This window comes from Acinonyx jubatus, chromosome B4 (assembly GCF_027475565.1).
Source record: "Acinonyx jubatus isolate Ajub_Pintada_27869175 chromosome B4, VMU_Ajub_asm_v1.0, whole genome shotgun sequence".
In the NCBI taxonomy this organism is placed as follows: Eukaryota; Metazoa; Chordata; class Mammalia; order Carnivora; family Felidae; genus Acinonyx; species Acinonyx jubatus.
This window is the reverse complement of record NC_069387.1, coordinates 128,949,987-129,166,834: the sequence shown is the minus strand read 5'-3', so window position 1 is coordinate 129,166,834 and position 216,848 is coordinate 128,949,987. Positions and strand designations below refer to the sequence as shown.

The 216,848-nt window shown below is 57.5% G+C and overlaps 12 protein-coding genes, 1 long non-coding RNA gene, 1 other non-coding gene and 1 pseudogene across 26 annotated transcripts; 3 read left to right on the top strand and 12 right to left on the bottom strand.

Moving 5' to 3' along the window:
- Positions 1 to 5,777: 5,777 nt before the first annotated feature.
- On the bottom strand, positions 5,778 to 10,197 carry GALR3 (galanin receptor 3). The gene is made up of 2 exons (XM_027071564.2): positions 9,017 to 10,197; positions 5,778 to 8,601 (listed from the first exon to the last, which is right to left on the bottom strand). The coding sequence occupies exons 1-2, from the start codon at positions 9,373 to 9,375 to the stop codon at positions 7,812 to 7,814; spliced, it is 1,149 nt and encodes a 382-aa protein (XP_026927365.2). The 5' UTR covers positions 9,376 to 10,197; the 3' UTR covers positions 5,778 to 7,811.
- Positions 10,198 to 14,874: 4,677 nt separating this feature from the next.
- Positions 14,875 to 20,964, bottom strand: GCAT (glycine C-acetyltransferase). Of its 2 annotated transcripts, XM_027070783.2 has the most exons (9): positions 20,711 to 20,964; positions 18,906 to 19,036; positions 17,868 to 17,969; positions 17,253 to 17,399; positions 16,608 to 16,762; positions 16,393 to 16,475; positions 16,043 to 16,214; positions 15,479 to 15,600; positions 14,875 to 15,195 (listed from the first exon to the last, which is right to left on the bottom strand). In XM_027070783.2, exons 1-9 carry the CDS (start codon positions 20,904 to 20,906, stop codon positions 15,044 to 15,046), a joined length of 1,260 nt encoding a protein of 419 aa, XP_026926584.1. In that variant the 5' UTR covers positions 20,907 to 20,964; the 3' UTR covers positions 14,875 to 15,043. The 2 variants fall into 2 exon arrangements, with proteins under 2 accessions (XP_026926584.1, XP_026926585.1); XM_027070784.2 differs by lacking the exon at positions 14,875 to 15,195 and having other exon boundaries at positions 15,570 to 15,696.
- A 494-nt stretch (positions 20,965 to 21,458) lies between these two features.
- On the bottom strand, positions 21,459 to 23,692 carry LOC106981054 (histone H1.0). The gene has a single exon (XM_015079165.3). The coding sequence runs from the start codon at positions 23,377 to 23,379 to the stop codon at positions 22,795 to 22,797; it is 585 nt and encodes a 194-aa protein (XP_014934651.1). The 5' UTR covers positions 23,380 to 23,692; the 3' UTR covers positions 21,459 to 22,794.
- An 11,419-nt stretch (positions 23,693 to 35,111) lies between these two features.
- LOC128316497 (uncharacterized) lies at positions 35,112 to 45,073 on the top strand. Of its 2 annotated transcripts, XM_053226773.1 has the most exons (3): positions 35,112 to 35,632; positions 40,976 to 43,298; positions 43,401 to 45,073. In XM_053226773.1, exons 2-3 carry the CDS (start codon positions 42,556 to 42,558, stop codon positions 43,582 to 43,584), a joined length of 927 nt encoding a protein of 308 aa, XP_053082748.1. In that variant the 5' UTR covers positions 35,112 to 35,632; positions 40,976 to 42,555; the 3' UTR covers positions 43,585 to 45,073. The 2 variants fall into 2 exon arrangements, with proteins under 2 accessions (XP_053082748.1, XP_053082747.1); XM_053226772.1 differs by having other exon boundaries at positions 40,976 to 45,073.
- Positions 45,074 to 50,212: 5,139 nt separating this feature from the next.
- TRIOBP (TRIO and F-actin binding protein) lies at positions 50,213 to 100,850 on the bottom strand. Of its 2 annotated transcripts, XM_027070787.2 has the most exons (23): positions 100,616 to 100,850; positions 96,419 to 96,558; positions 95,024 to 95,213; positions 93,834 to 94,002; positions 87,272 to 89,819; positions 82,223 to 82,337; positions 80,657 to 81,541; positions 78,587 to 78,664; positions 77,942 to 78,019; positions 75,613 to 75,750; positions 66,782 to 66,838; positions 64,295 to 64,363; positions 64,078 to 64,167; positions 63,661 to 63,770; positions 61,683 to 62,202; positions 60,914 to 61,024; positions 55,983 to 56,130; positions 54,171 to 54,273; positions 53,469 to 53,628; positions 53,280 to 53,393; positions 52,663 to 52,749; positions 51,758 to 51,924; positions 50,213 to 50,942 (listed from the first exon to the last, which is right to left on the bottom strand). In XM_027070787.2, exons 1-22 carry the CDS (start codon positions 100,727 to 100,729, stop codon positions 51,760 to 51,762), a joined length of 6,189 nt encoding a protein of 2,062 aa, XP_026926588.2. In that variant the 5' UTR covers positions 100,730 to 100,850; the 3' UTR covers positions 50,213 to 50,942; positions 51,758 to 51,759. The 2 variants fall into 2 exon arrangements, with proteins under 2 accessions (XP_026926588.2, XP_026926597.1); XM_027070796.2 differs by lacking the exons at positions 75,613 to 75,750; positions 77,942 to 78,019; positions 78,587 to 78,664; ... (5 more) ...; positions 96,419 to 96,558; positions 100,616 to 100,850 and adding an exon at positions 71,617 to 71,808.
- A 4,518-nt stretch (positions 100,851 to 105,368) lies between these two features.
- On the bottom strand, positions 105,369 to 105,474 carry LOC113602946 (uncharacterized; annotated as a pseudogene).
- Positions 105,475 to 108,826: 3,352 nt separating this feature from the next.
- Positions 108,827 to 115,033, bottom strand: NOL12 (nucleolar protein 12). Of its 2 annotated transcripts, none has more exons than XM_015079154.3 (6): positions 114,875 to 115,033; positions 113,414 to 113,519; positions 112,964 to 113,012; positions 112,279 to 112,421; positions 110,944 to 111,041; positions 108,827 to 110,522 (listed from the first exon to the last, which is right to left on the bottom strand). In XM_015079154.3, the coding sequence occupies exons 1-6, from the start codon at positions 114,955 to 114,957 to the stop codon at positions 110,357 to 110,359; spliced, it is 645 nt and encodes a 214-aa protein (XP_014934640.1). In that variant the 5' UTR covers positions 114,958 to 115,033; the 3' UTR covers positions 108,827 to 110,356. The 2 variants fall into 2 exon arrangements, with proteins under 2 accessions (XP_014934640.1, XP_053082745.1); XM_053226770.1 differs by lacking the exon at positions 114,875 to 115,033 and adding an exon at positions 114,337 to 114,697.
- LOC113602914 (small nucleolar RNA SNORA21) lies at positions 111,711 to 111,840 on the bottom strand. Its single transcript, XR_003424442.2, has one exon. It is a non-coding gene; the product is annotated as a small nucleolar RNA SNORA21 (small nucleolar RNA).
- On the top strand, positions 114,232 to 126,634 carry LOC113602728 (uncharacterized). Of its 4 annotated transcripts, XR_003424214.2 has the most exons (3): positions 121,126 to 121,975; positions 122,756 to 124,115; positions 124,756 to 126,634. It is a non-coding gene; the product is annotated as an uncharacterized LOC113602728 (long non-coding RNA). The 4 variants fall into 4 exon arrangements; XR_008300513.1 differs by lacking the exon at positions 121,126 to 121,975 and adding an exon at positions 114,232 to 114,639 and having other exon boundaries at positions 122,756 to 126,634; XR_008300512.1 differs by lacking the exon at positions 121,126 to 121,975 and adding an exon at positions 114,695 to 114,961 and having other exon boundaries at positions 122,756 to 126,634.
- LGALS1 (galectin 1) lies at positions 119,607 to 123,045 on the bottom strand. Its single transcript, XM_027070798.2, has 4 exons — positions 122,894 to 123,045; positions 121,577 to 121,656; positions 120,099 to 120,270; positions 119,607 to 119,804 (listed from the first exon to the last, which is right to left on the bottom strand). The coding sequence occupies exons 1-4, from the start codon at positions 122,900 to 122,902 to the stop codon at positions 119,658 to 119,660; spliced, it is 408 nt and encodes a 135-aa protein (XP_026926599.2). The 5' UTR covers positions 122,903 to 123,045; the 3' UTR covers positions 119,607 to 119,657.
- A 5,092-nt stretch (positions 126,635 to 131,726) lies between the features above and the next one.
- On the bottom strand, positions 131,727 to 137,856 carry PDXP (pyridoxal phosphatase). Its single transcript, XM_027070797.2, has 2 exons — positions 137,218 to 137,856; positions 131,727 to 133,411 (listed from the first exon to the last, which is right to left on the bottom strand). The coding sequence occupies exons 1-2, from the start codon at positions 137,789 to 137,791 to the stop codon at positions 133,095 to 133,097; spliced, it is 891 nt and encodes a 296-aa protein (XP_026926598.2). The 5' UTR covers positions 137,792 to 137,856; the 3' UTR covers positions 131,727 to 133,094.
- Positions 137,857 to 139,742: 1,886 nt separating this feature from the next.
- On the bottom strand, positions 139,743 to 152,784 carry SH3BP1 (SH3 domain binding protein 1). 2 transcript variants are annotated; one of them, XM_027070800.2, is made up of 18 exons: positions 152,401 to 152,784; positions 151,131 to 151,173; positions 150,785 to 150,889; positions 149,615 to 149,691; positions 149,242 to 149,353; positions 149,062 to 149,138; positions 148,411 to 148,555; positions 147,628 to 147,696; positions 147,373 to 147,463; positions 146,836 to 146,981; positions 146,021 to 146,132; positions 145,567 to 145,648; positions 145,400 to 145,480; positions 144,334 to 144,450; positions 143,541 to 143,638; positions 143,063 to 143,216; positions 141,942 to 142,036; positions 139,743 to 139,937 (listed from the first exon to the last, which is right to left on the bottom strand). In XM_027070800.2, exons 1-18 carry the CDS (start codon positions 152,457 to 152,459, stop codon positions 139,789 to 139,791), a joined length of 1,812 nt encoding a protein of 603 aa, XP_026926601.1. In that variant the 5' UTR covers positions 152,460 to 152,784; the 3' UTR covers positions 139,743 to 139,788. The 2 variants fall into 2 exon arrangements, with proteins under 2 accessions (XP_026926601.1, XP_026926600.1); XM_027070799.2 differs by having other exon boundaries at positions 139,805 to 140,578; positions 152,401 to 152,783.
- Positions 152,785 to 158,810: 6,026 nt separating this feature from the next.
- On the bottom strand, positions 158,811 to 178,388 carry GGA1 (golgi associated, gamma adaptin ear containing, ARF binding protein 1). 3 transcript variants are annotated; one of them, XM_027070803.2, is made up of 17 exons: positions 178,243 to 178,388; positions 174,192 to 174,276; positions 172,910 to 172,985; positions 171,148 to 171,246; positions 169,963 to 170,086; positions 169,426 to 169,526; positions 168,679 to 168,759; positions 167,668 to 167,808; positions 167,504 to 167,585; positions 166,158 to 166,265; positions 165,266 to 165,418; positions 162,405 to 162,469; positions 161,789 to 161,955; positions 161,269 to 161,462; positions 160,233 to 160,402; positions 159,906 to 160,016; positions 158,811 to 159,812 (listed from the first exon to the last, which is right to left on the bottom strand). In XM_027070803.2, exons 4-17 carry the CDS (start codon positions 171,229 to 171,231, stop codon positions 159,702 to 159,704), a joined length of 1,692 nt encoding a protein of 563 aa, XP_026926604.1. In that variant the 5' UTR covers positions 171,232 to 171,246; positions 172,910 to 172,985; positions 174,192 to 174,276; positions 178,243 to 178,388; the 3' UTR covers positions 158,811 to 159,701. The 3 variants fall into 3 exon arrangements, with proteins under 3 accessions (XP_026926604.1, XP_026926602.1, XP_053082744.1); XM_027070801.2 differs by lacking the exon at positions 178,243 to 178,388 and adding an exon at positions 177,964 to 178,193; XM_053226769.1 differs by lacking the exon at positions 178,243 to 178,388 and adding an exon at positions 175,421 to 175,459.
- A 19,767-nt stretch (positions 178,389 to 198,155) lies between these two features.
- LGALS2 (galectin 2) lies at positions 198,156 to 203,988 on the top strand. 2 transcript variants are annotated; one of them, XM_015079156.3, is made up of 4 exons: positions 198,156 to 198,228; positions 202,227 to 202,309; positions 203,471 to 203,627; positions 203,801 to 203,988. In XM_015079156.3, exons 1-4 carry the CDS (start codon positions 198,223 to 198,225, stop codon positions 203,945 to 203,947), a joined length of 393 nt encoding a protein of 130 aa, XP_014934642.1. In that variant the 5' UTR covers positions 198,156 to 198,222; the 3' UTR covers positions 203,948 to 203,988. The 2 variants fall into 2 exon arrangements, with proteins under 2 accessions (XP_014934642.1, XP_053082743.1); XM_053226768.1 differs by lacking the exon at positions 198,156 to 198,228 and adding an exon at positions 201,051 to 201,086.
- Positions 203,989 to 204,620: 632 nt separating this feature from the next.
- CDC42EP1 (CDC42 effector protein 1) lies at positions 204,621 to 212,590 on the bottom strand. Of its 2 annotated transcripts, none has more exons than XM_027070805.2 (3): positions 212,439 to 212,590; positions 207,187 to 207,915; positions 204,621 to 205,877 (listed from the first exon to the last, which is right to left on the bottom strand). In XM_027070805.2, the coding sequence occupies exons 2-3, from the start codon at positions 207,647 to 207,649 to the stop codon at positions 205,237 to 205,239; spliced, it is 1,104 nt and encodes a 367-aa protein (XP_026926606.1). In that variant the 5' UTR covers positions 207,650 to 207,915; positions 212,439 to 212,590; the 3' UTR covers positions 204,621 to 205,236. The 2 variants fall into 2 exon arrangements, with proteins under 2 accessions (XP_026926606.1, XP_026926607.1); XM_027070806.2 differs by lacking the exon at positions 212,439 to 212,590 and adding an exon at positions 207,982 to 208,398.
- Between the last annotated feature and the right edge of the window lie 4,258 nt (positions 212,591 to 216,848).

The following is a 216,848-nucleotide window of genomic DNA, read 5'->3' as shown; positions in this document are numbered from 1 at the left end:
TCTCGCAGTCTGTGAGTTCGAGCCCCGCGTGGGGCTCTGTCCTGAGCGCTCAGAGCCTGGAGCCTGCTTCCGATTCTGTGTCTCCCTCTCTCTCTCTGCCCCTTCCCTGCTTGCTCTCAGTCTCTCTCTCTCTCTCTCTCTCTCTCAAAAATAATAAACAATAAAAAAATTATAAAAATAAATACATACAATAAACACTTACAAATTAAAAAAGAATAAAAAAAAAAAGAACTTAGGGAGCAAAGGGGTAGGAGACATGCCAAGGGCATCCTAGGCACTCGGGTACCTAGGTACTTCTGAGACCAGCCATCTCCCAGGGCAGCCTGCTTTGCACTGGCAGAGCTGAGAGGGTGGAGGGTTCTGGGACTTTATGAAATTGCCCTGAGATGACTTCAGGTGTTTCTAGAACAGCCTGACAGAGACTCACTGGCTGACTCCTAGACAGTCCTTGGCCTGGACCAAGCCATCCCCACCTGGAGAGCAGGATGCATCCCTCCAGCCTCCTCCTGGCCTCACCCACCCACTCCTGGCCCTGTAGCCACAAAACCAGGAGAATGGGTCACTGGGACGAGTGAAGGGGCTATGGTCCACTCCCTCCCCAGCCCGATAGGCCAGTCATCAAACCCTTGCCAGACCGCTAGGCAGTCAGCCAATCTGCCTTACCCCATTTCCAGCCAGGAAATGTCTGCAACCCCAAGTCTGTCTGAAGAGCCAGCCAGTCAAAGTCAGCGCCAGACATTGGCGTGAGTCAGAAAGCACACAAGTGGGCCCTAAGCTGGCTGAGCTGGGCAGGGGGGGTAGGATGGGGAACTCTGCAGAGGTTACGGGCACAGGCGTTAATTCTATTACCGGCTGCTCTGGGAGTTACTGAGTTGCAGGCAGGGGCGGGGTGGGGGGTTGTGGAGCAGGAAGAGGGGAGGACGTGGGGGCAGGCAGAAAGAAGAAATCCACGTCCTTTGATGTCACCTTCGGGGTCGGGTCCTTTGCTTTATACCTCACGTTTCATTCACATTAGAAATACTTATTGTCGGGCGCCTGGGTGGCTCAGTCAGTTGTGTGTCCGACTTCGGCTCAGGTCATGATCTCACAGTTTGTGGGTTCGAGCCCCGCATCAGGCTCTGTGCTGACCGCTTGTTCAGAGCCTGGAGCCTGCTTCGGATTCTATGTCTCTTTGGCTCTCTGCCCCTCCCCCGCTCACGCTTTGTCTCACTCTGTTTCTCAAAAATAAATACATGTAAAAAATAAAATAAAATAAATACTTATTGAACACTGGCTATGGTCTAGGCAATGTTCTAGGTGGGAATACAGCAGTGAACAAAATGACAAAAACCCCGGCAAACAGAGGTTAAGTGCTTGGAGGAGAATATTCACACGTTCTCACAACCATCCGTCGAGATAACTAGCCTTGCTGCTGCTTTTGATTTTTGAAAAAATACGGCTTTGCCAGAGGGCAGCTGGGCTCGAACCTGGGCCCACCCCCAACGCTCGCGCTGTTTCCACCATGCCTGAAATTAGAGCCTTCTCAGAAGCAGAGTTTCCTAAAACTAAGGGCGAGGACATTGGCTGAGCTCCTACTACGTGCCAGCAGGCCCTTAATACAAGTCCTTTGATTTAGTGTTTGCTAGAAAATGTAAGATAGCCAACATATTGCTGCCACCATTTTCTAGATGCACAAAATTGAGGCTCAGAGAGAGAAAGTAGCTTGCCGGGGCCCAGCCCAGGTCTAACATAATCTCTGCCAAGATTTCCAAAGTGCCAATGTCCACCCGTGTCCCCCGGGACTCAGTCGGGATGAACGGACGATGGTCCCTACTAGGGGACGTCTCAGTCTCCATGACCAGTCTCGGGTGTAGGGAGGGTCTGGCCCTTTTCCTACCAGTCTGCTTCCCAGACTGCTTCAGCTATGGAGCCCAAGGCAAGGTTAGGAGGTCAGGAAGCTGGACTGATGCCCGGGCAATCCCAACAAAGTCCCTGGCTCCCCACCCCCGCCCCAGCTCTGCCTCCCGAAGGGAATCACACACAGCCCCAACCCCCCCCCCCCCCCGGACACTGGCTCGCTCTCAAGTGAACACTGAGGCCTCAGCGTTTCAGGGAGGTATGATCAACTCGTTTTATACATAAAGAAACAGGCTCAGGGAAGCAAAGGCATCTTTCCCGAAGCCCCAGCCCAGGCACCAGGGTGTCCTCTTGTCCCTGTGATTGGTCCATGCCAGCCTGGTGACTCTCTCCCACTCTGAAAGCCTGGGAGGATAGCACTTGGTGGTCAGCGCGCCCAGAGGGGCACAGGTGGGTAAGTCGTGCCTCCTCAGCTCGATTGTGAGGGGTGTGCTGGAGACGGGGACCTGCCTGGGAAGCCCTGACAACGTCGCATACAGTTGGTAGCAGCCAGTGAGCACCCCAGGGTGGTCTGCCTCGATTGGGACCTGGCTCAGACAGAGCTCAGTTCTGCGGGTCACCGAGGCATAGAGAGGTCAGAGACGTGAAGTGCAGGAGGCAGGATTCAAACCTGACAGTGTGGCTCAAAGTCCGGGCCTTATTTTTTTTTTCTCACGTTTATTTATTTTTGAGACAGAGAGAGATAGAGCATGAACGGGGGAGGGTCAGAGAGAGAGAGAGAGGGAGACACAGAATCCGAAACAGGCTGCAGGTTCTGAGCTGTCAGCACAGAGCCCGACGCGGGGCTCGAACTCACGAACCGCGAGATCATGACCTGAGCCGAAGTCGGACACTTAACCGACTGAGCCACCCAGGCGCCCCTCAAAGTCCGGGCCTTGACCCTTGCGCTGTGCCGCCTCTCTGATTGGACCTGGCAGGTCCATGAGATGCTCGGGCCGGCACCCTCCCCGGCATCCCCTACCATACCCCCCAATGGCCCCTAAGTCTCAGGTACTCCAAGCTGGTACCCTTGTCCCCCCCATCCCTCCACGCCACCCCCCCTCCTGCCTCGGTATCACCCCTACACAGAGCCTGAGCCCCTAAAACAACCTGGCGGTAAGCAGATGCCTCCATAAATCAGAGTCTTGTCCTCTCACCCCGGACACAATCCCACCCCTGCACCGCCCGTTTCTCCGGCCTCGTGCCTCCTTGGATCCAGCCAGCGGCTCACAAATGAGCCCTGCATCAGGGCTGAGGAACTGATGTTCATTAACAGGAAGTCTCGGGGCGGTTAATTGGCATTTATGTCCCCAGGCACACACCTCGAAGTTGATAGATGATGCTGTTCCTGCCAACCTGAAGCCGGTGAGGGGTTCAGTAGCTGTGCCAGGGCCCTCACCTCGCCCACCCTCCCCAGGACCGAGTTTTAGCCCTGGCTACAGTTGTTACACAGGGCGGGGTGAGGCTGGGGGTCACCTTTGCACATTCAAGTTCCTCCCTCTGCTTCAGCCAACCCCTTCCTGCCTCTTCTCTCTAAAGACCGTGGAACCGAAATCAGGCCCAAGGTAGACCCAGCTCTGTTTGGGGCTAGCTCTGTGATCTTGGGCAAGTTACTTAATCTCTCTGAGCCTCAGTTTCTCCATCTCCAAATTCTAAAGCAGATGAGACACAATCCAGGGCCAAGTACAAGGCCTGAGCGTAGCAGGTGCCCTGTGGACACCCCCTACCATACCCCCCCCATGGCCCTGAAGTCTCAGCACGTTTCCCCCTCAAGCCTGTGCCCCTGTTATCCCCACTGCCACCCCCAGTAGCCCAAGCCAGAAGTCCGGGATGTCATCTGAGACACCCCCCAACATTTAGTCACCAAGTCCCAATGACTGTACCTTCTAAGTGGTTGTCCTGTCTGTCCATACCTCCTTACCCACTGTCAACATCTTGGATGCTTTCATCTATGCAGATTCTCACGCCAGTCTCCTCACTGGTCTCCCTGCCCCACCCCCCCTTCTGCCCCCACCCCCCTGAAAGCCTGCCTTGCAGCCAGAAAGTTCCCTAAAGGGTAAATCTGGTAAATTTACCCTTTTGTTTACAACCTTTCGGTGGCTCCCTGTTGCCCTCAGGACAAAGGGCAGCCTCAGTTTCAGACAACATTTACAGAATCCTTTGCAACTGTCCCCACCTCTCCCACCTCCCTTCCTGCTGAGGCTCCCCCATACCCTGTCCCAGGCCCCTGGCCCCTCACGCTGTGCCTGACTCCGGGTGGCCCGTGCACATGGGTGTTCTTCCGTCTTTCCCTTTGCCATCTGCCCTAATTAACTCCCACTTCAGGACTTGGCCTGGGCACCAGCTCCCCTGGGAAGTCTTCTCTGCTTGCCCAAGCCGGGTTACGGTCTTCCGGGCTCCCCCCTACCCCCATGCTTCTGCCTTTTTTTTTCTGGCAGAAGAGTCTGTGCCTAGCAGGTGCTAAGGCGTGAGCGCTGCGGGCCCATCCCTAAGAGGTTTGCACAAATAGGAAGGGAAGGAGACTGCAGAGTTCAAACCTCCCTCCCACTAAGCTCCTGCCAGGACCCCCAGGCTGCCTCAGGCTCAGCCTGAGATCCTGCAGGGGGCTCGGGTTGGTGGATTCTTCTGGGCCTCGGAGGATGGCCAGGGCTCATTCAGCCTGTCCTCTAGCCCCCGGCGCCTGCCTGTGGCCCTACAGGACTCACAGCTCTCTCCTAACCGAAATCCTACGACTATCTTCCAAGCATTTCATCAGCCCCCTGAAGCAGACCCAGGAGCCTCCGAGGCCAGGCCCGAGCCCAGCAGCAGGCCACCAATCTTCCTGCCAAATCCAGGGCAAAACAATTTCCCAGCCGTAGGCCAGGCCCTTGACGGCAACCTCCCCGGCCAGGGGCTCTTGGAGCACCCCCTGGATTGTGCTCTTTGCTGCCTGCCTGGCATCTCTAGCCCAGCCTCTGCACAGAAATGCTGGGGGCTATTTGACCACATGCTTGACGGGGCCCGTCCTGAAACCCTTCAATGGCATCACCACCTGCCTGAAGGATGAAGTTCTTGCTCCCCAGCTGGCCCAGGAGGCTGCGGGATCTCACTGCACCCAGCTTCCTGGCCTCCCAGGCCTCAGCCTGCCCTGCTTCGGCTGCGCAAGCCCGCGACCGCTCCCAGCTGCACCAGCCTTGGCATGGGCTGTTGCTCCACCTGGCAGGCCCTTTTCACCTTTCTTTTAGGAAGATGCATATTACATGGGATAATAAAATGCGTATTAACTCCTGTGGGTCTCCTACTTGGCTTGCTCAGGAAGGCAGGAGTTTCCTCCTCTGCGCCCGTTCAGAACTGTGGGTGTTCTCCTGTTCTGGCCCCATCACGTGGTGCTCTCGTTTCTTCTTTTGATATGCGTCTCTCCAGCTAGACTGAGAACTCCTGGAAGGCAGGGACCGGGTCAAACTCCTGCCCTCTCTGTCTCCCCCTCGTGGCATAGCTTTAGGCAAAGCACTTAAATGTTTGGGGGGTAAAGGAAAGAAGGAAAGAAAGGGTCATCTCCTTCTTCAAGTATCCAAATACCTGTTCTGTGCCTACTCTGGTCTGGGCTATACTGTCCTCCATTAGTTGGGGCTTCTGGGCTTCCTCTTCTATTGATTGATAGCGAGAGAGAGAGAGAGAGAGCAAGCGAACCGGGTAAGGGTCAGAGAGAGAAGGGGAGAGATAATCCCAAGCGCTGAGTCCAACGTGGGACTCCAACTCACGAACAGTGAGATCATGACCCGAGTGGAAGTCAGACACTTTTTTTTTTTTAATTTCTTTTTAGTCTTTGTTTATTTTTGAGAGAGAGAGAGACAGAGCGTGAGCAGGGGAGGAACAGAGAGAGAAGGAGACACAGAATCTGAAGCAGGCTCCAGGCTCTGTGCTGAGAGCCCGAGGCGGGCCCACGAACTGCGAGATCATGACCTGAGCCGAAGTCGGACGCTTAACCGACTGAGCCACCCAGGCGCCCCTCTCCCCATTCTCCTCCGTAGGCACTCACCAGTGTCACGCGGTGAACTTCAGATAGTCTTAGATGTTCTCCCAGTGCCTGGCCTGCCATGAGAGCCTTCTGTCCGGCCCAGTTAGGATCCCAGCTCTGCCGCGAATTTGCCATTTGACTTTGACCAAGCTACCTCGTCTCCTGGAGTCTCAGTTTTCCCTTCTGAAGAGGGAGGTGTTATCTCTTGTCTGCGAGGCACAGGCGAGCCAGCGGAGCTGTGAGTGAGGGCCTCAGGGAGGTAGAGGCCGTGCTGGGTGCTGCAGAAGCGGGCAGCATCGCGCCCCTGCCGTCCCGGAAACACTCCCACTGCTGTGGCCTGAGTCAGCCGTGGGAACCCTAGCAGACATGTGCGAGAAGGGATGCTGGCCCAGGTGTCAGGCCCCTGCGATTGGGCCCTTGAAGCAGCCACTTCCCCCAGCTGGTCTCAGCCTCCCCGTGTGAAGGGTGACCGACACTGACCCCTGGGTCTGCGGCAGGTGGCAGGCAGCGAGGAGGACTCAGCAGCCGCCTACTGTCAGCGAGGGACCTTCCCAGGGTGCCCGGCAGCCGGAAGGCGTGCCAGGGGGACGAGGAGGCCGTTAAGATCTTAGGCCTCAGCCTGAAGCTAATATATATTATTGGCATGTGGTGAGGCGGCGGGGGAGGGAGGGAACTGGGTAGTTCTGCAACCGTCAGGACTGATTTATTGGTTAATTAGGAGGTTTCCACAGTCACCGACTACCCTGCTGTGTGCATGGACGGGAGGGAGGGGGCCACAGGGCAGCCGGGACTGCTGGGAGGCCAGCTGGGACCCGAGTGGGGCTCCGTTTCTCACCTGATCTGGGAGCACCAAATGGCTGAAAAAAATAATGCAAGGGGCTTGGGTCAGGCCGTGGACCTGGGACTCGGTAGCTGGGACAAGCCCATCAGGACTTGCCGGCCCAAGTACTGAACAGAACTGTCCCAAAGAAGAGGACTGGGAACTCTCTGAGATTTCCAGACATCGAGTCAAACGTGGGAGCTGCTGGTTTAGGGAAGAGGGCCGGTGCAGGATCAGGAGTCAGGAAGAACCAAGGAAAACCTTGGAAACCTTGGAAACTGAGAGCCGAGGCCCCCAAGTGGAGAAGGCCGTTCCACTGAGCAGAACAAGTTAAATAGCGGTGGGTTTGAATCCAACTTCTGCCAAACACTAGCTATGTGAGCTTGGACAAATCACTAAACCTTTTTCTTTCTTTCTTTCTTTCTTTCTTTCTTTCTTTCTTTCTTTCTTTCTTTCTTTCTTTCTTTCTCCTTCTTCTTCTTCTTTTTTTTTTTTTGAAGATTTTATTTTTAAGTAATATCTACACCCAGCATGGGGCTCCACCCCACAATCCCGAGATCAAGAGTCACACACTCCACCGACTCAGACAGACCCCCCCAAATTCCTAAACCTCTCTGATTCTTGGTTTCTACATCTGCAGAAAGGGAGCTAATTACGTATCTACCTTGCAAAGCTGCTTCGATAATGAGATTGAAGAACGTAGCACCGCGTAAGATGCACAGAAAATGCTTCACGACTCTTTGCTAAATCAGCTGCTAGGGATACATGACCCAGGCCACACAGCCTGGAAGGGAGAAGCGGCTTCGCAAAGGGTGGTTGAGGAAGCAGGGCCTAGAAGGTGCTGACCGGGTTGGAAGGGCGGGCAGAGGAACGGCCCTCCCGCCAGACCGGCTGTGGACAGAGTCTGGGGGCTGCCTGGCCAGGGGGCTGCGCTTCGCGGGGGTGACCCAATTTCACCGCCCAGGGGCATCCACGGGGGCTGGGGCCCCAGCTCGGCCAGTGCGTCTCAGAGGACCCCTGGCGTTGGCGCGTCCCCTCGTCGCCGTCGTGCCCTGGGGGGGGGGGGGGAAGCGGAATGACGGAAAGACGGTCATCCGGCAGAGTGGAGGCGGACCGGGTTTATTCCGGTCCCGGGGCCGACGAGGCTCGCCCGGCCTCTCCGACGCGGGCGGGCTCCTCCCCGGGCCCCCCGCCCCGGCCGCCGGCCGCCGGCAGCCTCCCGCGAGGCCGGGCGTCCCCGGGGCAACCGGCAGGGCCCGCGGTGGCGGGGCGGACGCGGCGGTGGGTGCGGCGGGCGCCGGGAGGGCAGCGGGCGTGGCGGCAGCGGCGGCGGCGGCGGCGGCCGCAGGGCCACAGGCGGCGGAAGCGCGCGCGGAAGTGGCGCGAGGCGAGCGCGTAGACGAGCGGGTTGAGGCAGGAGTTGGCGTAGGCGAGGCAGTGCGAGGCCAGGCGGCAGGCGTAGGTGGCCGGGCTGAAGGCGAAGCGGCCGAACCAGAAGCAGAGGATGAGCGCGTGGTGCGGGCCCCAGCAGAGGGCGTAGAGCGCGGCCACCGCCAGCATGGTCCGCCCCGCGCGGCCCGTGGCTCTGCGCCGGGCCTCCGCCGCCGCCGCGCCCGCGGGGCCCACGGCCGCCCACAGGAAGCGCAGCGTGCGCGCGTAGGCCAGGCTCACCACGGCCACGGGCAGCAGGTAGCCGGCGGCGAAGGTGGCCACGTCGAGGGCGCGCCGGCGCGCGTCCTCCCAGGCGGGCACGCAGAGCTCCAGCGCGCCGTAGCGCACGGTGCCGTAGTAGCTGAGGTAGGGCGCCGAGAAGAGGGCCGCCAGCAGCCAGACGAGCCCCACGGCGGCGCGGGCGTTGCGCGGCGTGCGCAGGGCCCGCGAGCGCAGCGGATGCCGCACGGCCAGGTACCTGCGGGCGGGCGCCGGGTCAGCACGGCAGGCGGGAGGGCAGGCGGCCCACACCCGCGCCCTGGCCCCCGCGTGGACGCTGCGGCCGCACCTCTGGGCCGGCGGCCTGGCCTTCCGCGTCCGGACAGCCGGAGCGACGGCGCGACCAGCCTAGCAGGGTGAACTGCGGGGGTGAAGGGAACCCACACGCCCGGCGCTTAGAGCGGTGCCTGGCCCCTAGCCGGGTTGGCTTAGAGGCTCGGAGGGAAGGGGCTTGCCCCGGGGGGTGGGGGGGGGGGTCGTCAGCTCGAGAGTGAGCCTGGGTTGCACCCCAAGTGTCGAACCGCGAAAGCAGGTGTGACCGCACCCTGGCGGGGTGTGCTCCTTCCTAAGAGATTTGTTCAGCCCACCCGAGCCGGGCCCCAGATGCAGCGCACCTGTCCACCGAGACCGCGGCCAGCGTGAAGCTGCTGGCGTACATGGTGAGGTAGATGAGCAGGTGCACCGTCTTACAAACGAGGGCCCCAAAGAGCCAGGCGTCCAGTGTGTAGATGGCGGCCTGGAAAGGCACGCAGCACAGGATGAAGCAGAGGTCGGCCACCGCTAGGTTGAGGATGAACAGGTCCGTAGTGCTGCCGGGCTCCTGCCAGGCACTGGGGCTGGGCTGCAACAGCACGGCCAGCACTAGCCCGTTGCCCACTGTGCCCAGCAGGAAGATGATGGCAAAGACCACAGGCACGGCCACGGCCCCCACACTCCCCGGGCCGTCCAGCGAGACGTTCTGCGCATCAGCCATCTTTCCCTCCGATGGGCACCTGGGGAGAAGAAGCTGGAGTGCTCAGACAGGAGCCCCCAGCTCTGGTCACGTGACCCCGGGGGCTCGATCGATCCCGGCCCCTAGCTTGGGCCTGGCCAGGTCTGGGGGGGGGGGGGGGCGGGAAGCTCATGGGGGATGGCGATGGGAGTGGGGAGACAGAGCCAAGAGTGACCACTGAGACCCACGGGGCAAGCCTGGCAGTCACGTAGGTGTCTGAGGTGGGTTTCTCCGTTTGCTCGGGAACACCCCCAGGGCTCAGGGCACAAAGGTGATTACTAGGTGGGCGCCTCCAGGCAGAATGCGGTGAGGACATGGCGGACGGGGGAGGGGCCGCTCCAACCCAAGGTGCTGGTATATCTAACTACCTTATTTCCCCGTGGGGATTTGAAGCGCAGGGGGGACTCTTGGACGTGGGTCAAAGGCAGCAAAGCATGGGTGGTATCCCTGAGTCATTGCAAAGTCCGGTTTGGTGAGAACCCCACAGTGGCACAGCTGGGAAAACCGTATAGGTCACTGCCCCCTCTTTGCACAAGAGGAAATTGAGGCTCACTCGGAGAGGGGACACGGGAGGCTGAATAGCACCCTTGGCATGGCAGATCGGGGCTGCTGCCACCGTGGTGCCCTGACTCCCAGGCTGGAGTGCTCCACCCACAGCCTGTAACAGGTGGTGCCTCTGACCGCGTGCAAGTACTCGCGTGTGCATTTATGCGAGCTGCGCCCGCTCTCACCCTTGCCCCACCCCGCGGCCCACATCGGCTACTACCTGTGGATCCCCCTGCATGCCTGGGGCTTCCGGGATGGTGGGACAAATTAAGGGCGTGGGGCGGCGGTGGTGGGGGGGAGCGGCAGGGAGGAGGGAAGAAAGGGAATACCTGCGCCCCCAGTCCCCAGCATGCAGCAAGCCCCCTGAAGGTCAGAATAGGCAACACCCACCTCAGTTTGGGGCACTGGGCCCTGCTTGATCCTGGGTGAACGGGTCAGGCTGAGGCTGCCTCTTGGCTCAGTGGCTGCCCCTTGGCGCCTCCCTGCAGGTGCAGGTCTGCCTCCCACTTCTCTTCTCCTTTAAGGCACCTCCTCTGCTGAGCCAGACTTGAGCACTCCCTCCGGAGTAGCCACTAGCCGCTGCCTGCCGCTGCCTCCTCCCTCTCCTCCTCCCGCTCCTCCTCCTCTGTCCCTGATTTCCCCCAGGTGGCATGCTCTTCTGCCCGGTTCTTTTCTGCCTCCCTGCGCTGCTTCTGCCTCTTTCTGCAGTGAGTAACCCATTGATTCTCTGAGAGTCGCTTTGGAGTTAACCCCTCCGTGTCCAGGGCCCAGCCCATTCATTGCTGGTACTCTCACCTCCTGCCTAAAGGACTCCATCTTCCCTCCCTGCTCCAAGTAGAGCTCTAACCCAAGCTCAGAAAGGATTCCTCATCTTGAATGGAGTGTCCTAGGCTAGGAAACCGGAATAGGAGTCTCTCTTCTGGAGACCAGATGGGACTCCTCTCCCAGGCCCTTGGAATCCCGGGGCCCATCAGCATTCCTAAGCTCGTTCCAGAGATTCAGTCCGGCTGAAGACGAAGGGGTTTTGTGCCCATGCGGAGTTTGGCTTTAGCCTGAGGGCAGTGAGGACCTAGTGAAAATTTTAGAGTGGGGACAGGATCTGCGCGTTTTCGTTTATAATTAGTTTATTATGGCCTGGGGTGAAAAGGATGGGCGGAAGGGGAATGATTTAAGGCCTGACCCGTTAGGAGCCTCTTGTCGGGGCAAAAGGCAGAGAGGTTAATTGGTCTTGGTAAATGGCTGGGTAATTCAGTCAGTCACGCGTGGGCTTCTGCTTGGAACTCTTGGAGGAGTAGGCCACATGGCCAAATGCTTCCGGAAGGTTAGAGAGACGAGCCCCTTGGAGGGACGAGGCACACTGGATTTCACAACAATGAGGTGGTGGGTAAACTGGACACGTGTAGTGGGGGCAGAAGACAATTTGCAGTAAGTGAAGGGAGAGAAGAGGCGGCAGGGACTGAATGTCTTTCTGGAAGCTGGGAGGTTGGGGGGAGGGGACGTCAATAGGAAGTCTGCGGAAGCGGACAGAAAACAGAGGGGACCCTGATGGAGTCAGGACTTGCATTCAAGGCCCAAGGAGCTGGGGAAGAGACTCTTCAGGCTAGCTCCTCCCACACCCCTGGGATTTTCACCAGCGCTCAGAGGTTGTTTCTTGAAAGCCTGATGTCACTTACCCCAGAAGCAGAGCATCCCCGAATCTTTGGAAGCAGACATTCACTAACCAGAAGATATTAGGGATCATACCTAGACTGTCCGGAATTCAGAGCTATCAGAATTGAATGAAGGAATTAGAACTGTAGAATGTGGGGCGCCTGGGTGGCTCAGTTGGTTAAGCATCTGACTGATGATTGCCGCTCAGGTCATGATCTCACAGTTCGTGGGTTCAAGCCAGGGCTCTGCACTGACATTCTGCCTGTCTCTCTCTCTGCCCCTCCTCTGCTTGTGCGTGTGCTCTCTCTCAATAAATAAATAAACTTTAAAACTTAAAAAAAAAAGGAGGGGGGGGCGCCTGGGTGGCTCAGTCGGTTTAGCTTCCTACTTTGGCTCCAGTCATGATTTCACAGTTTCTTGGAGCCCCACGTCGGGCTCTGCGCTGACAGTTCCAAGCCTGGAGCCTGCTTTGGATACCTTGTCTCCTTCTCTCTGCCCTTCCTCTGCTCACACTCTGCTCTCTCTCTCAAAAATAAAAACATTAGGGGCACCTGGGTGGCTCAGTCGTTAAGCGTCCATCTTCGGCTCAGGTCATGATCTCGCAGTCCGTGAGTTCCAGCCCCGCGTCGGGCTCTGTGCTGACAGCTCAGAGCCTGGAGCCTGCTTCAGATTCTGTGTCTCCCTCTCTCTCTGACCCTCCCCCGTTCATGCTCTGTCTCTCTCTGTCTCAAAAATAAACATTAAAAATAAATAAATAATAAAAATATTTTTATAAAAATATTTTAAAAATGTTTATAAAAAAATAAAATAAATAAAAATAAAAACATTAAATGAAAAAAATTCTTACTGTTTATTTTTGAGAGAGAGACAGAGACAGAGTGTGAACAGGAGAGGGGCAGAGAGGGAGGGAGAGAAGCAGGCTCTAAGCTGTCAGCACAGAGCCCAACATGGGGCTCGAACTCACGAACCGCGACATCGTGACCTGAGCCGAAGTCGGACGCTTCACCGAATGAGCCACCCAGGCGCGCCCCCTAAATTTTTTTAATTAAAAAAAAAAAAGTGTAGAATATGATCACTGAAAGGCAGCATTGTAGGATCCTAGCCTCAGTGTGCTGAAGTTTTAGAATCCTTGACTGTCAGAGGGCTACAACCACCCTGAACCCGGAAAGCCCTCAAGAGCCCTGACACACTACCCCCCCGCCCCCACCCCCGCCATCCCCTCAGGAGCCTCCAGCCTGGAAGGCTCCCCTCCCCCCCCCCCCCCCCCCCCCGGGCCAGGGCAGGGCTCTGGACGGGCTGCTGCAGAACTAGGGCAAGAGCTCCCAGCAGGGCAAGGCCGAGCCGCTGATAGAGCCAGAGCGAAGGAAGGAAAGCGGGAGGACCGAGGGAACCACAGAGGGCCGGCCACGAGGCAGGCCGGAAGTACGCGAGGTCATGGCCGAGCCCCGCGCACCCCTGGCGCCACCTCTAACCTTGCTCCAGGCGGCCGGAGCCTTGAACCTGGAGCCCAACGCGGAGGACGTGTACAGCGCGCGGTGAGAGTGGTCTCTCAAGCTCCCCGCCCGCAGGAGGCAGAAGTGCGGCTGATCCTTGGCCGGCCTTCCGGCCCTGCGCCGCCTGTCGCTGGCATCGGGCCGCCACCAGTGGGCCTTAACACGTGAGCCCAGAGCTGCTGCTGCTGCTTCCTACCAGCCCTTCTGGACGGCGGCGGACGGGAGCCGGCGCAGCCCCGCGAGCTGACGCCAGGGCGCGTTACTTCGGCAAAACGGCTTAGGGTGTTGCGGCCGTGCCGCTGCCTCCGCCGGCCGCCGGGGGGCGCAATGGCAGCGGGGGCGCCCAGGAGCCCCTGGAAGAGGCGGCGCGTGCTCTGCGCCACTGGCGCGTGGGCCCGGGCCCAGCGTTCTGGCCTCGCTGGATACGCCACACCTGCTGCCGGGACGCGTAGCCCCGCGGCCAGCTGTGGCCACCCGGTCTCATCCGCCGGCCTATGCAGATCGCGCACATCAAGCTGCTGGCTTGGCCCGGGGCTGGCGCCAGGGCTCCGCTGTATGCGCCCGCGCCAGGTCCACTACCCTGTGGCAGCGGCTTGCAAATATCCCAGCTGCTGATGTGGCCACAGCAGTCCTCTTCTCTGCACTGCCGTCTCCCAGCCCCTGGAGCTCCTGATTCCCAGCCTCAAGCTCCTCGAGACCACAAGCTAGGAGTCCCAGAATCCCAGTGAATTGGCCGCAGCTCCCCCAGATCGTTCGTTCTGACATCCAGGCTGAGGGCTGGGAAGGAGGTGTGAGGGGACAGAGAGGACAGACAACTTCCCTGTTGTTAATGAAGGTCCTTTTTCACCCTCCCTGCCCTACCCCCAGCGAGGTGCGTGCTTCCCGAGGCCACACCACGCCGAGGCTGGCGCTGCCGTGAATCAGCCCCCATCCTCCCCGGCGCCCATAAAGCTGAGTGGGGAGGCCAATGGAGAGGCAAGGACCAGGGACAGCGACTGCGGGAAGGGGGTTGTCATCACGTCCACTAGGGGAGCAGCGAGCCTTTGTTGGGGACAAGGGTGGACGGGGCCTTGGCAGCAGCAAATCGGCTCTCCCGGGCTGCCCAAACAGTTGGGAGGCCAAGCCCTGGATGGTGGAGGGGGCGGGGCGATAGCAGCCGGAGCCTGAGTTCGCTGCGCCCCCTGCTGGCCGATCAGCAGGCCAGTAGTCCTCGGAAGGAGCGCTATGGAAGGACCCATCCTTCCATAGTCATCCATTAACATCCGCTCCGTACACTGGGACTGAGGCATACCCAGGTGAAAGGCTGCCCGAAGGCCACAGAGTCAAAGTGGGCTAGAACACATGGTTCCAGACTATCAGGGGCCTTTCCTATAGTGACCCGCATTCTCTCCTTTGGGGCTAAATCCTCTGCCCCTCCTTCCACACATGGGGTGGGGTGCCCAGCCCCTCCTGATCTGGGCAGCTGGCAGCCATCCTTTGGATAGGGAGCAGAAAACGAAGTGTCCACCAGGGCTAAACTCTGGAGGCTTCGGAGTAAGTAGGGTGGGTGGGGCGGGAAAGGGCCGGCAGGGCTGGGGCTCAGCCAGCCTTTAGAGCAGCACAGAATCCAATTGTGTCACATGGTGGCCCTTGCCTGCATTATCCCAGCTGCCTGGGTCTCATCTTAACTTGGGGCAGGTGGTCAGCTCTGAGATCTACCCAGGAGCCTGCCCTCAGAAGCCCAGCTCCTGCCCGATTCTTCAGCTGGTCACAGGCCTGGGCCTGCTCAGAGAGAATAAAGCACACCAACATGTCAGCCCAGTTTCACACTGTTGTTTGACACAAGATCACAAGCACCGGCCATGCCCCAGCCCAGTCCTAGGACTCTGACAGGGTTCAGAGCGTCTGGCCTGGGCTGACCAAAGGCCCCTTTCGTTAATGCAGAGGGAGGGGGCCCTTGGCTGTGCCTGTCACCACCCAGGTCAGGGTAGTGCCCCATGCAGCCTCCCCACCTCCACGAAGGCCTCCACACAGCGGTCGATGTCCTCCTCGCTGTGCACTGCTGAGATCTGCACCCGGATCCGGGCCTTGTTCTTGGGGACCACCGGATAGCTGAACCCGATGACAAAGATGCCTGGTAAGGCAGAAAGGGTCAGCCTGGGGCTCAGCGGAGCCAGGCAGGCTTTGAGGGACATGACACACGGGTCCTACTTGCTTGACGGTCACAGAGGGCAAGGGAGGTGCTCGAGGTCTCGCAGACATGCGACCGCGTCACGGCCTGGGATTTTCAGCTTGGACAGACAGCAGGTTTAAAACGGGCGGTAGGGTGAAGGTATGGGGGAGCGTTCACAGTTTAGGGGTTCCCTTCTCTTTTCTCTTAAGACCCCTGGCTGGTCCTCTTGTCCCAGTTTCCTTACCTCTCTTTAGCATGTCATCTGCCATGCAAGAAGCCAGCCGGGCATCACCCAGCATCACAGGGCAGATGGGGTGATTGGCTCCCAAGATGGTGAAGCCAGCAGCCTTCATCTTTCTGCGGAAGCTGTGGGGCACAGCTGGGTGTCACAGGTAGCCAGGGGGCTGTGGGGCGTTCACACCCACTCCTGCTGGGCATGTGATCCAAGATCTGTGCCCAAGTCTGCAGGATGGACCAAGAGAGACAGATGCAGACCCAGAGAGGCAGATGGAGAGACGGGCAGAGAGGCAGACCAAAACGGCGGGCAAAAAGACAGGACTGACAGGGCGGGGAGACACAGCATGGCTCTCAGAGAAATGCACCAGGAAATGGAGGGAAAAGGCAGAGGCAGAAGAGGGAGGGGGGCGGGCGGGCAGCTTTTGGCTAAAAGGGCTGAATCCCGGTGCAGTCTGCTGGGGACATGCTAGGGGCAGAGGCAGAACCCGTAGGCATGGAGCTATGGGCCTGGGCGGGCACACAGGGGCAGCTCCCCGACCCCAACCTGCCCCACCCCTGCCAGGGACCGCACCGCTGGGTCTTGGCCGCGATAGACTGGACGATGGCATTGCTCTCCATGAGCAGGTCCAGGGCCTTGGAGGCACAGCCGGCGACAGCAGGGGGCAGGCTGTTGGAGAAGAGGTAGGGCCGAGCGCGCTGCCGGAGCAGGGACACCAGGGGTTCAGGCCCTGTTGTGTAGCCCCCTGAGGACAAGGGCAGGGACGGAGGTGGGAGTCAGAGGCCAGGTGCCAGAGCCTACCCTCCTGAGAGGGTGGTCCATGCTGCTCTCTTCCCCAAGTCTCTCCTCACCACCTTCCCGGAGACCCCTCCAGGGCTCTGCATGTGGATAAGGGGACCTCAGAGGCACAACCCGACAGGTACCTGAGGCTCCACCCAGTGCCTTCCCCAGCGTGGAGTTGATGATGGTGACCTGGTCCGTCACACCCAGCAGCTCATCCGTGCCCCTGCAAGGGAAGCTACCACTGTCACCACTGGCTGCCTGAGTGCCCGGGGATCACGCGTTAGGGGCTGGCTTCCTGGTTTCCCACCCGCCCTTAGAAGCCTGACCCAAGGCCCCAGGTGATGCATGCTCCCACCGTCCTGTGGCCCCCAGGAAGCCAGTAGCATGGCATTCATCCACAAAGACCAGGGCACCATATCGAGAGGCAAGGTGGCAGATCTCCTGCAGGGGTGCGATGTCACCATCCATGGAGAAGGCCCCATCCGTGGCCACCAGGCGCAGTCGATGCTTCTGCAGGGAAGAAGACGTGGACAGGTGATGGCTAGTGTCTCACGTTGTGCTAGTCTACCCATTCTCTGTGCCGCTTCAGGCTCTAAGAGCTCACCTTGCCCGGTGTCTGGGACAGAGGTAGGCACATAAGCATACTGCGCTGGGGCTGGAGCCTCCCGTCCCTCCCCTGTGCCTCTCTGAGCCTTGCCCACCTCTTCAGGGGCAGTCCTGGTCAGTGAAAACAGCTCAGTCTCCTCTCCGGCTCTCCGAGAGGGAGGGTGGGGCAGGGCAATTTCTATCCCTGAGCTCATCTCACCTATATGCCTAGCAGGCCCTGCCACACATAAGGTGCCAAAAGTCAAGGCAGCATGGTACAATGGAATAAAGCCTCGGGGCCAAGGGATTTGGGTTCGGATCTTAATTCACCGGTGGGGAGGCTGAAGAGCTGGGCAAGAGCCCAGTTCTTGCCTCTGTTAGCCCTGGGCCTTGCCCCACCTGGGCCTCATCCCACCTGGGCCTCCTGCAGCTTGGCCTCCAAATCAGCCATGTCCAGGTGGCGGTAGCGGTACTTATGGGCCTTGCAGAGACGGATGCCATCAATAATGGAGGCATGGTTCAGCTCGTCCGACAGGACTGCATCCTGGGGGGTCAGCAGGGCCTGGAAGAAGGCAGTTGGAGGAGAGCTATCACCCAGCCACCTAGGGGCTCTCCCTCCCCATGTCTACCTGAGTCAAAATTTCATTGCCATCCAGGGCACTCCTCTGGACAGGGAGGCAAGGAGCCCCCATCTGCCTCTATCTGGGTCCCCGGGGCCCCACGACTGGGCCAGACCAGGGCCCTGCTCCAGTGAGAGCAGGGGAGAACATGTTCGGTGGGTTCCTGGCCCCTGCTGCCCCCAGCCTTCCTGCTGATGTAGGTTATCCCCCCAGTGCCCTGCAAGCTGGCCCCACGAAGGCCCCAGGATTCCTCCTAGAGCACCTACCTGGCCCAACCTTAACCTCCGTAAGAAATGGGCACTGGAGCGGCTAGGCATGGCGCTGGCATCCTGCCAGGTTCTGCCTGTCCGCTCCCAAGCCTTCCACGGCCTAGCAGTCCTCACCAACTCCCACCTGTGGCCCCCTCACACCTCAAAGAGGCCAGCGTTGGCATCAAAACAGCTAGGGTACAGGATGGCATCCTCCCGCTGGTGGAAGCGGGCTATCTTTGCTTCTAGATCCTTGTGGATGCTCTAAAGACACAGAGCGAAACAAGTGTTAATGCCCGCGGGGTCGCACGAAACAAGTTCTGGGCTCCCTTCACTGCGAGGGTTCCCCCAGAGCCGACCGGACCCGGGCGGATGGTTCTCACTGAGGAACTCCCTCGCTGTCCCTTCCTGGTTGGATCGTTGTAACCGGGGTCTCATGTGGAATTATGGGTGATATTGGCAAGGGAAAAGGTCTTCCCGACCTCAAACTAAGTGCCTTTTTTGGTTGCTTAATGGCAAAGAAAAGGATTACATAGGTTCATGTGGGCCTCGGCTTTTTATATTTGAAAGCTGTCCAGTCTGGGTGAGGGTTTTGTTGGAAAGTGCCCTGGCTGGGAGTTAGGAGTTCTGCCTCTGATATTGATTTCACTTCACCCCCCCCCTTGCTCAGGAGATGGGTAATAATAATCAATAATCTTGAGCCCAGCCACGTGGGTTAAAATCCCATTTTAACAGGTGTGTGCCCTTGGGGTAAGTCATTTAACTTCTCTGGGCCTTAGCGTCCTCATCTCTGTAAAAGAGACAAGAATATCACCCGTCACTTAACGACTGTCAGGAGTATTGATAACGAGTGAACACCTAAGCGCTGTTTCGCATTTACATATGTTTATTTTGTAACATTCACAAAATAAAATAGTCCACATTTAGGGAGCATTGGTATGTGCCGGGCACTGTTGCAGGCATTTTTACACGCAGGTGGGAAAAGGGATGTTCAGAGAGGTCAAGTTGCTTTTGCAACAGAACAGAAGCCCGAGCCCGGCCTCTCTGGTGTAGGGCACCAGGCTACGAGAGGGCCCGGGGCCCTGGGATGAGCTGAGCTGGCTAAACGGGCCCTGCTGACTGTGGGAAGCAGACAGTCGGGGTCAGTGCCCAGCGCTGGGGACAAGGTAACCTCCAACCCCCGCAACAGCCACTGGGTACCTGGGTCCCGCAGATGAAGCGAGTGGAGCTAAGGCCGGCTCCGAACTCCTCCAGGGCCTGCAGACCTGCCTGGATCACTTCGGGGTGGCTGCTCAGGCCCAGATAGTTGTTAGCACAGAAGTTAAGGATTCCTGAGGTGGAAGAAGGTATGGACACAGCAGCTCAGGGCAAGAAAGGGCTTAGAAAAGTGTCAGTGCCAGGCCCTGGGGACTCAGGAAACGAACATGGATTCACCCTTGAGGAGGCAACAACCACACAGTACGATCCATTCTGGGGCAGGACGGGAACTAGGGGCCCCTAGGAAGTACCAATAGCCACAGCACAGGGAGGGTCAGGAAAGGACTCTCAGAGTGGTGCCTTGAAGGGTAAGAAGTTGAAACTCTGGTTCTGAATCACATTCCACCCAAGGAGGAATGTAGCCCTACCTCACTGGCTTCTCCTGTCCCTGAAAACTACCAGCAACCCCCTTGTCTGGGCCTTGGTTCCCTCGTGGGTAAAAAAGGGCTGGGTCAGGTGCCCTCTGTGGACCTCAGACTCTACACAGTTGACTTTGCTGCCTGGTAAGAATCACATGCCTAAAGTGTGTGTGTGGGTGGGGGGGGGGGCGACAGGGGGTGTTTCTGAGACATCAACTCCTGAATTATAAACACGCAAGTGAACACAGCTGGCATGAGGGGGACACTGAGGTCCATAGGGGGTGAGGTTCATTCAGCTTAGGAGATGAGAACCTGTGCCTCCTAACTTTCCCATGTTTGGACCTGCCCCAAGCTTCCCTTGAGGAGAAGGCAGAGATCTGGGGGGACCTCAGTCTACAAATGAGTACAACAGCACCAAGGATCCAGGCCGATTTCCTGAGCAGAAGGCAGGCTTGGGAAATTATTTGTAACCAGCACCCACCCGGGTCCTGGCACAGACAAGATAGATAGCGACTACCGGTTAGACAGAAATGAGGGAGGTGCCTGGGTGGCTCAGTTGGGTGAGCGTCCAAGGCTCTTGATTTCGGCTCAGGTCATGATCTCACAGTTCATGGGATTGAGCCCCGCACTGGCTGGGATTCTCTCTCTCCCTCTCTCTGCCCCTCCCCGACTCGAGCACACTCTCTCAAAATAAAGAAATTAAAAAAAAAAAAAAAAAAGGAAATGAGGAAGTCCCAGTGGACGAATTCATGGTGTGGCTTCTGCAGCAGCCCTCAGGCCCCTTGCTCGCTGTGACTCTGGCCAGGCATTTGGCTTCTCTGACCCATTAGGTGACCTTCCAGCTCCAATGTACCAGAGGACCTGGACCAAAGCCCAGCTCTGCCTGCAGCTAGCAAGGGCTTTTCATATCTCTGAGCTTCAGCTTCTTTGTCTGTAAAATGGGATTCGTTATCCCCTGTATCGGGGTTTGCAGGAGCCCACGTGCTGAGCAGTTGGTAGAGGCCAGCACAGGACAGCAGCCCCAGAAACGCAAGGCTTCTGGCCCCACCTTCCCTCCACCCTTCCTTGAAGCAGGCAGGTGGGAACCAGCTAAGTGTCTCTCTTTTTTTTCTCACGTTCTCACAGGACTGGGCCTCACTCCCGTCCCACCGTCTGAGTCAAAAAGGTGCTCAAGGGCAAACCACCCTCCTCCGCGTAAACAGGCTTAACTAGGTTAACACCTACCACTGGGAAGCCGTAAAGTCAGCCTGATAGGAAAGGCGCCAGTGGCTACGTGTGCAAATACTCCCACCCGCCCACTGCCTTCAGGCCCTCCATTCCAGCGCTGGCCTCGCAAGGGCCTTCGAACACCCAGCCGGGTCCGAAGACTCGCAGGCGGGGGGGGGTTACCTCCGGAGACACCTTCCACGTGGATGCGCGGCCCCTGACGGGACGTAATGACCCGCTCGCTCTTCCAGGTGCCAGCTCCGCGGATCGCTTCCAGCTCCTCCTCCAGGACGCCGCGCAGCTGGGTCAGCGCCGACTGCGCGCGGCGGCCGCGGGGGGCTGCGGAGAGACCAGCGTGGAGGAGGCGACAGGCCCACATCGCGCCTACTTCACCCCAGCACGCCAGCCCGTCCAAGAGCGACGCGCAGCGCTGGCGCCGCCTGGTCACGTGCCCGGGGGCTGGGCCACACCAACCAATCGGAGCAAGAAGGCTGTTAAAGGGGCGGGGAGACGGGCCCAGGGATGGGTGGGGGCGGGGCCTGGCGGGATCCGCAGAGGATGAAAGTGGATTGATGTGTAAGTTGAGACTGGAGCGCTCCTTGTGGGGGAAGGGGAGGCGCCTCCGCGGAGGGTGGCGCGTCAGGGCCCAGCCCACCAGACCCCCCCCCCCAATCCCAAGTCCCATTCCCTGCCTACACACCCACCGCTTGGAAGGAAAGGGGGGTGCACTCTGGACCCCAAAGGCAAGAGCCTAGAAGCAGGCTGAGGCACGCTTTGTACTCTGCAGCCCAGTCCCCCGGTCCCTGTCGACCTCTTGGAACCCTCTCCCATTCTCAGGTGCAAACGTCCCCGGATTTCACCCCTGCTCGCCCACCCCATTGCTCCTCATTCGCCTCCAGCCTTAAAAAGGAGGAAAAACGCACCAACGAGGTGTTTTCATTTTTCGATTTTATTTTAAAGTTTTAAAATTACAAAGACAGCAAATTCTTCCCGGCACAAATAACACTTGTTTAAAAAAGGGGGGGGGGGGGAGGACGTTTGACCACGCGCAAGGACGCGTTTTCCTATTTTATTAAAAATAAAAGAAGACTGTACAGGATTTTTTCTCCCAGCTCCCGGGTGTGAAACGTTAAGTACTAGCCCTAGATATGTATATATACATATACACACATACACACAGACCTAGCTCTGTGAAGCTACTTAGCAATTCAAAATTGACTGCAGTATGTCTTACTGTCCACTCCCCGCCCACTCCCCCCCTCCCCCATCTACAACTACTTATAAAAGACTCCAAAGTAAAGAGGTCGGGAGGTTTTTAAGTGGCGGGTGGCAGGGTTGGAGCCCCACCAGGCCACCAAGCAAAACCACCTCTTGTACAGGAGGAACCAAAAACCAGGGGGAAAGAAAAAAAAAAAAAGTCCTATGATACAATCCAATTGTGTGGAAAAACCCAAGTTTGAACAGGGCACACTGAGGCACTTGGCTGACTGAGTCCCCACCCTTCCCCTAAAGTTTCCACTCCATTTTAACAGGAGACTTTCTGAAGCCACAAAGACCCCCCCAATGACTAGTTTCCAGCTGACTGAGAGAAGCCACAGCTTCTCAGACCAGCTGTCACATGGACCCCCCCCCCCCTTCCCTAGGACAATAGGAAGGCCACAGGGGCAGACCAACAGTGAGAAGGAAACTGGATTTGGACCCCCCACTGCTCACTATTGGAAGATGGAAGTCAGCCCAGAGAGGGTTCCCCACCCCCTCCCTCCTTTGCCATCCAGCTGCTGCCACCCCTCCCTTCTCCCCGCCGGGATTCAGAAACTCTTCACAGGGGTGAGCAACCTAGAGAAAGCTAGCTCACCTCAAAGATACTCCTACAAACCTTACAATTTCTGGGCTCCCCCTCATCTAGTCAGAACAAGCTGCCTTGCCCATTCTCTCCCGCCCCTCTACCTTCATAGTGAACAAACCATCCAAACAAAACACACAGACCCATCCAAATCCCCAAACCCATTAAGTAGATTAATAACAAGTCAACAGAACAAAAGTACATTCTCATCATTACAGAGAGATTTGTTGTTGCTGTCTTTGCACGATTGGTTAAGGAAAAATGAATTATTCCCTAATGTCTGAGGAATCCAAATTCTGTCTCTTATACAGTCAGGATAGAAAGGGGCAAAGGATTGCAGGTGAAGATCAAGAGAAAAGAAAGGAGAAAAGTATTTACAGAAAACAGGAGACAGGCAGGAGTGTCCACAAGAAAAGCCTCATTGTCACTTCTTCTTGCCGGCCCTCTTGGCACTGGACTTGGCTTTGGGCTTCACTGGTTTGGCCTTCTTAGGCTTTGATGCTTTGACTGGCTTGGCTTTGACAGTCTTGGGTTTTTTGGCTTTCTTGGGCGTGGCAGCCGGCTTCTTCTTGGCCTTCTTGACTGGGGTGGCTTTGGGCTTCTTGCTGGGAGCTTTGGAGGCAGCCTTCTTGGGCTTGGCTGCCTTCTTTGGGGTGGCCACCTTCTTGACTTCCTTCTTCGTCTTCTTGAAGGCCACCGACCTCTTGGGCTCATCGCTTTTGGCCAGCCGGAAAGACCCCGAGGCACCCACCCCTTTGGTCTGCTTGAGGACCCCAGTGGTGACCAGGCGCTTGATGGACAACTTGATCTGCGAGTCGGCATTCTCACCCACCTTGTAGTGGCTCTTGATGTACTTCTGGATGGACTGGCGCGAGGAGCCAGCGCGGTTCTTCTCCGCCTGGATGGCAGCCACGATCATATCTGAATACTTGGGGTGGTCTGTGGACTTCTTGGAGGCCTTGGCCCGTTTGGGCTTGGCCGCAGGGGCGGACGTGGAGTTCTCGGTCATGGTGGCCTGTCTGGTCCTGCGGTTGAAGGAGGCGCCTTCAAAAGGGCCAGCCCTCGTCGGAGGCCGAAGAAAGCCTTACTCGGGAATCTGCTCTGGCGCTCCCGAGTCCCCGGCCAGTCCGGGCCCCGGCTCTCAGGGACCTGGCTCGGGTCGCGGGAGGACTCGCCGGGCCGGGTCTGCGTGGCCCAGCCCCGCCGGTCTGTCGGTCGGTCGGTCGGTCTCGGCGCCGGGCTCTGGCTCGGGCTCGGTCTCTGGCTCGCGCTCTGCCTCCGCCTCCGCCTCCTCTGCCTCCCCTTTCCCAGCTCCGCGTCTGGCGCTCGGGCGGCGCATCCGGGTATTTAGCGGCGGCGGGCGGACCGCGGTGAGGACAGGGCTGCTGGCTGCCTGCTCCCGGCCCGGAATGGCGCCGCGCCGCCGCCATCTGTGTTTCTTCCGCCGAGCAAATCCGACCTTTCCCCCCGGCCCGGGCCTCCCCGCTCCCCGCCGCCGCCCGGGACCGCTGCCTGGCTCCCTGGGCTCCCCCGCCGGGCATCCCGCCGGCCCGGCCGCCGCCCCCCTCGCCCGCCACGCGCCCCAAACGGCGCCGAGGACGGCTGGTGCGCCTGCACATTTCCCCTTTGCGGGGGGCTGGCCCTGCGGGGCCTTGGAGCCCAGGTGCGGGAAACCCCCCGTAGCAAAGCTCCCCCCTGGGGCTACCAGGGATCCCGCTCCCGGGCCGCGGCGGTGCCCCCCGGCCCGGCGGAGCGGCTGGAAAGCGGCCCCAACTAACACACGCTGCCCCGAGCTGGGCGACTCCCAGCCGGGCCGAGCCGGGACAGGGGGGAGGGGTCGCTCCCCCAGGGTCCGGTCACCTCTCGGGGGTCATCCCACCATCGGGCCCCCCGCACCTCTACCGCTTCTCAGTCCTTGGGGCCCCCCGAGCAAACTTTCCCTGGAAGAGTTGGAAGGGCACTTTCAAACTTTGTCCCTTCCCCCTCCTCTGCCTGCTCTCCCCCAGCGCGACCCCTGACCTCTGCGTGGAGGTTCCCTCCTGAGGCCGAACCCCCGGTGCTGCCCGGGACCCCTGAGGGAATGAGGAGAGGTCTCCCGAGTCTTCTGCTCTCCTCAAAGACCCCCACATCGCCCGTATATCCCAATCGGGGATTCATGTATATGCCTCTCTCAGCCTGGGAGTTTCGGGGTCTCAGAGGCAGAACCTTGCGGTCCCTACCCCTGAGGCACATCCGGGGGTCCAGTCCCCCTCCCAGGGCCCCTTGAAGGCAGTAGGGGGTGGGGGGTGGGGAGGGGGTCTGCAATGGAGGAGCTGTCCCAAAGACTCCAGCAAGAGACTGTCCCCGGGGCCCCTGGGGTGAAGAGAGGCACTGAGTGCTTTGGGAACTTGCGAGAATGGGGACTCTGGGGGAGAGGGGGAGGAAGGGGTCATGTTCCTGGGGTCCCGAAGAATCCTCAGAAAGTGTGCAGTTGTTCGGGGAGCGGTGGCCGGGGCCACCGCCATTTTGCCGGGAGGATGCGAGGTCTTTGTTAAAATGTATACATCTTTTCAGTGCTGCTTGGCAGGTATAGATGAAGCGAACGGGGGCGTCACCGTCTGAAGGGAGTCTTGAGGGGCCCTGAGGGGCTTTAGGGGCCCAGAGGCCAGCAGAAGGGACGCCAGAGTTCCTGGGACCCCTTGTCTATGACACACATCCTAATCACGTGCAGGGCCCGCTTGGCAGGGGCCCTGGGTTGAGATTCTGGGATGCTCTCTCCCTGAGCCCCCACCCACAACAAACCCGCTTTTATTCCCTAAGCAAAGAGGCCCGGCACTCTTCACGTAAACAATGCCCTGGGAGTGGGGGGTTTATAGCTGGTCAAAATGATGAACGTGCCTCTGGTATGGTCGGGAGCTGTTTGCAGGCACTGGCTGTTGGGGAGGGGAGAGGGGGATGAGTGGAGTATTTAGATGGGGGATGGGGGGGGGGCTCGTAGCTGCTCTTGGGGGGAAGGGCTCTTACTGGACCTGGGGAGTCTCTGAGGCCAGGGAAATTAATAGGTTTCCCCCACATACACCAAGGGATGGATTAATCCAAATGATTGGGAGGCAGGAGAGGGAGGCTTGAGACTCGGTATCAGATGCCTTCTCCCGGGCTTATCTTGGTGGCACAGGCAGGGGAAGGAAGCCACCAAGGGCCAGGTTAGTTCAAAAGGTCAAGGTTCTTATTTGGATGATGTCAATTATCGCCGAAGTTTCCTGATTTGAAAACACAACATTCTGGTGGGTTCGTTTTGGTTATTTACAAAGACAATTCTCCTGGTTCCCACTATGATCTGGACGGGGAAATAGGCAAATCAAATAGCCAAGCCCGGGTACGAGATGTTGCACGCCACCCCCCCCCCCCCCCCGCCCGCCACGTCCCTCGGCGTCTTAGAATAAGGACTAGCTGAATCCTTTGGCACGATGATGAAATAATTTTATTTACACAGCGCCTTACAGTTTGCAAAGTGCTTGCTCTCGTTTCTTGATCCTTTGAGCCTCCAGCCTGGGGAGGCGGCCAACATGATCACTCCCCCCCCCCCCCCCCCCCCCCCCCCCCCCCGGCTACTCCCATTTTACCGTGGAGACCGCCGGATTTGGAAGGGTGGATATGGGGGTGCACTGTGAGGCTCAGCTCCCGGGGCCCCCAGGCCTTCCCTTCATTTTGTGGCTCTCACATCCCACATCCCCTGCCCATCCCAGAGACCTGTAAATTCTCTCCCGGAACCGAAGCCACAAATGGAGAGAAGGGTCACCTCGGAGTCGCCCGGGCTTCCCGCCGCCGGCGGATAGCCCACGTTCCCGCCCCGGGGCTGCTGCGAGGTTCACCGCCCCCCTCCTCCTCCTCACCCCCGCCCCCCCCCCCCCCCCCCGCCCCAGTTAGAACTGGAGGGGAAGCGAGGGAGCCGGGAGTTGGGCGCAGAGTCCGAGGCAGAGGGGGACAAGATGAGGAAACGCCGCCTCCAGATTGGCTTGGCCTCACCTCGCCCGGCTGGTACTGCAGGGTCTGGGGGCTTCTTGACTCCGGCGGGGCACCCCCCCCCCCCCCCCCCCGCAGGCCGCTCTCGGGTCCCTACCAAGCGCAGAACAGAGCGGTTTTCTGGCCGGCGGAACTCCCCCCCGCCCCCTTTAACGCGAGCCCTTTAAAAAACCGGGAGCCACAGAGCTGCGGGCAACTCCTCCTGGGAAATGTAGTCCCCCGGCGCCCGCCGGTCAGCCACGGCGTGGGGAGGGGTCAGACATCACCTGCCCAGACCTCCTCGCTGTTTTTCCACCTGCCATTGTTTCCACCTGTAAAAAGGTGAAAGGCCGCCGATGATCTGTCCTACCTACCTCTGGGGCCAGGGGTCAAGTTTTCCTAGTGTTCATGTGTTTGCACGTGCCAGCCTTTATTAAGCCCTAGGTACAGCTATAACGTCTCCGTTTTCCAGAGAGGTGGTCTAGAATGGCTGAATGGCTTGTCCAAGGTGGGTCAGCCTGAAGGAGGGTGGCAGGGTGACATTCCCAAGCCAGTGACTCCCACTGCGCCACCTGCGATCTCATTCTGGGCTTTGAAGCCCAGATAAGTGCCAGGCACTGGGGTAGGCGGTGGGATACAGCTGTGAACGAGAGATAAGAGATTCCTGCCCTTGTGGAGCTGACATTCTAGTTGAAAAGATAGATAAGCAACAGACCAAATAAAGAAGTCAATTATACAGTGTGTTGGAAGGCCATAATTGCAAAGACAAAACTGGAGAAGGGTAAGGGGGAGGTGATGGGCAGTGCTGAGAGGCGGTGGATTACAGTTTTCAACAGGGTGGTCAGAGGAGGCCTCATTAAGAAGCCGATGTGTGGGGCGCCTGGGTGGCTCGGTCAGTTAAGCGTCCGACTCCGGCTCAGGTCATGATCTCACGGTCCGTGAGTTCGAGCCCCGCGTGGGGCTCTGCGCTGACAGCCCGGAGCCTGCTTCGGATTCTGTCTCTCTCTCTCTCTCTCTCTCTGCCCCTTCCCCACTCATGCTGTCTCTCTCAAAAATAACCAAACATTTAAAAAAATTTAAAAAAAGAAAAAGAAGCCGCCACGTGAGCAAAGATTCAAAGGAGGTGACGGAAGGAGCCGTTCTTTTTCTTGGAGGCAGAATCTTCTAAGCAAAGGAGACAGCCAGTGCAAGGGCCCTGGGGTAGGAGTGTACGGGGTGGCTGAATTGAGGAGGACAACAGGAGGAGATGAATTTTAAAAAGCTAAGAGCTGCCGAAGTGAAGGAGGCACAGGCCAGATGGGGTTTTACGGAACTTTGGCTCTTCCTTGAATGAGATGGGAGCCATTGGAGAGTTTTGAGCAGAGGAGGGACATTCTGGGATCCACAGTCAAAAATCAACCCCGGTTAACTCTGGTCGCTGTGCGGGGAAGAGGCTGCGGAGGGCAAAGACAGAAACGGGGCTAGGGGGTTGTTGAGATAGCCCAGGTGAGAGAGAATGGCACTCTGGCCCAGGTAGCAGCAGTGGAGGGGATAGGAAGGGATCAGGTCGCAGGGGCACCCCAAGGACGTTGGCTGGAACACTGGGAGACGGAGTTGTGGTGAACTGAGGCAGGGAAGACTGAAGGCGGAGCGGGTCTGAGGGGTCTGGCTGTGGGTTGGGTTTGAGATGTCTCCCAGGTCTGTGCGTGGAGATGCCGAGAAGGCAGGTGAGCGGGAGAATCCTGAGTCTGTGGTTCAGGGAGAGAGTCTGAGGTATATCAGATGCCCATTTGGGGGCAGGCAGCTGGCGTTTCAAGCCGTGGGCTGATCAGAGGGAGAGCACATCAGAAGAGGACAAAGGTCTGGCCCTGGGGACACTGACCTGGGGAGGTGGGAGTGAGGAGGAGACACCAGCAGCGGGGACCAAGAAGGAGCAGCCAGGGAGGTAAGAGGCAGATCTGGGGAGGAGGGGTGTCCTGGAGGCCAGTGAGGAAGGAGAGCGTGTCAAGGTGGGGCGGGGGAGAGGCCAACCTCTCAGGTGCCACCAGCCAGGGCAGCAAAAGCCGTCATCTGCCCTCATGGAACCGGAGACCCTTGTGGAACCCTCGTCTGGAGAATGAAGACGTTTGAGCGGAGAGTCTCGAAGAGCCTTTCCAGCTCTCTGGGACTCAGGCAGGGCTTGGTGGGGGGGTTGGGGGTGGGGGGGGTCGTGGGGGGTGTGGCCCTGCGGTCAGATGGAAGAGCAGGAGTGAAGGCTGGCCATGGGCATGTAGGTGACTTTACAGGCGGAAGGGAGTTGACTGAGTGACTCAGGCAGCGACTGGAAAGGAGTGGGACCCAGGCCTCGCAGCTGGGCAGAAGGGGCATGGGATGTTTTTGTGCAAGGGGAGTGTGTGTGACGTGATCAGGTTGGCATTTATTTTTTTAAGTGAGCTCTAGACCCCACGTGGGGCTTGAACCCGTAACCCCAAGATCAAGAGTCGCATGCTCTGCCGGCTGAGCCAGCCAGGCGCCCCCAGGGTTGGCGTTTTAGAAGGAGCTCCGGCTGCAGTGTGACCAGTGTGACGGTGGCCTGGAGGGCAAGTCTCCTATCAGACTAGCGTGAGGGCAGTGACACCAGTTTGTGGGGGTGGAGGGGAGGGGCTGGATTTCAGTGACATTTAAGAGATCACACCAACAAGTCTCAGAGGGGGACAAGGGGGAGAAAGCTGAGGGTGTCCACACGGAGGCCAAGATATGGGCTGTGCTGGGGAGGGGAGAGGACTACTCTGGCCACATGGGGCCTGCAGAGCCTGGAGGGCTCCGGGTGGAGGTGTCTAGAGACACCTGGACAGAGTCAGGGGCTCTGGAGAGAGACGGGGGCTGGAGACGGGGAATTGGAAGGGTTTGCAGCAAAGTGCCGCCCTTCTCAAGGGAGAGGTGGCGAGAGAAGGGGAAGGGGCCACGGAGGTGAGATCCCAGCATGTCAGGATCCGGTGGAGGAAGACGAGCCAGCCAAAAATGTTGGGGGTGGGGGTGGGGGCGAGCGCCAGGGCTGAACGATGACCCCACTCCTCTGGGATCTCAGCCAGAGTCAAGGCTCAGCCCCTGGAGCGCCTCCTCCAGGAGGCTCGCCTGACTTCCCAGTCTCCAGAGCTGCATGTCTCAGCTCAGTGATTCTCAAGTGGAGGCAATTTTGCGTTCCCCAAGGACATTTGGCAATGCTGGGACACATTAAAAAAATATTTTTTTAAAGTTTATTTATTTGGAGAGAGAGAGAGAGAGAGAGAGAGAGAGAGAGAAGCAGTGGGGGGGGGGCAGAGAGAGAGGGGGGACAGAAGATCCAAAGCAGGATCTGCGCTGCCAGCAGAGAGCCCGATGCGGGGCGCGAACTCATGAACTAGGAGATCACGACCTGAGCCGAGGTCAGAGCTTAACTGACGGAGTCACCCAGGTGCCCGGGGCCGGGACACATTTGTGATTGCCACAGGTGTGGGGATGCCACTGGCATCTCGTGGCTAGAAGCCAGGGATGCGGCTGGAATGCCCGGCCACCCCCACCCCCACCCCCAGCACAGCCACCCCCACCCCCAGCAAAGAATGATCTGGCCCCACGTGTCCATCGTGCCAAGGTGGAGACACCGATGCAGTCAGAGAAAATCAGCGAGGTCAGGAGTTCCCTGAGGGCGGGGGATCGTGCCTCACTTGTTCTGACGGTCCCCATGCTGAATATAGGAGTTTTCTTACCAGAGATGCTCAGAGGTTGTCAACGGACGCAGGGTGAGCTGAGACGAGCCTTGCTGCTGGGAAGGACACGTGGGTTCGTGTGTCCAAGCACTGGCCTAACTGAAAATTCATTAAGTCTTTTTTTTTTTTTTAATGTGTATTTACTTTTGAGAGAGAGACAGAGCGTGAGCAGGGGAGGGGCAGAGAGAGAGGGAGACACAGAATCCGAAACAGGCTCCAGGCTCGGAGCGGTCAGCCCAGAGCCCGACGCGGGGCTCGAACTCACGGACCGTGAGATCATGACCTGAGCCGAAGTCGGACGCTTAACCAACCGAGCCACCCAGGCGCCCTATCCGCTGCTTTTTAAAGAGCAAACGCAGTGGATGAGGTCCTCGGGCCAGGCTGATGGCTCAGAGGACGGGGTCCCTTTAACATCACAGGTGGCCATCCTTCCATCTCTTAGAAACTCACCAAGGTCATAGATTCTCAGCATTGTCCTTAAGTAAGCGACCCCTCACTTCATTTCATCGAATGAGCGAATGAATGCGTGTGTCCCTTCCTTTTAAACCGATTATACCTACGATGAGGGGAGAGAAAGGCCTGCAGATTTTTCTTCCCGGTGAGAAATCCTTCCTTTAAGGTGATGCTCACTTCTTTCCATGTTTGTTTTGCTTTTATTATTTTTGTTTTGTTTTTGTTTTTGTTTCGAGAGAGAGAGAGAGAGAGAGAGAGAGAGAGAGTGAGGGTGAGGCAGGGAGAAACGCAGAGGGAGAGAGAGAATCCCAAGTAGGATCTCGGGGTTGATCCCGCAACCCTGAGATCATGACCTGAGCTGAAATCATGGGTCGGACGCTTCACCGACTGAGCCACCCAGGCACCCTTCCATCTTAATAATTTCTAAGGGTTCCAGTTCAGTAGTGTTAAGTATATTCACGCTCTTGTGCAGCCCATCGCCAGAACCCTGCGTCTTGCAAAATCGAAGCCCTGGCCCCGTGAGACAACTCCCTGCAGCAAAGTACCCCAAACACGGAGGTTTAAAACAACACGAAGGAGTGATGCCGTCTCTCTGGGTCAGACTCCTCCCCCTCCCTCTTCCCCCATTTAAGAACCCCTGTGATGACATTGGACCCCCTGGATAATCCGGGCTCATATCCATCTCAAGATCAGTTGAATCCCCCATTGGCGCGCAGCATAGACATATTCACGGTTGGTGGGGATCAGGCCTTGGACATCTTTGGGAAGCCATTGGTCTCCCCGCCCTGCCCCCACAGTTACCCACGCGCCTATGGGGTACAGAGGATGGGGGGATGGGAGCAACATCCCTCCACATCTACGTGGCACCAAGTGCGTCCCAGCTCCCTTCCAGGGCTATTCCGTGTGCTAGAGGCAGGGCGGGCGCCGTCCGGTCATCTCAACAGCGGTGTGGCTGGTAGGGAAGGAGGGGACATTTGTTGTTTTTCTTTTTCTAAATTTTTAAATGTTTATTTATTTTTGAAGGAGAGAGAGACAGAGCATGAGTGGGGGAGGGGCAGAGAGAGAGGGAGGCACAGAATCTGAAACAGGCTCCAGGCTCGGAGCTGTTTGCACGGAGCCCGACGCGGGGCTCGAACTCACAAACCACGAGATCATGACCTGAGCCGAAGTCGGACGCTTAACCGACTGAGCCACCCAGGCGCCCCAGGAAGGAGGGGGGCGTTTGTAAAGTCCCTGTTAGATTTCCGGTGCCCCCCAAAGTCAGTGTACGCAGAACAGGTGCCCGGGAGGACTGTGCGACTGGATAGAGACGGTGCCCGCGTGGGGGGATGTGAGATGCCATCAGAGGTGAGCAGGCCGGAACACGTGGCGTTTTGGGTCACAGCAAGGGGCGTGGATTTGGTTCCAAGCGAGAAGCCACGGCAGAGTTTTCCAGCTTAAAATTTTAAGTTGTTTTAAAAAGTTAATCCAGTCGTTTTATTTTATTTCTTTTTTTTTTACTCTGTTTTTTTCTTGAAGTTTATTTATCTATTTTGAGAGACAGGGAGAGTGAGTAGGGGAGGGGCAGAGAGACGGGGAGGGAGGATCCCAAGCAGGCTTCTCGCGGTCAGCACAGAGCCCGACTCGGGGCTCGAACCCACAAACCGTGAGATCACAAGCGGAGCTGAAACCAAGGGTCGGGCGCTCAGGTGGCCGAGCCACCCGGGCGCCCCGTTCCAGCTATTTTATTTATTTATTTATTTAAAAAAAAATTTTTTTCCAACGTTTATTTATTTTTGGGACAGAGAGAGACAGAGCATGAACGGGGGAGGGGCAGAGAGAGAGGGAGACACAGAATCAGAAATCATTCCAGCTATTTTAAAACAAAAATTTGAATTCTAACGACCATCGCTCATGCAAGAGAGTATGCGACATATATGCAATTCTAGAGGTAATACGCGAACAAAAATCTGTGTTTCACCACTCAGGTTCACACGCCACGCGTCTCCTGTCCCTCAGGAGCCCCCTCTGTACTCCTCCTTGATCACATCTCTGTGGCCTCTATCCTGAATTATGTAAAGAATTCTCTCGTTTTCTCTTTAGAGTTTTCCCATATATGTGTGCATCCACGTACACGATATAGCTTACTTTTTTTTTTTTTTTTTTACTTTTTTACTTTTACTTTTTGCCTGGGTTGGGGCCACAGACAAATGTCTTCTGTGACTTGCTTCTGTGACACACAAGTATTGTCTTCTGTGACTTGCTTCTTTTCACTCGGTGTATGTTGGAAGGTCATCCACGTTGGTGCAAATAGTTTTCGCTGCTGTGGTTGGAGCACATTCTGGGTTTGTAGGGCTTGGGGTTTATACAATCTGGGAGGTTCTTTTAGAAGTGTATAAAGTGGGGGGGGGGCGCCTGGGTGGCTCAGTCCGTTAGGCATCACCTTCAGCTCAGGTCACGATCTCGCGGCTCTTGAGTTCGAGCCCCACCTCGGGCTCTCTGCTGTTGGCACAGGGCCTGCTTCAGATCCTCTGTCCCCCTCTCTCCATGCCCTTTCCTGGCTCACACTCTCTCTCTCAAAAATAAATGAACATTAAAAAGAAAAAAAGCATACAAAGTTAGAGGGGCCCCTGGGTGGCTCAGCTGGTTGAGCTTTGACTCTTGGTTTTCCTCTCAGGTCACGATCTCGCGGTCAGGAGATCAAGCCCCGCCTCGGGTTCTGTGCTGTCAGCAGGGAGCCTGCTTGGGATTCTCTCCCTCTCTCTCTCTGTCCCTCGCCAGCTCATGCTCACTCTCTCTCTCTCTCAAAATAAGTAAATACACTTTTTAAAAGGCATATAAAATTATACTACAAGAGGTAAAATTAGGTAAAAACTTTATTTAGAATGAGAAGAGAGTTCACAACAGATTACAGATTTTTGTTTTTAAAGCTGGTAAATCGCACAAGCATCACAAAATCCACAAATGTATTCTTACTAATGAACCATCTGACCCACATTGCTGGTATCCCTCTCAGGCCTTGCAAGGGACCTGGAGACACCTCACGGGACCACGTCGGGGGGTTTTGGCAAGGAAGTCTTCAGTGAGGTCCGCTGCCCGGGGCAACTGTCCCAGGGCGACTGTTTCCTCTCTTCTACTAGAGGAAAAGGCCACAGTTTGTCTCCGTTCTCCTTGTGATAGAACGACTCCTGAAGACATCCATATCCTGTCCCTGGAACCTGTGTACGTGTTCTGTTACGTAGCAAGGAGGAATTAAGGTTGCTGATCTTGACATGGGAATTAGCCTGGATTATCCAGGGGGTCCAGGGTCATCACAGGGGCTCTTAAATGGGGGGAGTGGAAGGGGGGAGAGCCTGAACCAGAGTGATGGCATGACGAAAGAGGCTTGACCCATCATTGCTGGCTTTTAAGATGGAAAGAGCCCACAAGCCTCCCTCCCTTTCTTCCTTCCTTCCTCCTTCCCTCCTTCCCTCCTTCCCTCCTTCCCTCCTTTCCTTCCTTCCTTCCTTCCTCCCTCCCTCCCTCCTTTCCTTCCTTCCTTCCTTCCTTCCCTTCCCTTTCCTTCCTTCCTTCCTTCCTTCCTCCCTTCCTCCCTCCCTTCCTCCCTCCCTTCCTCCCTCCTTTCCTTCCTTCTTCCTTCTGTCTTCCTTCCTTCCTTCCCCTTTCTTTCTTTTCCAGAGATGAACATCTATTAGATGCTGGGTGTATACATCAGCTCCCATATTGAACTCTTAAGCAAAAATCTATATAATGGGTATTATTAGTGATTTGCAAAGGGAGAGGTTCAGTAGGAACCCTGGTCTGTCAGCCTCCCACACCTGTCCCATCTTCAAAATGTCCGATCCTGACAGAACACAGGGTTTCTGCGAGCCAGGGGTCCCCCGAGCTGCCCCTGTTGGAGTGTTTGGTTCTGGGAAGTCTCTGGAAGCTGGAAAAGGCAAAAACCAGATCCTCCCCTTAGGGCCTCCAGAAGGAACACACACCCGCTGACACCTTGACTTTAAGCCCAGTGAGACCCATTCTGGACTTATTAAACATTAAACATTTTTTTTCAAAGTTTATTTATTTTTGAGAGACCGAGAGAGACAAAGCATGAGCTGGGGAGGGGCAGAAAGAGAGAGAAGAAGACACAGAATCTGAGGGAGGCTCCAGGCTCCACGCTGTCAGCACAGAGCCCCACTCGGTGCTCGATCTCACGAACCGTGAGATCGTGACCTGAGTCGAAATCAGGACTCGGATGCTTAACCGACTGAGCCACCCAGGCGCCCCTGGACTTCCGACCTCCAGAACTGTGGGGCAATGAGTTGTGTTGTTTTAAGCCACCAAGCTGGGGACACTTGTTACGGCAGCCCCAGGAGACTAATACACCACCGTATTGGTTGGCTATTTGGGTTGTTTCCAGTTGCTGGTTTCTTGCTTTCCAGACCGGGTTGTTGTGACTCTTCTCCAGCAGGTGTCCTGGTGCAAACAGGAAGGAGTTGGCAAAAAGCGTAGCTGCAGCTTTGCCAGGTGGTTCCAACTGCTTCTCACAGGCTGCAGTATGGGTGACGGGTGAGGCAAGGGCAGAACGGATGGGGGGTGGGCCATCTCAGCTGTGCGGGTACTGAACTAAAGAGGCGGCCCTGGAAGTGGAAAGAAGGAGCAGACCTGAGAAATAGTTAAGAGAACAAGTCCACAGGGCTTGCTAAAGGGTTTGTTGTTGGGGGTGAGGGAGGAACCAGAAAGACTCCCAGGTTCCTGGAGCGGAAGCGAGGATGGGGTGGGTCCCAAGACGGTCGTGGCCGGGGATTCTGACACCAGGATCCTTGCTTGGCCGGCCTTCCCCTTTCCTGCCCCAACAGACAGCTCTCCCGGCCCCTCCTCATGCGATGGAAGCTGACCTCTCGCCCACTGCTCCCGTGGTGGGGAGACATTTGCAATCCCGTGTGGACTGAGATCAAATGATGGAGAGAAAGACAAACACTCCTGAGACGCAGGAATAAAAATGCAGGGGACAGCTTCACAGTCAAACTCGAACGAACTTCCTAAGATTTAATACAACGGGAGGCATCACCAAGGAAAAGACTAAGGCTTTTGACTTTACGGAGATGGCTTAATCTACTTCATGGACGCTATCCTTTGGAGGGCTCTGCGTCTCTTACACAGGTGAGGAGGCTGCATGAGGAGATGTGGGAAATGTCTCTGGAAGGCTGCTTGAGAAAAACAAGCTAAGAAAAATGTGTGTGGGCGATCTCATTTTTACAAAATAGGGAAATTAGAGAGATCCTATATATGTTGGGTATAAAATAATAGTTCACACTTATTGAGCAGTTACTATGTGCCGGGGGCTGTGCTAAGTGCTCTGTCCATAGTGCTGATGTATTACCTCTTCTATTATTGTCCTTTAACGGATGGGGAAGGAACTTGCCTAAAGGGGTCTGGCCCCATGCTCTTAACTAACCGTCAAAGCTGACCCTCCTTTAATCTGGGAATGAAGCGGGCACACTTGTAGCTGGCCTGGGAGCCCCGGGAGGAGCGAGCTCGGGTGCCCAGGTTCTCCCTTGTGCCGGTCAGTGGGTCAGATTAGCTGCCGTCTGAATTGGGAGAGTCCTGACTGAGGTCAGCCGGCAAAGAGGACACCTATGCCCCCAGAGAGGGAATTCACTCTGTGGGAAAAGGGGTGTGGCCAGGTGACCCAAGCCCAAGGCATTTCACAATGCCTCACGGTGGGTGGGGGTGGGGGGCAGACTCCATGTGCCTCTGGGGCTGGAAGCCATGCTGGACCCACCCAATGCTGGAGTCATTCCCACTTCAGGGAGCGAGGACTAAGCTCCTGGTATAAACGAGAGGGCTGTAACCTCGGGGCTCAGGGGCAGGCAGGACGGGGCATTGTGGAAGTGAGACCGGCCTCCTCTGGACTGCGTGATCCCCTGGGATTATCAGACTGTTCTGGAAGAAACCTCAAGAGGGAGACACTGGGCTTCTTACCAGTAAATGCACGCCGGTGCCCAAGAGAGATCGGCTAAAGAGACAACTGCACAGCACTGTGGCCAGGGTCCGAGCTGGGCGGGGGGGCCATGGATGTGTGCGCGCTTACCCCCCACGGTAGCCCTGCCCGTTTTCTCTGACAAGCCGACCTGCGTCATGATGGGCTCTGAGTTTTTACTTTGTACAGCTCTCTTCTTTTAAGTTTTTATTTAAAATTGTTCTATGTTGTTTTCAATTTGGTGAACGACATGCATGCATTTTGCAATGACAACAGAGCCTTCAGGGATGGGCTAAATGGGCAAGGGGCATTACGGAAGACGCTTGTTGGGGTGAGCACTGGGTGCCATACGTAGGGGATGAATCACTGGAATCTGCTCCTGAAATCATTGTTGCACAATATGCCAACTAACTTGGATGCCAATTAAAAAATAAATAAAGTGAGGGGCGCCTGGGTGGCTCAGTGGGTTCAGCGTCCGACTTCGGCTCAGGGCACGATCTCGCGGTCTGTGAGTTCGAGCCCCGCGTCGGGCTCCGTGCTGACAGCTCGGAACCTGGAGCCCGCTTTGGATTCTGTGTCTCCCTCTCTCTCTGCCCCTCCCCTGCTCACGCTCAGTCTCTCAAGGATAAAGATTACATAAATAAATAAATAAATAAAAATGTTAAAAAAAGGCATAACCGGGGTTAATAGCGGCCTGTGACGACAGCACAAATTTACAAACCGCCCCAAATATTTTTGGTGTCCTATGATTATTTTCTAAAAGAAATATTACTACTTTTTGTTTATTTTATTTTATTTTTTTAAACACGTATTTGTTTGCGAAAGACCGAGAGAGACAGAGCACGGGCAGGGGAGGGGCAGAGAGAGAGGGAGACACGGAATCCGAAGCAGGCTCCCTCCAGGTTCCGAGCCATCAGCACAGAGCCCGATGCGGGGCCTGAACTCACGAGCTGTGAGATTAGGACCTGAGCCCAGGTCGGACGCTTAACCGGCTGAGCCCCCTGGGCGCCCCAATAATACTATTTTTTAAATGTGAGACTTGGACAAAAACAAAAACAAAAAACAAAAAAAAGAGAGAGACTTCATAATGTCCAAAAACACACACATGATGAAAAGGCAAAACATAATACGGAAAAGAAACCCTCCAGAGTAAATATGATGAACGGTAAATATCTGTAGCGTAGGGAATAGTGGTTACAAATCCTTAAGAGAAAAATGGTACCCGCCCCCCACCCCCCACCCCGGCAGCGGGAGAAAAGACACGAACAAATCATTGATAGACAAGTCAATATCAGCAGCTCTTTGATCCCGGGAGCAAGCAGAGGTGTGCACTTGTACCCCACAGAAATATCACCTTTGTCACCTTTGGGGTTACCCGAGACTTTTAGAAATGACGACAGTCCCGGAGCCGGGCGGGCACCCTTCCGCCAGGTCACAGGCACCCGACGTTAAGTCCACACGCCCGGAGAACAGCTTCCCCCCAGGAGCCAGGAGCCTTAGACCGTTCAAACTCAGCCTGGATCCAATCATGAGAAAAGAACTGGACAGACCCAAACCGCGGGACGTTTTCCAAGACGACAGGCCTCGTTAAGTCATGAGAGACGGCCAAAGGCAGGAGGCGTGTTCCAGGTGAAAGGAGACAAAAGAAACTCCCCAACTAAACGCAACGCGCGATCCTTGATTGGAGCTCGGATTCTATTTTTATTTTTTTATACTATTTTATTTCTTATTTGATGTTTATTTATTTGGGGGAGACAGAGCGGAGGGAGGGGCAGAGAGCGAGAGGGAGGCACAGAATCCGAAGCAGGTTCCCGGCGCTGAGCACGTCAGCACGGAGCCCGACGCGGGGCTCGAACTCACAGACCGCGAGATGGTGCCCTGAGCCGAAGTCGGACGCTTCACCGACTGAGCCCCCCAGGCGCCCCTGTTGTACGATTCTTGCAGCTCATCTATAGGTTTGAAAATGTACAGAGTAAGTTGGAGGGCAAGTTTTCAAGGCTGAACGCGGCACCAAAGCCTGTTTTCGGCTCCAACCCGAGGGAGAGAGGCAGGGTACCAGCCGAACGCCATCCCCACCTGCCCTTGCTCTTCCCAATCCTGAGAGCCCCACCCCTTGGCACCTCCAGGCCGGAGACCCCTTGCAGACTCATGCCATGGGCTGTCCCCCCCCACTCCAGAACCCCTGAGCCAGCCCTCGTCCCACATCCATCTCAGGATGAGGCCAAACCCCAACCCTGTCCCGAGCTGGCGGTCGCGCCTGGCTTCTATTAAGGACAGTGAGTCTCAGCTCTGCCTGTGGGCTTTGCCTGCGTCTCCCGCTTAGCCCTGCTCTGGGACCTCTTCCTTGCTGGGCTCACCCACCCATCTTCCCTCGTGTCCAGCCATGGGCAAGCACTGGCCGGACAGGACAGTCACAGCCAGGACGTTCACGGGAGGCCCTGGGGGTGGGGGTCTCCCAGAAGAGGCCCCGGAGCGCGCTGTCCTAAGCCTGGGGCCCCGCTTCTGTCACCCGGCGTACGGGTCCTGCCGTTGAAGCCCAGGGCACATGGATGGACCGTTCGCGTTTCTTTTCTTTTTGTTTTTTTTTCAAAAACACCCAATGTCAGCACCAGCTTCCGAACCTCAGGACGTGCTCTGTCTCTCACAGCAGGCAGCTGGGCTTGACCTTGGGGCCCCTCACGCGAGCAAGAGCCCATCTGGAGGAGGAGATAAGGAGGGGTCCCTGGGTGGGGGGACTAGGGCATTTGAAAGTAACACACAAAACAAGCCCGGAGATTCCAGGACAAGATGGCAAAAGGGTCACCGTCCCTCTCCCCTGAGAGGCCTAAACCAGCTGCCTCCCAACGCTCCAGTGTCCTCCAGGCAGCCCGCTTCCTGGCTGCCCAGAGGAAGGAACCGTGACCTCCCTTAGCCCCAGCTTTTGGCAACGAAAGGCAAAGACTCCTCGAATCCAAGATTTCCAAATAATCGAATTAGGGAAGCCGAGAATTCTGTACTCACTGTATGAGAGTTCTAAAATGTAAAATATTGGAGTCGCGATCTCTCACGGCGTAGAAAGTAGACGCACCTGGGTGGCTCAGTCGCTTAAGCGTCCGACTTCGGCTCAGGTCGCGATCTCGCGGTCCGTGGGTTCGAGCTCCGCGTCGGGCTCTGTGCCGACCGCTCAGGGCCCCGGGCCTGCTTCGGATTCTGTGTCTCCCCGTCTCTCTGCCCCTCCCCGGCTCGTGCTCTGTCTCTCCAAAATAAACACTGAAAAGATAAATCAATACAATGAACACCGTAGAAGGCACTTCGGGGGGATGAAGCACCCAAATCTGCTGTGTGACCCAAAGTCGTTTTCTAACCCTCTCTGGGCCCTGTGGGTTCTCTCCTTGAAACTCAGGGGACCTCATCCACCCACAAGAAATCCACAAAGTCTCGCATAGTGATGAGTCCCAAGCACCACAGATTCATGCTGTCTGGGTTTAAATCCCCGCCTCACCACTTACAGGTATGAGGCTCTTGGCAAACTGACCCTTCCGTGCCTCAGTTTCTCTTCTTGTAAACTGGGGGGAATCATGGCGCCTGCCTGGTAGAGTTTCCATGAAGACTAAATGTATACGTACGTGTATACAGATATGTGTATGTAATAGGTATATAATGAACGATATATATCATGTGATACATCAAATGATGTATATCATGTATATATCACTTAGAAGAGTGCCTGACACGTGATCAGTGCGGTTTAAATGTCACCACTTGTCCTCATTGTTGGTATTTCAGACACCTGGACAGAAATGATGTGTTTACCCACAAGAAGGCTGTAGAGACTCATAAGCGTGCTGAGTGTCTTCCCTTTTGGCTAAGATGTACGCCAATTCAGTGTGGGAGCTGTGGATTTTCTCCCGCTCCTCCAAAGCTTTGACTGGCAGTTCCGTATGGCTTTGCTTAATTTTTTTTTAAAGTAGGAATTTCTTATTTCTGAATGTAGTTTGAGAGATCACAACTTTTTAAAAAAAAATTTTAATGTTCATTATTTTTTTTATTAAATTTTTTTTTAACATTTATTTATTTTTGAGACAGAGAGAGACAGAGCATGAACGGGGGAGGGGCAGAGAGAGAGGGAGACACAGAACTGGAAGCAGGCTCCAGGCTCTGAGCCATCAGCCCAGAGCCCGACGCGGGGCTCGAACTCACGCACCGTGAGATCACGACCTGAGCCGAAGTCGGACGTTTAACCGACTGACCCAGGAGCTCCTAGAATTCGGGGTTTTTTAAATAGCCTATGTGTAGTGCGAGCCTATGAAGAGTATGTACATTTTCCATGAAAAGAACCGTATAAGAATGGGCAGCTATGTGTGTCCATAGGATCATAGAACAAACTGACAAGATAGTCGACACAGGAATGAAGTTGAGCTCTAGGTGGTGGATTTATGATGATCCTTTCTTCTCTTTAGCTCATTTGCTCATTCTCGCTTTCAAAAATTCACGTAACTCACTTGTATGGTAAATAACGGTCTTTTTTTTTTTTTTTTTTTCAGTAGGCTCCATGCCCGGCATGGAGACCAAAGTGGGCTTTGAACTCATGACCCTGAGATCGAGACCTGAGCTGAGATCGAGAATCGGATGCTCAACCGACTGAGCCACCCAGGCGCCCCCAAACAGGTTGGATTTTAAAGAGCATGCCTTTCACCATCACCTGGTCCTTCTCACTCTTCCGCTGAGCTCTGGGCAGCGGGAGTTACTGCCGGCCCCTCTCTGCACAGGTGGTACGGGCCGGGGTGCCACCAGAGTCCCTCCTTCTTTGGGTACAGGTGATGTGTCCCCAGCCCGACAAAGGCTTCCCAAAATGCTCTCTGCCTCTTAGACGGCTGAGTGAGCAAATACTGATAATGTGGAGCCCACACCCTGGGCCCCCTCAGAGCACAGTGACACAGCCTCTCGGCCCAGGCCCACCTGAAGTGGAGACTGCCTCTCCCAGCTTCTTTCCGGCTGGAGTGACCCCGTGACCAAGTTCTGGCCAAAGGAATATAAGTGGAAGTTTTGTGCTAGAACTTCCCCGAGAGAAAGCTGGCTTAGGCCCTTCGTCCCTTCTTCGCTTCACTTCTCCTACCTGCTGGCTGGGGTGCAGATGTGTTGGCTGGCACTAGGGCAGCCATTTTGGGCCATGAGGTGCATTTGTGAATGGAGGCTGTGCATGATGGAGCCTGGGTCCTAGATCTAACTATGTAAACAGTGGATCCCAGACGCTGTGGCTCAGCCTGGGATCCCTCCCTTCAAACTTAAAAAAGAAGATGCTTATGTATTAGTTTTGAGAGAGAGAGAGATGGTATGTGAGCAGGGGAGAGGGGCAGAGAGAGAGAGAGAGAGAAAGAAGAGGGGTGTGGAATCTTAAGCAGGCTCCATGCTCAGCGTGGAGCCAGACGTGGGGCTCAATCCCACAACCCTGGGATCATGACCTGAGCCAAATTCAAGAGTCAGCCATTTGACCGACTGAGCCACCCAGGCACCCTTCCTTTCAGACTTTTCTGCATAAAATAAATAAATATCTTTCTCTTTTATTGTCATTGCCACTCACAATCAAATACATCCTCACTAATCCACTCCCTGACGACCGCTCTGCCAAAAGCTGGTTCTGGGGACAAAGGCAAGTCACGCGTGAGCCCCGTCTTCACGAAACGCACAGCTCAGAGGGGAGGGGAGGACGAACTGGCCAGCCCCCAAGGCAACTCTTCGGAATTCCACACGACTTTTGTCTACAGGAAGTCAACTCTTGCCACGAGCTGGGCCCCCTGCTCGGCACCAGGCTCCCTGCCGGGCGCAGGGACACCTGTGCCGGCCCTCGACGGGCTCCCAGGCCAAGAACACGCTCCGTGAGCCTGGAGGCTTCGCGCCCTCCAGAGCAGCAGCCTCTGACTCAGTGGCTCTAGAGTGTGGCTCCTGGTCCCCCATCAGCCTGGGTCTATCCTTCTCGGCAGGTCTGCGAAGGCAGCTGAGAGAGAGAGAGAACGTGGGCCGGGGAGGGGCAGAGAGAGAGGGAGACACAGAACCCGAAGCCAGCTCCAGGCTCCGAGCTGTCAGCCCCGAGCCCGACGCGGGGCTCGAACCCACGAACCTCAAGATGGTGACCCGATCCGACGCTAGAAATCGTACGGGTGAACAGCCCTTGGACGGTACAGGAACTGCCTCATCGAATCCTCAGGTCGCCCCTATGAGGTCGGTGCTGTTATTGTCCCCCGGTGAGAGGGGAGGGAACGGAGGCACAGAGAGGTCCAGGGACCTGCCTGGGGTCACACAGGCAGTCCACCGTCCGTCCCCAGCCCACACCCTGACCCCCACGCCTTCCTGCTTGGCGAGCACCTGCCTCCCGTCCAGGCCCGTGCGGGGCTGTGCACGGGGCCAGGGGAGCGTGGGCGAGCGCGTGTGTCGGACGGGCCGGGGGTGCGCACAGGCGCTAGTGACCGCGCATCTGTTGCCGCTCGTGCGGTGTGGCTACAGGTGTGTCCAGCCTGGTCCCCCAGCCTGGACCCCCCTTCCCCCGCTCTGTCCCCTGCCGGGGCCTCCTTATCTTGGGAGACCCCGGGGGCCGGCGTCCCTTCTGCCTGCCGCCCGCCCGGGATCCCCTAGCCCGGACGGTTGTGCCATCAGCCCGCGCGGGCGTTGTTGTCCCCAAGCGGGGCGAGGGTGTGTCCCTTCACTTCTGCGTCACCCGGGCGCCCGGAACAGGCCCGACCAGGACATTAACAGGGATGCCACGGGCTGCCGCTCAGCGGGCAGGCGTGTGCAGGCCCAGCGCCCTCGTGACCCCGCCCGATTCCATTTGTTAATCTCCTCTCAGGAGAGACGCAAACGAGTCAACAGAAGGTCCGTGGCTGAACCAGGCTCCGGCTGTGGCTTCCCCCTCCCGGGCTCCCTTGGGGGCTATTTCATTTTTTTTTTTTTTAACTGTCACTTATTTTTTTTAAGGTTCTCGATTGGCTTGGAGAAAGAAAGAGCGAGCGAGCGAGCAGGGGAGAGGCAGAGAGAGAGGGAGAGAGAATCCCAAGCAGCCTCTGTACCATCAGCGCGGAGCCCGACCCGGGGCTCGAACCCCCAGACCGTGAGATCACGACCGGAGCCGAAATCAAGAGTTGGATGCCGAACCGACTGAGCCACTCGGGCGCCCGGCTTGTATTTATTTTGGGACACGTGTCGCGTGCACCTGAAAAACAGTTCAGGCCAAATGAAGGCGTATGATCTCGGAATGAGTGTCCTTCCACCTCTGTCCCCCCTCCCCGGCCTTCCCGCCCCCTCCCGGAGGCAAACACTTTCCCAGGTTCTTGTGCGTCAGGGGCCCCTTCGTGCTGGGTTTTCTCACTGTGGGTGGGGGGAGGGGGAGGGGGGGGCGTGTGGGCGTGAAACTCCCCGGAGAGATTTTAAACATCATGGCACGCGTGGGGGTGACTTTCCTATTTCCGGTGCTGCAGTGCATGGTCCTGTGTAGACGCCGACAGCCACGGAAGGGAGGAAAAGAGGCAAGAGGCGATAGACACCACGCGGTCGGCCCGAGTTCTGGGGGGGTCCCTGGGCGTGGGGCTGGTGACACCGGCCACCTGTCTCCCCCTAAGGAATCGGGAGCACGTGAGAACCGGCTGGAGGCCGGGAGGTCACAGCTAGCTTCCCCCCTCTGCAGGCTGGGGCCTCGCTCTGGAGACGCCTCGACCGAGGGCACAGGGCCAGCGGGTGGCCAAGCCAGGACTCATGCTGGCCTTGGGGAGCCACAGGGGAGCTTGGAGGAGGCAGCCGACTGCCTGCGTCTAGGGTGGCCAGAGCCGGGAGTGGAGGGAGCGGGGCCGGAGGTCTAGGCAGGGAACAACACGGAAAGGGCTTTGGCACCTCCCATGACACGTGGGGTGAGTCTGGAGCTGCGGGATGGTGAGGGGACAAGGGCCGGCCAGGGACGCAGGCACCTCTGGAACCCCCTCTTGTCCTTTCTGGGGACCCCCAGCCTTCCTGGTCCCCAGGGGGAGGAAGCTCTTGCTCTGTTTACTAGGGAAACTGAGGCAGGAGCGTGGAGCCCGTTCCAGTCATCCCAGCAGAGGTGCGCCCGGACCTCGCCTCACACCTACGCCCCCAGCTGGGGGACCCGGAGCACCTGTTCTCTGGGCAGCGTCCAATGGGACGCCCTCGGTCAGCTCAGGAAGCCCCCCCCCGGGCGGGGAGGCCTCGGGGACGCAACCAGCTCTGTGACCGGGTGACTCGTTTTGCTGCCCTGAGTCTCGGGCCCCTCAACTCGAAAGTGGGGATAGTTGTGCCCCTGCCTCACCGGGCCGACCAAAGGCAGACGCTGTGACAGGTAGAGGGGAGGCGGCGCTGGAGACAGATGGGCCGAGATGTGAGCCTCTGAATTATTGACCCGGGTGAGTCACGTCCCCCTTTTGAACCTCAGTTTCCTCTGGAAAATGGGGACAGCAGCGGGTGCTTACTTCAAAGGGTTGTTGTGAGCCTTAACAGGGATGCTTTCCAGAATGTTTGCTCGCGGCGAGAGCTCGGTCAAAGCCGGCCGCCCCTCCCCGCCTTGGCCTCCGAGCCTGCAGGGCCCTCATAAAGTCCAGATGGGACGCCGGGGTGACAAGCGTGACTCAGAGCTCCACCCCGGGCCCTGCCGTCCGCTCCCAGCCCCTCGGGCCGGCTGCCAGGCGCCCCGGTCGGTTTGCGAGGAGACCCGGCCCGTTGCCATCCGGTGTGCCGGCGAGGCCGAGGCCGTGGCTGTGCCCTGCCTAGAGGGTGCCTGGCTGCGTAGTCGCCCGCTTCTGGTCTGCCGCTCAGTCAGTCAGTCAACACACGCGCCTCCGGCGGAGGCTCCGTGTGCTCTGTGCTGGGCCCTGGGGAAGCAGAAGAGGACCAGAGCTGGTCTCACAGTCTGGGAGAGCCATGTGGAAAGAACACGTCCAGTGGAGGAGCTGTGGAAGCCAGAGCCGTCAGTCAGCCCCAACTGGGGTATCTGGGAGGGCTTCCCGGAGGTGGCAGATGATGACTGCTCCAAGTCCCGGCTCTACCAGGGGAGAGGCAGGGAGTGGGCAGGTAGGTGTGGAAGAGAGCAGGGAAGGCACTCAAGGACATGGCTGGTCCCCCTCGGGGGCGGCAGGGGGCTTCCTGGGGAAGCCTGGGGCCCAGGGAGTCCAAAGGGGCAGGCTGAGGGGCTCGTGTGCCAAGACTTGAGGGGACTGGGCAGGGCTTCGTGAGGGGAAACGGCCGCCAGCTCTGTTTCAGAAAGCCCACGCTGGTGGGGCGCCTGGGTGGCTCCTCTGGTTAAGCCTCTGACTTTGGTCCAGGTCATGATCTCACACTCCGTGGGTTCGAGCCCCGCCTCGAACTCCGCGCTAACAGCGTGGAGCTCTGCCTCGGATCCTTTGCCTCCCTCTCTCTCTGCCCCTCCCCAGCTCTCTCGCTCGCAAATAAATAAACATTAAAGAGAAAAACAAAAAAAAAGAGGGGCGCCTGGGTGACTTCGGTTCGGGTCGTGATCTCATGGTCCGTGGGTTCGAGCCCCGCGTCGGGCTCTGGGCTGACAGCTCGGAGCCTGGAGCCCGCTTCGGATTCTGGGTCTCCCCTGTCTCTCTGCCCCTCCCCCGCTCATGCTCTGTCTTGCTCTCCCTAAAATAAACGGATCTTAGGAAAAAAAAGAAAAAGTCCAGGCCGATGGGGCGCAGATCGGACGGGAGGGGAAGAGCAAAGCGTCTGGGGACGGGAGGAGGGGAGAATGAACAAGGATAAACCGCCGCATCCAAGGGCGGGACGCAGTGGGGAGGAAGGGTCGCTACCCGCTGGCCAGGCCGGACTCCCCCCAGGCTGCCGGGTGTCCCCCCACCTGCCAGCGGTGGTGATGGCGCGAGAGGCGAGACGTGGTGAGCTCCTCGACGGGACACTCTCCGAGACTATTTTTTGCACTGAAGGGTCTGGCCTCGGACCTGGCAACACGTCCTGCCCTGAGAGAGAGGGAAGTGACAGGTGGGAACCGGGCAAAATGGAAGGAAGAGGTCTGGATGCTCGCGGGCCTTGGAATTGGGGTTTGGACCAAGTTTAAGCAGACCTCCTGGGGCGGGCGGGGGGCGGGGGCGTCCAGCTGACTTCCGACTGCAGACCACACAACAACGGCTGCGGTTTTCGAAACGCGCCCTGTATTCCGGGCCCCGGGTTGTACGTCTCACTCCTGTTGTCTCAGGGAGTCCCCGTGACCCCCAGGAACGGTGGCAACCGTCACAGGGACAGCACCAGCCGATGCTTGCATGACGCCGCTAGGCCCTGCCACTCTTCTCAGCCTTTTACGTGGATTGGCTCATTTTGGTGCTTCACGATACTTCCGTGAGGCACGCTCGGCTATCCGCAACTTGGAGGCGGGGAAACCGAGGCACGGAAAAGTTCTGTAACTGAGAACTCGCGCATGGCAGAGCTAGGAGCGAGGAGGTGATGGAGGCTGGTGGCCCGTGGACGGGGACGGGGACGTGGGCCTGAGATCTCACCCCCGCCTCCCCCCGGGGGGGGGGGTGCCTTCCGCAGGTGTGTGCAGGCTGAGGGAGGGGCATCCGGGCTCAGAGCAGGGGAGAAGGGAGAAAAGGGAGGATGGGGGAGGGGGAGGGTCTGCAGGGGTAGCGCTTCCTGAGGGGGGGCACTGTGGGGTGACATTGCCCCACCAGAGCGGCTGCAGGGCCCTGGAGCTGAATGGGCTTTTACGTTCCTACGTGCCTTTGAACACGATGTTCACCCGACCTGGAATATGCTCTCCACCCTCCTAGCCTAGCTAGTTCCCGCTCAGCACCAGCACGGCCTCCTCCAAGAAGCCTCCCCTGACCTCTCAGCCTGGGTTTGCTGCATCCTCTGTGCTGATTGTGGCTCCCTGTAACTAACTGAAGAGCCACAGATTGGAGGCAAGACAGGGCCTTGGCAGTGGCCTCGAGACTGAGGCTGCTCAGGTCTGGCGTTCCTGAGAAAGGTCTGGGCTGGGACGGCCAAGAGCCAACGATGAGCATTCGAGGAGAAGAGGTGGAAGGTGGCAGGAGAGCTGGGGACAGACTCCGGGGAACTCCGGCATCAGAGGGCTGGGCGGAGGGACACAACTCCACAGAGTTCTCGGCAGGAGTGGGGAAGAAAGATGGCGCCCAGCATTCATGCCCTGGTGTGGTCCCCTCCTCTTGAATCTGGGCTGGCCCCGTGACCTGTTTTTGACCGATGTGATGGAAGCGACACCACAGCACTTTCGAGCCTCAGTCGTAAGAAGTTTGTAGATGGTACCTGGGTCTCCTGAAACTCTCTCTCGGGGAAGTCAACCACCGTGAAAGAAGTCACATTGCAGACTTCCCTGAGACTGCCATCCCGTGAGCAAGCCCTAGCTGGCCACGGGAAGTGGCCACGTGGAGAAGAGGAGACAGCTGCCCAGGGGCTCCCTAGCTGTCACAGCCATCCCAGTTGAGGCAGCAGACAAATGAGTGAAGACGCCATCTTGGATGTCCAACCCAACTTAGCCTTCAGGGGACTCCCGCCCAGGGAGGGATGTGACTCAGGGAGGTTTACGTAGCCAGCTGGAGGCAGCAGGTGGGGTTTGAACCCAGGCAGGCATGATACCTCAGCCTGTGCTCTTTTCCATAGCACATCCCTGGCTGCCTGAGGCCGGACCTCGCAGCCACATCGCGTGGTTTTGGCCAAATTCCCCCGTGTGACAGGTTACTGGGTTTTCCCCAGGGCAGCTCACCCGGGCACCTGCTGGAACCCTAGGTTTTTTGTCTTTGGGGGGGTTTTTTTGGGACACGATTCACACAAATGCACAAATCACCAAGTGCACGGCGTGGTACATTTTTACATGTGTATACACCCACGTGGCCCCTACCCAGGTCAAGATCTCCAACATTGCCAGCACCCCAGAAAGTTCCCTCGTGATCACTGCTAGCCCATGTCCGTCCCCAGCCCAGAGGCACCCGCTGTGCTGATGACCGTCACCATAGTGACAGTTCTGCCTTGAACTTCACATAAACGGAATCGTACCGCAGGTGTTCTTTTGTGTCTGGCTGCCTCACTCAACCTTGTCTGGAAGATTCACCCAAGTTTTCGCGTGTAGCATTCATTCTTTTCTTACCGCCGTGTAGTATTCTAACGTACGAACGGACCACAATCTACTCGTTCATTCAGAGGTGGAGCATTTTTACCACGTTGGCCCGATTGTCCAGCTTGTCCTGGAGGCCGAGGAGGGGGTGGGTGGGAGGCAGGCACCGAGAAGGATGTTGCCACGGCCCACGTGCTAGATGGGGGGGGCCCCGGGTTGGGCTAAGGCGGTCCTGGAGGCAGAGGACGGAGTGGAGAGATGTCAGGGGGCTGGCGGGAGGCAACAGAGTATGGTGAGGACGGGCAGTGGGGGCTCATCTGGTGTCAACCATCTGGACCTTGGGGCAGCCAGGTGCAGACACCCCTTCTCTGAGTGGCTCAGGGATGCTCCGTATCTTGAGAGACAAGAAGTCCCAAACCAGGGCCGTGCCGAGGCTGGACGATTTGATGGCTCGGGGGTCCCGGTTCTTCCTTCTTTCTACTTGGCCGTTTTTAGCGTATCGATGAGGCAAAGTGGTGGCGACATGGGGACTTCACCCAACACGGTCTGAAGGCGGGGAGAGAGAGGCCCTCCCTTTCTTGTACCCTTTTCTTAAGAGCAACGAACACCTCCCAGATGACCCCCTCCAACCCTCCACCCCCACTCAAGTCTTCCTCCCCCTCAACTCACTGGCTGGAATTGCCTCCCGGGCCCGTTCCTAAACCCATCACTGGCCAGGGAATGGGACATCTTCCCCACAACCCACATGGTTGCTCCCCTGTGGGTCTTGCCCTGGACACACCAGGGATGTTCACAGGGCGTTTGCTCATGCCGTTCCCTCACTTGGAATGCCCTTCCTGCTTTTTCCATCCAGAATAGACATAGTTCAAAGCCACCTTCAAAAGCCCTCTCCGATCCGCAGGCTGGGTCGGGGTCCCGTCTGGGTGCCCACGACCTCCGGGACCCAACCTGTTTTTGTGCCCTCGGTGGGGGCAGGGTCAGTCCTTGTTCACCTCCCCCGGTGCCCGGCCCGGATTGATGGGGAAGGCCGTGGGGGGTGAGGCCAGCTCACCTGCCCTCCCCCCTTCGCTACAGCCCTGCAGATCGGACAGCCGGGCTGGGCTTGAAGTGGCTGGCAAAACCGGGACCAGGGTTCGGGAGCCGCACAGCTGGCCAGCTGGGACGAGGCCTCCAGCCTGGTGGGCCTGGGGTGGCCGCGTCCACCACCCGCCCCCACCGTGCCCAGGGCTGGACGTGACCTCTGGGCACAGCCTCAATAGAGGACGGAGGCTGAAAGGCAACCATTTGACAGGAAAGCAAACTAAGGCTTAGAGAGGGGATGCGGCTGGCCCCAGGTCAGAGACAGAGCCTCAGCTCCCCTCCTCTTTCCAAGGCCTAGGCTTTGAGGGCGTCCCAGGCTTTGAGGTGCACATGAATCGCCGGGGGTCCGTGTCACAGTGTGGATTCTGACTCAGTAGGCAGGGGCGGGGCCCGGACTCGGGAGTTTCTAACCGGCTCCCTGGTGACGCGCCTGCGGCGGCTGGTCTGCAAACCCCACGTGGTGCTGCAAAGCTGTGGCCCTGACGGAGGAACTAGATTCTCAACTCCGCCCTCAGAGCTCCCAGGCGACCCTTCAGGAAGGAGTGCCGGTGGGGGGGGTGGGGAGGGTGGTGAAGCCCCAACCTCCATAACCCGCCCTGCCCCAGCCATCCTAGACGCCAGAGCCGCGGGAATATTTTATTAAGTTAAGAAGGCTCATGGAGCAGAAGAGAAACGCCTTCATGGGGCGGCTCCAGTGGTTCCGTGCCCAGCACCCCCTCAGAGGAGGAGGTGAAGCCTTAGGGAGCTGCCGGCTCCCTCTGCCCATCTGTCCCTCTGTCCAGAGTCCCAAGGTGTGGGTCCCCTCGGGGCAGGAAGTAGTTAGTGGGAGGTAGGGTAGGAAGAGGGTGGCTGGCTGGCTCCCTGCCTCTCCCACCAGAGTCAACGGTGCCGTGGCCGCTGCTGCGCCCCTGCTGGACCCCCCCCACCCCCTGGGGCAGGGCCACAGGCCCAGAAGCCTGAGCCCCCCGTGGCTGGAGACAGAGGGGGAGCCAACGTCCAGGAATTGGTTTTTTCAAAGTATAAAGTGTGGGGGGGGGAAGGAAAAAAAACTATATAAAAATCTCTTCACATATAAAATCCTGAAGAAGGTGCAAAAGGTAAGACCCAGTGCGAGGGGCGCGCTCAGATACGCAGAGTGTGTGTGTGTGTGTGTGTGTGTGTGTGTGTGTGTGTGTGCGCGCGCGCGCGCGTGTGTGCACCTATGTGCGTGTGTGTGGTGGGGATGAGTGCACGTGCGGCCCACAGCGGGTGGGGAGAAAGCTTGGCTTCTGACTTCCATCCAGCAGGAAGGAGGGCGACTGACTGGTCCCCTCAGTCTGGGGGCGTCTGCTGCGGGGCTGGGCCACCAGGACCTGGAAGACAAGAGTCGGGGAGCAGCAGGCTTAGGCCAGGCAAGGGCGGCGCTGGGCCTGGCCCACAGGGTGGCCTTTCCTGCGCGTCTCAGGAAGTCCACAAGGACTGGTCAGAAAGAAGCAGCTCTAAGGGTGCCTGGGTGGCTCAGTCGGTTGACTGTCCGACTTCGGCTCAGGTCACGATCTCGCGGTTCGCGGGTTCGAGCCCCGCGTCAGGCTCCGTGCTGACGGCTCGGAGCCTGGAGCCCGCTTCGGATTCTGTGTCTCCCTCTGTCTGCCCTTCTGCTGCCTGCACTCTGTCTCTCTCTCAAAAATAAATACACACTAAAAAAAACCTTTTTTAATTAAAAAAAAAAAAAAGAAAGAAAGAAAGCAGAAGCTCCAGGTAGACCCGGCATTAGGAAAGCCACCATAAAAATGCTCCGAAGCCTGGTAAATCAGAGATGGCCGTAAGACCAAGTCGGGGGCCAGGCTCCATCCGTGATGTCGGAGCTGTGGAGCTCGGTGGAAGGAGCGCTGTGGCCGGTGAGGGATGCGCGCCACGCTGCCCGGCCTGAAGGTGGGGCCAGCGCACGGCACCTGCCACCGCGGCCGACGCAGCTGAGCCAGCAGCGGGGAGGAGGGCCACGGGCTGATGAGGCTGCGGGTGTGGCTGTCCCCATTCTAGAAAGGGAAACGGAGGCCACGAGAAGGAAGCGCCCTGGGCCCGCTGGCACGGCGAGTCGGGTGTGGATGAGCCTTGGGCTCGCACCTCCAGGCCCAGTGCCCGACTTGGCCTCGCCCCCGCTCGGCCGTGCCCACCACTCGGCACCTACCTTTACTCGGCCAGGCTGTTGCGCATCGACTCCTGCTCCCGCAGCGCAGCCATGGCAAGGCGCAGGTGCTCCTTCAGCTGCTCGATCTCCCGCTCTGACCGTGTCTTGATGTGGTTCAGCTCTACGTACACATCCTGGTACTTTCCCGAAGTGAAGCGCTCCTTGTCCTGGGAGGGCGTGGAGGGGCCGTGAGGCCACGAGGCCTCCCCGACCTGGCCCCGCCTACCTGGCCCAGGCCCACGGCGCTCTCTGCCGGCACAGAGCAGCCAGGCCCCTGCACGGCCCTACGGCCCTGTCCCTTGGGGTGCCCCCTCGGTAACCCCTAGCCCTGAGTACACCCTCCCAGCACGGCCCAGTGAGCCTCCAGGATCATTTTCACCTCTCGAGACGGGAGCTGAGGTTCAGGGAGGCAAAGGCCACTCGGCAGTGAGCAGCCAGGATGTGAACCGGGTCGGCCTGGCCCAAGCCTTGGGCCCTTTCCCTGAGTCTGACTCACACATGCTCACAGAGGATGTCAAAGACTTAGGCACCAGGCAGGCCAGGCTCACAACCCTGGACCCAAATCCGGGCCCTTCCCCACTGCCAGCCACGCAGCTTCCTCACTGGGACGCATGCTCCACCCCGCAGGGACTTGGGTCTTTTCTGTTCACAGCTGTCTCCCCAGCGCCTAGCACGGTGCCCGGCACACAGTAGATGCTCAATAAAAATTTGCCGAATAAATAAAAGCAAGTGTGGCCGTGGGCAAGTCACTTATCCTCTCTTAGCCTATTTCTTTGTCTCCAAATAGGGACAAGGACACCTTGTCCTCGGGAGAGGCCCGAGGAGAGCCATGACATGAGGAGGCAAGGAGTGCTCACAGGTGGGTCCAGAGGCTCCCTCCCCAGTGGCCCCCAGTCAGGCCCTACCTTCTGCAGCATCTGTAGCTCATCCCGGAGGCACTGCACCTCCTTCTTCAGGTACTGGAGCTCGTTCTCCTTCACCCGCAGCAGCACCTGGGGTCATGGGCGCCAGGCTGACCCAGGGCCAAAGGCCAGGGCTACCCCGGCCCACGGCACCCTGCAGCCTGGCTCTCTCTGCCTCAGGCCCCTAAGATGCAACCCCCAACCTGCACCAAGACCCACCGCACCCCATGGGCAGGCTCCTCTAGGAAGCCCTCTCTGATTTCTCCTTGCTGGTTCGAAGATTCAAGAAGTTAACAGATATGAAGGACTTACAGAAGTTCCAGACAGAGTAGAGCCATATATAAATTTTCGTACAATAAAATAAAACACGAGGGTGATCCTAGGATCACACACGTTTTCTCACTCCAGCCTCTCCCAGTAAGGGGGGGTGCCAGCCTCATTCTACAGAGGAGATACTGGAGGGGGCAGGACCCGAAGGGGAGGGCTGGACTCTGGCTGTAGGGCTCTCCTCCCTGGGGCCCAGCCCCGCGTAACGATGCCACTCCCTGCCGCAGGGCACAGCCGGCCTGTCGGGGCCCCGAGAACCAGCCAGGCTGCCCCGCACAGGGGTGGGCGCTCACCTCCAGCTCACAGGAGCTCCGCTCGCTGCTGCGTCCACAGCCGTCGCTGGTGCCCTGCGAGGCAATGAAGCCGCGCAGCCGGTCGATCTCCTCTGACAGGCGGGCGTGCAGCTCCTGGGGGGCAGGGACGGTCAGCGCAGGGACGATGGACCGCCGTCCCCGGAGCCCCCCACCCCAGGCCAGGCTCACCTGGTTGTGGCGCAGCAGCTCCTGGCCCTCTTGCTGGCAGCGCCGTAGCGTGTGCTCACGCTCCTCGGCCTGCCGTGTCAGGGCCCCGATCTCCAGGCACTTCTGTGAGTACTGCTCCGACAGCACCTGCAGCTCCCGCTTCAGCGCCGCCATGTCCGACCTGTGCGGGGCGGAGGACGGCAAGGACGGCATGGGACTCGGGGCAAGATAGACTCAAAGCAGCTCCAGACTCCGGGTTCCCGCCCTAGTTTTGCCTTCAGCCCACTGTGGGGCTGTGACCTGGTGACAGCCTCTCTGGGCCGCAGGTGCCTCCCGTATGAGGGGCTGAGTTAAGCCTCAAAGGCCTCCCAGGTCCTAACATCCCAGAACTGTGCTGCGTGGCCAGAAGGGACACCTACTGGCCGAGGGTGGTACTGCAGCCCAGCTCTAGGGGACACTAACTGGAAGAGGAGGTGGAGGCTGAAGAAGGGGTCTGAAGAGCTATCTCTGTGGACTGGCACGGGGGTCTGGCTGAGGCCCCACTGCTTCTGTTCCCTGTGCCAGGTGGCTGATCGGGAGTCTCAGCTGGGGGCAAAATGATGTGTCCTCTGCCGAGGGGCCTCGGCATAGGTTCCTGCCTCATAAACACCAAGGAGGGCAGCTGGGCCCTTAGCTCAGAACGAGGCCCAGCCCACAGACCCCAGGGTCCGGATGCCAGCTTACTGGTGCTGCTTGCGAAGGCCATCTGGACCCTGTTGGAGACTCCGTGTCTTGCTCAGTTCCCGGCTCAGCTCCTCCTGGTAGGCCTTCTTCATGGCTTCGATGGCTAGAGGCAGGGCAGAGGCATGGGGGGATCTTGGGGAGGGGTCAGCAACAGTAAGCTCCACCTCCTCCAAGGCCCCATAGATACCATGCAGGCAGGAGCAAAGAACACTGGACCAGGCTGTATCAGGAGCTGAGGGGCTTTGGGTAAGTTGCTAGACCTCTCTGAGCCCATCTATCAAGGGAGGGTGACAATCCCTGTCTGACGGGACAGTGCTGGGGAGACGCCTCAGCGTCTGACCACTGGTACGTCTTGTTGGTCACATCCGTGTAAGGCCCCACACAGCCCGCCATCCCTGCAGAGCCTGGAGGGTTCTTTAACAAGGCCCAGCTCCCTTGCCCAGCCTGGCGGTCAGGAGTGCAGGGGCCGCAGCTGGTACAAATCTATGCAACTTTACGCAGGGCACCTAACCACTCTTTGCCTCCAGTCCCTTGTTGGAAAACGGGGTTACCAATAGCACCTTCTCTCGTGGGTTATTGGAAGATGCAGATAGAACATTTAGAGCAATGCTTGGTCCAAAGTAAATGCCCAGTAAATGCTCCCATTGGCTTATTTTTCGGGCTGTGAGCAACCAAGGACCAAGTGTTTCCACACTCACGCAGGGTTATTGGGAGGATTAAATGAGCCCTCACCCATAATCTTATCCCTAATTCTAAAATCCGAAGGCTCTGAACACTGAGAGCTTTTCATAACTCTTTTGGTGGCAATCCCTGACCCGAACAGACGCAGGGGCCACTTGCGGTCATTCTCAGCCCACGTTCAGCATGACTCTGAGAAATTTCACTGTAAAAACCTTGGTGCTAGATTCCAGGGGAGAGTCCAGACTCTGCTGGGAAGGATATCTAACTGATGTACTAAGTTATCTTCCTAAAATGCAAAACACACTGGCCCCAGGCTGTTTGCGATGAGGGGCCAACGGGCCGGGGGTGTGAAGCACGTGGCATAGCGCTGGCAGGTGGGAAAGTTCTGGATCACGTGACTTCTCTCGTCCTTTCCTATCACTCTGCAAACCGCTCCGAAGTGCTTAGGATGTACCAGACCTACACAGCAGGTGCGCAGTGAACACAGGGAGGGAGGGAGCTGTCCAACGTCTCGGGCATTCCTGTTTCCGGCTTGGGAGGGCAGGGGGTGGGGTTCAGGGCACGGCTTTGCAATCAGGGTGCTCTGAGCTCCATCCCCGGCTCTGCCATCTGGACAAGTCACCAACCTCTCTGCGCCCGTTTATTCATCTGTTAAATGGGGGCCCTCGATCAGGCACTGCATGGGCCAAGGGTGCTCGCGTTCCCCAGAACGGGGCTTGGCAAAGGCTCACGCCTTTCCTCCCGCTCTGCCCAGGGCCCGGCCCTCTCACCCGGGGAGATGGCACTTCTGTGGCTGAGCAGGCTCCACCCCAGCACAGAGCACGCACCTGGGCAGGGAGTTGGGGCTCCGTGCGTGTGTACGGCTTGGGGGCGAAACCCCCAGTGGCCGCAGGCCCCTGAGGGAGAGGAGTCACAACCCAGGGAGACAGTAGGGGCGGGGGGGGGGGGGATCCTTTTATTGCCTTGGTTTCCCTTGCTCAAGTAGGAGCAGAGGCCAGTTCTAGGGGCTCCAACCCCCCGTGGTGCGTTTTCCCAAGTCTGGCACTGAGACCCCCCCCTCTCCTATCGAAAGCCTTCCCCGATTCAGCCAGGGGCCGCAGCTGGGAGGCTCGTGGGGCGCAGGGTTCTCACCCGAGGCCGTGGCCGCCGTCTCCTCGGCCAGGAGCCACTCCTTCTCCTGCTGCAGCCGCTGCAGCTCCCGCTCGTGGTGCTGCTGCAGCTCCTCCATCACCTGCTGGTGCGAGGACTCCATCTCGGCCAGGCTGCGCTCGCACGCCTCCTGCGGGCGGGAGGCCAGCACGTCCCGGGGCTGCCCCCACTGCCCAGGACACGGGCCCCCTCCCCAGCCCGAGGCGGGGAGCCTCAGGGGCAGGCTTCTCCACCTCTCCTCCCTGGAGCCGGGAGCCACCGGCCGCACCTGCGCCTGCTCCCCCGGTCCACAAACCTCACCCTGTCACTCTCCTGCTTCAAACCCTTCCGAGGCTCCTATCCTGTGGGGCCAAGTCCCTGCTCCCCTGTCCGACCCTCGTGGCCTCAGCCTGGGCCTTTCCCCACCAAGGAAGGCCAGTCACGGCATGTTCACATCTCTGAGCTTTAGCTAAGGCTAAGCCCTCTGCCTGGAACGTTCTTCTGCTACTTTCTCTTCCGGGATAACTGACTTTGGCCTGCAGCCCAGCTCAGTGTCCTCCCTGCTCTGCCTCTGGACGGCCTCTCCCCTGCCTCCGAAGGCTCTGCTTCTGCTGGACTAGAAGTTCTCCCAAGACAGGGAAGACCTGACCCAGCTCGGAGTCCCCGGCGTCTGGACCAGGGCCTGACATGGGGCAGGTGCTGAGTAAGTGAACGGAAATTGACGACATCACAACACAGGGCCTGCAGAGAAGACTGGCAAGTATTTAGAAGACTGCTAATGCCCACCGCTTGGGAGAGTCAGCTGTGACGGGTGTGCCAAGGGCAGTTGATGGCGTCACCACACTTTCAGTAACCCCATCCCTCGACCTAGCAGAAAGTCACATGTATAAAGACTTGCGGACGAGGGTGAAACAGATGAAAACGGGACACGGTCCGAATCCCTAATGGGGGAGCCCTTAAATAAATGATGGGATCGAGCCTTGCAAAAGAGGAGGCGGGAGGGCAAAAGAGGAGGCAAAAGAGGGCGGGAGAAGTGACCACGGAAAGTCAATGACGGGAAGCGAGGGGGACCAGACTCTCTGTTGCAGGCTTTGAAGATGGAGGAAGGAGCCAGGAGCCAAGGAGCGCAGGTGGCCACAAGCCGCCGGGAAAGGTGAGGAAATGGGTCCCACCTGGAGCCCGGCGAGATCCGAGTTAGACTACCATCCTTCAAAACCCTGAGAGGATAACTTTGGGTTATTTAAGGTGGTGGTAAATTTCTTTCGAGAGCAACAGGAAACTATACGGATGTGCTCAAAGGTAACCAAGGTGACCCCTGGGGTGGGAGCAGGCAGGGGAAGGAGAGCTCGGGTGTTTATTTCTAACCTTTTGATTGGTTTGAATTATTTTCAAAAATGTAAACATATTTCTTATGTATTTAAATTTAAGATCATTAAAAAGGGAAGGGCAAGAGCCCCAAGAAGAAATCGAAGCAGAGGGCCAGATAAGACAGTATACTCCACCCCCCCCCACCTGATACCATAGGGCACGGTGGGTGAGGACCACCCTCCACCTGTCCAGCAGCCACACCAGAGGGCTATAATAGCCAGGCCTCCTGGGTCCAGGTGTTCTGAGTGGGGGGCAGGGAACATCTGTCCCTCTGCATGTGTCCTCCATGTCCCTCCAGTGACAACAACAGAACATAGCTTTGGAGTTCCACACACTGGGTCCAGAGGCTCGCTGTACCGGAGTGAACTTGAACGGGCCCCTTCCCCACGCTGAGCCTCAGTGTCCTCATCTATAAAACAGGCCCATAAGGCCAACTCATGAGGGTCCCTAAGATAAACCCACCTACAGAGATGGGAGCAGCACAGGGGGTGGGGAACCGATGTTCTTAAAGGGCCAGATCAGGCAGGCGGACCCGGCAGTTAATAGGGGGTCAGAGGCACGACCGAGACCAGGAGGAGGGGCTCCTAGAAGGCCAAGTGCTATTCTCTCTGACATATCTTCCCGAAGGCCCAAGGTGTCCAGCAGCCACCTCTGACAGGGATCAAAGTAGATGAAGAAATGCCTGTAAACCCCCCCCCCCCCACATTAGGCTGGAGGGAGGCAAAGGAGTCACTAAAGCCCCAGTGGGTGAAGCCCCAGAACCACCCCCACCCCCCCAGCTGCTGTCCATGGAAGCCCCACAAGCTAAAAGAAGATTCCAGGACGAAGATACCAGGCTGGGGAATCTCTCCCCAGCCGTCCGCTCTCCAGGGTCTGCTGAATCCCCAGCCACCTCCTCCTGGGCTGGCGAGGGGACACAGATAGCTCAGCTTCTCTTGTCTGGCACCCTCCCCATCTGGGGCCCCTCCTCCACTCCCGTCTTTGGCTTGTTTCCTCATCATTCCCTTCTCACCTCCCCCAATTCCATCTGCACCATTCCCATCCCAACCTAACAGGATGAAACACCGACAGCCTTTGTGGTGTCCAATGGCCCCACGGGGACCAGGCAGCCTGGGATGCAGACACAGGTCTGCCTCCCGCTTGAAGGTCTCACCGCCTCTCTGGGCCTCGGTTTCCCCATCGAGAAGCTGAGAAGTCAGAGCAGTGCTTTTCGAACTTCATTTGAGGGACAGAAATCTTTTCCCAAAGGAAATCTAATGCAGGTTCTAAGAGTAAAATCCAAGAGGCTGCTCGGATACCCCTGGCTATGAATGGACCCACCCAGAAAGATAGCCCCTGGGGCGTCGAAGGGCTCCAAGTACAGTCTGAGGCCCTCTGGGTGGGGGTCTCTGAGGGTGTCCCAGCTGCCTCAGGCTGTGGTGTTAAGCCACACCCAGCCTGAAGATGCCCCACCCACTCTGTCCTCTGACCTCTAGAGACCCTTTAACAACACTGGTCCCTCCCCCATCACACCCCTCCCTATGTCAGGTGACCCCAAAGTCACGCCCCCTCCCCTACTCAGGTCCTAACTCCCCTTGGCCCGGGTCTCCCTTCAGTTGAATGCTTCACCCACCACTCAGCTCCAGACGGCTCCCTGGCCTTGCACAGCCGCCCAGCCTCAGGGCCCCTAGGGGCTCTCCTCTATCTGCTTTGGGCCCAGTCACCCAGTCCTAACCTCTCCTCTCCGCACACCCTCCTACAGCCCTCTCTCCTTCGGTCACCGTCCTAGCTCCTGACGCTGGCCCTGTGCCCTCCCAAGCCCCCCCCCCCCCCAACACCACTTTCCCCATGTCATTGTCAGACCCCAAACCTCCTCAGGTCTGCGGAATGAGATCCCAACTCCTTGGCTTGCTGGAGGTCTCCACTGTAGACACCCACCGGCCCTCCACCTCTGGCCCCAGCCCGTGCCCCCACCCCAAACCAGTGCTCTGCTCAATGCCCGCCCCCCGGAAGCCTGCCTGAGAGCCCCGCACAGCGACCTCCAACCCTGGAGCTTCTAGAAGGCCCCGCCCACACAGAGCCTAGGATCCCAGCACTCTTTTCTACTTTAGACACCGGCGGGCTGACTGCCGACAGCTGATGGTCATATATTTTGCAATTCTGTGACACGATTAAGCGCAGCCATTTTAAAAGTTAAAGTATATACGTTTACAATTAACTACATTAAAAACAAAGGTGATACTCATTCATCACTTCCTAATTATTTCACTGCATTTTATTATTGTTTATGCTCTTGAGGTTTTTTTTTTTTGTTTTGTTTTTAAAGATTTTATTTTTAAGTAATCTCTACACCCAACGTGGGGCTCGAACCCAAGACCCCGAGGTCAAGAGTCCCGCGCTCCACCGACTGAGCCAGCCAGGTGTTCCTGTGCTCTTGAGTTTATTTACATCTTCTGTATCTTGTATGGTGGAAACGCTCTATAATTCTGTGCACGTGTATCTTCCCGATTCGGTGTTCAGGGACATCGGCCACAGTGGGAGTATTTACACCACGGAAATTGGTGAACATTGCACGTCAGGGCTTGATTTATTGTTTTGCTGACTTAAGCGAGGGATGAGAAAACGCTAATAATGCAGATTCAACTTCCCAGCGTGCCACATCTACGACCATCACATTGTCACTAGAACACGGACCTGAGAAAATAACTCCAAATGGGATATTCTCAAAAGAAAAAACTATTCTCCAATTCGGCCAAGAAGCTGCAAGTGACATTGACCAACTAGAGTTTTGACAGATGTCTTTTTGTTTTACTCGTGAACATAAACCAAACTGTCAACCAACATGCACGGCAGAACGACACTCGCTTGTCAGTTAGCTGTGCATACAAGCGTTCGGAAAAACCAATGAAAGTCACAGTCAATTCCGAGAAAAGGCAATGTGCTATATATGTGGAATTCGCAATAAAAGTTACATATTTTGTACTTGTACACTGTGTCCTACACATCCTTTCGATCAGTAAAATTTACGGTAAACGTACGTTAGTGTGTATGTGTTTACGTACACATGGATTTTTCTGTCAAACGGTTACCAGACCACTGTCCCAGGCAGACGGAGTGTCCCCTGGGGGCCACTGGAGGGTCCCACATCCCGCGGGCCTTGGCCTGGTAAACACGGGCAGGATTTCTCTGTGCTTAGGGAGTGACCCTGGGGGCCTGCCCGTTGGGGATCCCATTCCCCACTGGCCCTCCTTCCCCAGGGTGGTGTGGGAGAAGGGGTCCACGTGCAGAACGTCCCATGGGGGCTCACACACAGGCTCTGCAGTCAGCCGGAACCGAACTCAAATCCCACCTCTGACATCTGCAGCTCAGTTGACCTCGGGCAAGTCCCATAACCTCTCATAGCTCAGTGGCCTGTCTGTAAAATGGGCACAGTGATCACGTCTACCCGCTGGGTACATTAAATACGAGGACGCATACGAAATGCCTCACACGGGTTCCGCTACGCTCCCAGAACGTTAGCTGTTCTCTGAAGCCACGGCAACCAGAAACCTGCCCCGAGCCCCCACAAAACAGCCCCCCGGCCTCACCTGCGAGATGTAGCCCGGGGGGATATGGCTGTCCTCCTGGGGCCTGGGTGCACTCTGAGGGGCCTCTCCTTGAAGGCGCCATGCCTCCAGCTGGGCGCGGAGAGACTGGACCTACGGGGGGAGGAGGCGAGGTCAGCGGGAGCCTGGAAGCCGGCAAGGGTCTGGTGGCAGGCAGTGAGGAGCTTTGGGTCTGAGAAAGGGAGGTGGCCCGCGGCCGAGATGCAGGCCAAGGGGACATTCCAGCACTTTCCTGGATGGCCAGGTCAGTGACCCAGGAGAACTTTGTCCCAGAGAAGACTAAACGGGGTTGGGAGCAGGACACTGTGATCACAGATATTTATCCCCGCAGGCGGCAGGGAAACGTCTGAGCCTCCGTTTCCCGCCAGGACAATCAGGACAAGGTCTACCCTCTGGGGCCACGCGACCGCTGTGAGGGTTACATGAGCCAAGGTAGGTAAAGGAGGCCTAGGACGAGGTATTCAGAAGATGCCTAATAAGTGCTCTCTCCCTCCTCTCCCCTTCTCTTTGGTTGCGGAGGACAAGACTAAGGAGGGAAAAAAAAAAAAAAAAAAAAAAACCCAAAACAAGAAAACACCGAGGTCCAGGAAGCAAGATTCCGGTTCACGGGAGCCTGGGGCACCACACGGTGAATCAGGGGTGAGCTTCCCGTCACTTTAGGAATGCAAGATAAACGCCACAGCGCGACGGCAGGGACAGGCGGGGCGCTGGTGGGGCGAGGGGGCTCCCCGAGGCCGGCCGGGATGCCTACCTCCTTCTCCAGCGCCTCGTGGCTGTCACGCGGGGGCCCGCGGCGCTCCCCGCGGCTTTGGTTGAGCAGGGCGGTGAGAGGCACCCGCTTGTTCTCCCGCAGGGGCAGCTTCTCCAGCTCTTGCCACTTCTTCTCAATCTCCTCACTGAGGCGGCTCTGCTGGTCCTCGGTCAGGGGGGCCCCCAGGCCCCGGCGCGGCGCCTCGCCGGTCGGCGTCTCCACGGGCCTGCCGTCCGTGGCCTCAAACCACTTGCGACGCTCCTCGGAGCGCTGCGCCAGGTCCCGCTCCAGCTCCTCCTGCTTGGCCGGGCGGTCGAGAGCGCGGGCCGGGGTGCGGGCCCGCTGCGGGGAGCCCTGAGTCAGCGGGGCGAGCTCCACGTAGTCCAGGGACTGCCGCTGCCCGTCCGCCTTCCGCGGGCCGCCCCGACCGATGACCTCGGAGCCCACCCGCTGCTCCCCCGCCTTCAGGGAGCCCTTCTGGGTGCTGTGCGGCGTGTTCTCCTTATTGCAGTCCGAGAGCCTAGGGTGCCAGCAGAGCCCCGTCAGGAGGGACGTGTGACGCTCAGCCCCCAAGCCTGCGCTTCTGGAGCACCACCCGTGTGCCGGGGCCCGGGGACAGACCCCGGTGGGGGAAGCAACCCAACCTAGAGGTTACAACTAGAGATTCATCATTAAAGGACCCTGGGAACCATCCCAGCTCCAACGCTTAGCAGCAGAGGGACCAGGAGAGCTGGCTTCCCTCCTTGACCCTCAGTGACCGCATCTGTAACATGGGACAGCGGTGCCTCTCACAGGATGGACGTGAGCACTAGGCGAGTGAATGTGCCTAAAGCAACCGCGAGCCCTTCGCCAAGGCTGATCAAAGTGTTATTACAAAGGTGCGGTTTGAGGCAGGGTCCTGGGTTCAAGAGGCTCACAGTGGAAAGGGGAAGATGCCCACGGTCACGGTTGAGGGGGTGAACAGTGACCTCTGGGTGCACAGAGCACGAACAGTGGCAGTCGGCCCCTTCTTCCGTTACTTGCCCAGGCAAAAACTACGCCTCCCGGCGTCCCGTGCAGCTGTGGGGCCACGTGACTACATTCTGCCCAGTGGTGTGAGAGGCGGTACCCTTTCCAGGACCAAACGTGCCCTGGCCTGGCCCCTGGCTGGGACTCCGTGAGGACAGAGCCAAAGGTGGGAGTCGTGGGCCACGGAGCTGCCCCACCAGGCCTGGAGGGCACACCTCTGGATTGTTCTGGAGAGACAAAGAAATCTCTCCCTTATTTATGCCACTGTGTTTGGGGCTTCTTTGTTACAGCAGCTGAGACTACAGACTAAGTAACGGTCAGGCTGCATAGACCTGCAGAGTCTGCAGAGGGCTCCTGGGCACATCCCTCACGTGAAGGAGGGGCCACACTCAGCGTGACAGATACGGAATGTGAAACTCAGACAAGTAAGTCACTGGCCGGACGCCGGATAGCCAAGGTATGGCCAGGTTGGGGGGCTCGTGCCGGGGGCCTCCCGATACCATACCCTGTTCCTGCTGTCCCACAGCTGCAATTCCCCGCCCCCCGCACAGGCGGCTAGGGTTCACACTGTATGCGGGTTCTGCCACCAGCTTACTCAGCCCTCCTACCCTCTAGTCACCTCCAGAGGGTGAGCTCCCCATCCAGACACCCTCTGCCTAACAGGCTTAGATGTAGCGGAGGGGGGTGGGGGGGGTGTCTTTGACTCACTGGCATCTTCTCCAAAGAGTCAAAGCCCCTTCCCACCTTTCGGGATGTCACAGAATACAAAGGCATGGCAGTCAAACCTCAAATCCTCAAAGTATCTTCAGGGGGTTGCCAAGAACGCTCACTGCCCTCTCTCCATTGTGTTGATGGAGAAACTGAGGCCCGGGAGGCACAGCCGCGGGGCCCTCTGGCGTGTGCCAGAACCCCACTCAGGGATGCAGGAGGAAGCGCCTCCCTCAAGGTCCCGCTCCAGCTCGGCACATACTTGGTGACATCCGGGGCAGAGGTTGGCCGCACGGTCTTCCTCAGAGCCTCGATCCAGTTTCGCCGGATACCCGAGGTCATGGCCGACAAGGTGTAGACAGCATCCTTGGTCTGCAAGTCCACCCCACGGGCAGGTTGCCACACGGTCAGCCCCACCGCTCCCTCGCCACCGTGCACCCCCAGGGAGGGTGGCCCGTCCCCCCCAGGAGGGCATCTGAGGTCCTGCGCCTGGGGATGAGCTCCCCTCCGCCAGCTGGCTCCAACGTTCAGCCCCAGTGATAGCCGGGGTCTCCCCAGACACGGAAAGTGCCGGCGGCAGAGCTTCTGACTGGCTCTGAGGACAGGGGCTCTAGGTGAACGAGGGAAGCCCATCACCCCCGATCAGGCCCCCCCCGACCCCCCCCGCACAGAGTCTCACGTGGATCTGGAAGCCATAGTTGCGCTGCACCGCGTACTCGGTGACATCCGTGCAGGAGCGCAGGTCGATCTCGCCATCCAGCTCGTCTGCCTGCCGCGGGAAGGCCACGACGGTCCACGATTTCCACTTTCCCCACCTAGGCCCCCCAAGCCCCTCCCAGGGACACCCCCCCCCCCAGCACCTGATGGTGGCAGGGAGCCTCCCCACTTTGTCTCACCTCCTCTGCGGTGGAGTCCCTGTAGTACTTAAGGCTTGAATCTGTCAGCACAAACCAATGCTTCTTCCACTGTGAAGGAGACGTGGCGGTGAACGAGGGGACGGGGCGGCAGGGAGGGTGGAACGAAAGGGTGTGTGCGTGCACCACTCTACAGCTGTCCTGGGTCTGGCCAGGTCAACCGTGGGGGCCCCGGCCCCCTCAGCCGCCCTGTTGGGGGGCCAGGGGGGGAGGGGGACAGAGAAGAGTCAGAAAATCCAGATTTTGCAGCCTGGCCCTTCCAGGGGCAGCGTCTGTGAAAGGGGATGGCTTTTTCTCAGTGACCACACCTTGCCGGTCCTCCTGGGAGCCCTTCTCTGACTTGCTGACAGCAACATAGCCCTCCGGACCCTCTCCATCAAGATCACCAAGGCTCCTACAAGTGCACGCCCGCCCCAGGGCAGACCAGGAAGGGGCCGTGACCTGTGTAAGGCCATTCACCTAGCAAGTCAGGGAGCAGAGCTTTGCGAGTCGTTTTCCCCATGGCCCTCTGGACCCCCTCAGTAACCAAGGACGAGTCTCCCAGAGTAAGACTGGAAGGTGGCCTCGGGTGGGGGGGGGGAGGTAGGTGTCTGAGCACCGGTCCTGTTCTGTTTCTTGATCGGGTTCCTGGTTACACGCCTGTTCGGCTTGTGAGTGCGTTATCTGCACATTTATGATTTGGGCCCCTTTCTGCAGTGCTGCTCTCTGCTCCGGCGGGCGCTGGGCTGGCAGGACGCACAGCAAAGGGTAGGGGCACCACAACAGCCTGATGTTAAATGTGCCAAGCTCAGCCCGCCTCTGGGCTTCTGGCCATTCACTGGAATGCCAGTCAAGGTCCGCCCACCACCAGGGTCAGCACATATCACCCAGTCCTCAGCCCTCCGGGGGCTCCCCCACATCACCAAACTCCATCCACGTTGTTATTTCAAATATTTAGGCTTCTTTCCTCAAGAAATGGCAAGTTTTCAGGGGTGTGCTGGGATGACACTTTCAACTTCTTTCTACATGGCCTCCCCGAAGAAATAGGGGTTGAGCCTCCAAGAGACCTAGATTACAATGATTTTATCCCTAGCTGTGTGTCTTTGGTCAAGTATCTCGGCCTCTCTGAGCTCCATTCTGGGCACTTGTAAAGGAGGGCTGATAAGAAGGTCGGAAGTGTCTATCCCTCCCTAGTCTATGACAGTTGAGGAGCTAGATGGAGTTCTATGGCCTTAGGCAGCCCAAGTTCTAGGCCTGGATCTACCGAAGCGGTGGCTAGGCCCAGAGGAGAAGTAAGCTTTGTGGGCCTGTCCCCTGTCCGTGCACCAAGGGGCTGGGCTGGCTGAACTCCCAGGGCCCTTCCAGCTCGGACATTCCAAAACCCTGTGAAAGAAGATGAGTAGTGGCCAGCTCTGGGTGGGGCCTGTAATCTCTGCCCTCCAGAGACCCTGGGTGGGGAGGCTGGGAAGGGTCACTGGCAGGGTGCCAGACCTTGTGTGAGCCTGGAGCGTAGCCACCAGAGGACTGGCGAGCAGGCAGCAGGGACGGAAGGCTGTGGGCTGGAGGGAATAAAACATGTGGGGAGGAAACACAATGAGATTCCCTTTGGCTCCGGGCCCTCCCCGGCATGCGGGCTGCGTGCCGACCCGAGCCACGGGCGCATGCAGGACAGGGGTGGGGAGACGTCCCCTCCCAGGCTGAGCGGGCAGGAAGCCAGCTCCAGCTCCCAGACTCCATCAGCCTGGCAGATGAAAGGGCAGAGCCAGCGACAGGCCGCTGTCCCTCCTGGTGATGGACACGTTAGAGACAGGGAAGGGTCGTTAGCTGAGCTATAGCAGAGACCCTACACGGCCCGACCTCTCTGACCCTGCTGTCTACCCTGGAAAGAATCCTCATTATCCATATGCCCATTTCACAGATGTGGACTTAACATCTTCACAGACTCCGCTCAAGTCCTTCGCAGAGGACGTAACCAGGGGAGCCCCAGGTGGGTGAGACTTCCGAGCCTGTGCTCTGAGACCCGCTTCTAATGGGGAGGGAGAGGCTCCCGCATGGCTGAGTCTTTGGGAATCTGTAATGTCTCAGGCCAGATGATCTCTGTGAACCCCTCAGACCCGGTCAGGGTCATCAGGAGGGGAGAGGGCCCAGGGGCTCTCGGTGAGAGGAGGGGATGGGGCGTAGGGCGTGAGGGGCTAGGAGGCCTCTACCCCTGCCACCCTGTATGCCTGCAGACTGTCCCAGGGGGCCAGGATGACAGCGGCCTCTGCTTCCCACCCCCTCAGCCCAAGGCCCGCCCTGACTGCACGAGAAATGCCCGCCCGCAGGGTGCCCACTCTGAGCCCACCTGCACCCCTCCGCTCAGAGGCCAGGCTCTCTAGAGGCCTAGACAAGCTGCGGAAGCAGCTCAGACTCCTGGGCTGCCCCCAGAAACCCCCTGGGGCACTGAAGCTGCACAGGCCAAGCCCTCCCCTCTGACTGCAGTCCTCCTACCTCCCCGGGCTCGTCCAAGATCGACATCCATCCCTTCTTGAAGTTGAGCAGATCGGGCTATGGAGAGATAAGGAGGCACATAAGTTAGGCCTAGTGGAGAACCAACTAGGGCTGGGGAAGGAGTGTGGTACCCATCCTGCCCCCTGAGTCCTGTGAGACTGGGGTCCTGGAAAGCCAGGAGAGGGGGCTGAGGGCCCAGGTAACCCCCAAATCCGGGCAGGCTCCCCGACCCCTGAGATAGCCTTGGCCCCTGTCCCCCACAACCCCTGAGAGCCAAGACGGCAGGCAGGGTGACTGGCACATCTACCACAGGTGGCCAGGCTCCCCTCCTGCCAGCCTACTTCCTCACCAAAGAGTGGGAGAGAGACCCCGGAGGGCTCTGAGAACAGCCTGAACCAGCATGTTCCAGAGGCCTGTGAGCTAGGTAGCCCTCCCACCCCCACCTAGATGAAACAGATGCTCATCCGGGTGGTTTCTCTGGCCACGCCCATCTGGTGGGCGCCAGCCACCTGACCCTCCCTGCCCACCGGCAGACTTCTCTCTCGTGTCTAAGGCCTGGTCCCTCAGCAGAGTGTCAGCTTCTGCCCGCTGGCAGGGGGGAGAGCAGGGCGGGCCAAGCTGCGGGCAGGGAGGAGGTAGCCACCTGTCGCTATGGCCCTGAGCCCACCTATCAGTACCGTCATCACAGCCTCACCAGGCCAAGGTGTCTGGTTGCCTGGGAAGGAGCTTGCGGCTCGGCTCCGTGGGGTGGGCAGCAGAGACAGCAGCTGGAAACCGGAGCCACCTGACCTGGCCACCTCCCCTGACCCGCCTTCCTCCCCATTCTCCTCTTCCTCGGGTGGAGGAAGTGGCCTAACAGGGGCTTGGGCCAGGGGCCTGGACATCCACAGCCAGCCACAGCCCAGGCTGTGCAGCCAGGGCCCCTGGATCAGCAGGCCAGCAGCCCCACCCCCGCAGGGCAGCCCCTCCCTGCATACCTGTCTGAGGGAGGGGACCCAGGCTCGGCTCAGAGCTGGGAAACCCTGGGGCTGTGTTTGCCCTGTCTCTCTCGATTCTTCCTCACCCTGTTCCCCACGAGTGCCAGAGGCTGCCCGGGGTGGTCCCAAGCGAAGACCGAAGATTGGCAGCTACACTCGGGGCCACCGAGTCCCCTGGGTAACCTCCCTTCAGACCGGGACCTCCAGTGACCCCCAAGTTCTGGCCCACGGTGACTAGGCCTCAGCAAAAACCTGCTGAATAAATATCACTCCCCCACCCCCCCCCCCTTTACCTTCCTGATCGAAATTCCTGTGCTTTGGGGGCAGTCTCCACCCTCACCCCCTGCCTCTGAGAAGTCAGGCTATCTGGGATGGCCCACAGAGCTGGCCTTGCTGTCCAGGGGAAAGCCCCTGGGAAGGACGAGCAGACCACCGGGCCATTCAGACTGGGCCAGGGCTGAGGGATCAGCCATAGGCTTCCAGAGCTGAGCAAGGGCTCCCCAGCTAGAATGACAGGCTGGGACCCCAAGGGGTGCCTGGGAAGCAGGGGGGGGGGGGGAAGGAGGGGTCCCTGTGACCTTCCCCTCCCTGAGCCCTGGCTGCCTAATGTAGCAAATGATGCTGGGGGTAGGGGTGCGGGGGGTGGGGGTCCTGCCGTCCCCAAAGCTTTGTGAGAGGGCTGAATGAGCTACGTGTGGAGGAGCTCGGTGACCCTCTGGAAGCTGGTACAAACACACTACGAGCGTGTCAGGTACGAGATGGGCACAGTGACCTTGGAGGGAGGAGGATGCCAATGTGAGATTTTAAACCTGCTGGCGGGAGCGGGGCGGGGGGGGGGGGGGGACAGGTCCTGCAGTCACCTGGGAACCTCTGTCCAGGGTCAAGAGGTCTGCTAGTGTAAATCTCTCATGCCACACCTCCACTCAGGCCCAGCCACCCTCCCTCCACCCAAGGCAGCTCACTTTCCCTTTGTCCCTTCAGGAGTACCGGCCAGCTCTCACGGCCTGCCCTCTCCTTCCTTTGGCCATGGCCACAGCCGCGGCCACAGCTCAGCATTGCCTCCCACCCGCCTGGACCACTGACGCGGCCTCCTCTAAGCACAGAGCCTCTCAAAAAGGCCTAGGGTCCCGAGTCGGCTCCGAACCTCCAGGGATGGCTCCAGGTGGTTTCAAACCAAGGTCCAGCTGCCTGATGGCACAGAGGCCGCAGCTCACCCTCCCAGCCCGGCCTCCCCTTCGTGTAGGGAACCCTGTTTTTATATCACCACGTATGCTCTCCGATCCCCGGCACAGCAGGACTCCAGGCCCCTCCGCACCAGCCCGAGTCCTCCGCTTACGTACCAGGCTTCCTCCTCCTCCGTTGACCAGGCAAACCCCTACCCGCGCCTTAAGACCCAACTTAATTGCCACCTCTGAGGCCCCTTTCCCTGCATACAACACACACCAATGGCAGCTGCCCTCCCACAGCCTCTGTTGCATTTGTGATTATCGTGAAGCCAGTTACTTATCCCTCACAGGCTACAGTAGAAGCAACTCCATTAGGGACATGCACTGTTCACCCTCCAGGACCAAGGGGCTAAGGGAATGTTTGTTAAAAAAAAAAAAAATTTAAAAAAAAAAAAACACATCAGGCACTGTTTTAGGCCAGGAAATCAGCTGCGATTGGGAGATGTGGCCCCTGCCCTGGTGGAACTCAGGAGACAGACAATAAACAAGGGACGGGTATATAATCTGATGCCAGGCGGTGGCTTAGGGAATGAGGCTCCAAGGGCAGGGCTACACAGGGCTAAGGCAAAAAGAGAGGGAAGAGATCTTGACTCCAGGCCTTTAGGCATTTACCCATTCGCAGCCACTTTACCATTTGCTTCCTGCAGCTCTCTGAGCTCAGGGCTAGAGGTCAGGAGAGAGGGAAAGGGTGTGAAGAGGCCCAGGAGGGACACCAGGCTGGGGCAGGCTCAGGCATGAAGGCAGCCATGATGAACCCAGAAAGCACCGTCAGTGGTGATCATGAGCCGCCTCTCTGCTCCAAAACCTTTCTTGGCTCCCCAGTGTCCCTGACCAAAGCCTAAACCGCTTCTCCTGGCCTTGGAGGCTTTCCTTCCCAGGTCCCCTTTCTATGTTGTCACCACTCCCCAAACGCGACCACCAGCCTTTGTCTACGCTGTTCCCTCCCTCCGTCCATTTCCACCTGATAAAGCCCTACAATCGCAGCTGGGCATCTTCCTTTGGAAAGCCCCTTCGCACCACAGGGATATGCTGTCCCTCCTTCAAGTGCCCCCACACGTTCAACATGGGCTTTCTCAAGAGAGGCAGCTGTGTACATTTCTTATCTAGCCCCAGCGAGAAAACTGGGGCAGACCTAGATACAAATGCTGGCTCAGCCCAGGCCGAGCTATGTCACTTGGGGCATGTCACTTCCCCTGTCTATACCTCAGTGCTCTCATCTGTTAGATGGGGAGTTACAATCATCCTTAGAGGATCAACTCTGGTAGCATTAAAGCACCCAATTCAGGATCTGGCAGGCACCCAGTAGGCAATGCAACCACCCTCCCCGGGCCAAGGGCTTGGGGCCTGGGGGTGGGCGGCCAGGACACTGACTCAGCTCCTCCCCCCACATCCCTCTGGCTCTCTGACCAAAGGGAGGCTGCTGACGACAGGAAGAGCCAGCAGGGAGGTGGCAGGATGTGCGGAGGCCGAGGAAGTCCAAGCAGCGGCCAGGTCATCACACTCTTAGGGGCAGGGGCCCTGAGGGCCCACCCCCAGCAGCCCAGCCCACTTCTTAGGGTCTCCACTAGCTTGAGGAAAGGGGATGTGCGCATGCGCAAACGCACCGTGCTCCACTCCATCACCCCACCCTCCAAGGCTGTCAGAGCCTCCCTAAGGCTCTAGCCAGAAACCAAAAGCAGCCCCGCCCCTCCTCTTCCAGAACATCACGGTCAAGGGGCCAGACTGACCTGAAAAGAGGCTCCTCGTTCCTTTACGTTCAGGGTAAACTCGGGCAACTCACCACCGCCCCCCCCCCCAACAAGCCTCGGTTTATCTAACTGTAAAATGGGAATAAAGGCCCACTCAGTTGCGAGGCTCAGTATGATCATTAAGGCATAGGTATTGATGTAACCGGAGTAGTGCCTATCCCCAAGAGAAAGACAAATCTCTGCCATCGTGTCCCCCACCCCACTCGTGGGCTTGCTCCGAGCCAAGGCCCCAGTGCTGCTGCGAAGTAGCAAGCCGAGGAGAACACGGCGTCGTGCCACTTCGGAAATCCCAGGACGGGCTCCCGGACGGGGTGGGACGGGGCGGCCCCTTCTCACCCACTCAACCTCGGGCGCCCATGCGGGCAGGCAGTCCTCCCAGGCCTGGATCAGCGCGACCCATTCGAGCCGGGGAGCGCCCCTCTCCAGCCCTGGGCGAGACCCCAGACCCAGGCCAGGCCCTTCTCCGCTCCTCCCACTGCCCGGAGCCCTGGGAGTCCCTACGGGCCTGGCAGCTTGGGAGAATCAGGTCAGGTCTTCACCGAGGGGGCTGGAGGGGAGGTGGAAAAGAGCCATCAGAAATTGTCCGTGACTGGTCCCACAAAAGTAGGCGGAGAGGGGACTGCCCAGGATAGGGAGTTCCCGTTTCCTCGGGGTCGCCGGGGCTCCTAGTCCGGAAAGGTAAGGAGGAGGCTGGGGGAAGTCGAGGCAGAACAGCCAGCTGGGGCCGCTGGGGTCGCCCTGTCTTCCGGCCGAGACCTCCTCTCGCCTTCGGGAAGTGAAGGGGGTGCCCAGGAGGGGAGCGGCTCGGCTGGGGCTCGGGCCGTCACTCTCCTCCCGGCCCGGGGCGCAGAAGGGCTGGCTCGGGGGTAGGGGGGGGCACTCACCGTCATGGCGGCGCCCCGGGGCGGCGGGAGCAGGAGGCAGGGAAGTGGAGAGGGCTCTCGGGCCGGGCCCAGCGGCGCGGGAATCCCGCCGCCGCCGCCGCCCCTCTCGGCTGCCCGCCGCCGCTCCTCCGGCCCTTCCCTTCCCCGGCGCTGCCCCGGCCCCTTCCATCCGCCCATAAAACTTTTTTTTTTTTTTTTTCAAACTTCCTGGGAGGACCCGGGAGGGCCAATGGGCGGCGAGGCAGCCGGGACAAACAGCCGCGGGGGCCGCGGGCGGACCAATGGGAGCGCGGGACGGGACGGGGGCGGGGCCTGCCGCGACGGGACGGGCGCGCGAGGGCGGTCGCGGCCGGCGGATGGGGGCGGAGGGAGTCGAGGGCCGGGCTCCCGCCCCGGGCGCGCTGGGAGGAAGGAAGGACCCTGCGTGCAGGTGACTCGGTCGGGCCCCGGCGCGGGAGTGCTGGGCGGGGACAGCCGGGTGTGGCACCCAGTCGCCCAGCGGTGGCTCCCGCGAGCCGCCGGACCGAGCGATGGGTCCACTCACTAAGGGCTCGGCGCCTCGGTTTGACGGAGACGTGGGCAATGCAGCCAGTACTAAAACTCAGCAGGTCCCACTCGCCGAGCCCCGCTCATGACCTGTGTAATCTAATTTCGTCCTCACCACAGACCTGACAGGGAGGTGTCCTTGTCCCCCTTTTACTAATGAGAAAACAGAGGCTCAGAGAGGTGAGCCGACTTGGCCAAGGTCACACAGTAAGAAGAGACGGGATTCCTAGCGCGTAATCTAAGCACAAAGCGAGTTCTGGAATGGTAGGGCCTTCTCCAAATGGCCCCTCCTTACAAGCGGGTCTTTCTCGGCTTGAGAACCCCATTTTGGGTTCTTGGATGTGGGCGTCCACACTTTTCTCACATTCCCAGCACTTGGCAGCTTGTAAGAGGCCTTTTCGCCCGCAGGAGCTCATCTGAGCTTCGTAGCAGAGGAGGGATCTTTGTGGAATTTGTTGAAAATGCAGTGGTTGCTTGTGTGGCATGGTGATTCAAACCCTGCAGTTACCTGAAGCAAAGTATTACTTACCCTCTCTGGGCCTCAACTTCACCCTCTGTAAAAGGGGAGAATGCTACTATCGCCTGATGTTCCTGTAAGGAGTGTTACTTTAAGTCACCCCCCTAGAACGTCCCCTTTATCCTTAGTCAGCTATTTTTAGGTGGGGAGGCAGGGGAGCTTGGAGTAACTGCCATTCCAATTTTCTGCCGTCTCAATTTGGGGTTCCGACATTATTGCTTTCATAACTATAATTGCTCTCCCCATTTCCCAGATAAAGAAATGGAGGGCCAGGGGCTGAAGTTCTGTCCTGGCATTTCCCCCCGGGTGTCTCTCCTCCACCCTGAGACATGAGGCCAAGGACAAGCCTGTCTTCCTCTAGACACCGGCCTTCCTGTCTCCACGCGCTGAGTTTTCCCGCTCTCCCCTCTACCTCACTTAGGCATTTGGTCCTTGGGAGAGTGAGTGAATAAACAGAAGACCTCCCCTACCACCACCCGTGCCCTGGTCCAGTGGCTCCCGACCAGCCTCCTTGCTGGTTTCCTGGCCTCTGGGACTCCTCTTTCAGTGCCCTCAACCCAGCGATCAGTTCACTCCCCTGCTCAAAGTTCAACAGTGCTAATAGATCAGCTCTGCATTCTTGTTGCAGGCGGTCAGCGGCCATCAGAATCTGACCCCTGCCTGCTGTCCTCCATCATTGCCCACACACGTTTTACATGCTAGGGATACGTAACACTGGACTGCTGGGAATTCCCAGAATAAACCAGGTCCTTTGTACCTCAGATGGGACGGCACATGTTGTTCTCTGCAGGGTCTGGAACACCTTCTCTTCCTGTCCTCTGTGCCCCGACACACACATACACTCCGCCCCCCCCCCCCCCCGCCCCTCCTTCCCCTCTCTCCAAATGTTCGTTTGTCTGGAAAATTCCTTCTCACCCTCCAGGTCTCAATCGAAAGGAAGCCAGGGTGCCCCCAGCCCAGAGGTAGAAACTCCTTGTCCGCTGCTCCCTGCATCTGGACATTCCGCCACTAAAATGATGACCACACTGTGTTCTAACCAGTTACGTGTCAGTGTCCTCACCAAACTGAGCTTCTTGTGGGCACAGAGTGTTTTTGCCTAGATCTCGGAGTCCACAGTAGGTCCTCAGTAAACAGAGGTCAAATGAGCGAATGCACAAATGGAGAAATGACTCCCTTGCCACATCTTGTCCTAGTGGGACAGAGATGGGACTGACTCAGGGACCCAGGAGTGAGTTATTGAACAGAGCCACCAAACTTGGGGGTTATCCATCCATCCAACCGTTGTTAAACTTGACTCTACTGAGGATAGCAGCATGAGGCTCAGAGAGGGCCACAACGTCCCAAAGCCGTACAACTTAGAGACAGAACTCAAGCCCAGGTTTCCTGGCTTTTGACCTTGGAGAGCGATGTCACCCTCCGACCCAAGGGATGTTCGAAGCTGCTCTAAGTAACCGTCTGGGAGACTCCGCTGGCAGTTCCGTCCCATAGCTCTTGATTTGCCTCATTCCCAGATGAGAAAACGCTGCACACCCACTCAGCCTCAGTTACCGCATCTGTCTAACGGGCAAAAATATCTGTGGGGATTCTCGGGGCTGCAAGGAGGGCTTGGAGATCAGGATGCCCAGAGATGGGAGGGTTCACATCTCAGCTCTGCCCCTTGTGTGACCTAGAACAAGTCGTGTTTTTCCTCAGCGCCCTTCATTTCCTTCTGTAAGACGGACAACACGGACCATACTTCGTATGCCCGGGGGTGAGGATTAAACGCGATCAGGCAGGCCATGCACCGAACACCGAGCTGAGCACAAACTAGGTGCCAAATACATGCTGGTTATCATCACCAGCACCATTGTCCCAGGTGCCTTTCCCCGTTTCTCTCCCCTTCTCTCCACCAGGGACTTACCTGCTCCCTCCTGCCAGACCGGCTGCATGTTGGTGACCTTTAGTTAGTGTGACAAGGTAATTCCCGCCCGTGGCTCGAAGGTACCACTCTGCTCAGATAACCGTGTTTGTCCCATCACCCGGGTGCCCTAACCCCCAAAGAGCAGCAGAGCGGAAGTTAGGAAGCGGGTGGGAAAAGTTAGTGTGTGGACGCCCCCAACCGTCACACCTCTGTGCCTCCTGATCTCCCTGAGCCCTCTCTGCAGCCCTGAGCATCGCTATAGATTCTGCCCCATTAAACAGATGTGGCAACTGAGGCGTGGGGTGGGTTAGCTGCAGCCAGTCTCTCGTCTAAGAATGAGGAAAATCAGCAGGAGGCCGACTCCCCTCAACCCGAGCCGTGCAACTCCAGCTCACCTCCCTGAGCCTCGGTCCCTTCATCTGCAAACTGGGTATACTGTCTCTAACGTGCCCAGCCTCGTGCTGGACCCAGAGCCAACGAGAGGGTACAGGAGTCATCCTGTCGACAAGAGAAGAGACCCCACGCGCCTGCCAGTGGCCCCTGGAGAGACCAGGCCCCTTCTCTCTGCTGCAAAGGGGGCAGGAGGAAGCGAGTCACAGCTGCCTGCCCTCCCTGCCCCTGAGGAAACCCTGAACCAGAGGCCTGAGTGTTTACAGCCCTCTCTGGGCAGGGGGTAGGTTACGTAATGCCAGATGTTTGTGAAACTGGCTGAGACCCAGGCCTGAGACACACTTTGCAATCCCAGAGCCCCCCCTCAGGCCATCCCTCCCTCCCTCCCCCCAACCTGACTCCCCTTGGCTCAGTTGCTGCTTGGCCGCTTTCAGCTGTATAGATTATTCAAACCCCCCCCCACCCTGAAAACAGAAAACAGCCCCCAGCCCCATCCTGGAGGTGGGATTCTCCTTTCTCGTGTGGGAGCCCCAATTCCCTCCTCTCAGCCCCCACTTTCCCTCCTTTGACTAACACCAACCTCCTTCCTCCCGTCCCCCTCTCTCCCACCCTCATCTCTCCCACCCTGCTGGAGCCAGCCTACCCTTTGCCACCTGAGGACCCCCAGAGACAGCAGGAACGGATTGAACAGCGTGGGAACGTCCCCGGGCATCCGCCATGAGGTCACCAGTCGGCCCTTGAGTGGGCTCCCAGCCTTGCCCTCCGCTGGCCTCTTGTCTGCCTGTCAAACAGGGTCCAGTGTTGGCCCCCAGGTCCCTTTGGTGGGATGGGGGGGGGGTCTCTGACTACAGTCTCCCCTGCCTATTCTGCCATGCCTACCTGGAAGGCCCAGGGCTCTCATCTTTCTTATCTCACAGAGTTGCCAAGAAAGGAACTTGCTAACTCATTCACACCATGGGGTGTTTGGCTGATAGGGCTCTTGGGGCTCAGCACCTTTGGGGGCGTGCACTTCACCCCCTAAAGCCAAACCACAGGTGGCCAGTAGGAAGGCGGGGAGGACGCGCCCCAGATGTGCGTTCAGCCTGCGTAGGGTTTTCAGATCGTTTTGCATTAGGTTACAATGTTAAATCATCGAGAGACTGACGTATAACTACATATTTCCAGTTTCTCAAGGTAGAAGACCTCTGGGCCCATCTTCCCCACGGCGTCAACCCGTGTGGCACCAAGAGGTCACACAAGTGCCCCTGATCTCTATCCCGCGTCCGCCTACTCTCCCCATTTTATGAAAGGAAGGAATGACAGACTTCTGCAGCCACTCCCGGCAAGGTCCCCAAATGCACCCCCTTTGCAGTCATCCTTGTTGGGGAAACAGGCCCCAAGAAAGCAGCAGCATTTACCCAAAGTCCCATAGCAGCTTACTGGCAGAGAGGTAGGCCAGAGCCCAGGGGTCCCCACTCTTCGGGGTCCAGAGCTTATCTGTCGGTGGGGTGTAAGGGCTTGGGGGGAAGGAGTCCACTCCCCACCTTGCCACCACATTCCCCCAGCAGGGCCCCGGCCACTAGACCAGGAGCTCCACGCGCTCCAATTTACTCCTGGCCCACACCCAGGCAAGCAGAAAGCGCTCACTAAGTGTACGTGAATAAATGAATGAATGAATCGATGAACGAACGAGCGAGCAAACGAACAAGGCAGTTACCAGCTCTGACCAATCCAGGCCGCCTGGGGATGGACTGAGAGGTTTCCACGTTGGTGGGATGGGCCCGTTTCGTGGAGATTAGAGGGGGACCCCTACATTGCTATTTCCGGTTCGTTCACGAAGCTCTGGCCCCAGGAAGTATGAAGAAATGACCCAGAAAGAGGAAGAAGCAAAGTTGCCAGAGCCCCTGTGAGAGCTGGAAGCGCCCTTAGTGACCAGTCCTCTGTCTCCTCCCCTTTCACCGACGGGGAGACTGGCCACCAAGCAATTAGAGTCCTGCCGCTGCCTCAGGAGGCCACGCGGCGGGTCAGGACAGAGCCAGGAAGCAACATCCAGGCAGCACCGGGACTGCGGGATGGGGGTCCTGAGCCCCAGGTTCTAATTTGAGGTCAGCCGCTGCCTGGCTGGTGTGACCTGGGATGACGCTCCTGCCCCTCGTTTCCTCCTCTGCAATGAGGGCCTGGGCAGAATCGCCCCAGCTCTGATTAGTGGCAGGGCCAGAATGGGGGTTCCAGGCTGCCAGGCAGATGCCCCCCTCTCACTCTCTTTTCTGGAGGCAGCACCCGGAAACAGCGGAAGCAGAGCAGGATGAGGAAAGCATAGCCCCAAGCGGCCCGTCTCCTCCCTGCCTCCTGCCCCAGGCTGTCAGCTCTGACCTCACCTCTCTGGAGGCTGAGGGTGATGAGAACAGTCTGTTTGGCAGGTTGTGGGGAGGGGAGGGGGGGGGGCACAGCGCTGTGCTCCAGCTGCTGCCTGGCCTTCCAGCAGCCTCGCTGGGTCCCACCCCCTGCACACATCCCTCCCGCCCCGGGGATCCTGGAGACCGTCCAGGCTCAGCTGACTGCCGCACCTCCTCGGCCCTCTTCAGCGGTTCTCTGGCTCCAGCTCCTGGAATCCCTACGCTTTCTCCCGGCCTGCCCAGCCCTCCAGAACCAGAAGGACCTTACCTTCAGAGACCGTCAGGCTCAAACTGCCATTTACCCAGAAAAACGGGAGCGACTTTTCAGGGCGTCCTAGCAAGTCAAAAGCAGAGCCCCAGGCGTCTGACCCCCGGATCATTTACCTGCCCCGGTCCCCAAGCCAAAAGGTGGCTCTGCGGCCCAGCCCCCCCGGGGCCCCTCTCTCAAGGCCCTACCATGCACACAGATGACCCCCATGGCAGAGCCAACCCCGGTCTGGACGACCCTTAGAGCGTATCAGAGGACCTCAGCCCGCCTCCAACCTGATTTCCCTTCCCCTTCACCTCCCTGTGCGCCCACACCCATGACCCAACTACCGAATCTGCCTGCTTCTGGTCGGTCAGTGAGTCTCGGCCTTTGCTTGGTTCTGATTCCTCAGGCTCCTCTGATTGGAACTGGAGGTAAGAAGGAACAAAGCTTAGCCCAGGTTATTTGCCAGGTTCCGTTCACATATCCACCTTCTTACCCATCCATCCAACATCTACCTAGCATCCAACATCAATAGACCCATGTATTGTCCATCCAACGGTCCAATGTCTGCCTTACGTTCTCCACTCACTAACCCACCCAGCATCCATTATCCCACTCATACATCCAGCCTCTATGTATCCATGGTCTACCCATCCATCCTGCAGCCAAGTATCCTTTCTCAACCCACACAACATCCATTCGCCACCCATTATCCGTATTCCACGTTTACCTCTCCACACACCACCCAACCATCCGTTCATGTTCTGCTCATGTTCATCCATCAACCCATCCGTCGCCCCATCTATCAGCCAAGCAAACATTATCTATCCGACACCTGTTATCCGCTCCACCCTCACCCATCTAACTTTCCATCCAGCATCTTTTTACCATTTATCATATCTGTGTATCTGTCCATCACCCATTTACACATCCGCCGTCCATCATTCATCCATCATCCCCCCCCCCCCCCCCCCGCCGCCCCGCTAACCCACCCATCCTCCATTTGCGTCTTGCAGGCACCAATCACTCATCCATTGGGGCTGAGCTCCTCCCGTGTGTCTGGCCAGGGGCTAGAAGTGCAGAGATAAAGTAGGCACAGCCCCTGCCCTCACGCAGCTCATCTTTCTTAAGGAGGAATGACAGCTGAGTGTGACCAGATGGAGGGCAGCAGGACCACCAAGCCCAGAAGAGAAACATTACCAACCCTGAGGTGGGGTGGCTGTTCGGGGAGGGGACCTCAGAACAGGGCACCTGATCTAAGACCTGAATGACGAACAAGTGTCTGGTGAGTGAAGAGAGGGAAGGGAAGAGCATCGTAGGCAATGGGAACAGCATGTGCAAAGGCGGGGAGATGCCCCTGGAGAGCTCCGCAGCCGGCTCAGTAGAGAGCAAATCTGGGCCAGAAGGAAGGCCAGGAGGAAGCCATGCCAAGGATTTTCATAGAGGGTGGCCAACTGGAGCCCCAGTGACAGCAGCTTCTTGGGAGGGGGCTCCAAGCCCCCCAGCCCCCCTTTGACCAGGAGGGTAGGACCAAGCTGGTTCATCTCTGCAAATCTCGGGTCTGTGCATTGAGTTGACTAGAGAATAGATTGATAAAAGCCTCAGGGAAATACAGGGAAGGGGACTCCCCAGTATGGCCATGGGCTCAGAGGCTTCACCAACATGGCCGTTAAAAGCACGGGCTCTGGAGTTAAAGGTTTGATCTGATTTCTCACAACGTATACATGTGTGACTTCCGGCAAATGGCGGACTAAGGCTGAGCCTCGGATCAGGCTGAGGCATATAGATGGCAAAGCACGTAAAACACCAAGCCCAGGGCCCGGCACACTGGAAACCCTCCCCTGCCATCCAGGAGGGAGGCAGCATCGGGCTGCACATCAAGGAAGTGAGGGGGCTTGGATGAACGAGCAGGAGCCTCCATATCACGCCAGTGGGTACCTATGAGGGAAGAAGTTGGTCCCATTTTACAGGGTAAGACCAGGGCAAGAGAGGCCGGGTGCCCAAACCACACGCTGCATTCCCAGTGAGCTGAGGCCAGGTTGCCCGGCCTCGGCCTCCAGGACCCTCTCCCCACCCACCATCTTCAGGTAGACGCTCCGGGCAGCACCAGAGTACCACCGACCCTGTGACCCTGCCCCTGAGCCAAGGAGGCAGGCAAGGGACTTGGTGAGCCCCTACTATGTGCCAGGCCCCCAGACCTGCACATAGTAGGCCCTCGTTTAAGTAGCCTGTCTTAGCACTCAACTCAACCCAATGAGCATTTGTACAACCTCTTCTCTGTGCCCGAGAGGAGCTGTAGGGGCCAGAAAGGGGTAAGTGAAACTGTCCTACATTTGAGGAACTTAGAATACAGAAGGGAGGGACGCCTGGGTGGCTCAGTCAGTTGAGTGTCCGACTTCAGCTCAGGTCATGATCTCACCACTCATGAGTTCGAGCTCCACATCGGGCTGCATGCTGACAGCTCAGAGCCTGGAGCCAGCTTTGGATTCTGTGTCTCCCTCTCTCTCTCTGCCTCTCCCCCACTCGTGCTTTGTGTCTGTCTGTCTCTCTCTCTCTCTCTCTCTCTCTCTCTCTCTCAAAAATAAATAAAGATTAAAAAAAAAAAAAGAATACAGCAGGGAAGTCAGGGGGACTTGACCACACTGGTTGCCGTCCCAGCCAGGGTCAGGTAAGAGCCATCAGAGGCAACACAAGCCAAGGACTGTGCAGCCAGGAAGGGAGAATGCCTGGTCAGAGCACCTTGCTTGAAGCGGTCCACCCCTGCCCCAGCCCTTACTAGCTGTGTGATCTTAAGTGGCTTAACCTCTCTGAGTATCAGTTTCCTTATCTGTAAATAAACAGTGCCTCTCGGCATCAGGTTGCTATGGAAATTGAATGAGGAAAACACCCACAAAACATTCAGACCGGGGCTTAGCATCTAGTAAATGTTGGTCAGTATCACTGCGGGGGCGGTCGGAAAAGTTTTGGTCGGGAGGAGGGATTAGGGCTGAGCCTCGGAAGGTGTGCACTTGTCCGGGTGAGGCTGACTTTCAGGCTGCCCCTTGGACGCGACACTGACTTACCTCCCACTCTGGCAAGCTGGGACCCTCTGCAGGGCTCCTGCTCCCCGGCTGGCCCATCTCCTCCAGACTAGCCATAGTCGAGGTCTCCGGTCCACGTGTCACTTTGGTCTTTGGCCACTGGGTGGAGACGTAGTCAGGGCTGGGTGGCTGGGCAGAGCTCTGGGGCCACGGCCCAGCTTTCTGTCCGTTGACTAGGGTGGCCTCCACCCAGCCGTCAGGCTGGCCCTGTCGCTGTCGCTCCAGGGTACCGTTCGTGGCTGGGGAACCCACCTCTGGCCCCGAAGCAGTGGCCAGGGTACCCCCGTGTCCAGCTGGGTCCTGGCGGGGCAGCCGGGCCTGCAGGAGCTCCAGGAGGCCTTCCCAGTCTAGCCTGGGAAGACGGGAGGCGAGCGTCGACGCCTCCATGCAGGCCCAGGCCCCCTCTCGGAGTGCCCCGAGGAGGCCCACGAGGTCCCTCCAGTCAAGCTCGGGTCGCCTCTCAGGGCTATGCCGGTGTGGGCATGTTCCCTCAGCACCCCGGCCCGTGGTGGTGGGGGTCTCGGGGCCTACCCTGGAGCTCTCCGGGGCGCTCGTAGGCTGGTGAGGACACAGCTCTGGCAGGCTGCCCCAGCCTCTCTCCAGGTATCTGTGAGGGCCCTGGGCACCTGGAGACTCCTCCTGACTCTGCCGGCCCCCCGGAGGCTGTCTTGGGCCTGCCCGGCCACTTTCCAGAGATCTTTCTGGCCGCCGCTCCCTCTCAGGGGTCCGGGCTGATGTCCTCGGGGGCAGCGAGGACCCCTGGAGCCTCCGGTCCCCTTCAGGCCGCCTCTCGGGGCTCCTGGGATGAGGGGGCTCCGCTTGGCTCCGCCGGGCCGGTTCTGCCTGCTTCGCAAGGGGCTTGGTTACCTGAGGATAAGTGAGGGGGTGCGTGGCGCTCCAGAACCCTGACGGGGTGGTCTCTCTCCAGTACAGGAAACTGGGGAGAGGCAGGCTGTGTCCTCACAGCAGGCTGGACGGAAGCGGGCCGCAAAGCACCTAGGGTCTTTCCCCCCTGGGGGTGTGAGCTCTTCCCTTCCACCCAGTCTCCTCACTTTCAGAAAGAGACCTTCAAAATGCTGCTTACTTTCCGGGCTCCCCCGTGCCCCCCTCCCCGAGATATTGATTCCACCCTGGGCTAGCAGGTGCAGGAACTCCCACCACCCACACCCCACGCCACTGGGTCAGGCCCTGCTCTCTAAGAGTTTCTTTAAAAATCCAAATCCCCAGCAAGGAAGAGATAGCCCTTAGAGCTGGACTGATGCGTCTGCGGCTTTCCCTGAAAACTTTTCGAGATAGCAGGTGTCTAATGAAGGAAGGGGCCAGCACGGAAGGGCCCTCTTTAAGACAGTAATTTGCGGTCCTTCTCAATTTTGCTAAGAGCTGCTGGCTCTTTGGTCGGGGGAAGCTGGACACCCGCGATTGGGACTCTGATCGTTTCACAAAGGACCTCCTTCTCGAACCGCCTGCCTGCCACCTGGGGGAGGGAAGAAGTGGTGGCCCACCTCTTGGGGGGGGTGCAGGGGCCCGGGGCAGACTGGCAGTGCTCACCTCCCTGCTGAGGGCAGGGCTGGACTGTCTTCGGAGAAGCTGGCTCTGACCTTGGCTGGGCCGCTGCGACCGCCCCTCGTCCCGGGCCTGGAAGGCCCCCGGCGCCTCGGACTTCCTATGAGCAAATGCAGCCGCCCCTCTGAGGGCCCTTGGGACTGTCCCAGCATCCCGGCTCCTCTACTCCCGCCCCCAACGGCGGCAGGAGATGTGGGAGATCCAGGGACCCTCCACGAGCTGGTTGAAGGGCCTTAAGTAAGGGATGATCCTCTCAGGTTCTCAGTTTCCCCTTCTGAAAAATGAGGAGGGTCGACATCGCTCTAATCTACCCACCTCATGGGGTGAAGTGAGAAAAAGGGGTAAACACAGGTAGGGGGCTTCGCCTTGGTCTTGACTGCCTCCCGCCTCACTCAGGACCTCCTGTTTATGACTCCCACCCCACCAGCAGTCCACCACTCACCCCTAGATAAAGGTGACGGGCCTTTGTGGGAATTAAGGTTTATTGAGCACCTACTGTGTACCAGGCACTGTGCGCACATGATCGGGACAGCAAACATTTACTGAGCACTTTCTATGTTCCAGGTGCAAAGCACTTGACCACCCCACTTTGTCTCACACAACCGGTGAGGTGGGGGCGGGAGATACAGGGTGTAATGTGCCCCCACTTCCCATCCTTTCTGCCCTTTTCCTGTCTACATGGTGGGTTTTGGATTTCCCAGACCCGTCTTTTCTTCCCCCCTCCATAACCAAGAGGGTTCCGGCACCTAGCCTTGACCACTCCAGGCCATCTGAGCGGTCAGTAAAGGAGCTCTTAGCAAGGTCGGAAGGAAGAAACATCCTCTACAATTCCAGAGAAGACCAACACAAACTGTCCACGCAAGTGGCACTTCTAAGGCACCTGGACTTCAGGCACGGTTGCCCAGTCCAATGAAGATAACCTCTAAGCTGTAAAAAGTCCCTGGTTTCAGTCCACCGTCTTGCTTAATAATTGGTAGCCATGGCTGTTAATATTTAACGTGACCTGAGAGGTAGGAACCAAACAGAATCCGGGCACACCTCTCCCCTCCCGTAGGTAAGGTCATCAAAACCAAAGACCCAACTACTCCGGTGGAACTTTATTTCAACAGGTCTGACTTCATCTAAATTGACCAAGGGAGCTGGGTCTCTAACGGCTGACGTGAGGGAAGCCTGAAAGAGACCACTCGGTGCGAGGCCTCCCCCCGAGCCAGCCAAAAGGGAAGGAGTGGGGACCTCTGCACAGCCAGGCCTGCCTTCGGCCTGCCTCTGGCTTGGGAACTGCGCGGAAACTCCACGGACACTTTGGAGAGTAGAAAAAAATACATATATATGAATTTGGCATTTTTGGGGTGGTCTTACAGCTTTTCCAATGTCATTAGAACCAGACCCATAAAGTCCGTTGAGATTTTAGCAGCTCTTAGGAGACTGACTCAGGGCGCCTGGGTGGCTCAGTCGGTTAAGCGGCCGACTTCGGCTTGGGTCATGATCTCGTGGTCCGTGAGTTCAAGCCCTGCGTCGGGCTCTGTGCTGACCGCTCAGAGCCTGGAGCCTGTTTCAGATTCTGTGTCTCCCTCTCTCTGACCCTCCCCTGTTCATGCCGTGTCTCTCCCTGTCTCAAAAATAAATAAAATGTTAAAAAAAAATTAAAAAAAAAAAAAAAAAAGGAGACTGACTCACAGAAAACCAAAGTTCTCTTCCCTGGTGTAAGTGTTTCAGAGTTTGAGGGTTGCCTGGTCAGCTTCCATTTTTAATCTATTCGAGGCGACGGGAGTCCCTTCCTCTGTGAGATCTGAGGTCACAGAGTGGTGAGTGTTCCACAGAACCAGGCGCCGGAGACTCCGTGAAGCGAAAGCCCCAAACGTGACTGGGTTGGGGGGCATAACGGCGAAAAAAAAACTCAGGGCAGGGTGGACAGGTGGACCGGCCAATGTGCGCTTTCTCAAGTGGATGCGCTGAATAAACTCCAGCGTGCTCAACAATGAGCCCTTCTGAGAAGTTTCCCCCCATGTGGATTTGAGACATGGGAGGAAAGGACTCCAGAAGATTCCGAGAAGCCAACAGAGAGACCCAGCCTTTGCGATGCTGAAGCAACAGTGTCCCCTTGGGCCATCAGTGTTGATGTGGCTACCCCAAGGGAGAGGCAAAGGAAACACGTTTCCCTTGGAAGCTCGGATGGGCTCCATTCTATTTCCAGAGAGTAGTAAAGGACAAGAGCCATCAAGTCTAGCAAATTCCATGAAGACTCTTTTGAATTCAAGGGATTACAAAATGCTTACATGATGCTAAGATAAGGGATTCCAAAGGCATCTGAGGAGGGGGGGGTGTGTGTTTAGATATCAAGATATCAAGCCCAAACTCCTCATGTTTTAATGTGATAGCTTTTTTTTTTTTTTTTAACCAGTGCCAGACGATGTGGAAGATGTATAATAAGCAGAATGTGATAGCCCTTTAAGAGAAATCGTCCGGGCTCAGGTAGACAATGCTTGGACAGAATAGATGCTCAATAAATACATGTCGAACATAGGGGAGAAAATAAAAGTATGGCTCTATAGCTAGCCACTCATAAATTTTGGTCTGTCCCTTACAGATACTGAAATAGGTTTTAAAGGCTCGTCTTCAGGGGACAAATGTTTTCCTATTTGGAAAAAGCGCCATACGAGAGGAAAAAATTAATTACGCAGTAGAGTTTTAAAACGTTGATTAAAAAGCAAACAGTCTGCTTCCCCAAAAGGTATACAATAAACATATGCAATTTTTTATATACCAATGATACTGCAATAAAGCCTTAAAAAGGTAAACAACTTCAAAGAGAGCAGAATAAAATGAATAGAAGTATCTGTGTAAAAATAATTGAATGTCAACAAAAGTACAAACACCTTCCAGACTTCTATTCTAAACACTTGGTCTGTCTCAAAGTTATCCCTGGAAGAAGAAGGAGGAGGAGGAGGAGGAGGAGGAGGAGGAGGAGAAAGGAGAAGAAGAAGAAAATTTAACTTTGGTTTAAAGACTTTAGTGTCCCTGCTGAGTTATCAGATAAAATCAAAGGTATGCAAAATGATATTGGACCAAAAACAGTCATCATAAGAAGATCAAAGACAAAGGGGGTTTTTAGGGCAGTTAAACTACTCTGTATATCACAATGGCGGATACACGCCGTTATACATTTGTCCAAATCCATAGAATATACACCATCGAAAGTGAGCCCTAATGTAAACTCTGGACTTTGGGTGATAATGATGTATCAATGTAGCTTCATGGTTTCTAACAAATATTTCATGCTGGTGGGGGATGTGGATAGTCCGGGAGGCTGTGTATGGGGGGGGCGGGGAGGGACAGGGGCTGAATGGGAGACCTCCGTACTTTCCACTCAATACCGTGAACTTAAAACCGCTCTAGGGGCGCCTGGGTGGCTCAGTCGGTGAAGTGTCCGACTCTTGGTTTCAGCTCAGGTCAGGATCTCAGGGTTTATGAGATCGAGCCCCACATCGGGCTCCATGCTGACAGTGCAGAGCCTGCTTGGGATTCTTTCTCTCTCCCTCAAAAATAAATAAACTTAAAAAAAAATTTTTTTTTAAACTGCTCTAAAAAATTTCTTAATGTGTTTTTCAAAAAGGCCAAAGAAAGAATGACGCTAATGCCGGGGACCACAAAGGTGGTCACCTGGGTACTAAACGGATAAAACTTACTGGAAAAGGAAATTTGAAGAGTAAGAGATAAGGTTGCTCAAGTAGAGTCCAACCTAAGAGACAATATTGCCTAAAGGAAAACAAAGAGGAATTCTGGAATGCAAAATATTACCCGCTCCTAGGGTGATGGAAAGGTTCTAAAATTAGGTTGTGCGTGGCTGTGCAACTCAGGCTTAGTAAATACGCTGTAATTCATTGAATTATATGCTGTAAGTTTTGAGCCTTCCAGACCAACTTTTTGTTCTCTTGACCTTAACTAATGGCATTCCAGCCCCGATCCTTGAAAACTCGGAGGCTGGGACTGCTGGAGAAAGAAATCTCAGCCAGATCGGGAGGAAATGTTTCCTTTCCCCGCAGCTGTGGCAAAGCAGACGGTGTGGGGCCATAAACGGCCCGCGCAGCACTCGGGAGGAGGAGGCTCATAAAATACCCGGACTTCAGGCATTGTCGCCACGTCCCAGGAAAGCGACCTTTAACTTCTAAAAAATGTGTAATGCTGTGCGTTCTCTTATTTAAAATAGGTGGCTTTGGCCATTCATTTTAAATTGACATCTCTCTGTTTTCTGAAACGCATGGGGACCCATGAGTTTCCTTTGTGAAAGCAGAAAAGAAGCATGGGTAGTTTTTTCTCCCTCATGTAAGAAGGAAAAAATAAAATAAACCTATGATTCTGGATCAAGCAAAGGGTTTGAGAGTTAAACCTTATTTAAATTAAGGGTGCCCGGGTGGCTCAGTCAGGTAAGTGTCCAACTTTGGCAGGTCACGGGTTCGAGCCCCTCGTCAGGCTCTGTGCTGACAGCTCAGAGCCTGGAGCCTGCTTCTGATCCTGTGTCTCCCTCTCTCTCGGCCCCTCCCCCGCTCACGCTCTGTCTCTGTCTCTGTCTCTCTCTCAACAATAAAGAGAAACACACAAAAAAACAAAAACCTTATTTAAATTAACATACTAACGTTCTCCCCATTTTACAGATGAGGAAACTGAGGCTCAGGTAGGTTAAATCACTTTACCAGATCCCCTAGGTTGGGGAGTTAGACTTGACCCAGGATTTGACCCCCAGCCCGCCTGACCCTGGTCTATTGCTCTTAACCACTAGGCTACACATAGCATCATTTGGTTGTCAAAACAAAAACAAACACACACACACACACACACACACACACACACACACACACACCTCTGAAAATGTGGAAACAGAGATGAAGTGATTTGCCCAAGGTCACACAGCCAGTAAGTGGCAGGGTGGGGCGTCTGAACCCTTTCCACCTGCCAACCTAAGCCTGTGAACCTTCCACCTGTCCTGCTGCCGAGCCTCCTCCCCACCCCGCCTGGCTGACCCCGCCCTGAGCTCACCTGCGCTCTTGCCCGAAGAGGCGCTCCACCTCTGCACGGCCAGGGCTGCGGGTACGGCCCCCGTTGCCGCACTGGGGGCCTGGCTCCCTCTGCGCCAGCCTCCTGGGCGGGGGCAGGTCGGCCAGCATGCTGTACTCCTCCCTCTCCAAGTTGTGCCTGGTCTCCCCAGGGGGCGCCGAGCCCCGGGAGCCCCCCGAGCTGCCCGGCGGAGGTGAGGATGCCAGGAGCACTACGTCACTGGGGGGGTGGCGGGGCGGGGAGGAGGCTCGAGGTGCATCCCGGTGTCCGATGCACACTTGGGGGGGCAGCACTGGGGAGCCATGCAGAGAGTCGGTGGAGGCGGCCAGGCTCTCCATACTAGTCCCTGGGGGATCCTGGAAGAAAAGGGAGGGCTCAGGGGCCTGGCGTGGTGGGGATGAGAAGGAGGGGGCATCCCGGTGCCCAATGCACACAGGGGTGGGGATGTGGGGGGGCTCGTGCAGAGAGTCTGTGGAGGGGACAAGGCTCTCGGTGCTGGCCCTGGGGAGATCCTGGAACAGGAGGGAGGGCTCTGGGGCCTGGCGCGGCGGGGAGGAGGCCCGGGGTGCGTCACGGTACCCGATACATACAGGTGGGGGGAACTGAGGAGGATCGTGCTGGGGGGACTGAGTCTCAGCATCTGATGTGTCTGGGAGGAAGGGAAAGGGATCAAACTGGGCGTGGCGGGGGGGTGAGGAGGCCCGGGGGGCATCCCGGTGTCCAATGCACACAGCTGGAGGTATATAGGGGGGGTTGTGGTGGGGTGATTCACTCTCAGATGCATGGGGGTCTGGGAAGAAAGGGAAGGGGTCATGTTGCAAATAGCGAGGAGGGGAAGAAGCTCGAGGAGCATCCCGATGCCCAATACACACAGAACATGGAGGCTGGGAGGGCTCAGAAGAGGTCTGGGGTGCCCCGCGGGTAGCAGGGTACAGAGGTGAAGTCCGGGAGGCACTGTGGTGGCCCAGGTTATGGGAAGAGGAAGTGGCCCGGGGTGGTGGGCTATACTGAGTAGATCCAGAGGAGGACAAGGGGGGGTCACGCTGAGCTGGCCTACTGGGAGATGAGGTCTGAGGCCTGTCACCTTGGGTTGGCCGAAGGGCAATGGATGCCCAGGGGACCTCACTTTGCTTGGAGCGAGATGGGGAGGAGGTTCGGGGGCCTTCACTCTGGGTTGGGCGAAGGGGAAAGGAGGCCCAGGGGATATCTTTGTTAGTACGATGGGGAGAAGCATTCCGGGGATTGTTCCGTTGAGTGGAGCATCGAGGGGAGGAAGTTCCAGGGTTGTCCCGCCGAGAGGAAGATTGCGGGTAGTCTCGTTGAGTAGAAGAGGTTCTGAGGTTGTTCCATTGGGTACAAGAGGTTTTAAGGTTGTCCTTTTGGGTAGAAGAGGTCCTGGGATTGTCCCGTTGGGCACAGGATGCCCTGGGGTTGTCCCGTGGAGTGGTTCTGTTGGGAGAGGAGGCTCTGGGGTTGTCCCGTTGGGTGGTTCTGTCGGGAGAGGAGGCTCTGGCGTTGTCCCGTTGGGCACAGGATGTTCTGGGGTTGTCCCGTGGAGTGGTTCTGTTGAGAGAAGAGGCTCTGGGATTGTCCCGTTGGGCACAGGATGTCCTGGGGTTGTCCCATTGGGTGGCTCTGTTGGGAGAAGAGGCTCTGGGATTGTCCCTTTGGGCACATGATGTTCTGGGGTTGTCCCGTTGAGTGGTTCCGTTGGGAGAGGAGGCTCTGGGATTGTCCCGTTGGGCACAGGATGTCCTGGGGTTGTCCCGTGGAGTGGTTCTGTTGGGAGAGGAGGCTCTGGGGTTGTCCCGTTGGGTGGTTCTGTTGGGAGAGGAGGCTCTGGGATTGTCCCGTTGGGCACAGGATGTCCTGGGGTTGTCCCGTGGAGTGGTTCTGTTGGGAGAGGAGGCTCTGGGATTGTCCCTTTGGGCACATGATGTCCTGGGGTTGTCCCGTTGAGTGGTTCCGTTGGGAGAGGAGGCTCTGGGATTGTCCCGTTGGGCACAGGATGTCCTGGGGTTGTCCCGTGGAGTGGTTCTGTTGGGAGAGGAGGCTCTGGGATTGTCCCATTGGGCACAGGATGTCTTGGGGTTGTCCCTTGGAGTGGTTCTGTTGGGAGAGGACGCTCTGGCGTTGTCCCATTGGGCACAGGATGTCCTGGGGTTGTCCCGTTGAGTGGTTCTGTTGGGAGAGGAGGCTCTGGGGTTATCCCGTTGGGCAAGTCTTGAAGGAGAGGATGCGCTGGGGGTGTTTTGCTGTGTGAAAGAGGTCCTGGGGTTGTCCCGTTGGGTGATTTGTGGGGGAGAGGAGGCTCGGGGGTTAGCGAGCTGCGTGGAAGCAGTCTGGATAACGTCCCTTTGGGTAGAACGATGGAGAGAGGAAGTCTGGGGGGTGGCACTTCGAGGTCCGCTCTGTGGCGTTGCACAGGAAGCCTGGGTCAGCGCTGAGCGGTGCTGCTCCAAGAAGTATCCACTTTCTCCCCGGAGCTTGGCCCAGTGCTGACCAGCACTTCGGCTCCCGCTGCAGGTGTCTGGAGAGAGGAGATGATTTTTTTGTTTTTAACATTGACTTATTTTTGAGAGAGAGAGACAGAGCGTGAGCAGGGGAGGAGCAGGGAGAGAGGGAGACCCAGAATCAGAAGCGGGCTCCAGGCTCCAAGCAGTCCGCGCAGAGCCCGACGTGGGGCTGGAACTCACGAACCGCGAGATCATGACCCAAGCGGAAGTCGGATGCTTAACAGACTGAGCCACCCAGGCGCCCCGAGAGGAGATGATGAAGGCAGAGCCCACAGCCCCTTCTTAGAGGCTCCACTGTCCGTACGAGGTGACTGCACCCCTGTAAATAAGGCAGATTGGAGGGGGCTTAGTGGCCTCTCTCAAGCTGAGGCTGGGATTTGAAATTGAAAGCCCAGCCTGACTCAGTCCATGGGAGGTAGGCTCCAGGGCTGGAAAGGCACATGGCCTGCGGGTCCCGGAACAAATTCATAGAGAACAGTTCTGGCAACAGCCCATGTAACCCCCGAGGGGGGGGGGGGTCCAGCAGCAGCCACCTAGCAACTTCCCTTTCCCTGTTCTACTCCTGTGGTTGGGTTCTGAGAAATTCCCCCATCTCTTCTAATGAGCCTCTTTCACTGTGATAGTTCTAGAAAGCTCCCATTCCTCACACCCAGAGAGGCCCTTGCCCTAGAAGCTCCTGTCAGAGCTGCCATGAGGATGGGCTGGCCTTTTGTGAACCTGCAGCATTAGCCTCACCAGGGAGTTTGCTAGAAACGCAGAATCTCAGCCCCCTCACCCCCCCGCCCCGCCCCGCCCCGCCCTGGGCACCCTGCCCCGAATCTACGTTTAATAAGATTCCCAGGTGATTTGCATGCACATTACTGCATAAGCAGCCCTGGTCTAAGAGATTATTGTAACTGCCCTAAGCAGGCACCTCTTCACAACTCCCGTCCTCATGAAGGGGCCGCCATGACCTCGGTGTCACCCACCAGCCCCCTTATCCTTTGGTCATCCGGCATGGGGTGGCCGCCAACTCTGTGCGTGTCCCCGGGCCGCTGCTTCATCAGGAGAGAAGTAAAGGGTACTGTGGCCTCATCTCGAAGGAACCACAACGGCTCTCGTTAAAGGCCGTGCTTAAGATTCCCTCTCCTCCTGCTTGGGAAAGCTCTGTCTCTTTCCACACTTTCTGAGCTGCTGTCACCGAAGTCTGAATTTCCGGCGCCTAGCCAGGAGCCAGAACCACACACAGAGCAGCGCTTAAATTTTTCGTTGTTGCCTGATGAACTGATGCCCCAACGTGTGTGCTGTGGGCTCCCAGGTTCGCCGTCCCATTCAGGGAGATCCTTTCCAAAAGGAAACCTGGCTAGATCACTCACCCCTGCGTCCAAGGAGGGACCGAAAAGCCATCAGACTGGAGGAGACTGGGGAGACATGGAGACTAAATGCAATGTGGGTCCTGGATGGGACGGTAGGACCTCAGAGGGACAGGAGTCGAGAAACAGGTGAATACAAATAAAGTCTATAGTTTTGACACTAGTAGCGTCCCGATGTTGATTTCTTAATTTTGGTAACTATACTATGGCTCTGGAAGAATGTCCACAGCAGGGGAACCAGGCAAGGGGTAGAACAGAAACTCTCTGTACGCTTTGCGACTCTTCTATAAATTTAAAATGATCTCAGGGGCGCCTGGGTGGCTCAGTCGGTTGAGCGTCCGACTTCGGCTCAGGTCATGATCTCACGGTCCGTGGGTTCGAGCCCCGCGTCGGGCTCTGGGCTGACGGCTCAGAGCCTGGAGCCTGCTTCCGATTCTGTGTCTCCCTCTCTCTCTGTCCCTCCCCTGCTTGTGCGAACTTTCTCTCAAAAATAAATAAATAAACATTAACAAAAGAAATTATCTGAGAATAAAAGACTGGAAAAACATCAGGGGCTCCCAACTGCATTTGAATTAAATTCCAGAGACTTCCCCTGGCTGGGCAAAGGCTCTGGCCGCCCCCACTGGCCTCCCAGTTCCATCTGGGGAGGGGCCTCGCCTTCTAGTTTTCCATTGTGTCTCCCGGGCTTCGCAAAAGTGCTAAGCACAGCAGAGGAGCTCAATGATACTGCGCTGCCACCCTCCAGCTCTGAGCGCCGCCTCCCACGCCGTGCCTGGGTACTGGCTGAGGTGGCGATTGTCACTCCTCTCAGTGCCTCCCAGCTGGGTCATCGCCCCCAACCTTGGCTTCTTCCCCTGCCCGCCCATCTCAAGAATCCCTTTCAGCCTGGCCCACCCAGGATCTGACTTCACTCCTGCAGCCCCACTCGTGCACAGACAAGCCAAGCTCTACAGATGTCCTAGGGCACAGTGTCCTGTCTCTCAGCCAGCTGGGCGTTGGCTAATTCCTCCTGGGCCTCGTGGGGTGGGGGGGGGGGGGGCCTGCCTGCAGTTTGGGAGCCTGCCACGGGGAGGACAGTGGTGACTGACTTCGACCGAGCAGGTCACACAGTGAGTTGCGCCCACGCCACTGCCTCCGTGTTAGAAGCAAGAGAGCAGGTATTTCGTACAAAATCCCACTTGCCTATCAGGCCACTCACATTCCAGGGAGGCAGTTGGCTCCCTGTGTTCCCTGTGAGATTACTTCTTCCCATGCACCCTCTCCCCAGTGCTGATAGGGCCAGGCAGTGGGGGTGGGGTGATGACAAGACCTGATTCATGTTTTTAAAAGATGGCTCCAGCTGCTGTGGGGAATGGGCGGAAGAGCGCTGGGCAGCAAAGCGGGGACTCTGAGGGGGCTCTGGCCACAATCCCAGCGAGGGGCAGCGGTGGCTGGGCCAGTGAGTATTGCGCAGAGGACAAGAAGGGGACAGATTTGAGAGGTGTGTTTCCCAGGTGGCGCTAACCAGAGCTGCTGAGGATTGAATATAAAGGGTAAAGAAAAGAGCGAAATCGGGAAAACACACAATTTGGGGCCTGAGCTTCCAGCATGCCGGGGACATGGAACAGACTGCAGGAAAACCAGGTTTGGAGGGAGGTGCAAGTTGTGGGTGGCCCCCCGCCCCCACGGGCTTCCTCTCCCCCCATCTCCCATGCTCCACACGCTCCCATCACCCACACTGGGTTCACAAGTCAGCGAGATGCTAACCAGTGCCATGGGCATCTGGGGGCTTGGCCTGCCTGGTAGCCTTTTCCCTTTCTCTGCGCACAACGTCGCCCTGATTTCCTTTGGGCAATCTCTTCCCCCGCTCTGAGGCCATGAGGTGTGCACAGGGGTCTGACCCCATCCCTGATCACCAGGGCACGGGCACATGACCCATGCTGGGTCCCAGGGAGAACCCTTCCTGGGACTTGAGCAACATCTATGGGAAGACTGCACCCTCTGTCTTGGGAGCTGAAATGCAGATAGGATACAGCCTGGTACTGATATTGCTCATTGTGCCCTGACTGGGGGAAGGTCTGGGGGAGAATGAAGGCAGCGCGGAAGGAAACATAGCAGAGACCAGATTTCTAATGGTATTTGAACATCTGGATGCAGCCATGCCTGAAGTCACAAACCCCTAAACTTTTTACTTATGTGAGTCATTCTGTTTATGTGCAGCCAGTTTCTGTCAATTGCAACCTGATCCTAACCAACGAGTCGTGAGATGATGTATTTAAAGCAGGTAGCATGGGGGCGCTTGGGTGGCTCAGTCGCTTAAGCGTCCCGACTTCGGCTCAGGTCTGATCTCGCGGTCCGTGAGTTCGAGCCCCGCGTCGGGCTCTGTGCTGACAGCTGGGAGCCTGGAGCCTGCTTCGGATTCTGTGTCGCCCTCTCTCTCTGCCCCTCCCCTGCTCGCACTCTGTCTCTGTCTCTCTCTCAAAAATAAATAAACGTTTAAAAATAATAGTAAAAATAAACACAGCTGATGTATGGCACACCATGGCCGCTCCTCAATTATATGGGAACTGTTACGATTACTCGGGTCACCAAAGTAAGCTGTGCCAGGGGACCCAGATGGCCAGGGAGATCTGGCCAGGCCTCAGGCCATCACCACACCTGTGGTCACGGGGACCAACCTGGCCTGGAAGGACTCACCTTCCTTTCTCTGGCCTGCGGTATCTCCTCCCGCAGGCGCCCGGGTGACGGGACATGGAACCCTTCGGGCACTGTCAGCTCTGGGCCCCTCCTGGGGCTTCCTTGGGATCATCACTGTGAGCTCGTCCCAGCTGGGAGCCTCTTCCTGCCTTTCAACAGTGTCCCAGTCCTGCCAGGGAAGGGAGGAAATGCATATTTGGAGCCTTTGGGCCTGTGCCCCCAGCACGAGACGGGTAGAAGGAAGGGAAAGGCACCAACATTGAAAGAGCACCTGCTGAATGCCCTGCACTGTGCTGGGCTCCTTAAGGCACAAACTTAGCTAATCTTCAATCAACCCACGAGGTAGGCATGCACGTATGTTGGTGCTTAAAACTCCGCCCAAAGTCACACAGCTGGGAAACAGTTGAGGTGGGAGGAGGACTTGAACCCAGGGCAGTTGGACTCCCTGCAGTGGCACAGCAGCCCCGAGTCCTCAGAGGCACTCCCAGGGTCCAGAGAGAAGTGAGGTCAAAGCCTCGCCCCTCCACTTCCCAGATAGGTAGCCTTAGGTAAGTTGCTTCCCTTCTCCAAGCCTGTTTTCTTGCCCCAAAATGGGGCCATAAAAGTCTCTACCTCTGAGCGGGTGGTGAGTCTTCTTGAACCCACACCTGCCATCCCATCACTTCCCCTTGGGGGTCTCACAGATAGCCTGCCTTTTCTGCCCTGTGACAGCCCTTTGAGGGGTGAGTACCCCCGGAAGCTCCCAGGCAGATGGCCCCCAGCCCTTCCCTGGGCCCCCCAGCCTGCTCCCTCTCCTCTGTCCCTCGGAGATCTATCCCAGGGCTGGTCATGGAGTTCAGCGGTGTGTGACCAGGACAGGGCTCAGGACCAGTTCTGTCCGAGGTCTAGGCAGCACGCCCGACATCCCGGCCCTCTGTGACCTTGAGAGTTTTTGGAAGGCTGACCCGGTTGGTGATTCACCTGAAACTCCTTCCGTCTTGTCTTTTCGCAGCCAAGCCCCAGCCCCCTGGGCCCGCCCTGCAGAGACCCCGCACCCCTCCCAGGTGGTTGGTCCAGCTGGCTAAATCTCCAGAGGACCTTGGCCCGGCTCCCTGGTGTGAGAGGCTCAGCCCTTGTCTGGAGTTGTGGGCGGGACCCCAGGGCTGGCACAGAGGGGCGATCGTGTCCCCAGCTTTTCATCCCCAGCTCACCACGGAGGACGAGTCGCTGGGATCATCAGGGGTGTTGCACTCAGGGCTGGAGCTGGTGCCGGAGTCGGGGCCTTCGTCGAAGCTGCCGCTCAGGGAGGAGGCCAGACCCTCCAGGTAGGGCACTGCCTCTTGGCCCTGGCTCCTGGGGGCGGCTGTGGGGCTCTCTGCAGAGGACCCTGCTGACGGGCCCCTGGGAGAAGACACAGACCTATGACTTCTTCCCCCAAAAGTCATGGGAATTAGGGAGTGATACCCCCACCCAGGGACACACACACCTCGCATTAGAGCAAAGGAGGGAGCTAACACCAAGGGCTCTCTGTGCTGGGCTCTTCACATGGACCGCCTCTTTCAGCTACAACAGTCTCCCTTTGAAACGTGTGTAATGATGCCCATTTTACAGATGAAGACCCTGAGGCTCAGAGAGGTCAAGGGACTGGCCAAGGTCACAGAGCTAGGAAGGGCTACGGCTGCATTGTGAAGTAAAGCCCTGGTTTAGGAAGCCAGTCAGGACAGCCACAGGCCCGGGAAGGCTTACAGATGGCAGTCTCCCCAAAGAGTGACCCACAGACTGACCTAGAAGATGGAAAGGGATAATGGCCGTGAAAAAGAGGTCTGTGGTCAAACGAGTCTCGGACATACCACACACATCTCCTACCTCCCCTACCCCAAAGCCCAAGGCCCGCTAGCAAACTAAAGGTGCTGACAAGTCTTGCAAGAGAGATATTCAAATCTGTTTATCCCAGCCTTTCTGAAATATATTTGATGGCAGAGCTGGTGTTTGTTTTGTTTTTAAAATAATACCTCCCTGTGAGGAATGCATGTTCCCCAAGCAAAGCCAATCTGATTCAATTCCTCTTATTTCCCAAACAGGGAAACTGAGGCATGGAGGAGGGGAAACATTTGCCCATGCTCCCTTTGCCCCTCAGGGATGGAACTGACGCTGGAACCCAGGTTTCTGGACCCTCAACCACGACCTCCCAAGGCACCTTGGCCTAAAGAGGGACTTCAGCTCAGGCCTGGGCGTGGAGGGAATCCCAGAGCCTGGAGCAGGCAGGTGGGTGGTAACAGGTGCCGCGCCCCGCCCCCGCCCCCCTCCAGTGCTGACACTGTTTAATCTTTTAAAGCTGTGCAAAGGGAACCAGGAAATGTGAGCGGTGGGGGGCCATGCCCCCTGCGGGGTGGGTGCCTGGCAGTGCCATTCCCCAGAGCAAACTGAGCTAGGGCCCCAGGAACATGCCCACTGCCTGCCTATGCCCAGGCCGTGTGACCTGACCATATGACCCACACCGGCAGCCAGCACAGACAGATCCTGCCATCCTGAAGGGGTGCAGGGTGGGGGCGGGTGAGGGCATCCTCCCCTCGGGAACCCCTCCCCAAGCCTGGGGCTCTACCCACCTCTCTGGCCCTGGCCCAAGGCCCAGGCCCACCACGGACTGGCAGCCGGAGGTCGAGGAACCGAGAGGACCCTCAGAGACAGGCAGGCGGCGAGGCAGGTCGCAGTAAGGCACCTCAGCACCTGGAGGGCTCCCCGGCTCCTGGGGCAGAGTTGGAGAGAGGAGGCAGCTCCTGGCCCACGTGGGGGTTCCCCTCCCCCCCACGCAGCCCCTCCCCCCACCAGGCCGGATGGAAGTGTCCAGGCATCTCCTCCTGGGATCTCAGGCTTCTCAAGGAGAGCTGTCCGTCAGGCTGGAAGCCCCTCTTGGGACCCAAGCGGGGGGGCTGGCGGAGATAGAGGGTGTGTGCACGCACATGTGTGTGGACAGGTATGTTTGCACAAAAGCCCGTGCGGGTGCGAGCGGGCCCACGTGCGTGCGTATGCAAGTCCGGGGAGTGGGTACGCTGACACACGCGTTTGCGTTAAGTTCATTACTACATGCGTGTTGCTGCACGCGGACGTGTGTGTGCCGGAGGGTGGGAGGTAAACAAAAGCAGGGTGGGGTCTTCCGTAGCTGGAAAACAAGGGTGAGGAGGGGAGGGTGAGGACAAGGACCAGCCCGGCCTGGAGACTGAAGGCAATGGGTGAAAAAGGAAGTCTGAGGTCTGAGGAAGACCTTGGAGGAAGGAGAGACTTTCGGGGCTAAAGGAGGGGCAGGGGGCTCCGGGGGTGGGGCGGGCGGGAGGGTCCAGGCCCCAGGGGGGCGGGTGGGGCCCTGAGCCCAAGGCCCTTCTGTCCCTCCCTCGCCCTCAGCAGGGCCACACCTGCGAAGGCTGGTGCCGGGCTCACCCGGGGGGGAACGGCCGCTCACCTCCGGGAAGCCCCCCCCCATTCCTCCCCACCTCCCCGGGGTGGCGGGCCCTCCCTGGAGGTGGGAGACAGCGGCCACAGCACCCTGCACCCCGCCTCCTCTCAGGTTACCTGGGCGGCGGGCTCCGCGGTGGCGGCTGGCGGCTGTCAGCACCCTCGTCCCCGGGGGGCTCCGGCTCAGGCCCCCACGCTGCCGCCCTCCCAGGCCTTGACTCTGGGCCGTGGTGGTGGCGGCGGCCGAGGCAGCGAAACCTTAGAGGGGCCGGCTGCGAGCAGGGGCCCCTCATTACTCTTTCATAAGCCGGGGCCCAGCCAAGAACAATGCGGGACATGAAACCGCAGGAACCTGATCCCCGCCCGCTCACCTGAGAGCCGGGCGGGGCGGGGGCCCGGGCACGGGCTCCCCGGGGACCCCGGAGCTCAGCGCCCGGGGCCGAGGCCACAGCCTGGCCACGGTTCAGGGTGGGCAGAGACTGCCCCGGATTGCAAGAAAGCCACCCGCGGGCCCTGGGCAGCGCCCGGGAGTGGGGCCAGCGTATCTGTCGTGCCGTCCAAGCCAGAGGAGGCCCGTCTGGGTTCAGTTTCGCCCCCTGCCCCGGAGCCAGATTCTGATCAGAACTCAACAGCGGGAGGTGTCAGATCCACAGCCCAGGCTGGCGCCTTGGCCGCCCTGGGGACCTTGCCACATGAATGAGGAGGGAGCAGAAGCGTGGGGTACCAAAAAGGGGTCCAGCCCAGCTGGGCCCAAGCAGGACCCCCCCCCACCTGTCATGGCACCTCCTCCCTGCTTTCACCCCCAGCCCCCGACACTACCCACTGTCCCCGTGAGCAGTCCCAGTAGCCAGTCCCTGGCTCTGATTTCCTGTCTGGCGGGTCAGCACGGGCTCTGGCCTCAGACAGACATCAGGCCCAATCCTGGCACCTCCATTTCCCAGCTGGGTGACCTCAGCTTGGTGGCTTCCCTCTCTGAGCCTGGGTTTCTCATCTCCAAAACCGGGGTGATAAAAGCACCCACCTCCTAGGGGTGTCACGAGAATTAAACGGGTTAATACTTGTAAAGGGCTTAGAACAGGACCCGGTCTGTACATCTTATGTATAATAAAAAATGTAAAACCATTAAAGAGAATTTCATTAGTGTTAAATCAATAGGATGTTAAACACATTTAAGAATAAATATGCTGAGGGGGCGCCTGGGTGGCTCAGTCGGTTGAGCATCCGACTTCGCTCAGGTCACGATCTCACGGTCCGTGAGTTCGAGCCCTGCATCAGGCTCTGTGCTGACAGCTCAGAGCCTGGAGCCTGCTTCAGATTCTGTGTCTCCCTCTCTCTCTGGCCCTCCCCCCGTTCATGCTCTCTCTCTGTCTCAAAAATAAATAAATGTTAAAAAAATAAAAAAATAAAAAAAAAAGAATAAATATGCTGAGAAGCACCTGGCTGGCTCAGTCAGAGAAGCATGTGACTCTTGTTCTCGGGGTTGTGAGTTCGAGCCCCACATGGGGTGTAGAGGTTATTTAAATAAGTAAAACTTAAAAAAAAAAAAAAGAATAGGGGCGCCTGGGTGGCTCAACCGGTTAAGCGTCCGACTTCAGCTCAGGTCATATCTTGCGTTCATGAGTTTGAGCCCCGCATCAGGGTCTCTGCTGACAGCTCAAGAGCCTGGAGTCTGCTCTGGATTCTGTGTCTCCCTCTCTCTCTGCCCCTCCCTTGCTCACACTCTGTCTCTCGCGCGCTCTCAAAAATAAACATAAAAAAAAAAAAAGAATAAATACATTGAAAGAGATGTGTGTGCCTGGCAGACAGCAGGACCCTCCCACCTCCCTCCGTGCAGACCCTGGCCTTGACCTGGTGGCCCATGTGATTTCCAGGGATAATCCCTCCCCCATCTCTCAGCCTATAGAAAGCTCAGCTGAGAGCAGAGCACAGAGGCATCCAGGACCCATGCTCCTAGGGGAGCTACAGTACGCTTCAGGGAGAGGGTTGCCCTGGGACCTGGGGCCACTTCTGCATACTCTCGGGTAGCATAACGCCTGGCACCTTTTAAGCACCCGTTCAGTATGAACAGTGTGAACACGTGAGCTAGCCCCAGGTCTCAGCCCAGAAGTGGCTGGGTTGACTCTAGAATGCGGACCTGTCTGTATCCAAGCTCCTCCTCCTGTTCCCACACGTGCCATCTCCCCAGCCGCTGGGGAAGGGCATGTGCCTCAGAGACAGACCCACGGGGCTTTCAGGCATGTTCCCTGAACTTGGGGCTGAGGGTAGAGAGCTGTTATTGGTGGTGTCAAGACAGGTAGAAAAGAATCCTCCAGACTGACTTCTCGGGTCGGGAAGGCGGGAGAGAGGAAACTTGATGTGTATTGAATTAACCACATGTGACTTGGGCTACACGGTGCCAGATGCCCTGAGTGAGAACGCCCTGTTGCCCCACTTTACCCATTAGGAGAGTGGAGCCAGAGAGGGTAAGTGGCCCCAGGCCACACAGCAGGTAAAGGGCAAACCCAGGTTTGGAACTCTGGCTTGCCTGCTTTCAAAGCTGAACGGCAACTCCCTTATAATGGCCACCTCGTGGAGCCTGACGCCCTGCATAAACCGGCTGCCAGCCTTAAGAGGAGCCTCGGGATCCTCTGGGAATGATGGAGCCATGGGGGCGGGGGGAGGGGGGCGGAGGCAGGCGGGGTCAAGGCTGGAGGGGGTCCGTGGAGATTCACAGGTCCCCTGCTTCTCCTAGGGCTCTGGGTTTACGTGTAGCGGGGCTTGGCCTAAGACCACATGGATTGCCAAGTGAGAAAACACAGTCCCTTTCGCTCCTTCAATACCTTCAAGGAGAAAGTCTCCTGTGGGTGTTGGGGTGTCTTTAATGTCTCCCTAACACCCGCCAATCTCCCTTTGTAACAGAGAGACAGCAAGCTTCAGGCTCAGAACCGGCCTTCAGCCGACAAGACTCTCTAGTTAGAATTTAAAGACGTTTCAGATTTTTTTTTCGTTCTTCCTTTTTAACCTTCTATATAAAGGATATGATCCTGGTTTTCTATTTATAGGGATGATATAAAGTTGTGTTTCAATATAAAGTTTAAAAGGGTGTTTATTTAAAGAACAATAAAGTAAGTACTAGATTGCATGAGGCTATGGCAAAAAAAAAAAAAAATCATAAAAGCAGGAGGAGAGTGACTCACATTTGGGAAACGTACTGTGGTCCCAGCACCTCGTGGAACAGACGGCAGAACCGGGGTTCTGCCCAGGAGGAAGGCCAGTGTCTGGGTTCGGCCGCAAGTGAGTGGCCCAGCCAGGGGCAATCCGTCATGAACATCCCCATCCCAGAACACCACACCCGCTCAGGAAAGCTGGCCTACCTGGATCCTCGCTCTGTGGGCCTCCTCGGGGTGAAAGCAGTTTTGACAGCAACCCTGGGCAAGCACGTTGGCCTCAAAGTGTTCACAGGGGACAGTCCCAGCACCCCCCTCCATATTGGCTGAGTCAGGCCACGGCAGTTCCTGCGATCCGATGGTGGCCACCGGGAAGAAAGGGGGGCAGGCAAGGGCCAGGTAATTGGCTGGTGGACCACCCGGAACCCGGCCTCAGCTGCCCCTAGACAGACAAGGACCGAGGAAATAAGGTCATCCATCCATTCATTTATTCACTCAATAAACACTCCCGGGGCGCCTACGTGGCTCAGTCGGTTAAGCGTCAGACTTCAGCTCAGGTCATGATCTCACGGTTCGTGGGTTGGAGCCCCGCGTTGGGCTCTGTGCTGACAGCTCAGAGCCTGAAGCCTGCTTCGGATTCTGTGTCTCCCTCTCTCTGCTCCTCCCCCACCCACGCTCTGTCTCCCCCTCTCAAAAATAAATAAACATTAAACAAAAAAAATTTTTAAACACTCCTGAAGCACCCACTAAGCACCAGGCACTCTGCCAAGCATTTAGACATGTGATTTCTAGTCATTACCGCACTGTTGCTCAAAGTCTGTTCTAAGGACCCTGCATTAGACTCAGCCGAGCTGCTCATAAAATGCATATTCCCGGGGCACCTGGCTGGCTCAATCAGTGGAGCATGTGACTCCTGATCTCCAGGTTGTGAGTTGAAGCCCCATGTTGGGCACAGAGCTTACTTTAAAAAAATATATATATATATATATAAATTCTCAGTCCCTCCCCAGATCCACCCAGTCAGAATCTCTTGGAGGTGTGAGGCCTGGGGTTGTGCATTGTTAAAAAGTCTCTTAGGTGATTCAGTGCACCCTAAAGTTCGAGTGCCTTTTCTCACGGTTATCTTACATTGTAGATAAAGCCAATGCCAATTTAAGATGAGGCATCGAAGACTCACCAAGGGTCCATACCTTGTTCTAGGTCCCAGGAGCTGAACTGGTGCTCTGACTTGAGCACAGAGCTCTCCCATCTGGGGGAGGCCACTGAGAGCTCCAATGCCACGCCCTGGGAGGGGGGAAGGGGGGATGCCCCGACGAGAGTGACTTGAAGATCCCTTCCTCACGTACACAGAGCCCCAGGAGGAGGGTGGGACAGAAGAGAAACCCATCTCCCCAAATCCCATGCACCTTGCGGTGCCCCCAGGTCACCAGCCCACACACCTGTCCTCACCTGGCAAGTTTCCTGCAAAGCCTACCAGGAGATAAAGCCTTGGTTGCCAATCTCAGCTGAGGGCTGCGGAATTTCTCATCCTCCCCTGGGGCAGCCAGGGCAAAGGTTCCTGGCTTCTCCACCATCAGACCTGGGGAGGTGGCAGGGCCCGTTGTGTATGTGTGTTTTGGAGGGGGGTACCCACTTGCCCCTCGATCCTTCTTGGGCCATCATCTCCCGGAGACGTCCCTTGCCCCAGTGGTGGAGGGGGCGCGAACCGGTTCCGCCCAGCTTGGGCGGTTCTTTCCTGGTCTGGCCATATAAAGGAGCATCGCCTGAGAAGGAATACGCCGCTCATCTTCCTGGGGGCGGATGGGGGCTCTGTTCATGTGCCCCTCACTGCTCCCGCTTCCTCCTCCTCCTTATTCCCAACCAACTGGCAGAATGCTCAAAAATGCACATTAGGTGTGGCTGTAACAATGGGAAACCTTCAGCGGACACTCATGCCCCACCCGGAGAATGGACTCCTGGACCTCTCCAGCGGGTCAGCCAGTCCCTCTCCGTATGCCTCGCCCCTCTCCCTTACCCCACCGGCCTCCTCTCCCCGCTCCCCTCCCCGCCTTCCGCAGCGCAGTACTACTGACCTCGGCTCGGGTTTCCACGCACAGGAGGTGCCCGGGTGGGATGCCGGGGTCACAGCTCCTATTTTAACAATGAATCAGAACGTTGCCCGGGAGGTGGACGAAGACCACTCCCCTGCCGCTCGCGCATAGGCTCTCTCTTGGCGCCTCATTTACATAAGGGCTGTGAGATTGGACCACCCGAGGGCAAGGGGCGGGGCGGAGGCGGGCGGCGCCCAGAAGCCTCCGAGCGCGGGACCGGCCGCACGTTTAGCCTGAGCTGCTGGGTCTGGGTTCCCAGGGGGCCCATCAGAGGGCTGGCACTTGGCGGGGCTGTCTCCCTCTGACCTCCTTCCCGTCGATGCATCCCCTCTACAGTTCCCTAGGCTGGTCTTGACCCAGATGTCGGGCTAGAAGACTTAAATTCTCTGTGCCTCACTTTTCTTATCTGTAAAATGGGAAGGGTAGTAGTACCTGTGCGGATGAAATGAAATGTCCGGGCGTTTTCAGCCTCCATCTGCTCGCTTCCACTGACGTAGAACTCACTCACAAAATGCACAACTCTCTCTTTTTTTTAGTCTTCCCCCCCTTTTAAGCTAATATTTATTTTGCACTATGTGCCAGCTCCTGTTCCAGAATCTTTACATTCATCAGGACACAGTAACCCAAAGGGCTAAGTACCAAGATCCTCATTTCACAGCAACTAAGGACAATTAACTTACCAGTGTCACACGGCTAGTCAGAGGCAGAGCCAAGACTAAAACCCTGGTGTGCCTGACGTCCTCTGACACCACAGAACATCTTCATTCACTAATTCACTCGGACATTCACATGTACCTGTGCTGGGCTCTGGGGAGAGGGTAACATGAATAAAACGTGCTTCCTTCTGAGATGAGAAGCCCATTGACCCGTGGAAGAGATAGCCCCTGAACTAGGGCATCCTGACCCAGGATGGAATGGGTGAAAACATAGTTTAGTAACAAGGATCACGAGTTTTCAGCTTGATCCCCATTACTACCAGCAACACAGAGAGCAGGGAGACCGATGGTCAATATCCGACTCCAGCGACTCTTGGCTGTGTGCTCTTGAGAAAGTTACTTGACCACTCTGAGCCTGGGGTGGGTTAGACATCTGGTGTGAGTTTGAAGCTCAGGACAGGGCCCCGGGGTCTTTAGCCCCCCTCCGCCACCAAACAATAAAACCTGGAGCTAACTCACGGTTGCACTCCTGACAATTCAATTCATGAAATACTCAACGGAGCCCCTACCTTCTGGGTAGGCGGTGCTGAGGATACTTAGCAAAGAAAAGATTGAATCTTCTGCTTTCTTGGTGCTTTACACTGCAGTGGAGAGCAACAGACCCCAAACAAGATAAATAAACAATATATGGAGTATGTGGGCTGGTGAGAGGTGCTAAGGAGAAAAATGAAGCCGGGAAGGGGCTGGTGTGGGAGGGCATTACATTTGAAATAAGGTGGTCAGGAAAGCCTCGCTGACCTGTGACATCTGAGCAAAGGCCTGGAAAAGAGAGAGTGAGCCTGCAGGCCCTGGGGAAGAACAGACTGGCTGAGGGGACAGAGTGTGGAGGCTGGAGTAGAGAGTAGGGCGAGGGAGGGAGGAGGGGAAAAGTCCTGGGGCAGGACGGGTTTGTCCTGAGCGCCCTCCCTAGCTCTGGAGCTGCCTGGCTGGGGCCCTGGAGGGCAGGAGAAGATGGTAGGAGGGTGGGCAGAAGCCAGGGTCCTGAAGGAGAGATAATTGGACAGGAGGCAGGAGGAGGAGGCCAGGGAACCCCGGGGACTCTTGAAAGAAGCCCCACTCTTGGAGGGGACCGTGGCTCTAAGAGTGATTGAGGCCCAAAGCGGGGCTTTTAATCATCTAAGTAGTAACAGCCCCTCCTTTTCCCAAGGGGGCAAAGCTGACCTCTCTGCATACATGATGGGGTTTCTCCCAGCACCTCCCTGTGATGAGAAGGGCAGCTGTCACCATCCCCATTTCATAGGAGTGAAACTCAAGGCTGAAGCGGCTTAGGCAAGTTGCCCAAAGCCACTCAGTTACTTGATGACAGAGCCCGGTCTAAAAAACACAGTCCCAGAGTCCTGTGGGATGGCTCAGATGGCTCAGGGTTAAGGGCGCAATGGCAGCCAGGGCAGCGCTCGTCCCCACTGTCACCATTATATCTCAGCCTCACATCCCCCTTTCTGTTCCCTGAAGAGTCTGTGCCTGCTCGTCTCTGTCTTTGCTCATGCTGTTCCCTGTGGCTGGGATCCGCTCTCCCAGGGGTCTGGGGTAGCTGAACCACCACTGACATTACTAGACCCACACCGCCCCTCTGACCTTGACCTTGGCTTCCTCACACTCCTGTGGGAATGGTCATCCCAACCTCGGAGGATCATGTGCTCCGGGCAGGCGCGGTAGTGATGCAGGGGGCGTGGCCCGGTAGAGCAGAAGCAGGAAGGCTGCAGTCTCTAATGGGGTCATCAGGGCTGGCTCCAGCCCATGGCCACCTGGGAAGTGGTGATCAGGGCGGCCGGGCTCACTTTTCTCTTTTCTTTTTTTTAATTAAAATTTTTAAACTTTTTTTTAATGTTTATTTTTGAGAGAGAGAGAGAGAGCGAGAAAGTGAGTAGGGGAAGGGGCAGAGAGAGAGGGAGACACAGAATCCGAGCAGGCTCCGAGCTGTCAGCCCAGAGACTGATGTGGGGTTTGAACTCATGGACCGCGAGATCATGACCTGAGCCAAAATCAGACGCTTAACCGACTGAGCCACCCAGGATCCTGCCCACCACCACCCCCCCTTTTTTTTTTTAAATTGCAGCCAGGCTTACTTTTACTGAAGAAGCCAGAAACCTGAACTTCTGCATGAAATCTCAACATCTTAAAATATGGCTAAGTCAAATTGTTTTGTTTTGGTTTGGTTTTTGCCTCAAAAAATTGGGTAAACACTCAGACTTGTTCCTCTTCACAGAGATCTTTAGTCAAGGGCAAAAGACTTCTAGGATCTGAAGAAAAACCAGAGTATAAGTCAAATTGTTTGTTTCTTTAAGTCAAATTGTTTTTAAATACTCTGTGAGTCAGACCAAGCTAATATGCAGTGTTCCTGAACTGGTAAATCACAGATAGATTTTCCTTTAAGTGTATTTATTTTGAGAAAGAGAGGGCGGGGGGTGGGGGTAGGGGGGAACAAGTGGGGGAGGGGCACAGAGAGAGGGGAACAGAGAATCCAAAGGGGTTCTATGCTGACCGCACAGACCCTGATGTGGGGCTCAAACTGAGGAACCACGAGACCATGACCTGAAGTCAGACGTTTAACCAACTGAGCCTCCCGGGCACCCCTCACAGATAGGTTTTTTATTCCCTTAGTGATAGTTGAAATAGCACCCCCTCCAGGAAGCCCTCCCTGCTTCCCCGGCCTTAAGAAAAGGGCTCACTGTGCTGAGCTGAGATCTCATACAAGACTCACATGGCTCCTAGGGTGTCTTTCGTGTTGTGGACCATGTGAGTGCGCCCCTGGAAGGGAAGACTCGGCTTGTTCAGCCAATGGGTCAGTATTCGTGTCTGTATCGAGAGTATGGCTTGCTTCATGAGGGGGCCACCTCAGTGTGCCTCAACTGCAAAATGGGCTTAATGGCATTGCCTAGACCGTGGGGTTACTGTGAGAGCTCAGTGAGTGAAACCAGGTAGAGTGGCTGGTATACAGTGAGTGTTCAATAAATGCTACTAATATCTCTCCTCCAGTCTTCTCCATTCGGTCCCCACAGCTATAGCTTGTGAGCCACGAGTCGACCGTGGGCAGGGACTGCCCTCTCCTGCTCACCAGTGGATCCCCAGTGGCTGGGACTTCTTAGCGCTCAGTAAATGCTTGGGGAAGGAGTGAATGGACACCTGCCTGAGAGGAGGGCCTCCCTGCCTCTCACGGAATGACAACAGGGTCCTGGAGCCCCCAGTACTCCCAGTGCACCATCCACGCTGCCACTGGGCGGAGGGGGGATGTCTCTAAAACAGTCACTGACCCCGACTTTCCCCTGCCAACCCCCCAACCCCACCTCAGGGTGTCCCAGTGTCCACAAGCTAAGGGTCCAGATCCTTAGCTCAGTATTTGAGGCCCTTCAGGGGCTCCCTGGGTGCCCCCCACCTGCCAGCTCATCCCCTCCCGCAGCCGCCTGGCCAATCCAAATCGTCCCTCAAGATTCAGGTCAAGGGTCACCTGTCTCTGCTCTGTGCCCCTCTGGGCCCTCTAATACTTTGCTGAACCTCTGGCCTCCAGAGGGACTCCCATGTGTCTGCCCCCTCCCTGGGATGCAGGGACTATGTCTTCTTAGCCATGACGTGTAACCTCTGACGTTATGCACCTGGAGACTCATTTTCTCACCTGTCAAATGGAGCTAATATCCGCTCACAGTGCTGTTCTGAGTTAATAATGTAACCGTCTGACACAAGAGAAGGGCTTGATAAATTGCTTTCCCAGCCTCTTTGTTTTTTGGTTGTTGTTTGGCAATCCTGCTGACTAGGGTGCAAGGGAGAGGGCAAAGTTCATTGGACGGGGAAGGTTTGTTTCACCCGGGCCCCAGGAGAGATGGATGTGGTGATGGGAAGGAGGAAAACAGATTCAGAAACTTGCAGACAGGCAAACAGAAACTTGCAAACTGGGGCCAGAAAATTCTAGAACAGACTGTTTCGAGAGTTACTGGGAGCACCTGTGGGGAGGGGGAATTGGGTCCCATGTGATGCAGCCAGGATTGGTTGAGGACCCACAGTGAGCGGGGCCCTGGGCCAGAAGGAGAAACATAGCAATTACAGACACAACTTCTCACTAGGGGGCTCATGGTCAGCCTGTGGGGGGGTTGGGAGACAGACATAACCAGGTTACAATATGTTCAGTGTTTGAAAGGAGGCAACACCAAGTGTCAGCGCAGCCCACGTGGGAAAAGGATTAATTCCCGGGTCTGGAGGAGGGGTCAGGGAAGGCTTCCCCGAGGAGGTGGCTCAGAACAGAGCAAGAGAGGCTGTGAGCAGTCCGTGAACTTCTAAAGGGCGCCTACCACATCTGGAAGAGGCAGATGTCGGCTCAAAACCCGGAGGACGTTTGTCACGCGGGACCTGCTCACAACTGAACAAGGCAGTGAGGTCTTCAGCTCAGAAGCTGGGAAGCCCCTGCCGGAGCCATTGACGGTCCAACCGGGGGCTTCGAGCCGCTGAGGCTCCGGGGGGGCTCTGGAGAGGATGAGAGCAGAGGTCTCCGCCGCCCCGGAACCGTCTCCTCCGTGGTTGCCCCCCAGGCAGGTAGCTCCGCCAGGCCTGCCCACGCGTCCCCCTGGGGAGGGCTCAACCACCCCAAAGCACAACCTACCGGGAGAGCCTGTCCTCTGCTGAGCGGATGGCCTTGCTCCTCCTAGCACTGGCCTGACACGTCGGGGAAGCTCAGTGCAGTCGCCCAGGAACAGAAAAGCGTCTGCTGTGGCTCTAGTTCCATACGGTTGGATCCCCTCCCAACAGCCCTTTCCTCGTATGTTGAGCTCCCGGGGGAGACCCCACTGCTTGTACCCCAATACCGACTCTCCCCGTAGTAGCACAAGCCTCAATTCTTATTTGGCAACATGGTTCTCCAGAACGGACCACAGTCCGCTCTCTTCCTCCTGCCCCATCTTTGACTTCTGCTGGACTAATGGCACTTGACAGGGGTCAAAGGTTCTTACAAGGAGGAGGGGCATGCTCCTCAATCCGTCCTCCCACCTGCTGGCTGAAAGGCAGGTGTGATGGCTGAGGCTCAAGCAGCCATCTTGGACCACGAGGTGGAAGGCAGGGGTTAAAAACTGCACAAAACAGGGGCACCTGGGGGGCTCAGTCGGTTGAGCGTCCGACTTTGGCTCAGGGCATGATCTCGCGGTTCATGAGTTCGAGCCCCGCGTCGGGCTCTGTGCTGGCAGGTTGGAGCCTGGAGCCTGCTTCGGATTCTGTGTCTCCCTCTCTCTCTGCTCCTCCCCCACTTGTGCTCTCTCAAAAATAAACAAACATTAAAAAAAAAAATAGCACAAAAGGCTAAAAAGTCTGCCATCCCAGCCCCCCGGCTCCAGGCTAGTTACTTCCCTGGTAAGCTCCTCTCAAGTAAGCCAGTTATTTTTAAATTTTGTTTCATATTATATGCAGCTAAACCCAATCCTTCTTTATAAAGCTCCCGGAAGCCCCAAGCCCAGGAGGCCTACACAATGGGACGGCGGCAAGAGGAAAGAATCCAGGTGGAGGCTTGAGGGGCTCCGGGGAGAAAAGACAAGTTCTCCAGAGGGTTCTGATTCCACCACTTCTGGTCCCAAGACTGGCAAAATCGCTGACTCCGTTTCCTCGGTCTGCTGGAGGAACTGATGTCACACACAGGAGAGAGTGGCTGAGAATTTAATACTTGTAAATGGCACAAACTGTAGATGTGGGTGGTGAGCGACCCCGTGTCTCTGGGGATGGGAGACGAGACGTGGGTCAGATGTCTCAGCGGCAGCCATAGGCACGCTGCAGGTGCGCCTGGGAAGTGGCTCCTTTCAGCCCCAGGGCAGCCCTAAGAGGTAGGTGTCTTGCCATCTTATGCACGGCGCCAGACCCAGAGAGGTCAGCACGGCGAGGCTCACACGGAGGCTAAGGGGCCGAGCCAGGATCTGAACCCGAGCCCTGCTGTGTGCACGAATCCCTCGGACCCGGGGTGTTGTTCTGCTCCCGGAGGCCTGTGAGGGCCAGGCTCACGCTCGCTGCCCTGGGTTGAGCGCTGGAACCACCTGGAGAGCTTGCCGGCGGGCCCCACCCTCTGCCCAGGGTGGAGTCGGCTGGGTGGAGGGAGTCACCCCACCCCCGAGAACTGGGAGGCAGCAGAGAGAGCAGGTGGAAGGGGCTGAAGAGCCAGGTCACAGGTCCTGCGCTCCGGGCCAGAATCCCAGGAGCCAGCAAGGGGCAGAGGTTGGTGGCGGCTCGGGGTTCCTCGACAGGTGCTCCAGCGGTCCTCACCGTACATCTATCTACCTGCTGCAGGCAGGATTCCACCCTGCTCGGTCAGGGGACGGGGGGGGGGGGGTCAGGCGGCTCACTCACAAGTGGGGACAAGAAAGGGACGAGGGAGCGTGAAAACCCGGCAGCCTTGCAGAACACCCGCTGGCCTCCTGAGGGGTCTGCCTGGGAACCACCACGCTTTCGAGTGAGTCGAGACACATTCTCTTTAAAAGGGGTTAATCACGCCTTGGTCGGTGTCTCTCCGCGAGCTGCTGGAAGCCTGGGGAGGATGCCCAAGTTTGGGGGTGGGGAATGCTCTGGAACTCATCTGCTTCCAGCACTTCGATTTCAGCTGAGGGGACCAAGGAGGCCTCGGAGAAGGGCCGGACCCACAGCCTCAGCTGGTAACGGGCAGAGGCTGGCAACGCTCAACCACCTGCCTCGGCGGCCCGCTTCACAGAGCAGCAGGACGACTCCGGACCCTAGCAGTGGTTATGCTGGCCTGGAGCCCGGGTGAGGGGGCCCAGACCCAACACGACCTTTTGACCCCCACAGGGAAGACTGCTGGACGGTGAGGACGGACCCACTTCCCCGACAGGTTCCACCCCCTCAGAAGCCTGCCCTGGGCACGTGGCACCAGGGTCAGAGACAAACAGACCACAGGGGCACTTAGCTTCACAAATCCGAGGATGGCTCAGTGGGAAGCCTTCCCACTAAGGCAGATGCCCCCGACTTGGCTCTGAAGTCTCCTCCTGAGGGAAGCCAGCTCTCAGCTGCCTGCCCCCTTCCAGCATCCAAGCTCTGGGCCACAGAGGAACTGCCTCCCAAGCCGGGGCCGCAGAGTCACCCCCGCAGTGCTGGGTTCCTGGGACCGCCAAGCGGAGACAGGACAGCCCCTGACAGCTCAGGCTGGGGCGTGGCCTGGTTCTCGGGGCTCACTCTCCGCTGTGCCGGGCTTTGCCCGTCAGCCGGCGGCGCTGGGTCTTGCTCGTACGGGTGGCACTCGGGGGCTTCTTGGTGGAGTCTTGGGCCCGTCGGGGATGTTTCCTCTTGCCCTTTTTGCGACTGTGTGCATGCAGCGAAGCCGTGAGAGCGGAGATCCTGTAGGAGGGTGCAAGGCTGGTGAGGCTGGGAACAAGGCATGGGTGGGAGGCTGGGTGGCAGGGTGACTGATTGCCTGGCTCACGGAGGACGTCGGAACAGGCCTTGAGTGCCGGGAGAACCACACGCATGCCAAAGGCAGCCGGCTCTGACCCCAGAGGCCCTGCCAGCTCCTCAGCTCATGAAAAGGCCTTTACCCCAGGCACCGAAGGCACCCAGGGCTGGCCATTCTCAAGGAGTGGAGGTGGGGGACAGTAAGGAGGGAGGGACTCCTCAACAGGCAAAGCAGAGCGGCTGCTCCAGGCTCCACACCTGCCCCGTGCCCCCCGCCACAGGCCAGCAAGAGGTGACTCCACAGGCCCGGCCACCACTGTCAGCCATGAGGGAGCAGTGTCATAGGGGAGGACAGGCCAGGGCTCACCGCTGGGACAGGAGGGGATCTCTGGACTTCCGGGGTAAGGCTCTGGTCAGCTTCTCCGTGGATGACGCCTCTTCCTCGGACCCGTGCCCGGCCGCTTGCTAAAGAAGCACAGGACAAGGACTGTCACACAGAGTGGCAGGTCGGGAAGCCTGACCCCAAGCAGTCACGGCTATGTCACGTGAGGGCATGGCCTGCCGCTTCGAGGCCTGGCTCGGGGGCTCGGAGAAGGCTGCGGGTGGAAAAGCCACGTGTGCCCCCAAAGCGGGGATCACACGGGGAAGAGCTGTGTCTCAGAGCCTCACCCCCAGTTTTCGAGTTCTTCCACCTGTGAACGTCTGACCGTCCACCGTAAGCGGAGGCCGGGAGGACTGTGCGGAAGAATGAGCACAAAAACAGAAGGTGAGGGCGAGACCACTAAGGGCGTGACAAGGCAGCAGCTCAGGACTTAAGGACACGTGAACCCGTGACAGGAAGTGTGGTTTGCCTCGTAACCATGTACGTACAGGTATTTCCGTGAAAGGCCCACACAGCCAGGCAGACACAACTTCAGCCGGAAACAAACATTTCAGATGACACTTAACTGGGAGGCTTTTTGATGTTTTCAATGACGTTCTGTTCTCTTTCCTTTTCTTTACTTGTTCACTTGTATTTATTTGTCGAGAGCTGAGGCCGGTCCGTCCGCGTAGCATTTCCTTCCTTGTCACTTCCCAAGCCTCTCCCTTCGCTCACACCCCCAGCAGTCGGTGCCCCCGCCCCCGAGGCGAACAGCTTGTGACACCACCAACGGAAGCGGAACACGACACGCTGCCGCTTCACCCAAAAGCAGCGTTTTCAGTCCGCCCTTTAGTGACGGCGGTGCGTCATTAGTCAAGGCGCGCTGAGTGCTTTTAAAAGGGGGGGGAATCCTTTTTTAATGTTGGTTGCAACCTGCTAACACCTCCCAGCTCAAAGCCTGACAACTTCCGTGTGACTGCTACCGTGCAGCGGAGTGACCACAATAAACGGCGATCTTAGGTGCTTCTCTCGGATTAACCGCTTTTACACTCACGGCAACCGCCACGAGACAGGCGCTATCACCAGTGACCCCCCTCCCCCCACTTACTGGGGCAGAAAGGAAAGCTGGCAAGGCAGACACCTGCCCACGCTCCCACAGCCGCTCAGGCATGGAACTGGCTTCTGGAAGCCCCAGGGATGTGGTCCGGGCTCTAACGATCGCCCAGCAGGGAGAGAGCCCCCGGCATTGCAATCCCCAGGACATGGGCCAGCACTTAGCAACCCCGACAAGCCAGTCTGCACCTGGGCCCCTTCCCTCCTGGGGCCGGAAGTTACACCCACCTCGGGTGGGGGCAGTCCAAGCAGGCGGGCCCCCGAGAGGTCCAGGTCGCTGATGGTGGTCACGGTGACCGTGTGGTTGGGATGGTCATACTGCACCGACTCTGTCTTTGCTGTCACCAACCTGTCCAGTTCGTCTGCCTCCTCTGCGCAAGGTGGGCAAAGAAGCGGGTCGCAGCCTCATAGCACAAGTGACCAGATTCTAACCCCCCTCCCAGCCCTGGAGCGCAGCGGCCCCCGCTACTCTATGGGAGAGTGTCCAGGGAAGTCACCGGCTCCAGAGCCTGGCCTGTGGACAAATGTAAGTGATTCAACTCCTCCCTTGATGCTCCAGGGGGACCTCAGACCATCTGGTTCTCATCTAGGACAAACCCGATGTGACCCCAGCAGCTGCTGCTGCCCATTCCCTCTACCCCTAGTCCCTCCAGGCCTCAGAAACTGGGCTTTCTGCTAAGGAATCGCTTTCCCAAGACGTCTGTCCTCCTCGTCTCTGATCCACTCATGTTTAGACGTCCCTGAACACCACCCGTGACCCCCAGGTCACCACCAAGACGCCTAGAGCTAGGGCAGTTGGCTTCTGTGCAGCCCCCACACCTCTCCCCTTTCACCCACCAAGGGATTAAAAAAAAAAAAAAAAAGCCTAGGCCTGTTAGCTGTTCTCCAGGTCAGGGCAAAAGCTGGGACTTACCCAGAGCCTCCTCTCTCTCTGCCAGCAGCTTCAAGTACTCCTGATGGCGCTAAAGCCAAAAGGGAAGGGAACACAGTGAGTATGGCCTCTCCGGTCAACCCCAGGCAAGAGCACTGCTCACCTCCAGAGTGAGTGAGACCATGTGTGGCTCGGGATGAAACAGTAGGAGATTCCATCCTAAACCTTCCCCAGACCTGGGCCCACCGTGTACAAACTGCTCCCCAGGTCTGCCCACACCTCCCCTCATTCCTGAAGATACCCGTTAAGGCTAACCAAGGCTGTAAATCCCTTGGGAGTCACATATAGATATATATATATATATTCAGATACATATATATTCAAATATATATACATTCAGATACATACATATATTCAGATATATATATATACACATACATACACACACACACTCTCTCTCTGTCTCCCTAGTCCCCTTCCTCCCCCCTGTACCTCCTCCCGGAGTTTCTTCTGCTCCTCCTTGAGCCGATGCTTGATCTCCTCAATGGCTGCCTTCTTCCGCTCTACCTTCCGCTTATGGAAGCCGGTCAGGTACTCCCTACAGGAAAGAGGCAAGGGAGAGTCAGGAGGGGACACAAGGAAAGGAAGGCTCACTCCAGGGAGAGAAAAACCACTACCTCTGTACTGCTCCGAAAATTAACACAGGTTTAACTCACGTATTCCTCACAACTTGTAAGCAGGTACCAATTCCCAGTTTACAGATGGGGACACTGAGGCACACAGAGGCTAGGTCACTTGCGAAAGGTCATAGAGAGTGTAAGTTTAGGAAGAAGAGGGAGATGCTGCCTGTTTCCACCCACCACCCGCCAAGGCTCTCGACTTCAAGCAACAGGGCCAGTGGGGGCCCTTCTACATTGCCAAATTCCACTACCCAGGGGATTAAGCCATTTCTAGCAAGGCCACTTTTAATTTTTTTTTTTTTTAACGTTTATTCATTTTTGAGAGAGACAGACAGAGTGTGAATGGGGGAAGGGCAAGAAAGAGGGAGACACAGAATCCGAAGCAGGCTCCAGGCTCGAGCTGTCGGCCCAGAACCTGACATGGGGCTCAAACTCACGAACCGTGAGCTGAAGTCGGACACTTAACCGACTGAGCCACTCAGGCGCCCCCTTAGCAAGGCCACTTTTAAGGCCACCCTCATCCAGACATCTGCAAACTTTCCACCGGACTGGCACATTTGCCCAGGACACCTGCCCCCTGGACCCAACTGTAGGGCCTGTTGACGCCACCCTGTGTATCCTGACGATGCTCCAGCATTCCCCTCTCCTATCTGATCTTGGCTCCTTCTCATCTCTCTAGTGCTGGCTGCACCATCCCCAAACGTTCCGGGGCCCAACACTAGGTTTTTCGCTGACCCGCTACCATATGCAAAAGTGGCACTCTGAATGGATAGCATCTGACGGACTGGACGCTGAGGCTCAGGGGTCCAACTCAGGGGTCCTACGATCAGGCTGGCACACACACCGAAGGAGCTCAGCACACGTCTTGACGAGTGAATACGTGAACTTGAGCCACTCTCATCTCATTCACTCATCACTCATCACCAACAGCTGAGTCTACCGCGTGTGGGGCGGCTGGGCTGGGCTAGGGAGATCGAAGCCACCGCTACGAGCCGCCAGCTCCCAGCCGAAGCGCACACAGCAGGAGCAAGGTGCAAAGTGAGCAACGAAAGGGCGGGGCGGGCGGTTCCATTCCCCACGCTGGGGGCCGGCAGCGGCCGCTTCCATTCCGCAGTGGGGGTTGGTGTCGAAAGGGGGGGGGGGGGGGGGGGGCAACGGGCCACGCCAAGAGGGAGGGGCCGGAAGGGACCTCTGCGTGAGTGGAAGCCGCCCGGGCCAGGCCGTGGCCTTGGCCGGCAGCCCGAAGGAGATACGCTCCAGGCTTGGCACTCACCGCCGCTTTTCTTCGTCGAAGCTGAGAACGAGCCTCGGCCTCCGGTCGTCGCCATCTCGCTTCTTCTTCTTCTTGCGGCCCATAGCGGTGAGGCCTCCGGCAGCGCGCCGCCCGCACGCCTAAGACACTTCCGGGTGTACCGTTTTTACTCTCTCGGGCGCGCCGCGCACTGAGGCTCCGTCGTTCCGTTCCTCAGGCTCCGCCTTTTAAAGGGGCCGCGGGGCCGGCCTCCCCAGCCCTGCGTTTTGGGTGTTCCCCCTCCGTGATTCCTAACCCCAATCCGTCTCGTAGACTAGCAACAGCGAAAGCGAGGTTCCAGAGCCTAGCACGGTGGCCGGCGTGCAGTAGGTGCTCAGTACGGAGATATTAGTAAACCGGCCAAATATTTCTGATCCTACTTTTGATTCTCATGGCAACTCGTTGGTGGTCTCCCAAGAGCACACTTCTGGGGCCAAACTATCTGGATTAGAACCCTGGTAGTCCACGTACAGCTGTGGTTCTGGACCAACTGCCTTTGCTTTGCCCCGGTTGGCCTATTTGTAAAATGGGGATAATTATAGTGACTTTGTAGGGTTATTGCAAGGCAGTGGTTTTCCAACTTTGGCTTGCGTCAGAATCCCCCAGAGGACTTACTGAAACACAAATGGCTTTGCACCCGCTTTGAGTTCCTGATTCAGCCGGTCTAGAATGAGCCCCATAATCTGCATCGCTAACATGTTCTCAGGGGTTGCTGGTCCACGGACCACACTTTGAGAACCACGATTCTGAGGAAAGGTGAGTTATGTCACAGTGTGTGTAAGTAAGACATGCCTCGCACGTGTTTGCGACACAAGCAGTCTCCCCTGTCTGTGTGTCAGTTTCCCGGAGCGTGCCATGGGGGTGTAACAGCACATCCTCTACTGAAAATGAGGGCACGCATGTGAAGGCATTCAGTAGAACACCACCTGCAGGGGCATTTTAGTAACTAGGATTGTATGCCTGAATCCCCTATCTCAGTTCATCTGTGCTGGGTGCCGCAGACAAGCTGCTACCCTTGCTTTTAAAGACTGGCCAGTCTGGCAGGGTCACAGTGCTGGGTCACAGTGCAGGGAGAAGCACAAGAGGCTGCAGGAGGTCAGTGTTGGCTCCTCCAGTGCAGAGGGCTTCTCAGAGGAGGTGACCCCAGAACTAGCTGAGAGTAGGGACAGCGGAGGAATAAAAGGCCCTTAAGACTCCGCCCCCTTCTCCTTTGACAAGTAACGGGAGCCCAGAGAGCAAGTAAACACACGTGCATTGAGTGCCTACTGTGTGCCAGGCACACGGAGAAGAGACGTGTTCTTTCAGCAGACGCAACGTGTCCAAGGTGACAGGGCTACTCTGTGTCCAAGCTGGGACTTGAACCTGAGTCTGTGGCCTCGTGGTCTAGCTCCCTGGGCCACTGGCCTGAGGGATCCCTCCCCCAGGAGCTCGCGTGCCCGCTCTGGAGGGCAAGATGCGGACCCTGACCGTGGGTTTTGGAAGGGGCCAGGCACACAGTGGGTACATCTCTCTGTGAATGTCGAACCCATTTCACAAGGGGGCTCTGCCTGAAGGGTTCCATGCTGGGTGCTGAGAGGAAGTTATCCTCGAACCCTGGGCACAGCAGGGGACTGCCCCAATGCTGGGGCTTCAGGGTGATGAACACTTGCCCTTCTGACTTTTTGCCCCTCAGTGGCCACACCCTAAAACACCCCTGGTACCCTCCCTCTGGGTAGAAGCATTGCCCTGGCTCCGGTGATGCCCCCAGCGATGCTGGGCTTCCTCCTGGATCCCCGGTCTCAGGGCTGCTGCCTGCTGTTTACCAGGTTCCGTTGCCCCAAGCAGACTGGCTATAGATGAAAAGTGCCGCAGGACTTGATAAATCATAAACTTCCCTGGGCTCCTTCCCTCTCCACGGTCCACCCGTTCAGTCTTCCTCTGTGCTGAGGAATGTTCTCGGGGCCTCCCGTGGATTATCTCAGTTGACCTTCCCAACCTCCCTGCGACTTGTGTATAAGCAATACATGCCTCGCACGCTGCTCTCGCCCCTCTTATACAGGTGAGGAAACGGAAGCTCAGGCAGGGGAAGTGCCTTGACCGAAGTGGCTCAAGTAGTAAGTGGGGTGCAGAGCCATTCCCTGACTTCTGTCCTCTCCGAACTTCCAGCCTGGCACAGAGACGGGGACCGAGGAAGGGGACAGCTGCTTCTGCAGGACCTTGTGTGGGGAGCTCTGGGTGGTTGGCTCTCCAGCCCTTGCTGCCTGCCTGCCCCTGCAGAGCTCTGGGAGACCTCGGGTCCAGAAGCTTCCAGTGCAGAGCGAAGCCTGCCACCTCAGGCAGGCACCGTTACTCCACACTTCCCAGGGCATTTCAGGTCCCCTTGCCCCAGGAGAGGAGACAAGGGCCTAGTACCCCACCCAGACTCCAAAACTTGAGAGCCCTTTATGGCAGCTCATGGTCTAAAACACCTACCCCTCTTTGGATGGGTTTCTCCTTTGAAATCATTTTTATGGTTACTGAGCACCTACTGGGTGCCGGGCACCATGCATTTCTCTACATTATTTCAGCTAATCTTTGCAACAATCCCACAGGGTGGATACGAGTATTTTTGCAATTCGGTGATGAGGCAACTGAGTTCAGAGAGGTCTAGCAACCGGTCCTAGGACACACAGTGATGGAACTGGGGTTTGAACACAGGTGTGTTTGACTCTGAACCCAGTTTCCTTCCTCCAAACCCAGTGGTTTCATTCCCTATCTGCCCCAGGGCTTTCCTCTGCCCCGTTGTAGTGCCTCCCAGACCTGGTGTATTGTGGGTGTTCAGCCCGCCTAAGGGAGCATCAGTGGGGCTGAACCCCCAGGCCCCGGAAAAGACAGTCCAAGAGACACTTTCTCCGTTGCCCAGCAGAGGGCGCGCCACCACAGCCAGACTTCCAAAGCTGTTTCCCTTCAGGCGGCCACTCGGGTGCCCCAGGAGAGCCTGGAGATGGGGTGTGGCTCATGGCAGACCCCAGCGTGTGCACTCCATCCTCCTGGGGCCGTCTTATAGGGATGTTCTCCCTAGGGGACCCACTGAGATGGGAATCAGCCACCCAAAAGGGCTCAGGTGCAAATACTGACTCCCATTTTACAGATAGGGAAACTAAGTCTCGGGGTGGAAAAGTGCCACAGTGAGTCCCACACCCAGCGCTGCCCGGAGAATGAAATTTGCCAGCCTTTCCCCCCACCCCCCACCCCCCCACCGCCCCGCATACACACACAGCTCAGGAGATAGTGCCCTAGGGTTTGGGGGGAGCCCACACCGAGGTTCTGAGCCTGAGTCATCCAAAACATTGGCTCGGTTCTGGGGGCTGTTTCTCAGGGAGGTAGGGGCCTGCAGCAGGGAGCAGGAAGGAAGAGGTGCTGGGAAATGGGTCTGCAGGTCTGCAGGGTGGCCCGGCCACCAGCTCAGATACCATCACTTGTGACAAGTAAGTGTGATGGGCTGGGTTAAACACCGCCCTCTGGGGTGACAGAGCCTGGAGGGTCTTGAAGACTGTCCTCTTTGGAAGCCAAGAGGAGAGACACATGAACACCTCATCTCAGGCCGAGTGAGTTCCCCGAATTCCTCTGCCCTGCAGGAGGCCTCTGGGGGCCTAGAGGCTAAGCTGCAAGTCTGCTCGGTTCTCCGCAGGGGCGGGGGTGCTGGCATGGTCCCCTCACACCCCAGTTCCTCCTCTACAGAAACAGGCCAGCAGGGGCTGCCTGGCTGGCTCAGTCTGAAGAGCATGTGACTCTTGATCTCAGGGTCATGAGTTTAAGTCTCACATTGGGGGTAGCGATTACTAAAAATAAATAAACTTAGGAAAAAGAGAAGAAAAGAAAAAAAAAAAAAAAAAGGCCAAGGCCCGTTGCCCAAGCCCATCTTTCCCAGAGTCGGGATGAGGGTCCTGCCCCGGGGCCACGGAACCAGAAGTTTCCAGACTAGCACCCTGGCTGCCCTTACACTCCAGCATTGGGGTATGTGGCCTGGACCCCAGAAAACTGGGATGCCTGGGGAACCCCACAGGGCTCAGCTGGGCCCGGTGCAGGCCAAGGGGTCCTGTCGTCATGCAGAAGCACTTTCCTCCCCTTCAAATTCAGGTAAGAATGTCTCGCGAGGTAGTGCAGCAGGGATGGGAAACTGCTCCCCACCTTGTGCCAGGCATTAAACTTGTCCTGCTTCACACATCATTTCATCTTCAGGACAGCCCTCCGATAGGCTCAGAGAAGTCAGTTAACATGCACGAGGCCACGCAGCTCGTAGCCCCCACACTCTGAACCAGATCTCTTTCTGGCCCATGAAAGCCAATGAGGGGAGCCTCAGGGATTGTTCCCTCCCCCTCCCCCTGTGCCATCAGATAACCATGGCACGGATCGGTCTGTCCAAGCCTCTTTTCCCCTGGTTTCATTTATTCGGCATCTTTTGAGGACCTACTGTGTGCTGGGGCTCACTGGGTTGGGAGCTGTTTGAGGACTGTGACTGGGTTTCACTTAGCAGACACCAGTCCCCTCTGATGCACTGAGTTCCCTGTTTGGCCCTGGGGACCCAGGGGAAGATGTCCCTGGCACTTAAGAGTGTGCACCGAGGAGGTGAATGGAATCGAAGAAAGGAGCGGAGCCTGGGGGAATTGGTGGCAACCCTCTTTCCTGCACCCTTCCCCCTCCACACACACACACACACACACACACACACACACACGAGGACACGAGGCTGGGCTAGGGAGAGGACAGGCAGCTGCCTTTATTAGAGGCCATGAGCCGGCTGGCTTCAGTCAAAGGCCATGCACTTGATCTTGAAGTCGCCATCGGCTGCCAGGTAGTTGATGGCCTCCAGGTTGAGGCGGTTGGGGAACTTGAATGTGTGTCCATCTGGCAGCTTGACGGTCAGGTCGGCCTGGTCGAAGGAGATGCACACCTGGCCGGGCAGAGAAGGGCAGTGAGTGGGGTGGAGCCCGTGCTCGGCAGTCATAGCCGGCAGGTCCTGGGCCCTCCGAGAGCTCCTTCCTCAAGGAGCCCTAACAGCAGCCCCACTTCCTGGGCGGGGCTGCTGAGGCTGGGAGAGGGGCTGGCGCTCAGCTCATTGGCCGTCAGGCAGCAAGTGAGGGGAGGGAGGGGGCTGGGGCAGAGGAGGGAGGGGAGGGTGGGACCTAGGTGTTTAGTCAGCATACCCAGCTCCGCCCCAGCCCACTGCCCCCAGACCCCAGCCCACCTCTGCGACCGTCCCAGGCTGGAAGGGGAAGGCGGACTCGCGCTGCTCCGCGCCCCAGGCCCCGGCGTCCTTGCTATTGCACACGATGGTGTTGACGTCTCCGTGCGCTTCAAAGCGAGGGTTGAAGTGCAGGCACAGGTTGTCCTTGTCTTTGCCCAGGTTCAGCACGAAGCTGGGGGGGGGAGCAGGGGGGCATTGAGGCCTTCTCGGCCAGCAGCAGCCCCCGCAGACTGACCAGTCGGTGCCACTCAGTGCACCATCACTGAGCGGGGAGGCAAGACACCTGGACTCTAGTTCTGGCCCTGACGTCCTTACCGTGTGACCTTGAGCAAGTCCCTGGCCTTCTGTGGATTTCAGTCTCCTCATCTGCACAATGGGGGGCAGTACAGGAAGGATCGCTAAGGGTCTTGCTGTACTGACGGTCAAGGCTCTCACTCACCGACGTTAGTGTCCCTTTGGTCAAGGATGGGGACTCCTTCCAGAAGGTGACCTCTGGGAGGGCAAGTGTCCTGTCTGGTGTATCTCTGCACTCCCGGTGCCCAGCATGACGACACACAGAAGGTGCTCAATAATGATGGCGCAAATAAACACATAATAACAATAACCGGGTTCATGGGTTCCAGCCCCGCATCAGGTTCCGTGCTGACAGTGCAGAGCCTGCTTGGGATTCTCTCTCTCCCTCTCTCCCTCTCCCTCTCTCTCCTCCTCCCCACCCACCCCACCCCCCACTTGCATATACTGTTTCTCTCTGTCAAAATAAATAAACTTAAAAAAAATAATAATAGCAATAATACATTTGCTGAGTGGAGACAATAGCAACACCACCAGGGGTGGGGGTAAGAATGAAATGGACAATGCACGTGAAATGTACGGCTCTTTCTAACGTCCGCTGGTCATCACCAGCATCCCCGAGAGAGAGAGATCCAGCATCTCACCTCCTCCACACCACCACCTGCCCCCTCCGTGATAGGGTAAGACTGAAGCTCAGGCGGTTGGAGGACTGGTCCAAGGTCACATGGCTGCTGAGAAACTAGGCAGCTGGCCTCGTGAATGAACGAAGGAAGGAAGGACCGAAGGGACGAAAGGTTGAGTGAGTGAAGAGCGCGGGAAAGAAGGACCTCCGAGGGCCAAGGGCGGGGCGACACCCCCTCGTTCCCTCTCCCGGCCCCCCCCCCCCCCCCCCCGCCACGGCCTTGGCTGGCTCGCGCGCACAGTGGGGGCAGGGCCAGCCAAGGTAGATGACGAGGCCGCAGCTGGTTTAGTTTAAGAGGCTCCGGCAGGGAGGGAAGGGGGCGAGTATACAGGGGGCGTCCAGACCCCGCGGAGGAAGTGACTCACTCAGAAAACGCCACCGCCGACAACCCCCCTCGCAGCCGGAGGGAGGGGCGGGGCCTGGCCGGCCACGCCCCTGCCAGGCGCGGGGCCGGACCCTCGGGCTCCAAGCCGCCTGCCCCCGCCCCCCATCCGCACCCCCTCACCTCTTGGCTTCGGGGGCCACCTCGCCCCGCACTCTGAGGCACTCGCCAGGTTTGAGATTCAGGTTGCTGGCGACCAGACCCTGCAAAGACGAGACCACAACCAGCCGGGTTAGAGGACGCAGTGCCCGGGGGTGGGGCGGCGGGGTGGGGTCGTCCCCGCCCGGGATCCTCTGACCCGGCCTGCGGAAAGCCTGGGGAATCGGTAGCAAGTTCTAGACTCTTTCTCTGTGTGGTCCTGGGCAAGTGCCTGCTCCCAACCGGGTCCTTTTCCTATCTGTAACACGACTGAGGTCGTAGAAGCCAAGATCTGAAGTTTTTGCGGTTCGGCTTGAGGATTTTGGATTCAGAGTGGCTATGCTCCATCCCTTGGTTTAATAGATGGAGAGAATCTGACTCGGAGTGAGTGACACTGCGATTTGGTGGCAAAGGAAGGGGGATGGAGAGGTCCGCCCTTCGGTTGGAAAGGAAACAGCCCGGGGCTGGGCGATCCCCCACCATCCCCTTCGAGCCCCTCGGTGCAGAGAGGGGCAGGGGCTGGAGAAGAGACCCCTAAGGGGCGCAGCCAGGCCCCTCTGCAGAAGGGAGAGTGGCGCACCGGCCGGAGTCAGCAGCCTGGCTGGTTCAGCACAGCAAGATTGAGCGCACAACTTGACCCGCATGAGTGGTTCCTTCTGCCAGAACCGTGAACCCTTTCCCTCGGGGCCTGTGGAAGAGGCTTGCCTCCTTCTCTCTCCCTTAGCACCCATCTCCCAGCATGGGGAGTGGCGGGGAGGGTTACCCAGCCCCCACCCGACTAGCCTGGACAGAACCACCCTCCACCCACTAACCCAGGCAGGCGCCCTCCCGGGCAGCCTGTCTCAGATCCTGGCGACTTTGCAGAGCTCTCTGGAGCAGAGGATGACTCTGCCCTGGCCCAGCGACTGGGGACAGCTGCAGGAGGGGGAGGGGACAGGAGGCTCTTTGGGGTGGAGGAGGGGGAAAGGGACAGCGGCTCGGCGTCCTTAAAGTGCCTCCCTACCTCACCAGTTGGCCACACCCTTCTCACTCCCACTTATCAGGGAGCTGCAAAATGTCAAACCTTGGCAGAAATAACTGTGCTGTCAGATCCTGGAGGAATTCAGAAAAGTCTGAAGCCAGAGAAGGCCTTTGGGGACCATGGCGCCCACCCCCATTTTACAGACGGGGCCACTGAGGCCCAGAAGAAAGAAGGCCCTTGTTCAAAGCCACACCCTGGGGACTAGAACCCAGATCATCTGCGCCTAATCTCCTCTGCCCCCACGCCATCCCTGGGCCTTGGAGCGGGGTCCCCGCACTCACGCAAGCCATGACTGAGGACAGGAGGATGTTCCTGCGGACTGCGGCACCAGCGGTCTCAAGACTCTAGGAGAGAGATGGGCCCCCGGGGCCGCTCCCACCCTTTTAACTGGACCAGACTCCGGTGAGTCCCGCCCCCCTGGGCGCCCAACCAATTGTAAGTCAGGACAGAGAAGGGGGCCCCACTGGAGGCGGAGTCAATGGAATTTTGAAGCCCTTCGGGAGCAGAGGTGACCAATTGGAGCGGTAAACCCCCTTCTTCTTTAACCACTCCCCCCGGGGTCCAGGCTCCACCTCCCATTCTCCTTCATCCCTCCCCACCCCCCACCCAAAAAATTGTGCTGTGGCAGGGATTGGGGGAAGCCAATGGAAAATAGTTTGAGGATGAGTTAGGCACGAGAGTTGGCGGGAAGGGGGCCTAGGGCCAGCAGGCCGAGCTCCGGGGGTAGCCAGAGAAGATGGCTGAGGGGATACAGGGTCCTTCAGGGAATTAGAATTGGGGTTCTTGAGGCTGCCCTGGCAGGGACCAGGGCGTGGCCGCGCTGCAAGGCCTCTGCAGAGAGCCCAGGACCATTAACCACAAGGCCCTGGCCCCACCCGGGCCTCCCCCGGAAGCAGGGATTGTGGCTGGTGTTCAGGCTTCTCGCTAGCGCTAAAGAAAGGCTGGGCAGGGTGCCAGGCCTGACGCTGCCTCCGGGGCTCAGGCCTCAGGCCTCAGGCCTCAGTCCTCCTGAGGGGCCTGCTGGGGATCTTCCAAAAGCCCCTGCCTGACAGCCTCCTGCCTGAGAGTCAGGCCTGCGAGGCGGCCCGGGATGGGCCGAGCGGTGAAGGGTTGGGGTCCCCCCTCTGAACATCCCCCCCTTCTGCTCTCTTCCCATCTGTCTCTCCAAGGCTAGGCACTGCCTTTTCTTTCTCTAGTCATTTAGCACATATTTTACTGAGCATCTACTATGCGCTGGCCTGTGAGGAGTCAAAGGTGAACTCCATCCAGCCCCTGCTTTCAGGTAGCACACTGCTGGGGCCGGACCTGGCCATGAACCTGAGTAAGTAGCATGTTGCTGGCTCTAAGGGGAGTCATGAACAAGCACCGTGGTGCCAAGGAGACTGTCCGGAGTGTGAAGAAGGTGGGTTTTGAAGGACGGATGAAGAAGGAGGGCCTGGCTTTCCAGCGTGAGCAAGGGCGCAGACCGGAACAGTGAACATCTGGGCACGGCTGGAGTTTGGGGTATGTTGGGGAAAGATGGGGCATGGGGCCAGGAGACCAACAGTACGTGGATCATGAAGGGCCTCTTTAAGGGGCTTGGGCATTGTTTTAACTGAGGGTGCTGGGGAGCCATAGAAGGTTATAGGGAAGGTGAGTATTGAGGACAGACACAAGTTACAGGGAAGATCGCTGCAGCAAGAGTTGAGGGTGGATTGGAGGGGTGCTCACCTCATACCCAGGAGCCAGGAGGAGAGAGGGGGATGGGGAGCACTAGGCAAGGTGGGGCACTTACTCGGAGAGTTGTCATTGGGACCTCCTTCTCCGCATTGCCATCTCCCTTCTGAAATTGCCAGCACCGAAGATGTGGACCAGGAGAGACTCACATCTGGAGGCCAGGCCCTCCGCTGCCCCCCCCTCCACCCCACCTTCCTCCGGATGACTGAAGCCCACCCCTGGCACAGGAGGAGTGGGAAGAGGGGGGGCTCATTGGGCCTCGACGCAGGCCACCCCCTGTCTGAGCCCATCACCCCTCGGAGACCAAGCCTCCGAAACCAACCACAGCTGTTTCAGTTTTTCCTCCAGGGCCTCTCCTAAACCTCAACGCAGGGAGGGGGTGGGCGGAGCCAGTTCCGAGGCCTTTCCTGTGTGCTTCCCCTCCAAGGGCCACGGACACCCTCCGCCTGATCAAGCAATAGGGGCATTTGAGGAGTCCTGGACCGAGGAGCAGAGGTGGTTCCGGCACAGTCCTTTCCTGGCTGCGTCGCGTGGGTCTGGCTGGCTGTCCCAGCCCAGCAGGTGGGCTCCCAGGGCATCAAGAGCTGCTTCCCCCCTGCTTCCCCCAACTTGGAAGACAGGCCCAGCACCACGAAGCGTTTGCTGTTGGACGAGGGGCTGCTTTATTCTGCAGGGTCTGGCCAGCTGAGGGCTGGTAGAGAATCAGCATGGCGTGGGGAACAGGCCTCCAGAAAGGCCCCTCTGGGAGTCTGGGGAGTTGGAATCCGGTCCCAGCCCTGCCACGCCGCCCCCCAGGGCATCCTGGCAAATCAGTCTGCCCATCTGTAAACTGGGGAGGTGAAACCCTGCTCTCCTACACAAGGTTGCTACGGGGTGGAATTCATGTCTGTTGCACTAAATAGGTGATTCCCCACCCCGACCCCTCCCCCCGCAATCTCAGAAGGTTTTAGCTTCCCTCTTGTCTCTTTCTAGGCTGAGCTTACCTTTCTGGGGTCAACACCTCTGGGAAGTCTCCCTCTTACCCCCACCTGACCCCCAACAGTCCCTGCCTGCCTATGCTGGAGCAGGGAGTCTCTCCAGATTCCAGTGTCCCCTGTAACAGGGGTCATGGTTTTCCCGGGTGGGGGCAGGGACCAGGTGCACTGTGTGTGCCGAGCTCCCGCCCAGTCCTCGGGGCCTCCTAGCGATGGCACCCACTTATCTGCCCGGCCCTGTGCCCGGCGCCTTGCTTTCATACATTATCTCATTTCATCTACACCTCCCCTCTGCCTGATGCTTGCCAGCTGGGATGTACCGCACAGGGAAGCCGCTCCGGGCCCTGAAATGAATGAAGCTGGTGTCAGAATCGGGAGAAGGGAGGCGAGTCCTAATTTGGGGGCTGCCTGGCTGTGACTGCGGCCAAGGACCTTACCCTCGCTGAACCTGTTTCCAGGCCTGGAAAGTGGGAACGTTAGCATTCACTGACTGGCTGCAGGATTACAGAGGTGATGTGTGGGGGGCTCCACATTAGTTCTCTCTTCTGCACCCTCAAGGCCAAGGCTCCCCACCAGGGGGGCTCTCTTTCTCCCTCACTGCTCTGCAGCAGAGGCAGTGAACTCTCTGGAATATTCCCCCTTTCTAACAGGCAGCTCTACAGGCTGGACCTTGGCCGCTGCTGTTAGAAATGAGCTCAGCACCTCTGGACAGGGGACCCAGGCCAGCGCGGCCCTTCCCAGACTGCCGACTCCTGCCCTGTCCTGCCCGCTCCTGCCCTGCCCATGTGAAGGCAGTCCCTCCTCCAGCCGGCAGTGGCAGGGAGGGCTGCCAGACGCATTGAAACACCATCCACACCCCTCAGCCAACCTGACTGGCCCAGCCAGGGATGGTGGAGGTGACCAGAGCAGGCTCCTAAGTCCTAGAAGTCAGAGCAGGAAACGACCCCAGAGATTCTGCACCTGATCTGCTCCCTCATTTAAGGATGGAGCAGAAGCCACCCAAAGAGACCGGCTACTTGGCCAAGGTCACACAGGGAGCTAGGGCTGAAGTGACTTCCGTCTATGGAGCCAAAGAAAGAACGTGATCCAGGGATACCTGGACCTCAAAAACTGATCTTTTCCGGGGCGCCTGGGTGGCTCAGTCGGTTAAGCGGCCGACTTCGGCTCAGGTCATGATCTTGCGGGTTTGTGGGTTCGAGCCCCGCGTCGGGCTCTGTGCTGACGGCTCAGAGCCCGGAGCCTGCTTCGGGTTCGGTGTCTCCTTCGCTCTCAGCCCCTCCCCCACTTGTGCTCGGACTCTCTCTCTCAAAACTACATAAATGTAAAAAACAAGTGATCGTTTCCTCCTGCTCCATGAAGGGTAGAAGGGACTGTGGCAGGGTGGGGGGATGCCCTCTAAGCTCAGGCACTCTCCCAGCCTCCACTTACCTTGCCCATCCGTCTTACCTCCCTGCCTTCGTCTGCTGCCCAGACAGCCACCTCCCCACACACAGTGGGCTTCTGTCACTTTTGCCTTCCCACCTGGTGTCTGTCCCCCTTCTGATTACAGGCCCTCACTCATCTTTGGGGAACTACCTCTCCTCTCCCAGGAGGTCTGGGTGGGGTTGAGGCCCTGCCATTCATTAGCCCTCTAGGGCTCAGGCATGAGTCTTTATTTTTGTAACGTTTTCTTTTGCCATAATTATAGACTCGCAGGAAGCGGAGAGCTCTTTAAGAGCTTAGAAAATATTTGAGACCTGAAGAGAAAAAATGTATTGGCTCTGGAATGGTAAAACTGGAAAGCTGAAACGAATCAACCTTTACTCAGGCTTAAAACCTGGTGGTGGTAAAAACGGAAACATTTGGAAACAATTTTCTTGGGTTGAATTTTCTTATTTCAAAAGTGTGTCCAAGTCTTCCTAGAGGTTGGTCACTCTTACCTTAGATCCCCATTGGCCAAATAATGTCTCAAGCAAACGTATAAAAATACTTTGGAAATGCATAGCAACCTCCCCGCCCCGCCTATATTTAATGTGGGACTTACGGGGAAGGGGGAGCATTTTAATGTTTTCTAGAATATGCCTGGGGCCTGCGTATCAGGAGAGTTTTTGGGTGGCAAGTAACAGAAAACTCGACAGAAATCATTCTAAAAACTATTTAAAAAATGTTTATTAGAGAGAGAGAGAGAGAGAGAGAGAGAGAGCGCGAGCACAAGTGGGGGAGGGGCAGAGAGAGAGGGAGACACCGAATCCGAAGCGGGCTCACTGCTCTGAGCTGTCCGCACAGAGTCCGACGCGGGGCTCGAACTCACAAACCGTGAGATCATGACCCGAGCTGAAGTCAGACGCTTAACTGACTGAGACACCCAGGTGCCCCATCAACAGAAATCATCTTAAAATTAAGGGAAACTTTCACATCACAAAAATCTGGACCGAGGAGGTTTCCGTGGCAGCTGATTCAGTGGCTCGATGAAATCATCCAGGATCTAGGTTCTTGTATGATTGTGGAGCATGGCTGCGGAGACAGTCCTAGCTTTTCTATGTGGCCATAATCCAGGACTAGTCCTTGCCCCTAGGAGAGGCCAGCTAAAGGATTTGGGGTGAACAGTGTTAACATCTGCTAAGTATTCTCAAGTGAATCAGTGCAAGATATATACAAAGGGTGACTGAGCAAATTGGTCAAATATCGACAACTGGGGATCCAGGTTCATTATCCCACTGCTGCACCTTTTCTGCTGTTTTGAAACTTCTCTAAACTAAAACTTGGGGAGTTGGGGGCACCTGGGTGGCCCAGCACGGAGCCTGCTGGGGATTCGAATCTGTCTCCCTCTCTCTCTCTGCCCCTCTCCTGCTCATGCCCTCTCTCTCTCAAAATAAACATTAAAAAAACCCACAAACATTTTTTTCTGAATTAAAAGTTGGGGAAGGGGCACCTGCTTGGCTCCAGTAAGCATCTGACTTCAGCTGAGGTCATGATCTCCTGGTTTGTGAGTTCGAGTCCCGCATCAGGCTCTCTGCTGTCAGCACAGAGCCTGCTTGGGATCCTCTGTTCCGCCCTCTCTCTCTCTCTGGCCCTCCCCAGCTTGTACTTCCTCTTTCTCAAAAATAACATTAAAAAAAACAGTAAAAATAAAACTTGGGGGGTATGAGATAATAAGAAATGTATATTTGGTCTCTGACCCCAGTTCCTACCAGTGTTCCTAAGACCCTTGGGATTTCCTAAGTGACAAAAAGAGCTGGGAACGTCTTTTGTTTTAATGTTTGGTCTTTGACTCAGGTGCCTGACACAGAGCTCCTAAATCCCTTGGAAGTTCCTGGCAAGCATACATCACCCTAACTCCATGGGGAGAGAAGTTCCTGCACTTGGGACCCTTCTGGACCTTGCCCTGTGCATCTCTCCATCCAGCCGTTCATCTGTATCTTTACATATCATTTATTATATAATAAACCAGTAAACATAAGTGTTTCCCTGAGTTTTGTGAGCTGTTACAGCATATGATTGAATCTGAGAAGGGGGCTTTGGGAACTTCCAATTTATAGCCAGTTGGTCAGAAGCTCAGGTGACACCCGGGACTTTCGAGTGGCATCTGATGGGGGGAGGAGGAAGGCGGAGGTGGGGGGAAAGGGAGTCTCATGGGACTGGACCCTTAACCTGTGGACCTGTGGAGTCTTCACTAACTCTGGGTGGTGCCAGGATCGAATTCTAGGACACCCAGTTGTCCACAGAAGGCTACAGACTTCCTCGGTGCAGGAAAACCCATACATCTGGTGTCAGAAGTGTTCTGCGGGTAGAGGAAACAGCTTTCCCTTTTAGGTGGTGTCGGAGAAGTGGGATTTGCTAGAACCGCCCAGGCTCATGGAAACATGTGGTTTGGGAAGAGAAAGGAAGGGCAGGGATGAGGAACCTTCGGTTCCCAAGTAGCCGAGGCGCCACGTGGCAGCTGTGTGGTGCTGAGTTACTCATGGTAAAAGTTACCCATGGAATTTAGAGACGACTCCAATTCGCGGGGACTTGGTCTACTGGACATATAAGGAAATGAGGGAAAAGCCACACACAGGGACCATCCCTTGGTTGTGGTTCCTCTGAATGGCGAAAATGAAATCACCAGAGTGCTAGGCGGGAAGGTGATGCTAGGCCGAGCTCAGGTTTCAGTGAATCTGAGCTCCTGTCACTGGCCTCACAGCCACCTCCAAAGGGAAACATCATGCAGTCACCAGAAAGCCCCCCTAAGGCTTCTGGTCACCAAGAAGGTAGTGGATGGGGGTGGGGGTGGGGGTGGAGAAGGGAGACAAAACCGGGAAACTATGGACACCAGAGAGTGTAGTGGGAAGGAGTTGTTTCATTTCGTGGATTGGGGTCATCAGCTTCCTGAGATATTAACTGGGAATCCAGGTGAAGGGCATATGGATGTTTATGGTACTTTCCTTGCACTTTTTCTGTTGGTTTAAAACTTTTCTGGGGGTGCCTGGGTGGCTCAGTGGGTTAAGTGTCCGACTCTTGGTTTTGGCTCAGGTCATGATCTCCCTGCTCATGACATCAAACCCCGTGTGGGGCTCTGCGTGGACAGCATGGAGCCTGCTTGGGATTCTCTCCCTCCCTCTTGCTCTGCCCCTCTTCTGCTTGTTCTCTCTCTCTCAATAAAGAAACATTAAACAACAAACTTTTTTTCTGAATTAAAAGTTGGGGAAGGGGCACCTGGCTGGCTCAGTTGGCAGAGCATGGGACTTTTGATCTCAGAGTTGTGAGTTTGAACCCCATGTTGGGTGTAGATTTCTTAAAAATAACATCTTTAGAATAAAATTAAAATTGGGACGCCTGGGTGGCTCAGTCAGTTGTGTCCAACTCTTGATTTCAGCTCAGGTCATGATCTCGGGGCTGGTGAGCTCGAGCCCCACATCAGGATCTGTGCTGACAGTGTGGAGCCTGCTTGGGATTCTCTCTCTCTCTCTCCCCCTCTCGCTGTCTCCCTCTTTCTCTCTCTCTCTGTCTCAAAAATAAATAAAATAAACTTAAAAAATTAAAATTAAAAAGTTGGGGGAAACAGCCAGCCCCAAGTTCTTCCCATCTTTCTGCTCTGCCACCTGAAGTGAAGTCTGTTGGGTGGGTCTCATGATCACAGAATGGCTGCCAACAACTTCCGCACCCAAAGCCCAGAAGAGTGTTTCCCTCCTCCGCCACGTTCTTCGTTTCAAAATATTTATTTTTGAGAGGGAGAGAGAGCATGAGCGGGGGAGGTGCAGAGAGAGAGGGAGACAGAGGATCTGAAGCAGGTTCTGAGCAGACAGCAGAGAGGTGGGCGTGGGGCTCGAGGACCCGGAGATCATGACCTGGGCCAAAGTCGGAAGCTTAACCGACTGCAGGCACCCCCAACCATGTCCTTCTTTGAAAGTGGGGCAAACATTCCCAGGATCTCCCAACAGCCCTCCCCTCAGGCCTTCCCGGTCAGAAGTGCACCGCAAGTCCATGGCTAAACCAATCACTGGATAGCCGGGGAATCAAATAACCATGATTGGCTCAGACTCAAGCTTTAAACCAATCAAGAGTCACTTCCTGGGACTGGGCTGCCTCCCCCTTCTGATTCACAGGCCACCGTGTGCTCTGCTCAAGGAAGGCAGGTTTCTGTCCACAGGGACGGTGGGGAGGGGCCGCTAGGTCCAGAGTGGAGCCGGGAGGTGGGCACTCCTTGGGGGCGTGGGGGGTGGGGTGGCGGGAACTTGCCCCAGGCTAGCCAAGAACTCTGCTCTATCCCCTCCGGCGCAGGTTCTGAGATGGGCATGTGGCCTCAGCCCTTGGATGTCGGTCGGGTGAGCACAGCTAAAGGCGGGTGCACCTGGAGGGCTGGAGCACCTCGCAGGGGCCGACAGTGAACTCCTCATGCCTTAGCCAGGCCGAGCTGAGTTCCTGTCACAGCCAGAAGTCCCCGCGAGGGAAAATGGGCTCTGACTTCGTGATGCAGCCGGGCTCAGTCAGCACTTTCTCTTCCCCAGAAGAACCACCCTGGAGAACATCGCCCAGACCTCGCACCCCTTGCTTTACACAGGAGGGAACAGGCTGAGCGGGAAGGCCTTGTGCAAGCTCGCGACAAGCCAATCAGTGACAGTCAGGCCTGGAGCAATCGTGACACCTCCCCGCCCGCAGCCCCTCAGCCAGCTCACTTTGGGGGGGGGGGGTGGGGGGAAGTCACAGGAGCATCCCAGGCGGGAGGGGAGCCCGAAGGTGGGTGGGATGGGGGTGTAGGATCTCACCTGAGCTCCCGGAGAGCCAGGACCTCCTTCCTCTCGGGTCTCTGCAGAGAGGGCGCTGTAGCCCCCTGGAATCCGCTAACGGGAGTTCAAACCCTGTCTCAGGAGATCACGCTTTCTAGACGTGTGCTGCTGTATAAGTTAACACCGCCATTTCTGATCCTCATTCCCCAAGAGGCAAAAGGGGCCGAGCGATACATCAGGACGTAAAGACCCAGCGGGGCATCAAGCGCTACTCGGCTGAGGTAGGACAGGGCACAGGAAAACACTCCGCAGGGGCACCTGGCTGGCTAAGTGGGTTAAGACGCTCACTCCTGGTTTCACCGTGGCTCAGGTCATGATCTCACAGCTCGTGAGTTCCGGTCCCACGTCAGGCTCTGTGCCGACAGCCCAAAGCCTGCTTGGGATTCTCCCGCTTTCTCAGAACAAATCAATACATCTAGAAAAAGAAGAAAACGCTCTGGGACCGGGGTGGGTCATTTCCTGCGGAGGAAGGTTGCCAAGCCGGCCAGTGCTGTGGAGACCCGGCTCAGGCAGGGGTGGGGGGTCCTCCTCCCGCCCCGTGGCCCACACACACTCGAGGCCACACAGGCTCTCCCGCTCGCACTTTATTAAGTACGGGACGGCTGGTTACGACAGAGGCGGAAGTGGCGGGAAGGCCCAGCCCCCGCCCCCACCATCACTGACCCACGAAAATAAATAAATAAATAATAAATAAATAAATAGCCGAGGGCGGGCACGGGGCAGAAGTGGCACAGCAAACACTGACAACACGGGGACACAAAAGCCCCCCCCAGCTGTGGCCACCATCAACGCTGGACTGATACCAGTACCATGATCGGGGAACCGTGGGGCTCTCGGCCACAGAAGCCCCCAGAGCCGTTGGGTGGGCCCTCCCCGGATCACGTTTGTGGAGGGGTGGGAGTCTTCAGCACTTGACACGTATGGACAGAAATCTGGACCCCTAGCTAGTCCAGTCAGATCCAGATTGTCAAGAGGCCACGCTCTCTCAGACTTCTGGGTTGTTCTCTTTAGGATCGAAGAGACCAGTGAGTCATTATTACCCGGTGTTCTGATCGGTCTACCCAGGAGTGAGGACCTGAAAGGGTCATTGTCACTTTGCCTTCTGATTGGTCCACTCAGGGATCAGGACGATAATGGCCGGTGGTTCCCTAGACCTCTGATTGGTCAGCAGGAACCCAAGGCCAGGACTGGAGGGAGGAAGGGCTCTAGAGGCCCCAGGGAAGGAGTTGGGGATTAAGTGGTCAGGGTTAGGGGAAATCTTCAGTGGGCACAAGGCCCAGATTTCAAAGAGGGCAGTTCACGAGGCAGGAAATAAGGCCACCTGGCTGGGTCAGGCCAGGGCGAACTGGCAGGGGGAGGGGGACAGCCTCCGGGACGGCAAAGAGTGCCCAGCCACCACTGGGAGGGGACGCGAGGGCCCTAACACCTTCCCTGGGTCCCAACCCCACCAGGCTACAGAAAACGGGGCCCAGGGGCCGGCAGCTCTTGGCCCGTCGCCTCCATCTACGGGATCGGGGTGGAGGGTTGCGGCTGCTGGTCAGGTGGGCTCAGTCCTCCAACCCCTCCATCAAGTCCGCGATGCTCTCCACATAGTAATGGGGCACGAGGTCGTGCTGGCCAGACGCCAGGTAGGCCCGGGCCTCCTCCAGGCGGGAGACGCCTGTGAGCGTGAGCACGGTGGTCATGCCACAGCGGTGGCCGAAGAGGATGTCGGTCTCCAGGCGGTCACCCACCATGAGCGTGCGGGTGGGGTCCACGCTGAAGTGCTCCGTGATACACTCGAACATGTAAGGGCTGGGCTTGCCCACCACCAGGGCCTGGCGACCCGAGGCTGTCTCCACTGCAGCAGCCAGGCTCCCAGTGCCTGCAGGGAGATGGAGACGTGGTCAGTGCGGAGCGGTCGCAGGGGAGGCATGCAGGCTTGGAGACAGAATTCCAGGGAGGCGGCGTGGCACGGGGGTTAAATGAGGCACTACAGTGGGTCAAAATCTTCCCAGTCTTCGTGGTCAAGAGTACAGACTGCGACCAGATGCCTGGAGTCAGGCTCCATCAGCTCCGCCCTCCTCGGGAAGGCCACCTAACCTCGCCGTGCCTCCGTTTTCCCATCGCTAACATGGCCCGGTAGGGGCTGAATGAGCCACTGCGTGTAACCGGGCCTGGCTCAGCCAGTCCCGTCTGGGGTTCACTGTTGGACCCTGGCAGCTGTGTGCCTTTGGGCAAGCCACGTGACCCTCTCTGAGTTTCCTTGGACTCACCGGAAAAGGAGGATCCAAGTGACAACTGCCCACCTTCAAGAGGTGCTGTGGGCTTCGCAGGGGCAAGCGGTTTGGAAAGCGAAAGTACTTAACGGACAGCAGTGTGGTTACCGCCACAGGAATGTGGGCTCCTGGCATCAGAACTGGCACAGCCCTTTTGGAACGCAGCAGGGCACAGAAACGTTCGCACCTCTGCCCCAGTCGGCCTCGGCCGGGAAGGCGATCACAGGCAGAGAAATTCAAACTGGAGACAAAAAGCTACATGCCTGAAGATGTCCGCGGCCCCAGTAACTATAATAAGCAAACCTGTGGACATGCCCAAGAATTTAACAATAGGAGGACTGTTTAGAAAAGGGCAGTCCTGACTCCCAGCCCCGTACCCTCCTGCCCCACACAATGAGTCCACTGTGCCCGTCCCACAGGCACATCTTTGTGCCAGACGGTTCTGCCTTCGCACGAATGTCCCTGAACCAACGATGATGATAATCACTATTTACTGAGCACATTCTAAAGTGGGCTGTGCTGGGCGCTCACGGAAGCCCATTTCACGGATGAGAAAGCTGACGCTCTGTGACCCTGAGTAACTTATCCGGGGCCGCACAGCTTCGCGAGCAGCAGACAAAGGATATGTGTTCGGGTGGGTCTGACCCAGTCATGCGCTGGGCCGGCTTGTCCCGGCTTGGGAGTGCTGAACGCTTCACTTTCAGGAATTTGGTGCACTGCTTGTGAAAGCCACGATGAAAAGTCAATTTACCGTCTAAACGTACAATCAAATTAACTGTTGAAAGCAAAGGCACTAAGTTCTCAAAACTCATTTCTTCCTAATTATCTTAGCATCATCTATGCTCTCGAGATTGCTTACATCTGTAATGATGAAAATACTGTATAATGGTGTGTGCACAAACCTTCCCAACTCCACAGTTCAGTGACTTTATGCTGGTAGCTTGAAATTGGCCATGGTGGGAGTACTTGTCCCACAGAAATTGGGAAATGGTATCAGTTAAGCCCCCCCCCCCCCGACCCCAGTTATGAAACAATTGTCAGTACACCACTGGGTTGACCCCAAATGCTCTGGGCCTCTCTCCTTTCACAAAGGGTGACGTTCTGAGCAGTCAAGCCAAAGTTACAGAATGATAAAGCAGGCTCGAAAGCAAGAAATCCTCAGGGCGCCTGGGTGGCTCCGTCGGTTAAGCGTCCGACTTCAGCTCGGGTCATGATCTCATGGTCCCTGAGTTCGAGCTCCGCGTTGGGCTCTGTGCTGACAGCTCAGAGCCTGGAGCCTGCTTCCCATTCTGTCTCCCTCTCTCTCTCTCTCTCTGCCCCACCCCTCCCCACCCCTGTTCATGATCTGTCTCTGTCTGTCTCTCTCAAAAATAAAAAAAAGACAAGAAATCCTCAGCCCAGCAAATCCCCAGAGGAGGAGGGGGAGGAGGAGGAACTTCCCCAGTGTCACAGGACCAGGGCGGAGCTGACCCGGAGCAACACTCCTGGGAGGCTCTCCTTGACATCCGACCTAGAATTTGCTTGCTTTCTTGATAACTGGGTAGGGAAGAAAAGCCATTTGCCTCCTTGGTTAGAAATTCCTCCAGGATGGGAAGGGCTCAACTGAGTCACCCCCAAAGTGTTTTGCTCGGCTCAAGATTGGTCTCGGCCGGGTCGGCGATCTCCTTTCCCACCAGGACAGAACTGACCACCCTTAGCACCCCCCAGCCCACTTTATCCCCTCAGCCAATATTTACCAGGCTCTATGCTAGGCACTGGGCACAGAGCAGTGAATGCAACAGGGATCCCTACCGTAGGGGAGCGGGCATCCTGGCAGGGGCAACTGTGAAGAGAGCTCTGTCCTCAGACTACCATCATCCTACTTCATTTAACATCCTGTCATCCAAGGCTGTCACGTGTCTTAGTGGTGACATAGTCCTCAGACAGCAGGCTTTTCTATTTGCCGGTTCAAGTGACCGCCATGTGGGCAAGAAGGCAAACACACATTTAGGAGACCCACCAGGGAAGGGGAAAGGAGGGGGAAACGGGGGTGAGAGACCCCCGCTGCGTTAGTTCAGAATTTACGCACGATGGGGCCTTTATTAGTATATTTCTATACCACCGTTTCAAAGCCGCCTTTCAGTTGTGCACAAACACGGCTGAGCCTCTGCTTCCCCCTCTAGGTTGTGGGAACAATCGACAGGGCCAGTGACCCAATCAGGTGGGGCCAGAGATGAAAGGGGCAGGCAGGCGTAGGCAGCGCCTGGCCCCTCTCTCGGGCTCGTCCACACCACCCTTCCTGAGTCCTAGAGGGCCCCTTAACCCAGTCTTAACCTGAACCGTGAGCCTCCAGGGAGAAACTCACTTTTCATAGCATGGCCCAGGTGACCAGCGAGGAGGGAATGATGGAGATCTGTCCCTACCTTCAGCCTCCTGACTTGGGTAGTGACTTGTCCACACACACTCACCACTGTCAGCTTCCGCCACCGTCTGCCCTTGACTGATTCAAACCCTCCAAGATGTAGGAGCCTCCACCTGCTCCCACCTCCTCTACAGGCCTGAACATCCAGATGACAGCAGCAAACAGAGCCTTGGATGGGGCTGGGGTGGGGGCTGGGGTGGCCACAAGAGCCAAGTTCAGGTCTTCCTGTTCTTGGGCAGCTCACTTCCCCTCTCTTAGCCTCAGTTTCTTTATCTGAGAAACGGGACAGTAACTCCCAGCTCCAGAGTAATTTAGAAACTAAGAACAAACAGCAAGGTACTTCATGAAGCTCTGTACTAACAGGAGAGGGCTCTGGATACAACCCACACCATCTGAGCACTACTATGTGCCAGGCACTCACCCTGATCACTCTCCCTCTGAGGAAACTGGCATGGTTAGCATTCCCATTCTACACCCAGGACAGAGATGCTCCGACGTTATGTAATTTAAGATCACAGGGCCCTGGGTCAAACTCCATCCACCTCGAAGGCTCCCCGCACACCCACCTACAATCTGCTGCGGCCAATGGTGTTCCAACCGCTCAACGGGGGGACAATCCTTCCAGGCTTTGTTCCCAACTCTCCGACCTCACCCCGATGGCGGGTAGGCCAAAATGACAGGAATCCCTGAGGCTGGTTCGGTAAGGCCAGGGCTGGGGGGTCGAGGACCTGGATTCCGCCTGCAACCCCCCTGAACCGCAACGGGCCTCAGTCTCCTCATCTGTTAAACGGAGACCCTACTATACTGACCCTCGAGTGGTGGCAGTTTCAAGAATTACCAGACGTGGCCATGAAAACGCTCCCCTGGGCTCCTGCAGGGTGGGAACCGCCCTCGCATCTCTCCGGTTCCCCACCTGTCACCTGGAGACACCCCTTCCTCGCCCCTCTCCCCTCTGCGGAGGTGAAGCGCAGGTTGCCACCCCACCTGCTTCCCCGCCAGCCCCGCGCTCACCGGGGGTCCGGCTGCCATCGCTGAGCGGGTGCCACGGGTCGCGGTCGGTGGCCACGAGCAGGCAGTCGGGGTCGCGCAGGTGCGCGCACGCCTCGCTCAGCTTGGCGAAGGAGAAGTGCTCGTCGTAGCCCACGAGCACGGCGCGCACGCGCGGGGCCGCGCCCGAGTCCTCGCCGGGGTCCCCCGCCAGGCGCAGCCCCGCCGCGCGCAGCTCGGCGCGCAGCCCCTCGCCGCCCAGCACGAACACGGCGCCCGGCACTTCCGGCGGCCCGAGCAGGCGCTGGCGCAGCAAACGCGCGGCGCACAGCGCGGAGCTGAAGAGCTGCTCGGCGCGCAGGCCCCCGAAGCCGAGGCGCGCGAAGCGGAGAGCCAGCTCGGGCCGCGCGCGCCGGCTGTTGTTGCTCACGAACAGCGCCGCCTTGCCCGCCCGCGCGAGCCGCTCCAGCAGCTCCGGGGCGCCCGGCACGGCGCGCTCGCCGTTCCACAGCACCCCGTCGCAGTCGAACAGGACCCCCTGCGTCCGGCCCAGCACGTCGCGCAGGGCCGCGCCGCGCAGCAGCTCGCAGCGCGCCATGCAGCCGGCCGGCCGCTCGCACGCCCGCACGCCGCGCGGCTCTCCCTCTGCGCGCACGGCGCGCTCGCCCACAGCCCGCCCCGTTCCCCGCAGCTGCCAATCGACGCGCGGGAAGGGCCAGGGGGCGGAGTCACGGCCTGGGCCGCGGGCCAATGGGGGCAAGAACCTCGGAGAGGACCGAGGCCCCGAGCTAACAGAGCCTGGAGAGCACGGTGAATCGCGGCCGCGGCCGAGGGGCGGGAGCCAATAAAGACCGAGCCTAGCCCTTCGCCCCTCCCCCTAGCTCTGCTAGGCCAGTTGCCGCCGAGTTTCAACCCCGACTAGCCTTTTAAAGGATAAACTGACGTTCTTCTTGGCCAGTAAAGAGTTACGAATAGAAAATCTGGAGCGGAGAGCCGCGCTTACGTTCCCCAGCCAATCAGAAGCTTAGTTGCTAGGAGAAAACAGATGCCAAGGGAGATGTTGCCGTTGGGTCAGAACCCCTTGCCCTCTGAACCTTGGGCGCTCCGGTTCTGAGCCAAGTCCTGAGAAGCGTGTGGGTATGATTAGGAGAGAGGCGCATAGTGTCTTCTTGAGCGCTGGGGCCCTTGGCCTAGACCAGTCGTTCTCGATGCTGGCTGGTAGAGTCCCCCGGGGAACATGTATTTTGAGGTTTAATTTGCATACAAGTAAGATGTGCAGATCTTACATGTACAGTTCGGTGACTTTGACAAATGCTGTTTAAAAATACCAAAGCGACGCAGCACCCCAGAGATCCTGACTTAATTGGGTGGGGCCTGGGACTTTATTTATTGATTTGCTGTTTTTTAATGACATAGGGGTTGTACTGCGAGGCCAGGGTGGAGAGGCACTGGGTCACCAGGCTGGGAGAGGCAGCCTGTCACTAAGCACCCTGGGGAGGGAAGGAGCCAGAGCAACAGTAGTCAGTGGCTCAGGCAGCAGCGATAGCGTGACTTAGCTGCCTAAGTCCTTACTCGGGGAAGCATGTGTCAAAATTCCAAGTTGTCTGACCTCTGAGAAGGCTCTGAAGACCTGACCTCCAGGAGCAACCTGGGAAAAGCCACACCCTATCAACCCTCTCTGAGGCTCAGATAATTTCCGGTCCCCAATGCCCGCTGGCCTTTTGCTCCTGTAGTAGGTGGTCTCCTTAGCCTGGAATGTTCTTCCTTCTTCCCTGACTTTTTCACCTGGTCAACTCCTAAAAGACTCCTCTTTGAATCACCTCTCCCACGAAGCCTACCTGTGCCCTCCACACACAAAGACAGGAGTCTGGGTTCGATGGTCAGCCCCTAACTGGTTTCACATGGGCTCCCGGTGCCATCATACTTGATTCTGATTGTCAGCTCTCCTGCGTGTCTGTTCCCAGGAGCTCCCTGGGTGTTGGGCTGAGGCCGGGGTCTGGCTCAGGGTGCAGCACCCAGCAGCCTCAGCGGTTTGCAGACAGATCCATCCCTGCTCTTCGAGGGAGCCTTTCCTGCCTACTCGGAGAACACCAGGGGTTGGGGGGATTGGCATTCACGGGAGCCAGTGCTTATGGGGCGCTTCTGTGTGCAAGGGTGATGCTTTGGTCTTTATAGGAATGTCCCGTTTCATTCTCGGAACGACAGTCCTGGGGTGGAAACTGCTGTACTGTTTCCTGGATGAGGAAAGTGGAACACTAGGCAGTTAATTGCTCCGGATGTGAGGGACGGGCCCAGGCTCTGGAATCAGACCCGCGTCCTCCTTCCACGTCCATGCCTCACTTGCTGTGTGTCTGGTAGGTCGCTTTCTGAGCCCCAGTCTCCTCAACCTGTAGGAAGGTGACGGGATCCACTTCCCAGGGAGAGGAGTCCATGGAAACCACGCATGGAAAAGCACAATGTATAGCACAGAGTAAGAGCTAAAAATGCTGGCTCTTATCATTCCAGACAGCAAGAAAGAAAGGAGGCAAAGAACAGGAAAGATCTTCCCCTTTATGAAAGTGGCTTCTTTATTTGGAGGGCAGAAAAAACCAACCATCATTTGGGCAGCTGCTCCGGATTTGTCCAAAATAATTTATTTACCAGCCTTACAAAAAAATACGTTGGCAAGAGACAATTAAGAGTCCTGTACGGGCAGGCAGGCCCCTCCTTCCTTCCGGCGGCTCCCCTGGGACCCTGCCAGAGAGCTGGGAGTCGGGTGAGGGGCCCCCAAGCCCAGTGTGGGTTCAGGAGGAAAAGGTCTGGAAGTGGAGGACTAGCCTGAGTCCTCCTTGCCAGGGGGGCCGACCCAGCGGGCACCGAGGCACTTGTAGGCAGAGGCTGGAGGCCCCCAGCCCTGGGAAGGGCGAGGGCTGTGTCCTGGGTAGACCGATGGGAGGGAGGAGATGCTGACTGTTGCAGGGGAAACCACCAGCTCAGTCGGTCTCTGAGGCGAGGCTTCTGGGCCGGGGTTGAGGGGGGATGGCCGGGGGAGTGGAGGCCCTGCCTACAACCTCAGGGGCCCGTCCCTCCTCTGTGGCCACCCCTAGGTCCACCTGCACAGGCATGCTCAGAGACACTGCGCTAGGGGAGGCCGGCCCCGGGGAGGCCGGGCTGGGGGAGGCTGGCGAACGCCGGCTCTGGCGTCGGGCGGGCTGCGGGGGGTTGGGGGGTAAGGGGGGTGGCACTGTGGGGGCCCGGAGGCTGCTGCCGACCAGACGACGGGGCAGGGCCTGGGGGGTCACGGGGCTGCCAGAGCCAGGGGGCGGGGGTGGGGCTGGAGGGGAGGAGCGCGGGCTGGAGACCTGGGGGGGCGGCATGGTGGGCCGGGCTGGCGCTGGGCGCTTAGCTGTGGAGGAAGGACAGGGGCAGTTAGGCATTCACATTGCCTGTGGCCAGTCCACCAAGCTCCATGCTACCGCAGGACCTTTGTACCTGCCATTCCTTCTGCCGGGAACACGGTTTCCACGGCCGGCTCCCTGTCACTTAGGTCTCTCTCCGTGTCCCTTCCCCTGCCCTGCTCCAGTTACTGTCATATTTTCCTGTTGTATTTTCTTCACAGGACCTGCTGCCCTCTGAAATGACCATGGCCGTTTTTATTTTGCTTGAGTCCCCGGCTGGAACGGAAACTAAGCGAGGCCATCCCATGCGGGGTTGGCTAGCATAGCGCGGGCCACGGATCGATACACAGTCGCTGAATGAAGAAACGCTCACCGTTCCTCTGGATTCTTGGGCCACTCTCACCTCTCAGGAGCCACCAGAGCCACCCACCCTGGTTTTCAGAGATCCTGCTACACCGTTCCAATCACGTGAGGCAGCTGAGGAGCCAAGAGGCCTGGACACGGGTCCTAGCCCTGCCTCCACCCACTGTGGGCTTTGGGCCAATCGCTTGCCCCCCTGGGGCCTCAGTTTCCTCATCGTTAAGATGGGATGAGAGCCTGGACCTCCCAGGGCTGACACAAAGACCTTCAGGGGCTTGAGGTGCTGAGCCCCGGTGAACACCTATCCCACTTGCCCCCATCCAGGAATGGTGGCTGGACGCCTCCTCCTGCAGGAAGGCCCCTGTGTGACCTGTCAACCCCATGCTGGTCCGGAGGGTCCTGTAGCTCTACATTGTACCCCCAGGGAGAAAACTCCGGTGCCTCCTGGGCTGGCTGGGCCCTCCCAAGTGTCCTGATCAGTGGCAGTGACCCCTCATCTGTACCCTGCACCTTCTCACCTGCTGGGCTTTAGGCCAAGTCAACAGGTGAGTGCACCAAAGGGGTTCAGAGGAGCCCCGAGTTTCTTTCCACGCCCAGCCCACCAGCCCTTTGAAGCCTCTATCCCACCTCTTCACTCTGATCTCTGGACTTCTTGAGGGGCCGGAATCCACAGCCCCGCTACGCTCAGGAGGAGGGCTAACCTTTATCGAGCACTTACTGGGTACCAGCTGCCAGCCAGGAGAGCACCGTTTAATTTGCCCAACAGCCCTACAAGGTAGGTGCGGTCATTGTTTCATTACACAGAGGAGGAAGCTGAGGGGGCAGACAGTGAAGTCACCTGCCCAAGGTCACAGCACTGGAATCTGAACCCAGAGCGTCAGGCAGCAAACCTAGACTCTTAGCCACCTGGATTCCTGGCCTCCCAGCTGGCCGAAAACACGAGATGGTCTGATCGCCCAGCTCCTCTCCTTGCCCACCCTCTTCCCCCCTTCCCTCCCCTGGCCAACTTACTCTTTCGAGCCATGTCCTCCCCTGGAGTGGCTGCCTCCGAGGGGCTCCTACTGACCTTGGGAGAGGCTGGTCTGGGGGGTGCCTCGGACTCTATCCTGTGAAAGGAGAGGGTCAGGGTCCAGCTTGGCCATCTCCCAGAAGTCTGGAATCTTGCGGAGACTCCCAAGGCACCAGGCTAACTTTGGATCCTCCCAGGACTTGTCCCCTGCCCCTGGTCACTGGGCCTGGGATCTGTCCCCAGGCTGGGCCCCCCTCCCTCAAGAAGACGCTCCTGGCATTGGCCAGAGTTTGGGTTCGCTGAACCCCTGGCTTCCATGTGACACTGTGACGGTGGGTCCCCATGGGCCAGGATGGCAGGTAGAAAGCAAGGCCTTGGCTCTCGGCCTCCATGTGATCTCCACTGAATGTTCCAGCCACGAGAAGCCAGAGAACGGACAAGAAGCAGAAGGGGTGGCCATGGCTCCTTCTGGGTTTCCTCCAGGTCTCTGCTCAGTTGGCTCCTCTTTAGGGAGGCTTTCCTGATCCCCAGGCTAGAGCAGCTCCCTACTCCCTCCCCCTAACCTGCTCTCTTCTCCTGTAAGGGCACGTATCACTGCCTGCCATGACAGTACCCATTTATGGATGTACTTGTTGGCTCTCTCTCCCCGGCCCTAGGAAAGCAAGCTCTAAGGCCAGCGTCTGTCTGTTTTGTTCCTCCGAGAAAAGTCACGGTTTGCGCCCTGCCTGGGTGATGACAGAATAGTGCCTGTTTGGTATGGAGACAACATGTACGACGGAGCCCTTCGAGATCTGAAGGACCAAAGAGAACACTGGAAGGTGTTTACAAAATTCCAGCTGACCAGCTCCCTAGTTCCCTAAATCCCCAGGGCCTGAAACAGTGCCTGGAACATAGTGGGTGCTCAGTAAACAGCCATACGACGAGCGAGGAGGCACATTAGAGGCCAAGAGGAATACAGCCTCTGGGTCTCCACCCCGTCCACTCCAAATGGGGAATCCTGGTATTTGGGATGGAAAATACAATAATGACATTTCCCAAGATGCTGTTGGAAGCCCGGAGATCGTGCCTCAAGCTGGACATCTTGGGGCAAAGATGGGGGTCATTCATTTCCATCAGTCCTTACCTTTCCCTGGCAGCCGCTGAGGCCAGGGCAGGGGCTGGGGCTGGAGCGGGTGTGGACACAGCGACCGTTGGAAGCTCCTCAGAAGCTGGCCTGTTGCTGACCTTGTCCTGGGGGACAGGGGCTGAGAACAGGCCTGACACATTGAAGTTGACGTCTGCAGATAGAAGGAAGCAGGTCTTAGCTTCCAGAACCTCCACCAGCCTTCCCGCCTCGGCCAACATCAGGGCCTCTTTCCTTTTCCCCCGACGTTATCTGGACCACATATCGCCTCCCTACTCCCACGTGAGCCTCACGACAATCCCACGAGGCAGGCAGGATCATCCCCATTGTACAGGGGAGACAGTGAGGCTCACGGCAGAGAAGCAATTTGCTCCGGGCCTCATAATGAGGCCGCCAGGGACGGAAGCTAAGTCTGGAGGGCACCCAGCTGGGCAGATGAGGGCACAAGGGGACACGTTCACAAAGACGGGAACTTCACCTCCCGGGAAGAGGGTGTCCGCGTTCTGTATCAGAGCCTCGACCACGCCCACCACCTGGATGGAGGACACTGAGGCTGCGTCCAGCTGGGCCTGGTCCCTGGGGCAAAAAAAGGAACAGAGGTGAGCCATCCATTCTGCAACCTGTTAGCGACCCCAACTCTGTGTGGCCCAATCACGCCAAGTGCCTGTTCTCAGAAAGCTCAGGGACCACCGGGGGATGACAAATGTGTCGCCCACGTGCCAAATGTTCCCCTTCCTTCACCCACAACAGGCATCGCTCGCCAGGGACGGGACCCTCTTCCTCGTAGTTCTCGGCTCTAGGCTGCCTCACCCAAGTAATCGTCCTCAGCAAACGAATGAAATCTTTGTGCCATCTGTGGCCGGGTGAATTATAATGACCCCTCGCCCTTTACGGTGCATAAAACATTTCTCCATTTTCTCGTCTAATTCCCCACGCCAAACCCCTCAAAGTTGCTAATGATTTCTCTCCAATTTACAGAGGAAGCAGTGGGAGCTCCGGAGAGTGAGCTTCCTAAAGGCATTTCTGGAAGGTCGAGGGGCGGGGCTGGAACGAAATCGCTGGGCTCCCAGCCTTCCAGGCAGCCCGCTACCAGTATCACCCAGAATGCCCATCTCCAAAGCCCCGTGGGGTCCACGCTCCCTTCGGCAGCCTGGAGAAGAGGAGCTGCTTGATCCACTCCAAGGATGGGGAAACTGAGGCCCGGGGTAACAAATAAGCAGCGGACGGGTCGGGTGGGGATTGCCGCCTTCCCCCGAGCTGCAGCCCCTCACCCTTCTTTCTCGGGAGGCCACAGCAGGTTGGGCCCCAGGACGATGGCAATGTTGCTGGGCGTCATTTTATTCACCTCCTGCTCCTCGGCCAGCCGTGCCAGGAACTTCATCAGGTACCTGGGGAGGCAGAAGGTGGGCTTGGCCAGGGACAGGGCGTCTTTGGCCATGAACACCCATTGACGCCCTTGAGGCCTGAGAATTTCTCAGCCTGGGGTTTCCAAAGAGTGGCAAAGGTACCCCATCGGGTGGCTTAAAATTTGTTTTTGATTGCTTTTAACATTTATTTATTTATTTATTTATTATTAAAAAAAATTTTTTTTTAACGTTTATTTATTATTGAGAGAGAGAGAGAGACACAGAGCGTGAGCAGGGAGGGCCAGAGAGACGGGGAGACACAGAATCCGAAGGGGACCCCAGGCTCCGAGCCGTCAGCCCGGAGCCCGACGCGGGGCTCGGACTCACGAACCGCGAGATCACGACCCGAGCCGAAGTCGGGCGCTCAGCCGACTGAGCCACCCAGGCGCCCCAACATTTATTTATTTTTGCGAGACAGAGCAAGACAGAGCATGAGTGGGGGAGGGGCGGGGGCAGGGGACACAGAATCCAAAGCAGGCTCCAGGCTCTGAGCCATCAGCACAGAGCCCGATGCGGGGCTCGATCCCCCAAACCGTTGCGATCACGACCTGAGCTGAGATCAAGAGTCAGATGCCCCACCGACTGAACCACCCAGGCACCCCTAAAATGTTTTAATAGTTAAGTCGGCTGACCTGCTGAGCACCATATATGTGTCAGGCATTGAGCTAAGCTGAGACTCTCCCAGCCACCCTGCGGGGTAGGGACTGCTATGCTCTGTGTTTTCCAGATGAGGGCACTGAGGCACAGAGCGGTCAGTTCACCTGCCTCGGACCACAAGGTGGCAGAGGTGGGAATCTGAAGCCAGGTGGTGTGGCTTCAGAGGTTCAAGGTGTGTGTTTAGCTGCAAGGTCAGGATGGAAGATAGGACTAGGCCATTTTAGCCGTGGTTTCAGAAATGCTGCTCGGGCCGAGGGGGCAGGCTGGGGCTCACCTGAGGTTGCTGAGGTTGTCCTGGGGGAGGCGGCTGCACACTTCCTGGAGGGCCTCCAGCCGGGCTCCCGGCTCCTTCAGACTGGGTGGCGAGGAGAGACCAGGTGAGCCAGGCCAGGGCCCTGGGGCCCTACCTCTGCAGCCCCGCCCTCCCCAGCATAAACTCACCTGGCTGCCCTCATCCAATCGTCATAGAGGTCAAAGGTCATCAAGGGCTCTGGCAGCTCCCGCAGATAGGACTTGAGGGCACCTGAAGCGGTGGCAGGGTGGGAGTGGGGGGACAGGGCTTAGACCCAGTCCCCCAAGCCCCCTACCTCCACGCCAGTGCCCAGCTCTCTCCATCTGTTGGGAACCAGGCCCTTGTTCCCACAATGTGTCTAGATCTGATCATTTCTTTGGGCCATGGGCCATTTGGAGAAAATGCCGAAGGCTGGTGGACCTGGTCCCAGAAAAATGTACGTACACATCATGGGCCCCACTTTAAGGACCCCTATGTCTCCGGAGGTGTCTCCTTGGCAGATGATCAGGCCCTCAGCCAAACTATCATGGGAGCATTTCAGGCTGTTGAGGGGAAGGGATCTGGGGGGAAGGCCCTCCTCCCGGGGCTCCTCGGGGCAGGCACCTGCCACGGCGTGGGGGTCGGAGCAGAACTCCTGCAGGCCGCGCGGGTCCGAGGCCATGGTCTGCTTGAGACGTTTCAGCACCGAGGCCCCAGCGGCCAGGCGGAAGAGACCCTGGGGTGCGAGAGGAAACGGGCAGGGGTCACAGAGGGGCAGCAGGGGAGAATGCCCTGGTTGGGAGGCCCTGGCTCGCTCAGGGTGGGCGCTCGGCCCTCACCGGGCCTGTGTCCCCACCCGGTCTGGTGGGCAGAGTGGGGACCACAGGATGCGTGGCTGCCCTCAACTCTCAAGGTCTAGGACTCGGCGCGAAGTGGGAAGTCTGGGGGCAGCAGGGAAAGCGGTGGGGACACAGGCGTCTGGGTGGGCGTGGAAGGGAGGAAGGAGGCCGGGCAGCACTGTCTAGAAGCCCAGGTCGCTCTGCGAGTAGGTTCCGCGTCTAAGGGTCTGTCCTCGGGGCAGGAGCCGATAGACCAGCGCCGGCAAGGTGCACGGGACGGATGAGGGCAGCGCGAGGCAGTGACTGCATGGGGGTCCCTGGCTTTACTGACACCTTCTCGTGTGCCACTGGGCCCGTGTTCCTCTTGGCCTCCGTCTCTCCCTCGTAAAATGGAGCTGGTGAAGGCTCCTTCCCAGGGTTTTGGGGATGACTAAATGGAGCAAGACGTGGAAAGGGTTTACGGCATAGCGGCTGCCCATGAACATCACTCAGTGGGCCGTGATGTCAGTTTGGCAACAGGAGGCTGTGGCCTCACAGGCACCTGTGCTCTAAGGATTCCGGCCCCTGTGTCCCTTCCCGACCTGCCCCCACGGGCCCCACCTCTTCCTTCATGCCCTCAGAAAGCAGCATCATGACGCAGGCCTCGATGGGCAGGGCGATGTCCCGGCCCAGCTCTTGCAAATGGATTCCCAGTGACACCCCATACACCCTGAAGAAGGGGGCGGCCGTCATCGAGGGGGAGGGGTCTGCAGGGACGAGACAGATCAGTGGCCCGGGCTCCCCCCCCGTCCCTGGACAGCCAGCCCCCGCCCCACCCACCCCCAGACATCCTCAAGGGCTACCGCTTTGCCCAATCTCTCTCGAATCCACCCACCTCCACTGTGTCGCCCCTAGCCCGGGCCATCACCCCTTCCCTCCTGCCTCTTAAAGGTCTTCCGACTCCTGTTCTGTTCCCCTTCATTCCATCACTCCGCACGGCAGAGTGACTTCTCAGTCACAAATCGAATCGGAACGCATCTGCTCAGAACTCATCCGGGGCTCCCTACTGCCTCCCAGGATGGAGTGCAAGCATCTCAACATGCCCCGAGCAGGGCTGGGGGCGGGGGGGGGGTCCCCTGGGTCCGCCTGGGTCCCCACCTGCTTGACTGTGGTTCTCCCTCAGCTCAGCCAGGGCCGTGTCCAGTGAGCTCAGAGACTTGCGATGGTAATCAGCTTGGATCTCCATGAGCTGCGGGGACAAGGGAGTGGCCCCAGGGTGGGTAAGGGAAGCTGAGCCTCCCCCCCGGAGTCCCTAAGAACACACTCCTCCCTCCCACATCTTGAAGGGTGTCTCAGGGGGCCCCTGGTGTCCACCCCTGAGTTCCACTGGCCGGAGCCCACTCTCGGACTCACGTGGATGAAGTGGTTGGCATATGTGTCCTCCTTGGTGGCGAAGTGGTAAAGGTCGGCCAAGTACTCGTCCTTGGGGACAGAAAGGGGAAGCTGAGGCCTAGAGGGGTTCGTGACTCGTCCAAGCTATACGTGGAAGGCCCCGGCCAACTCTCCTCTCTCTGCCAAGGTTTGCATTTGGGGATGGCCCACAGGGACCCCCCCTCGAATTCTTACATATATATTGTGTGTTGAGAGAGAGAGAGAGAGAGAGAGCGCACAAGCAGGTGAGGGGCACAGAGAGAGAGAATCCCAAGCAGGCTCTGCACTGTCAGGGCAGAGCCTGATGCGGGGCTTGGACCCACGAGCCGAGAGATCATGACCTGAGTCGAAATCAAGAGTCAGACGCTTGACCGACTGAGCCACCCCGGCTCTTAAGGGACGTTTACGGCTTCTAGTCCTCATCTCTGTGCCTCATACCCTAAGCACGGTGGCTTGTCTTAGTCACCATTCATTCATCTGCTCACTCAGCAAACACACTGAGACCGTGGTGAGTAGCCCAAGTCCCCGCCTCCCAGGAATGATGGGTACGGTGTAGACACAAGAGGCCACAAGATAGTGGCCGAGTGCACACAGCTTGGAGGCTGACGGCCTGGATTCAAATCCTGGGCTCTGTTGCTTCCTAGCTGTGTGGCCTTGGGTGAGTCACATCGCCTCTCTGAGCTTCATTTCCCTCCCCTGTGAAATGGGGTCAGTACCCGCCCTCGCCACCCCCTCACGTCCAGGGAACTCCAAGTGCTCGCTCACCTTGCACTGTTCCACCTTCCTCTTCAGTTCCTCCTCCTCCTCCTTCAGCGTCTCCACTTTGGTGGCGGTGGCCGTGTGGCTGTAACTGCCGGGGCCACCGCCCAGGCCCTGACCGCCGCCCGAGTTCTTGGCTGCCTGAGTGAGCCTGGCAACGATCCCAAGGTGGGGGGGGGGGAGGTCACTGTCCCCGTTGCATGTCCAGAGCCAAGTGTCCCTTCCACATGCCTGACCCCCCAAGGTTTCGGGATTTATGGATGAACATCCCAGAGCTCTGCTTGCCCTGGGCCTCCGCCCAGCCTGGGCCATGAGTGCTCAGGGGCTCCCCCTGGTGGTGGGCTTGGTGATCGCGGCCACCGAGCTCCAGAGTGGAGGGTGGGGGCGTCCTGCAGTCCAGGGATCTTGGGGGATCCCTGATAGCTACCCCAGGCTCTGGAGTCACCCCCGGCTGGCACAAGCACGCGCACATCCATGTTCAGAGAGGAACTCTCACATGTACCCTCACATGTGTTCCTAAAGACCGGATGAGTCCCCAAGTACACACAGTACCCAGTGGACCCTGCCCCCGCTGTTCTAGTGTGGGTTCTGTGGCCACCGTTATGGGCTGATCTAGGCATGGACCCCCCCCCCCCCCCCAGGGACCATGGCTCCCACCTGCTCTTCAGGGTGTTCCAGTCAGACACCAGCTTCTGCAGGCTTTTCTTGTGCTTGAGGATGGCCGGCAGCTCCTCCTGGGGGCAGGTACACGGGGAGGGAGGGGGTCGGTCGGCAGGCTGGGGAGGTGGGAGCCGAGGCTGGGCAAGCTGGACGGGGAGGGGGCAGGGGGCAGGTCACCTCACTCAGCCTGCTGAGTGGCTGCAGGACATCCCTCTCCAGAGTCATCTCAAACTCGGCCAGAATGCGGGCCAGCTGGTTCTGAATGGCACAGCTCATCTCTAAGGCCTTCCTGTGGATACAACACCGGTGGGCCCAGCCCCCACAGCTCCTCACTCCCGTCCGGAAACACGTGATGGGGCCTCCTCCCTCCCCGTCACCCCCTGCCCCTTCTATCTGTCCTTCATCTTGGCTGAGCCAACACCTTCCCAGACCTGGCTGCCGCCCCCCGTCCCCAGCTCAAGACACTAACTACCCCCATCCTGGTCACCCGTCCCTCACCTGGAACCCCTCCCAGCCCAGATCCCCCGCTTGGCACCCCGTTCCTGCTCACCCCATGCTGGAATCAGGGTCCAGCTCCTTGAAGCTCTCGGCCATTGTGGTGGACAGAGCCATGAGGGGGAGCTTCTTCTGCAGGAAGGGCAGGGCGGGCTGTGAGCAGGGGCCCCCAGTGAGCCTCCCTCCACCCCACCCAAGCACAAGGCAGGCTTCTGGGGGGGGGGGCAGAGCCCCACTGAGGCACTGGGTGTGGACAGGGGAAGAGGGAAGCCGGGAGGGCCACAGTCTTAGGTAGGAGTGGAGACCGGATGATGAGGAGGCCCGGAGGAGTGACATCTCCCTGTGGCTCCGTCCCCTGACCCCACCCCACCTGGGGTGCCCTTTTCCCCTCCCAGAAACCAATCAACTGGGCAGGAAGGAATGACCAAGTACCCTCACACACTAGGAAACCAAGAACAGAAGGCAAGGAGCTTGTCCAAGGTGACACAGTTGGAAGGAGTTGGAAGGAGAATGAAGGCACTGGGAACACCCCAGGAGCCGGGACCTTCCCCTGCCCCAGGGCATATGTGGCTGGACTGAGTCACTGCAGAGCTCAAAACCCTCCCACTGAGAGTTACTAGGAGCACCAGCTTGGGCCGGAAAGACCAGGGATCAAATCTCAGTTTTGCCACTTACTAGCTGTGTGACCTTAAGACTTTACCTCTCTGACTTCATTTCCTCCTCGGTACAAAGTGCTAATAAGGCAGCCTCCTCCTAGGGGGTGTCGTCGGCAATTAAGTGAGGCAACGCATTAACCTATCTTAGCAGCAGACTAGCGGTAATCAGTCTACAAATGCTGTTGATTAATACCAGTGAGTATTAATATCTGCCCAACTGCCACTTCCTTCAGGAAGCCCTCCCACACTGCCTCAGTGCAGAGGGCCCGCTCTGCTCTGCTCTGCTCTGGGTGCAGACTGCATCGAGAAGTTCAGGTGCTGTCTGAGGCCTGGCCTTGGCTCAGGGTGTTGGTGCAGATGGGGGCGGGGTCCAAAAGGGGTTGGGGAAGAGGCAGAGCCTCATCAGTACATGGCCTGAGGGGTCTTGGGACAGAGCAGTCCGGACCCTCTTGGTGTCGGAGGCTCAGACTAGCAGGGGGACCCCAGCCCCGACCTCCCTCTCCCATTGGACAGAGGTGTTCGGTCCAGGCCCCTCCTTCCCGCCCCCCCCCCCCCCCCCCCCCACTTACCACCCGCTTGTCCATGTCTGCCCCGCTCTGGCCCTGCAGACAGGCCTGCAGCCGTTTGTGGACATTGTGGGCCGCCCGCTTGGCTGGCTCCAACCGCTGCTCCACCTGCGAGGGGGGCTCTGGGTTTACGCGGCGTGGCAGGTTGTTGCCCCTCACCCCCCCCCCCCCCACCGCCCTGTTCTTTCCCAGAGCAGGAACCACCTTTCTCTTCCCTCCTCCTGGAGACCCCATGGCCAACAGCTTGGGGAATGACTCAACCCGACCCCCCGAATGGCGTCCTCGTCCTCACGGGGCCCTCTGCTGACAGCTTGCGCGGGCCTGCCCTGCCACCCGCCCGGGCACGTACCTGGTGCAGATCCTCCCCCAGGAACTCGGCAGTCTCCGGGGTGCTGTTGGGCGGGGGGGGAGGAAGGAGCTTCTGCTGAGGCGGCCCGGGTTAGGAAACCCCCTGCCTCCCCCTGCCCCCTCAACAGGGCACCTGGACCCCGATCGTTCCCAGTGCCCCTCCTCGTTGGAGGCCGCCCTGGGTGGCCCGCCTGCCTGCCTCATCCCAGTCGGAGCACATTCCGTGGGGGCGGGAATAGGATACATGACTTTTTCCTCCTCCACCCAGGGCTGTGTCCTGCAGGAGGGCGGATGAAACCCAAGGCAGTGGAGTTGAGAAGCCACCCCAGGGCCCAGCCTCTGTCTTCTGCTGACCCCGGGGAGAAGGAGGCCAGGGTGGCCCCAAGAACGGGAAGTGTGTGAGCTCACACACTCCTGGGCTGTCAGTCACGCAGGACTCTGGCCTGGGGTGGTCGGCAGGCCCTGGGTCCCTGCCCAGGGACACACGGGACGCTGAGGCCCGGAGCCAGGGGGCCTGACTGCCCAGGCTCACACAGGCATCTGGGTAGCTGAAGACTAGAGCCAGGTCTCTGGACACCCAGTCCCCTCCCCGGAGGCCCAGAGAACGGGGAAACTCGCAACACAGGGGGCAGAGGAGAGAAAACAGGCCCTGGGTGCTCCCCAAACTTCTGGCTTCCACCCCAAGGGCTCAGGGGGTGGCGGGGGGTGGAGGGGGCGGGGGGAGGGAGAACAGAGACCCAGGGATGTTTCCACCTGAGGCTGGGAAAAGCAGAAGCAAGAGAGAGAAGCTGGAGGCCTCTGGGCTTGGTGGGGGGAAGAGGCACACAGCCGGACAAGGGAGGCCCCTCAGCCCTCCACGACAGGACCTAGTCTCCTCCCCTCCCCCAGGGTCTGGGGCCCTGATCGCCCCTCCCCCTCCCTCAGGCAACCAGAGATGGTCAGCTGTCCCCATTGTACAGAGGGGACAAGTGAGGCCAGGGAGGATCATCCACTCAAGAGGCGCATGGAGGCAGAGAAGACCCAGGTTCCTTGATCCTCCCTGCACTCCGCTCCAATCGGGGTGGGGGTGCCCCTTTCCCCCAAAGGGCCTAGCCCCTCCGGCCAGAGCCCCGGGAGGTGGGGGTGGCATCTCAGAGGGGAGGGAGAAAGAGAGGGGATCCGGCCAGTCAGAGGGCGGCTGTCCAGCCGTCCCCGCCTCCCCCACCCCTCATCCCCTAGGGTCCGGGGCCGGGGGTGAGCTTGGGGCCGGGAAGGCGCGGGTTGACACTCACCGTCCCAAGCTGCCCGTCTGGGCCAGCTGCCGCATGCGATGCAGCTGCCTCTTCATCATCTTGGGCGCGGGCTGGGGGCCGCGGGGTCACGGTCGGGGGGCGGGGGGGGGGGCGAGGGCCCGGCAGCCCCCGGCCCAGCCTGCCTGCGCCCGCAGTGCCGCTCTCTCCCCGGATGGGTGGGCGGCGCTCTCCGCTTCCTGGGCCAGCCGCGCTCCGGCGGCCGCTCGCTCCCTCCTCCTCCGCGCGCGACTCCGCCCCCAGCCCCCAGGTCACTCCTCTCTCCAAGTTTGTTTTCTCGCCCGTCCCCGGCTTCCGGGCCCCCCCTCCCCCACAGGCCCCCCGGCCGGTCCCCGCGACTGTCGGGCCGGCGGCCGCCTGGTCGTACACAGGTTGTGTGGCGGCCCCGCCCCCGGCCCCGCCCCGCCCAACCCCGGTGGCGGGAAGCAGGTAAGCCGGCTCTGGCCACCCGCGGTGGCCTCTGGGTTCCTGCCCCCCACGCAGGCCTGCCGGCCGTGGGTTTAAATAACTTTCACACACACACACACACACACACACACACCCCTTTTTTTTTTTAAGTTTCTTTATTTTGAGAGTCAGAGAGAGAAAGAGACAGCACGAGAGGGGGAGGGGCAGAGCGAGGGAGGGAGGGAGAGAGAGAGAGAGAGAGAGAGGGAGAGAGAGATGGCTGATGGCGCAGAGCCTGAAGCAGGGGCTCGATGCCACAAACCCCGAGATCACGACCTGAGCCGAAATCAAGAGTCCAGCGCTCCGCCAACTGAGCCACCCAGGCGCCCACTTTCACACCCCTTTTAAAGGAGAAAGAGAGTTCCACGCTTAGGAGGCAGAGGCCAAGGACAGGCCTCTCCAACCTGTACTGGCCCATCTGGGCCGGCCCAAGGATGCTGCCCCCGGGTTCCCTCTCCCAAGGATTCCCTGGCTACCTTGAGCTAAAGGTTACCCCTGCCTGCTTCCCGACTGGAGACTGGCTGGGGACTTTGGCTTCCTGGGGCCACCTTGCTGCTTTGTGCCCTTGGACAAGTCCCGGGAACTCTGGACTTGCCGTCTTTACTGGCCTGATGGGCCAGCTGTCCTGGCCCTGCCCATCCCGAGGAGTGGACAAGATAACCCTGCCTACTCCCGCTGCCCCTTTAAGGGGGGTGCCCCACCCTCCAGAGGAGCTCCCTGACACCCTGCTCCCTCCATCGGTAAAGTCCCTTCTTCCAGCAAACTTCTTCAGTCCTTGCCCTTCCTCTCCGAAGGCAGTGATGTGGGTGCTGCTGTGATCCCCCAGACTCAGTAGGAGTGATTTCTTTGGCCCTCCACCCAAAACAAAGTTGCTCCATAACAAAGGGCTCCAGGGGCGCCTGGGTGGCTCAGTCGGTTAAGCATCCGACTTCGGCTCAGGTCATGATCTCGCGGTCCGTGAGTTCGAACCCCGCGTCGGGCTCTGTGCTGACAGCTTGGAGCCTGGAGCCTGTTTCAGATTCTGTGTCTCCCTCTCTCTCTGACCCTCCCCCGTTCATGCTCTGTCTCTCTCTGTCTCCAAAATAAATAAACGTTAAAAAAAATTTTTTTTTTTTTAAAGTGCTCCATAACTGTTAGTGAATACAACATGAGAGACTTTGGGCAACAGTAGGTTCTCCTTACTCTGAACCCCCACCCTCTCCGGCATCAGGGGCCCCAGGGCTGGGGGCAGAGGGAGGGGCATCAGGTAGCGTCCGGCCCCGCCCATTGCACTTTGCTTTGTTGCGAGTTTTAACTTAGTTTGAGGATTACTTGAGCCCCTACCGTGTGTGCGTGGGCAGACTGGGTACTTCACGGAGGAGGAGGACGACGACGAGGAGGAGGCCTGGCACACAGGGAGGACTCACTGGACGCTGGCTGCTGCTCCTCCAGTCCCTAAAGGGAGAGCCAGACAGGCCCGCTGTGGGTGGGGGAGGGGCCGAGAAGGGAACGACGACCCTCCAGCTGCTGCTGCTGGAGTCAGAGCCTCCCAACTGCGAGCCCACGGCTCAAGCTGGCCCGAGGAGATCCCAGACAAGGTTCCCTAGCCCACCTCCCCGTTCTCCACTGGAAGACCGCTGGTGGGGATTCTAGCGAAAGGGCAGGCTTGAGGAATGCCTCGACGGAGGGAGAAATCAGAGTCCAGTGTAGACGTGGCTGCTTAAAATGTAGGGCTCGGGTTTGCAATGCCTGGCTTCTAGTCCTGGCCTGTCCGTCCCCCTTCCTCACCGGCCGGATCCCGGAACAGCGTGGTGGCTCCGTTTCCCCCATCTGTACAGTGGGCACAACCTAATGGGTGCACAAATAGGAAACTGAAACCTCCTGAACCAGCAGCTTGCCACCAGGTACCACAATTTTACTGTCTGGGAAACCTCTGGGCTCTATTGTGTCCCCGCCCTGTTTCAGCCCTGCCTCCAGCCTGGAACACACTGGGTCTGGGCTTGTCCACTTCCCCAGCTGTTCTGAAGGTCCCTGAGGGCAAGGTCTGGCTTCTCCCTTTTCCCCCCCTAGGCTTGCCCAGGCCTGAGCCCCAGCTCAGGCCTGCAGAGGGGTCAGGACATGTGGGGCTATAGCAGCAGCGGCTGGAAACAACCGGGGCCATATAACCAGCCCAGTGGAGGCCTGGGGCCTCCCCACCGGGCGCCAGGCTCCCCTCCAGTCTGACACTCTTCTCTGTCTCATCTGGGTGGGGCTGCTGGCCGGGTGAGGGGTATATTTTAGGGTATACTTAAGCTCGAGCACACTTGGATGCCAAATCATAAAGGGTCGGACGCCCCAAAGGTTGGATCGTAGGCCGCCCCTCCGAAGGATGTTGTCATCAGAGATTTTTGGACCCCGCAGTGTCATCAGTGAAGGTCGAGATTGTAGTTTTAGAACTGCAAATGCACAAGTGGGGGCTTCGGAGGTCACCGGCCAGCCCCTTCTCCGGTCACGAGACCTTTTCCCGCTGCATCGCCGAGGGCTTGTTGACTTGGCTGGGTCTCCTCCGCTCGTGCCGAATCCTGTATGGCCTGGCAATGTGCCATGGTCACAGGAGCTCAAGAGACAGGGCTGACTTGAATGGCAAGTGGAGGCATTGCATCAATGGACACTTATTTCCTCCCCAGAGACAGCTAGAACAGAGCTTGAGTGTGTGTGGACGACGCCGGCCAGCTGGGCTCAGCCTCTCGCTAGCTGGGTGACCGTGGACGAGGTGGTTGACCTGAGCCTCCGTGTCCTTGGTGAAGTAAGAGCGAGAGTGGGTTCAGCCTGTGAAGTCTGGAATAAAAAGACCCTTGCCCCCATTTCCGCCTAAGTGCCCCCCCCACCCCCCGCCGTGTGTCCTGCCTTCTTGGGGACAGTAGCTCCTATTGTCGTGTGGTCCAGCACATCCTCCAGTGGGGTCGGTATCCTCGTCCCCATTTCACAGGTGAGGAGACCAGAGCCCCTGGCCCCGGGTCCCAAGCTGGTTAAGCGGCAGAGGCCAAGTTGGAAAGCAGATCTGACAGGCTCCAAAGCCCCCCTGTGCTCTCCTGCCGTGCCAGATGGCACTGCTTGGAGACTCCAGAAACGCTGGCCCCTGCCCCCTCCTTCGTCCCCGGGGCTGCTCCGGGGGCCCAGGGGCCTCTGTACAGACTGCACAAGCCTGGGACGGTCTAGTGTCGGCTGCGCAGGGAGGCTGGTGGCTGGGCGCCGAGGCTGTGCTAGCAGGGGTCAGCCGTGGGGCCGCATTTCAGACACTTTGACAGGTTGCTCGTCCGTGGTCATATCCGTGCTGGGCTCCGAGTGGAGGCTTCTGCCCAGAGCAGCTAGGCGTGTGGTATGATCTCGGGGGCTCTGAAAACTCCCCTGCCTTCTCGAGCCGGAACGACTTTGCCAGAAGGAAACCCGGGGGTGGGGCCGGGGCAGGGGGACTTCACGATCCTGACAGCCCCCGAGACCCTGTGCCCTTAACACTGACTGCAGGGAACGGCGGTCCAACGGAGGGCTGGGGAGGGCTTGGGAGACAGAGCGGCCCCTCCCAGGACTGCTGGTTGGACTCGGGCCCTAACGTGTGCCTTCCGGTCTCTGTTTCCCATCACTACAGGCCATTCTGAGGACGGCGGGAGAGGGTGCCTGCGGCAGGTCTGTGCCAGGCCGGGCCCCGGGCTGGCCCCCGTGCTCTCCGCCTGCGCGGACACTGGGGGCAGGGAGCGCCGGATGGCAGCAGAGACGGGCTTCTTGTGGCTGCCACAAACTTAAGCAGTGCGCTGCGGTTGCCAAAAAAGAAACCCAAACGAGTTGCTGTGTCCAGCCGCATGAATAGAAGTGGAAGTGTGGCTTCGAGGTCTGGGAAGTCCCACTGCTCCCGAGATGGGGGTGGGGGTGACCCGAGAGACAGAACACTCCTTCCCTGTTCACCCCCGTCCAGCCCAAGCACCCCAGAGGCTCTGGGTCTCCTGGGCAGTGCTCCGGACCTCTGGTGGGATCCACACACAAGCTGGGGGATGACTCCCAAGCTGGGGGATGACTCCTCCAGGGACTGGAGGCTGAGGGCCGCCTCCCATGATTAGACCCCACCCCCAGCCCTTTAGACAGATGCGGGGCTCCTGTGGCACCTCAGCCCCACCTCCCTCCCATCGCTCTGCCCTGACATGCTGAGCTCCCGGCTCGTAGGTTCCATGCCAGCCTGTGAGCTGACCGCAGGGCCAAGCCTGGCACGGGGCTGCTCAGAGGCACCTGTGGGATGGCTGACAGTTGGATGGATAGACCAGGAAAAAGGGAAGACGGTAGATCCGAAAGAGGAAAGGGGTATCCCTGTCCCTGGAGCATCTGGGTCACTCCAGGCCAAGAGCTTGGGGAACCCCTTTGCTCAAGGATGCTCCAGAAGGCCTCAGCGGGGCCTTGTAGCTCACTGGGCCCCTCCCCACTATCACAAAGGAACCTAAAGGGGGCGCCTGGGTGGCTCAGCAGTTTGAGCGTCTGGCTCTTGGTTTCAGCTCAGGGCACGATCTCAGCGTTCATGGGTTTGAGCCCCACATCGGGCTCTGTGCTGACAGCACGGAACCTGCTTGGGATTCTCTCTCCCTTTCTCTCTCTCTGACCCTTCCCAGCTTGCACTCTCTCTCGGAAAAGAAATAAATTTTAAAAATTCTGTTAAAAAAAAAAAAAGGAGCCCAAAGGCCAGAAATGGAAGCACCTTGCTCAAAAATCACACAGCAAGCCAGGGACCCCGCTGAGAGCAGGCCCAGACTCCCAGCGCGAAGCTGCACACATTCCCACCCCAACCAGCAGCCCTTCCACAGCTGGTAAGAGACGGTACTCCAGGTGGTGCCCCTGGGACGCCAGGGCGGCATTACAGGGAGTAAAGTTTTGTTTAATTTAGAAGAACCTTCCTACTAGACGCTGTCGTTCAGAGACCTCACAATTGTCTGCGCAGAGTCTGGCCTGGTGGGGAAGGATCAGGAACCAGGCCCTGTGGCGGGGGGGGGGGGGGGGGCACGCGGAGGGGTCAGGGCATCTGGAAACCTTGCTGCAGGAGGGCTGTGTTTGTGTGTGTGTCGGGCGGTGGGGGGGGGGGGGGGCACTCCACAGGGATCTGCGCCGATGGGAAGCTCTCACCCTGTGCGTCCAGTGAGGCTTGGCACAGAGAAACATGCCTCATTTGCTCAACGGAAAAAAGCGCCCAGGCTGTTCTCCAGCGCGTCCCGATGGTATCCATGGGCAAGGGGTTCAGCCCGGGAAGGACAAGGTTGGGCAAAGCGAAACCGGCTTGTTAAATGCAGGCCTTCCCATCATCTGCTAGGGAGGACAAACGGCAGGCAGCCTTGCCCAGACTTTTCGAAACGGGAACCCTCTCCTGCAGAGCAGCATGTGGGGCCGGCTCCACATCACGCGGCAATCCCCAGGGCTAACTCCCCCTCGCTCTGCTCCGCGGTGGCCACACCATTCCCCCCTGCGCCTGGACCAGGGCCTAAACTCCGCTCACACCAGGGGTGAGTGTGCTGCAGCTGGGGTTGGCGGGGGGCCCAGCGCAGCATCCCCGGGGCCTCTCTAGAAACCAGCTGCAATTAGCACCCTGCTTCCTGGGAGCAGTCTCTGGGGAAGCCGAGGCAAGGCCCTCCGGGGCGGTGCTGCGCCACAGTTGTGCGCGGAGGGCCGAGAAGCGGCAGGAGGAAGTTGTGACCAACCGGGGGCCTCCCAGCCAGCGTCTGCAGCAGCTGGAGCTCCTGGCGGGTCTGAGCGGCTGGCCGCTCACTTCCAGCTGGGACGGCTCTCTGGTGACTCAGCACCACCTCTTCCGGTGAAGGGCTCGGGGGTGGTGAGGACAGGAACCACAGCTTGATGGCCACAGACAGAGCCGGAGAGGTCTACAGGGCGGCCCCAGGGACCTCCCACTCCTGGACCCCCATCACCCTCCACCTCAGAAGGGCCAGAAGAGCAGCTGGTCCAGGAAAAAGGACGTTTTATTTCCATAAATACTCCCGCTCTCACTCACACGCGGACCCCACTCTGCCCACAGACAGACGGACGGGCAGAGGTGAGCTGCCCACAGGAGGCCCCGGCAGAGGCCAGGGACTGAAGGGGACGCCCCGGGAACCCCAGTGGCCCTGAGCCTCCAGCTGGGGCCACCCGGCTCTGGCGTGACCTTCGGGGGGCCAGCAGTCACAGCCCCCACAGCCCCGCAAGAAGCCTGATGGCCAAGGGGGCGGGCGGGTGGAGCGAAAGCCCCACGAGGAGTGGGGGACGGGTGGGGCTCCCCCAACCGGGCCCCCTGAGATGGTGACCACAGGGCCACTGAGAAAGAAAAGCAAAGAGAGTCAAACCACACAGCAGAGAGTGCAAAGAGCTGGGGGTGCAGGCGTCACCCCCCCGCCAGTCACCCGGTTCCTACGGAGGAGGCCTGAGCTGGTTCCCGCTCCAGCATGGCCCCCAAGTTATGGCTGGGCCTTCCCATAAGGCATAAGAGACGGGTGGGGATGACCCCACCCCAGGCTGGGGTCAGGGCTGGGCCTGAGGTCCTGGCCCCTGCCCGACAGCCATGCTTCTCCCCCATGACCCCAAGTCCTTCCAGGGCCAGACAGCCGTTCCCTGCTCTAGGCTCTCCCCTGTGGCCAAGGTCCCCAGCAGTGCAAACCCAGGCCCAGTCTTCGGCTGGGTCCATCTGCGCAGGGGAGGAGACGAGTAAGGAGAGGGCCGCAGGGGTGAGGGGAGAAGCACCAGGCCCAGGGGATGTCGCCGTGGGAACATAGGGTGTCCTAGGCCACCACGGCCTTCCCCCCGCAGGCCAGACAGTGGCCAGTCCTGTTCCCCCCTCCTCTCCCCCGCCCCTCCCTGTTCTAGAGGCTTCCCCAGGTCTCAGGTGGGGGGAACTGGTCCACATCCCCCATCTCGTTGTAGGTCTGGTCGCCCATGGTGAAGAGAAGCTTGTAGCGGAGGCGAACCTTCTCCTGGGGCAGAGACAGTGAACGCAGAGGGTCAGAGCGAGAGAAGGGGCCGCCCCCACCCCCACAGCGGCGCGTCGTCACAGCCAGGCCCCTCACCTTCTGGGGGTTGGCGAGAAGCAGGACCTGGGTGATAGCCGAGGGGTGGACGATGGGGTTAAACGCCGGCAGCTCCGTGCCTGAGGGCGGCTGCAGCTTTACTCTCATGACCTGCGGACGGGCGGGACGGGGCCCAGCTGAGCCCCCCGCTTCTTGTCCCCACCCTCTGAGGGACCAGGCCCAGTCTCCCTGCCAGCTCCTCTAGGGGGCCAGGGGCTCTGTCCTTGGGTTCCCTTCCATCCCCTGCCCCCTGCCCCCCCACCGGTTGGCTCCCCGTCCAGCCCCGGGTCACCCTGCCTTGAGAGGAAGGAGGCACGCTCCTGTCACCTTGGGGACAGCCGACTGGAAAACGATGTTGCGAATGGGCTGGGGGGCGGTGCTCAGCATGGACACCACCACCACCAGCACGTCCGAGCGTCCGGGCAGCGGGTCGCGGGCAAAGTGGAAGAGGACCCGGAAGCCATGCTGGTCATACACCGTCACTGGCAAGATGCTGCCTGGCAGGGCAAAGGGGACAGGGCGATGGGGGGGGGGGGGGGGTGCCAGGCCTGAGCCCAAGCACATCCAGCCAGCTCCCAGCAGGCACTCGAATCCACAAACTCAGGTCCTCGCCTTTACCCCGGAAGCAGTGGGGCTACGGGTACAGACCGGCACCCGGACGGGGCGGGCGAACTTCTACTGTGTCGGTGGAGGCAAGACACGCACGCCCCGGGCTGAGTGACGGCGGGGGATCCCCCAGGGCCGTGGGACTATGGCCCTGGAGTGCTGGAGTGAAGGCCTATGGGTGAGCTGGAGTCAAGCTCTCACCGTGTGACTCTAGCACAGTCACTCCGGTGTTCGGGGCCTTCCCTACTGGTAAGAGAGGGGCACCATCGGCCACTTCTTGGGGACACTGAAGGGGTGATGCCCTCGGTCAAGGTGCACCCACAAGACGGACAAGGCTGAGACGACCGGCCAGTCTTCATCTGTCTGACCTGGGCTGCGAGTGGTCCCCAACTGCCCCTGGGCAGCAGAAGCTTGGACTTGGACCTACATCCTTATCCTGGCTCGGTTTCGTGACCTTGGAGAGACCCGGAACCTCTATGTCCTGGTCCTGCCTTCTTGGGGAGGGAGCACCCGGCAGCCAGCGTAAGGAGTCGTCTTGCCTGTGGAGGCCTGGACCGTGCAGAGCACGCTGCCCTCGCTCTGGGAAGGATGAAGCAGGGGGCCCGCGAAGGACAAGGGTCTTGCCCAGAGCTCCTCCCTGGGTCACGCAGTGGCACGCGCTCCCAACGGGACAACGGGGGTGGGGGGGGGGGGGTGCTTCTGGGCGGCGTGCTGACCCGGCCCAGCCTCGACCCACTCGCACCCCCGGCCCACTCACTGGGTTTGATGGACTCCAGGGGCACAGTGATGTTGGCCAGCGACAGCTCGGTCGTCGTGGGCTGCTGCGGAGGCCCAGGGGGCTCGGGGGACGCCGCGTGGAGGAGGCCGGTGGCACTGGAGCTGGTTGAGCTGCAGTTGCTTTTATTCTGTAGGTCCCGGAGTGTGAGCCGGGGGGCTGGCTGCTGCTTCTCCCTTGTTGGGGGATGTGGCATTGGGGGGGTGAATCTTCGGGGGCCGAGAGATCGGGGGCACAGGAGAGACCGGGGGCCTGTCCCCCACCCCTGCCCGGTGGGACACGGCTCTGTGCTCCGCGGGATGGGCCCTGCACCTGCCTCGGGCACCGCTGCCTCCCTCAAGACCAGTGCAGTACTTGGCACGCGGTGGTCCGTTAGCCACGGCTGCCCACGGGAGCACGCAGGCACCGGGCCTCTGGCCGCGGGGCCTGGGAGAGCCCGGAAGCGGATGCTGTTGGGGGCGGGGGACACTCCCACCCCACCCCAGCCAGGCTGTGCCCTCACCACCGCACTTGTTGGGACTCCGGGGGCAGGGACTGCTGCAGGAGGGTCTTCCCCAGGAGGTCCAGGTCGTCCAGACCGCTGCTCGCCGGCAGAGACATCGGTGCCGGGGGCTGGCTATCCGCGCTGGGGACCCGAGGCGGGGCGGGGGGTTCTGCGCCATCAGATGACTGTTGGGCACACAAAGCACGCAGGTGGGTAGGGTGGTGCCGAAGAGGGGTCGGGGTCGCCTGGCGCTGCCCTGAGGCCCCTGCCCCTCCCTCGGGTGACATCTGGGGAAGCAGCAGCAGGGAAGGGGACGACACTCCTGCTGGCCTGTGCCCGTCTCATGGGCCGGCCTGGTCTGCAGGGTCTACTCTAGAAACCAGCACGTTCCAGGGACCGTAAAGTCACCACCAGGAGAAAAGGAACGGGAACCTCATCTCATCTCAACACTGACTCGCAAGGAGAGCGTGTGGAGCTGAGGAGAGAATGCCTGCCCGGGGACCCCCAGGTCAGGACAGGAGCCTCAGCCCCGGGGACCCCGCCCCAGGGCCCTCTTTCTGCACTGCCCGCTGCAGGCTGCCTGTCCCAGCCACCCTACCTCAGGATGGGTTGTGCTGGTTCCTGGCCCTCCTACCTGGAAGCTATTCCATCCAGCACCATCCAAGCCTGGGCCCGAAGGGGGTGTGGGATCGCTTAGGCCTGAAGGGAAGCAAGACAGACGTAAAGGAGCTAGAGGTCTTCCGAAGCAAGGGAGCTGGGGGGCTGCGTGCTGGCCTGGGGTCCGTGGCTCCCGCGCTCCCCCCTGTATCGCTCCAAGAGGCTTAGCTCAGACGAGAAAACCCACTTTCAGAGGGAACCGGCAGCAGAGCAGAAGCAGGAACCAAAGATCCTGAAGGCCCATTCCCCACGCCCACTTATGCTTCCACTCCTGCACTCCGAAGCCACCTCAACTACGGACGTCGGGACTTTTGTCTTCGTGGTCAGCCGGCGCCGGGGACCCAGGGGTGGCGGGAAGGGAGGACGGAGTGGGAGACGCCGGGGGTGGGTCCACGGGCAGGGGTCGGCATTCTGCCCCCACGCGGCCACAGCCTCCGAGTGCCAGGGGGCAGGCGGCGCCCCAGACTCTGAGCAGCCAGGCTGGGCTGGGCTGCCGCGTCCCCGGGGACACGGCTGCAGGGCTGAACGGGGGCAGGCTCTAAAGGCCCCATCTGCCCTGGCCGCGCCGACAGGGCTGGCCGGCTGGCGCCAAGGACAGCCGTGGGCCCTCTGGATGGCTCTGCTCATTAGCCTGCCGACTCGCAGAGGGCAGGGGGTCACCCACCCGGTCTGACCCGAAGCACGCCCTGGGCCAAGTCCGCCATAGGTTTTATCCACAGAAGACAAGTTGGCCCGTTGCCAGCGAATCCCGAATCGGTGAGATGCAGCCTGAAGAGCTGAGAGGCACCGGCAAGGCACCGGAGGCTCTGATTGCTGGGCCTCTTCCTCTGGGCACACCTCTCCGAGAGCAGGGACAACCGAGCGGTGACTGTTGTCACACGCCCGGAAGCGTCGGGCACCTCAGACGCGGGGCTCACGCGATCCTCAAACAATCCTGACGAGTGCGCGTGGGGCTGTCATCCCTCTTTCGGGGCTGACAAAGCGGACACTGAGGCCGGTGAGTAACCTGCCCGAGGCCACACAGCTGGCAAGTGGCAGCATCCGGCCCCGGACACAACGTGGCCTCGCTGCTGGAGTCTGAACACAGCTCTGCCGCTTGGCCGTGTGACCTCGGGCAGGTGCCCACCTCCCTGGGCCTCATCTGTAAGACTTGAGGGGACCGTCTTGACTAATAAAGGAGGCCGATGTGATGAAGTGCCTCAACAGTGGCGGACGGGAAGTCCCCGCTGCCTGCCCCGCCCCCACCCTTCGCCCTTCCTGCCACAAAGAGCCGGTTAGGACGAGCCCCCCCGACCCTGTGGTCCCAGGGCTTCCTCTATTCCCCCAGGCTGGGTGGGTGCTGCCCTGGCCCTTCTGGTTCCTGTTCCCACATTTCCTTTCCCTTTGAGTAGAAACCAACAGATGCTGGAGGCTCAGGGCTCTGCTGAAGCAACTTGGGGACAGGAAGTACGAAGCACACCTTGCTTCTCGTGAGAAGGTGGCTTTGAGGCAGCCGCTCGCTGGGGGCCGGGCCCAGTCGGGCAGCTGCTGCCCGGTCCCGGCTCTGCTGGGGAAGATGAGCCCGTGTGCGCTCTGTCACCGGACCATCCTTCCCTCTCTGTAAGACAGGTCAGGCCTCCCTCTCCCTGAGGCACCCCCAGCTCGGAATGGAAAGGGGGCAGGCGGATGGGATGCGTACGTGGGCCCACGGACACGCTGTGGGCAGACCCCCTTGGAGAGGGCACCAGCCGCGGGGCCCAGAGGGGAGCTCGTCCTGCTCTGCCGTCCCCTCATCCCTCACGATGCACTCCCGGTCCTTATGTCCCTTTCCTGGCCGCCGAGTGGAGTCAGAGCAGCAAAGAGGCTCAGGGGAAGGCGTCAGAATCCGAGCGCTTCATCCTGACTCGCGTGCCCCCCTTTGGGCACGTCACCTAGCCTTCCTAAAGCCTTGGGAGCTGTCCTTTCGCGTCTGGAAAGCGGGGACGCTGGTGGCACCCACTCCCGTGGTGGGAGGAGGGTGGTCTGCGTTCAGACGGTGTGGCAGCAGGGGTGAGGGAAGCCGCTCGCCCGGCATGCAGGCGCACCGACGCTTCTGGTCCGTCGGGTCTGGTTTTTACCTCAGAACTGGCTCACGGTCTGACTCCTGGCTTCCAAGTCAGTTCCCCAACGTAACTTTCGAGATTCTTTTGACAGACCTCAACCTCTCTCTCTTTTTTTTTAAGTAACTTCAGGGCCCTTGTGAAGAGGCTATCACCACGTCCTCCCGCTTCAAGCTCTCAGAGGGGGCTGTGCCGGAAGCTGGAATCCTGAGAACTGCCTGGCTGGCTGGGTGCCCCCTGCGTCCTCCCCAGGCGTGCGACTGGTTCCCTGTGGCTCTGGAACCTGTAGTCCGGGACCAGATGGAGGCACCGGGCGGCTGGTGCTCTGGCACCGGCTTCCCTGGAGCTTCTGGAGCTACGGGGCCTGGCCTCTCTCTCTTTGCCCCTCTCCCTCTCAAGTGGGGGGTGGGGGGGACCGTCTGCTGGGCAGCTCCCAATTCTAGGCTCTAACCTGCCGCGGAGACATCTCGCCGGCTTTCCCTCAGGCCACCAGAGCCGAGGTGTGGCGGGCTTGGCAGAGGTCGGTTTAGAGGCTGGCTGGTCTCACCCTCTGACTGGAAGACCTGGTGACAACTCCTTAACTTCCCTGAGCCTCAGCCTCCTGGGCTGTGAAATGGGCTTAACACCCACAACACCCTCCACGGGACTCGTGGGATCCAGGCTGCCTCACATGCTGCGGGCATGTCCACCCCCCCATCACCCCCCCCCCGCCGCCGCCTGTAGCCAGCCCGCCCTCCTCTGGGCCCGGCCCCCTCCTCACCCAGAGACATGAGCTCATCGTCGAGCAGGGAAACGGAGGTGCTAGGCTGCTCGGGGCTGACCGGGTCACCGGGGCGGGTGGGCATGACTGGGTAGGTGGTGCCCGCGGGAGGGAGATCCAGGCCTGAGAGGTCCAGCAGGGCCGAGGTGCTCCCTGGGAGGAAAGGAGAGTCAGGCCCGTCCTGCGTGGAGGGCGCTCAGGCTCTTGGAGGCCAGCCTGCTACCCCCCCCTCCCCCCACCGCCACCGCTCACAGCCCTCCTGCTTCTTTCCCCCTCCTTGGCCAGGCTGCCCTGCCCCCGAAATCTGCCACCAGGCCCTTTCTCTAGCACAGGGAGTCCCTTCTGTCCAGAACCTATTTGCTCCTTCTCTCCACTTGGCAAACTGCCTCCCATCCTTTGAAGCCTCACTTACACGCGGCTGCTTCCGTGGTAGCATCCACCCCCACTGCTCCCCAACTGGGCCCGTTCGAACCCTTTCTGTGCGTCCCCAGGGCTGTCGCTTTACCCTTACTGGGGCCGAGCCTGCCACGTTTAGGTGTCAACCCCTCTCTCGCACCTCGTGGTAAGGAAACCAAGCACGGAGCGTGCCATCCAGCCCCGCACAACAGGTGCCAGATTTATCAAGTGAAAGAAAGGCCTTCCTTCTTCTACTCGTCCTTGCCAAACCCTGCCTCCCTCCCCCTCTGCCCCATGTTCACTTCCTCCCCCCACAGCTGCAGCCCTGGCAGAGACTCCCCCCAAGCTCTGTCCCCGGGGGCCTTCCTCATCTTAAGGGGCCAAGGTCACCCTGGCACTCCCAGCCCCCAGCTCTGGAGCCAGTGCTCCGCCCTGGGCTCTGTGCCACTCCCGCCTGGCGGCACCCCCCCCCCCCCGCCCCCGGCTGTCTCCTCACCCGGAATGGAGCCCACTGCGGCGTCACCGTTGACCTCCTCGCCCCTCACCAGCTGCTTGTACAGGTTGATGACCTGGGTGAGGTTGTCGTTGGCCTGCAAGATCTCGGCTGGAAGGGGCAGGAGGGGAGACACTAGGCTGAGGGAACACGGGGGCCTCTGGGGGGAGAGGAGGTCCCTGCGTCTACTGCAGCCCTGGCGAGGGGCTGGGGCTGGGGGCGTCCCGTCTGCTTGACTCACTCAGACCCTCTACCGCCCGTCCTCGTCCACCGTCCCCACCACCCCAAACACGGCGGCATGCTATGGCCTCAGCCTCCACACTGGCTCTGCCGTGCGGACGCCCCTCGCATCTCTGCGTAGCTTCGTTCCTTCCTGCCTTGGGGTCTTTGGAGCCCTTTCCTCACCCCCACTCCCCAGTCCCCTCCCTGCCGGCTGTTCTGCACGTCACTGACCACCATCTGACAAACGGTCACTGCCCGCTGCCTCTCTCCTCTCGTTAGGCTACAAGCTCCGTGGAGAATATGGTTTTTGCCTATTTTTAAAAGATTTTATTTTTAAGTAATCTCTACACCCACCGCGGGGCTCGAACTTACAACCCCGAGACCAAGAGTTGCATGCTCTACTGACTGAGCCAGCCAGACGCCCCCTGGCGTTTGTTGATTTTAATCACTGCCGTGCCCCCAGGGCCTTCAATAGTGCCTGGCACAAACTAGGCCCTTACCAATATTATCCCTTTAGGGGCCAAGGCTTAGAGGAGTCTGGGCAGTAAGTCTCCTGGGCAAGGACCAGGTGCCTGGCACCTGGGAGGCACTCAGTGAACTCCCACCGAATCAAGGGCTAATATGGTTCCCAGACTGCTGCCCCAGAGACTAGCTGACATGGTAGCAGAGAATAAGGATGACAACCCGATATGTGGCTGTGACAGAGTCATGGGGCCCCGCGCTGGAACCACTGAGGCCTGTGGGATTTGCCCTCAGTTTCTAGCCCTTAGCAGGGAGGGAGGCAGTGTCCGGAGAGAGTCCCTGGTCCACCCTGGCTCGGCCACCGTTATGCTCTGTGATCTGGGCAAGTCCCTTCCCTCCCAGAGCCCCAGCTGTGAAATGGGGACAATTCTTCCCCTTTCAGCTTGTTCAGCTTGTGGGCTTGAGTAGAGGCTTGGCCCGTAGGGTCTTATGACCATATCAGCCCCTGCTCTCCGCTTCCTCGATGTGGAGAAACCCAAGGTCGGGGCTGGAGGAGGGGGGGGGGCCCCCTGGTGGTGGGTCCTGCCAACTGCAGATAATTAGCAAGTCCTGGGAAGGGAGCGGGGGAGGGGTCGGAGGTTCAGGGCTGACCGCCCAGCGCTCACCTAGGGCCTCATCATTGTCTTCTGTGTCACTCGCCAGTCGGAAGAGCGTGGGCCGCATCCGCTCACAGCGCTGGTACAGCTCCTGGGGACAGGAGGGTGGGTGGGTCAAGCCGGCGGGGACCCGGAGAGGGTGGGGGCTGGGCGGCAGAGGCAGGCGTACGTACCTTCATGAGGTCCTCACTGCTGCGGGCAGAAGCGCCGCCCTGGCTGTGGCTCATCACCATCTCCGTCAGTAGCTTCACGTTGTTGTTCACCTCCTCGATGGCACTCACCCGCTTTGAGATCTTCTCCATCCGCTTCTGGTCCTAGGGAGGCATCAGCCCCAGAAAGCCCAGGTCATGCCTGCTCTCAGCCAGGCACTGCCTACAGCACTCCAGAGTCTCCTGGCTCGGTGTGAGGTCAGACCCTGCCACGAGGCGCTCGTGCCCAGGCCAGGGCATTCCAGTCCAAGAAGCCCTCTGCCGACCCTGCGCTCACGTCCTCTCCTCCTGCCGACGCCCTCAGGTCCCAGGCCTCTGCACGGGCCTGTCAGAATCTCCGGGGCCCTCAGACACCATCTCCAGTGACCCCACCGTCCCGTGCCCCTGGGCTTACCATGCACGCCCCTCCCTCGCGGGACGAGAGGTGGGCTTGCGCTGTGCCATTGGACACAATCACCCTCCTCGAAAGGGGCCACCCTTGACTTTCCCTGTGCTATGAGGACACGCAGCTTGCCCTTCAGAACACCACCTAGGACTTCCTCCCTGTAGGTCTCTAGGCTGAAGCTTTGATGGCCTACCCTCATCAAATAAAAGTGTTTCAGCCCGTACCCACGACATACGCATACTTGTTTGGATATTAAGTGCGCAGCGTTCCCTCTTTATGATACGTAAGCACATACGCGTACGTTTCACTTAGCAAGGCCTGATTTCTATTTCCTTATCACAGAAGAGGCAGTCAGCCTCGCAGAAGCCCAACCTGAGCAGGTCAGCTCAGCTGCTAGGACATTCTCCCCCCTACACCGGTCCTGGCTCTGTCCCCTGGGGTCCCCCAACCCGTCAGCTCTTTCTTGGCTGTGACAGCCCTCTGGCTGGGTCGCCGCAGGGTTCCCCGTAGGCGTACACACAACCCCGCCTCGGCGGCCCCGCTCCAGTCCCCACTCTGCCTCCTCCCTGCACCGCGGGCTTGGCGATCACCTCCTGAACCATCTCCTTGATGAGTTTGTTGGCTGCTCGGAGGTCCTCGGGGTGGGAGCTCTTCAGCAAGCGGGCCAGCATCTGCAGGGACACGGGGGGCATGACCGTGACCCCAGTACCGGGCCCGGGGTCATGTGCCGGTTCCCCACTTCCTGGCCGAGGGACATAAGGCACTTATTAAGCTCTCCATGAAACAGTGAGCCTCCACCGACACCTGATGGGGTGGCCGTCAGGACAACCGAGGCATTGCACGCGAGTGCTCCCCAAAGAAGTTCTTGATGGATGGCACCAGATGTGGGAGTACCATCGTGAGGGAATCTTTCTCAAAGGATGTGCCAGAAACTCAACGGCACGAGCCCTCTGGGGGTTGGGACTAGGTGGATAGGAGCTTTTACTTTTTATCTTACCTCCTCTGGGCTGTTTAATTTCTTGCCCGTGAGCACATGATTTCTTTAACACGAAGTTAAAAAATTATCATTGAAAAGGTCAAAGACAGAAATACACAAACTCCTGCCCAGCCTATAAAATGCCCTTAGACCAATCCCAGGGACACCAGACACGCTCTTGTGTTTATTAAATGCAGGGGCACTGGACGGGAGGTACTCAGCACGCAGAAGTGCTGGATAAACCGTGCCTGTCACCCGCGGCATGACTGTGCTCAGCACGAGCCTCTGCTTCAGGGCAGGGCCTGGAATTCATGGCCAAGTGGGCCTGAGGGTCCGCATCTCCCCCTCCCTGGAAGCTCACCTTAGACTTCTCCTCATCTTCAAAGATCACATTCTTGGGTCGTGGAGGAGGAAGGGGAAAGGCAGCATCATCTGGAAGCTTGGGGTCTGACTTCACGATCCCTGGAGTAGACGGTGGTGGGAAGGCCGTCAACCGTGCCCAGGGCCAGAGTGTGGAACGGAACTGGGCGGCGAGCGGGGAGCGGGGGCGGCCAGGGTAGAATGGAGGGTGGAGGACAGTCTCTCCTGCATGCTGGCTCTGGACTCCAGTGGGCCACGATCGGCTCCTGAACTACAATGTCAAACTGCGTGGTGGCATTTAGGCACCCATGTTTTGAGGCCACTCCATGGGGGCCACTCTCTGAGGGGAAGTTTGACCCACACTCACCTTCTCTCCACCCAACCTAGCTTCACACAGAGCCATAAAAAGGCCCCATAGCTCTATGTTCTTGAGAAGTTAAAGGGCAGAGCCATGACCTTGCTGCCAGAAGCTGCCGGAGCCCCAGCTCGGGGAGGAGGGAAGGGGGCGCTGGTCACGGCCCCCCCTCTGGTGCCTCACCCTGCTTCTTCAGCATCTGGTAGGCCTCTGCAATCTTCACCTCCTCGGGCAGGCCGACTGTCCAGCTGTAAAGGAGCTCCAAGATCTTGTTCTTCACCTTCTCTGACGTCCGAGAGCCCAGGTACTTCAGAGACCGAGGGGAGGGCAGGCCTTTGCCGTCGTCCGGCCCCCAAACCTGTCGCCCCAACCCCAGCCGCAACCTGGCTGCCTCCCCAGGACTCCCTCGGGAGCCTTGGCCTGTGGGGCCCTTCCGTCCCACCCAACCAGCCTGGCGGACTGAGCTCACCTCCTAGCTCTGCCGCGCACTAGCCGGGCCAGCCCTGAGTGTCTGTTTCCCCACCTGTCAGGTGGGGATGACGGCGGTGGCATCACGGTAAGGATGCGGGGCTGACACGGGTAAGGCGCAGAGCCCAGCGCCTGCCTCCGGCCAGTCCGCTATGGCTTAACTCTGTGACCTCAGGAAGGAGCCACCTGGCTTGGGGCTGGCCAGGGAAGGGGCAGGTGTGGAACCGAGCTCAGCCCTGGGCCCCACGCACAGTCTCTCTCAGCAGCAAACTAGGCTGAGGGAACTGGATCTCACACTAGTCGCTTCCTGGGAAGAGAATGGGGGGCCAGCTGGGACACTCAGCTGCTCTGGTCAGGAGAGGGGTGTGACAAGGAAGAGCATAGGGGGTGGGATCTCACCCAAGGGGCATCAAATATGCGCATGCCCTAAGAGAGCACGCCCCGAATGGGCCAAGGCCATCAGCAGGCTCCGCCACTCACATTTGGGTCCTCAGCATCCAAGGCCTCAAGGAGGCCACTCTTGAGGGGTGGGGACAGAGAGACCCTCCAGTGGAGACCCAGGTGGGGAGAGGTCACAGGCAGAGTGGCCGTGCTGGGGAAGCTGGCCCAGCAGCTGCGTGTTATGTCCTACGGTCATTCCTCACTAAGCCTGAGCGGCCCCAAGAGTGGCTCCAGAGCCACCAGCCACCGGGTGGCCTGGTAGCCCTCCTTCTGGACACCCCGCTGTCCCGGACTCAAGGGTCTGTGTTTATGCCAGGCAGAGTTCCAGCTGAGCAGAAGTGGGAACCCCAGTGGGAGCCCCCAGGATGAGGGCGGTCAGTTGCTTCCCACAGGGGGTCCTCCTTCCTCAACCCGCCCCCATTGATGGCGCAGGCCTGAGCTCAGGCTGGGAGCACCCACCTTGGGAGACACGACCTTGATGAGCTCGTTGAGGAAGCGGAACTTGCCCACCTCATCGTGGAACCTCTTGCCGCAGCTCTTCATGCACGTTTCCAGTACCTGGGTGGGGGGGAACCCCAGGGAGGGTCAGAGGAGGCAGCCCCCCCCCACAAACCATGACCAGGGCATGGAAGCCCAGGGATGGGCATTCGGAGGGACAGAATGACTCCTGAGGACACGAGGCGGGGCGGGTGCCCTCGAGGGCCGGTGACAGCAGCATCGAGGGGGCCCCTCCACAGCCTGGCCACATCTGAGCACCACTTGTGAATGATTTTCCTATTATTTTTCTTTGGTAGTTAAAAAAAATTTTTGTTTTTTAACATTAATTCATTTTTGAAAGACAGAGGGAGACAGAGCGCAAATGGGGGAGGGCTAGAGAGAGAGGGAGACACAGAACCCGAAGAAGGCTCCAGTCTCTGAGCTGTCAGTACAGAGCCCGACGCGGGGCTAGAACTCACGGACCGTGAGATCATGACCTGAGCCAAGTCAGCCACCCGAATGACTGAGCCACCCAGGCGCCCCTTTGGTAGTTTTTTAAACTTCAACAGGCACCATTTACCTTGCCTTACAATACATATTCGTGGAATCGTAGGACTAGCCCATAGTTGAGAAAACAAAAAACAAAAACAACCCTATCTTGTTAAAACAAATACATAACCACTAAAAGAAAAACGTTTACCCTCTGAGGCCAGCCTTGCTTTATGGTGAGCTGCTATGTGGCCCGTGCCTGGGGGCCACAGACAGCGCACCCTCCCCCCCCCCCCACTCTTCTGCTGACCTAGCTTCAAAAACTCTGGCCTGAGTCCAGCGTCAGCCCTTGAACCGCCTTTGGGGAGGACGGCACTGTCCTGGGGCTGGAAACCAGTGATGGACTGAGTTAACTCTACAAGGCACCTGGGGAGCTTTACAGGCATGCAGATTCCTGGGTGCAGATGCCAAAGGAACTCAGATTCAGCAGGCCTGGGGGGGGGGGGCCCTCTTTCAGTAGGTTAACTGGCCTCCCAGAGATCTGACAGAGCTGGAGCAGGGAACCCGTGGGCCAGATGATCCTAAGGGGCTTCTTCCCCACGCAAGGCCTAACTGTGCAGGGCTGGGGTGGGAGGCTGTGAGCCCCTAGGGGCCAGCCCAGACCCCCAATCTAGGCCATTCTGGCACCCTTCCCTTGGGCTCTAAAGAAGAGCCTGATGTGGGGGCGCCTGGCTGGCTCAGTCAAGAGTGTCCAATTCTTTTTAAAAAAAAATTTTTTTTCAACGTTTATTTATTTTTGGGACAGAGAGAGACAGAGCATGAACGAGGGAGGGGCAGAGAGAGAGGGAGACACAGAATCGGAAACAGGCTCCAGGCTCTGAGCCATCAGCCCAGAGCCTGACGCGGGGCTCGAACTCACGGACCGTGAGATCGTGACCTGGCTGAAGTCGGACGCTTAACCGACTGCGCCACCCAGGCGCCCCAAGAGTGTCCAATTCTTGATTTCAGCTCAGGTCATGATCCCAGGGTTGTGGGACTGAGCCCTGTGTCAGGCTCCACGCGGGGCGTGGAGCCTGCTTAAGTGCTTAAGATTCTCTCCCTCTCTCCGCACTCTCCCCCCCCTCCCCCGCTCAAGCACTCTCTAAAAAAACAAAACAAAACAAAACAAACAAACCAAAAACCTCAGTCTTGGCCTCCCTGGGGGGCCACCCACGTGGTCTGGGGACAGCCGGCACACCCTTTCTCCCCTTCTCACCGTCAGCGCCTGGATCGCTTCCCACTCCTGCGGTGACTGGATCTTGTGAGCCAACAGCCGGGTGGCAAGCGGGGGCCTGGGCGAGAGGAAGAGCACAAAGCCCAATCGGCTGGAGCCCAGCCCGAGGCAACCCAGGGGAGGGCAGCCACACCCCCCTGCTGGGAGCACAGCCCTTGGTGGCTTGGTGGGTAGATGCAAAGGCCCTGCCCCTTCTCCGACTGGAGAGGCCTGGAGGCTGTAGCAGGACAGGGCAGGGGCAGACAGGGAGTAGGGGCCAGGGACCCTCCAAAGGTATGAGCTCAGTCCCTCTCCTGGCGTTACCAAGAACTGTGAGCGGGAGAGGGGACCACGGCCTTCTCAAGGGTCCCGTCTGGGAGCACAACATGACAGTGTGCCATGAAGGAAGGGCGGACACGGCTCCCTGGGAATTTGAGGGGGCACAGGACGTTCTGCTGGGAGAAATCAGAGCACCTTTGCGGTGAAGGTGGTGACATCGTCTGCTGGATCGTAAGAGGCCTGTCACCGGTGACGGCGACAACACGGAGTGCTTATGATGTACAAGGTGCCTCACGTGCATTTTCGTGCCCGACCTTCATTCCGGCCCTCCAAAGCAGGCCGGACTATCGCCCCCACGTGACAGGAGAAGGGACGGAGGCTTGCCCAGCTGACCCAGCCAACGGAGGGGCGGGATTCGCACCCAGGCGGCTGCACTCCGGATCACACGTGTCGCACCTTATGCGTGGCCTCCCGGAGCGGAGCGCCCGCACTGGTGGCGGTGCGGTGGAGGGAAAGCCGCGCTCCTCAAACTTCACCACCTGGGGAGCCTGCCAGCAAATCTACCCCAAGCCCTCTGCCAGTCTAGTCCCCGTCTGCGCACAGCCCCCAAAGGGGCATTGTTGACAAGTAATCCTAACGCAGGCGGTTCTCGTTCTTCCTGGAGCAAAGGGCCTACTGGCTTCCTCCCAGCTGGGGAGCACGTCCCAACAAAGCTTTGGCCGGGGCTCAGGGAGGTGTGGGCTTAAGGCCAGGACTACCGTTTCCTTTGTGGGGAACCCGAGTCCCCTGGGCCTCAGCTTCTTCACCTGTAAAATGGGTTCGGTTAGCGGGTGGCCCACCGGTGGTACAGAAGGACCACTACCATCGTTCATTTGTGAGCACGTTAGGAATGGAAGCGGAGTCTCGACCCACTGAGGTCTCTGCCCGGGGGCCAGGGTCTGGCGTGGGCGCGGCAGGTGCGGGGCAGATTCTGTTGCGTAGGTGAGCAAAAGAGGAGGCCACCTACCCCTCAAAGTCCTCGTTGAGCTGTTCGCAGAAGCCGTTGATGCTGGCCCAATTCAGCTCCTTGTTCAGGGGGTTTGTGGCTCTGTCTGTAGGAGAGAGGACCGTCGTGGCCTGGGGGAGGCGTCCCTGCCTCTCCCACTCCCTCTCTGGCAAGACAGTTGGTCAATAGGGAATAGAGGGGATGACCGAACAGGCAAAAAGAGTCCCCTTGACCTCCTGCTCCAATAGCTTCAAGACCTGAGGGATGATGTTTCAGTGGCGTCAACGGACAGATGAGCTCCCGTCCACGGGCTTTTCCTTGCAGCCTCTCCCTGAATAGCCCCACTTTTACAGATGGTGCTCAGGGGCTGCTCCCCTACTCCCTAGTGCCCCTGCCTCTGCAGCTGCACGTCTGTCTGCCTACCTGACCGCACCTCCTCTAGTTCTGCTCCTGAAAAGTATTCCCACAATTCTCAGGGAATTTACACTCAGATCCAGAGGTGGGGGGGGGGGGGGAAGCCACAGTTTCGCTCTCAAGGAGCCATGTGGCTGGGAAGTGAGCCAAGGGAAGCTAGGTTCGCAATACAGCGTGACGGAGGGAGGCAGAGGAGCCACGAGCAGGGGACTCGGGTTGGGCTCGGGGCCAGGGAGGCTGCCCGGAAGAGGCAACACTCAAGTGGGAGCTAACCAGGCTGGGGGGGATGGCATGCCTCGGAACAGCACGGGGCCGTGTGTGAGGAGAGACGCAGATCACTGAGCGCAGGGCAGAGCGTGAAGGATCTTGGAAGGAGTGCGGCTCAGGTATCACCTCCTCCATGAAGTCTTCCCTAACCCTGGCTCCTGCCCAGGGCGGCCCTGCTGGATCCGCTCTCTCTTCTTTGTCCCCCAGCTCTGACCTTCATCGTGGGCCCAAGCCTGCTGTCGCACCGCATCCCAGCCTCTTGTGCACACGCCCATTTCCCCTTGGCAAACAAATGAAGGAAGGAGGGCTCAGCGGCCGGCACAGGTTGTGGGGGAGTCTGAGTCCAGGGGTAGGTAGTGCCCGGGAAAGGGTAAACAGCTTGACAGGAGGGGGCGACACACAAGCCCAGTCGCCTCCCTGACACCCAATGCTGGTTAAAAAACAATCAAGTAGGTCACGTAACTTCCCTGAACCTCTGTCTCCCCCTCTGTAAATCTGGAGCGAAAGGTGGACCGATTTAGATGACAAAATACTTTACGCAAGGTGAGAGCTGGATCTTCACCACCTACCTCCCCGGAGCCGGTCTCTAAGCTTCACCCTCTCTGGCCTGTTCTGCCTCAAGCCTGATACTGAGCAGGGGGTGTGGTGGAAACACAGCCTAGGAGGTGGGACAGAGAAGGATCTGTGGCCAGAAGGAGGCTGGGACCCAACATGTGGTGCCTGCCCGCTTGGGTCCTATGCTGTGGTGGGAGGTCGAGTTCTGGGATCCCGGCGCCTGGCAGTATTTATTCACTTCATATTTATTCATAAATATTTTGAGTGCTGGGGCCACAGGAGTGAACAAGGCAAGATCCCTGCCCTCCTGGAGCTGGCAGCCCAGCAAGAGAAACACCAACTACTCAGATAAACAAACACATAACGCTGTATACTCTTGTGAAGTATAAAGAAACTCAAAGCAAGGAGAAGGTATAGAAAGTGTTTTTTGGGGGGGGGGGCGCTTCTCTCTCTGGGAGAGCTCTCAGAGGAGGTACAGCTGAGCAGAGATGTGAATGAAGCATTTTCTCTCGGGATAGAAACCTCTGTTCCAGGAGCCTTGCAAAGCCCTCTAGTCCCTCAGAGAAAGAAAGCCCCTGTTGACCACCCAGGAATAACCATCACCCCCCCACCAAGGGAAAGTGTGGCTGTCTACTCTGTCTCCCGCCCCCCCCCCCCCCAACATGGCCAGAGGCTGGGGAACACCAGTCTGGAGTTAGAAAGATAGAATGGGGTTAGAGCTGGCCCTCTCAATGACATCTGCCTGGGGGACCCTAAAACAGGAAGTCTTTTAAAAATGTCAGACACATGAGTCTGAGTGAGGACAGAGAAGCTAGTTCTAGAAACTGTCCTGAGTCAGAAGCCAGTGAGGAAAAAGCGGTGGCATCATGAGACATCAGCTTTCTCCCTTGCATCTGGCTCCGAGTAAGAGCCGCTGGGTCCAAGGAGAGCTGACCAACCTCGCTGGCCTGAGCCCCAAATCCCCAGCAGGCAGTAAGGGAGAACACCCAGGGAGGGCAAGGGGGAAGTGTTTCACAATAGAGCATGACTGTCCCCTGTCACTACACAACGGTGACAATATTGTCGTTTACCTACAAGAAGCTACTCTTTACCTCCAACCACTGCAAGGGAAGAGCTTACAATTTTGCTAGTGCAGAAAGAGGAAGAAAAAGAGAAAACAATCTTGGCCTCAGTCTATTAGAGTCCAGCCCTACGGCCAAACCCAGGGGTCCTGGCTCCTGTTTCTCAGATCGGACTCTTTCTGGACTCTCGGAAAATCCCGTTCTTTGCTAAACATGAGGCAGTTCTGCATCACCCTCAAGTCCTGAGATATGTCGGATCTGTCAGCCAGGGCCCTGCCCGTCCTCCCAAGTTGCTGCTGACACCTGGGCATTCTGGAACAGTCTCCATGGCCTCTGAGTGCCTCCTCTCCATGCCCTCCCCCTCCACTGGCCAGACGGGACTCTGAAACACGCCTGGAAATGTTGTTGTTCTGGGGCCAACCTCAGAGTTCAATTCTGCTCGAGACTGGCTCAAAACGGGCTGGCCATGACCCCAAACCACCCTGTGCAGCTCCCTGGTGTGCTGGGGGCCAAGGGGCTGAGCTGAAGGTAGACCGAGGTCTCCCTGAGGCCCTGGCAGAGACGCAGCCCAAGGAGAGGGAAGACTTGGGAGGGAGCGGTCACTAGCCTAGGGAGAGAGAGTCCAGTAGGAAAGCTGTGAGAGCCGAGGAGCTCCATCAGCAGTGTGGGATAGGGAGGTCAGGTGGTTATGGAGATTCAGAAGCCTGAGTAATAGAAACCCGCGCCTGAGAAGCCACAGAGAAAGGGGTTCAGGGGCCTCTGGAGGAAGGTCAGCAAGAGCTGGGAAGAGTCTTGGGTGGAGGTACAGAATCTGAGGGGCTGGGCCGAGGCTAGTGATACATAGCTTGATATTACTTCTGGAGTCTCAAACGGGACCCTGTCCAGCCTCTAGGGTTTGAAGGTTTCTCGTTGTACGGCCAGAGCTTGGAGGATCAGATGGGCCAGTGAGTCCTCCCCTCCTGGGCGAGGAAACGAGCAAATCTGAGAGGAGCTGCAGACTCAAGGAACGGCTAGGAGGGAATCACGCCATGCAGAGCCAGAGTGGACGATCTGGGGCCCGCGGAGAGTAGGAGCCCTCCCGCCCGGGTCTGAGTTGCAGCCTTGGGGGCCGCTGGCTTGCTCCCTCCCGGGCCCAAGAGAATGGCTCGGAGGGCCCGCTCTTCAGGGGAGAAGTGTGGGCCTCGGGGCTTTGGGGACTACAGTCTCCGTCCTGGGGGTTCTACGGACAGAGCCGGGCGCAGCTCACTGCTCCCCGAGGGTCCCGGCCCGAGGATCGGATAGGTGGGCGGCGCCCGCTCCCAGCGACGGTCCCCGCAGCTGCCGGGGGTCTTCCTTCGCCCCAGGGTCGGAGGGACCGGCTCGGGGCGCCGCCTCTCCTGGGCCGGAGGCGGAGCGTGGGGAGGGGGCGCCGCGTACCCCGCCCCCGCCGGGAAGGGGCCCGCCTCGTGCCCCCGGTTCCGGTTCCGGTCCGGCCCGCGCCCCTCCCGGACACTCACTGATTCGCGCCTCCAGAGTCTCCGGCTCCATCGCGGGCTCCATCCGCCACAGGCCCCCAGCCTCGGCACCGCCCCCCGCCCCCCGCCGCTCTCGCGGGACCTCCTCGGCACCGCCCTCCGCCGATTAAAGGGGCAACGTCCGCCCGGACTCGCGGGAGCGGCGCACAGGAGCGCTCGGCACCATAGAGACTCGTACGAGCTCGCCTAGAGCGTCACCTGCTCTCCCAACCCCTCCCCCCCCCGGTGGTGTCTACGTCGCGGGCGGGACCCGACGCCCGCCTTCCCGTTCCCGGCGCTCAGGCGGGAGAGGAAGCGGAGAGAATGGGGGCTGAGAGCTGCACCATGGTAACCCCACGGGACGCTCTAACTCGTTCTGCGTCACGAAGATGCCCGTGACGGCTTCCGGAAGAATGCTCTGCGGCCATGTTTCTGAGGGGCTCTGAGGTCACTTCCGGAACCCTCACTGCGTACTTCCGCTTATATGGAAAGTGGGTGGGTCCCTTAAAAGGGCAATGACGGACACTGGCCGCTGGGAAAAGAAGTCAAAGTTTGTTGAGTGCTTACAATGTTCCAGGCATTTTCTAAGCACTTTTTATGTATTAATGTATTTACTCCCCCCACAACAAACCCACGAGCCAGATAGTTTGAGGTCACACTAGTGGCAGAGCCTAAACCCCGTGCTATCTCTGCTTTGATTCTGCGATCGTTTGATGAACGCTACGTTTGCTTTGCTCTGTGACGAGCGCTGGAGGAGAAAGGCAAGGCCGGATATTCATTACAGTGTGGCAGGGGAAGCCTATGCGGTGGTGGCAACTCAGAAGGGGCCCCCGACTCCAAACTGAAGTTGAGGGGTAGAGGGGATGAGGGAAGGGCTCTTGCCTGGGAAGATGTCCCAGAGGTGACATGTAGCTGAAAGACGGACGTAGTTCTCCGTTAACCTGGTGCGAACAGTATTTCAGGTGGAGTGAACCAAAGGTTTCAGGGTTCAAAGGGTAGAGAGAATGTGATGAATTTAGAGAACTGAAAGTATTTCAGTAGGGCTCCAGGGGACGTTGGCCTGGAATTAGGCCGCGGCAAGATCATGCAGGTCTGTGTTTAGATTTTTTTTTTTCTGTAAGCTATGTTGATGTCCTTAACAGCGTTTCATGGGTGGCGACAGTCAGGCTTTTGTTTTAGAGCTGTCCAGGCGGCAACAGTGGGAATCCGAAATCAGGGAAGGCCGAATGGACCGACGTCCTAGCCTCGGTGTCTTTTCTCTTGCCGTTTCTCCCTTCATCAGAAATTTCCCTCATCTGACTTTCGCATCCGCGGCTCGGGATCGCCAGATGACGTCACTCCCAGGGGGAGTCGGTCCCCGGCTCACCTAGGTCGGTTGCAGTCTATCGCCCCCTGGCGGTCCTCTGGGGAACCAGTCTATAGCGCCCTCTGGAGCCACCAAGTGCCCCGTACTGTTAAAGCGACAAAGACAGGGGAATCTGGTGTAGCCGGTTCGGCTTGGTGATCGCCTTGGTGAACGACCTCGAGTCACCTTGCCCAACTGCAGTGACCTCATCTGGGGGGATGAGGGGTTTGTGCTGAGTCAGTTTTTTCCCTAAACTCGTCATTCAGCCGACTGAGATGCTTTTCTAAAATTCTCTCCCGCAGGCCATTAAAATTATACAGGAAAATGATATGTGTGTTTATTGCATTCCTCAATAAAAGCTGTAACATAATGTGTACTTAGATCTCTTCTGTTTGTTTCTTTTATTACTGAAAGAATTGTCCCAGAAATAAAAGGCAACTGTATTTACCGCACCGATTCAGAGGCATATACATTGTCAGGAATCACTTTTTAAAGATACCATAGGTTTGACCTAGATTCAAATTCTGACTTCACTGCTTTCCAAACCGCATGACCTTGGACTAATCACCTAGCTTCTCTAGATCTCAGGCTTCTCCACTGAAACGTGGTTGTGAGAATTCAAAGAAATTGTGTCTGCCAAGTGAACCCCCCAACACATGCTCCCCACCCAACCACTTTCCTTGCTGAATGTTTCTATTATATTTTTTATTATATATTTTCTTTTTTTTTTCAGTGTGTGTGTGTGTGTGTGTGTGTGTGTGTGTGTCTTCCCCCACCAGAATGTAAGCTCCAGGAGAGCAAGGAATTTCATCTGTTTGGTTCACCGATGTATCCCCAAAGCTGAAAAGAATTGTGGCACATATCCACACAGATATGGATTGAGGAAGTGAATGAGTAGGAACTATTATTCATAAGTTTCATGGATGGGGGGGTGCAGGAATGTGTCCCACATTGCAAAGTCCATGTGTGGGGGGCTGGGGGGAGTCAGGCTGTGCTCTTAAGGAAAGCTCTAGGCTGTACCGCAGTGGGTCCCAAAGAATAGGGCTTGGTGAGGGAGACCCAGGAGCTGTGGCCACTGCAGGTAGGATCTGGTTGAGACTGGAGGTCATAGTAGGAGGTGCAGGAGGAAGAAAGCCTGAGGATGGTGAAAAGAAGGGGGGCCAGCACAGGAGACAGGAATGCAGGAACTTGGCCTTTGGAAGCAGTTTCCATTTCCATGCCTTGCTCTGGGTGCCTTGGGAACCCTGGGATCAGGGGTGGGGGAGGGGAGATGACAAGTAAAGCAGGGCTCTCCCTGAAGCACCTGTAATGAACTAACCCATGCTGACCTCCAAAGGCTTCATGCCTCATCTCCTTCCCAGGAAAACCCCTTCCAACCCTGGGAAGCCTGGTGAGGATGGGTGGGGGAGGGAAAAAAAAAAGAGGAAATGGGAGAGACCTTGGAGGGCAAGTAGGAGGGCGCCCAATCGTCTCTTGGGGGAACTGTAGGAGGTCCAGGAACAAGCTGAGACATGGCCTCGTTTCTAGCCCCTGTGACTCCAGCCAGATCCGGGATCACATCCGTCTCCCTTCCTGGCTGACCTCTGGGGGCGGAGGCACAAAGAACCGCAGGTGTCATTGTGTCCTGTAATCCTCACACAGACCTCAGGCCTGGGGATTTTTATCCCTCTTTTACAGATGAGATTTCTGAGGCCCCGTGTATGGACGTGACTGGCCAACATGCCCACACAGCCTCCATCACAAGAGCCTACGTCAGGCCAAGCCCTTGCCTTCTAAGGACAGAAAACACAAAAGCAAACAGAATATGGTGAATTAATTATAAAAGTACTGAAACGAGCTGATGTGAGGAGTGGAGACCGTGTATGGAGAAGCCAGGCTGACCTTTCTGATGAGTTCATGTTTTAGCTGAGAAGGACCTAGCTGTAGGAAGGGTGTCCAAGAGAACAGCCAAGTGCAAAGGTCCTGAGGTCTTACAGCTAAGCACAGCAGAGTCAGAATTTGAATGGAAGCTTGAGTCTCTGCACCCAAAGCCTGTGCTTGGCTCCAGGAATCACGATTCCAGGTTCTACTGCCGACTGAGGAGAAAGCAGGAATCAGAAAGATGATCGGGTACATGCAATGTATAGCATTCAACCTCTTATGTATGTGAAAAGGACAAGGGATAGGGGCTCATATTTCCTGAATCAGTACGAGGCCATGTGGTATAAGGAAGATGATTGCATGATGTATGAATTTACACCAGTGAAAAGCCTCATAAAGTATTAAAATTCAGCCCTGTTTCCCTGTACGTTTAGTAAATTATCTTTATGAAAAAGAATGACCTTTTAGCTGGAAGGAAAGATCAATTTGGTGCAAATATAAAGCCTATATTATGGAAAATGATCTAATTGGTTGTTTGTGATTAAAGCTTTCCCAGAAAATCTGGATTGCCTGAAACAATAGGTCATTAAACATAAGATGTGGTTCATGGGGGACGGGGTCATTTCTAGTGTGTAGAGGGAGAGGCCTGAGGCCACCAGGGCAAGGAACTTGTTCATTGAACTTTTCCATGTCCTGGGGGGGGGGGGGGTTTGGCCAGCGGATGAGCATGTCCTGTGTGACAGTTTGTTTCACTGTCTTTGCTTTGATTCCATGACAAAGATAATTTGCTACTAGTTATTGACTCACCTCTTGTGTGCCCTGACTTTTACATGTCTATATATCTTTGAGGTGGGGATTAGTCTCCCCGTTTTACAGAGGAGGAAACTGAGGTCCAGAGAGGTTAAAGAAAATCTTGACTGAGGCCGCAAGTTAATGGGGTGCTGCCACCAACTTCTGTTTGATTCCTTTTTTTTATGTTTATTTATTTTTGAGAGAGAGAAAGAAAGAGAGCGAGCAGGGGAGGGGCAGAGCGAGAGACATAGGCACAGAATCCAAAGCAGGCTCCAGGCTCTGAGCTGTCATCACGGAGCCCAACACGGGGCTCGAACTCACAAACCGCCAGGTCATGACCTGAGCCGAAGGCGGATGCTTAACCCACTGAGCCACCCAGGTGCCTCTCTGCTGATTTTCTCTGAGGTGACTACTGTGTCAAAATCCCCCAGGGAGCTGATTAAGAACACAGGCTTCTGGACAACCTCGTATTCAGCTTGGACTCGCTGGGGGTGGGGGGTGGCCCAGGAATTTGCAGCCCATACCCTGAGGTTTACTCTGTGTACAGTCCACCCCGTGCTCCCCGAGCCCTCCTGCACCTGCCCGATCTAGATCCCCAAGGATCTCAGATCCGAGATGGTGTTACACAGACTCACCCCAAAGGTCTGACCCCACAATGTGGCCGATCTCTGCAGCATAGTAGGACCCTGGTTCCTGGCCTCCCTCTGCCCCAGCTCGTTGTAACATCAACCTTTCCCCGCTCTGGTTCTCAGATGTACCAAGTGAAGTCACCCTTTCCAGTGACTAGATGGTGTGCCAACCCCAGGGGTAGGGAGGAAGGAAAGGCTGGGGAATGAAGGGTCGTTCCCCCACCCCCACCCCCACCCGCACTCTTTTCCAGTGGGTAGGAAGAGCTGGTTTACAGGAAGTGTGGCCACAGATGCCGACCCTCTGACCCTCACCCTACTGGCTGGGAGGAAACTAGAAACTACGGGATTCACCAATCGGAAGGCAATATGCAAATATAGCCCTTTGTTAATTGCTGATGGACGGATGCGTAGCGTTCATTCATGCGCCCTGGTGGAATTTACATTCTACTAAACTGATAAACCGAGAAATGAACAGTAGAATTTCAAGCAGGGTGAGGCCAAGAGGACAATGCACCAGGGAGCTGTGAGCCCGCACTATCAACATCCTCTGGGGGTATATTCTAAGTGCTGCAGGGGAGGGCAAGACCAATTATCCTGGTGGTGAACTGAGGGGTGAGAGAGAGGAGGTGCCCGTGAACAGGAAACCAAAGTAGGAGCAGGAATTTCCTCCCCAAGAGAAGACAGTATGTGGGAAGTAGGACTTGGCTGGAGGGAAGGGTGTGCAGGGCAGGAGAGAGCAGAGCCGGGCGACTTCGGGCAAGTCACTTCACCTCAAGTCCTGGCTGGCGGAGGATTAGAGATTACATGTACCACACCTAGCGTACCGTAGGCACTCAATAAATGCTAAATTAAAGAAAGCTCTAAATGGTAACTATTGCTGTTATATGGGGAGAGGCTGTTATATCGGTTCTCTGCATTTAGGGTTTGGGTCCTATCCGTTTGTCCTTTCCTTCCCCCCAAAGCTTGGACCTTCAAGGTATCTGTCTTCACCTCTCCCTCCGCAGCTCTGCACACCCGTGTTTTTGTCTGCCTGCCGGAAATGGACTCCAAGTACAGCAGGAAAGACTCGGATAAGCTCCAAGACAGGACTTCCTTGTCTTTCTGCTGGAGTCGCAGCTGTTGGGAGGAGGGGGGCAGGGCACATTTCCCACAGAGAATTCTGGAGCTGGAAGAAGTCTCTGAGGTCATTTATCTAATCCAGGCTTTTTCTTTTCCTTTCCTTTCCTTTCCTTTCCTTTCCTTTCCTTTCCTTTCCTTTCCTTTCCTTTCCTTTCCTTTCCTTTTCTTTTCTTTTCTTTTCTTTTCTTTTCTTTTCTTTTCTTCCTTTCTTTCTGGGACAGATACCCAAAGTAAGCAATGCATGTTACATCAGGACAGGGTGAACTCGAGTTTTATGGAGCCTGAAGTTTATAAAAATTTGGAGACCTCATTAAAATAAAAGAACATAAAATTAGGTATTCATGGAGACTGAAAAAACACATTCTTATAAATGACAAACTTTAAAAAGCTGACAAATACCATAATTGTAAAGCCAGAGCAATAAGACATTTTTTCTTAACTGCCTGACATTCCATGTAATACTTTTTTTTTCTTTTTCTTTTCTACAATTTGGGCTGCATGCTCTTCAGAGAGCAGTGACTTTATTATATTTTCTATAAGGAGAAAGTAAGGTCAGGCTTCCAGCATGTTTGATCGAAAAAAAGTTTTTCATTTTATTATGTTAGAAAAGTTTTTCTCGGGACGCCTGGGTGGCTTAGTCGGTTAAGCGTCTGACTTCCGCTTGGGCCATGATCTCACGGTTTGTGGGTCAAGCCCCGCGTCAGGCTCTGTGCTGACGGCTCAGAGCCCGGAGCCTGCTTCGGATTCTGTGTCTCCCTCTCTCTCTGCCCCTCCCTGGCAGCTCGCACTCTGTCTCTCTGAAAAATAAATAAACGTTAAAGAAATTTAAAGAAAAACTTCCCAGCTTTATAATCTGTTATTGGTAATGTCACATAAATCTCAAAGTTTTTTTAAATTAAAAAAAATTTTAATGTTAATTTTTGAGAGAGAGTGCAAGCAGGGGAAGGGCAGAGAGGGGGACAGAGGATCCGAAGGGCTCTGTGCTGACAGCAGCGAGCCCAATGTGGGGCTCGAACCCACGAACCCCGAGATCATGACCTGAGCTGAAGTCAGACACTCAACCGACTGAGCCACCCAGGTGTCCCAAAAGAGTTTTTAAAAAAGAATCTCTACACCCAATGTGGGGCTCGAACTTACAACTCCGAGATCAAGAGTCATATGCTCTGCCGACTAAGCCAGCCAGCACCCCCACCCCCTCAAATCTTAAATTTTTAATATTGTCACATTTGGGGAGGCCAAATTTTCTGTGCTGTTTCATCGGGAGCTGCAAAATTTTGTCAGAACAAAATGTGTCCTGCTATAGAAAACGTCTGGCATGACACACGGACGCACTTGCTGTTTGCACTGCTACCGGTGTGTGTCCTACGACAGAGGTGTTCTGATCCATTCTGTTCCGCGGGATTCCCAGCAAAGAAGAAAATCGTGCGTGGCACATTTATAGTTACATGTGCCGTGTGGTCGCCTGTCCTCCCAATGGTGCCGAGTTCTCTTGTAACCAGGCATCGGCGGGAACTGAATCCACCCCCGCCTTGTGATTCCACACATCTGAAAATTGGAAGAGGTTTCCATACACTCGCTTCTGGCTCTGCACAATGCAGACCATGGTTCTCCTCCGTTGTCCACCTTCTTCCCACATTGGGTGCCAAGGGTACATATCGTGGTGACGTGGTGATATGACCTCTTTCCCTGCCCCTTTGTGTCAGGACCCCAGCTGAATCTGGAGCGTGGGTATGGGTGATAGGAGTGTTTCTGGAAACCGTTGTCTATACTAGGACAGCTAGCAATCACCTAACTCTTCCTAGAAGTGACTGTGAGCATTATGATTATAACCCACTAGGGGCGCCCGGGTGGCTCGGTCCGTTGGGCGGCCGACTTCGGCTCAGGTCATGATCTCACGGTCCGTGAGTTCGAGCCCCATGTCGGGCTCTGTGCTGATGGCTCAGAGCCTGGAGCCTGCTTCGGATTCTGTGTCTTCCTCTCTCTCTGCCTCTCCCCTGCTTGTGCTCTCTGTCTCTCATAAATGAATAAATGTTAACAATTACAAAAAAAGAAAAAAGAATTTTAGTTACACGGAACAATCTCCAAGATATAGTGTTAAGAGAATAAAACCAAAGTGTGGGACAGTATGTATGGCAGGCTCTCACCTGAGAGGCATGGAACATATTTCTGGAAGGAAGTAGGAGAATGAATGGTACCCTCCTCTGGGTAGTTGTGGGAACTTGGGTAGGAGGAAGACTCGCTTTTCCCTGCACAACCCTCTCAAGCTCTATGAAGTATTTTATTTATTTATTTTTATTTTTGAGAGAGAGAGAAAACGCACGAGTCGGGGGAGGGACAGAGGGCGAGGGAGAGAGAGAATCTTAAGCGGGTTTCACCCTGAGCACAGACCCTAACTCGGGGCTCAATGTCAAGACCGAAATCAAGAGTCAGATGCTTAAGTGACTGAGCTACCTGGGCGCCCCTATGAAGTATTTTTTAAATCACATGTATGTCTTAATTTTTCATTTTTCTGAGATAGATACTTAACAACTGACAAGCTATTTTTCTTGGTAATTAAAAAAAATTTTTTTTAATGTTTATTTTTGAGAGAAAGAGAGAGCATGAATGGGAAGGAAGGGGGGGGGGGACACAAAATCCGAAGCAGGCTCCAGGCTCTGAGCTGTCATCGTAGAGCCCGACATGGGGCTCAAACCCACAAACTGCGAGATCGTGACCTGAGTCGAAGTTGGACATTCAACTGACTGAGCCACCCAGGCGCCCCTCTTGCTAATTTAGAGTGTTCTTTTAGTGGCCAGCAGGAGGAGGCAAATTCTTTCTCTCCTGGAGAGAGGTTACCCCCCCACTTCCACAACCTCCTAAAAACACAGTGGCTGTGCCCTGTGGCCGGAGCTCAGACTCCAGGTGGGGCCTTAGGAGAAAAAAAATAGATAAGTTGCCATTATGAAGTCCAGGGAAGCTCTGATTTTAAAATAACTCAATTGTGGGGCACTCTGCTGGCTCGGTTCGTGGAGCATGTGACTCTTGATCTCGGGAGTTTGAGCCCCACGCTGGATGTAGAGGTTACTTAAAAATAAAATCTTAAAAAAAATAGCTCTATCGATATATAATTCACATACCCTATGACTCAGCCATTTAAAATGTACAGTTCAAGGGGCGCCTGGGTGGCTCAGTTGGTTGAGTGTCCCATTCTTTTTTTAAAAAAAAATTTTTTTTTAACGTTTATTTATTTTTGAGACAGAGAGAGACAGAGCACGAACGGGGGAGGGGCAGAGAGAGGGAGACACAGAATCTGAAGCAGGCTCCAGGGCTCTGAGCCGTCAGCCCAGAGCCCGATGAGGGGCTCGAACTCACAGACCGCGAGTTCGTGACCTGAGCTGAAGTCAGGTGCTCAGCCGACTGAGCCACCAGGCGCCCCGAGTGTCCCACTCTTGATGTCAGCTCAGGTCACGATCCCAGGGTTGTGGGATCGAGCTCGGTGTTGGGCCCCGTGCTGCATGTGGGGCCTGCTTAAGATTCTCTCTCTCCCTCTCTCCTTCTGCCCTCCTCCCCCACTCTCATGCTCTGTCTCAAAGATTAAAAAAAAGTGTACGGTTCAATGTTTTTTGGTATACTACTAATTTTTAAAAATTGTAGCAACTCATGTATAACATAAAATTTCCATTGTAGCCATTTAAACATTTTTTTAAAGTTTATTTATTTATCGTGAGAGAGAGCAAGCATGAACGGGCGAGGGGCAGAGAGAGAGGGAGAGAGAGAATCCCAAGCAGGCTCTGCACTGTCAGCATGAGCCTGACGGCAGGGGGGGGGCTCAAATTCACAAACCGTGAGATCACGACCTGAGCCCAAATCGAGAGTCAGACGCTTAACCGACTGAGCCACCCAGGCGCCCCAAAATCTGGATATTGAAAACCAATGGGTTGATTGTCTGCCGCTGGCCAGGAAACGGACAGACTCTGGTGAGCAATCCCTTATCCTCTTTGCAAATCAACTCCTGGGGGCTGGGCTGACTGTGACCTGGGGCCTGAAGGCTGGGGAGGGCGGGGCTGGGGGGGGGGGCCTCTAGATATCTGTAGGGGAGAAGGGCATGTGAGTCCACAGGCAGGCCCCTGGAACCTCCAGCTGGCAGGTGGGTGGCCAGGGCAGGGAGGAGCAGCAGAGGGAGAAACCAAGACCCAGAGATCTCTGGACATTGAGCTGGAAGGTCATCGCTCCCAGCCCCTCCTGCCGCAGCTGGGAACACTGAGGTTGGGGGCTGTCCTGCGCTCACTGGAAAGGAGGGTTGTCTGCGGAGCTTCTGCCCTGTGAAGGCCCCTGAACACCTCACAGTGAATCTAATGATGTAGGTGAGGGGCCTCGCAATGGCCCGAAGCATGGAGAACACTCAGTGAAATGCCAGCCATTAGCTATTAATTACAGAATCATAATAGCCGAGCTCCTCTGAAGTGCCAGAGTCTGTATGTGAAGCCCACCCCATATGTCCTCTCGTTTAGCCCCGTGGCAATCCTGTGAAGTGGAAATCTTTAAAACGACTTCTTAGGAGCGCCCGGGTGGCTCAGTTGGTCCAAGTCCGTCTCTTGGTTCCGGCTCAGGCCATCATCTCACGATTCGTGGGGTCGAGCCCCGTGTTGGGTTCCGCACTGACAGCACGGAGCCAGATTGGGATTCTCTCTCCCTCTCTCTCTCTCTCTCTCTTTGCCCCTTCCCTGCTCATGCTCTCTCTCTTTCTCTCAAAATAAATAGATAAACTTAAAAAAAAAAAAAAAAAACTTTCTAGGTGAGGAAGCCGAGGCCACCTGGCCAGCCCAAGGTCACACCGTAAGAGGCAGGGTCAGGACTGGAGGGTGATGTCATCCCACTGAGGCCCCAGGGCAGGGCAGCTGTTCTGGATTTGGGGCCACCGTCCCCGCCGGTGTCCTCAAGTGGTCTCCTCTAGCACCGTGCTGGCAGCTAGTGGTCCCCTGAGAGGCCTCTGGGAGTTGCACGAGGGCCCACGACTGCTCTGGGTGGTGCCTCTCTGAATTGTGAAGTTGACCGTAGAAGTAGGATGGGGCCCAGGTTCTATACTCCTTCTGTCCCCCTGGGAGGCAGAGCATAGTGCCCGGGTGCACAAGGGTCTCCATGGATTCTGACTAAGGGATAGGCACAGAGCCGAGCTCTCTGTCAAAGTAAATGAACACTAAAAAAATTTTAATACAAAAAAAAAAAAAAAGAAAGAAAGAAAGAAAGAAAAGAGCAGCAGTGGAAGTAAGGGTTGAGCAGGTGTTCCGCATGGCCCGGGGCAGATCCGGGGCCAGCTGGGCATGGGGAGGAGATTGTCCCCGGGGGAAGATGTTGACTCCACTGGAGGGAGGTCTGTTTAGCGGCTTCGTGGGTTCAAGGTGGACTGCAGGCCTTGGGAAGGGGTGAGCTTGCTCCGGTGGGGGGGTTCCTCTGCCATTTACCACATCAGGGCAGATAAATGCCTGTCCCCCTTCCCTTACAGACACAAAGACTGCCCATCTGCCCCGAGGCAGATATCCTGCCCTAGAGTTTGCCAGCAGCTCTGGAGCAGGCTGGGAATGCCAGGTTGGGGGTTATGATCCAGATGTTTCTGTCCCCCAGGGATCTGCCCCATCAGCTGTGACCAGGAATCAGAGCGGACCAGACTCCATTGTCCACAGGAAGATTGAGTGGCCTCGGGGAAGAGGGGGGATGGGGCACAGGGCTGAGGTCTCCTCTCCCCCAGGAAGAGCCCTGCAGGACCACCCCAGGAACAGAAACAGTTTGATTTACTTGTTTAATTTCTAGAGAGGCTTTCTGTATGGAAAATGTCCCTCTTGCTGCTTGTATGAAGCCAAACACAGAACATGATGGCCTCTTCTGTAAAGCCTTCCAGCCCCGTGTGTGCAGAGGTGGGTGTGAGCCTGAGAAGGAGCCTCCCTGGTCCAAAGGGCCTGGATAGTATTCTGGGTGTGTGTTGGGGGGGAGGGGAGGGAGGAGGTGATGGGGCCGTGCGCCACGAGATCGGAGCCCTTGCAAATACCCATCTGCTGATGATTCGCCATCCAGCCACCCATCCACCCGGCACCCCCCTCCCCACCTCTGAGCTGAGATGGACACGTTAAGGCCCATCCAAAAACTGGGGAGGAGTTCTAGGTGGAGGAAAAAGGTAAGGACAAACGCTTGAGGCTGGACTGAGCTTGGTGAATTCAACGGTCAGCCTGGCCAGGGGACGTGGGGGGTGACTCAAGGCAGCAAGGTGGGCAGGACCAGGTCAGTGGGCCTCATCGGCCAAGAGGCGAATTTGGATTTTGTTCTAAACGCCGGAAGAAGCCACTGGAGGGTTTAGACCAGGAGAGTGGGGGTGTTTTCACTTCCATTTGTAAAGATCGCAGGGGATGGGGAAAGGGTTGTGGGGCAGGAGTGGAGGACGGGGGTGGGGGGGAGGGGTAGTTAAGTGGCTGCAGCCCATCCCCCACTTCGCCAAACTCCTTCCTCCTTCAAGGTCCCTCCCCAATTCCAGGTGAGGCGGGGATGATCCAAGGGCTCCAGTGGACCTAGGTGATCCCGGAGGGACGCCAGCCAGGCGTGTGGCCAGGAACAGCCAGCAGCTGGGGCTCAGAGTGGAGCCGGAGAAACTGGTGGTCAGGTTAAATAAAGAAGATCTCTGAGCCAGAGGAGGCAAGAGCTCTGTGGAAGTTTCTTGAAGGACAGACGGTCAGCTGGTCAGAACTGGAGAAGCAAGACTGGACATCCACTGGGGCAGAGCCCGAACACCCCAGCAGGCCTAAAAACTAATATTTAATAACAGCAAACGCTTACTCAGCTCTGAACACGGCTCAGGACTGCGTTTAGCACTTTGTGTACATTCTCCCTTAAGGTTCACGAATGCCCCGTGAGGTGTGACAGTTCCCATACTACGGATGGACAAACGGAAGCCCAGAGAGGTTACGGGACTTGCCCAAGGTCACACAGCTCGAGAAAAGCTTCCCTGTGCCTGAGGCTAACACATCTGAAGGAAGACTGATGGGGCACCCGGGTGGCTCCGTCGGTTGAGCGTCTGACTTCGGCTCAGGTCATGATCTCCCGGTTCGTGGGTTCGAGCCCCGCATCGGGCTCTGTGCTGACCGCCTGGAGCCTGCTTCGGATTCTGTGTCTCCGTCTCTCTCTGTCCCTCCCCCACTCACACTTTGTCTGTCTCTCTCTCACAAATAAATAAAAATTAAAAAAAAAGAAAGAAAGAAAGAAAGACTGAGGCCAGGAGGGCTTTGATCTATATGGAGACCAGAAAGCATACATCATGAGCCCCCAGCGCCGTCCGGGAGATGGAACCCCTAACCTGGTGCCGTGAGCTCCTGGCCACCTGGTGGTGGTACATCTGGCTGTCACCAGCATCTTTCCCCTCACCCGCCACATGTTCCTGTCCAAGCTTCCCAGGCTCTGGGAGAAGGGACATGGCTTCCCAGGGAGGGCTGTCCTCCCAAGGGGGCAGAGGAGGGAGTACGTTCACCAGCCACAATCCATGTTGTTCGGTGCTGCTCACTGCAAATTCACCCAAGCCTCTTCTCTGTCCTCTCTCCTCCTGGACACTGGGGTCGGCAGCACAGGTGGAACTGTCACCCCTTTAGGGAGTCTCCCAAGGGAAGGAAGACATCTGTTTATTTATCTTCTTAGCATCTATCATGTGCCCACATGCTACATAGGTTAAGGCTTTAAAACAATTTTTAATGTTTATTTATTTTTGAGAGACAGAGCAAGAGTGGGGCAGGGGAAGAGAGAGAGAGAGAGAGACAGAATCTGAAGCAGGCTCCAGGCTCCGAGCTGTCAGCACAGAGCCCGGTGCGGGGCTCGAACCCACGGACTGTGAGATCATGACCTGAGCCGAGGTCGGACGCTCAACCGACTGAGCCACCCAGGCGCCCCAGCATAGGATAAGTTTTTAAATTAAATTAAAACACTTTCACGGTCACCCTGAGAAGAAGGTGCTATCAGCTCCCTTTCACAGATTAAGAAACTGCAGCTCAGAGTGATTTGCCATGGCGACTCAGCTTGTAGGTGACACAGCCAGGACACTTACCCATCTGATACCGGTGCCTCTGTGCCCCCGCCCTGTTCCCTCTGCCATCTGAAGGAGGATGTTGGGGAGGGGGTGAGCAGGGAGGGAAGCAGGATGTGTTGGGCTGTTTGTTCTTTAGGAGGAGAAGGACAGGACAGGAGATAGGGATCTCACAGGCCTCGGGATCAAAGTCTCCCAACAGCAGAAGGGCCAGTGGGCAACAGTCACCAGAAACCGGGGGCTGACTCCCCACCAGGCACCCAACGCACTCCAGAGGCTCACCGAAAGGTTTTGATTTCTTATAAAATCGGAAGAAAATGAACTTTTGGGTAGAAAAAAGTGTGGGGTTTTTTGCTTTTGTTTTTGATTGAGGTATAATGGACGTGTCATATCATGTTAGTTTCACGCATGCAACGTAACGATTTGATACTTGCGTATGTTGGGAAATGCCCACCATGGTTAAGTCCGGTGACCATCCAGCGCTGTGCAGAGTCGCGCAATTTGTTTTTCTTTCTCTTTTCTTGCATGAGGACTTTAAAGATCTACTCTGTTAGCAGCTCTCAAATATGCAAGAGTATTATTAAATATAGTTACCATGCTGTACCTCCCATAATTTATTTATTTTATAAGTGAAAGTTCATACCTTTTTTTTAATTAAAAAAATTTTTTTAATGTTTATTTTTGAGACAGAGAGAGAGAGACAGAATGTGAACAGGGGAGGAGCAGGGAGACAGGGAGACACAGAGTCAGAAGCAGGCTCCAGGCTCCAAGCTGTCAGCACAGAGCCTGACGAAGGGCTCCAACTCACAAACTGTGAGATCATGACCTGAGCTGAAGTCCGACGCTCAGCTGACTGAGCCACCCAGGTGCCCCTGAAAGTTCATACCTTTTGACCCCTTCACCCATCTCACCCACCCCTGAGAAAAAATGTTTAATATATAACATTTTTTAAAAGTTCCATTAATAGGGGCGCCTGGGTGGCTCAGTCGGTTAAGCGGCCGACTTCAGCTCAGGTCATGATCTCGTGGTCCGTGAGTTCGAGCCCCGCGTTGGGCTCTGTGCTGACAGCTCAGAGCCTGGAGCCTGTTTCAGATTCTGTGTCTCCCTCTCTCTGACCCTCCCCCGTTCATGCTCTGTCTCTCTCTGTCTCAAAAATAAATAAACATTAAAAAAAAATTTTTTTTAAAAAGTTCCATTATAGCTAACATACAGTGTTATGGTAATTTCAGGTATATTAATATATAATATATAATTTATTATATAGGTGATATATAATATATAATATACCTATATAATATATAATTTAACTATAATAATTATAATTTACATATTATTATAAATTAAATATAATATATTACATATTACACATTATATATAGGTATTATATATTATATATAGGTACATTGATAGATTCATTCAGTGCAGTTGTAAAATATAATTATATATATGTGTATATAAAAATATATGTGCATATATATATATATATTAATGTAAGAAGGGGCCCATGAAGGCAGAAGTGACTTGAACCCGCAAAAGTCATAATGGGGCCCTGGGGGGTTGCCAGAACATTCCCACAGGCCTGGGGGCTCAGATGCACCTGCCGGGTAGGGGCGAGCCACCTTCCTCACAGCCAACACAGGTGGGGCACTGGGCTCCTGGTCATAACAATAAATAATATCTGTTAACTATTAACAAAGCTCCAGGCTCTATCTCCCTTAATCCTTATAACACGTATGGTCTCATTTTACAGAGGAAGAGATCGATCTGAGAGGTTAAATAACTGGTCCCGAGGTCACATAGCTGGGAAGTGATGGCACCCAGATTCCAGTTCCAAATGATATCCGAGGACCTCTTCCTGCCCCAGGATCCTGGAACTTTCTGCAGCCTTTCATTGGTGGGGGTGGGGGGTGGTTTGTAATTAATCGTGTTTTGGTTGTTTCCTGTGCTCAAGCTCGTCTCCCCTCTTAGGCTTGGTCTCTTTAAGGCCTGGCTGTGTTTCTACTTTTCTTCTTGGAAGCTCTCAATCCCATGCATTGAACAAAGTCCTATGTACCCTGTGTGGCCAGCTCGGCGATGTCCTTCTTGGCACCCTGGAGGGGTGCACGCTGGCAGTTTTGCTGTGGCTGCTCCTCGCTGCTGCCTCTCAGGGCAGCCTGATGGCCTCATGCACAATTCAGGGAGGGCAGCTCTGTAAGGCCCATCGCGTAGCCTGGGAACCTGCTTCCATTGCCACTTCATTCACTTAACGCTGTACCACCAGCAAGTAACCGTGGCCATGGAGGGTCTCCAAAAAGTGTGATTTAGAAACAATTTTTTTAAGTTCATTTATTTATATTGAGAGACACAGAGCATGTGAGCAGGGGAGGGGCAGAGAGAGAGAGAGCGAAGGAGAGAGAGAGAATCCCAAGCAGCCTCCATGCTGTTAGCGCAGAGCCCAGTGTGGGGCTTGAACTCACAAACTGTGAGATCATGACCTGAGCAGAAATCAAGAGTCAGACGCTTCACTGACTGAGCCACCCAGGCACCCCCAAAAATGTGATTAAAAATTAAAAAAAATTTTTTTTAATGTTTATTTATTTTTGAGACAGAGAGAGACAGATCATGAATGGGGGAGGGTTAGAGAAAGGGAGACACAGAATCTGAAGAAGGCTCCAGGGTCTGAGCTGTCAGCACAGAGCCTGATGCAGGGCTCAAACCCACAAACTGTGAGATCATGACCTGAGCCGAAGTTGGATGCTTAACCGACCGAGCCACCCAGGCACCCCCAAAATGCGATTTTTTTTTAACTTTCTTTCTTTATTTTCAGAGAGAGAGACAGAGCACAAGTGGGGGAGAGTCAGAGGGAGAGGGAGACACAGAATCCAAAGCAGGCTCCAGGCTCTGAGCTGTCAGCACGGAGCCCCGATGTGGGGCTCGAACTCACACAAACCGTGAGATCATAACCTGAGCCAAAGTGGGACACTGAACTGCCTAAGCCACCCAGGTGCCCTGGAAGGTAAGCAATTTTATTTTTTTAACGTTTATTGATTTTTGAGAGACAGAGAGAGACAGAGAACGAGCAGGGGAGGAACAGAGAGAGAGGGAGACACAGAATCTGAGGCAGGCTCCACGCTCTCCGAGCTGTCAGCACAGAGACCAACGCGGGGCTCGAACCCACGAACTGCGAGATCATGACTTGAGCCAAAGTCAGTTGCTTAACCTACTGAGTTACCCAGGCGCCCCAGGAAGGTAAGCGTTTTTAAGAGAACCGGGCTGGAGATACAAATGTGGGTGATTTTGATTTTTTGTTTCTTTTCTTTCTTTCCTTCTTTCCTCCCTCCCTCCCTTCCTTCCTCCCCGCCCCCCTTACCTTCCTTCTTTCTTTCTTTTAAAATATCTTTCACTCACATCACACACATACGCAGAAAAGCGTCCGATTCAGAATGTGGTCGTGTTCCCCCGCCTTTAAACATTCTCCCAAAACAAGTGAACGTGTCCGTTCTTTCTACTTTGTGCATTCTCTGAAACCTTCCACAGTGAGCCAGGATGACTATTATAATCAGAAAAATACCACCTTTACAAGGGGTAGTTTCTGTTGATTAAGGAGTTTCCGTTTCCAAAGCACTTGGAGACTCCTTATCTCGCTTGGGCTTTTTACCGCAGCCCCGGGAGAAAAGCCGAAAAGGGATTGATTTCCCTGTGGCTTAAGAGGAGGAAATCACCCTCCTCCGGGGGCGGGCAGGGGACTGGAGGTAGTGTCCCGTGTAAGCACTGGGCAGCAAGCCACCCATCAGCTCCTGGCACCAGAGGGTTCTGAGCAGGGCTCGCCTCCCCCCCACCCCTTCCAGAGTGGCCATTGCCAGCTCTGATGGAAACTGCTCTGGCTTGGCCAAACCAGGGCTCTAGAAAAATCCCGCTTCTGGGAATCCACCCTCAGTAAGTTGTCAGGAGGCAGGCAGATTTTATACGCAAATAAACAGAACAGGTGCCCTCCGGGCGGTAAGGTTATGAATGTTTGCTTCTTTTTTTTTTTTTTTTAATTTAAAAAAATTTTTTTAAAATTTATTTTTGACAGAGAGAGACAGAGCATGAGTGGGGGAGGGGCAGAGAAGAGGGAGACACAGAATCCGAAGCAGGCGTCGCCGGCTCCAGGCTCCGAGCTGTCGGCACAGAGCCCGACGCGGGGCTCGAACCCACAGACCGTGAGATCATGACCTGAGCTGAGGTCAGACGCTCAAGCGACTAAGCCACCCAGGTGCTCCTAAAAGAAAATTTTTTAATGCCTATTTAATTTTGAGAAAGAGAGACAGAGTGCAATCGGGGGAGGGGCAGAGAGAGCCAGAGACACAGAATCGGAAGCAGGCTCCGGGCTCCCAGCTGTCAGCACAGAGCCCGATGCGGGGCTCGAACGCATGAACAGTGAGATCATGACCGAAGCTGAAGTCAGATGCTTAACTGACTGAACCACCCAGGCGCCCCTATTTTTTTTTTTAAGTTTATTTATTTATTTTTGAGGGAAAGAGAGAGAGGCAGAGAGAAAGGAAGAGAATCTCAAGCAGGGCCCGTGCTGTCAGCACAGGGCCCGACTCGGGGCTCAATCTCACAAATTGTGAGATCAAAACCTGAGCCGAAATCAAGAGTTGGACCCTTAACCGACTAAGCCCCCCAGGGGCCCCAACCGTGTAAGGTTTTTATTTTTATTTTAGTTTTATTTTTTCACACCTTTTAATGTTTATTTTTGAGAGAGAGAGAGAGAGAGAGAGAGAGTGAGCACAGTTGGGGGAGGGGCAGAGAGAGAGGGAGACACAGAATCAGAAACAGGCTCCAGGCTCTGAGCTGTCAGCACAGAGCTCGACGCGGGGCTCAAACTCACAAACTATGAGAACATGACCCGAGCTGAAGTTGGACGCTTAACCGACTGAGCCACCCAGGCACCCCTATTTTATTTTATTTTTAAAATATTTTTATTTATTTTTGAGACAGAGACAGAGCAAGAGCAGGGGAGGAGCAGAGAGAGAGGGAGACACAGACTCCCGAAGCAGGCTCCTGGCTCTGAGCTGTCAGCACAGAGCCCTATGTGGGGCTTGAACTCATGGACCGAGCGGTGAGATCATGACCTGAGCCGAAGTCGGACGCCCAACCGACTGAGCCCCCCAGGCGCCCCAACTGTGTATCATTTTTAAGACTTACATGTACAATCAGAAAAACCATCGGGTGACAGGAGATGACAAAACAGAAGTCTCTCAAAACGAATCTCAACATTGCAGAGAACGAGAAGCTTCGAGCTTTTTAAAAAAAAAAATTAATTATTGTTATTATTTTAAAATTTATTTTATTTATTACTTATTATTATTATTTATTTATTTTTAAGATTTTATTTTTTTAAAGCTTCGAGCTTTTAAAAATTTTTAATTATTATTGTTATTTTAAAATTTATTTTATTTATTACTTATTATTATTTTATTTATTTATTTATGTATTTTTAAGATTTTTTTAAAAGCTTTGAGCTTTTGTAAAATTTTTAAATATCATTATTTTAAAATGTATTTTATTTACTTATTATTTTATTTATTTATTTTTAAGATTTTATTTTTTTTAAAGCTTCGAGCTTTTTAAAAATTTTTAATTATTAGTGTTGTTTTAAAATTTATTTTATTACTTATTATTATTATTTATTTATTTTTAAGATTTTATTTTTTTAAAGCGTCGAGCTTTTTTAAATTTTTAATTATTATTTTAAAATTTATTTTATTTATTACTTATTATTATTTAATGAATTTATTTATTTTTAAGATTTTTTTTTTAACGTTTATTTATTTTTGAGACAGAGAGAGACAGAGCATGAACGGGGGAGGGGCAGAGAGAGAGGGAGACACAGAACCGGAAGCAGGCTCCAGGCTCTGAGCCATCAGCCCAGAGCGCGATGCGGGGCTCGAACTCACAGACCGCGAGATCGTGACCTGAGCTGAAGTCGGACGCTTAACCGACTGAGCCACCCAGGTGCCCCCAAATTTTATTTTTTTAAAAGCTTTGAGCTTTTGTAAAATTTTTAAATATTATCATTTTAAAATTTATTTTATTTACTTATTATTTTATTTATTTATTTATTTTTAAGATTTTATTTTTTTAAAAGCTTCGAGCTTTTCGCACAGCAAGTCTCCCTGTTCGAGGATGAGGAAGTGGGGCTCAGGACCTTGGGTGGCTTGCCAAGCTCACCTGCTGGTTGTGCTGGCTTCCGATGCCCGGCTGGGCGCTGGTCCTGTGCTGGGCCGGGCACGGGGCAGGTGGCTCCGGGCTGGGCTGGGTGTGCCCGGACGAGGAGCCTCTCATCCGTCCTGGGAGATGTGAGGGGGGCAGACACCCGGGCAGGAGGGACCAAAGTCCTCATGTACGGCCTTGGGGGAGTTAATGTGTAATATTCTAGAATATAAACTGGGCTGTGAGGCGTGATCTTGAGCGCAGACCTCCAGGAGTCACCAGGAGCCGCACCGGGAGCTGCCACCATGTCGGTGAGGATGCCGGCTTGCCCACTGCCCACCTCCTCCGTTTCCCACATCTGTGCTTCAGTGGGGCAGCTGGTAGGGGGCGGGGGGAGCACAGCTGGAGGAAAGCCACTGCCCCTCTCCGGGCCTCGGTTTCCCTGTCCGTAGACTGACCAAGACGGTCACAAGGCGTCCACAGCCCTCTAGGGTAGATGTTCTTGGCTCCCTCCACCACCACCCTGCAGGGGGAGCCGAAACCTACCTCTTCCCCTCTCTAGACTCCGTTTCTCATCCGTAATAATAACTGCCAACATCTACTGGGCTTTAACTTTTTTTTTTTTTAAACGTTTATTTGTTTTTGGGAGACAGAGAATGAACAGGGGAGGGCCAGAGAGAGAGGGAGACACAGAATCTGAAGGAAGCTCCAGGCTCTGAGCCGTCAGCACAGAGTCCGATGCAGGGCTCGAACTCACAGACCGTGAGATCATGAACAGAGCCGAAGTTGGATGCTTAACCGACCGACCCACCCAGGCGCCCCTGTTGCGCTTTATAAAGATGAAGAAACTGAGGCTCAGAGGTTAAACCACCCAACATTACGACCTGTACGTTGCAGGCGTTTGAGTGGATCCCCTTTGCAATCTTTGATTCCAAACCTGGCGCTATCACAGCTCGCTGTGTGGCTTCAGATAAGTCACTCTCCCTCTCTGAGCCTCAATCTCCCGCATTTGTGGAATTGGATCACGATTCTTCTGAGGATTAGACGGTGTCTTAATTTCCGGTGGCTACGGTAACAATATTCCCTTGCAGTTTTGGGGGGTGGAGGCCTGAAATCGAGTGGTTGGCAGGGCATGCTTGCTCTGAAGGCTCCAGGGGAGGATTCTCTCTTGTCTCTTCCAGCTTCTGGTGGCTGCCGGGAGTCTGTGGCATTCCTTGGCTGTAGCTGCACGACTCCGATCTCTGCCTCTGTCTTCGCATGGCCTCTTCTTCTGTGTGTCTGTGCTTCCGGGTCCACGTTTCCCTTTTGTTTTTCTTTTTCTTTTTTTTTTTTTGAGTGTATTTATTTTGAGAGAGCGCGTGCGCACAAGCGAGCAGAGCGAGCATGAGTGGGGGAGGGGCAGAGAATCCCAAGCAGGCTCTGCGCTGTCGGCTCAGGCCCCGATGAGGGGCCCGAACCCGCGAACTGTGACATCATGACCGGAGCCGAAGTCAAGACTTGGACGCTCGACGGACTGAGCCACCCAGGGGCCCCTCTCTTCCCTTTTCTTATAAGGACACCAGTCACATTGGATTGAAGGCCCACCCTAAACAAGTCTTAAGTTGGTTACGTCTGCAAAGACCCTGTTTCCAGACAGGTCGCATCCGTTAAGTTTCAGGTGGACGTGACTTTTCGGGAGACGCTGTTCAAGCCAGTCCCTGTAAGGTGCAGGATGTGACCGTGACTGGAGGGGTCAGTGTGGCAGGGATGATGCACTCCCCACCCCCTGCCTCCCAAGGGCAACTTTGTGGCCCAGAGACCTTCCCGTCTTTCCCCTTCTCTGGTCGTCCCATCCCTGCCCTCTCTTTCCTCCTTCTCCAGAGATCACCTAGTCCAAATATCCTACATTAATGATGGGAGAACCAAGGCCCAGAAAGGGAGGCAGCTGGCCCCAGGTCACTCAGCCAACCAGGGGCAGGGTCGGGACTCGATCCCTGACCACCGACTCCTGCCCCACTCCCCAAACTGGCTTTGCCCCCCGTTGTCTGTCTCAGACTTTGCTGAGTGAGGACAGGGATCCTGGGTCTGCACACTCCCACCGGCACCCTTCTCTGTCCAGAGGCACCTGTCCCTGGCCTTTCTGGTGCTCCCGTCCCGTAGCAACCCCCACCTCTATCCTTGGGGGCTTTGCTCCTTCTGTTTTAGCCAGGCAGCTCCCAGGAGGTGGTAAGGGAACGGGGGTGCTCTTCCCTACACGGGCCCCAGCCTGACTGGTCCAGGGTCCTGGGGAGGGTGGGTGGGCGGGCAACTGGGGGGAGACGAGAAGACTCAGCCCGCTCACGATGTCTGGTTGTAGCCGTGTGTGCGTCTCAGAGCGCCCATCTGTGACAGCTTGCTTTGTGGCAGGACATTTATGTTTCTGGTAACGTCTGAACATCTTTGGGAGGGACCGGATAACCTTGTCTCCGAGCGGCAAACTTGTCTATCTGTGAGACGCTGGAGGAGAATTTTAACCCAGCCTGTCTGGTTCTCAAGACGGCAACCCAGCTGTCACACCAAGTGTCCCTCGGACGGGTGAGGCTCTCCTGCCTCTAACCCCCGTTTTCTCAACGGCGGGGAGGTTTTTCCCACCCAGGGGCATTTGGCCACATCTGGGGACATTTGCGCTTGTCACAACTGGCGGGGAGGGTGCTACTGGCATCTGGTGGATACAGACTGCCAGTTCCACACCCTCGGATGCACGGGCCATCCCCACGACAAAGAGTCATCCCGCCTCACCGGTGTGGGGGCTGCTGGCTCCACTCTCCTGGGCTGCGCACAGCCTCTTTTCAGACCTGCCTTTTGAAATGTCCCGCCCCTGGGACAGCCGGGCAAGCCCGCCGTGTGTGTGTGCACACTGGATCTCCTTCCCCCTTGGTAAAAAGAAGGCAGCTGCCGGTGGGGGAGCATTGACTATCCTCCCAAGGACGCTGCCCTTGGCTGTCAGCAAAGCGCCCCAGGCCTGTGAGTTTCAGGCGTGCGGGCTCCAGGAAAAAAACCAAAAATCTGTGAACAGAAATTGCACAACGTAAACGTGTTCTCCCATGAGAAGTTTGAGATCTTCGGTACCTGCTGCGTGTGTCCTCTCCCTCCCCACCCCCACCCCCCACCACACGCCTTCCGAGCATGGATGTGGAAAAAGGGACATTTTGTAAGTGTTGGGTAATGAGCTTTGAAAATAGCTTCAAGGGGCGCCTGGGTGGCTCCGTCGGTTGGCTGTCTGACTCCCGCTCAGGTCGAGATCTCACGGTCTGTGGGTCTGAGCAAACCCACCCCGCCCCCCTCCCCGGGCTCTGCGCTGACAGCTCAGAGCCTGGAGCCTGCTTCGGGTTCTGTGTCTCCCTCTCTGTCTCTGTCTCTGTCTCTCTCAAAAATACATAAATAAATAAGCATTTAAAAAAATAGCCATCCTCCCTCCCCATTAAAAAAAAAAAAGAGAGATAGCTTCAAGACCCTTCCTTTAACCACGGAGCAGCTGTGGGAAACTTGTGCTATATAGAAATCTAGGCGCTGTTAAGGTCCTATGGAAAAAGGAGTGAGTGAATCATAGCAGCAAGTGATCATAATGGTATCCGTCCCTCGATTTGCCTGTAGTTCATGCCAGCCTCTATGTCTGGGGCTCTGCAAACGTGACCTTGCCCCTCCCAACGGCCTGAAGGTGGGTGCTATTAACCTCCGGGCCCCCGGCAGTGTCTGTCACAGAGGGGGCGGCTTAGCACTGGCTGTGAATGGATAAATCAAATGAGCCCATTTTATAGATGAGGAAAGTAAGGTCTGGAGAGGGACTTTGATAGGACATGTCAAGACATGTGACTTACAGAGCTTTATAGTTCCTGGTTTTGGATGGGCCAAGCTCTGCACGCCTCTGATACAATCACTTTCTGTTAGTAAAATGGCTCCAAGGTTTTGCAGAAGCTGAACACATCCTCATTTGGGGGGTTCTGCTAAGGGTGCCTTCATCACCTGAACCTATTTGGGAACTGTAAGGTCAGCACAGACCACAGTACCCACTTCACAGATGGGCATACTGAGGATCCCCCAGCTGGGCCCCATGTGTCTACATTCAGCTGTTCTCATCAGGCTGGGTGGATGAGAGTGAAGCAAAGCAGGGAAGAGGGAGTTCTAGAAGGCTCTGACCAGCGCACTCTAGCTTTTTCCCTTCCCAGCTCAGTGCCCTCGAGGGTGCAGAGGGTGAACGAGACCTGAGGCCCCGTGAGAAGGTGCCGGTGAACGGGGGCCGCCAGCAGAAGGGCTCTGGGCATGTGCGTGACGTGCTTCTCCGTTGGCACAGGGAAATTTTGAGATCGTGAACATGGACATGAAGTTGGGCTCAACCCTGAAGATCAAGGGCAAGATCGCCAGTGACGCCGTTGGGTGAGCAAGGGGAGAGGCCGGGTGGGCCCGACCCGGGGAGGGGGGCTGTCCACAGGCCTGGAAGGTGGGGGCAGGCAGGGCAGCCTTGTGAGATGGTCACAGGGGAGAGCGACCTCAGGGGCCTTTTTTTTTTTTTAAATCCTTTGCTCGTGCTCACATCCCTGCCATGCCCCCGGCTGGCTCCCCTCCTGTTAGGGGCCTGCCTTCACCTCCGAGGCTAGGTTTGGGGACCCCCAGAATTTCACAACTCGTGCTATTTGCTCAACTCCGTGGCCCCCAAAGACACTGAAGGGGGTAGGTAGGGAAGCCCCTAGAGATCTGCCCAGCCCCCTGTGGGTCAGGTGTCTCTAGGGAAAGCCAATTCCACGCCCCCCCCCCCCCCCACCGCCCTCCTCACCCAGCTGAATGGGCAGAGGCCAGCCTTTCACACACATTACACCAGAGAGAGCCACCAGGGGGCGCCAAGTGGTCTCTTTTGTATCCTCTCCCTTAGAACTAGCCGCACTTCTAATTCCGTTGTTAACAGCTCGGCACTCGGGCTCTCCCGTGGGCAGAACACGGTTACGGAATTTCTTGGGACTGATCCGCAACCGCTTTTAGTTGAGGAGAGGCGGGCAGAGGCGTAGGGTAGGAGCCAAGAGGAAAATCACTCCTTTCTCCTACTTGGGTTCCCTAAGTATACGGTCATGGTCTGAGCCCTCCCAGTGAAGGCACCCTATTCATGACTCAGAATGTTCTACTCTCAGGGACCTTGGCGGTCTGACCCAGGCTGTAGGGATCCTGTCAACAGGTCACACGGCCCCTGATTGAATACCTGGAATGACAGGGAGCTTGCCACTTGAGGTTAGCCGTTCATGGCCAAACTCAGCGGACCTTCAGATACCTAAGGACAATTCTCTCCCCCAAGGACAGGTCCCCCGAACTCCTGAGATTGTCACTATCAGACACCCTCCTGTCAAGAGCCTTAGTCCCTGTGCCAAATGGAATGACGCTCCAGTGCTGAGTCCGAGCAGGTTGTCACCTCCTTTGTTTTAAGGCACAGGCCTCTGTTAACACTTTTCTTTTGTGATTTCTTTCAGCTTGTGGTCAACCAAGACCCCGCGACCCGAGCAGCTTTACCCAGGGCTGGCCCCTAATCCTTGTTACCCCCTTTCCCTGCAGATTTGCCCTTAATCTGGGCCAGGGGTCATCTAAAGTGGACCTGCATTTCAACCCACGCTTCCGTGAATCTGTCATCGTCTGTAACTCACTGGATGGCACCTGGGGGGAGGAGCAGAAGGATGGTCACATGTGCTTCAGCCCAGGGTCAGAGGTCAAGGTGAGGTCAGAGGGGAGAGGCGCCCGAGGAGGATGTCAAAGAGAGAGCCCAGGTGGGGGGGGGAGCACCCTGGCCTAGACATGGGGTTTGGCACTGTTGAGGCCAACCCCGGGGCTGCCGTGGGCCATTTTCCAGGGCCTCCGGCCTCCCTGACACCCTCCCTCCTGCCGCAGTTCACCGTGACCTTTGACAATGACGGATTCAAAGTGAAGTTGTCAGACGGGCACCAGTTGACCTTTCCCAACAGAATGGGCCACAGCCACCTGAGCTACCTGAGCATACAGGGTGGGTTGAGCATCACCTCCTTCAAGATCGACTGAGCGGAGAGCACCTCACCGGAGGCGGAGAGCACCTCACCGGAGTCAAAGAGCCCACTGCGGATTCCCGATCCTGAGCTCCGCTCCGTCACGGATCAGCGGCCGCCGAGTCCCGGCTCCTGATCAGCAGTTCCTGCCCCTGGGACCCTACTTCCCTCCCCTGAGGCTAAGACCAGACAAAAGAAGCCACCTTTACCTAGTCTTCCTGCGTCAGTGCTTGTGGCGATTTCCATAGTGCTCCCAACAGCCTCATGCGACAGGGAAGCAAACTGAGGCATAAGGTCGGAGGGCTGCGAGGTGGGGGTTGGGACATGCTCCCAAACACCTCTAAGCACCCGCTGCAGCCTCTCGGTCCCCAGGTATCACCGGGGCAAGTGATTCGTGATTACGGAGGGGGGATTACGGAGCAGGCCCCCCGTTCCAGGCACCTGGGCCAGGGGCTGTTCCAGGAACTGTAGATAAGGGCTTCCACCTGGGCCTCTTATCGCTGGAACATTCATTCCAGCCTGGTTACTCATTACCCCCTGCTTTGGCCCCTCCCCTCGCTGGGGGCCCTGGGGGTGTGGGTTTGGGGGGGGGGGAGATTCTTTGGTTTTCCAAACCCGATACTGAAAGTATTTTAAGCAGGTGGAGCTGACTTTGTTCTCCCAAGTCCCCAAGCATCTTGCAGGACGCCTTTTATCAAAAAGCCTTTTTTAATCAGGACCCAGAAGCAGGTCTGGGGTGCACAGGAAGGTGGGATTCCTCCCCTGTGAGGTCGCACCTGACTTTTCTCTGGGGTTGGAATGTTGGGGAAGCAGCCTTAGCAAGGGCTGGGGCTCTGAGGGGTGCAGGAGGGACCCTGCTGGGGGCAGCTCTGGGATGAGCTGGGGCAGGACGTCCCTTAGGGAGAGGAGACAAAGGCCCTGTGTGGTATGCTCCCCGCCCCCCCCCCCCCCCCCCCAGCAAGGACAGCTTTTCCAGCACAAAGGCTATACTGTGAGGTTGGGCTCTCCAGCCAGTGGGGTTGGCAGAGGGTGGGGGGTGAGCCTAAGGAACGGCCCTGGGTCCAGAGTGGCAAGGGGCTAGGTAATGCAGCCCAGCAGGGCCCACGGGAACACCCAGGTCCCAGAACAAGCCTGGTCTCCTCCGGCCTCCCTCCCATGTCTGTCCTGCAGAGGCGTGGAGGGGCTTGGGGGCAACTGGGTTCTCCCATCTATCGTGGGCAGGACCTAGCTATTCGGTGCTGGCTCTGCACTGTTCATGGGCAGTGCCCTGAGCCCTGGCAGGGTCCTGAGCCCACGGCCAGCTGGTCACACCTTGACTTCATCGTCCTCCTCAGCATCAGCAAACTCAAAGGTGTTTGCTTGCACCGTGCTGGGCACGGGGGCCCTGCTGCCTGCCTGGGGTGCCCCCCACTCTTCGTCCAGGCTCTCCCAAGAAGCCCGAGCCTGGGGCAGGACCCCCGCTAGCTCTCGCCGGGCATCGATCTCAGTATAGCGGTGGCTACCCTGGCCGCCCCCCCAGCCTGCTCCCCAGTGCCTGCTAGGGGCCGTGTCAGCAGGTATACGGGGACACTCTCCCACCACACTGGCCCTCACCTCAGCCAGAGGGCTCAATCCAGCAGTCACCCCATTGGGGCAGTGTCCACGTGGTTGGGGGTTTGAGGCAGGGGCTGGGGGTCTGGCGGCAGGGGCTGGGGAACTTGAAGCAGGGGCTGGGGAACTTGAAGCAGGGGCTGGGGTCGTCTCAGCTGCAGAGGCTTCTGAAAGGCTCATGACCCCCAGCAGCTCGCTGAGGAGAGATGGCCCCAGGTCGAGGTCCAGGCGGAAGGACAGGAGGGAGTCAGAGCGGCGAAGCTCGGGCTCGGAGGGGAAGGCACTATCACGTTCTCGGTCACGAGGCTTTTCCGGGCGAGGCAGGCGGGAGATAGTGCAGAACCCGGAGTCCGGGCCTAGAAGAATGGGGAGAAGGGTCATAGCTGGGGTCCCTAACCAGGAATCGGGGCGGGGAGGGCCAGGACCGACCCTAGCTTGCTGTGTGGCCTCTAACACGTCACTCTCTCATCCGGCCTCAGATTCTCCCATCTTTCCAATATAGCGAACCCTGAAGTTTCTCACGGGATCTTTCTATCAACCCAGAAGTTGAAAATGGACACAATTCTCATTCCCACTTTGCAGACGTAGAAAGGGAAGGCTCAGTCTGGGACAAGGGGAGAGGCTTGCCCAGGGTCATAGGGTCTGAAGGGGGCAGAGGCAAGCCTGGAGCTCAAAACGTCCTGACTCACAGTCCCAACTGATGGCCACGGTCCTCCTGCATGACGGTGGCCGATGGCTGCAGGCGAACCCATAGCACGTGGACGGGTTTGTGGGCACGGGGACGGAACTAGCAAGCTGGGGTCTGACTGCACAGAAATCACAGACTCAAAGGACAGGCGGATGCCCTGCAAAGGACCTCTGGTCCAGCCTCTGGCTCCAAAACTACCATGCCTGAGGCACAGTGTGGTCACTGTGGACCAGCCCTCAGCGGAGTTTTGAGCTGCGTTGCTGGGGGCGGAGCACCCACGGAAGCCCCTGGCAGTGGGGCAAAGCCACAGGGCAGAGAACGGCCACCAGGTGGCAGCAGGGGCCCTGCTTCCCAAGGCGAGCTGTCCAGTGGCGCTAAGGTTGCACCTGCCACTCCCCCACCACGGCCGGGAGGGCCCCCTGGCTTCTGTCCGCGTGAGTGGTTTTTCCAAATTTGTCAGGTTCTGTCCAAATAACAAAAACACAGCAACAGCCCCGATGTCCTGTCGCTGAGTCTTAGCAATGACCCTAATGGACCCATTACACACACAGGCCAGGACTGAGCCTGCAGAGGTCAGCCGGAGTGCTGGAAACCGGGTAGAACCAGGATTCTAATCCAGAGCCCAGACTCTCAGTCTCGCCACCGTGTCATTCTGACACGAGGGGGCTGCTTCCGTGGAAGGGGACGGGCTGGTTCAGCCATGGGCCCGGACACAGGGAGGCGAGTTAGAGTCGGGGAGAGCTGGACCGCCCTCCCCTCCCCTCTCAACCTCAGCGGGCTTTGTGGGGTGAGCTGGTTTGCGACCCTTGTCCCCGCCCCAGCCCCCCCAACCCCTTCCACGGTCTGGGGTTCGGGCCTGACCTCCACGGTGGGACCAAACTAACGCGGGGCAAAGAGCTCACTTGGTGGCTCGGCCGTCCCACCGAACACCCTGGGCCTCGGCACCTGACGAACGAGTGGCCAGCCCGGGCCCTCACCGTAACCGGAGTGGCCGTCTGTGGAGCTGGCAGGGTCGCGGTCGAAGGTGAGTTTGCCGACCACGAGGCTGTCGTAGGCGGCCTGGTTGAGCTGGGGCAGGGAGATGGCGTTCTTGATGATGGGGGACACGGCAGGCGGAGCAGGCGAGGGTGCGGGCGGGGAAGCCATCCGCCGGGGCGGTGCCCCTACCCTCCGCACCTGCTGTAGCTTCTTGGCCAGGAAGCTGCGGGGTGAGCGGTGAGTGCTCCCCGAGCTGCCACCGTGGTTGCTGAGGAAGGACGTGTCGCCGAAGACGTCCCCGCCGCGGCCCACGTGCATGGTGTGGCGGAAGTCGCCGAGTGGGGGGCTGATCATGTCCGCCGTCAGCCGCCTCTTCCCCTGCGAGCCGGACACCCAGCCAACCGGTGACAGCTTGCCCAGGCTCATGGCAGGGGCTCCTCCAGCCCCCTGGGGGCCTGGCATCAGCTCCCGCTCTTCACGGTGGATGGTCCGGGCCCCCCCTCCCCGGGGCCGGGGCTCACGATCCACTTCTCAGCTCCTTCCTTCCCAGAGGAAGGGGGGTGGACGGAGGCTGCTCCTGTGCGCTCCTGAGGTGCTGCCCCCTCGCCTGTCCCTGAGGCCTGGCTCCCGGCCGCGTGGAAACCGCTACGGATGCCTGTCCCAACACAGAGAAGGTACCAGATGCACCCTCAAGCGCCAGCTGCCCCTCTCTGCCCGGCGGTGGAGACCTGAAAGAAAGACAATGATGGTGATCCTGGGTCACACAGCGAAAGGGAACAAGTGACTATACCCACCAACCCCGATGGGGGATACCGCCCACGTGCTGAGAGGGCGCGCAGACGACAGGCCGGACAATTCCGGGAGGAGGACGACGCTTAGGACCAGGCAAAGCAAACAATAGTGACCCAGTAGGAATTGTGGCTGTTGCCTGTGAACAGGTATGGACCGGAGGGGGGCACGAAACAATTCATCGGGCTGCACGCTTGAGACGTCTCTCTGTAAAAAGCATGACTGGTCCTTCTACGGAGGCCGTTTATGAAGCACCTACTAAGTGCCAAGAAGTGACCTGTTACTCGTGTCATTCACACGACACCCCGGAGGGAGGCGCTATTTTATTTTGTATTCTTTTTTATTTTATTTTTTAAAGTTAACTTATTTTGAGAGCGAGGGAGCAGCGAGGAACAGAGAGAGAGAGAGAGAGAGAGGGAATCCCAAGCAGGCTCGATGCCATCAGTGCAGAGCCCGATGCGGGGCTCAAACTCACAAAACGCGAGATCGAGGCGCTTAACCGACTGAGCTACCCAGCCGCCCCAGGAGGCACTATTTTAGGGAGGAGAAACTGAGGCACAGAGAAGTGAAGTGACTTGCTTGAGGCTACATAGTAAAAATGGTGAGGCAGAGCCCTCCCGACCCAGAGCCCTTGAGCCCCAAGCTACATTCTCTTCTGCGGGCGCGTTGAGCAAATCACCTCCCTTCTCTGTGGGTGAAATTGTCTTTCACTCGGAGAGGCCAGGAGGGAGGAGGTGCCTTGCCACAGGCTTTGTGCACTGCTGTGTAAACAGCCTGCGCAGAGATTCCTTAGAACCCTCCGCCTTCAAGGTGCTTCCTGGAAAAAGGATCCTGTGGTCAAAAGTGGCTTTTTCCAGCTGCCGACTGCATGCCTGAGCAGATTCAAGGCTCTGAGAAGGCCCGCAGGAAAGACCTTTACCATAATTTTTCAAATTGACGTAGGAGCCTTGTTGTCAGGGAACAAGTTTTGGAAAGAGCTCAGCAGGTGCCAAAAGCGATTCCTTCCCCACTCCGTCCCCTCCTGATCTCCCCCACCTCCTCCCCAGCCCCAACCTTCTCTAAGCTTCTTCTGGTCTGACCCCATCCCTTCTAGCATCATAGAAAGTGCAGTCTGGAGGACACCTATGAGCCTACGGTCTGACCTCTGGTTTTCCTGTGGCCCACAGAGGGTCCAAGTTTGCTCCAGGTCCCAGCAAGAGAGCTAGTTGAGACTTGAACTCAGAGCCTCTGACTCACGGCCCTTTGATCGGCTCCTGGAGCCCCGTCTTGTCTCCCTAGATTGGTAACACACTCTGAAGGTGGGGCGGCTGTCTGGATTTTCCTGCCTTCCCCCCTCCCAGCACCCAGCCTGGGCTCCGCACTGGCCAGGTGCCGAATCAACAGGGGTTCAATCACAGGGGATCTTAGTGATGACCTTCATACCAAAGGATCACCCTTTGCCACCTTCCCAGTGAGGGTAGGTGGGGGATTCAAAGGCCTCGCAGGGTGACCTTGAGCAAGTCACTTACCTCCACAGGTGTGGGGCCTCAGCTGATAAAAGCTGATAAGACCTAGATGTGTGCCTCAACTTTTTTTTTTTCCGCTTGTTTTTAAATACCGCTGCCACCTCCAACATACAAAATCTCAATACTGCCCTTTGAATGTTATTTGAAATTCAAAATCGGTTAAATAACAAGATAAAAAACAAAGAAAGCAATAAAACAAAGCCAGCTTTGTTCTCGGACTACATTCTCGTCCCTTCCCACCATCTGATCCACCCCCCAGCCCTAACTCCTCCCCCTTGGGGGGGGGTGTCTGAATCATCCCTTTCCCTGGCACCCCCAGCACCAAGAAGTCCTCGTGGAATGTTTGCTGAAGTTACGAAGCACTCTGCAGTTGGCCACCCATTACATGATGTCATCCGACTCCAAAGGCCCCGCTGTTGAGGTCATGAGGGTGAGCCCATTTTTACAAGCAGAGCCGAGGTTCCGAGGGAAGGGACTTGGCCAAGGTCACCTGGCAGGTGCATGGCATGGGCCAGGTTTCCTAGCTCTGCAGAGACGACGGATGAATCTCTGGGCGGGAAAGGAACGGGCCGGGGGTGGGGGCGTCACTCCAAATGCCACGTGAGGGGTCACTGTGTCTGCCATGTGGCTACACCCACCTCTCTCCCAGCGTCCACCTTGAAGGAGCCACTCTTCTCTCCACCGAGAGGACTCTGGCCCCCACCTAATCCCCATGGCCACCTTAACTCTCGAGACCAGCTTCTGCTCCAACCTTGCGACGCTCCCACCTCCCCAGTGCCCCTGGGCACCTCTGAAAGGTCTCTCCTTACCTCTCCACCTTGCCCTGCGACAGAGAGACACTGCCGGGTGGTGGGGCCAAGGACAGGGCAGTGCTACTGGGGACCCGTTTTCCCACGTGGGAAACAATAACAGCATCGAAATCTGGTTTTTTCCCAAAGGAGCGGGAAGAGCGGAAGGTGCTGTAATTAAACCCCCAGGTCCCGGAGTCAGGCGGCCCCGGTTCAAACCCAACATATGAACACGAGCATCTCTGACTCTGGGCGTCCTTGGTGGGAGCTATTTGGCACCTGACACTGACTTCAGGGTATCGCTGGCAATCAGGTGTGTCCCATCTGGCCCTGGAGGAAGAAGGGCTCCAGGCGTCCTGGTGCAAAGCCTACCTCCCCTGACCAACCCAGCATTACTGCCTGTTGATGCTCATGACACCCATTTTACAGGTGAAAACGATGAGGCGTAGAAAAGGGGACCGACTTGCCCCGAGTCACAGAGCAAGGAAAAAAAAAAGTGGTGTGGCTGGCAGCCTCCCCAGGATTCTGTCACCATCACTAGTAAATGCCAGGGGAGGGATAGGACCACAGCGGCGGGGCGAGGGGCGGGGGGAACAGCTGTGGCAGGAGGCAATGCCCAGCTGCCGAGCTCCAGAAGGGCAGGCCTGGGAAGCAGGAGACTGAGCTGTGCGGATTCGGTGCCCGTGACCAGGCAAGAGTGGTCACCAAGTGGCCTGGGTGTCCTAGCAGTCTTTATATTTACCCTACAGAAGACAGTCAGGCGGGGGCACTTGGTGAGAGGTTACTCAATGGTGGTAATGACGCAAGGACAGGGTTTGAAGCCGAGGGCAGGGACCACGCGTTAGGAGAGGCCAACAGGGGCCGCTGTGGAGGCACCTGTAGTTCAAAGGAGGCTGGGGGCTGTCTGACATTGGGGGAGGGGGCAGAGGCTGGGGCGGCTGCACCCCTGCGCTCACCTGGGGGTCACCCACAGGTACTGGTGCCTGCCGGCTCACCACCTGTCATCCAGGAGGCCACTCACACGCACACAGCCCCTTCCCCACCAGTGTCCAGCTGGTTAACATCCCAGACCGCTGGACAGCGTGACGGTACCTGGATGAGGGCTGCTATGGCCCTGGAATAAAACGTCAAGTCCCTGGGGCCTCTCATACCCCTGGAAGGCACACCCCATCCCCCAACCCGGTCAAGGTGGAGACATGAGCAAAGTGAGGCCAGAAAGGGGCAGCAAGCTGTTTGCAGGGGCAGCGCGGACCCTGGGACAGGACTCTGAGGGGTTAGATGGGAGCACCAGGGGTCATGGGGGAGTAAGAGGAAAGCAGGTTAGAGCCCAAGCCCGCCACTCGGTGAGGCGGGCGGGCCGCGGCCCAAGTGTCGCACAGTCCTGGGTTCCAGCCCCCCCCAACGCGTTTGCTGCGGCCTCGGGGGGTAGTCCCGCCGCCTCTCTAGGCCTCAGTTTCCCGGGCTAGCAAATGGGCTTCAAGCTGGGCGGACCTTGCGTGGTCGAGGCAAGAACAGAACAATGTCGAGGCCGGTCGAGATTGGAAGTCCGGGAAAGACTTTGGCCAGAAAACGTTCCCTCTGGGAGGCAAGGAGTTCGGATGGGGAGGGTCGCTCCACGGGGGAGGGGAGAAGGGACAGCCGGCTGTCGTGGCCCGAGGGGAACCGGACGGGATGACCTCATCCCTGCTCGGCCTGGAATGCGGCGGTTGGGGAGGGGGCAGGGTGCCTGGTCCATCTCCCCTGCGGTCCCTCCCGCCCCCCACTTCCCGCTCTCCGCGCCGGCCTCGCCAAGGGGCCCGACATTCCGGCACTTTCGCCCCCTCCCCGTTCCTTCCCTTCCTTTCCCAGGGCAGGAAGGAGCGTAGACGGCCCTCCGCGCGCCCCCTCCTCCCGCAGCCGGCTTTACCGCTCGCCCGCTCCAGTGCTCTGCGCCCCTCCGCTCGCCCGGGACCTTGCAAAACCACCCCCAAACTCGGAGGGTCCCCGCGCCCTGCGCGACGGGCCTTCCTGTTGGCACCCGGGGCGCCTTGGGCAGGCTGGCCTCCTCCCTCCCTCCCCCCCCCCCCACTCCCCGCCCCGGTCCCCGGGAGCCTAAGAGGGTGCCGGGTCCCCCCCCCCCCACCGTCCCGCCGGCGTCCACGCCCACCCGGGGGAGGGGGGCGCTGTTACCTTCGCTCCGCGAGCCCCGGAGGCCCGGGGCCGGGGGCCGAGGGGCGGGCGCGTCGGCCCGGGCGGCGGCGGCGGCGCGTCCCGGCGCGCAGCCCGGGCGAGTGGCTGGGCCGGTCTGCGCCGCCCTGGCCGCGGGCTCCGCGGGCTGGCTCCGGGGGCGGGGGCGGGGTGTGGGCGCGCTCCCTCCCCGCGCCTCGCCCCTCCCGCCTGCGGGCGGGGCCGGGCCCCCTCCGGGGCACCGATCGGGCCGCCCCGAGTGGCGGCGGGAGCTGGAGGCGGGCGGCGGGGGCGCCGGGCTGGCGGGGCGGGGAGCCGCCGAACGTGCGGGGAAGCCCCGGCGAGGCGACTCGGGTCGTGTGCGGCCACCCCTCCCCCACCGGCTCCCCGCGTGGCCTTGGGGCTCCGGGACCTGACAACTCCGGCTCCTGCGCTCTCCAGCCGCTCCCTGTGGGAGTTTGGGAGAACCCAGAAGCCCGCCCGGGGCCTTGAATGCCGCAAAGACTCGCCCGGACCCTGAGCTCTCCACGCTGGGATGCCCGCTGTCTTTCTCCCGGTCCACCTGGCTCTCAGTCCTCTACAGGCCACAGGGGTGTCGGGGGCGCAGACCACAGCAGGCTACTTGCGAGTGGTGGGTGGTGTGGTGGTCAAGGACGGGGGCCCTAGAACCCCACAGCCTGGTTTCCCAGCCTGCCCTAGCCCCTGCTTAGCCTTGCCGTGCCTCGGTTTCCCATCCGTAAAATAAGATAGTAACAGTAGGCATCGGATGTCACGTTCTTAAGTGCTCTCTGCTCTGTCAGCACCTAGGAGGCTTGCGGAACAGGTAGATGAGACCACACCTCAGATGGATGGGTTTAGAAAGCATTATTGAGCACCCCCCCTCCCCGAAACCCCACCCAGGAGGGGCAGGGGACAGCTATGCACAGGCACCTGTGTCACCCTCAAGGAGGGGAGACAGGGCTCTGATCCCTGCCTCAGGTGTTTTTTTTTTGCCCTCCTCGGATACTCCCCTCAGATTGTGAGCTCCCTGGGGACAGGCAGAAAATCCTGGGGGCTGTCCTTGCCCGGAGACACCCCTAACAGCCTGCAGGGGAGTGGAGGGGCCCGACAAGTTTTCCCAGAGAAGGTGATACCTGACTTAAGCTGTAAAGGACACATAGGCAGGGGGAGGGCCGTAGGAGTGCACACGCCTGTGTCGTGCGGGGAGCCAACCCAAGCAAAGATTCAGAGCTAAGGATCCACATGGAGGAGGCAGGCGCGGCTGGCGGAAAGCCTCTGAATGCTGTCCTGGCTGGAGACGAGGGCCATATTGACACACAGGGGGAGGAGACAAGGTTTGGCTGCTCACGGAGCGCTGGGCCTCTTTCAGTGGTTCCCTGAATGCTCATGCCACCCAGGGACGGGGTTATTTCCCCAGCTAGAGAGATGGACAGATGGGGAAACTGAGGCACAAAGAATTCCGGCACTTGTTCAAGTGGCACAGCTGTGGGACTGAGACGCCCGTCGGTCAGAGCTCAGGCTTGGAGGGGCTTTGTCCTGGAGAGAATCGGGGATGGTCTCAGGGGTGCTGCAGAGCATGGGTGAGGAAGAAGGGCAGGGATGGTGGGGAGCACAGTCAAGGGCTAGGAGAGAACTGGGCCAGGTGTTGGGGGCTTAACCTTGGGCCAGGTGTTCAGCCTCGCCCTTGCCGGGATGGGGAAGCCAACAGGCGGCATGAGTCAGATGCGTATTTGTTTTTTGTTTTTTAACATTTATTTTTGAAAGACAGAGAGAGACAGAGCAGAAGCAGGGGTGGGGCGGAGAGAGAGGGAGGGGACACAGAATCGGAAGCAGGCTCCAGGCTCTGAGCCATCAGCACAGAGCCCGACGCGGGGCTCGAACTCACAGACCGCGAGATCGTGACCCGAGCCGAAGTCGGTCGCTTAACCGACTGAGCCACCCAGGGGCCCCTCAGATGTGTACTTGGAAGGTCTTACTCTTAGCCAAGAATGGACTGGAAGGGCAGTGATGGAGGCAGAGACCAGTGGCCACTGTCACTAACAGCATTAGCAATAACCTGCCTTTACTGAACATCGAATGAACCCCGGGCCTTCCAGTCTCTTACCGGCACTGTGACATTTAGTCATCGTGAGAGCCCCGTAGCGACAATCCCGCCCTCGTGTCCGCTTTGCAGAGAAGTGTAATGACTTGCCCAAAGCCTCCTGCTGTGGCAGGATGGCCACACTTCCCTGTTTGCCCAGGTCGGTCCCAGCATGACTATTAACAAGTCTTTCACTCTCGAAGGTGACCTGGTTAGACGATACATTACTTGGTGGTTCTAGTCAGAGGGTCCCCAGAACAGCCGGCCTTCAAGGAAGCAGTTTAGTGCCGTGTCAAAGGCCCTGACCTCAGATCTTGGCCCGGCGGCTTCCCGGGCGTCGTGTGACTGTGGGCAAGTCACTTGGCCTCTCTGAGCCTCAAGTTTCTTCTGTCTATAAAATGGGTATAATGCCAGTGCGGGCATCTGCTAGTTGTTGCCAGCCCGGAGATGGCTGAGAAAGCAGTCTGAGTGGAAAGGGTTACCACCCACCGCACGCTCGCTCCGTCCTCTCCAACTTCCAGCCGGGGGCAGGGGACCAGTGCCTGAGAACCTTCCTACAAGGTGCCAGGCACTCTGTCTTCACTAACTCACGGTGGAGCAATCCATGAGTCAGGAATTCTTTGCCCCATTTTACAGACGGGTAAATTGACGCTATGAGCAGCTCGAGCAGCTCTCTCCCTTCATTCAAAGCCTCTCTCCAGACTGAAATACCCTCTCCACGGAGACTGATCCAGCTCAGTGTGTCCCTCTGGAAAATGGGAGGAGTGGAGGGGTCTTGGCACCCTTGTGAAGGCTGCAGGGATGGGCAGTCCCCCATTTCCCGTGCTTTGGTCCTCCACTGATTTCTCGTGGTCCCTTTCCCTTCCCTGTGGAGGGGCGGTGGCCAGGAGCGCAGGGGTTAACCCTGGGGAGCCATAATAACCGTGTAAAATGCAGAACAAATGTCTCCCAGCTAGTTACTGGGAGCCCCTAGCTCCTCCTCTGTCCTAGAGGAACCGGGCCCCTTCGGCCTAATCACAGAGCTCAGCTGCCCCCTCCACTCACCCCTGCAGACCGGGTGGGCTGAGGCTTAAGGCTTATGGGAAGGAGGCAGTTTCTGGGCAGGGAGACCTCTGTGGACTAGAGCAGGACACAGCTAGAGCGGGGCACTTCCCCCTTGGGGACTCAAGAATGCTACCGGCTGTCCACCCGGCTCCAGGGAGGTCTGGAGTGGGATCCTTGAGCTGAGTGAGTTGGCTTGGCCGTATCTGTCAGCCCTCATCCCGGCCTCTCCCTGGGGAGCGGAGCGGGTACCCTTTCCCTCCCGACGTCTGGGTGGGGGTCTGGGCAGTTTGAGCAGATGCTCACTGGCCCATTGATTGGTCTTCCCCGTCTTCTCTCTCCTGAGTGTTCATGGGTCCGTCCACCCATGGATGCAATTACCAACCCATCTTTCCACACACTACCCACACTCCTACTTATGCGTCTACTCCCCCTCTACCCATCTATTTACCTACCCATTCGTTGACCTCCTACCCATGCCCATCCAATCACCTAATTACTTCTTACTTCCGTTGACCCACTGCCTACACCCCCATCCGTTCATTCATCCACCCCTCCACCCGTCTGTCCTCACCCATGCATCCTTCCACCCCCGTCCATTTATACGCCTATGTGTTTACCCACCCATTCTATCCATCCAGCATCCTTTGACCCACACCCATTGGCTCACCCACCTGTCCCTTCATGCATTCACCCATTCTTTTCCCTGTCCCTCCGATGAAGCGCTGGCCTTGACTCCCACCTGGCCTCTGTTGACCTTCACGGGTCTCTGGGCACGTCTTCCTTTCTCTCGCACTTACAGACCTCACTCACCTTCTTCAGTGGGTCACCCTTGGGCAAAACATCCTTAAAGGCTCCTTTGAAATGTCCCCTCCTCCTGGAGATCCTCCTTCAGAGCGAGCCTCTCCTCTACACCTGCTCCAGCCTCCATATTGGTATCTGTGAATCCTCCCACGAGATGGTGATGTCTGTACTTCTGGCGCGTTTGGGGAACGAACGGTCACGGCGTAGGAGAGGAGTCCTTGTCTAGGATTGCCGCCACCATCAGGGCAGGTGCCCTCCTCCCGGGACCACTCTAGGGAGAGTCCCTGTGGGCTAGCCCCCTGGCAGGGGCTCGGACACACATAGGCATTGCAGGGGAAGGGGACAGCATTGGGTTCTCGAGGGAGTTTGTGAGGCAGATTGGTTTGTCAGCTAGGGTAGACCGGCAATGGGGCCAAGGAGACTATCGCCCACGCGATACCTGGACGACCCAGCGTGTATTTGCAAGTCACACAAACTGAGTCCAAATC

Bases quoted from the DNA above. Each gene is read 5' to 3' on its own strand.
- GALR3 (XM_027071564.2), bottom strand. From the start codon at position 9,375: ATGGCTGATGCGCAGAACGTCTCGCTGGACGGCCCGGGGAGTGTGGGG. The intron at 8,602-9,016 runs GTGCGCTGCATC...GCCCGCCCGCAG, and splicing joins GCCGCGGTCTCGGTGGACAG to GTACCTGGCCGTGCGGCATC.
- GCAT (XM_027070783.2), bottom strand. From the start codon at position 20,906: ATGTGGGCCTGTCGCCTCCTCCACGCTGGTCTCTCCGCAGCCCCCCGC. The intron at 17,970-18,905 runs GTACCCAGTGGC...CTGTGTCTTTAG, and splicing joins GCTTCATCTGCGGGACCCAG to AGCATCCACAAGGATCTAGA. The intron at 15,601-16,042 runs GTGCGGTCCCTG...TGTGCCCCACAG, and splicing joins ATCGCGGCCAAGACCCAGCG to CTTCCGCAGAAAGATGAAGG.
- LOC106981054 (XM_015079165.3), bottom strand. From the start codon at position 23,379: ATGACCGAGAACTCCACGTCCGCCCCTGCGGCCAAGCCCAAACGGGCC.
- LOC128316497 (XM_053226772.1), top strand. From the start codon at position 42,556: ATGGTGACCCGATCCGACGCTAGAAATCGTACGGGTGAACAGCCCTTG.
- TRIOBP (XM_027070787.2), bottom strand. From the start codon at position 100,729: ATGGAGGGGGGTGCTGGGACTGTCCCCTGTGAACACTTTGAGGCCAAC. The intron at 75,751-77,941 runs GTAGTTGGGTCA...CCTGTTTGACAG, and splicing joins ACCAGAAGCAGGCAGATTCG to GCAGACAAGAGGCCAGCGGA. The intron at 64,168-64,294 runs GTGAGACAAAGT...TTCCCGCGGCAG, and splicing joins GGGACTCCACCGCAGAGGAG to GCAGACGAGCTGGATGGCGA.
- NOL12 (XM_015079154.3), bottom strand. From the start codon at position 114,957: ATGGGCCGCAAGAAGAAGAAGAAGCGAGATGGCGACGACCGGAGGCCG. The intron at 113,520-114,874 runs GTGAGTGCCAAG...TCTTTCCTGTAG, and splicing joins TTCGACGAAGAAAAGCGGCG to GGAGTACCTGACCGGCTTCC. The intron at 110,523-110,943 runs GTGAGCCCTGGC...ACCCTCCTACAG, and splicing joins GATCCCCTCCTGTCCCAGCG to GATCTCCGCTCTCACGGCTT.
- LGALS1 (XM_027070798.2), bottom strand. The intron at 120,271-121,576 runs GTGAGGGGGTGC...TCCCCCCCCCAG, and splicing joins GTGGCCCCCGAAGCCAAGAG to CTTCGTGCTGAACCTGGGCA. The intron at 119,805-120,098 runs GTGGGCTGGGGT...CTGCCCGGCCAG, and splicing joins AGCCTGGGACGGTCGCAGAG to GTGTGCATCTCCTTCGACCA.
- PDXP (XM_027070797.2), bottom strand. From the start codon at position 137,791: ATGGCGCGCTGCGAGCTGCTGCGCGGCGCGGCCCTGCGCGACGTGCTG. The intron at 133,412-137,217 runs GTGAGCGCGGGG...ATCTCCCTGCAG, and splicing joins CGATGGCAGCCGGACCCCCG to GCACTGGGAGCCTGGCTGCT.
- SH3BP1 (XM_027070799.2), bottom strand. From the start codon at position 152,459: ATGATGAAGAGGCAGCTGCATCGCATGCGGCAGCTGGCCCAGACGGGC. The intron at 147,697-148,410 runs GTGAGCGAGCAC...TCTGTCCCCAAG, and splicing joins GGAAGGTGGAACAGTGCAAG to GACGAGTACTTGGCCGACCT. The intron at 143,217-143,540 runs GTGAAGTTCCCG...TTCTATCTGCAG, and splicing joins GGACACCCTCTTCCCGGGAG to ACGTCAACTTCAATGTGTCA.
- GGA1 (XM_027070801.2), bottom strand. From the start codon at position 178,006: ATGGAGCCCGCGATGGAGCCGGAGACTCTGGAGGCGCGAATCA. The intron at 174,277-177,963 runs GTGAGTGTCCGG...TCTCTCCTACAG, and splicing joins GACTCTGGAGGCGCGAATCA to ACAGAGCCACAAACCCCCTG. The intron at 161,463-161,788 runs GTGAGGGCACAG...TCCCCCAACAAG, and splicing joins GAGTCCCAACAAGTGCGGTG to GGAGAAGCAGCAGCCAGCCC.
- LGALS2 (XM_053226768.1), top strand. From the start codon at position 201,066: ATGTGGAAAAAGGGACATTTT. The intron at 202,310-203,470 runs GTGAGCAAGGGG...CTTTCCCTGCAG, and splicing joins ATCGCCAGTGACGCCGTTGG to ATTTGCCCTTAATCTGGGCC. The intron at 203,628-203,800 runs GTGAGGTCAGAG...CTCCTGCCGCAG, and splicing joins GCCCAGGGTCAGAGGTCAAG to TTCACCGTGACCTTTGACAA.
- CDC42EP1 (XM_027070805.2), bottom strand. From the start codon at position 207,649: ATGCCAGGCCCCCAGGGGGCTGGAGGAGCCCCTGCCATGAGCCTGGGC. The intron at 205,878-207,186 runs GTGAGGGCCCGG...CCATTCTTCTAG, and splicing joins AGACGGCCACTCCGGTTACG to GCCCGGACTCCGGGTTCTGC.